The 263,731-nt window shown below is 57.2% G+C and overlaps 4 protein-coding genes across 9 annotated transcripts; all 4 read left to right on the top strand.

The window, feature by feature from the left end:
* The first annotated feature begins 7,827 nt into the window (after window positions 1-7,827).
* Window positions 7,828-48,537, top strand: QSOX2 (quiescin sulfhydryl oxidase 2). The gene is made up of 12 exons (XM_019034181.4): window positions 7,828-8,176; window positions 28,154-28,254; window positions 30,177-30,225; window positions 30,973-31,078; window positions 31,232-31,322; window positions 33,081-33,226; window positions 35,601-35,735; window positions 35,957-36,086; window positions 38,032-38,154; window positions 39,450-39,600; window positions 43,357-43,545; window positions 45,570-48,537. The coding sequence occupies exons 1-12, from the start codon at window positions 7,849-7,851 to the stop codon at window positions 46,115-46,117; spliced, it is 2,097 nt and encodes a 698-aa protein (XP_018889726.3). The 5' UTR covers window positions 7,828-7,848; the 3' UTR covers window positions 46,118-48,537.
* Window positions 48,538-49,741: 1,204 nt separating this feature from the next.
* LHX3 (LIM homeobox 3) lies at window positions 49,742-58,735 on the top strand. 3 transcript variants are annotated; one of them, XM_031014758.3, is made up of 6 exons: window positions 49,742-49,936; window positions 54,124-54,295; window positions 55,072-55,274; window positions 55,896-56,047; window positions 56,135-56,303; window positions 57,247-58,735. In XM_031014758.3, exons 1-6 carry the CDS (start codon window positions 49,858-49,860, stop codon window positions 57,663-57,665), a joined length of 1,194 nt encoding a protein of 397 aa, XP_030870618.1. In that variant the 5' UTR covers window positions 49,742-49,857; the 3' UTR covers window positions 57,666-58,735. The 3 variants fall into 3 exon arrangements, with proteins under 3 accessions (XP_030870618.1, XP_018888756.2, XP_063552285.1); XM_019033211.4 differs by lacking the exon at window positions 49,742-49,936 and adding an exon at window positions 51,676-51,919; XM_063696215.1 differs by lacking the exon at window positions 49,742-49,936 and adding an exon at window positions 52,850-52,856.
* Window positions 58,736-137,451: 78,716 nt separating this feature from the next.
* TMEM250 (transmembrane protein 250) lies at window positions 137,452-145,783 on the top strand. 2 transcript variants are annotated; one of them, XR_010130396.1, is made up of 5 exons: window positions 137,565-137,942; window positions 139,404-140,975; window positions 142,958-143,042; window positions 144,434-144,592; window positions 145,656-145,783. XR_010130396.1 is itself a non-coding variant. In XM_004048859.5 (2 exons), exon 2 carries the CDS (start codon window positions 139,531-139,533, stop codon window positions 139,948-139,950), a length of 420 nt encoding a protein of 139 aa, XP_004048907.1. In that variant the 5' UTR covers window positions 137,452-137,942; window positions 139,404-139,530; the 3' UTR covers window positions 139,951-141,842. The 2 variants fall into 2 exon arrangements, 1 of the variants encoding a protein (XP_004048907.1); XM_004048859.5 differs by lacking the exons at window positions 142,958-143,042; window positions 144,434-144,592; window positions 145,656-145,783 and having other exon boundaries at window positions 137,452-137,942; window positions 139,404-141,842.
* A 14,928-nt stretch (window positions 145,784-160,711) lies between these two features.
* On the top strand, window positions 160,712-251,544 carry NACC2 (NACC family member 2). Of its 3 annotated transcripts, XM_063696868.1 has the most exons (7): window positions 160,713-160,864; window positions 205,843-206,267; window positions 206,628-206,784; window positions 241,597-241,761; window positions 244,114-244,219; window positions 244,784-244,881; window positions 246,051-251,544. In XM_063696868.1, exons 2-7 carry the CDS (start codon window positions 205,902-205,904, stop codon window positions 246,557-246,559), a joined length of 1,401 nt encoding a protein of 466 aa, XP_063552938.1. In that variant the 5' UTR covers window positions 160,713-160,864; window positions 205,843-205,901; the 3' UTR covers window positions 246,560-251,544. The 3 variants fall into 3 exon arrangements, with proteins under 3 accessions (XP_030870524.2, XP_063552938.1, XP_055206089.1); XM_031014664.3 differs by having other exon boundaries at window positions 160,712-160,864; window positions 205,843-206,784; XM_055350114.2 differs by lacking the exon at window positions 160,713-160,864 and adding an exon at window positions 204,153-204,691 and having other exon boundaries at window positions 205,843-206,784.
* Window positions 251,545-263,731: the final 12,187 nt, after the last annotated feature.

The following is a 263,731-nucleotide window of genomic DNA, read 5'->3' as shown; positions in this document are numbered from 1 at the left end:
CCTGGAGGAAGCCTGTCCCCCACTTGCCAGTGACGTCTTGACTGAGATCCTGTCTCCCGTGGACGAGTTGCTGTCCTATGGCAGTGCCGACCTCCCGTCTTCCATCCACAGGGAGGCCCCCCTACCTCCACCTCCTCCCACTCCCCAAGCACAGAGTGATGGTGAAGACACCAACCCATGCTCGGATGCCTTCCCTTCCCCGCCCTTGGGGTCCCTCGAGGAGGACACTGCCATCACCACCCAGGATTTGTCCTCCTTGTCTGAGGAGAGTCTGCCGGAGGGACTGTTTCCTGGGCCCCAGGGGTCGGCGGGAACCCAGGAGTCGAGGCTCTGCCCAGGGGTGGCTGGTCCAGGTGGAAGCGTTGACGACCAGTTGGGTAGATGCAGTTCTGCAGCAGGGGATGAGGCCGGAGGCAGCCAGTGGCCTGAACCTGTCAGCTGGCCAGGGCACCCGTCGTGTGAGGGGTCAGGCAGTGCCCCTGGAGGGCTCCCAGGGTCATCAGTGCAGCCCCCAGCTCCATCCAGAGTGGCCTCTGTGGCCAGGGAAGATCTGTCAGGGCTGTTGGCAGCTGGTGACGTGGATGTGATGATCGGCAGTCCATCAGAGGACCGGGCTCCTGTTTTGGGCACAGGGTTCTGGACTGATGTGGCCTTTGAGGAGGTCTTGGGCAGTCGGGGAGAGCCCTGGGAAGGAGTGCAGAGCTCTGGGCGTGCAGAGAGCCGGGGGGGGAGGTGGGCGCGGGGCAGCTCTTAGTGGGTCTGGATGAGCTCCTGGACACTGCTTCATCTGCGGTGGGGTCCCTGGGCAGCCGAGCCTGCTTGGCCAAGACCCCCACCAGGGGCTGAGATCCCAAAGAAATGCTGGATAACAGCAGGAAGGCAGCCACGCCCCCACAGGCAGCCACACCTCCATGTCCCTGGCCGGCAGCCCCGGCAGCCTCTCTCCCAGGCCAAGTGCCCTTGGCCGCCGGTGGAAAGTCTGGGTCCCTTGAGCATGCTGGTGAGGACGTCGAGGGAGGCCTGAGCCACCAGGTAGAGGACCCACCCAGGCCCGAGGGCTCACTGGGCAGAAAGCCGCTCCTGGAGACAGACTCAGGCCGCTGTACCCATCTCCCAGGTGTGGAGAGAGACCAGGCAGTGGACTTGGTCTCCACGCGGCTCACCAGGAGGGTCCTGCGTGACTCCTTAGCAGCTCTCTCCACACGGGCCCCCAGGTGCAGCCCCTAGGGAGTGTTTTCTGGAACTACAGAGATGCACAGGCGTCCACAATGTCATTGTGAGCTGTGTGTGGCATACACATGCACACGTGGGAGTAAGAACCTAGAGGCCTGGACTTTCCCAGGGTGGACCAGCCAGGCGGCCAGCTGTGCGGGACGGTCGCCTGGACCTTCCTAGGGTGGACCGGCCGGGTGGCCGGCTGTGCGGGACAGTCTCCTGGACCTTTCCCCAGTGGACCGGGTGGGCGGCCGGCTGTGCGGGACAGTCACCTGGACCTTCCCAGGGTGGACCGGGTGGGCGGCCGGCTGTGCGGGACGGTCGCCTGGACCTTCCCCCGGTGGACAGGGTGGGCGGCCGGCTCTGCGGGACGGTCGCCTGGACCTTCCCGGGGTGGGCCGGGTGGGCGGCCGGCTGTGCGGGACGGTCGCCTGGACCTTCCCGGGGTGGGCCGGGTGGGCGGCCGGCTGTGCGGGACGGTCGCCTGGACCTTCCCAGGGTGGGCCGGGTGGGCGGCCGGCTCTGCGGGACGGTCGCCTGGACCTTCCCAGGGTGGACTGGGTGGGCGGCCGGCTCTTCCCAGGGTGGACCGGGTGGGCGGCCGGCTCCGCGGGACGGTCACCTGAAGCCAGGCCCGGACTGCACACCTGCTTCTTCGCATCAAAGCCACGAAGAGGTGTCCAAGAAAAGGCGTTGCAGCCCAGAGGCAAGAACAATCGGAGTCGCCAAGAGCAGGAACGAGGACGGGGCGGAGCAGCGCCTATGCCAGGAAGGGGGTCATGGGGATCAGTGAAGGCCAAGAGAGGAAGAGAGAACATCTGGGGGAAAGAAGAGCTGGGGTGGGCCTGGCTGGTGCTGACTCACACCCCTGAGCCCTGCTTAGAAGTCAGGGGCATCTGCCTGCTTTGACTTTGGAGGCTCCCCCTGACACCCAAACTGCCGGCACATGACGTGCAGCTGGGTGGACTGGGCATGGGTGTCTCACACCTGAGCTGCACAGACCAGAGGAAGCCGCGGCTCAAGGGCCCAAGGTCATTTCCGCGCAGCCCGCACAGCCGGGGGCTTGTCCTCTGGGGGTCACTGGCCCAAGGTCTCTTCTGGAGCATGCTCAGGACTTGCTGTGCCTGGAAGGCCAGGGCAGCCGATTTCTCCTGGTGCCGTGGACTTTTCTTTGCTTCCAGAGGATTCACTGGGACCCCTGTAATTTCTCTGGGACCCTTTTGAATTTGAGGGTCTCTTCTTGAATGGGGAGTTGATGAGCAGCGTGTTGGCCTTAGGGACATCTGTGTCCCAGCACTGATCCCTCCAGGATGTGGCTTCTCCTGTCCAGGGCCTCAGGCCTCCTCCACTTTAAGAGAGGAGCATACTCCAGACTTGATGCATGCAGTCTGGTGGGAGGCATCACAAAGCTGGCCTGGCAAAGCCCTAAGATGCCAGGTCACAGGACACACGGAGCTGCCAGGGCCCTCTACCCCATAGCTCTGGTGAGAGACCCCAGGCCCCTTAGAACCTCTTTGGGCCCCCTGCCGTGAGGCAAGAGCCCCTCTCCAGACACCCCTTGCCCGGCAGCAGCTGGACCCAGCCTGCCTTCTCCAGCCCCGGGGCGGCTTCTTAGCCCCAGGCGCCGTTAACAATGGCTGGCCTGTGTCAGGGTCCCCATTCATCATGTGCACAGGAAGCCCAGCTCGGGCCATGCATCTGATTTTGCGCCGGCTCCTGCGCAGCCCACCTGAGAATGCAGAGGTTTGGATCCAGTGGGGAATGTGTTCCTGCTCCGTGCTCTCAATTTCAGAACAAACTTTGAGCTGAGCTACAGCTTTCTCATTGATCCCCTTCTAGTCTTCTGAACAAATTAGTCTGTGATTTTTTATTTTTTTCCATTTATTGCTGACCCTTTTGGATTTATGAGGCCATGTGAGAGGAATTATGTATCTCACACACACGCATCTGGCATGACGATAAATCTCCCCCACTGAAGCCCCGCAGATTTGCAGCGAATCTGTTGGCTCCCAGGCTCGCTGCCACGTGGTTGGTGCTGACATGCGGCATGATGCGGTGGCGGCTGCAGTCACAGCTGGAACCAGAGTGGCTTTCCCTGGGAGCCCAGCAGGTGCCTCGCGTCGCTGGCAGGTGGCAGGGTGCCCTTGAAGGGGGCTGGTCGTGAGGAACGAAGGAAAACCCGGGCCAGGGCTTCCAAGGACAGCGGCCCTGGAGGGGGCCAGAGCCGTCAGGTTACTCCGACCACCGGAGAAAAAGCCGCTCCACCAGAGGTGTAAACGCATTTAATCTCCCAACAGGACATACACAGAGCGGACGGCTTTGGCATTCAGATATATTGACCGGGCGAGATGGTAATCCAGGGTTCCTCCCCTTCAAGGTCTCCTGCTGTACTTGCCTGGGCTCTGATCTGTCGTCACCGCTTGGGCCAATAAATCTTGATACCAGCCTCCAGAGAAGTCATTATCTTTCATAGAAAATGATTATTTCTCAGTTAAACCCTACATTTAATTTTCCCGTGATCTGTCTCTTTCAGCTTCCCCGCTTAACGGTTCCCTCCTGCATAAAATGCCCATGAACGTGTCCGCAGTGCTCCGAGTCCCAAATCATCAGACAAACTTTACGAGTCCCTTTGATTCCCTGCCCTGCGTGGCCATCACGGCCACCCTCATAAAACACACATGAAGGCCGGGGGCCCTTTATGAAAGGTGGTGGCCGCACACACTCCTGAGAAGCACAGCCTCCAGGCACCCAGGGGGCTGGGAGAGCTCACTCACTGCCCAGGCGGAGCAGGGTCCCTGCGGGTCATTTTCTCTGTCCCCAGGGTCGAACTTGGCCTGTTCATGCCCAGCAAAGCCAGGCTCTCAAGCCGTCCTTTTCCCAGCTCCCCAGGCAGCTTTGGGGTCCTGGAAGAGTGTTGGCAGGTCCCACAGCCATCCCACGGTGCCCTGTCCCCGCATGGCAGCATCAGAGCTGGGAGCGGAGGATGGGATCACACACACCCCCTGGCCCTGGCCCTGCCCCGGGGCTCCCGGCCGCCTTTCTCCTGCCCGCCACTCACCATGTCCATCAGGCTGTAGCCGATACAGCACCAACCACACTGGTGCTGGGAGCCAGCTCGGGCTCTGAGGCTGCCTGGGCCCTGCTCCACCTCTCCCTAGGGGTCTGGCAGGGAGCCCCTGCCCCCAGACGTGCCTCCATGTCCACAGTCCCTGGAGGGTGGCCACCCACCTCCTCATGGTGTCCTGGTGAGGACATGGAGAATTGTTCCCTCAGGCACTGTCCCGGGCACGTCGCCAGTGCTCAGGGGCTGGCACAGGTGTGCAGAATTTTTCCTCAGAAGTTTTCCCAAAATGGGTGGTGGTCGTTAAGCAGCTGAGCCCTGCATGCCAAACTCCTGCTAAAGGGGGAGACGTGGACAGCAGGGCAAGTCCTGGAGCCGGGGCCATTGAAATCCATCGGGCCTCACCTCTGCTCTCCCCATGTGGAAAGGGAGGCGGCTCAGAGCTGGGTTCTGCCTTTGTCTCCAACGCAAGCATCGGAGTGGGCCCTCCTGGGTTCTGGGAGGCACATGGGCCTGAGGCCCTCCTCTCTGTCACATACATGCCATGTGCCCTTCACCTCACACAGTAGTCAGCCCTCTGAGCCTCAGTTTCTCCCTCTGTAAAACAGGAATATCAATACCTGTTCCACGATGGGCAGGCCTGTGCAAACCTGCCCCAAAGATGGAGGAGGCTGAGAGGCAGAAGAAAGAGGCTGACAAGTCCAGCTTCTCAGGAAGAAACATTTAGTAGGGACTTACAAATGGAAGCCACATCTGTGTCTCTGGAGGCACCGACGGACGGGATCCCGCCACCACCCCCAGGCCCAGGGCTTATCTGCCATAGGGGAGGCTGGTTTAGAAGGAATGTGCAGAAACCTGAAGCAGATAGCATCAAGGCTTTGTGCCCTAAGGGTGGGATTTACGGCAAGTACCTGCTCTACACAGGGAACAACAGATCAACTGGAAATCTTGGAGGCCTTCCCGGAATCAGGCTCATCAGGATCCAACACAGCAGATTAGGTCCAAGATGCTGCTGCCTCAGCCTGCACAGTGCCTTATCTCATCAGGTCTGAGATGTGATCTCCCCGCATTTTGATCTCTTTGAAGCCAGAGCTGTCTCTGTCAGGGCACCTGAAAATGGCCACTGGCCGCGTGCTTTCTCGCTCCGCGGCACGCACGCTAACCGCGCCTGCAGTCACCCGGCCTTTGCCACAGCGACGTGCGATGCCTCTCCTGCAGGTGCGGGGCTGGGGGCAGATTTCACGCAGGCTTTGGGCAGGATCTGGCTCAGCACAGACAGCTCTTACCGAGACTCCGAGATTCAGCCCTAACCCCTTCCCCTCCCCCGCCCTGCCTTAGATGGGAGAAACTCTGGTTGTTTTGGGGTGTGGCCTCTAAGTGCTGGGCTAAGCTTCGTCCCAGGGGTGGCTCCGTTTCACCGAGCAGGTTTGGGGTGAAGTGTTGCCCCGATGTTCCGAATGTGCCCCTCCACTTGGGCTCATGACGTCCTCTGTCTCAGCCAGATCAGGCTCCTTTCCTCCATTCCTTGTTCCCCTGCCACCTCGCTGCTGCTCCTTCTGGAGGCCTGGGGCTCAGCGTGTGGCCCTCCCCTCTGTCCCACAGCCTCCCCGGGGGACCTCAAGCAGCCTCAAGCTCTGAGCTCCAGACTCAACTCCCACTTCTAAACCCTGACCTGACACCTCCCTTAGAGGCTGAAAAGGCTGCTCAGATGTAACAGGTCCAAAGCAAACTCATGGCATCCTCCCCAGCATAGCTCTCCCATCTCGCCGCTGCAGGATTTAGTCTCAGCCGTGAGCAACCCCATTCCTCTGGTTGCTTTGGCCCAAATTCTGCGAATGTGACACCCTCTGCCTCCACCCAGGCTCGGCCGACCCCTCCACCAGCACTGCCTCTCACCCCTCCCCGGAGTCCCTCCAGCTTGTGGAAAGAGGTGGCAGCCCCTCCCAGGTCCCCTGCTTCCCCTCCTGCCCCTCCTACTCTGCAACTAGAAGGGCAGAGCTGCATCCTTGCACCGATCCTTCCGTGGCCACCCCCACATTCAGCTTCAAAGTCTGAGTCTGCGGCCCAGGTTGTGAGGCCCCCTGGGTCTCGCTCGGGCTCTCAGCTTTTCTTCCCTCCCACGCTTCCCCCAGCTTGCTCCGCTCCCACCAGGTCCGGCTCCTTGCTGTTCCTCCAGTGTGCTCAGCACCCTTCTGCCCCAGGGCCTTTGCATGTGTGCCTCCTCCCTCACCTCCTTCTCCATTCGGGTCACCTTCTCAAAGACCTCCCCACCCTCCTCTGTACGGCAGCCCTGCTGGCACCTGCCTCCATGTCTGGCTTCATTGCTTTTCATAGCACGCGTTGGCTGCTTTACGCATTGGTTTGTTTTGGGTCTGCCCAAATGCAGGCCAGGGACACTGGGGGCTCGGTTTTGTTCTTGCTTTGTCTCCAGGGCTTGGCACAGAGCAGAAGCCAGGAAACGTGGGTGATGGAAGGAAACGTGAATGGGGAGACGCAGGACGTGAGGAAAAGGGAGCAGACGCCTTGGCCAGGGGCCCTCTGGGGAGAATCCTCTCATCTGGGGTTAACCATTGTTAGCAGCAAAACCTTTTAAACAAAATCTTACACAGAACCCCACAATACAGTTATCTATTTATTTTGAGACGAGGTCTCGCTCTGTCATCCAGGCTGGAGTGCAGTGGCGGAGTCACGGCTCACTGCAGCCTCAAGCTCCCAGGCTCAAGCCATCCTCCACCTTAGCCTCTCAAGTAGCTGGGACTACAGGTGTGCACCACCATGCCCGGCTTTTTTCTTTTTTTTAAGAGATGGGCTCTCGCTATGTTGCCCAGGCTCGCCCACTCCCTTGTTTTGTTTTGGTCACACAGTTCAGAGAAAATCTTGACGTGTAAAAATTAGGAATAGGAACAAAAAAAAAATCAGGTATCCTGTTCAATGAAGCAAAAAAGTCATATGATTTCATTTCCAAACCGTGAAGCTGCATTCGACTGGAACACCCTAAAAGGTAGCACACAACACATCTGACTTTGAGTGGATGTTTTGCTGCATTTTCTAAGCGTTCCAATATCATATTAAAAAGTCGAGGCTGGCTTGCAGACCCTCTGAAGCCCCAGGTGGGGTTGCCAAGTAAAAGAACCCCGGAATAGTTTTTTACGTCTAAGAATGTCTTGTTAAATTTGTATTTCAGGCATGGCACAGACCTAGGCTGAAAAACCGACTCACTGTTTGTCTGAAATTCACGTTGAACCTGGCGTCGTGCACTTCCATTTGCTAAATGTGGCCACCTGGCCCTGTTCAGGGAAGGGGTTTGGGGAACGCGCGGCGGGGTGGGGCGGGGCCTGGGCGGAGCCTGCCACGCCTGGGCGGGGAGATGGCGCCATCAGACTCTTGGGGGCGGGGCTGCCACGCACGGGCGGGGGCGGGGCCATAGGGCGGGGGCGGAGAGATAGGGCGGGGTCAGACATGAGGGGGCGGGGCGGAACAGAACTGGGCGCGCGGGGGCGGGGCCGGGCGCGCCGGCGCACGTGACGGTGGTTGCCAGGGTGAAAGTTCAGCGCGCCGGCGGCACTTCCAACATGGCGGCGGCCGGGGCGGCGGTGGCGCGCAGCCCGGGAATCGGAGCGGGACCTGCGCTGAGAGCCCGGCGCTCGCCCCCGCCGCGGGCCGCACGGCTGCCGCGGCTGCTAGTGCTGCTAGCGGCGGCGGCGGTGGGGCCGGGCGCGGGCGGTGCGGCGCGGCTGTACCGCGCGGGCGAGGACGCCGTGTGGGTGCTGGACAGCGGCAGCGTGCGCGGGGCCACCGCCAACAGCTCGGCCGCGTGGCTCGTGCAGTTCTACTCGTCGTGGTGTGGCCACTGCATCGGCTACGCGCCCACCTGGCGGGCCCTGGCTGGGGATGTGCGAGGTGAGGCGCGCCCCCGCGCGGGGACCCACGACCCCCGGGACCGCGGCCTTCCGGGACCCCTTGCGACCGCCCCAGAAGGCGAGTCCCGGGGCCCCTCCCCCGTATTTCTTTCCTTACCGCAGAGCCAGTCCCTGCCCCACAGAGGCACCCGACTCGGACCAACCCTGGCCTTTCCAGGGGCAGGAGACTAAGCCAGCTGCTCCCCATGTCTCTCCCAGTTAATCCCCGTTAGATCTTGACGAGTTGGGCTGTCTCAAGTCAAAATGAAACCATTCTCCCGCAGCCCTCACTGCACACTTGGGGATAGGGAAGCCCTCCCGTATCCCAGCTCTCAAAATACCTATGTTTTGAGCCCCAAGAACTTCATTGACCTTCCAGGCCTCCTACCCTAGCTGTTTCCTAGCGTCCACACACCCCATCCCCAGTGCCCAGAATTCCTGTTCTCTGAGGATCCCTCATTCCTATTCCACACTCGTAGCCACCCCATTCCCTTTGAACCTTCATCATTAACTTTCTGGTTCGGATCGCTGGCCATATAGTGGGTGCTCAAAGTGAACCCACAACTTAGAAATCCAAATACTCTGGAGACTTCTCTATAATACCCCAAAACAACCTATAAAGCAATTTTTTTTAACTCTACAAAGCATTTCATTGGTGGGCTTCTTGATCACAGATGCACGCACAGCCTTTGAGAAATCTTTCACCAAACTGCTGGTAGTGTTCCGCACTTTATTGTTTAGTGCTTTCATCTGGTCGCACGTTGTTAACCAGTCACGAAGTTACTCGCCTGCTCTACAGGTCAGAGTTGGCGTGGGAGGGGGCATTCACAACACCCTTCCCTTAAAATGGTATTTAAATCACTGAAGCAGGAGGTCCTCCCGACCCAGTGAGGTTTGGCAGGACTTCCTGTGTTGTGCTAACCTCAAATTACATGTTTCAGTGGGCAAGATCTGTAACAAATTGCTACTCTTTCTTCCTGCACCTTTGTTTTTATGCCTTACACCCAATCCTGCTGTATTTTTCTCATCGCAAACAGATTTGTAAAGAAACTTTTTTTCAAGTCTAAGTAGGGCTTTTGTATGTTACTGTAAATGGTTATCTTTAAAATGCATTCTCCTCTTAGAGAGCTGGGGCCTTTTGATTCTAATGGATTCCTCCTCTTTGATCTCATGTTTTCTTATGTCCCTGTTGACCTGACTCAGAACTGAGGTCAGAGACTGGAAGAGATGGACAGAAAAACTGTTCAGTGGGGTTTTTAGACACTGCTTTTAGGAAAACAAACAAGTAATTCAATCATGTAAGGAACCCTTCAGTTCTTGTGTGTTATTCAGTGGCAGAAACAGATATGTTCATTAAAATGCAGGTGGCCCTGGCAGGACTTGGTCACTTTTTTTGTGGGTTTTGGTTTTGATTTTTTTTTTTCAGTTGAGTCGCTGAAGTCTAAAGATCGTACCAGATTCAAATATTGCAAATTCTGTAACTGAAGCAGCACATAGCCTTGAGAACTGTCCCCGGAGCTCAGAAGGAAGGCCACTCCTGAGAGCCACACAGTAACGTCCATACCCAGTGGTGTGATGAACTCAACTCAGTAAGCCTCCTTTAGTGGGTCTGACTGTCTTCTCAGTCACGACAGTAAGAACAGGCTTGTGCCTGAGACTGAGACTGGAGGAGGATATGGCTGAAAGTGAAAGACAGTGGTGACCTGACCAGGCAGCAGGGAGAGGGCTTCAGGGAGCCCAGGCAGAGGGTCCTGTTGGCTAAAAAGCCAAACTATAAAATACTGAAAGAGGTTTGTTCTGAGCCAATAAGTGTAGTGGCCATGGCCCGGGGAACAGTGTCAAGAGGTCCTAAGAAAGTGTGCTCTAGGCAGTCACGTTAATTTGATTTTATACATTTTAGGGAGACAGAAGTTAGAGGCAGAGAGACATAAATCAGTACATGTAAGGTATAGGAAGGGGTAGGTTTACAGATCATAGGTGGATTCTGATTGGCAATTGATTGAAAGAATTAAGCTTTGTCTAAAGACTTGAAGTCAGCAAAGAGAAATGCTTGAGTTAAGCTAAAGGGGCTGTGGAGGCCAAGGTTAAGTAGATGAAGCCTCACAGGCAGCAGCCTTGAGGAGAATAGAGGGTAAATGTCTCTTTTCAGACCTGAATGCTGTCAGACTCGTTAAATGTCTCCTAGATCCAGGAAAGACCTAGAAAGGGAGGGAGATTCTCTACAGATGCAAATTTCCCTCACAAAAGACAGCTTTGCAGGACCATTTCAAATATGTCAGGGAAATAAATGTATTTGGGGGTGAAATATTTTGATTTCCTGCAGGGTGTGCTATTTGTCATGCGGTGCTGTACCCGAGTCAGGCTGGAGTTTGGTGTCGTTGCTGCTGAGGCTGTGCCGTCTGTCTGTGATCTCTGTTGCATCACGCTGGTCAGCTCTGCCTAAACTCCAAAGGGAGGTGGTGTAACCAGGCGTGTCTGACCTCCCTTGCCGTCAGGGCCTGGAATTTCTTTCCTCAGGTTGCCCTGGGGTCTCCTTGGCCAAGAGGGGGTTCAGTTCAGTCAGTTAGGGGACTCAGGATTTTATTTTTGGTTTACAGTCCTGAGAGCCAAGCTGTGCCCATGAGGCTTGTGGGAGGTGGAGTCCGGGGAGAAAGGGATGAAAGGCCCTTGGCCCTGAGGAGTCCCCGGAGCTGTTCTAAGGCTGGGACTCTCAAAGTAGGGCCACTTAGGGACTTGTTAGAAATGCCTGCTTCTCCACAGCCCCAGCCCAGACCTGCCAGCTCAGAACTGTCTGCTTGGCGCCTGGCTCCCTGTCTGTCATCCCTGCGTGGAGCTGTCCCACAGGGATAGGGCGCCCATTGCCCGTGGCAGTGCAGGGGTCTGGCTGCATGCAGGCATTCCCGTTGTCAACATTCTCATGTTTTCTTATGTCCCTGTTGACCTGACTCAGATCAGTCATCTGTGGCCCTGATCAATCACCTGTGACTTAGGTCATCCTGCTGATCCCCTGGGGGCACACAGGCCATGGCTTGAGCCCCCACTTCTACCTAGAGTGTCCAGCCACCTTCTCCCACTGGTCCCCCTGGCCAGCACCTGCCACGCCCTGCGTTCTCCATGCCTGTGGCTGCTGGAGAGGATGGTTTGGTGCGGGCTCTGCTTCCCAGGAGCCTCCAGCTGGAAGGAGCAGGACAGGCCAGGGCACCTTTGTTTTCCTCAGAAATTTGGATTGGACTTTAGCTCTTGACTGGTTTTTTCAAGGTTGGGAAAATAAATGTTTTTTCTTATAAGAAGGTGGCTTAAGAAACAAAAGGTGTACTGTTTGGTGTGACCAAGTGTCATTCTAGTGTTTGTGGAGATTTGGCTTAAGCCTGTCACTTCTAAGTACTTTGCAGAACAAAACCTTGTTGGGTTCCTGAAGATCTGCCTGGCAGTGATGGTTGCTGGGTTTGTGATGGAAGATGAGGCACCAGGGCCTGGGGCTACACTTTGGCCCATCTGACCGGTGAGATCTCCAAAATGCCTCTGCAGTCTTGAGTGGACAAGAGGGTGCACCCTAAAGGCAGGGCCTGTGTCCCTGTGCGTCCTCTGTGGCCCTGGTGCCTGTTCCCTCCCATCTCCTTCACTTGGTCAGCCTGAGAAAACAGGGCAGGCTGCCACCCACAACAGGCTGAGTCCTCCCAGACCTGTCCTCAGGAGGGCGGGAACACTTATGTTGTAGGTGATAGCACGTGAGGTTGCGTGGAACAGGCCGAGTCCTCCCACACCTGTCCTCAGGAGTGTGGGGGCGCTCATGTTGCAGGTGATAGCACGTGAGGTTGCGTGGGATAGTCACGGTCACGCAGCTGAGTGACAGGCCGGGATGGGTGTCCAGGTGTGGGTGACCTGGAGCCATGGCAGTTCATTCCTGTGTCTTTGTAGAGGACAGGTGGGGGTTGGGAGCTGGACACATCCGACATCTCCTGAAGGAAGGGTAGGGCATTCTGTGATTGCTGCCAGCTCCTCTGTCCCACTTGGTCTGGTTTCTTGTCTACTCGACTAGGCTGCAGGCTTCTTGGAGATGAATTAGAACTTGGTGTTCCCCACAGGCTCATTGTCTGTTTACTGGAAAAAAAAAACAATAAGGGCCAGAGGGAGGGGGACATGCAGGTGTCAGCGGGCATTTGGCGGAGCTGACAGCCCGTGAGAGCCGCCAGGTGCTCACTGGACTCGGGAGGATGGAGAGGGTGGAAGGAGGAAGAGTTGGGCAGTGGAGGCCTCCTGTCTCCTTACGGGCCCAGAAATGGCTTAATGCAGCCCCGCTGTGGCGACCACATGAGTATTTTACAGAAAGGATGGTGCATCGGAGCAGCCGGGCTCCACGTTGGCCTCCCCAATGGCTGTGGTTGATGCGTCTGAGACTACACCGAGAGACCCAGGCCACTTACTTGTTGTTGAAGTAAGATGGGATGGTTTGCTAAGAGGGCCTTACAGCCACGTCCAGGGAGCCGTCTCCGCTGTGTCATGCTGGTCGTCGTGCCATGGGGTGACCCAGGTGACCCAGGTCATAAGCACTGCTTGGGCTTCCCTGACAGAGGACGGGCTGAAGGACTGTCATTCCCTCCCAAGAGATAAACAGCATTGGAATTGCTGTCACCTTGGAGCACCCTTCAAGGCTGAAGAACGTGTAGTTTTGGTTTACCAGAATTGAGTTAAATGCTGGGGATCAAGAGTCCATGGGACCCAGCCCTGCCCTCAGTCCCCAGATGAGGCGACTGTAGCGTGTGCCCAGGTTTTCTCAGACCAGCCCTTGGCAACTTCTAGGAGATTTGTGTTAGGCTCTCCTGGTTGCTAGGTGGGTTTCATTTCTACCCAGGCCTGTTATTCCAAACTTGTGCCTTGAACTTGGAGCTTAGCTAAGAATACCTTTGCTCAGCCAAGAGGGGCCTCCACCCAGAGAGGGTCTTCTCCAGGGACTGGTGTGCGGAGTTCGAGACCCCAGCATGGCCCTGACTCAGGAAGGAGAGGCTGCAGTGGACCTCTGTCCCTTAAACACAGCTCTCTAGTTGCCTTTCAACTTGGGAGATTGTTTTATCTTTACTGTAATCATTTTCTAGAACGAATTGATACTTGAATATACATTAGACTTCTGTAGACTTTTTCATTAGAATGTGACAAGCAGCAAACCTTGTTAGATTCAGTATTAGAGTTATTTGACAAGCACATTTGAAATAAATGTTAATCTACTATATATAGAAGCTTAATTATTTCCCAAGTATTTTTAAGACTGGAGTCCTAAAATAGCCAGGCTCTTGAGCAGAAGTGAGAATAGGCCTGCGGTCTCATTTCTGCCTCCCTTTGGAACCCCCTGGCTGTGCTGGGTTGGGCACCCCCGCCCCTGCCCACACCCTGTGCCTCTCAGCTGGCTCTAACCCCAGAGGCCCAATGAAAGCAGGCCATTTGCATTCTGCTTTAGAGGTTCAGAGCTAGACAGGTGGGCAGAGCAGGAGAAGGGGAGGGTACCCGTTGAATGAGGCCAGTGCCCTGAAGCTAAGCCTTTTACGTGTTTTGTATTTGATTTGATAATATGGACTACCATATCTTTTGTGTTGCCATGAATACCGTCCATCTGCCGAGTCCTTGCCGGGACTCCTGGCGCCTGTTCAGCTGCTGAGGGAGGCCTGTGTAACTGAAATTCTCCCTCATCTGCTCGGCCTTCCCTGAGCACAAGGCCTGGCATTCTTTCAAGGACAAAGGCGACGTGGGGTGCCCGCATGCCCCTTCACCAGGACCGACCCTGAGTGGGGTGGTGTTGTCGGGAGCGTAGCTCTACCGAGGCAGGTCGAGGTGCTGCCCCTGCGGACTGGTGGATGGAGCTGGACTTCCCTCGCCCTGCAGTGTGTGCAGGGGCTCTGCGTGAATTCACGCTCCGGGATGAATTTGCGCTGGAAATTCATCTGTTGGAGGAACAGCAGGGAACAAAGCAGGGAGGTCCCCGCCTGAGGAAGCCTGTGCTTTAGAGGGAGTAGCAGACAGTCAACAGGAAGACAAATAAAACAAGGAAGTGGCCGGGGCAGTGGCTCCTGCCTGTAATCCCGGTACTTTGGAAGGTGGGAGGATCACTTGAGCCCAGGAGTTCAAGACCAGCCTGGGCAACATAGCAAGATCCCGACTCCTGTGGCCCCAGCCACTTGGGAGGCTGAGATGGGAAGATCACTCGAGCCCAGGAGGTTGAGGCTGCAGTGAGCCGTGATCACGCTCCTGTACTCCAGCCTGGGTGACGGAGTGAGACCTGTCTCAAATTAAAATAAATAAGTTACCTATAGGTTGTAACTCCTAGAAAAATGAACAGACTGATTAGAAAGAAACTGGAGTGGCCCTGGGTGGTAGAGCAAGGCGTCAGAGGGCAGTGACTTGGGAGAGGAGCCACGAGGTGAAGGCCCTGCCAGGGGCATGGCTAGCACAGAGGACCCGAGACAGCCAAGACTGCAGTGTCCAGGGGACCTTTTGTTTTAGAGATCGGTCTCTTCGTGTGGTCCGGGTTGGCTTTGAACTCCTGGGCTCAGGGGACCCTCCTGCCTCAGCGTCCTGAGTAGCTGGGACGATGGGCAGGTACCACCATGCCCGGCTAAAAGGACTTTGATAGGGCCTTGGTCGCTCAAGGGGGCGACCACGAGGTCCCTGAGGGCCCTGCAGCAGGCAGATGCAGGCTCAGTAAACAGTGCTTGTCTTCTTCCTGAGCAACAGAATGCCAAAGAACAATTTTAAGCAGGGAAACCTGGTTTCTAGGTAAAACTCTCTGGCTGCTCTCTGGAGAACTGAAGGCCAGAAACCAGCGGGGAGCACAGTGGGATGTGTGAGAGAGGCCAGGCCGCGCGTGGCAGTTGGGGCCTGAGGGGCAGAGGGAGGGTTGGCACAGCCAGGTGGGAGGAGGCTGCCCGCCGGGCTTGCTCAGGGCCTGGATTGCGAGGCGGGAAGGAGGCCCGGGGAGCGTTGTCTTTGGAAGGCCAGCTCAGGGTTCCCTGAAGTGTGAGGGATCCTCAGGGAACAAAGGGGAAGTCTGTGCCTTCCTGGTAGAATTGTGGTTTCAGGTCATATAGACAGTGTTTGGGCAAAGGTTACCGAAGGCCACGTCTTGTCTTCTTGGAGCATGAGAGGGTGCAGGGAGGTGGGCACGCACCCGAGATGCGGAGCAGCGCGTTTCGCTCCTGCCTGGGGCACGGCTCTCGTTCCTGGCCCCTGGCTGGTCGGTTTCCCCGTCTGACTAGTTTTCTGCATCCTGTTGCTAAGGAAATATTAGGTAAAACCTGGAAATAGGACAAAAAGCTGAGTCTTGTGTCCTCTCAGCATCATGTTGGGGTGTTGCACAGGCTCGCCCAAGGGCTGTGACCTGGGGCACGGACATCGGTGTGTTTACCCTGCTTTCACTGCTGATTAAGGGCCCAGGCTCTGTGGTTACTCGTGAGCTCGCCGACCTCGTCTGTCTGGTAGACAAGGAAAGCCCAAAGGTTGTGGTTTTCTTGCCCCATAGGACAGTTTCTTTGCGCACTGTCCCTGGGTGCAGGTGGCACTATTCTCTCTGCTCCCCACCTGGCCTCACCCTTTCCTTCAGCAGTCCCAGTGGAAGAACGTTGTTGACGCACGTTCACTCTGCGTTTGTGTGAGAATCGTGTGTTTAGCTTTTGGAAAATTCTACTTGGACACTGGCACAGGACGGGCTCCAGGTGACACCAGCACAGGACGGGCTCCAGGTGACACCAGCACAGGACGGGCTCCAGGTGTCGCCGGCACAGGATGGGCTCCAGGTGTGGCACAGGATGGGCTCCAGGTGACGCCGGCCCAGAGCAGGCTCCAGGTGTGGCACAGGACGGGCACCAGGTGATGCAGGCCCAGGACGGGCTCCAGGTGACGCCGGCCCAGGATGGGCTCCAGGTGTGGCACAGGACGGGCTCCAGGTGACGTCGGCACAGGATGGGCTCCAGGTGACGCTGGCCCAGGACAGGCTCCAGGTGTGGCACAGGACGGGCTCCAGGTGACGCCGGCCCAGGATGGGCTCCAGGTGTGGCACAGGACGGGCTCCAGGTGACGCTGGCCCAGGACGGGCTCCAGGTGTGGCACAGCACGGGCTCCAGGTGTCGCCGGCCCAGGATGGGCTCCAGGTGACACCGGCACAGGACGGGCTCCAGGTGACGCTGGCCCAGGACAGGCTCCAGGTGTGGCACAGGACGGGCTCCATGTGACGCTGGCCCAGGACAGGCTCCAGGTGTGGCACAGGACGGGCTCCAGGTGACGCCGGCACAGGATGGGCTCCAGGTGTGGCACAAGACAGGCTCCAGTTGTGGCACAGGACGGGCACCAGGTGTGGCACAGGACAGGCTCCAGGTGACGCCGGCCCAGGACGGGCTCCAGGTGATGCCGGCCCAGGACAGGTTCCAGGTGTGGCACAGGATGGGCACCAGGTGATGCAGGCCCAGGATGGGCTCCAGGTGTGGCACAGGACGGGCTCCAGGTGTGGCACAGAACGGGCTCCAGGTGATGCCGGCCCAGGAAGGGCTCCAGGTGTGACACAAGACAGGCTCCAGGTGTGGCCCAGGACGGGCACCAGGTCTGGCACAGGATGGGCTCCAGGTGATACTGGCCCGGGAAGGGCTCCAGGTGTGGCACAGGATGGGCTCCAGGTGACGCCGGCCCAGAGCAGGCTCCAGGTGTGGCACAGGACGGGCACCAGGTGATGCAGGCCCAGGACGGGCTCCAGGTGACGCCGGCCCAGGATGGGCTCCAGGTGTGGCACAGGACGGGCTCCAGGTGACGTCGGCACAGGATGGGCTCCAGGTGACGCTGGCCCAGGACAGGCTCCAGGTGTGGCACAGGACGGGCTCCAGGTGACGCCGGCCCAGGATGGGCTCCAGGTGTGGCACAGGACGGGCTCCAGGTGACGCTGGCACAGCACGGGCTCCAGGTGTCGCCGGCCCAGGATGGGCTCCAGGTGACACCGGCACAGGACGGGCTCCAGGTGACGCTGGCCCAGGACAGGCTCCAGGTGTGGCACAGGACGGGCTCCAGGTGACGCTGGCCCAGGACAGGCTCCAGGTGTGGCACAGGACGGGCTCCAGGTGACGCCGGCACAGGATGGGCTCCAGGTGTGGCACAAGACAGGCTCCAGTTGTGGCACAGGACGGGCACCAGGTGTGGCACAGGACAGGCTCCAGGTGACGCCGGCCCAGGACGGGCTCCAGGTGATGCCGGCCCAGGACAGGTTCCAGGTGTGGCACAGGATGGGCACCAGGTGATGCAGGCCCAGGATGGGCTCCAGGTGTGGCACAGGACGGGCTCCAGGTGTGGCACAGAACGGGCTCCAGGTGATGCCGGCCCAGGAAGGGCTCCAGGTGTGACACAAGACAGGCTCCAGGTGTGGCCCAGGACGGGCACCAGGTCTGGCACAGGATGGGCTCCAGGTGATACTGGCCCGGGAAGGGCTCCAGGTGTGGCACAGGATGGGCTCCAGGTGACGCCGGCCCAGGACAGGCTCCAGGTGTGGCCCAGGACGGGCTCCAGGTGTGGCCCAGGACGGGCTCCAGGTGTGGCACAGCACGGGCTCCAGGTGTCGCCGGCCCAGGATGGGCTCCAGGTGACACCGGCACAGGACGGGCTCCAGGTGACGCTGGCCCAGGACAGGCTCCAGGTGTGGCACAGGACGGGCTCCAGGTGACGCCGGCACAGGATGGGCTCCAGGTGTGGCACAAGACAGGCTCCAGTTGTGGCACAGGACGGGCACCAGGTGTGGCACAGGACAGGCTCCAGGTGACGCCGGCCCAGGACGGGCTCCAGGTGATGCCGGCCCAGGACAGGTTCCAGGTGTGGCACAGGATGGGCACCAGGTGATGCAGGCCCAGGATGGGCTCCAGGTGTGGCACAGAACGGGCTCCAGGTGATGCCGGCCCAGGAAGGGCTCCAGGTGTGACACAAGACAGGCTCCAGGTGTGGCCCAGGACGGGCACCAGGTCTGGCACAGGATGGGCTCCAGGTGATACTGGCCCAGGAAGGGCTCCAGGTGTGGCACAGGACGGGCTCCAGGTGACGCCGGCCCAGGACAGGCTCCAGGTGTGGCCCAGGACGGGCTCCAGGTGTGGCCCAGGACGGGCTCCAGGTGTGGCCCAGGACGGGCTCCAGGTGTGGCACAGGACGGGCTCCAGGTGACGCCGGCCCAGGAAGGGCTCCAGGTGTGGCATAAGACAGGCTCCAGGTGTGGGACAGGATGGGCTCCAGGTGATGCAGGCCCAGGATGGGCACCAGGTGACGCCGGCCCAGGACGGGCTCCAGGTGACACAGACCCAGGACGGGCTCCAGGTGTCGCCGGCAAAGGATGGGCTTCAGATGTGCACTCCTGACGCTGGGAATTCACCCGGTGTTTTATTTATCAGAGGTGTCAAGGTGGAGTGCACCCGTGTAAGTCTCGGGGTGCACGCTGGGTTTTGGAGCACCCGTTTGGCCAGGGGGCCTGTGGTTTGGGTGATGCTGCAGCACTGGCTCTTCCTGCTGTCATGAGGAAAGCCTCAGATTGGCCAAAACTCGAGGGAAAGCAAGGTGGGTTTTTTCTGTCTCCTTTATTTAAGCTGGCAGCTGCGGCCTGTTTCAGAGGGCGGCCTGTTTCAGATACCTGTGAATATCCGTCTAGTCCGGCTGAAGGAGAAACATCACCATTGCCACCTAGCATCTGCCCCATCTCCGCACACCGCGCGTCTCCCCAGGGGCCGGCACACAGCCCTCTGTCCTTGGGCAGCAGCCAGTCCTGTCTCCGGGTGCCCCATGGAGGAGAGCTGTCTACCTGGCTTTCTGTGCGGAGCAGGTAGTGGGGAGGAGGTGGAGGGTCAGGAGCGTTGTAATGACGCCTGGGACAGCTGAGTGGAGGTGGTGGGTGGCAGGTGGCTTGCAGAGTCTAGACTGGGAGAGGTCCGGGTTGACTTGGTGGGGTGCAGCCCCCATCCCGGCCCTGACCCTGACTGCCAGTGACTTCGGACCCAGAGGGAGACTGGCTGCTCCCTCAGCTAAGGTGGCTGCGAAGTTCCATACATCATCCTTATGATGGAAACTGCTCTCCACAGCCCAGTTCCTCCCGAAGCTGAGGCCAGAGAGTGTCGCTGGTGAAAATGTTCATAGAGGAAGTGCCTGCAGGTGCTGAGACGGAGAGCCATGCCTTTCTGTGTGCCCAGAGTCTGTGGTCTTGGATGTGGAGAAGAGACGGCTCAGCCTTGGCCACCACTGGGCCATGCTGCCTCTGTAGCCACCAGAGCTCCACGGGTCGCCTGGGTATGACCCAGCGCGAGGGAGAGGGGAGCAGGTGGTCTTCAGGGCTCTGGCTGATGCCAGCGCTCTATGCTTGCTGGCCACCCAGCTCGCTGGCCACTGTCTTCCTTCACTCAGACGTCGTGGTGTTTATGAGTTCTCCACGCACATCAGTGGCTGCCCGTGGCTGTTGAGACAAAGAACAAAGTCTGCACCAAGATCTGCAGCCTCTTGTGAACCGGCCCGAGCCCAGCTCAGGGCTTCCCCTCGTCTTCTGTATGACGGTGTCCCTGACTCCAGGTGTTCCCGCGGCTGCCTCCCCTTCTGCTCTGCCAGCCTGAGTTGTCTTCTCTCCTTCTCTCCTTCCTTGGTCGTCACTCCCCATAAGGGCCCAGCAGTGTCCCTGGTCCTGTATCCCCAGCACATGCTTGTCAGTCCCTGCAGGTGTGGCCGTCGTGGGGACGTGGCCTTTGAGTGGGCATGTTGGTCCTGGCCCTGCTCCGGGGGGTGTGCTGTGCCAGCACTCGTGCCTTTGACCCGGCCGATCCTCACACTGCTCTTGTGAGATGGATCTTCCTTGGCATCTCCATTTTACAGATGGAGCAACTGAGGCAAGAAGAGATTGTTACTTGCCCCAATTCTCAAAACCCAGTAAGCAGCAGAGCTGGATGTGAAGCTGCCTGGCTGGGTCTCCACCTGCAAGGAGGGTCTGCTGAGCATGGGCCATGGGCGGGGGAGCCAGTTGAACAGTGGTCAGGGTAGACTCAGATGAAGTGGCATTCGGATGGAGACCTGGAAGGCAAATAGGAATGAGCCCGGTAAAGGGAGCGGGGGTCACACAGTCCAGATGTGTGGGGACATGACAGAGCAAGACTCGCCTGTGGTCGCTGGGGTGTGGCGCGATGAGGCTGGGGCGGGCGCAGTGGAGCTGGGGGGCCTCGTGGAGACCAGCCTTGCTCCCAAGCCGGGGGTGGCCATCGGGGCTTCCTCCAGGGCCCTGCTTCCGTCTCCACCTGCTGATGCGAGGTCCACAGGAAAGGTCTTAGTGACAGCAGCCTCACGCCCAGGAAGGTTCCTGGGTGCCAGCGTGCTAGCCCTGAAGGGGCTGTGTGAACTCTGTCACTTTTTTCTCCATTAAGTGTCTCTGTCAGGCCAAAAAGAATTTGCCACCGTTGCTGTAGGATGGTGCGTTGTCAACACTGAGCTGGAAAAGGTGTGGGACATCTGCCGGACATCTGGGCGGCCCTCCAGGGGCTCAGTTAGAAGGGCAGCACTCCCGTTACGTGTGCAGTTGACCCTCAGACAACTTGGGGGCTGAGGGTGCCAGCTCCTGTACAGTCAAAAATGTGTATATAACCTGCGACTCCCCAAAAACTGAGCTCATAGCCCACCATTGACTGGAAGCCTTACCAGTAACAAACAGTCGATTGACACAAACTCTGTGTGTTACACGTGTTCCGTACTGTGTTCTTACAGTAAAGGAAGCTAGAGAAGATCGTCGCACAAAAGAGAAGTAGGCCTTCTGCTCAGGAAGTGTCCCAGGTGGAGCCTCGTGAAGGCCTTTGTCCTGGCCAGGCTGCCCCAGGTGGAGCCTCGTGAAGGCCTTTGTCCTGGCCAGGCTGCCCCAGGTGGCAGCGGGAGAGGAGGTGGAGGCAGTAGAGGGGAGGCAGGCGTGTTCCGTGTCACTTCATGGAGGTACGTCGTGCCTTCTGTCTGGCTTTCTTGCTTTTTATTTCTCTAAACTGTTTCTGTGTGGTTCCAGTCTTCCTTCCACTGTTTGCTTTAGTTTTAGTGCCTGTTTTAGAAAAGGGTCCGTGTCATAGAAGAAAGCAAAAGCCGTCTCGAGTGTTGAGAGTCCTGCCAGGTGATGGTGCATTTGTGTTTGGCACTGGTTAGGAGGCGCTTGGCTCCACAGTGTCGTCTTCTGTTCTCTTGAGTTGCTGCACGATTCGTCTCATGGAACCCTTCTCCCCCACCCTTTTGACCACATCCACGACCTCTCATGGTTTCCTTGATTGGCTCTGTCATAAATCCTGTGAGGTCAGACGCAGCCTGTGGACACGGTTTTCTCCAGCGGGAGTTTGTGTGGGCTCAACAGCCTTCACGGCTCTTCCTGTAACAACGATGGCGTCTTCAGTGGTGCAGTTCTTCCAGCTGTCATCATGTTCCCTCTGTGAGGTTCTCTGCCACCGTGTTGGCCGTCCTGAGAGGACTGTGTAATGAGCCCTAAAGGGCCTTAGGACCCCAGATCTAGAATAAGGCTCATTGTGTTTGGGGAGCAGGTAGACTGATGAAGCCTTCGGTGTTGAACTCATGAGTTCTTCGTGGCCAGGGGCATTCAGCAAGATGAAATCACTGTAAAAGGCAGTCCCTTACTGGAAGGTACTTCCTGGCTTCAGGGACAAAGCATCTGGAAAAGTGTTTCTCGTTGCCCAGGCCTTCTCGTGCAACCAGAAGACTGGCAGCTGCTGTTTGTCTTTCTTGTTCGAGGCTCAGGGTTAGCGGCTTTATAGCTAAGGGCAGTCCTGCCGATATACCCGGCAGCATGTGCACAAACAGCAGAGTCAGCCTCTCCCAACCGGTGCTCGCTCCTCTTCCTTCCTAATTCATGTCCTCTGTGGCATTTTTTCCCTAATAGGGCACTTTCGCCTGCATAAAAATACCTGTTCAGGCAGATGTCCTTTCTCCTCCATGATTTTCTTTTTTTTTTTTTTTTTGAGACAGGGTCTCACTCTACCCGGGCTGGAGTGCAGTGGTGCAATCTCGGCTCACCGCAGCCTTGACCTCCTGAGCTCAAGTAGTTCTCCCATCTCAACCTGCTAAGTAGCTGGGACCACCGTGCCTGGCTAATTTTAAAATTCTTTGCAGAGACAGGGACTCCCTATGTTGCCCAGGCTGGTCTTAAACTCCTGGGCTCAAGTGATCCACCGGCCTCAGCCTCCCAAAGTGCTTGGATTATAGCCATGAGCCTCCAGGCCCCGACTTACGCTGTATCCTGACAGTGGTTTACCTTTCTCTGTACTGTGAATGGTGCTGTGTGTGGTCTGTAAGTTTTGCGTGTGTGACTTTTGATGCATTGTAACTTTTTATAATAGATTTGTATATATTTTGTGGTAGTAAATGATAAAACAGCATCTACATATGGTTTCTGCATTCATGACATGCCTTTTCTTAATTTTTTGGATATTTCTAGGCCGTGTGGCTCATCTGCAAGTTTTTTCAAATTGTCACATATCTCCCAAAAATTCCCCATACATTTGTTGAAAACGTGCGTATTTAAGTGGACACGCGCAGTTTAAAGACATATTGGTCAAGGTGACCCCTTCCCATGTGTCACGAAGAGGAGGGGACAGGAGGTGAGGGAGGCTGCCCGCCCTGTGCGGAAAGCGCTCACTGCACAGCCTCAACGGTTCCTGCAAACTGCCACGCGAAGTGCAAGGAAGACGGCAGGTCCTCAGATAACGACATTTCTGTCAACGTCATTTCCTTATAACGTGGATGAGAGAAAAAAAACTGGTTTTGTTATGTGTCCTTCCGCTTCAAGCCACCGTTTCCAGGAGCCTGTCAGTGACATGAAGTGAGGACTTCCTTAGTTTCCTCTGCCTCCCTGTTTATGTGTCTGAGGGTCAGTGGGTGGGACAGTTCCAGAGCAGAGGTTTCTCTTCGCTGGGAGAGCCTGGCAGACGGGACCCGCGGAGCAGGCGGAGGGGGTGGAGGGGGTGGAGGGGGCGGAGTGCCGGCCCTGAGGCTCGCTCTCCCTCTCTCGGCCTCTGAGGACTTGGAGCTCGGTGTCCTCATCTGCCAAGTAGGGGCGGTGACTTTCACACCACAGCCTTTGATGGAAGCTCAAAAGGAATAAGGTGGGTCTGGGTGCTTCCAAAGCATTAAGGGCTGAAGAAACTGCACGGAGGCCATGGTAGCGGGCTGGGTAAGGAGCGATCAGTGTGGGGCTGTGAGGGGCACTGCCCTTCCGCCGCGTCGTTTCGCGCAAGCCCCTGAGCACTGGCCAGGGGCCTCCTGTGTGTGGGGATGGGCCGCCAGGTTGATTGGACACGGATCCCTGCCTTCCAAGGGCAGAGCCCTCTGGTCTAGTGGAGAGACGGTGTGAAATATGTTGGGAAGATGAAGATCGTTTGCTTTTGCAAAGCCTTGGTTTTCTACATGTTGAAGGAGGCAGCGTGTCCTGCGGGAGCCTTTGTGAGGGAGTTGGTGGAATGATTCCTCCACAGGTATTTGCCTCAGGGCGTAGCTGATGCATATTTGGGCTGCAGCATGCCACCTGCGTGACGGGGAGTCTTCATTCGCCACGGTAGGATGGGGGCGTATTCTGGTCACACGCTAGTCGGAGTCGGGCACGCTTGTTAGGACGTTTGCCCTCCACGCTCGAGGTGTGTGCTATGCGGACCTGATGGACTTTGGAGCCTTCCTCGGCCTCCGCGAGCATCAGTTTCCCCGTCTGTAGGATCCTGCGTTTGTCACCAGGCCACTCCCATGGTAGGTAACTTGGTCAGAAAGCTTTGTCAACTGTAAAGGGCTGTGTAAATTTACTTCCCATGGAAACAAGGCCGGCCGGAGGCTTTTCCTGCCAGTGAAACTAGGCCTGGGCAGGGGGTCAGGGAAGTCCTCGCTGAGGTGTTACCTGTGTTCAAATCATGAAATAGATGGCAAAGCAACCAGGAACAGATCAGTGGAAAGAGTTCCACCAGGGAGGAGACAGGGCAGAGGCCCAGGGGTGGTGGGACGGAGGTCAGGCCTGTGCATGGCTGGAGGGGAGAGGAGGGGACAAGTGAGCGGAGCAGTGCTGGGTCTGGCGGATCCTCCGGAGGCTGGGACTCTCCCAGGCGCCTTCCAGCTCGGTTCAGAATGTTAGAATTATGTACTTAAGTCTTGATTTGAATGTTTACTTGCTTATCATGGAAGAGTAACAGGTAGAAACAACCAGCAGACATTTGGTCTTGGGAATCTGAAGCCTCATTGGAGACAGCCTGTGAAGAGCCAGTGACAGGGTGGATTTGTGGCCCGACGTGATGAGGATGCCATCACAGAGGCTGACTACTGAGGCTCATGTGTTTTTGGGCAGCGCCCTGCAGTGGATGAGCTTGTTGGGAGTGGGGCACAGGAATCAGAGCAGTTGTGAGGCCTGGGTCGGATCATGCCTCTGTTCCTCCTGGGCTCAGCCCTTTGGCACCTGGGATTCTGCATTCCAGGTGTAACAGAGTTGTTTACTGCAGGGCTGACAGCCATTCCCACCGGCCACATTTGAACTCTTCACATTCTCTCTAGCGCTGCCTGAGATTCAGGAGAGTTATTTAATTTTAGGGTTTTTTGAGATAGAGTCTCGCTCTGGCGCCAGGCTGGAGTGCAGTGGCGCTATCTTGGCTCACTGCAGCCTCCTCCTCCCGGGTTCATGCCATTCTCTTGCCTCAGCTTCCCAAGTAGCTGGGACTACAGGCACGCACCACCACGCCCGGCTAATTTTTGTATTTTTAGTAGAGACGGGGTTTTACCATTGTTGGCCGGGATGGTCTCTATCTCTTGACCTCGTGATCTGCCTGCCTTGACCTCGCAAAGTGTTAGGATTACAGGCGTGAGCCACCACACCCGGCCAGGAGGGTTATTTAAAAAGAGCAGCACCACCTGGCCTGGGCCCAGACTGTCCAAGCGGCCTTCACCTGAGGTGCCGGGAGAGTTCCACGGCCTCTGTGCAGGGCGCTGTGTTGCCACCTTGTACCAAGATCCGCGGGAAGATAGAAACTAGGAAAAATGCAGGAGAGGTGGCCAGAGGAGGGCAGGGTGTGATGTGGCCAGCAAGTGCCTGGGGCAGCGGGGATGTGTGCTGTGTGTTTGTTTGTGTAGGTAACATGCCCTAAGACAAATCTGAGAAACCACAAATGGGACCAGATCCCACCGTGAAAACCAAATCCTGGCAAACATCTTGGAACGTTTTCTTCTTCCCATCTTTTGTTTTTGCTGTTTCTAGGCCGGCTTGATGATGTCACACTGCCGTGATTCTGTTGTGTGTGCAGTCTGGGCTCTCAGAGCAACTTTTTGTTTTCTTACATGTTCTTTCTGGGCACAAAGGTGCTTTTTTTAAAAAAAGTGTGGAATAAAAATGTGTTATAGAAATTCGCAATAAACAGAATGAAACCATGTGGAATTGTGAGCCAGATAAAAGGCCACAGAAATGAGACACTTCGCCAGGATGCACGGGCTAAGGAGTCGGGGCTGTGGAGGGGTCCGCCCGTGAGCTGCCCACGGCGGGGCTGCTGGGAGCACCTCCTGTTTCCGCGTCCCCTGCCGTCTGCTGCGCTGACTGGGTGAGAGCATGAACCCTTCTTCCTCAGTTCCATGTGGTCTGAGGCTTGGGGAAGGAGTGGCCGGGGATGCAGAGAGCTCGTGTCGCTTCTCCCTCATCCACTGAAAGTGGCCTCAAAACATGAATTGGTTTCACTTAGCCAGCGTAAGCGGGAACGGTATTTGGTCATTGTTTCTGAAAGAGGTTTCTTTCTTTTTTGTTTTTAAATTACAGAGAGAAAAGGCCAGTATCTTAAACAGAGCTGTGGTATATTACGTAGAAAAATAGCAGTCTGAACCGCTAACACACACAAGCCTTCATATTTGTACAGAGTCTGGTGATATGTTCCGTCTCTTCCAGGCATGCTTTTAACAGAACCTCTGGAGTTTGAGATCATAGCTCGCTCTCAGAAAAGACTCTTACTCTTTTTACATGATTTGTAGTGGAATCATTGATTTAGACAAGTGGTCAGAATCAGAATACAAGGCAACAAAGAGCCTCATCAGTATCTCAGTGACAGGCAGACATAACGTTCCCTCCCGTTCAGAAATCACTGGGCTTCTGGTCACAAGGCTGTGCCAGGGCAGCACCCCACGTGGCTGGCTCCATTCTTCCAGGCAGGTCCGTTTGCTGGGCGCCTGGGTCTCGCCGCTGCACCTGCCTCTCCCACGGTGCGGCGTGCCCTGCCACACTGCCGACTCTGCTGAGGCCTCCAGGCTCCAGGATAGCCAGCACCTATCCCTTGACCCAGTGGTGCCCCTTTAGGCTGTCCCCTCAAAGTCTCAGGGCCTGGAAGGACCCCTACAGAGTGAGGAGCCAGGAAATATTTGTGAATTGTTGGCAGTGCAATTTTTACATCCCAGAGGAAGAACACAAATCTTTTAAAAAGAAAACCTCACTGGTCAGCTTCGGAAACCATGACTTTGATACTGGTGACTGAAGCACGAGCCAGGCACTCCCCTTCCTCATGTGAGTCGTTCCGCTGGGTTGCAGTGAGGGCAGGTCTCTCTTTACAGAATTGTCCCAGCTCATCATGAGCAAACGGTGAGAGATGACACGTCACCATTTCACTGCAGCCCTGGTGCATTAATGCATTTAGGTCGTGATCACTAAGGAGAGAGGCGTCGCTTGCCTCTGGGTGGAAGCATGTTCCACTACCTACAAAGTAATCTCACCAAACAAATCAGACAAGAATCTAGATCTGAGTGCCCTGTTACAGAAATGCCAGGAGTCCGGGATGTTGTCAGTCAAACCCAGAGAAGGAAAGTGCCAGGACCCACCAGCAGTAACCAACAAGCCTCGCTGGGATCTTGATTCAAACAAACTTTAAACGAACAAATAGGGACTTTTTTTTTTTTCTTAAGGTGGAGCCTCCCCCTGTCGCCGGCTCACTGCAGCCTGTGCCTTCCGGGCTTAAGTGGTCCTCCCACCTCAGCCTCTCTAGTAGCTGGGACCGCAGGTGTGCGCCACCAACGCCCAGCTAATTTTTTGTATTTTTTTTTAGAGACAGAGTTTTACCATGGTCTCAAACTCCTGAGCTTAAACGATCTGCCCGCCTCGGCCTCCCAAAGTGCTGGGATTCCAGGCATGAGCCACCATGCCCAGTGGAGAGCCTTCATCTTTCAGAGGCAAAGCCTGGTGGGTTTTGTGTGGAAATGACGTGCTGAGATTTGTTGTGGGACAGTTCTGAAAGTGGGTGGAGACTTTGGCAAAACAGGATTCACCTTGAGCTGATAATTATTGATCCAAGAGGTAGAATGTGTGGGATTTGTTACATTTTTATCTCTATTTTATTTGCATGTTAGAAATTTTCCATAGCAAAAACTTTAGAGATAGGAACAAAAAAATTTATGGTTCCTTTTAGCCTCCCCAAAATGGCATAGGTGTTCCAGGGTTTGCGGGCAGTGTCTGGGATGGTGTTGGAAACCACTTCACATGTGTCTGTGCACGCATCCTTGCCTTGAAAGACCCTGCTCAGATGCTGCCAGTACTCGCTGGAGTGAGAACACGGGAATGTTTTTGCCAAACAGCCTGGACCGTATCTGATTAATCTGCACGTACTTGCTTGCTGTCCTGACTAAGTGCCGGCCGCTGACAGCCGCTTCTGTTACCAGCGCTTTCATCCATCAGGGTGTCATTTAATTAGGGGCCCACAGCCTTGTCCCTGCTCCGTGATGTGCAGGTTCAGCACAAATCCGCTTGTACTGTGACCATCTGTGGTAGGAGAGGCATCGTGCTGTTGGTGGAGTTCTCTCTCCTAGCTCCACATAGACGCTCTGTGTAGTGAGGGCCTAACTAATGACCTAGAGGGGGCAGGTGGGCTGGTCTCGCAGGTGGCTGCAGCCTGGAGTGGGGACTGCTGGGTCCTGGGCTTCCCGGGAGTCCAGTGCTCACCACACTGAAGGTCATGCTCCTGCTTTTCAGACTGGGCCAGTGCCATCCGCGTCGCAGCTCTGGACTGCATGGAAGAGAAGAACCAGGCCGTGTGCCATGACTACGACATCCACTTCTACCCCACCTTCCGGGTGAGTATCACGCGGCTGCTTGTCCGTTGAAATTCACCTTCTACCCCACCTTCCGGGTGAGTACCACGCGGCTGCTTGTCCGTTGAAATTCACCTTCTACCCCACCTTCCGGGTGAGTACCACGCGGCTGCTTGTCTGTTGAAATTCGCCACATCATAGTGCCTGTGTTTTCGGCTTCTCTGGCTCTCTCCTTGGAACTTCGTAGGAATTGTAGGAGCTGATGTTTGGTGGAGGCAGCTCTTGTTCCACCCTGTTATGCTGTGGAAGTGTCTGTGGGACTGTCCACGCTCACACAGACCCGGTCACATGGAGGGGATGTGTGAAAAGACCCCCTGCAGCCTGCACGGCCAGGGGTCACAAGGAGACCGGGAGTGCGAGGGCTGGCACCCCAGCCTGAAGCCACGCGTGTGGTCCGTGTACCATGGGGCTCTCACACATGCACACTCATGCACACACACACACGCACACACAGGCACAGGGCCTCTGCCTTCCCCAGCCAAAGTCAGCCCTGCAGACAAGGCTGTGCCCATTGCTCCCACTAGGGGGCGGAGGTGCCTGTGACCGTGTTGCAGGCCCGTGCATAGCATGTGTGTACCCGCGGGTGCCACTGCCTCCTGCGTGCCTTGACATGGACATCTCCAGAAACATGGGCGCCTTGGGCCCACTTCCTGGGAAGCTTTGTCAATTTGAGTAAAACTCCGTCCTTGTCAGCCCTGGTGCCTTGCTCTGTGGTGTGGTGTCATGTCATGGTGGCTTCGCTTGTATTTTGGGGGCTGTTGTTTTCACTGTGCTGGCAGCACCTGTGGTCCTGCCCCAACAGGTGCCACGCTGGGCGGCACCGGTGTCAGCCCTGCCCCAGGGCCTCTCGGGGCCTGTGTCGCACGCTTGCTTGCCTGCCTCTGCGTGTGATTACGTCAGCATGGCTTCCTGTTGTATTTTGATTTCGCTTCAGACACAGGTCACACTGTGCTGTATGTAAACTTTCGGGCCCTCTTTCTGTTACTTAATGGGACATTGCCCAGATCCACTACGATGCTCATTGGATGGGATTGTCCAGTGACATCACTCTGAGAACCAGAACCCCCCGTTGCCAGGCGTGTGGGCTCTTCCGGGCTTTGGTGGCTTTGAACGGCGCTGCTGTGCGCATTCCCGGGCACGGGGAGAGCTGAGGCTGGGAGAGAAGCCACTGGGCCGCGAACCGGGTCTGTGCACAACAGACCTGCAGGGCCAGTAGCGTCAGGCAGTTTCGTGCTCGCCCAGGGAGCAGTGCAGCAGGAAGCACTGGCGGCTTCGTTTGCATTTCCCTGGCGGCTGCAGTGCCAGCACCTCTGGCTTTGTGGGCCGTGGGTGTCATGGGTGAAGTGTCTTCCTGTCATCTGCACATTTCCCTCTTAGCTGGCCGGTGCTTTTCTTACCGACCTCATCTCCGCCATCCTGTAACCTTGTCTCGTCGCTGTCTTTAACGTACCCTTTGATGAAGAAAGTTTTTAATGTTAACATAAGAACCTTATCATCCACTCAGAGATACTGCGTGGTGTCTCCTCCTCCTGCAGATCCTCTGTGTTGTTACAGCTAACGTTACAGCTAACCATTAAGACATACGCTCACTACCAAGTCCCAGAGAGCGGTGTCTTTTATGATTCCAGCCCAGTTAAACTGTCTTGCTTCTAGCCCTGTTGGGTCAGAAAATGTAAATGATGGGAATGCTGATTGGAGCTAACCTTAGCCCCCTCGTAAATCTGACAGGAAACATTAATATGCACAAAGACACGGAGAAGCGTGTGGTTTGTCATCAATTTATGAAAACTTTCCGAAGGAAATTGAGTAAAGCTCCCTCTAGGGTGACGGGCGTTTTGTTGCTTAAACACATGCAGATGCCCATGCAAGGCTGCCTCTTACTTGTTCTGTGTTTTTCCTCTTAGTATTTTAAAGCATTTACAAAGGAGTTTACAACTGGAGAAAGTTTTAAAGGTAAGGACATAAGCATTGTATTTTAGCCCCTGAGATTCCCTCATAAACCTGCTAAAGACACACGGTCCCAGAGCCTGGGGAGCTCCCAGCCTGGGTCAGCACCTTTCCCTCTGCTGACCTTCCTGCCTGCTTTCCCTTAAGAGTCCAGATATTAATAGTTTCAAAGAGAAATTTTCATTTTGTGCTTTGCCTTGCTTGGCAAGTATTGTAGTAAAAACTTTTTCAGAGTAAATTTTTTATTGTAAAAATATTTGGAGATGTGCACAGATCACATGTACCCACCCGATGAATTTTTACAAACGATCCCACCCAGGCGAGCATCGCCCAGAGTGTGATCAGACCCCACAGGCCACACCCTGGGGGGCTCTGCCTGTGAGGGACCCGGTGGAGCTGCCTGGCCTGCTCCTCGCCGCGCCCTGGGGGAGCTCTGCCTGTGAGTGACCCGGTGGAGCCGCCTGGCCTGCTCCTCGCAGTGCCGTGTCTTGCCATCTGCCTCTGTTGCCTGTCCCTGTGGCCCACCCATGCTTGTCTCATTGCTGTGTGGTCTCCAGTCGTGTGAATCCAGCGCTGTCTGTACCACGCCTGTGGGTGGCATTGGGCATACCCATTGGGATTGCACATGTTGCTGCCACCTGCACCCTGCTGTCTTTGGGCCCCAGGCTGGGACGGGGCTGCTGTCCCTGGGTGTATGCCTGCCCCGCGAGGACAGCCGCACACACAGCTCTGACCCTGGTGTGCTTCCGGCAGGACCTGACCGAGAGCTGCGAACAGTCAGACAGACGATGATTGACTTCCTGCAGAACCACACGGAGGGAAGCCGGCCCCCTGCCTGCCCGCCCCTAGACCCCATTCAGTGAGTAGTTCCATGAAGAAGGCGGCCGTTAGACTCATGTTGAACCGTGCAAGAAACGTAATAGGTTTCTATTAAGTGATGTGGCCACTGGGGTGTGGTGGCCAACTCGCTGCTGTTGACGGCACTAAAAGCCTCTTTTTTTCCTCTTGAAAGGCCCAGTGATGTTCTTTCCCTTCTTGACAACCGTGGCAGCCATTACGTGGCCATTGTCTTTGAAAGCAACAGCTCCTACCTTGGACGGGAGGTACGGCCTCTGTGTGGGCTCCAGGTGTCACACGTGGTGTGATTGGGGTTGGCGGTGGATCTGTGATGAGATTTGCGGGTGCCGGTCACTGTGTCGGCGTCTCATGTCCTGTCCGTGGCTTTAGGTCTTGTTCATTATCAGAAGCTTAGTTAATGTTACTCAGCAAAGTCACTGGTGTCTGGAGAAGACTGTTAGGATGAATGAGCTTGGCGGTGGGAGGGGTTCAGAAGGTGGCCTAACCCTAGGTTTGAAACTAAGAGGGGGCTTTGCAGAAGATCTCATTTTTATGACACGCCCAGCTCACCTTGAGGTCATTCTGTATTTTGTACGCATTATTACTAAGATTTTTTTCGTTGCCGTATTCTGAACTCTCAACATTTTTGCCAAATCCAAGATTCTGTAAAACATCGTTGCTATCGTCATACTTTGATTTCACACGTACAGTTCTGAAGCCTTGCTTCTGGCCAAGTCTAAATAAGGTCCAGGGACCAGGTGCAGGGGCAGCTCACAGAGAGTCATTATTGCTGACAGTCTTCCCGGAGACGAGAGAAAGGCCTCACCGCACATGCGTTCGCCCACTGGGGGGGGGCCTTGTGGTGAACGTAGGAAACAGCTTTGCCCCTGCGAGGGCTTTTGGAGACGCACTTGGGAAGGCAGCTGCAGACACCTGCACTGTGACCGTCTCGCTTTGTGCCCTGGCTGCCCTCCTGGCACCCCAGCACCGCCCCCTCCAGGTTTGATGGTGACGCCAGGCTGCCGCCAGATGGTTGGCCAGGATTCTCTGTGGAGGGCTGAGGAACCGCTAGCAGTGTGTGGCTCTCCCAGACCCCTCACCCCTGTCCCAAGGCCCCTCGTGCCCTTGCTGTCTCAGGCGGGGCCTCCACACACGCAGACCAGAGGCAGGTGTTCCCCCGAGAAGAGGTGGGTGTGGGCCCGTCTTGGTGCCAGGCACGCTCCCCTACCTGCCTGGCATGCTGGTGCGTTCGGGGCAGCCAGGCTCCACTCGTGCAGGAGGAGTGCTCTTCAGCACAGAGTCACGGCATGGCCCAGACCAGAGACCAGTGTGGCCCCAGAGTAGCGATCAGCTCTTCGCGGACACACCCAGCTCAGGAGAGGCACGGCCACTCGGGGCGCCCAGTTCACACCTTTAGCCAGGGCCCTTGGTTTGAGGAGCAGCTGTTTTTGTTGCTCTGTTAAGAGAAGGAAAGACGTACGCCCGATGTGGTGGTGGCACACGCGGGGTTTCTTCCAAAATCCTGAGATGCCACTCCTGTGGTCTCTCTGCCACGGAGACCCTGTTGCTGCCCCTTCAGCCTGAGCGAACCAGACAGGAGCAGGGTGGCTGGGGAGGAGCGGCAGCACGAGGCCTGCTGCCCCGGCCATGAAGCTTCCACACGCGGGACAGGAGTGCGAGGCCGTGGGGTGTGGCTCCTGTGTGCAGGGACTCACTTGACCAGTATCAGTGTTGTGGGGGGCGCGCTGGTTTTAGAAAGTCAAGTGCAAATTCACGGATAAGTGTTTTCTTTGATGGGTTTGTAAAATTGCCGAATAAGACCGTGGTTTCTGCTCATGGCGTGTGTGCCGTCAGTTGCCTCAAAGTGCAATGAGAGTGAAGATTTGAGTGAGGGTCTTGCCTGCAGGGGGACAGACTTCATGCCCTTTTGTGAAAGGTTCCCTGCAAGGCCATGTATCTGCACGTCGTGTTTTCTGAGAAACTGCCAGCCCCTGTGGAAGTGTCATTGTGTTCTCATCCCCCAGGTGATCTTAGACCTGATCCCGTATGAAAGCATCGTGGTGACCCGAGCGCTGGACGGAGACAAAGCATTTCTGGAGAAACTTGGTGTTTCTTCAGTCCCTTCGTGTTACCTGATCTACCCAAATGGGTCGCATGGATTGATTAACGTGTGAGTGCCCGGGTGGGGTCTGGGAACCCCGTGCCGTGCGGAGTTACCGGACAGAGGCTCCGAGTAGACAGTGCAAGTCTGGTGTGAGATCCGGGGAGCCCTGGCCCCTCCGCCCCGCTTCCCTGGGCAGATTTGGGCCCTGGCTCTCAGCCCTTGGGTATTGCTGATCTGTGCTGTGTTTTCGTGGATTTCTGTTTTCTCACTGCTGTGTCCCCGCACCTAGGAGGAGCCTGGCGTGGTGACTTACCAAGAGCTGCAGAGGAAACCGTGGCTAAACCAGCACATGCATGAGGGCTGCTGGGCTGGGGCTTTGGGAGTAGCAGATGCTCCTCAAACCCTGCTCTGGGTGGACTCTTGGGATGCAGTTTGGTCTGTGTCTGGGGCTGGCAGACGAGCCCACGTGCCCACCTCTGCAGAATGAGAAATAGGGGTGGGCACCAGGCCCTGCCCCTCATGTTCTGCTCTTTCTCTAAGAACTGCAGAACCTTGGCAAGCCCTTCGCCTCCGCGTGGAGTGCCCGTGTGCCCCTCGGATAAGCCCAATGAAAAAGTAAACAACTTGAATCAGGTTAGAAAAAGAACAGTGAGAAAAATGAGGCTGGGCACAGGTGAATCATTTGAGTCTAGGAGTTCCAGACCAGCCTGGGCAACATAGTAAGACCCCATCTATACTAAAAAAAAGCCTAGCCAGGTCTGGTGGTGTGCCACTGTAGTCCCAGCTACTCAGGAGGCTGAGGTGGGAGGATCACTTGAGCCTCAAAGGTCAAGGCTGCAGTGAGCTGAGATCCTGTCACCGCACTCCAGCCTGGGCGACAGAGTCAGACTCCATCTCAAAAAAAAGAAAGAAAATGAAAAATGGTTGAGAAAGTTAAGTAACGTCCTGAGGCTGGAGAGGCCCCGGCCTCCTCCTCACCTTGGGGAGAAGGACAGTGTGAAGCCAGCCTGCCCTACACTGGGTGGCCCCTTCCCCTGGCCTGAAGTCGCAGCACCTGCAGCCTTCCAGCATGTGCTGGTTTAGCCACGGTTGACTCTGCGGCTCTTGGTGACTCACCACGCCGTGCTCCGAGGTGCAGGGACACAGCAGTGAGAAGATAGGACGTGTTTCCTGTCTCTTGGGGCTTCCAGTTCAGCCTCCTCAAAGATCGACTGGGGCATAGAGGGCGCCTTACAGAAGCCCAGAACGCCGCAGTTTCTGAAGTATTTTTCTTTCCTTTCGAAAAAGAGGCCAGGCTCACACCTGTAATCCCAGCACTTCCGGAGGCTGAGATGAGAGGATTACTTGAGCCCAGGAGTCTGAGACCAGCCCAGGTTGATAGTGAGACTCCAGCCTATGAAAAATAAAACATTAGCCAGGTGTGGTGGAGTGTGTCTGTGGCCACATCTACTCAGGGGGCTGAGGTGGGAGGATCATTTGAACCCAGGAGGTTGAGGCTGCAGTGAGCTGAGATTGCACCACGGCACTCCAGCCTGGGCAACAGAGCAAGATCCTGTCTCAAAAATAGATAAATGAGTGAAAATAAAAAAGATAAAGCTGGAATTCAGGGTAACCACAGAGGCCATTGAGCTTGTTGGGAGATGCTCTGAGTGCTTGGGGGCCCGGCTCTGCCAACGAGGTGGCCCTTTCCAGGCCTGGGGCACAGCACTGCACTTGGCAGAGTGGCCTGAACCACTGCCAGATGTTTGTTTAGTGTTAAAAGTATCATCTAGACAACTTCTTAGTGTCAATGTTAATATTTTTATAGATATTTTAATATTTTTGCAAATATCACTGCTACATTCTGTCTTTGGAAACAAGCTCCACGTCACACTGAAGTGCTCAATAATGGCACTGAGGGTGTCCTCAGAAGGCAGCTCCACCCTGTCCACACAGCGTGGGCACACAGGGGGCTCAGCTCCACCCTGTCCACACAGGGTGGGCACGCAGGGAGCTCAGGGGCCTGACATCAGGGAGGGGCTGCCGTCCACCCCAGGCCCCGACTTCCAGATGCCTCACTCAGGGCTGGCAGATTGTGGGCGCGTCGGTGAAGGCTCTTAGGCATGTTGGAAATCGCAGTCAGAATAAAGCTCATCTTGGCAGATGCCCAACCCAGCTTTACAAAACGCCTTAAGGTCCCCCCAAACATAAATGAGTCATAGTACTTATTACAACTGGAACTGGTTGTAAATCTGTGGATTTGGTGTGTCTCCTCTTATCCCCCAGGTGGAAGCTCAGCCGGAGCCCAGGCGGGGTGTCAGCTGTTCCCACTGACTCCCATGCCCCAGTAAATGCCCGAAGGATGAAAGGGGTGGCCCAGAGCTGTCCTGAATGCCACGGCTCCTACTTTAGGATTTTATAAAGGAGGCTCTTCTCACCTTTGCCCTCCCCTCTCTCACAGCGTGAAGCCTCTGCGGGCCTTCTTTGCGTCTTATTTGAAGTCATTGCCAGATGTGAGGAAAAAATCGCTTCCCTTGCCTGAAAAGCCAAACAAAGAAGAAAATTCAGAAATCGTGGTTTGGAGAGAATTTGACAAGCAAGTGTTCCTCTTGAACTGAAGCCCCCGGAGACAGTGCGTGTAGACTGAAGGCTGCGTGCTTGCAGGGCGGGTTTACTCAGAAACCCACCCCAGCCGCTGAGGGCTGCTCAGGAGCCCTCCCAGGGGCCCTGGGAGTCCGTGGGGAGGAGCCAGGACAGGGAGGCTTGCTGTGGAGGGAAAGGTTGGGCATTCCCTGACACTGCCATATCCCGTCCTAGGTCGAAGCTGTACACGGCGGACCTGGAGTCAGGGCTACACTACCTCCTGCGGGTGGAGCTGGCAGCCCACAAGTCCCTGGCCGGAGCAGAGCTGAAGACGCTCAAGGACTTTGTGACTGTCTTGGCCAAGGTTTGGGACGGTGCTGGTCTGGGCTGCATGTGGGAATTTGGCTCTGCACAGAGTGGGCCCTGGGGGGCGTCGGACACTGCGGGGGCTCCGCCAGCTCCGCTGAGGTGCTCTCCACCTTGCTTTGTCGCCCAGGCCCGCGCCCCAACTCATTCCACCCATTTCCCGAGTGCCTCCTGCGTCCAATGCTGTTCCCAGCACTGGGGCTGGGGCGGTGGGTGTAGAGAGGGGCGGGGGCATGAGCCGAGCACCTGCTGGAAAAGCCCAGCTCTGGCTGCCTGGAGAGTAGATGGAGGAGGGAGCGGAGGCCCACACCTCAGCTGGCTCTCAGAGGAGCGCTGCACGGGGGCTGCGGGAGAGGGAGAGGCAAGGGCTGTGCAGATCCAGGTGGGGTGTGCATCTGCCCCGCCAGCCAGGTTCAGGGAGGGGTCCTGAGGGCTTCATGCTCAGCACCATCACCAGCACAGATGTGGTGTCTGAGACCACTGAGGGGGTCACCAGGAGCAGGCAGAGATGCAACCCAACAGAGCTCAGGCCTGGCTGTGCCCAGGGTCAGGCTGAAGAGGACCAGCCAGGGAGGTGGCCAGGTGTAACTCCATGAGCTCGGTTGCTTGTTACTGTCTAAATGACAAGAAGGCTTAGGCTTAAAATATTTCTCTTGCCAAAAATAAGATGCATGATAGAATAATTTATAGTCAGCACTTTGGATAGAGTTTACTTACAAAGTGATTTGTGAAAAGTACGGGAAACCTTGAAGGACTGGAGGTGCCTCCGATGAATGCATGAACATTGCCCAGGCAGGTTTTTCCCCCACGGTGCCATCCAGAGTTCAGAAATCTCTATCTGGCCTCATTTCCTTTAAGAAAGTGTCCTGCTAATCTGTCCATCATATTAGTGGAGGACAGTGTGGCTCTTAGTGGTGGTGGCCGCCGGCCAGCTAATTCGCTGGAGTCGCACAGCTGTCGCTAGGCAGACCTGCTCTCCTCTCCCTGCTTCTCCGTCTTCCCCTTAGTCTAGTTAGGCTTGGAGCTTTTACACTTGTACTCTGGGTAACTCCTGAGGCCAGGGTATTAATAAGTTATTCTTAATATTTTTCTGAAGTTTACTTGGATGTCCAAAATAAATTTGATTCTGGTAAATTAATCATGGTACTTTTTAACCTACACGGGAGAAAATATATTGGACTGAGCTGAAGATGCCGGCGTTTCTGGTCTGGCATCGCCACCTGTGAGCTTCAGCTCGGGTTTGAGGAGCTCTTTTGGTGGCTGGCGTTTCTGGTCTGGCATTGCCACCCGTGAGATTTCAGCTTGGGTTTTCGGAGCTCCTTCGGTAGCCTATGTTTTGCACAGTTTGTGGTGCAGCAGCTGATCAGAGTTTCTCCTAAAAAGACAGAGCCCTGGGATCTTCTCAGCCAGACGCCTCCCCAAGCTGTGTTGATGTCGGCCAGCCTCACGGCCCACACAAGCCCATAGGCAGTTAGCCCCGGCTGCCGGCGCATGTGCACTGCCGCGCGCCCTTCACACAGTCAGTGACGGCAGAGGGGAAGCCCAGCGGGCGGGCAGGCGGGGTCAGCACAGCTCCTCGTGAGGAAGGCAGAATAAATCAGCAAGCCCCCGCCAGCTCCATGATGAGTCACACACCGTGACCTTGCCTGTCACCTGGCGGGAGCGAGGCCGTGGGCGCAGGTGGGTGAGCTGCAGGCACAGGCTGGAGAAAGGCATGGCCGTGGGCACAGGCTGTCCTGGGGAGAGGCGCAGGCTAGATGCCCACCCCATGGCCCCTTGGGTTTCCTGCCTCCCATCAGAGAAACCCGAGTTCTGAGAGGCCCCGTCCTAGGTTCAGCCCCTCTGCGGATGGAGTGCTTGTCTTTGGAGGTGCTGTGCCCCACGCGGTGGGGGCGGGCCCGGGTTTGGGTCTGTAGCTCTCAGGTGGCTCCTTCCTCATGCAGCTGTTCCCTGGACGGCCGCCAGTCAAGAAGCTGTTGGAGATGCTGCAGGAGTGGCTGGCCAGCCTTCCCCTGGACAGGATCCCCTACAACGCCGTGCTCGACCTGGTCAACAACAAGATGCGGGTGAGCCCCAGAACCCTCGCCAGCCACGCTGCACCCTCCTTCCCTCGCCTTCCTTCCCTTGCCCTTAGCTGGTGCATCTCCCTGCTCGGGGCCCGGGCTCCGCTGTGAGGAAGGGGAGCAGCGACTTACTGTCTCCACGACAGCATCATGGCCATGGCCTCCTGTCTGCCTTGGCAGCGTCATGCTGGGGCTTCGGTTCAAGGACAGCTCACCAAAAGTGCACTGTGACCACCTGTCCTTTGGACAAAATGGAGTTTTCTCAAGCAACGTAGTACTTGGGCTTTTTAAATTTTTAGTAAGCCAATCTGACAAAAACTGATGTATTCAGTAAGTGTGGCAGCCTTTCCAGAGCTTTCCCCAAGACCAGGTGCCAGCAGGTGCCAGTCTTCGCTCAGGGGACCAGCACCCCAAGAGGTCCTGGCACTCCGTCCTGCCATTCCCTCCTTAGTCCAGATCAGCAGCTTCTCTGTGGCCCCCAGAGTGTTTACTCGCAGGCAGTAAACCCAGCGTGCTGCTTGTCCGACGCCCGCGTGGTCAGTGGCACACAGCAGATCTTCTGGGAATCCTATAAGGTGCACTTGTCATGCCGTGATTTTGCCAGCTTTGTCATTTGCTGGCTGCAGCTGAGAAGCAGACGGTGCCGGGCTTCTTGCCTGAGTCTGTCTTCCACCTTGACTCTACTCCGAGCTCGAGGTCATGGGAGCACTCTCACGTGACTGTGACATGTGACATCTCCCTCGAGAGCACGTCCTGGGCTCAGGAGTCCTTAGGGAGGAAAAGGTTGATGAGACACGAAACCAAACCGAGCAGAATCTGCCCGGGGCTCTCAGCCCTCCCGGGCCAGCAGTCACCCACTCCGATGGCCACCCTGTTGCTTCTTCAAAGTGAACACACCTTGTTTGTTCTGGCTGAGAATTATTTGACAGTTGAGCTTTTTTATGTTGTTAGTTGCCTTTTCTCTTAATACTGTCCTTACAACTAATTCTAATTTAAAAGAAAAGGTGGATACATTTTATGCTTAATATTACTGGTTTATCACGATACAGAAGAACTCTCTCTTCAGAGATTGGCTTGAGAGCTCCTTTAGTAAAGGAGACCGTTTCCTCTCTTTTGTTTTATTGAATTTAAATTTGCATATGGTAGGAGGCACAGATCTTATGTGTACAGTTGATACAGCTTCAGTAAACCACACCCCCATTATCCACCCCCCCAGTCAAGAAGGCAGCTGTCGACTGTTTTTAATTTCAACAATTATCTTTTATTCTTTGGGGTTTGTTTGTTTGTTTGTTTTTCAGATTTCTGGAATATTCCTTACTAATCACATAAAGTGGGTTGGATGTCAAGGAAGCCGATCTGAGTTGAGGGGTTACCCGTGTTCTCTCTGGAAACTGTTCCACACTTTGACTGTTGAAGCCTCGACCCACCCAGATGCACTGGTTGGCACAGGTAAGCTGCCCCCATACAGGCCAGAGGGGCCGATGGTCTGCCTAAGAAGTTAACCCAGCCGGTGTGTGCAAAGGCGTGTACTGCTGTATGTGAAGCAGCGTGTCGCCAGGGCACTGAGGCAGGGGAATGGCACTTCAGATCCCTCTCACACGGTCAGCTCACCCAGGGCTGTGGCTGCGGGGGCACGAGTTCCCCTTGTCAGAACTCGCAAGGATGTGCATGGCTAACGTGCAGGAAATAAACCATAAAGAAGAAAGAGAGTGCTGGCTGGGAGTTTCCCTGCAGTGTAAACTCCCTGTTTTTTGCTTTAAAAAGACAGAATAAGTGAAATCTGTTTGGAGAGGTGTTCTCATTATCAGCTGTTGTATAACAAATCACCCCAAAATTTAGCAGCCAGAACCACGGGATCCACGCACGGTTATGAGCTCACGGTTTCTAAGGGTTGGGCATGGCCTTATCTGGGTCCTCTTCTTCAGGATTGGTCAGGCTGCAGTCGGAGTGTCAGCTGGGCCTGGGACGTCACACAAGGCCCACCTGGGGAGAGTGGCTTCCCAGCACCCTCATGGGGCAGAGAGCAGGGCCTGCCTCCTTGCATGTGGCTTGCCTAAGGCCCTGAGCTCCATGCTGGCTGTTGACTGCAGGCCACGCTCAGGGCCTCTCCATGGGGCGGCTCACATCATGGCAGCGAGCCTCATCAGCAAGCCAGTGAGAGGGTGCCCATCCGAGGATGATATTCCATCACCTCTGTCAGATTCTGCTTACTAGTCAGTCACCAGGCCCACCCAGGCCACTCACAAGGGGAGGACATTACAGGAGGGGTGAGTATAGGTGGCGTGATCTGTGGGGACCGTCGCAGAGGCTGCCCACCACAGGGGGTTAAAACCTATAAAACTTTGAAGTTGGATTTAATAATTTTCAATTACTAGGAAATAGATAAAAAGAAATTTTCTGTCCTTCACAGAACACTAAAGAATGTATTGGATTTTTTATCCCCCCTGAATTTTGTTGTGTGTGTGCTTCCCAGTTGAAGCAGTAATTCAGGTTCATTAATGTTTACTTCAAAGCCGAAGTGGAGTCTTGACTCACACAGTTCAATGCTGTTTCCAGTAAGATTCTCAAATTCCTTTACAGTTATTTTTTGCCACATAACAAACTAACCTAAAATGCTGGGGCTTAAAGCAGCCACCACTGTGTTTGCTTATCATGCTGTGGATCAGCAGTTTGGGCTGGGCTCAGCTGGGCGGTTCTTCTGTGAGTTGCTGCTTGGGCTCACTCGTGTGTGTCTGCCTTCATCTGGTGGCAGCTGGTCAGTCCAGGGGACCTTGGAATGCCTCGTACTCCTGAACGTGGCTTCCCCACCAAGTAGCACCAGGTTCAGGCAGGACCCCCTGAGAGTCCACCTCAGTGTGGAGTCACATAGTATCACTTCCGCCACATCCTGTTGACCCAGCCTAAATTCGTGGTGAGAGAAATAGATTCCACCTGTTAATGGGAGAGTGTCCCGGGATGGGGGCACTATAGTGGCCTTCTGAAAATCTGTTTTGGCCCTCCTCAAGGTGATATTGGATTACTGCTTCTCGGGGGTCTGGTTGGGGGAGAGGGTGGGTTTTAACCTCAAATCCTTTTCATAATCATACAGAAAAAAAGAGTAGTATGTTTTTGGGGAGAAACCTTGGGAGCTGTCCAAACAGAAATTGAAATCACAGCATCCACACTGCCTGATCTAATGCCCAGGTAGACCATGCAAACCTGATTCCGACCGAATTTCCAGCCAGACCATGTAAATCTGATTCTGACCGAATGCCCAGCCAGACCATGTAAATCTGATTCTGAGCTGTGCACAAGGCTCACACCTGTAATCCCAGCACTGGAGGTTGCAGTGAGCCAAGATCATGCCACTGCACTCCAGCCTGGGCAACAGCAAGACTGTCTCAAAAAAAAAAAAAAAAAAAACACAACAAAACTGCTTCTGAAGCGTGAGCCTGAGTTAGGAAACCTCACATTTACACATGGAAAGTTCTGGTGAGGAGATGAGCTGACATGCAGTCCCCCTTTCCGTCTGCTCTGATCACACAGGCACACGCAGGCATGAGGAACGGCTCCTTGAAGGCAGTGTGGGTACAGTGTTGGCCGAGGGGAGAAGTTGAGTGACTGGGGTAATTGATTTTAAACTCTTCTAGGACCAGCCCTAGTGTAGTGGAATTGTAAGAGCAGTGTGATGGCAAAGCACACTGCTAGCAGGACCCTCAGCGCTCCTTCCGCCCATCAGCATATTGGAAGCAGCCTCCAGGAGTAGCCTCCTGCCAAGAGAATTGGGTCAGAGGCGACCACGGGATTAAGTCTTGGGAGGTTTTTCTTCTCTTTACTGTATGTTTAAGCCCCATCTAGTAAAATGCCTGCGAAGGCCTCTAATCCTCCCACAGGTAGAGGTTTATGGTTCTTGTCCACTTTAAAGATTAGGGTGGCCCCGCGCCTGCGGTGATGTGGGGAAGAGGAGGGGGATTACGTGGAGATGCAAGGCAGATGTCTGTGGAGCCCTCCCGGCAGGAGAGCAGGGCAGACGGGCCAGGTCACAGGGCCGGGTCACAGGGCCAGCGCCTGCGGTCCCATCTGAGGCACCGCCCAGCTGCCCGTGGACACGCTCAAGGCTGAGGAGGAGGTGCTCTGCTCTGCTCTGCTCTCACCTTTCTGGGTGAAATAAACAAGAAGTGTCGGGATTTGGGACCGACCAGGACGCTGAGGTCAGGGCCTGCACGCAGCTGTGTTTTGCAGGGAGCCACGACAAGCATCAGGCCTGCACTCACGCGGGAAGCTCCCCCAGGGCCTGCTGTCGATGAAGACGGATTCATTCGCGAAAGCATGTCTTTTTTTAATGCTGACATGTAATCTGTTTTAATCTCATGGGTCTCCTGTCTGTGCGTTCAAGCTACTGTGTCAGTCGTCTGAGCGGGGACTGCCGAGCCCCGCCCCGTGCTGCCCCCTTGGTTTTCTTAGGGGTTCCCCTTGGTTGCGGTGCTGGCTGCTTCCTGCCACCTGTGGGCAGGCTTTGCTTTTTTGAGATGTGTGTTGTTCATTCACAGTATCTGCGGAAGCGCCCCGGCCTGTCCATGTCTGTTTATACGTTCGGTGGCACAAACTCTGGCTGTCGGTGCACCCGTCCCTGTGCCTGCCCACCCGCTCCACATGCTCACGCCCGTGGCTGGCGGCAGCTTAGAGTCACTTCCTAAGGCCGTGTCCCCACTTGGGCTGGTGTCCTGCAGGGCTTTCAAACACGACAGCTGCAGGTTTAGAATGAGCAGAGTCATTGCCCTGGCACCAGCCCCTGAGAGTTGCTTGTAAGGCAAGAGAGACTGCACCCAGCTGGCAAATCCCGGGGAAGAACGGCACTCCGGGCGTTCTGGCACAGACGGCCGGAAGACTGGTGGGAGGTGGGAGGCGCCCCTGGAAGGGCTCCTTTGGGCCCTGGCGGCCGAGTCCGTGGCTCATCCTCCTGGCACCAGGGCATCTGGGGAGCATGTCCGCCCTCTGGGCTGTCCACAGTCATTGTGTCTCCAGAGCCTGCAGCACCCGTGGGCGTGTTGGATATCTTGGCAGGTGCTGGCTTCTGGTCTGTGCCCACAGCCTGAGGCCCCTGGGGAGACATGAGGTGGCTTCCTGACGTGTCAGGAGCGGTTTCCCCCCAGGATCTCTGGACAAGCCTGGGGTCAGGTGATGCCCACGCACCTGCCGTTGTCAGCAGTGTTTCTTCCCCTGCAGGCTTTGAAGACGACCCCCAGGCTGTGCTGCAGACGATGAGGAGGTACATTCACACCTTCTTTGGGTGTAAGGAATGTGGTGAGCACTTTGAGGAAATGGCTAAAGAATCCATGGACTCGGTGAAAACCCCAGACCAAGCCATCCTCTGGCTGTGGAAGAAGCATAATATGGTGAACGGCCGCCTGGCAGGTGAGAAGCCCCTGGGCATGGGGGGCTCAGCACGGGCGGAGGGAGGCCCTGGTCCTGGGACAGCAAGGACGGCACGGCTGCGGTGGGGCTTGTCCCTGAGCTTTGCGGCCTCCTGCCACCCACTGTGCTGACGGGATCAGGACTTGGGTGGCTGAGAGCTGCCAGAGCTACAGCCTTTCCCAGGCTGCTTCTGTCCCCGGCTTTCTAGATGCTTCTCTCACTCCGGGGGCTCTTCGACCCTCGTGGAAATGGGTGTGGCTCTTTCTTCCCCCATCGGTACCCACTGGTAGCCCGTTAGACTCTGAAGATGTTTTTGACTCTGGAAAGCTTGGAACGTAATTAATTTTTGATGAGGAATTTTAGTAGTATGAAAATCTGTTGTCCAAATGTAAACCAAACCTCTCAAAGTGCTTTGTTTTGTTAAAAAAAATAATTAAATAGGGCACGTGTATTTTCTCAGAGTTAAGTACTTTAAACTGTTCCTAAATCAGTGGCAGATTAAAATTAGGCTTAAAAATAATTCCACTGAGAAATCTTAATAGAGATGAATAGAAAATGCCACTAAACTATTGGTTTTTATTTAATCCACTGTATTAGAAAAACATATTACAGCTGAAGCACTAAAGAAATTGGTTTTTCTTTGCCCTGAGCCTGACTGCCGGGGCCGGGGTCATGTGACGAAGGCGCCGCGTGTCTGCGGGGTTTGTTCCCTCGGTCAGCGCAGCTTCTCCGTCTCTCCGCCCTGGCAGCCTCTGCATCGCCGCCGCCCACAGAGCTCCCTGTGCTGTCCCTGAGCCCTCGGCTCTGAGGCAGTGGGACCAGGACCCTCGCCAGGCCTGCCTGGACCTGGAGCCCCTGCTGCTACCTACCTGTGGCCCCAGCCCGCATGTGCCCCCACTACCCCAGTCATGAGACTGCAACAGAAAGGGGCCTTACAGCCCAGTGTGATTGTCACTCCTGAGATTCCCACTCCAGTCCCACCTCCAGCCTGTGCATTGAGACCCAAGCTCCTGGGAGGCCCCTCGGAGGTGTGCCGGGGGTCTTCTGCCCAGGGCTGGCGCCTTGTTTGACAGTCCGACGTGAGGCTCTGGCAGCTTCTGACCAAGGCGCCACTGGTCTGTGCTTGTCCCCTCTGGCTTCGTGTGCAGCACCTGCTGCCGGCTGGCAGGATAAGCGCGCAGTCAGTGACTGGCCCGAGTAGGGCATCTCTTGATTTCTGGCACGTCTCAAGTCCCCCAGACAAACGTGGTTGTGCTTACATTCACTTCTGGAAGCTCTGTGAGGGTGGCCAGGTGTCAGCAAGTCGGGTCACAGGGGCTCCGAGAGCTGGGAGGCGCCGTGTGCCGCGGCTTCTGCATGACGGATGCCTGTTGGGCCTGGGAGTGAGCACATGTCACTTCAGAAACGAGTTTTGGAGATCTTGAAGGGATTTGTAGTCCGGAAAGGGCCAATGTACCTGAAGTGCAGTGGAAATTCATTGCTGCCCCTCTGCCCTTTCCTGAAGGTGCACCTAAGGCCCACTGTCCATAGAGCCCAGGTGGCCGGGGCAGCATGGGCAGTAGAGCCCAGGTGGCCAGGGCTCTGTGGGTAGTGGGCCTCAGGTGCACCCTCAGGAAAGGGCAGAGGGGCAGCAGTTGGGAGGAGGGGCACACAAGCAGCACTGTGCGGAGAAAGGCCTCCAGGTGAGAGCTGCATGCTCCATTTTGGAAGTGGAGGGCTGGGTGGTTTGGGACAGGTGTGGTCTGGGAAGTGGCGGAGGCCGAGCGTGTAGCGTCTCCTCACTTGCAGACATGGGAACCGGCAGAGGGGAACACGTGCGCAGGGGCCTGCAGAAGCAGGATGTTATCTGGGCCGCACTGCAAGGGACGGGTGGTGGGAAGGGCAGGGAGGGAGGCCTGGCAGGACCCTGGGCCAGGGCAGTGGAGGCCTGTGGTGGGTGGGAATGGGAGTCCGGTTGCCGCACGCTGCACGTGGCTTCACAAAGCCTCCTTCCCTCTGGCTCTCCCGCTTCCTTTTCTTCCTAGGCCATCTGAGTGAGGATCCCCGGTTTCCAAAGCTTCAGTGGCCCACTCCGGACCTCTGCCCAGCCTGCCATGAGGAAATTAAGGGCCTGGCCAGCTGGGATGAAGGCCACGTGCTCACATTCTTGAAGCAGCACTACAGCCGCGACAACCTCTTAGACACGTATTCTGCAGACCAGGGGGATTCCAGTGAAGGAGGAACCCTGGCCAGGGGTGAGGAAGGGGAGAAAAGGCTCACTCCCCCAGAGGTGTCCCATGGAGACCGAGACACCCAGAGCGTCCGTCCACCCGGTGCACTGGGCCCCAGGCCTGCCCTTCCAGAGAGCTTGCATCACAGCTTGGACGGGAAACTCCAGAGTCTGGATGGGCCCGGGGCCCACAAGGAGGTGGGCGGGGCCGCACCCTTCCTCGGGGTTGACTTCTCCAGCCTGGACATGAGTCTCTGTGTCGTGCTGTACGTGGCTTCATCCCTGTTCCTCATGGTGATGTACTTCTTCTTCCGGGTGAGGTCCAGGCGGCGGAAGGTCAAGCACCACCACCCGGCCGTGTGAGTGCCCGGGTGCTGCCAGCCACGGCGGAAGCTCCCTTGGAGGCAGCCCTGCCCCGTGCCACCTGCAGCTTTAATATTTATGATCAGGGATTTTATAAACATGCGGGCCTGGTTTCACATCGGATGGCACCTTTTGGCTTCAAAGTCCTGGTTTTACAAATGCTCTTCTAACAAGGGAAGAACACGGGGTAATTTTGTGGGGATATTTGCATTCCTGGCATACTCAAGTCTGTTCATGCTCCTTTTGCAGGTCTTACAGCAAAAAGACTTCTGTATTTTTACTCTTCTAGATGTGAAGAGGGTGCAGAGTCCAGGCCAGATAGTCTTCCCCACACACTTTCATCTCGTTTCGACTCCGCCCCATCCTGCAGGGCCTTGTTTTTGTATTTGGAGAACCTCGCCCATGCCCCCCGCGGCTCCTGGCTCCCTCCGTGGCCCTCCTTGCACCCTCCACTCCCCTCGCTCCCCCTCCCCCCGCTCCCCCTACACCCCTGCTCCCCCCACGCCCCCTGCTCCAGGCTGCCAAGTGTTTAGCCGGGCAGGGACAGAGCAGAGCCGGGTGGGGACAGAGCAGAGCCGGAAGCGCAGTTGGCCTCTGCAGCCCCTCCAAGCAAGTGCTCCAGGGACTACCCTGTGTTTGTAGCTGCTTCCCTAGGGCAGGTTCCCGAGGGCTCTCCTTGTTCCTCCGGGTGTTCCACACCAGACGTGGGGATTTCAACAGGGGAGGAGCCAAGGAATTCTGTGGCTGTGCTGCGTTTCAGAAAATAACCCCCAGAGGCCTTGGGCTGTGGACTTGGGGGTTGGAAGGATGGGGGCTCATTTAACCCTCAGAGGCAGCGCCTTTGTCTGTCTATCTGGTGACAAGAGAGAGACAAGTAAATGGGGGCCATTGGGCCGGCAGGTCCCTGGAGGGCAGCCCTGGGCTCAGCGGGCAGTGCTTAGAGCAGAGACCCCTCTGTTGGGGGATGGGGAGGAGAGCAGTCTGCCCTTGGGAGCGTAGGCCCCAGGGAGACTTCTAAAGCCCCCTCTGTCGTCTGCTCTTCACCCAGCACCACAGAGGCACCTGCCACACACACAAGCATCTCACTCTGGGCCCACGGAGGGGCCTGCGCCAGGCTTCCTTTGCCTGAAGCTGTTTTGGGAAGGGTCTCCACACAGGCACTGATCTCCCAAGCTTTGGTCATGATGTCTTTTACCATTTAATAATTTTAAACATTGTTTTTAAACCCAAAACATTTAGTGGTCAGTTGCCTCTGAAGATGTAAACAAACAAATACACTATTTCTGGGAACATTTATATTGAGATTCTTTGTGGCTATTGGTGTGTCTCACAGGCAAAATTTGATTTGGCTAAAATAGGCTCAGATGTATTTGTGTGCCCGTGTGTGTGTGTGTGTATGAGAGAGAGAGAGAGACTTTGACAGTTGTAGATATTTTTTCCGCTTTGCCTACTTTATGTTGTATACTCGTGTGTTTACTAACGAGTTGATGACATGGATGTATTCATGTATTGATGTGATTGTTGCTGCTTGAGAAAAAACGGCAACAGCTGATTCTTTCAACAACTCACAGAATGGCTGGGCTGAGAACGCTGCCCGGGGCCCTGCAGCTGGCGGGAGAGGTGTCTGGTGGGAGCGGTGTCTGGTGCCTCGGCCTCCTGCTTCATGTCTCACTCGAGAGTTGCTTCTGGTTTCACACTTTTTAACCCCTCTGTGCTTTAGCAGCCGTGACCTTGCCCTCATCGCTTCATCCAGTGCAGGCCTGGGTTATTGAAGACACCAAAGTGTTTCTCTTCCAGTTTGAAAACCAGGCAGGTTTACACGTGGGTTTCAGTGTATTTGCCTTTGAACCCTTCAAACTAAACTTTAGCCTTTTGGCTGGTGTTGACTGTCTTTAGCTGGGGTGACCTGGAGTGACCTGGGACGGTGTTGTGGTTTACCGTCTCCAGCTTCAGCCTTTCCAGAAACCCTTGTGGAGGGCAGTGTTGGCTGCAGGTTTCATCATATTGCAGTTTGAGGTCACCACTATGTGGGGAACAAGCTTGCGTCCTGCTGAGGGGCAGGATTTTCAGCAGAGCGTCGGTGGTGGGGCTGGGCCATCGTGGAGGTGGCCCCAGGAGTCATATGGCCATACTCAGACACACCTCGTGTGGCCTGCTCAGAGCTGGATGCCACCTTTAGGCAATGTTTAGAGTCTATTTTCTAAAGTTTTAAGTATTTTAAGAGGTATTGAGACTAATGAATATAATAGTTCAGTAATTTAAATGCTTATTTATTTTCAGTGGAAGGATTTTTATTAAAAAGAAGCTAATTGACATGGAAATGTCAGTGAAATTTCTTACCTGCAAGGAAAGTGAACATTTTGTATTTAAGTAAACTATAATGTGCACATTTTAATAAAGAAATCTGACATTTGAAAAAATGGTGATTCTTTTGAAATGTGAACCAGCTCTACCAGTGGGAGTTGTGGTAGAGGCGGTGGGTGCAGAATGGACCCCTCTTTTGTTCACGTACTGGACATCTGAAATCCTAGAGTTTCTCCTATCGAATCATTGGCTTTTGGGACACAGCCCAAGGGTCGGATGGAAAGTGGAAGATGGAAAGCAGCAATAGATCATCTCCCTGGAGCTGATCTGGACGAGACCCACAGGATGAGACCCTTGATTTTACACAGGTTAAAGGGCAGCTGAGATGCATGTCAACTACACACTTCAAAGTGCACGCGCGGCAGCCCAGCCTGAAGGCACCTCAGAGGACCCCCAGCTTGCTTGAGCGGCCATCCCTCTGCTTCCTGGGTGTAAGTGTCCTGCTAAGGCTGTTTGTGGTGTTCTGTGGGGTGCCCTTGACCCCGTGTTGTCTTCTGCCCCTCCCCTACTTTTGTTGTGCCAGTGGGGGCAGGGCAGTGGTCTCCAACAGTCTTGCCTGTGGCTTTGGAGTCCGGTTGGCACCTCCCTGGCCAGGCTGTGCAGAGGCTGGCAGTAACTCAGTCACTCGTCAGGCACCGAGCAGACACCAGCCTGGGTGTGTGCTGGGCGATTCCTTCAGGCCCTGCCTATGTCCAAGGTCTTGAGTCCTCAGCAGTGCTTTTGTTATGGGGGACTGCAGGTGCCTCTCCTCCTGGCAGCCTGGAGGGGTGCGGGCTGAGCTCCTCCCAGAAGTTGGGGTTTGAGTTCAAGGAGATCAAGAGTGGAAAGTTCCCTGACCAGCAAAACACCTGCAGGAGAGTGCCCCAGTGAGCCCTGGGCTGGAGGTGATCACGCATAGGGCTGCCCCGGGGCACCGCCTGGGCACTGCCTTCCAGAGGCTGCACGCCAGAAGGGTAGGGTCAGTGTCGTCCTGCCCTGCGGCTGGACGACCCGCTTGCTGCGAAACTCAGCGAATTCCAGCGCCTCAGCGGGGCCTGGAGCTTAGGGAGGAGCGGGTACGGCCACCCTGGGTCTCAGAGGGGTGAGGGCGGGGGCTGCCCTGAGTGCGGCCCAACCCAGCCAGGGAGGGAGGCGCGCCCGACACGGGGCAGAGGCGGGAGTGGGGACCGGGGCGGCGAGAGGGGCCCCGGGAGGTGGGCGGGCGCGCGGGCGGGGCGGGCAGCGGGCGCCTCCTTCAGCACCGCGGACAGCGCCCGGCCCAGTGGCTCCCGGGCTCCCTGCCCCGCACGACGCGGCGGGACTTGGGAGCCCCGAACCCTCCAGAGGACGCTGACCTAGGAGGAGCGCGTCTCGCGCCACTCGGCCTGGTGGCTGCGATGCTGCTGGAAACGGGGCTCGAGCGCGACCGAGAGAGGCCCGGGGCCGCCGCCGTCTGCACCTTGGGCGGGACTCGGGGTAAGCCCCAGCAGGACACTGAGGACAGAAACGGCAAGGGCGGCAGAGGCGCGAGGAAGGGGGTGCGTGCAGGGCCAGCGGCCAGGCAAAGAAAGTCCCGCCGTTCTGCAGGCGGGACACAGAGATGGAAACTGCAGAGAGTGAGTTTCCAGATCCCAGGGTGGTGGGGAGGGCCTGACGCTGGCCTGCAAGAGTGTGGGACAGCGGTTGGAGTGGCGGCCCCTAGAAAAAGGGGCATCGCAGGCACAGCTGGGGGGCGATGGGGCCGACCAAGGGGTGCTAGGTTCCCCCGGTGACCAGTGCCCGTCAGCTCTTGCACACAGCCCGGCCCAGGTCTCTGGACCCCACAGCAGGGGACCCAAGCCTGTGTCTCCCGCCTGAACCACCCTCCCCAAGGGCCATTCCATCACCACGGACGCTGGGAAATAATGGAGGCATTGTTGGAGGGCTGGCCAGATGCCAGCAGGGTGGGCCGCCTCCTTAACCTGCCGCCGCCCCTTCCCCAGTCCAGCCACACACGACCCCTGATCGCTTCGGCAGCAGCTGACACTCAGCCACCTGCACCCAGCACAGCCCGCACACACGACTTTGCACCCGCGTGTCCTTGCCCTGGCCCTTCTTGGGTAACAAGTGCTGTGCAAAGTGAAGGGGCAGAAAGCTGGCTGCATGGGCCACTGCTCAAAACGGACACATCGGACCTGCTGGGAGCTGGGAGGGAGGGACTTTGGTTTCTTGTGCCCATCCTTCTGGGCCTGGGCCCTTAAAGCTCACAGTCCAGAAGCCATAGGCAGAGTGGACAGAGTATTGCTGTGAGACCCACAGGGAGAGGGACCTGCAGGATGGCATCAGCCCCTGGTCCCCCAACCCTTCCTGTGTGTTTCTGCGCACTGCCAGGGCACCCCTGCCTTTGCCATGTCCTGTGCTGCCGAGGGCCACCCACTGCTGTGTTCTTCCCTGGGTGGCTGCCCAGGGCTAGTGCTGGCCCAGGGCCCTCTGGGCAGGGGTGGGTGCGTCCCTCTGCCTGCAAGGACAGGTGGGTTCTGGAGAGCTCACCTGTGTGGACTGGGGCAAGAGGCTGAAATATCAGGTAAGGGACCGTGTTCCGATGGAGCCGGAGTGCTGGGGGCTGGAAATGGAAGGTGTGCCCTGGGGCTTCCCCAGCTCAGCCCCTCACGACCCGAGGTCTTGGCTGCGTGTCCAGGACACAGAGCCTGTTCTCTCTCAAGGATTGCCCTTCCTCCCTGAGCCGTCCGGGGCCGCAGTTCCAGGGGTGGAGCCCAGAAGCCCGTTAGCATCTGGGATCGGTCCGGCACCTTGCGGTTCCGGTACGCAGCCCTCGGCGCCACACTCACCCCTTCTGCGTTTCGGGTTGAGCTCCCGCCGACCATCTGCTGCTCCCGAGGCCAAACCTCAGCGGCGGGAGGACCCGGCTGCCTTCTCGACCCCTCTCCCGGGAACCTTAGCCCTCCTGGCGTGTGCTCCAGCTCAGGCCTCTGCCTCCGGCCCGCTCCGGCGCAGGAAGCTGCGGGGCCGGGACGAACGCTGGCGGGAAGCCCTGACCTGGGCCCTCCCTTACCGGTGCCCGCCCTCGGGCCGGGCACGCGGGGCGGCCTCTGGGCACCGCAGGTCCCGGCGCAAAGGCGCTCAGAGTCCGCAGTGGCCCGGGCTGGTCTCCGCGACCCCCGGCCCCGCCCCGCACCGCGGCCCCGCCCCCCGGCCGCTCCGCCCTCCGCTCGGCCAGAGGCTCCGGGCCCCAGGGCGGCCCACGGGAGCAGCGCCCAGCAGCACCAGGAGTCGCTTGGACGCCGGTTCGGGGCTATCGCGGGGTGGCGTCGCTGGGCCCGGGAAAGTTCGGGACCGGAGAGTGGCGACGCCGGGCGGCGGGACCCATGGAGGCGCGCGGGGAGCTGGGCCCGGCCCGGGAGTCGGCGGGAGGCGACCTGCTGCTAGCACTGCTGGCGCGGAGGGCGGACCTGCGCCGAGGTGGGTGCCCTGGCCAAGCGGCTGCACCGGGGAGACCAGGAGATCCTCAGGCCTTTCCGGGCCTGGCCGCGGAGGCTGGCAGGAGCTAGAGGATCTGGGCGGGAGTGGGTGCGAGGACCCCGGAACGTCCGCGCCTGGGCGCCTCAGCCTGTATTTGTTGCGGGGCCCCTGGCCTGGGTTGTCAGGGAGTGAGTGAGGTTGTGGCACTGCGCTGCTCCGGCCAGGGAGCTCTCGGGGGTCCAGGGTGGGCTTAGGAGACCTCTGCAGCCCTGAGCCAGCTCCCTGGGCTGGAGGAGGCGCAGGGAGCAGTGGCGGGGCAGTGACCACGGGACAGGAGGGTCCCCAAGAAGGCCGCCCCAGCCGGACTCTTTCCACGTTGCAGCGGAACAGAGTCAGATGCAGGGGCCAAGGTCGAGCTGAACTCCGACCGTCGGTCTCCCCGAAGTCAGGTTTCAGCGTCTGCGCCCACAGACACCTGCTCGGTTTATCCCCGCTCAGGGCCCGTCTGTAGGAAAAAGCCTCTCTTCTCCAGGCCCCCCAGTTTCCTGGTGGCACCACTCTAGCTCCCAGCACTTTGGTTCTTAGAGAACCTGGGCAGTTCTCCTCGACTCCCGGGCCAGCTGGAGCCGCAGGATGGGGAAGGAGGCCCCGGAGCCAGTGCAGAGTGAGAGGGACCGGCCGGCGGGAAGGGGGTTACATCCAGGCTGTGGGGGCTCGCGGTTCCCTACTTATTTGTTTATTTATTTATTTATTTTTCGACGGTTCCTGGGAGGGGTTGGCCGCGGGGGCTGGGAGGCGGAGAGAGGGAGGGAGGAAGGAGGACTGCGCGCCCGCGCTCCGGAGAGCTGGCCGGAGCGGGCGGGCTGGCGTTCAGGCTCCGCCGACCCCGCCATCCCTGACACAGGAGACCCCGCCGGGGCTGGAGTCGCCATGCAGCGTAAGGCTGGGGTCGCGGGCGCGGCGCGGGGTGGGCTGGGCCGGCTTTTGCCCGACGCGGGCTCCGGCGGCGAGCTGCGGCCGAGGCGCTGTCCGGTCCGCGGTGCTGAATCCGCGCTGTGTCGGCCTGTCGGGCCGCCCCGCTCCAAGCCGGGTCCTCGCCTGTGATCGCTCCCCACGATAGGGACCCCGGGCGCGCAGCGGGTCCTCGACGCTCCGCACCCGGAGCTGCGGTTTTGCCGGATGCGGGGCGCATTCATCGCCGGTTTCCCGCCACTGCGTGGGGAGGCGGAGCCCAGTTTTTTCCGCCGGAGGTCGAGGGAGCCCCTTCCTGGTGTCTCTCACCCACTGGGAGATGGGCTGGAGCCGGCGGGGTCCACAGCCAGGGAGGCGGGTGCAATATGTCAGTAGATCCCGGTCCCTTCAGCGGGCACTCCTCTCTTCCAGAGACTTTTTCTAAGTGAAGAGGGAGTCCTCAGCCCTTGACACCTGGAAAACCCACTCACAGACTCGAGGCTCCCACAGGGCACCCTTGGACCTCCCCAGCGTGGTTCCTCCAGGGGGCCTGCAGTACCGAAGTGGGGTGTGGGGGGCAGAAGCAGCGGGAAGCCAGACGTTTGAGTAACTCTGACGGTGTTGGGGGCACCCATGCCTGACACAAAGGCAGTGGATCGGCTTGTCCAGTCCACTCATAAGTACTTTTGCGGCTGCCCAATGATGGGGAAGGCATTGATATTTACCCCGGAGGCCTGCAGACAGGGCCACCAGGCAGGGCAGCCACATTTGCGAGGAGTCCCTAGAAAGAGTGGCCATGACGCTTAACATGAAGGAGACCCCGATGGGGTGCCCCAGCTCCGCGTGATGGTGAAGACCCGTTTCCCTATGTTTCCTGCCCAGCTTCAGAGAGCAGACCCCCCTGGGGTGGGGTTTTCATTTGAGCTCCACATGCACCCTTCTTGGCACTGGCACATTTTGTAATTGAGTATTCAGCCTCGTGAAATGGCCTGGGCTGCTTTCTTGCTCACACACATTTTTAGACTGATGTCAGTTTCCCCTTAGCTCCTGACATAGGATGCGGTGCCTGCACACTCCCGGAACTTACGGGGCCACTTAGGCTGGCTGGGGAAGAGGGTGTGTAGGGAAAGGAGGACCCCTCAGCAGCCCTGAGTCCTGCGGGCTGGAGGGGAGGCTGGCTCGCGTTGGGGTGGGAAGGTGGCTTCACTGCTTCCTGGTCTACGAGGTGACCCAGAACTTCCTCGTGCCCACAGAGATCCCGCTGTGCGCCGGCTGTGACCAGCACATCCTGGACCGCTTCATCCTCAAGGCTCTGGACCGCCACTGGCACAGCAAGTGTCTCAAGTGCAGTGACTGCCACACGCCACTGGCCGAGCGCTGCTTCAGCCGAGGGGAGAGCGTTTACTGCAAGGACGACTTTTTCAAGTGAGCCCCGAAACCTCACCTCAGTGTGGGAGCGGAGGGCACACCCGCCCCAGGGAAAGGCGGCCTGGAGTTCTGCCACCCCAGGGCCTCGGTGTGGGAGCAGAGGGCACGCCTGCCCCAGGGACTCCTCCCCTCACAATCACCGAGGCCAGGCCCTCGAAGCCCGCGTCTCTCGCAATCCCAGCCCCCTCCTGTCACCCAGGCAGGGCACCCCGCGGCCTGGCCTAATTAAGGGTGGGGCCTCTCCATGGATGCTCCCTGGGTGGCTGGGCCTGGCTGGGACATCAGCAAGTATTATTTGGAAAAAAAAAAAAAAAGCAATTTATTACCTAAATCACAGAAGCAGTCATTAGAGAAGATACACCCCTATTTGTAGGATTCTACTGGACTTAGTTCCTCCGAAATTGGTGATGTTTTAGTTCCTAATGCTGGCACCCAGGGGCTCTGGCCCAGTGGCCTTCATGGCTCCAGCTGTGGGGTGTGAGGGACTGGCCCCAGATGGGTCCTCTCCCTCCGGATTCACCTTCCCAGATCCAGCATGGGTCCTGCAGGCAGTGGCGGCCGGGCTCCCCGAGGTCTTTCTGAGGTTGAGGTTCCCTTCTCAGTGGGAGTGGGCAGCTCTGCCCCGGCGGCCAGGCTGGCGACCACCCTGCAGGGCAGGACAGAGCCTTCCTCCGGGGCCGCCTTCCCAGGCAGCCGCTTGCCGCTCTCCAACCCGCTCGGGGCGAAATGAGCCTCGCGCTTCCGCGCTGAGCCCGGCCCTGTGCGTCCCGCAGGCGCTTCGGGACCAAGTGCGCCGCGTGCCAGCTGGGCATCCCGCCCACGCAGGTGGTGCGCCGCGCCCAGGACTTCGTGTACCACCTGCACTGCTTTGCCTGCGTCGTGTGCAAGCGGCAGCTGGCCACGGGCGACGAGTTCTACCTCATGGAGGACAGCCGGCTCGTATGCAAGGCGGACTACGAAACCGCCAAGCAGCGAGGTCAGCCGAGGGGACGACGCTCCCACCTTTCCCGGTCTGAAAAAATGGGGCTGAGGCCACGCCCAGGGGGGCGTCCGGGGAAATTCTCTCCCCAAGCGCTCACTAAGGGGGCCTGGGCTAGGGCGGTGTAGGCAGCAGGAAGCCGACGCCGGGAACGGCGGAGTCACGGACAGACCCGCGCCCCGAACCGCTTCGTTCGGTCCGAAGTGTGCGGCTTTTCACCCCTGGTCGGAATTATCGCCCTAAATTCTTGGCCGCGAAGACTGGGCCATACCCACACCCTTAGAATAAAGGGGAGCCCGCGGGGAAATCAGGGTGCTTGGAGAAGGGAGCCAAGGCTGAAGGCGGGGGCGCCGTGGAGGGTGGTGTGAATTTAGGGAAGACGCCGCCCCCACCCCCGCAGCAGAACCCGCCTTCCGCCGGCGCCCCCTCCACCCCGGCCCAGGTGCTGCCCGTTTTTGCCAATCGCTCCCAGCGCCCGCGCGTTCCGAGAAGCCCGTGGGGCGGGCTGGGGGTGGGCACCTGAGGCCCCGACGTCCCCGCGCCGGCCGGGGTGGGAGGGCTGGGGGTCCGGCTGGGGCCGGAGGGGCTGCCGCGCCTCACCGCTCGCCCGCCGCGCAGAGGCCGAGGCCACGGCCAAGCGGCCGCGCACGACCATCACCGCCAAGCAGCTGGAGACGCTGAAGAGCGCTTACAACACCTCGCCCAAGCCGGCGCGCCACGTGCGCGAGCAGCTCTCGTCCGAGACGGGCCTGGACATGCGCGTGGTGCAGGTCAGCGCTCGCCCCTGCTTCCCTCCCGCCCGCGGCCTTGGGGGCCCCCGCAGCGCCGGGCGGCCGCTCACCCCGCCCCGCCCCCAGGTTTGGTTCCAGAACCGCCGGGCCAAGGAGAAGAGGCTGAAGAAGGACGCCGGCCGGCAGCGCTGGGGGCAGTATTTCCGCAACATGAAGCGCTCCCGCGGCGGCTCCAAGTCGGACAAGGACAGCGTTCAGGAGGGGCAGGACAGCGACGCTGAGGTCTCCTTCCCCGGTAGGCGGAGGGATCGCGGAGCTCGGGGAGGGACGAGCGCGCGTCGCAGGGGTCGCAGGGGTCGCAGGGGTCCCAGGGGTCCCAGGGGTCCCAGGGGTCGCAGGGAACCTGCGGATCTGAACTTCCCATGGAGTTAGTGGATTCCTTAAGTTCTACTTTCAAAAGCATTTCACTTACAGAACCTGCTCCCCCAGCACCCTCCCCGCCCTGGGTGGCCACTCCCGACCACTGCTTTTCCCCTGGTGGGGACACAATCCCTGTGGCCCGACCTGTCCCCAAGCTGGGCGCCTACGGGCTTTCTCGTGGGGGGGTGGGCGTGTCCAGGCCGTCTCTCTGGCTCCTAGCCCTTGCAGTGATTTTTAGGAGAATGGGCAGTGCATTTCGGGAAAGACTGAGTCAAAGTTCCAGCTGCTTGGAGTTGGGGGAGGGGGCTACCTGGGGTCAGGGAGAGAAGGTTCCATACCCTTCTGTGGGGCCTGGATTATTTATTTCATTCTCCGGGCACCGGGGATGCTGCGTCCCCATCCGTTGATGCCCATCCTCAGAATGTGGACAAGACACTCTCTTTTGGGCTGCCTCGTGACCTGGGCTACTCACTCAGCCACTCTGGAACTAAATATCCTTGTCTGCAAAATGTGGGTGGTGGTATCTGTGCCCCCTTCCTAGGCTGCTGTGGGGCTGGTCCTGAAAGCCTGGGCCCTGGCTGGGCTGTTCCTGACTCTGATCCCACCAGGCCTGAGACACCTGGGCTGACTCAGGGGTGAGGGCAGTGGAGGGGCAGGGGCAGCCATGCTCCAACAGTAGAAGGGGCCTGTGCTGACCTGTCATGTGGTGTGGGGCAGCCACTCCTTCTCCGGCCCGGGGTGCCTCCGCCTGCAGGATGGGACTCTGAGGGGCCGCAGGTGGAGGGCAGGCCCTGACTGAGCCTCTGCTTCTATTGCAGATGAGCCTTCCTTGGCGGAAATGGGCCCAGCCAATGGCCTCTACAGGAGCTTGGGGGAACCCACCCAGGCCTTGGGCCGGCCCTCGGGAGCCCTGGGCAACTTCTCCCTGGAGCATGGAGGCCTGGCAGGCCCAGAGCAGTACCAAGAGCTGCGTCCCGGCAGCCCCTACGGTGTCCCCCCATCCCCCGCCGCCCCACAGAGCCTCCCTGGCCCCCAGCCCCTCCTCTCCAGCCTGGTGTACCCAGACACCAGCTTGGGCCTTGTGCCCTCGGGAGTCCCCGGTGGGCCCCCACCCATGAGGGTGCTGGCAGGGAACGGACCCAGTTCTGACCTATCCACGGGGAGCAGCGGGGGTTACCCTGACTTCCCTGCCAGCCCCGCCTCCTGGCTGGATGAGGTGGACCACGCTCAGTTCTGACCCAGGCCCGGCTCCACCCTGCACCAGACACGAGGGAGCTGCCCCTGGGTGGGCGGCTCGGGGCTGCTGGGGTTTCCGAGGAAGTGGGGCCAGGGCGTCAAGGGAGGGCTGGTGCCTTCGGAGCCTCCCACTGCCGACTGCACAGCTCCCTCCCTGGGGGCTGAGGGACACACCTGGCCCCTCCTCTGACACAGGGCTGGCCCGCCAGGTGGCCTCCCAGCAAGCCAGCCTTTTTTGTAAGCAAATTTCTCCCCTTTATTGACCAATTAACCGAGCACTTGCTGCTATTTCTAGACATGAAATGTCACCTTGCTGAGGCCCAGCCCAGCCCAGCATAGCCCGAGGGCTGGAAAAACGCTTTCATCTCTAAAACTGAGAAATCATCATAATTGTGCTTTCACTTCCCAGGCTCCGTGTGTCTTGGAGCCGTCACCCCGAGGCTCCCTCTTTAGGTCGGAGATTGGCCTTGCCTGTCGAGGCAAGAGGCCGCAGAGGCAGGGACACACCTGTGTCCTCCGGGAGAGGCCCCCTCCTCTCCCCAGACCACGGGGGGCCTCCCTGCCTCCAGCCCCACCTTCCCCGGGAGCAGCTTTCCCCAATCCCCAGGTCTCTAGATCATTCTGTTCTCGAGTATCCTGTGGAGGAGGCAAAAATGCCTGGCGCCCCTTCTCTCCAAGCTCAATTCTCTAAGCCCCTCAGGGTCTCCTCCTCACCACACTCCAGGCCCTTGGTGTCCAGGCTGCACCCACAGATGTCTGTTGCCAAACAGCCTGCCCTCCCTGCCGGAGCCGGCTCTGCCAGCCCCAGATTGGGAAGTCTCCCCGCTGGAGAAGGGTGGGGCTCCTCTGAGCCTGCCCTGCCTCCTCCATCAGATCCTTTGGGAAGAAGTTTCTGGGAGACGCCCGCAGCTGTGCGTGCCCCAGACACAAAGGCTGGCCTGTGTGTAAGTCAAAGTCACTCCCGCAAACCTGAATCTCGAGCTACCTATTGGTTCTGTGAATGTTCTGTGTCTTTTATTTATTCTCGGGTGATCAGCTCTTTCCAAGACTTCAATAAATTTGTCAGTTACAGTCAATGGAAGGCCCGTGTTTTTTTGAGGCTGCGGGGGTTGGGGAGTGTTGCGTGTGGGGAACAGTCTGTGAATGTTGAGAGGCAGCCCTGGAGGGGCCCTGAGTCCCCCTAGTTCGTTGCTTGGGCTGGCACCTAGTATGAATTTGGGCTCTCTTTATCGCTGGATCTTGGCCATGCTCATGAGCACTGGAAGGAGGTGGGGGGAACAGCCCGTCCATTCCTGATGGAGGGGAGGGGTTGCGGTCTCCACACCCTGTCCCTGGGAGAGGCAGGGATTGGGATGTCCAGAGAGCATGATGGGGGTGGGAGGTGGGCCGTGTGTGCCATTCATAGCTTGCAGCTGGCACCAACCCCAGGACATAGGCTGGTAGGGTGACCAGGCTCATGGTCATGGAAGTCTCTCCAGCTTGGATTCCAATCCTGGCTCTTCTAACTTGCTGTGTGACCCTGGGCTGGGGGCTGGAACCCTCTGAGCCCTGCTTCCCCGTCCTCACCCCCCACCCCCCCAACCCCGCCGTAAAGAGAAGACAGTGATGACAGTCCCCTCAGAGGGCAGAAAGAAGTTGTATGCGCCCCACCCCCACCCCCAGGTAAGTGCTCCTATAGGGGCAGTGGTAGAAGCAGGCAGGGTTGGCCCTTCCACCTCGGCCTTCCCTCCTGCAGGATGGGAGGGCTGGGCCTCCTCCCTGAGGGTCTCTTCCTCTGAGGGGGTCTCCCTGGAGCAGAGTGGGGGCTGGAGGGAGGAGCCCCCTTGGAGCCTGGGCTCCCTATTTCTCAGTGGAGGTGGAGGGAAGGTGGAGGAGTCCCCAATGCCTTTCATGGGGGCCTTTGCACTGGCCTCAGTTCTCCCAGTAAGGGTGGGGAGGCCCCTCCAGAATGTGGCCAAGGGAAGCTGCTCTGAGCTGCAGACCCCCGAGTCTCTCCAGGACCAGCCATCTTTTGGGGGGAACTGGTTGGGACCAGTTGTGTGTGTTTTTTTTTAAATGGAGTTTTGCTCTTGTTGCCCAGGCTGGAGTGCAATGGCGTGATCTCTGCTCACCACAACCTCCGCCTCCTGGGTTCAAGCGATTCTCTTGCCTCAGCCTCCCAAGTAGCTGGGATTACAGGTGCGCAGCACCATTCCCAGTTTTGTATTTTTAGTAGAGACAAGGTTTCACCATGTTGGCCAGGCTAGCCTCGAACTCCTGACCTCAGGTGATCCACCCGCCTTGGCCTCCAAAAGTGCTGGGATTACAGGTGTGAGCCACCGCACCTGGCCAAGGGAACAGTTGTCTTTTAAGGGAAGTCCTTTTCATCGCTTTGGGATGTGTGTCAGGCACATCCTCTTCTGAGTCCCACAGCGGCCTCTCCTCTCAATCTCACAGAAGAGAAAGCTAAGGCCCAGGAAAGGGGAGGGAAGGGAGGAGAGGGGAGGGAAGAGGGAGAAGGGGAGGGGAGAAGAGTGGGGAGGGAGGAGAGAGGAGGGAAGAAGGGGAAGGGGAGGGAAGAGGGGGAAGAGGGGAGGGCAGCTTGGGAGAAAAGAGCGGGAGACTGTCCTCAGCCATGCAGGCTTGGGCAACCCTGGGGTCTGGGAATGATGGGGCTGGGGCAAAGGAGCTCTGAGGAACATCACAGGGAGAAGGTCTGATGTCCAGTCTGCCCTGACCCTGACCTCTGCTGACCTCTAGGCGCCCACAGACCCCAGGTCTGCAGGGCTAAACCAGGCAGGGGCTCTGGCAGGCTCCTGGACCTGTTCATTCCATAAACATTTCTAGAATTGGCTGTGCTCCGCCCAGCGGCCTCTGCCTGTGGGGAGACTGAGGCCCAGAGGAGGAAAGGGCCTGTCCTGGCCTGGGTGACCCCCACCCCCCCAACCCCCGCTGTGGGGAAGGAGGGGTGCTGACCAGGCGGTCAACGGGGTTTCTGTCGGGTCCTCCCAAGCCCCACCCGCCCCAGCACCACCCGCCCTCCCTCCCTCCCTGTGGCGCATGGCTTTCGGCCCCCAGGCTCTGGCAGCCACGCTGTGTCTAAGGAGGCACCGAGCACCCCTGGGAAGCGCAGAGACGCGCGGATCACCAGGGCGGTCCCGGGAGGGGAGAAGGGCCCCGACGGCCACTGGGAACGGAGGCAACACTGGAGCCGAGCATGAAAGCAGATGGGGTTGGACGCGAGGATGGCGCGTGGGGACGGCGACCAGTGCGGGCAAAGGCGCGCCGGCGGGAAAGTGCGAAGTTCGGGGCCGGCCTGCGGAGTCGGTGTCCCCGAGGCAGAGACTCCAGCCAGCGGCCCCGCGGCCAGGGACGGGCGCTGGAGGGACGACCCCGAACTCTCCGGGGGCAACGGGCAGCCCGCGGGGAAAGCGGCTCCGGGCCCAGGTCGAAGGCGGAATTTAGGGAGGGGGCGCGGCCGCCGGGGTGCAGCGCGGGCTGGCGGGGGGCAGCCCCGAGGAGGGGGCGCAAATCCCCCAGCCGCGCCCCCACCCCGCCCCGGCCTCCGGCCCCTCCCCCAGGCCGCCCGGGACCTTTTAGGCGCTGACAGGTTAATGAAGTGCCGACTGTTCCCGCGGGGACCCCGCCCGCAGCAGCCCCCGCCCGGGCCCGCTCCAGCTGGCGGCGCGTCGATAATCCCGGAGCCCGTGGCCGCCCCCGCTTCGAGTGGGGGCGGGGCCGCTCCCGACACCGCCCTGGCAGCCGCGGGGAGGGCAGCGGGGCCTGCGGAGGCGGCCTCGGCGAAGGGAGACCCGCGGTGCCCTGGAGAGCGTGTCTGCGTGACCTCGCCGGCCTCGGGTTCCCGATCGGAGAGCAGCGCGCGCCGCTCTGGCCGTACCCGGTTCCGCCCCGCGCGGGCCTGGGGGGAGCCCTGTGACCTCCCCGCGCCCCAGGGACAGAAACGCGGGCTCCGACCTCCTCCGGCTCCTGCTCCGTACCCGCGAGGGCGAACCCAGAATCAGACTTAGGGCCGCGGCCCCCACCCGGACCCCCGCCAGGCCAGGGGACGCCCAGCCAGAGCTGCAGACCTCGGGCGGAGAGAGACCTTGGGCCGCGGGGCTGTCTGCGGGCTCTGGGCTGTAGCGAGGTGAGGGGAAGGAGAAGGCGGACCCCTCATCCTCCCTGGGTCCGAGCCCCCTTCCTTCCAGGGTGGAGACGCCTTCTCGCGGACGGTGGAAGCTTTAGCCGCGCGCCTGCGGGTTGTCAGCCCCGAATTCGGGGTTCCTGGCGCCCAGTCTCCCCGCGGAGCGGGAGGTGCGGGGGCAGGTCGAAGGCTGATGTCCCCCCCGCGGCTGGGGTCTCCCGGTCTCGGACCCTGGTGGGGCGGCGGGTGAGGCAGGGCCGGGGCCGCAGTGGGAGAGGGGTCGTCCGGGCGCGGGGAGACCCGGAGATGGGACCTGCCCGGCTCTGCTGGCGTCGCTGGCAGAGGGAACCCGGAGGGCGAGGGCTCTGCGCAGCCCGGGGTGCAGGGAGCCGGGGCCGGGGTCATACTCCCCGGCATGCGTTTTGTCTTTTTTTTTTTTTCCCGCTCGTTGGGGTCCCGACCCGAGAGGCAGCGGGGTCGCTGACCAGAGAGGACCGACCCTCGCCCAGGACCCCATCCCCCTTGCAGCGGGGGCGGGGGTGGAGGTGGCACAGGGCTCTGGGTGGCGTCCCCTTGGCGGGACGGGGGAGGGGCTTGCTAACTTTGAATCTGGCAACTGTATTACATCATCCAACTTAAATATCTGAATAATAAAGTAATTTCAACCAACACATTAAAAGGGATTATTTTCTCTTAAATATGAAATTCATACGAAGAGCTGCTTAGCCCGAAGGACCTTCCCGAATCAGGGGATGCCTTAGAAGTCACAGAGGCACCCCTCCCTCTCCCTAAGAGCAGGGACACCCCCTGCCCTCCCCTCCTCTCCCTCCTCACCATCTGCCGGCAGGTCCAGCTCCCCTCCCCAAGGGTGGACAGGAGCAGGTGGGGGCCCAAATCCCCGGGCTTGCCTGGTCGAGTAGCAGCCCTGATAAATCAGAGGTTTTTCAGGGGAATCAGCCTGCAGCGCTAAATCCCAGGGGCTGTAATGATCAATTCTTTAAGCCCATAATTGTTTAAATTACTCTGAGCAACATAAAACATTAATTTTAAGAAATTTAATAGAAAAAAGCTCTTTAAATCCACAACGAGATAAATGACACCCAGTATGGCGACCTTTTTCCATACCTTGGTGACATTGAATAATCTGAAAGTTATTTACATTTTCATCCTTCGTGGAAAATGTTGACAAGCTTTTGGCCGTGGGCGAGGTGCATGGTAGCTCCGGAGCGCCCCCTCCCCCCTAATTAATGGGGGAGCAGTGACTTCATAAGCAGAATTTTCATCAGTCTGCCTGTGCGACCTCGGGTGACGGCTCCCACCCTCCTGGAGCTGATGCAACTGCCGGTCATTTTTTACCATAAAAATATTCCGTCCTGGCCAGCGGAGCCCCCTCTTGGCATTCAAAAGTAGGTATGAGACGAAGACGCAGCTGTCACATTCAGGGTGTAGGATGGAGCCCAAGGCCAAACCTAGGAGAAGACTCCGGATTCTGCAGCCCCCGGGCAGAGTCTGCCCTGCACGTGCGTGACAGGCTGCAGCGCTGTGGGGGGCGGCCGTCCCTGGGAGCCACAGGCCCCAGATGCCACACAGCCCTCCAAACCCAATTCCACACACTTCCCCCTACACCATCCTGGGGTGCCATCTCAGGAGGGCTGGGGTCCGCCAGGTCACATCGTCAGGGCTGGGTGGGTCCAGGAGCCGGGGAGCCACGGTGGGACGCCCTGGGCAGAAAAGGCCCCAGAGCACTGGCTCGGGAGAACTGGCCCCTCATCCTTCTTATCCATGCTACTCACTGGCCACACCGTGTGACCGTGGACAAGCCGCTCAGCCTCTCTGAGTCTGTGAAGAGCAAGTACAATCTCCTTCCCAGGGTTACCATGGGGCTTGCGGAGGCAAAGCCTGGGATGGGTGGGTGAAGGGCACACCCACTCCGACCTGCACACCCACATCTGCTCATCCACACGCTCATTGCTCTCCAAGAGGTCACACACCCACTGCACGGTACACACGCAAACATCCCCCGCGCTCTCCCAGAGCGTGGGTGCGGGAGGTGGTGGTTGGATTGGAGCTAGACCGTGGCGATGGTTGCCCAGGGCACACTTTAAAGTGGTTCATTTTACGTGATGTGAACTTTACCTCAATTAAAATTAAAATTACTCCCTCCCAGGCCGCCCTGGAGGATGAGCCTGCCTCCCAGTGGGAGAGGCAGACGGGAAGTCTTGTGGTTAGCCTGGTGCGGGCGACGTCCCACCTGGCTCCAAAAGCTGCCATCTCTGGGAGCCGCTCCCCGCCTCACCCCTCTGAAGAGTCTTGGCCCAGGGCAGCAGGACTGAGCCTCGCTAGCCTGTCCTGCACAGGTCAACCACACGGGTTTGGCCTGTGCATAGGGCTGGGCCGTGGGCAGCAGCGTGTCTGTGCCCAGCACCTGATCACGGCCGGCCTGTGTCGGACAGGATGTCCTTACCCACCTCCCGCAGCCCCAGGGCTTCCCTGGAAGGCTTGCGTCTCCACAGGTTTGCCTTGACTTGGGAGAGCCCAGACAGGTGGGCAGGGAACTGGGGTCCTTGGGGCCCAGCAGGGATGTGCTTCTCCAGTGCCCCCAAACCCACTGACTGCCTGTGCCTGGTGGTCATTTATAGAGTGGCTCTGTCCTGTCCTCAGCCAAAAGCTCTGCAAGAGCTTGGTCCTCAGGCTGGCCCACCCTGACCACCGGCTTTGTCAGACCTTCAGAGAGGTCAGAGGTTGAGACCTGTGATGCTCTAGGGGTGACACCGTGACTCATGCCACCCTCCCCATTTTCTTCCTCTGCTTGGGGAACAATGCCGGCTGCAGATATGGTGGGTGGCTGAGCGTTAGGGATGGCCACTCTTGAAGGCTCAGCTAGGTCTCCCGGAGGACGGGGTGGTGGGACCAGCCAGCCGCCACCTGCTCTGAGGGCTGACCCTGGGATGAGGCGGGGGAGGGGGAGGGGGAGGATGGCAGAAAGGGCGGTGGGTCATCCGGGAGCCCCACCTCAGGCGGTTCCTTACAGCACTTACTCCCCCGGGTCTGACCCTGGGAGACGGCCATCCTGCCCCCCCCCCCCCCCCCCCCCGTCTGGCACCCTGGAAGGGTGTGGCCGGAGGGCCCTTGAAGTCACCTCTTCAGGGCAAAGGCCCCGGAGCCAGGCCCCTCCTGGGGGCTGCCTAGGGATCTAGGGCCCTGAGACTCTTAGGCCTGACGAAAGCTCCTTTTTGGCTGTGGCAGCCAGAGGCCCCTCTGTGGTTTGTGCCCAAGACGCCCAACGCGTCCTGCAGGGCAGAGAGCAGCTGACACCAGGGAGCTCCGGGCCTCTGCTAGGGTGGGGCTCGCTCCTCTCCCTGGCAAACGCTTTGTTCAGAGCTCAGTAATCCTCGGAATGACAAGGTTTAAAATTTAATTAGCAGGCTCCTCTTATGCAAACTCTCCTCATTAAACTAAGTGTCCCATTAGTTAAAGTGAAACTTGATGGCGGTGGGATTGGGATTGTGGTGGAGATGGATAAGGCAGCTGGGAGTTTTATGGGCGGGCGGGCGCCTTTCCTGCCGCCCAGGCTGGTGTCAGAACACGGACAGGCGGGGTCCCGCCAGTCTTTCAGGTGACATGGCCTCAGAACCGAGGGAGGGCTGGGCTGGCTGAGGCAAGGCTCTCGGGGGGCTGAGACATTCAGGCCTGGGACCTCTGCAGCCAGGGTGTGTGGAGAGGCCACCGCCTGCAGAGATGATGTCGCCAGTGAGCACACCGAGCCCTGACCCCACTGGGCATTTGAAAGGCAGCGTGGCTGGCAGGGGCTGCCTCCTTCCCCACCGGGGCTCGGGACAGAGAGACCCGGGTGGCCACTGGGTTCCTCCAGCCCCATCTCCCAGGGGCCAGGCTGGCCTCGCTCAGCGTGTATAAACTCACGCGCATGGCTGATTTTTTGTTACAAAAGTAACATATGCTCATTGTGGAGAATTTGGAAAACAGAACCCCGACACGGCCCCACAGGTCCTCTATCCAGACCCCATTTGCTGCTGTTCCTTCCAGGCTTTTCCTACACGATACACATGCATATTTTGCGCCGGGTGGGTTTATCTTTTTAATTAAAAAATAGTTTTTTATTTTATTTTATTTTGAGACAGAGTCTGGCTCTGCCCCCCTTGCTGGAGTGCAGTGGCGTGATCTCGGCTCACTGCAACTTCTGCTGCCTGGGTTCAAGCGATTCTCCTGCCTTACTAAGGCCTCCTGAGTAGCTGAGATTTACAGGCGCCTGCCACCGCGCCTGGCTAATTTTTTGTAGTTTTTAGTAGAGACGGGGTTTCACCATCTTGGCCAGGCCGGTCTTGAACTCCTGACCTCATGATCCACCCCCCCCCCACCCCCACCCCCCAGCCTCCCAAAGTGCTGGGATTACAGGTGTGAGCCACCGAACCCGGCCCCAAATTTTATTTTTATTTACTTATTTTGAGACAAGGTTTCACTCAGTTGCCCAGGCTGGGGTGCAGTGGTGCCATCATAGCTCACTGCAGCCTCCAACTCCTGGAATCAAGTGAAACTCCTGCCTCAGCCTCCTGAGTCACTGGGACTTCAGCAACCACAGCTGGAACCACATCTGGCTTTTTTTTTTTTTTTTTTCTCGGCGGGGGTAGAGACGGGGTCTTCCTTTGGTGCCCGGGCTGGTGTCTAACTCCTGGCTTCAGGCAATCCTCCTGCTTTACCTCTCAAAGTGTTGGGATTACAGGCAGGAAATACCACGCCCCGCCCCCGGCCCCAGGGTTGGGTTTCTAGGAGATGTATTGCTTTGTTTTGAGACAGGGTCCTTTGTCACCCAGGCTTAAGTGCAAAACACTGCAGCCTCCACTTCCCAGCCTCAAGCCACCCTCCCAGTTCAGCCCCTCCTTCCCTCCAGTAGCTGCAACCACAGGCACACGACACCACACCCAGCTCATGTTTTAAACGTTTTGGAGAGACAGGGACTCGTGATGTTGCCCAGGCCAATTTCGAACTTCTGGCCTCAAGTGATCCTCCTGCCTCAGCCTCCAAAAGTGCTGGGATTCCAGGCGTGAGCCACTGCGCCCGGCCGAGATGTACGGCCTTGAAACCTACTTCTTGGCTTGATTGTCACACGATGACCATTTCCTGGGCCATTGGTGACCCTCCAGAGTTGGGGTGGCAGAGCCTTCTGAGGTCGGGCTGGCCCTTTAGGCCTCTCTCATTGTTTCTCCTGGGCAGTCATGGTCCACGTCCAAGCTGGACGGAGTAGGGGCAGCTCGTCAGGCCAACAGGGCCATGTTGGCAGCACCTGGGCTCACGAGTCCCCCACCAGCACACACACAAACCCAGACACACACAGCCTAGAGTCTGGAAGGTGGCCCAGGACTCACCCCAGGGAATCAGCATCTCCCCTCCCCAGGGGCACCTCCCTGACCAAAGGAGCAACCCCTCAGGGAGGACTCTTCACATTGCAGCCTTCTTCTTCATTTCTAGAATGTTCCCGTGCCCAGGCCACTCCCCCTTCCCATCTGTAATCCTCCCTGTCGCTGAGGCGGCCTCTGAGCATGTGGGGACCCTGTTCATGGTCACCAGTGTGGCTCTCCCCAGCCCCCGCTCTCCCTCCCTCCCTGTCCTGGTTGGGTGACGTTGAGTCTCACGCTGCAGCGAAGGGGCCATCGTTCTCAGCGCATCCTGCGTGCTTTGCCAGAATCTTTAAAATTTTGTGTTTTGGAGCTGACCCTGCCTGTGTGTTTAGAACCACTTGAGGGGCTAGAAACAAATTGCGTGGCGGCGGGGACCCTCTCCCAAGAGCCCCAGGTTTGAGACCTGGTACCCGGGGTTCCTACAGCTCCCAGGTGCCAAGAACCCCAGGTTTGAGGCCCGGTACCCAGGGTTCCTACAACTCCCAGGTGGCAATGAGGGTGGGCTGGATGCTGGACAGCGCGACGGGCATGGACTTCTCAGGTGCAACAATGACACGGTTGACAGAGGAAGGAGCCTTCTTGTCACTGAAATGAACGGTTAGTTGGAATGCAGTGTTCTGAATTTTAGCCCAAGCTGTTTTGATTTTATCATTACCGAAGGCCACAGGCCTGGGGATGTTCACCTGCCTTCTGATTTTCACATATTGAAATTATAATAAAGACGGCTGAGGTCAGCTTGGAGGACCTGAGAAAAGTTTCCCTCTGAAACACTGTCCCCACACCCGTTTCCGGGACAGTCGAGTGGGCCTGGAGCCCTCATGGTTTATGGATGCACCACAGGGCAGCTGACTGGCTTCCATCAGCACCAGAACTCTCTGAAGCCCCATTCTCTCACCTGCAGTGTGGGGTCGGGAATACATTTATCTCGTGGGCCTGTCCTTAGGGTTAAGGGAGCAAATGCTGTTCCCAGCCTGGGGATTGACCTTGGACGAGGCAGCAGGGTCCCTTCCAGTGTCAGAGGTCAGGAAGGAGCTGAGCTGCAGTGGCAGCGGTGGCCGAGGGAGGCTCCCTGAGAGGCCGTGCTCCCACGAGGTCTGAGGCATCCCCACCTGGGAAGGGCATCCCGGCGAGAGCAGACGTGGGAAGAGCTCAGGTCCAAAGAGGCTGAGCCAGAGCTGGGTGGGGGCCCTTGGGTTGCCCAGAGGGCTGCCTGCCCCCCTCGGGGGGCTCGGTCCAGGGCAGCAATATGATTAGGGACCAGCTGATGTCCCTGGCAGAGGCGGTGGTGGTCGGGGCCTGGGGTTAGGCATGGAGGTAGAGATGTGGGTGGATGTGGTCATGAGCTTGTGACGGCTTTGGGGGGCACTGAGAGAAAGTGAGGGGTCTCTCTCGGGGAGGGAACAACTGAAGGAAGCCCCTTTTACCCATCGTGGGACGGGGGACTGGGAGGGGCCGAGGGGAGTGGTGCATTCGGGGTCACACAGTAAGTTTTGGCAGCTTTGAATGTGACCTCTCCAAGCACAGCAGCAGTGTGAAGAGGTGCCCTGGGGGGGGGGGGGTGTGGGCTAGGGTGGAGGGGTGGGGAGGAGGGGTGGGCAAGAGGCGAGTCCCAGAGAAGGAGGAGAACCACGTGGTGTGTCCCAGCCACCCAGAGAGGAAGCTTGGAAAGGCTGAGGCCTAAAACCGTTTCCCGCAGTAACGGCTGGAACAGCGGCAGCTGCTGTCCATTGTTGCTACCAATCCTATTCACAGCGCCAGCGCCACTGCCCGCCACCACGCGGTGCCAGCGCCCACTTGCCCTCCTGCTGTGCAGAGCTCACCTCCGGGCTCTGGGGCCCTCGCTCTGTCCCCTCCACCCCAGGAGCCACCCTGGGTGGCACCTCCACCATTGGCCCCGTTCCCTCCTCCTACCCTGAGGCAGGCGTGTGGCTGCCCTGTGGCACCCTCGGGCAGCGGGCCAGGGAGGGCACCCAGTGGGCCTGGGGAGCTGGCTCCAGAGGTGGGGCTCAGTCACCTGAGGGGCAGGTGCCGCCTGGGTGGCCCAGGGACGTGGCCAGCCACTGCGAAGAAGGAAGGCCCTGGTGGCCGCCTGGACCATCCAACCCCACGCCCATCCCTGCCGTCTGCGCCCCCATGCCTGCATCTGGCCATCCATCTGTCCCTTTGTGTGCAGGCCCCAGGCAGGCAGGCACTACATGAGGGTCTAGAAGGGTCGGACCCCCGAGGCCTGCCCAGACCCGCCCCCTGTCACTGTTCCTTAACAAACCCTTTGAGGGATTTTTAAACGGAACCGTCTCCTTTGACTCCCCCAGTCGTGGGGCAGCAACAAGAGGTGTTAATGGGCCCGGGGTCGACGGGGACAGCTGTGGGGGACTGGGGAGCTGAGACAGCCGGCGAGACCCTGCCGCCCCTTCCTCCTGTTCCCGGGAATACCTCAGCTGCCCCCAGAACGCTGGGGCACTCGGCTTGTCCTCCACTGAGCTCCCACCGAGCTGACATCTAGCGTCAGGAGTGGTGAGTGCCGTGCAGGGGTGAGGAGGGGCCGGGAGCTGACCAGAGTGGGGGGTCAGGCTTTCCAGATGGGGGAGATGTTGACAGAGGTCAGGGCTCAGGCAGCAGCAGCTCGAGTGGGGAGGTGGCGTTAGGAGACGGCCCGGCCTCGCACAGGCTGTGACTTCTTACAGGCTGTGACTTCTTACAGGCTGTGACTCGGCGTCTGGCCTGGGGGTTGGGGCCACATGGTCCCCTCTAAAACAACTTCTCATTGTTTCATTTGGAGTAGGCATAATTGAACTCAACAACACGGAGAACTGGTTCTAGGAATGTCGATGCATCTGGGGTAAAGGAACCTGCCTATTTGCTCTCTTCTGTTTTTGTCTTGGTTAAAGTAACTTGGCCCGTTAGTCAGAAGTTAGCTGCGATTCCAAAAGGAAATGGTTAATTCATCGACTTAAGCTGTTAGGTCAATCCATGATCAACTTTGTAAACTAGATCGAAAATATAAGAGGGCTGAAGAGTCTTCATGTTTGCAAGTTTAATGTGTTTTTAAGATGTGAAAGAATGGTCCATGTTCATGAGATGTTTGCTTTATGTCCAACAACTGAAGCGATTAAAAGGGAAGCCAATTTTTTTTTTTTTTTTTTTTTTTTTTGAGACGGAGTCTTGCTCTGTCGCCAGGCTGGAGTGCAATGGCGCAATCTCGGCTCACTGCAACCTCCGCCTCCCGGGTTCAAGCAATTCCCCTGCCTCAGCCTCCCAAGTAGCTGGGACTACAGGTACCTGCAACCATGCCCGGCTAATTTTTGTATTTTTGGCAGAGACGGGGTTTCACCATGTTGGCCAGGATGGTCTCGATCTCCTGAACTTGTGATCCGCCCACTTCGGCCTCCCAAAGTGCGGGGATGACCGGCGTGAGCCACTGCGCCCAGCCGGGAAACCAAATTTTAAGTTTAAATGTTGAAGAAAATTTAATTGAGTAGTGAAAGTTCCTTCACATTGTTCTTAAAATTTACTAAGATTCCTAATGGAATCATATTTGTAAACTGAACATAAAAGCTTAACGAACAACTACAGTTTTAAATTAGTTGAATATTTCAAAAACCAAAATAACTATGCTGAATAATCTTTTCTATGCAAAAACAAAAACAAAAACATTCAAGAGCATGGAATACTGATAGTTAACAAATTAAATTTTTCTTTCTTTTTTTTTTTTTTTATTTTTGAGATAAAGCTTCGCTCTTGTCGCCCAGGCTGGAGTGCAGTGGTGTGATCTCGGCTCAGTGCAACCTCCGCCTCCCGGGTTCAAGCGATTCTCCTGCCTCAGCCTCCAGAGTAGATGGGACTACAGACGCGCACCACCAAGCCCAGCTAATTTTTGTATTTTTAGTAGAGATGTTTCATCATGTTGGCCAGGCTGGTCTCGAACTCCTGACCTCAGGTGATCCACCTGCCTTAGCCTCCCAAAGTGGTGGGATTACAGACGTGACCCACCCCGCGCCCGGCCAACAAATTAAATTTTTCTTACGCAACTTCACACTTGGGCTATTGGGTGCTCTGAGCGTTCTGTGGGTGTGAGATGACAGGCCCCCCATTCCTGCCCCCCACTTCCTGTTAGGGGTTGAACTGTGTCCCTCAAAAACATATGCCCACGTCCTAACCCCCGTCCCAGTGAATATGGCCTTATCTGGAAATATGGTCTTTGTTGATGAGAGCAAGTTGAGATGAGGCCACGCTGGAGTAAGGGGCCCTGATCCAAGGCGGATCCTTCTCAGACTGTCCTTGCCCCGGATCCAGGCATTTCCTCTTCTTAGAGGGGGATTTGGACCAAAGGCACATGGGAGGCGTTACCAGAAGGCCAAGTGATGGCAGAGGCAGGTGTGGCGGAAGCCAACGGGCAAACACCAGCAGCCACCAGGAGCGGGGAGAGAGGCGTGGGACGGGACGATGATGCTCCCCCAGCCCTTGGAGGCAGCCACCCCAGCAGGCCACCTTGATTTCAGACTGTGGCCCCCCGACACCGGCAGGATGCCTTTCCGTTGTGTAAACTGCCAAGCTGGCGGCACTTTATGATAGCAGCCCCAGGACACTAATGTGTCTCCAAGGGGTTTACTTTCGGCTCCCCCTGCCCGGGCCGGTCCCTGGCCAGTGCTGACTTGTGCCTTGAGGTCTGGCCAGGCCCGTGGACGTGGTGCACTAGGGTCCCTACTTGGGGCTGGGCACACAGGAGAGCAGGGCCCCGTGTGGCCCTGAGCAAGTCAGCCTGGGCGCAGGCTCCAGCCCAGGGCACCTACTGGGGCCTCACCTCTCCAGGGCCTGGGGCTGCTGTCCAGCCTTGGCAGCAATGACCAGCCTTGGCAGCTCTGTCCAGCCTTGGCAGCAATGACCCCTGTCCTACCACCAGCTGGGGCCCTTCCTTCTCACCCTTCAGCCCGGGCAGGCATCTGCAGCCCGCGCCCACCACGCCTCGGTGCCCTGACTCTCCTAGCAGCTTTTTATTGGCTGCGGGTTGTTGGAGGGGGCAGGCGGGGGTGCCCGGCCAGTGCCTTGGCCGCTCCCTAAGGGCCCCCAAGACCCTGCCCTGGCCTCCCAAATCCGCCAATATTAGAAAGGATTTGTGTCCCCGATAAATAATGCAAAGTTAAATTACATCCGCTGAGGCTTAAAATTTCATATTCCTATTTCTCATCTCCATAAAGAAATTCCACTCGCGGGCCTCACCGGTTGGCCTCTGCCAGCTGCCGTGGATACTCCTAATGAAATTGCTCCTCTGGGCGGGGCGGCCCGAGGTGCCGTGCAGGGTGGCCGCCCACAGGGGAAAAGGTAAAAGGCCAGAGTTCAAATTATTTATCTCCCTAATAACTTAATAGATTGCATGCATGATGTCAGAGGGTGGCAGGCAGGCAGGCCTCCAGCCAGTCGGGGTGGGTGATCTATGAGGAGGCGGGAAGAGGGACCCCACCCCAAGGGTACAGCTAGGGCGTGCCTGCAGAGCTGGGGACCCGTATGTACACGTCCAGGAGAGGTGGGCCCTGTGAGCTGTGCCCCTACAGTGTCCTTCATAAAACCCCGCATCCTGGGGGTTGTGGCTCCTCCTGCCCCAGCTGAGGCAGGGCCGGCTTCTGCAGACTTCCTAATGCTTTCCTGGGACCGGGATCCAATAGGTGCTCAGAAAATGTAGGATGAACCATGTCACCAGCCCAAGGCTGTGCAGGGCGCAGGGAGAAGGGAGCCCCTGGGCCTGCCTCAAGGGTCCTGAGGTCCAACAGAATGAGCTGGAGTCCAAGGCAGAATCAGGAGAGGCCCCGAGGGTGAGGGTGGGTCTAGTGCAGGAGAGGGAGGAGGTGGCCTCTGCAGGGGAGTAGCCCCAGGAAGGAGGACAAGCCGGGAGGCCAAGGCCCAGAGAGGAGCAAGCCTGCCTGCCTTCCTTCTTTCCTTCCTTCCTTCCTTCCTTTCTTACTTCCCTCCCTCCCTCCTTCCTTCTCTCCCTTCCTTCCCTCCTTCCCTTCCTTCCTTTCTTCCCTCCTTCCCTTCCTTCCTTCCCTCCTTTGCTCCTTTCCTTCCTTCCTTCCCTTCCTTCCCTCCTCCCCTCCCTCCTCCCCTCCCTCCTCCCCTCCCTCCCCTTTCTCCCTCCCTCCCTCCTTCCTTCTCTCCCTCCTTCCTTTCTTCCTTCCTTCCTTCCTTCCTTTCTTACTTCCCTCCCTCCCTCCTTCCTTCTCTCCCTTCCTTCCCTCCTTCCCTTCCTTCCTTCCCTCCTTCCCTTCCTTCCTTCCTTCCCTTCCTTCCCTCCTCCCCTCCCTCCTCCCCTCCCTCCTCCCCTCCCTCCTCCCCTCCCTCCTCCCCTCCCTCCTCCCCTTCCTCCTCTCCTCCCTCCCCTTCCTCCCTCCCCTTCCTCCCTCCTCCCCTCCTTCCTTCCTTCTCTCCCTCCTTCCTTTCTTCCTTCCTTCCTTCCTCCCTCCATCCCTCCTCCCCTCCCTCCTCCCCTCCCTCCTCCCCTCCCTCCCCTTCCTCCCTCCTCCCCTCCTTCCTTCCTTCTCTCCCTCCTTCCTTTCTTCCTTCCTTCCTTCCTCCCTCCATCCCTCCTCTCCTCCCTCCCTCCTTCCTTCCTTCCTTCCTTTCCTTCCTCCCCAAGCAAATAAATACTTTTGTTAACATGGTAAAGTTTGTTTTTGTTTTTGTTTTTGTTTTTGTTTTCTTTTTTTTTGAGTTGGAGTCTCGCTCTGTTGCCCAGGCTGGAGTGCAGTGGCGCAATCTCGGCTCACTGCAAGCTCCACCTCACAGGTTCACACCATCCTCCTGCCTCAGCCTCCCGAATAGCTGGGACTACAGGTGCCCATCACCACGCCCAGCTAATTTTTTGTATTTTTAGTAGAGATGGGGTTTCACCGTGTTAGCTGGGATGGTCTTGATCTCCTGACCTCGTGATTCGCCCTCCTTGGCCTCCCACAGTGCCGGGAATACAGGCGTGAGCCACCGCGCCCGGCCAAAAACATGGTAGGGTTTTGACCTCAAATATTTACCTGGTCTGTTACTCATATGAACTTGTAGCTGGACATGTGAACCTTGAAGATGCTGCTTCCCGTGCAGTCCAGGCTCCAGCACAGACAGTCTCTACTCTCATCCCCCGGCCCCCTTTGCACAAATTTCTTCGTTTTATGCCGAGTTCCCCGAAATGCATCAGGATATCACATCAACTTGTACAGAGTATCAAGATCTCATTCTCTATGAGAGGACAGGACAGGCCTCCGAGGCCCCGGAAACCAAGCAAAGAACGTGGGTAAAATTTAAATCATTTTTAATGATTAAAACAAGTGATTTAGTGATGAAAATCATCTAATTGAATGATTAAAACCCCTCCTGGTATGCCCTTCCAGCCTGCAGAACGTTCTGGCGAATGGAGGTGAGAAGGTCCCTCTGATGCGGCAGCTCCTGCATCCCAGGCCCCTCTCCACCTAGGACCAGGGTCTCTCGGCTGTTTCCAGCCTCCCCAGGCCTTGGTGGCTATCCCTCTGGGCTCCCGTACCTCTGAGCCCGTCACGGTGGGCCAGGAGGGCCTGCACAGGGCTGGAGGCAGCGCCTCAACCTGCCCTACCACTCGGCCCTGCACCCCTGGCTCCCCCACGCCAGATCCAGCCCCTCAGGTGACCCCTCCCCTTGGGGCCCCCAGGGAAGCCTCCAACTCTGATCAGACCCTCCAGGCCTCCTGCCTCCCTCTGGAGGGCCCAGGTACCCCCTCACCTCGTATTTATGGCCACTTAATCTGTGTGAGCAGCCGGGCCCCAATATATCTCCAAGTATTGATCAGCTCTGGGCTGATAGAAGTTCAAGCTCACAAGGTCTCGCTCTTTGACCCCCAAATAGGGTATGAATCTCAATCGAATAGACAAGATATTCACACGGCTCCCACCCCGGGCTGGAGACCACAGGAAAATCAATGAAGAGTGTTGGTGACTCACGATTTATAGAACGCCTGCCATTTTAATATTAGAATAAATGTTCTATTGCCCAGGGAGGGGGTGCAGAGGGTCGCATGGCAAATATTTCTTACAGAGTCTTTTCTGCTGGAAAATAATGTGCACGGGATTTTATGAAGTCAAATTTATAGACCTCATTTAGGCTTATAATTTAAAACTCCTGATGAGAAAGACATTAAGTAGAGTGCTTGGGGGGCGGGGGGGCACGGGCTGGACAAGTGGGTGGTCCCAGAGCTGCAACCTCTGGTGAGGGGAGAGAGCGGGCTGCGGCCAGGGGCTGGGCTGCAGGTTCTGCCAGGGCCTGGGCAGCTGGGCACTGGGGAGGCCCCGGGCATGGGGAGGCCTGGTCTGCCCAGGGGCCCACGGGTGACTCTGAGCAGGGGCTGCCGGGTTATCCCAACCCTGGGGTCTCAGGGCTCTGGAACCCCGGAGCACCAGGCCTGATGCGGGAGGGCCCCAAGAAGGCGAGGCTGCCCACAGGTATCCATGAACACACCAGGCAAGTACGCTGTGTGTGCACACACGCGCTCACGCAGGGGGCTGCCCACCCAGTGCGGGGACACACGCACACGGCCACGTTGTGCTCAGTTACACGCGTGCACACATACATGAACACTGCACACAGGTGTGCACGCTCACACACGTCTGTGCACACACACACACGTCTGTGCACACACACACACGTCTGTGCACACACACATCTGCTCCTTGCTAGACCTTGCTTGACCTCCTCTCTCCTCCGAGGCCACTTCTCCGATTTCCCTGCTGAAGAAAGTTCTCAGCCTGAACTTCCCGCTCCTGGAGAGACCCAGAGTCACATGTGTCCCAGGTTGGAAAGGTTTGCCCTCAGCGTTGCTGGATAAACTTGCAAGAAAGCACCATTGGGGTACGGAGGTTAGGGGGACACTGCCTTATTTTTTAAATTTATTTATTTATTTATTTTACATGCAAAAATACACATTGCAAGGGGGTGCTGTTTTGTAGAATTTAGCTCAGGCCAAAGAAAGGGCTTCACCGTTTTGTCTGATTCCGGCAAGGAGCAAACATCCCACCTGGGAAGCAGGACAAAGGGCAGGCGGCCCCTCCTGAGACAGCCTGACTTTCAGTGGACGTGTCCCTACTGCAGGGTGGGCGGAAGAACAAGGAGCCATGTACGGGGCCCCGGGGGGTGTCTGGGGTACATTGGACCCATCGCAGCCGGCAAGGGTGACCCTTGGGTCTGTGGTCTGTTGGAGGCTGGCTGGGCCCTCTGTGGGCTCACTACCTCCCCTGTGGCCTTGAGTCAATCCCTTCCCTCCCGGCCTGTTTCCCCAGCTGCAGCTGAAGAGGTTCGGGAGTCTGTCTTTCCTTGCCAGGCTGTCCAAGGTCCCGAGATTCCAGGCCCCAGTTTCGGACTCTGGAACCTCCCAGGGGGGCCTGTGGCCGAGCCCTGAGCCCTCGCAGTCCCTGCTGGAAAACACCCCTGCTCCTGCTCAGTCCTCCCTGGAAGTGGCAGTTTGAGGGAAGCCCTGAGGCTCGGGAACTGACACTGCCTGAGGGGTGGATTGAGGTTGAATGGCACAGGCTTAGCTTATCTTCTAAGGATGTCATTGTCCCAGATAGGAGAGCCAGGAACGGGGAGGGGGCCCCAGGAGGGTCCCTCCAGCTCTGGGGCTCTTCACTGAGGACTGGGGGCATTTTTTCAGGGATGGAGCTGTGGCAGCTACAGAGGGGGACAAGCCTGGGATGGGGGTGAGCAGCCCTGCCCCTTCGGCCAGCTCGGCTCTGTCTCCTCCTGGCCTTGGTGCCAGGTCCAGCAGGGGCCGCTTTTGATCACAGGCCTGCCCATGCTCTCTGCAACGCTGGGAAAGGGGATCCCTTACCCCCCACAAAGATCTCAATGCCCCAGGCAGCATGGGGGGCTCCCGCGGACTTGAGGGGCATCTGGGGCTTCCTTGCCCCCAGCTCTGCCCACAGGGTCGGGGCTGACTTTCAATGCGTGACTGAGCCCCGGTGGGTTGGGGTTTGTGTATGAGTGGTAGTGTTACCAGCTGGGGACCTGAGGAGGTAGAGTGAGGAGCCGGGGGTGGGGGTGTGCAGGCTCTGGGGACTCAGCACAAGGGGCCTCTGCCAGTCTGAGACTTGGCATCCTTGCCCGTGAGCCGGGAGTAGGAAGAGCCTCTGACGCCTGGTCACCAGGATTTCGGGGACGAGACATCGTGAAGAGCCCAGCTCGGGGCCTGGAGGCTCCATGAGCGCAGGGGCGGGCTCTGTTGATTGTGAAGCCCACGAAGGCCACGCTGATCCCAGTTCCCCCAGTGCTCCCCCCGCTCTCCACGGCCACGCTGATCCCAGTTCCCCCAGTGCCGCCCCCGCCCGCGACGGCCACGCTGATCCCAGTTCCCCCAGTGCTCCCCCCGCTCTCCATGGCCACGCTGATCCCAGTTCCCCCAGTGCCGCCCCCGCCCGAGACGGCCACGCTGATCCCAGTTCCCCCAGTGCTCCCCTGCCTACAGTGCTGGCGCTCTTCCTCCCCGTCTTCCAGGTCTTCCAAAGGCTGATCTTCGGGGCGCTTCCTGGGCCCCAGCACCTCCTTGGCACCCGCGGAGTACCACTCTCCCCACCGCCACCCCAACCAGCACTGCAACCCTGAGCACGGGAGCCCTGGCCCAGGAGGCCGCTGCTGAGTTCTCCGTAAGGAGATGACGGTCATGCTGCCTCCTCCATAAACTCAGCCGCGGGACCCAAGGCGCCCGGTGTGGGACGGGGCATATTTTACATTTTCAACTTTATTAAAGGAGCCAGGCGGGCCTGGGAAGGCTGCCTTCCCTCTGTGGTCAATTCTGCCCCTGGAGACGATAAATCTCCAGGCCTGTGATTTGTGGCTCTGCGCTCCCAATAAATTAAATCTTTCCTGATGAAAAGGTTGGAGCGCCCGGCTCTGCTTTAGGTCACTGTGTTTGTTCAAAGTAAGCTGAGCAGGAGTCGCCCAGCCAAGCCCCGCTGCCCGCCCCACCGGCCGCCCTCCCTGGAGCACAGGGAGAACACGCAGCTTCCTCGGCAGAGCTGGGCCCTCCGCAGTGACCCGCTCCCGGACCCTCCACCACCAAGGGCATGGCAGCTCTTGGTTGAACAGTCCCAGAAATCTCTGCAGCAATAAGGAACGAAGCCATCCTTGCCCTCCTCAGATGGCAGAGATGGGGACACTCAGGGCCTGGGCTGGCAAGGCCCCTGGCAGCACTATCCAGGCCCCGCCTGTGGGGCTGCCTGAGGACTGTGCTGGACGTGAACTTCTGGGTGACATTTGCCCCACGTGAGGCCATCTGGGGGTGTGGGCAGAGGTACTGGTTCGGAGCACCGGGCTGAGGATGGCTCCACCCGCTAAGACCTCCCCTGACCACTCTCAGAGCCCCAGTTCCTAATCAGTGAAAGGAAGACAAGACCACCTGAGAGAGCTGGCCCGGGGCCTGGAGTAAGGGGGGAGGGCGCCTGCGGCCCATGTGCTCCAAAGCTAGGACTCAGAACAGAAGCAGCAGGGCTGGGGGTCCTGCACCCTGTGTGGACTCAGAACAGAAGCAGCAGGGCTGGGGGTCCTGCACCCTGTGTGGACTCAGAACAGAAGCAGCAGGGCTGGGGGTCCTGCACCCTGTGTGGACTCAGAACAGAAGCAGCAGGGCTGGGGGTCCTGCACCCTGTGTGGACTCAGAACAGAAGCAGCAGGGCTGGGGGTCCTGCACCCTGTGTGGACTCAGAACAGAAGAAGCAGGGCTGGGGGTCCTGCACCCTGTGCGGACGGAACAGAGCCAGCAAAGCCGCAGCCCCCTGCCAGCCCCGCTCCTGGTTAAAGTTGGAGGTCACTGGCTAGGCACAGTGGCTCATACCTGTAATCCCAGCACTTTGGGAGGCTGAGGCAGATCAATCACTTGAGGTCAGGAGTTCAAGACCAGCCTGGCCAACATGGTGAAACCCCATCTCTACTAAAAACACAAAAATTAGCCGGGCGTGGTGGCAGGCACCTGTAATCCCAGCTACTTGGGAGGCTGAGGCGGGAGAATCGCTTGAACCTGGGAGGCAGAGGCTGCAGTGAGCCGAGATGGCTCAAAAAAAAAAAAAAAAAAAAAGGTTGGAGGTTGGTGACCAGGACAGCCTGGCCCTGGGCAGAAGGTGTCCTGGTGCTCTCTCAGACCAAGAGGAGCGAGAGAAACCCACATCCCAGGTCCAAGGTTGTGGCCTTTCCACAGACGGCACTCTCCATGGCTGGCACCCCACAGAATCACTCAGGACGTTAAGTCCCACCTCCAGGCCCCTCTCATTTAATTTACTGCAAATCTATGTCAGAAACCAAGAAGAATGAGGTCTGCATTTTGGAACAAAAGACTTACAGCCCTGGCTAACACTTGATCCCAGGGAAAGTGCCCAAGAAATTGCTCTGCTCCGAACAAAATCTTGCAGAGCCTGGGAAAAGCGGGGGCCTGGGCCCTGTAGCCAAAGTCAACCCGGCTGAGCCTGTGGCTCTGGTTTCAGGGCGGTGGGGTTGGGCTGGGGTCCAGGGAGCCCACATTCCTGCCCAGGGAAGGGGCTTAGGCGCTGGCATCAGAGACAAAAGCCCTAACCCTGAGCTTCCTCAGACAGGGTTGCAAAGCCATTAGGCTGATGAATGAAATCGTTTCCAAAGCTCTCAGCCCTTTTTGGCTGATTGCATTCGGGAGAGCCCCTCCTCGAAGGCCCCTTGGAAGTCCCATCTATTTATTCAATTTAAGTTTTGGTTGGGAGGGGTGAGAAGCCACCTCCAGGTCACCCCAGGCTAAGGAGGACCAGCCTGGGAACGGGAAGGCTGATGGACGTTTAATTGCTGTCTGGTGTGAGCTCGAGAGTTTAGCATCAGTTCTCATTCGCTCAGAACAAAGGCCTTAGCCCTCCTCTGTCATGTTGAGCTCAGGGAGGAAAGGGAGTCAGAAAGTGGAAGTGGTCCCGGAGAGGATCAGGAATGCGTTGGGTTCCAACTCCTGAGTTCACCCCCAGAGAGCTGCCCCAGCTGAGGGAGGGTCTGTCCAGGTCCCTGGAGTCCAGGCCCCTGCATGGCTGCCTCGAGGTGGTCAGGAAGGCTGGACTGCAGCACCGCGCAGGCCAGCTGGGGGGCACCCTGGCCAGGGCTTTCTGAGCTGTTCTGAGCCATAGGGATAGGCCTGACTGAAAGGAGCCACGGAGAACATGGGGAGCAGGTGCAGAGAGAGGACCCAGCAGGCTCCACCCTGGCCCCTGGCCCCTGTTCACAGCTGTTACCTTGCTCATCCTGGGTAGCGTCAGCCAGGCCTGCCCAGCCCACGGGGGCTCCAGGTTGGCAGCAGGTTAGCAGCTGGGGACAGCCAATGTCCCTGCTGTGCACAAAACTCTCCCCTAGGGCAGAGGCTCTCCTCCCAGTTCTCCACCCCTCCTGCCCCAGCCCCTCTAGCCCAGCCCAGAAATCCCAGACACCCCAGAGACTCCAGACACCCCAGAGACTCCAGACACCCCAGACACCCCAGATACTCCAGACACCCCAGACACCCCAGACACTCCAGATAGTCCAGACACTCCAGATACCCCAGACACCCTAGATATTCCAGACACCCCAGACACCCCAGACACCCCAGATACTCCAGACACCCCAGACACCCTAGATACTCCAGACACCCCAGACACCCCAGAGACTCCAGATACTCCAGACACCCCAGACACTCGCTCCTTTCTGAGTCTGCAGCCTCAGGGCCTTTGTGCCTGCTATCTCCCAGCTGAACCCTCTTCTCCTCCTGCTCCCTGAGACCCTGCCCCAGGCCTCCCTGATGTGGGGTCAGTGCCTGTGACCTGCCTGGACCCCTTCTGTGTGGCCCGCCTTGGGTGGAGTCACTCGAGCGTGCCAGGCCTGGGCTGTGGGGCCGGGTCCCATGGGGTCACAGTGGAAGATGCTGTGGCAGGGAAAGGGCTGAGGAGCAGAGCAGAGCTGCTGCAGATGGGAAGGCAGCGCTGGCTCGGGGGCAACAAGGAGCAGGGATGCGCAGCCTCGGCCACACACCCGGGTCTGTGTCAGGGTCTCCTGGGGCTGCTGTAACAGAGGTCTACAAACTAGGGGCTTAAAACAACGGGACATGGATCCTCTCCCCGTTCCGGAGGCCATAGTCGGAAACCAGGTGTCACAGGGCCCCCTTCGAGGCTCCCTCCGAGGCTCCAGGGGAGATCCTTCCTGCCTCTTCCAGCTTCTGATGCCCCCGGCATTCCTTGGCTTGTGGCTGCATTGCTCCGTCTGTGCCTCTGTCTTCACATGGCCCCTCCCTTCTATGTCCCTCTGCCTTTCGAAGGGCACCTGCCATTAGATTTAGGTTTTACTCTAATCCAAGAGGATCTCGTCTCAAAATGTTTACCTTAATCACCTCTTCAAAGACCTTTCCCAGATGTGGTCAACTCCCAGGATGCAGAGGGGCTAGGACTTGAACACACCTTTTCTGGGGACACATCCAGCCCACTGCATCCTGGGTCTGCTGCTCCTGGGCTGACAGTGAGCTGGGGTGAAGCCCACTCCCCAGAGCCTCCAGGGTCTCACGTGTCCTCCCTCGGTGGAAAGTGGGCTGCAGCACTGTTGCCACTGTCACATGGGCCTCAGCTCTACTCTATGGGCCTCCTGCATGGGCCTCCAGGGAAGGCTCTAAGATTGTGGAATTCAGAGCAATTGCTGTCTCCAAGGAAGCCTGTAAAACTCTGGAATTCAGAGCAATTCCTCCTGACAGCCAGGTGGGCCAAGAACCTGGAGGACTCCAGGGGCGAACTGACAGCTGCATTTCCTGCTCTCCAAAAGGAAGCATTTTGTCCTCAGAGGGATGTCTCTAAGTGTCCACCAGGTGCACCTGTGCCCGGCTGCAGAGTAGCACCTGCTCCAGGTGAGTTTCGGGCTCTTTGAGCTGTCCAGGCCTCAGGAAACCACAGATGGGAGGAATGGATGATCTCGGTCTTCAGTAATGAACCCAGCAGGGTTCACGGCCGCCTCTCCTGTTATCCGAGGGGGCTGGAGGCAGTGCCTGTGTCTTCCCCAGCCCATGGCCTGACAGGCCACACTGGCCACTCACCTGCACCTCCTGGGGTGCGTCAGGCGCTGGGTGTGAGCAGAGGAATGAAAAACCTGCTCAGCCACAGCACGTCGACCTCACCAGGGCTGCGGCACGCCAGAAAGAAGGATTTCCACCTTCTTTCTGACCCACACACTCTTTGCAAGTTCAGAGGCTACCTGGTCACTATGGAGCAAGGCCAGGCCGACACCTCAATGGCCTCCCTCCCCACAGTGCCGGCCCTCAATGGCCTCCCTCCCCACAGTGCCAGCGTATATGCGAGGGTCCCATCCCCGACTCGCACACCCTCAGGCTTATACATGGGGCTCCCTCATCAGACACTGTTACCAACGACCACAGAGCCCCAAGAGAAGCAGGGACCCCAGATATCTTAGCGGATTCTTATAACGATCTGTTCCCTGGGACACCAGCCCCATTTATAGATGAGTAAACTGAGCCTCTTGGGGTAATGGCACTTGCTAGAACTGCTCACACAGCAGCAGGGGAGTCAGGACCAAGGCCACGCCAAGGGCCTTGATGTCAAAGGCTGTGCTTCCCCCTCTCACCCCGTCTCTCACACCCAGCACAGTGGGAGCCCCTGGGGTGTCCAACATCTCCTCCGAGACCACTGCCAGCCTCCTCAGAACAGCCTCTGAAGCTCAGACTGGGAGGCAGATTCCAGAGGTCCCCTGGGCACCCCTCACAACGGGAAGGGACCCACCCTCTGCCCAGCTGTGGCTCTGTCCCAGGGCAGGGGTGGGGCCCATGGGCCCTGTTGCAGCCATGGTGAGGCTCTGCCAAGAACCTTGGGTGCCAATCCATGGGCTGGGAGCTTTCTCGTTGACCAGGGAGGCAGGCCAGTCCAAGGGGCTCCTGGGTGGTGTCAAATTGCATGGAATGGAAATTAGACCTCAAGCAGCCTCTGCCTCTGAGATGGGAGATTCTTTGTTTGCTCTTAGTGGGTAAATTCCAGCCCCTTGGCCTCTCCCCTGCGATTCTGCTGACTTAATTTGGGCTTTTGTCTGGGTCGGCCCCCGGAGGGGATTACCCGAGGGTCCTATTACAGTTCCCAAGTCTGGCCCTGCTAATGAGTTCAGGGGCAGGTGGCAAGGTGAGCTCCAGGGTGTTTCCATGTCACCCTGGGAACAGCATCTGCAGGGCTTGGCCCAGGTGCTGAGAGCGCTTCCTGGGTGCCGGCTGAGCAGACACAGGGCTGGGTTGGCCGTGGCCAGGAGAGCCAGGTGACCACACAGGCAGTGCCCCTGGGTTACAGGGCTGACAGACCAGCAGACAGGCGGGCAAACAAGCCACATGCCAGGAAGAGACTTTGACCTGGTTATGAGGGCTCTAAAGAAAAGGAGGTGGGAAGAGACGAGAGAGGGCCTGTCTGGGGCAGAGACGTGGGCCAGGGAGGGCCTCCCCTGGGTGGGGGACATTTAAACGGAAGCTTTCATGCCGCACTGGAGCCACCCCTGTGTGGGTCACTGAAGAGGCCTTGCAGCCACAGAACACAGCAAGTGCTAAGGCCCTGAGGCTGGCAGGAGCCGTTGTGCCCAGGAGTGGGAAGGAGGCTGCCACATGGAGGAGACAGAGGCGCCCAGAACACAGGGGGATGGGTGGGAGCTGGCGGGAGAGGACAGGGTCTGAGGCTTGGTGGGGACCTAAGTAGAAGGGTCTGGGCAGGGAGTGACCTCATCTGATTGGCTGTGTCACCCAGGCCCATGGGGAAGATGGATGGGGCAGAAAGGGGCATCCACAGGATCTGCAGGGGTCCCAGGGCCATGTCAGCATGGGGCCACCAGGTGGGAGGGGAGCTGCCCTGGGGCCAATGTGGGGTCCTCTGTGGCTGACCAGAGGGTGGGCGGGCAGCCTGTGCAATGAGATGGGGCTGTAGGGTATGCCTGAGCCCAGGTGCCAGCCAGGGGGCAGCATAGGCCCCCAGCGGTGGGGGGACCGGGCTGTGCCAGGTGGGCTCCACTTCACAGAAGAGGAAACGGAGGGTCAGGGAGGGTCAGAGGCAGTGCCCTGGTGACACAGCAGGGGGGCCCAGCCAGGATCAAACCCCTGCCCGGGATGCCAACCTGCCCTAGTGACCACCAGTGCCGGGGCCCACCTCTCTGGGGGTTCCCGATCTGGGTTGGCACCCCTGCCCCTGCTGGGTCTACAGAGGGGAGCTCAGCCCGGGCACAGCCGGGTCCCCCATCGCTGGGCGGCCTCTACTGCCCCCTGGCTGCCACTCTGGCCCGAGCAGCATCAACTCGACCAACTATAACCTCGAGACTGTCTGGCCCCAACCTGGGATTTTGCAAACAGGTTCACCAAATTGTCAATTAAGTGAAAATCAATCTCCAGCCGTTCATCACAGGCTGCTGGGGCCGCGCACAGGCCGCCATCGATCGGGGCCCCTGGGGAGCGATTGAGGCCAAGTGCAGCCCACATCTGCTGCATCAGGGCAGACGCCACGATCCATCATCCCAAACGGCCGAGGCGCCCACCCGGGGGCCCGGGCTTGCCCAGGAGGGAGGGCGGGTGGAAGGGGCACAGTGCCCTTGGAAACTTTCAATGCTCTGGCCACAGTGCCGGATCCCTGAAAGCCCCTTCCCCCTCCTTCAGGCCCCATGGCCCTGTCCTCCCCCTCTCACCCAGCCCTTCTCCCAGTGACAGGGGTGGGGCACTCTGAGGTCTCTCTATGAAGGGCCATTGCTCTGACGCTGTGGCAGGGGCTGGAGGAAGCAAGGTGGAGGAGTCTGGCCCTCTCCCCGTCCTCAGCCTCCCCTCTCTGTTTGACCTTTTGGGAGAGCCCCCTCTGCCTGGCTGTGCACACTGGGCACCCTGACCTCTCTTCTCTTTCACTATTGTTTGTCCCCTCCTCTCCCAACCTGGCACAAGGCTGTGAGCCTGCAAGGCACCTTAAATGCACTGGGCCGAGCTTCAGGGCCTCCCCTCCTGTGAGGTCAAAATCCGGTGAGGCCCCATCTAGGGTGTCAGTGCCCAGACAGCAGGGCTGGGATGCTCCCCCAAGGACAGAGCACTCCTCCTTAACTTCCGCAAGAGCCCCTGCACATGCGGGGAAAATGGCCCAGAAACGCCGAGATTTCCAGAATTTCTTTGCAGTGGAGCCTGCAGCTTGTCACTTTGATGCCCTCCTGCAGACAGCCCCCCAGGCCCCTCATGCAGGGGCTGCACCAGCTCAGACTTCTGGACCCTCCCTGCAGGCTTTCAGGGGCTGAACATAGGGCTGGGACGTGCCATCAGTCCCGTGTGGGCTGTAGCCCAGTAAGCTGATGGAGCCTTGGGGAGAAGGGCCCCTTCTGAGCACCAGGTCTAGGGCTGACTGGCCACCTGGGTGTCCTCGTTGGACAGAAGAGGACGTGGAGGGGAGAGCTTCCAGCCCCTCTTCCTGGGCTTCATTGAGGTGGAGACCAGCAAGGGCTAGTCACTGCCAGCGTCCCCTCCTCTCCTCACCCCCTCCTTGGCCACAGGAGTCCAGCTGGACATGAGGGCTGTTCCACGAGAGCCAGAAAGCAGCGGGGTCACATGGGACAAGGGCCTTAAAAGTGTTGAGACCTGCCGACCTTCCAGTTGCACTTCTGGGGTCAATTCATGCCAGCCATCTGGCGTACATGGCTCAGACACTGCAGAAGGAGGCAGAGATGACAACCTGCCCGAGCATCATGGTGCTAAGGCAATTGTCATCAGTCTGAGGATGAGAAAAGCCTTTTGCATGAAGGCATCCTGGGAGCATCATTCATTCATTCATCAAGAAATAGTTATTAAACCATTAAGGGACTGTTGCTTCCAATCATGATGAAATAACAGGGGCTGCATTTGCTCTCGTGCTAAGATGTACAGAATACACGGTTTTCTGACACTGAAAGCCAGGCGGCATAGTACAGTGATCCCTGAGAGATGGGAGGCAAGGGAGGCAGCCCTACAGTGGCTCCAGCTCACTGCCAGGCCTCAAGGTAGGAAGGGGAAACCCAAAGAGAGTCCCCATTCCTGCAAGTTGACAAAACAAAGTTGAAAAGTTGGGGAGACCAGGACAAAGAGCTGGAGGGGAGAGAGCTGGGTGAAAGGAGAGAGTTGTACAGAGAGAGGGAGCGCTCCAGAGACCGGCAGGGGGGTCCCCTCCGCTCAGCAGCTGAGGACTGACCAGCCCATGCGTGTGAGGACACCACCCAAGGCTGGGAAAGGACCACAGGGGAGTCGCAGACGGAGCAGTCCTTGTAAATATATGGGGCTGGGAGTAGTTCATGCCGCCATCAGCCACAGTGAAAAGACCCCATAACACGTGGGGTATCGGGTGGAGTACCCTGCAGGGTATTGTTTTAGGACGGGGGCAAAATTAGCCCTGAACAGAAGGCGCTCTAGTCTAACATGATAACAACACTCAAGGTCGAGCCTCCGAAGGATCAAACCCTTTCCAGTAATTTAACAATGGGTGAAACAAAGCCCAAGAATATTTACAGGAATATGGCCGGGTGCGGTGGCTCATGCCTGTAATCCCGGCACTTTGGGAGGCCGAGGCAAGTGGATCACGAGGTCAGGAGATCGAGACCATCCTGGCTAACACCGTGAAACCCCATCTCTACTAAAAATACAAAAAATTAGCCGGGCGTGGTGGTGGGCGCCTGTAATCCCAGCTACTCAGGAGGCTGAGGCAGGAGAATGGCGTGAACCCGGGAAGCGGAGCTTGCAGTGAGCCGAGATCGCACCACTGCACTCCAGCCTGGGCGACAGAGTGAGACTCTATCTCAAAAAAAAAAAAAAAAAATTTATAGGAATACAAAAGTATCCAGCACACAACAAGATACAATTCACTGCTGGGCGCGGTGGCTCACATCTGTAATCCCAGCACTTCGGGAGGCCAAGGTGGGTGGATCACAAGGTCAGAAGATCGAGACCATCCTGGCTAACACAGTGAAACCCCGTCTCTACTAGAAATACAAAACATTAGCTGGGCGTGGTGGTGGGCACCTGTAATCCCAGCTACTTGGGAGGCTGAGGCAGGAGAATGGCTCAAACCCGGGAGGCGGAGGTTGCAGTGAGCCGAAACTGTGCCATTGCACTCCAGCCTGGGTGACAGAGCGAGACTCAGTCTCAAAAAAAAAAAAAAAAAGATACAATTCGCAACGTCTGGCATCCAAACAAAAATGATCAGGCCTGGAAACCAGCAGGAGAAAAAGAACCCATCCTGAGATCAATCAATACAATTACTCAGAATGGCACAGATGAGCGGGTTCATCAAGGACATTAAGCTGTTCATATAGCCACATTCCGTAGGTTCAAGAAGGTAGAGGGAAGATGGAGCATGTTAAAGACAGACATGGAAGACTTCAATCCAATTCTTTTTTCATTTTTTTTTTTGTTTGTTTTTTGAGACAGAGTCTTGCTCTGTCGCCCAGGCTGAAGTGCGGGGGTGCAATCTTGGCTCACTGCAACCTCTGCCTCCTGGGTTCAAGCGATTCTCCTGTCTCAGCCTCCCGAGTAGCTGGGACTACAGGCGCCTGCCACCACACCCAGCTAATTTTTGTATTTTTGGTAGAGACAGGGTTTCACCATGTCGGCCAGGATGGTCTTGATCTCTTGACCTCGTGACCCGCCCGCCTCGGCCTCCCAAATGGCTGGGATTACAGGTGTGAGCCACCGTACCTGGCCCTGACTTCAGTCAAATTCTTAAACATACACTGGGTACAATTAACAACAGAGTAGACATGAAGGAAGAAAAGGTGAGTGACTTTGAGGACATAGCAAGAGAGAAAAAGACCATAAAAATGCAGCACAGCCTCAAGTGGCCAAATAAACCTGTAGTTGGAGTCCTTGAAGGAGAGAAGAGAGAAGGAGGAGCCCAAAAATATGAAGAAATAGTGGCCAAAAACTTCTCCAATGCGGCCAGGTGCAGTGGCTCATGCCTGTAATTCCGGCACTTTGGGAGGCCTTGTCAGGAGGATCGCTGGGGCCAGGAGTTCAAGACCATCCTGGGCAAGACCCTGTCTCCACAAAAAAATGTTTAAAAAATTGGCCAGGCATGGTGGCACATGCCTATAGTCCTAGCTATTTGGAATGCTGAGGCAGGAGGATTGCTTGAACTCAGGAGTTTGAGGCTGCAGTAAGCTATGATTGCATCACTGCACTCCCGTCTGGGTGACAGAGCAAGACCTTGTCTCTAAAAATAAACAAACAAACATTATATTTTTAAAAAACTAAATAAAGGGCCGGGTGCGACGGCTCAGGCTCAGTGCTGTAATCCCAGTACTTTGGGAGATTGAGGCGGGCAGATCACGAGGTCAAGAGATCAAGACCATCCTGGTCAACATGGTGAAACCCCACCTCTATTAAAAATACAAAAATTAGCTGGGCCTGGTGGTGCATGCCTGTAGTCCCAGCTACTCGGGAGGCTGAGGCAGGAGAATCACTTGAACCCAGGAGACAGAGGTTGCAGTGAGCCAAGATCATGCCACTGCACTCCAGCCTGGTGACAGAGTGCGACTCCATCTCAAAACAAACAAACAAACAAACAACTAAATAAAAAGGCAGCCAGAAGAAAAAGACTCATTATCCACAGAGAAACAAAGGATAGCTGACTTCACCTCAAAAACAATGCAAGCTCAGTGATGGTTGGGCAACATCTTTCAAGCACTGAAAAAAAATAACCGTCAACACAGAATTCTACAACAGGCAAAATATCTTCCAGGTCTTGTTCAGGTATTTTTGTTTTGTTTTGTCAGACAGAGTCTCACTCGCTTCCCATCTCTCAGGGATCACTGTGCTGTGCCACCTGTCTTCCATTGTCAGACAGAGTCTCACTTTGTCACCCAGGCTGGAGTGCAGTGGCGTAATCTCTGCCCACTGCAACCTCCACCTCCCAGGTTCAAATGATTCTCGTGCCTCAGCCTCATAAGTAGCTGGGATTACAGGCATGCGCCACCAGGCCCGGCTAATTTTTGTATTTTTAGTAGAGTTGGGGTTTCACCGTGTTGGCCAGGCTGGTCTTGAACTCCTGGCCTCAAGTGATCCACCCGCCTCAGCCTCCCAAAAGTGGTTCAGCCCTTTTTCTGTCTTCCGTGTCATATAGAATATGGTTGTAAGAACTACTGAATGTTCTTGACTATTAATTCTCTCATCAGTATTAATCTTGAGTCATCAAGGTGAAATACAGACTTTTCAAACATATGTAACCTGAAAGAATTCATCACCAGCAATCCCAAACTGCAAAAAATGTTAAAAAAAAAAAATCTTGGCCGGGCACAGTGGCTCATGCCTATCATCTCAGCACTTCGGGAGGCCAAGGTATGAGGACTGCTTGAGCCCAGGAATTTGAGACTAGCCTGGGCAATATAGTGAAAACTTGTCTCACAAAATTTTTTAAAAAACTAGCCCGATATGGTGCACACACCTCTGGTCCTAGCTACTCAGGAGGCTGAGGGGGGAGGACTGCTTGAGCCTAGGAGGTCAAGGCTGCAGTGAGCCATGATCGCACCACTGTACTCCAGCTCGAGCATCAGAGCGAGACCCTGTCTTAAAAAAAAAAAGAGAGAGAGAGAGAGAATCCCTTCAGGAAAAAAGAAAAGCGTACCACATGGAAAGATGGATCTACGAAGCAACAAAGAGCGCTGGAAATGGTAACTACCTGAGTAAATGTAAATAATTGTTACAGGGGGAGTAATGGTGATGTGCTGTGGGTTCATAGCACATGTAGTATGACAATAGTAGCACAAAGACCAAGAAGGGAGGCACGGAAGCACTTCAAGGAGTTCTTTTTTTTTTTTTTTTTTTGAGATGGAGTCTTGCTCTGTCGCCCAGGCTGGAGTGCAGTGGCCCGATCTCGGCTCACTGCATCTCCACCTCCCAGGTTCACGGCATTCTCCTGCCTCAGCCTCCCGAGTAGCTGGGACTACAGGCGCCCACCACCACGCCCGGCTAATTTTTTGTATTTTTTAGTAGAGACAGGGTTTCACTGTGTTAGCCAGGATGGTCTCGATCTCCTGACCTGCTGATCCACCCACCTCAGCCTCCCAAAGTGCTGGGATTACAGGCCTGAGCCACCGCGCCCAGCCCATTTTTTTTTTTTTTTTGACAGAGTCTCGCTCTGTTGCCCAGGCTGGAGTGCAATGGCATCATCTCGGCTCACTGCAACTTCCGCCTCCCGGGTTCCAGTGATTCTCCCGCCTCAGCCTCCAGAGCAGCTGGAATTACAGGCAAATGCCACTATGCCTGGCTAATTTTTGTATTTTTAGTAGAGACAGGGTTTCACCATGTTAGCCAGGCTGGTCTCAAACTCCTGACCTCAGATGATCCACCCGCCTCGGCCTCCCAAAGTGCTGGGATTACAGGCATGAGCCACTGCACCCGGCTGGAGTTTCTTATACTGTATGTGAAGTGCTACAATATCACTTGAAGATAGATTGTGATAAATTTAAGATGTGTAAACCTGAAAGCACCCACTAAAAACACAAAACAAAGGGTTATAACTAAAGCCAAGGAACAAGATAAAATGAGGCCAAGTACGGTGGCTTATGCCTATAATCCCAGTACTTTGGGAGGCTGAGGCAGGTGGATCTCCTGAGGTCAGGAGTTCAAGACCAGCCTGACCAACATGGTGAAACCCTGTCTCTACTAAAAATACAAAAATTAGCCGGGCATGGTGGTGGGCACCTGTAATCTCAGCTACTCAGGAGGCTGAGGCCAGAGAATCGCTTGAACCTGGGAGGTGAAGGTTGCAGTGAGCCAAGATTGCACCATTGCACTCCAGCCTGGGGACAGAGCAAGACTCCATCTCAAACAAACAAACAAACAAACAAAAAAATGAAAAAAAAGACACAAGATAAAATGAAATCATAAAAATACTTAATGAAGCCAGGGCAACAAGATGAAACCCTGTCTCTACAAAAAAAATAAAGATCAGCTGGGTGTGATGGTGTACACCTGTAGCCCTACCTACTTGGCTGGGCTGAGATGGGAGGATCACTTGAGCTCGGAAAGTTGAGGCTGTAGTGAATGATGATTGTGTCCCTGCACTCCAGCCTGGGCAACAGAGCAAGACCCTGTTTCAAAAAGAAAACCAAAAAATAAAAAAATAAAATAAAATAAAACCACCTGACTAATTCAAAGGAAGGCAGAAAACAAGGGAAAAAGGAACAGAGAACAAATGGGAGGAATCAAAACAAATAGCAGGTGATATCAATAATCACATTAAGTGTAAATGATCTAAACACCCAATTAAAAGGCAGTGATTGTTATTCAGTCATAAAAAATGGAATTTTGACACATACTACAACATGAATAAACCTTGAGGACATTTGTTGAGTGAAATAAACCTGTCACAAAAAGACAAATACTGTGTGATTCCACGTACATGAGGTATCTAGAGGAATCAAAATCATAGAGACAGAAAGTAGAACAGTGGTTATTAGGAACTGGGAAAGGAGAGAATGGGGCTTTCGTGTGATGATCACAGGGTTTAGTTTGGGGGATAAAAAGTGTTGAAAACAGTGATAGTAGTTGCACAAAAATGTGAATGTATTAAATGCCACTGAATTACACACTTAAAAAGGTTAAAATGGCAAATGTTATGTTATATATGTTTTGCCTCAATTTTTCAAAATTAATGTAATATATCAAAACCCACTGAATTACACAATTTAAATGGGTGAATTATACAGTATGAGAATTATAACTCAATCAAGCTGTTTTTTAAAGTCAATGATTGTTAGAATCTTTTTTTTTTTTTTGAGATGGAGTCTCACTCTGTCACCCAGGCCGGAGTGCAGTGGCGTGATCTTGGCTCACTGCAACTTCTGTCTCCCAGGTTCAAGTGATTCTCCTGCCTCAGCCTCCTGAGTAGCTGGGACTACAGGTGCGAGCCACCACACCGGGCTAATTTTTTTTTTTTTTTGAGATGGAGTCTCACTCTGTCGCCCAGGCTGGAATGCAGTGGCCCGATCTCGGCTCACTGCAAGCTCCACCTCCCGGTTTCACGCCATTCTCCTGCCTCAGCCTCCCGAGTAGCTGGGACTACAGACACCCACCACCACGCCCGGCTAATTTTTTGTATTTTTAGCAGAGACAGGGTTTCACCGTGTTAGCCAGGATGGTCTCGATCTCCTGACCTCGTGATCCACTTGCCTCGGCCTCCCAAAGTGCTGGGATTACAGGCGGTGAGCCACCGCGCCCAGCCAATTTTTGTTTTTTTTAGTAGAGATGGGGTTTCACCATATTGGCCAGGCTGTTCTCAAACTCCTGACCTCAGCCTCCCAAAGTGCTGGGATTACAGGCGTGAGCCACTGGACCTGGCCAGAATCTATTTTAAAAATCATCCAGTAGGCACTGTGTACCAGGCACTGTTCTAGACACTGAAGATTGAGCAGGGAACAAAAGCCAGCTTGGCCCTTCTAGAGCCCACCTGCTGGAGGTGGGACAGGCAATAAGCAGGGAATGGAAGGGAGGGAGGGAGGTGGCTCCCTGAGGGGCTGGGTGGGCCTCGCTAAATGGGACCCTATGACTAGGATGGACCCCATGACTAGGAGGGACCCCATGGGCACCAGGGAGAGACAGGGTAGCCAAGGGGGCCTCCAGGCAGAGGCTGCTGGGCTGGCACCTGCATGGACATGTCATTTATAAAGAAATAGCATCCCAGCCTGGCATGGTGGCTCACGCTGGTAATCCTGGCACTTTGAGAGGCTGAGGTGGGTCAGTCGCTTGAGCCCAGGATTTCAGGACCAGCCTGGACCACATGGCAATACCTCGAGTCTATGAAAAATACAGAAATAGCCGGTGTGGTGGCTCCTGCCTGTAGTCCCAGCTAATCAGGAGGCTGAGGTGGGAGGATCGCTTGAGCCCAGGAGGTGGAGGTTGCAGTGAGCCGTGATCACACCTCTGCACTCTAGCCTGAGCGACAGAGCCAGACCCTGTTTCCAAAGAAAGGGAAGGGAAAGGGAGGGAAGGGGCGGGGAGGGGAGGGAAGGGACAGCATCCCCAAAAGGTCTGGAGAAAAGCGAAACCACTCAGGGTTTTATGCTACAGCCCATCCCCTGAGTTTCTGTAGCTGTGACAAATATATTTTTGAAAAAGAGGAGTATTGAATAACTTGGGAAAATGTCTGTTGCATTTGGGTAAAAAAACGGGAGTTTTTTTACACTGCCAGTGTCAATGTGTGCCAAAGCACAGCACGTGCACACACACCACATATGCACACATGCCATGTACACACACACAGGTGCACACATCACATACACTCATGTACAGACACATACCATGCACACCACACACATATGCACACACCCACACACACATGCACACACACATGCACACACCCACACACATATGCACACACACATGCACACACATATGCGCACACACATATGCGCACACACATGCACACACACACATGCACACATACATATGCACACACACACATACATCTGTCATCTCCCCTGCAGATGAGGGGTTGAGGCCCGGGCAATGTGACGACCACTTGTCCAGGACTGGTAGAAGTGTGTGGTGCCCTCTGGGGCAGTCCCCTCCCACCAGGCTGCCTCCTAATGGTTTCTCCCATGGTTGACTCGGCCCCAGAGGTCTGGTGACATCTCCCTCTCACCATGCTGAGTTCCTCGGATGACTGCAGCTGTGGCTGAGCAGTGAGGCCCCTGCCCAGGACCCTGGCCTGGCCCAGACTGTGTCCCCATGTCAGGGCATGTAAACAGCAAGGGCTTGGCCCATGCCCTCAATGCGCCGAGCCCGCTGTCTCAGGAACAAATTAGAATCTTACTCGAATCCTCATAAATCTTCCATTCCTGACAAATCCAAAGGAAGATGGGGGAGAGAGGCAGGGAGAGGGGCAGGGGGAGGGGAAGGAGCCAGGGTCCCTCGCTAATTTCTCCAAACTGCTGTTTATTGAAATGAGACACCAGGGATAAGCAAGAGCTGGATCAATAAAGGCCTGTCTAATACAATCAGCCGGGGCCGCCAGCTTCCCGCCCCTCCTTCCAAGGAACACCAGAGGCAAGGGGCCTGAGGAGCGCAGCCCAGGCCTCCCCGCTCCTGGGAACCTCCCCTCCCACACTGCCCTGTAGAAGCCGTTCACCTGCAGACACAGCCCACATCATGTTCCTGCAGCTGCTTCTCCAAGGCTGCCCCTCAGCTGGCCCGGCCTTCCCTGCAGGTGTCTGCTCCCTAGGGAGAGCCATAGGGGCCGGCTCATGGAGAGCAGGGCCCCACCCAGGCCCTCCAACTCCTGCCATCTCCAAGCCTCACCCCTGCAGTGACCAGGCAGCCCCAGTGCAGCCACCACGCCACCCTCCCAACATGCCCCACACACTCCAGCTTCCTGGGCCCTGCCTCCTTGGACCAAGGCCTGGCACCTTGCTGTGCTGGGGGCCCTCAAGCAGTGGCTTTTCCTGAGTCATCCCGCCCACCTGCCTCCAGTCCGGTCCCAGGAATAACTGGCCACTCCTCTTCCTGGGTAACTGTGATTCCCAGACTGGGGCCTGGGCTCTGAGTGGCCCCCTCCCCAGCACATGAGCTCTTGGGGGCAGGACGGCCAACTCGGTGCTGAGTTCTTGGAAGGGGTTTTCATTTTAATTAGGTAACCAGAGGCTGATGGGGTCTTCCAGGGCTGGGCTCTCCATCGGCTGCCTGCGGTGGAATCACCGACACAGGCTTCACGCAGCCCAGGCCTCGTGCACATTCTGACCCCGCTGTTTCCAGGCCGTGGCCCCACACTGGCGAAGGCCTCGGGGCAGCCAGTTCAGGCTCCTGTTTTGCGGAGAGGGGCAGCAGGAATGGGGCAAACAGCCCCCCCGGCAGGTGCCCACGTCTCTGTGAAGTGGATTTGACATTCTCGGGTGCCCCAGGCCCTGACTGCCTGGTCATATCCAGGCCTCTGACACCTGCAGCAGGTTCCGCTGAGGGACCCTGGCAACCCTGAACCCATCTCTGCGGATCTGGAGAGCCAACAGCAAGCTCTCAGGGTTCAGTCACCCCTCAGACCAGGTTCGAAGACTTGAGATCACCTAGGCTCCAGCTTCCTAGGGTGACAGACCCCCGCTGCCCCAGCCTGACCCCCACTTTCCCAATGAGGGTCCTGCTTTCTGAGCATCCCCCTTTCGCCTTCAAAGTTGACATTTGAAAATAGCTGATTGATGACCTCAGTAAGCCCCGAATGAGTGTTTTCGAGAAAGCTTTCCCCATTTCCAGCCGTCAGCTGTGGAATATTACAGGTGGGAGGAGAACTGGAAAACACCACAGTGCGGCCATAGGTGATGTACGGCAGCAAACATCGCTGCGGAATTCATCAATTGTTTGAAATATAGGCCTGCCTGTGCATGCGGCCAGCTCCACCACGGCTCTGCAGACGGGCCCGGTCCATCGTCTGCAAGGCAAGGGAAATAGATCTCCTCACGGTGGCCATGTCCCTGCCAGCCCAGGTGCAAATGTCCCTGAAATACACCAAGGGAGGTACATTTCATTACAGAGCTGATCGGCCTTGAATCACAGAGCCCTTGGCCATTGACGGTCTTCCGGGAGAGGCCAGTGGGTGTCTAATCCCTCCTAGGTAAATGGGAGGGAAGCCATTCCATACCTTCTCTCATGCACACGTTTTGGTGATGGCTGGATTAGGACCGGCTGCTGCGGTGCATGGGGTGAGGGTGGGGGATCACCGGTGCTATGCAACAGGCAGCTCTGGGAAAGGGATCAGGAAGTTTCATGTCAATCAATCAATCAATCAATCAATTAACAAATGCAATGCCAAGCTTGACTGGAGCTTAAGGATCAGGACATCACTTGTGCTGACCTTGATGGGTGAACTTTGGGAGGTTTATCATCTCTTTCCAGAAGGCTCCAAGACAAATGTATGCGTTCAGCTTTGTCAGGGTACTTGGTTAGGGAGTGAACGCACAAACGCCCAAGGATGTTCAACGGCCCCACAGGTAAGGGACGGGACAGCCCTACTTCCCGGCTGCACAAGCAAAAAGAAATGGGTTGAGTCCCTGGCTGTGCTTCTCCCACAGGGCTGCATGCACCTGCTCTGACAGATGGAGGCTTTTCATGGAGCTATCTGGCCCAGAGCAAGGTGTGCCTGTGTCACCCTGCAGGGACACAGCAGCGGAGCAGCCAGCAGTGAGGCACGAGGCCTGGCCCTCACCCATCACAGGGTGGCCACCCAGCATCTCTGGCCCTTTCTTCCTCCAGGAAACACCTTCCCCATGGCAGGTCACCCATGCTTTCCTCCCTGGGGCCACAGGACAATGCTGCTGGAGACACGCAGTGACCCTCAAGGAACAGACCCGGGAGGGAAAGGCCCCTGGGCCACGAGGAGATGCTGAGCAGCCACCTCCAGGCCCCTCTTCCTGGAAGCCTGGGCCCAGCACCCCTCACCTGGGGCTCCTGCTACAGGCAGCCCCATCCCTGGAAAACCTGGCAGCTGCCACAGGAACAAAGCAACCTCAGGGGACAGCACTCTGGACCCTTGCTCCCAAGGTCTTTTGTCCACGAGTGGCCCTGTGGCCCTGCCAGTGTCCCCGGGGCTGCCACAGGGCCCTGAAGCCTGCAGCCCACAGGGGAACTGCAGAGAATCCCGGCAGGTGGGACCCCGTGGAGCCACCCGGAGCCGCTGGGGACGTTGCTCCCAGGGAGACTTTTGGTGGCTCGCGGGTTGAAGGGGCAGCTTTGTACCCGCAGAAAGCTCCAGGCACTGGGAGGCACGACCTTTCACAAGTGGGACGGCTGCCTCCTGCCCTTGCCCTGGAAACCCCAACTTAGTAGGCCTGGGGAGGAGCAGAGTGTCTGGGTGTCGTGAAAGCCCCCGGCAGGGCTGGCCTCAGAGGAAGGAGCTCTGATCTGGCCTTGGCCCTCGGGGCTCATAGCTCTGTCTCCACCCTCTCCACAGTGGCTGGAGTCCTGGGCTTGTGTCCACACCTTCCACCAAAGCCAAGCCCACCCTGGGTTCAGCTCCACTTCTGACTGTTTGGAGAGACCCTCCCCTCTGGCCCCAGCTTCCCCCTCTGTAGGGTGAGGGGTTGGGATGCCCCTCTCTGGTTCTGTTGTACTGACATGAATCTCTGATTGAAACATTGCTCGGCATATCTGGTGGGGAGGAATTGATACGGTTTCCTGCAAGCCCAGCTGAGAGATGATGCGATGTTTTTCTTGGATGCTTGGTTTTTAAAAAGTCCCTGATAAGGGACAAGCTAATTGGGAATTCTTGAAGAGAGGAGGGCTGGGGGCATGGGAGGCGGCCACGCTGGGAGCCGACCCCCGTCAGCCATCAGTTGAGAAAAGACCTTCTCTAAGTAGACCAGCCGATACTAAGTGGGGGAGCCCCCAGCAGGTGCCCTGACAAAGAGGTGGCCCCCACCACGAGCAGGCCCAGGGCTCCTAAATGGGGACGGGTGGGGGGAGAACAGGGGCTAAGAGGAAATCAAAAGCAAATTATTTTCGGGATTATAGCTCTTGAGCCCCAGCGAGATATTACCCATTTTTCATAGCAGACAAAACCATTTTCCAAGGGATCAATTTTGCCTGTGGAAGTCGCCTTCCTCCAGCCCATAATCCATCATATTTCCCCATTTGCAATTTCTTGGTGTCTGAGTGTTTTAAGTTTCCTATGAATTATTTTATAAAGCTTTCTTTCTTCCTACTGAAATGAGGTGTTCCGGCCCTGCTGGGAGGGCCCAACACCATTGAGTGGGGGACTGAGGGGCCAGCAGTGTCCCGGCGGGGACGTGGCTGGACAGCTCGGGGTGGACTTGGTCAGAGCCAGCCCTGGTGGCCCCCAGACCACCCCCAGCTCAGAGTCGGCCTCCTGGGACACAGGGAGGCGTCCAGTGGGGACGGCGGCAGAGGGTCCCAGCCCCGCCAGCCGGAAGGGACGCAGGTGGGCTTGGCCCTGGTGAGTTCAGGGGATGCCACCAGCCACTCGGGGCCCCGGGGGGAGGTGGGCTCCGGGGAAAGTTTTTGAGGAGATTTATTCTGATGCGCTGCTGAGGGGGACTCATCCTTCAAGAGGCAGCGTCTGTAAAAATTCCCCGGCCTGTTGATTGGTCTGTCACGGTGATTTGTGGCTCTTCCCCCGAGGTAATGGGAGCCACTGGGCTGGTGAAAGGCAGCCGGACAGATTGCTGAACAGAGCGGGCGGGAGGCCGCACAGCCGGCGAGATTTATTGACCTCAACCCACGGAGGCCCCTCCAAGGCTTTCAATCCCGCCTTTCAGCCGTCACCCCGGCGATGGCCGCCCGGCGGGCTCCTGGAGCCCCACAGCACAGGGCACCAGACCAGGGTGCCGAACCCCGGGGGGCCGCGCCATCTGTCCCCCCAGGAGGAGGAGAGGGCTCCATCCTGTGCTGCCCCGATTCACTGTTTGCTGGGGCTGCTGCTTTTTCGAACAGCAGCTTTATTGAACTGTAATTCACATACTGTACAAGTCACTCACCTGCAGTGTACCGTTCAGAATATGCGAAAACAGTGGGGTGTTTTGTGTATTCGCAGAGCTGTGCAGCCGTCAGCACAGTCCATCTTAGAACATTTTCATCACCTCAAAAAGAAAGGCTGCCAGGTGTGGCGGCTCACACCTGTAATCCCAGCAGTGTGGGAGGCCGAGGCGGGCGGATCACCTGAGGTCGGGAGTTCGAGACCAGCCTGACCAACATGGAGAAACCCCGTCTCTACTAAAAATACAAAATTAGTCAGGTGTGGTGGCAGGTGCCTGTAATCCCAGCTACTCAGGAGGCTGAGGCAGGAGAATCGCTTGAACATGGGAAGCAGAGGTTGCAGTGAGCCGAGATTACACCACTGCACTCCAGCCTGGGTGACAGAGCAAGACTCCATCTCAAAAAAAAAAGAAAGCCTATGTCCTCAGTCACCTCCCCAGCCCCCCACGCCAGCCCTGGCAACCTCGAATCTGCTATCCGTCCCTACAGATGTCTCTGTTCTAGGCTCTGCCTGTGAATGGAATCCCATAACGTGGTCTTTGTGCCTGGCTTCTTGCCCTCGGCCTGACGCTCCCAGGCTCGCCGTGTTTTCCCGTGTGTCAGCGCTGCATCCTTTTTACGCCTAAATTATACCCCATGGCGCAGTTAGACCGCGTGTTAATCCACCCGTCTGCCGGCGGACACCTGGGCTGTTTCCACCTTTTGGCTGCTGTGAATGATGCTGCTGTGACCGTGAGCTAGGCGTGTCTCTGTGGGGCCTGCCTTCATTCTCTCGGGGCTGTGTGGTCACCCCGTGTTTAACGGAGCAGTTTGAGGAGCAGAAGCTGGGCGCGTCTCTGTGGGGCCTGCCTTCAATCTCTCAGGTAGTCCCTGGAAGGGAGTTTCTGGGCTGTGTGGTCACCCGTGTTTAACAGAGCAGTTGAGGAAACTGATGGATTGTTGACTGCTGGCCACTTCCATTTCATTTTCCACTTTTCCCTGGTTATCAGAGTCAGACGCGCTCATCATCCCAAATCTGCAAAATATAGAAAAGTTGAAGAAACACAGCGACCCCTTCCCCATCCATCCATGGATCCTGGCAGCTGCTCTCCCATATTTTCTGCCACACTCGTTCTTTGCACACCAAGGACATCCTATAGATTCTGTTTTTGAACCAGCCTTTTCTCACCACGGGATCTCCCTGCGTTACTGGAAACTCTTCCTACACGTCGTTTTTGACAGCTGCGTAATATTCCATGCCGTGGAAGCCCCACCACTTGCTTAACGGATCTTCCCAGGAGCTCCAGGGGGCAGAGAATGATACCAGTGCTGGGGGTTGAACAGCCCTCCCTGGAGGCTGTCGTCCACGTACATGTCCAGCCATCAGTTTCACCCCTCCTAGGAGCCAGGGCCTGGCCATGGCCTTGGCCAGCTTGAGGTCCCAGTGGCGGAGACTAGGGCTGACCCACAGGGCCCACAATGCATCTGGACTCTCTCCATGGGCAGGCAACCTCTTCCACAGAGTCCTGTCTTCCCTCTGGGCCCTTCTGACCCTGGGGGGATTTTCTACAAGGGTCCAAAGGACACCACTGGCCTCCGGACCCCCTCACGGACGGCTGCCAATATGTTGGGGGAGGGGCAGGACAGGAGAGAGGGGAGGGGAGAGACTGGGGGATGGGAGAGACTGGGAGACCGGAAAGACTGGAGGGACAGGAGAGACTGGGGGATGGGAGAGACTGGGAGACCGGAAAGACTGGAGGGACAGGAGAGACTGGGGGATGGGAGAGACTGGGAGACCGGAAAGACTGGAGGGACAGGAGAGACTGGGGGATGGGAGAGACTGGGAGACCGGAAAGACTGGAGGGACAGGAGAGACTGGGGGATGGGAGAGACTGGGGGGATGGGAGAGACTGGGGGACGGAAGAGACTGGGGGGATGGAAGAGACTGGGGGGATGGGAGAGACTAGAAGGACAGGAGAGACTGGGGGGATGGGAGAGACTGGGGAATGGGAGAGACTGGGGGACGGGAGAGACTGGGGGATGGAAGAGACTGGGGAACGGAAGAGACTGGGGGGATGGGAGAGACTGGGGGGATGGGAGAGACTGGGGGTAGGGGAGAGACTGGGGAATGGGAGAGACTGGGAGGATGGGAGAGACTGGGGAATGGGAGAGACTGGGGGACGGGAGAGACTGGGGAACGGAAGAGACTGGGGGGATGGGAGAGACTGGGGGGATGGGAGAGACTGGGGGGATGGAAGAAACTGGGGGGATGGAAGAGACTGGGAGACCGGAGAGACTGGGGGGACAGAAGAGACTGGGGGATGGGAGAGACTGGGGGGACAGGAAAGACTGGGAAACCGGAGAGACTGAGGGGATGGGAGAGACTGGGGGGATGGGGGAGACTGGGGGGACGGGAGAGACTGGAGGGATGGGAGAGACTGGGGGGATGGGAGAGACTGGGGGGATGGGAGAGAATGGGGGGATGGGAGAGAATGGGGGGATGGGAGAGACTGGGGGGATGGGAGAGACTGGGGGGATGGGAGAGACTGGGAGACCGGAGAGACTGGGGGGACAGAAGAGACTGGGGAATGGGAGAGACTGGGGGGACAGGAAAGACTGGGAAACCGGAGAGACTGAGGGGATGGGAGAGACTGGGGGAATGGGAGAGACTGGGGGGATGGGAGAGACTGGGGGGATGGGAGAGACTGGGGGGATGGGAGAGACTGGGGGATGGGAGAGACTGGGGGGATGGGAGAGAATGGGGGGATGGGAGAGACTGGGGGGATGGGAGAGACTGGGGGGATGGGAGAGACTGGGGGGATGGGAGAGACTGGGGGGATGGGAGAGACTGGCCACGAGGCTCCCTTCTTGATCCCATGGACACTAATCCAGTGTCTGAAACTGGTTCTGGAGCAGACGTGACTGTACCGAGAAGGACATGCTCCTCTCCTAACACACGTGGTGCATGGAGACCTCATTCCTCACCAGACCTAGCCACCGGTGCAGGCCCTTCCTGTGTGCTGGGCTCTGCTCTAAGCCTCCGACATGGGACTGCTTGCTTCACCGCCACACCTCGGGTAGGGGCTGCTGTTCCATCCATTTCACCGATGAGCAGACTGCAGGAGGAGAGGTGAGGTCCTGAAGCCTGCAGGTGGCAGAGCCTGCCCCGCCCTGGCAGCCCCTTTTATGGCAGTGTCTCTGCCACCTGCCGGATGGCCCTTCCAGAAGGGGGCGGCCAGGGCAGCCTTCGGCTCTTGCCTAAAGCCGTGTGCAAGACATGCAGGGCAGCCGCTGGCACTGAGGGCGGGCCAGGAGCCCAGACTTCTTCTCATGCCAGGGGCCTCACCGCTGGCTGGGGCAGGCTCCTGGCGGAGGTGCGGTGTGGACACGCACACCCCAGCCCAGCCTCGTGTGCCATGGGCAGGGTAGCCACTCACCAGCTCTGGGATGTGGGACATACTGGTTGCAGGCCCCAAGCCTCAGTTTCCCCTTGTGAAAAATGAAGTCTTGGGCCTGTGGTCAGCTCAGGGGGATCTCTGAGCTGTGTGCCCCTTTTCTCCTGATCCCTCCAGCCTCAGACGTGGGTGACAGCGTGAGGGGCGGGCACCACCCAGGCAGCGACAGTGGAGCCCTGGTTCTGGGAAGGGTCTGGGGTTCTGAGCTGCTAAGTCCTGAAGTGAGGGCTCTGTGGGGGACGGAGTCAGGAGGCCTCGTGCCCAGGCCCAGAGGGTCGCAGAGCCGGGGCACTCTGCTGTGCCCAGCCCTTCAAAGGAGGTGGTTTCTTCTTCCCCTCAGTGAGAATTCACTGGACGGTCAGGGTGAGCATCTACGAAGCTGATGCCAAGTGACGAGGTTCACCCGTGACCTGGCCTGGCAGTTCCCCCTCCTCAGCCCACGTTCTGCTGTGGTCGAGTGACAAATCCACTCCTCTGGCCTCTCTGGAGCCTCATTCTCCTTCCTAGCTCCTCCAGCCTCCCTGAGCTCCCTGCTGCTCAGCCAGCCCTTCCTGACCACAGCCACACATTGAGCCCTGTTCCTCTCAAACTCTGACGCCGACCCTGGCCATCGATCTTGACCCCTGCCTCAGACTAGGCCCCGATCCCTGTCACAGACCAGGCCCTGATTTCCATCACAGACCAGGCCCTGATCCCTGTCTCAGACCAGGCCTTGATCCCCATCAGAGACCAGGCCCTGATCCCCTTCACAGACCAGGCCCTGATCCCCATCACAGGCCAGACCCTGATCCAGACCAGGCCCCGATCCCCGTCACAGAGCAGGCCCTGATCCCCGTCACAGACCAAGCCTTGATCCCCATCAGAGACCAGGCCCTGATTCCTGTCTCAGACCAGGCCTTGATCCCCATCAGAGACCAGGCCCTGATTCCTGTCTCAGACCAGGTCCTGATCCCGTCACAGGCCGGATCCTGATCCCCGTCACAGGCCGGACCCCGATCCCCGTGACAGACCAGGCCCTGATCCCCATGACAGACCAGGCCCCGATCCCCGTCACAGACCAGACCCCGATCCCCAACACAGACCAGGCCCCGATCCCCAACACAGACCAGGCCCCGATCCCCGTCACAGACCAGGCCCCGATCCCCAACACAGACCAGGCCCCGATCCCCGTCACAGACCAGGCCCCGATCCCCGTGACAGACCAGGCCCTGATCCCCGTCACAGACCAGGCCCCGATCCCCAACACAGACCAGGCCCCGATCCCCGTGACAGACCAGGCCCCGATCCCCGTGACAGACCAGGCCCCGATCCCCATCACAGACCAGACCCCAATCCCCGTCACAGACCAGACCCCGATCCCCGTCACAGACCAGACCCCGATCCCCGTGACAGACCAGGCCCCGATCCCCATCACAGACCAGACCCCGATCCCCGTCACAGACCAGGCCCCGATCCCCGTCACAGACCAGGCCCCGATCCCCATCACAGACCAGGCCCCGATCCCCTTCACAGACCAGGTCCTGATCCCCGTCACAGACCAGGTCCTGATCCCCATCACAGGCCAGACCCTGATCCAGACCAGGCCCCGATCCCCGTCACAGACCAGACCCTGATCCCCGTCACAGACCAGGCCCCGATCCCCGTCACAGACCAGGCCCCGATCCCCGTCACAGGCCGGACCCTGATCCCCGTCACAGACCAGGCCCCGATCCCCGTCACAGGCCGGACCCTGATCCCCGTCACAGACCAGGCCCCGATCCCCGTCACAGGCCGGACCCCGATCCCCTTCACAGACCAGGCCCCGATCCCCGTCACAGACCAGACCCTGATCCCCGTCACAGACCAGGCCCTGATCCCCGTCACAGACCAGGCCCTGATCCCCATCTCAGAAGAGCCCTGAGCCCACACTCAAGTCCCAGCTAGAGCCCGATCCCGGAGGAGGAAGGCATTGTTCAGGCTCCCATCCTCAGCAGAGGGCCGGCAGGATCACCCTCACTGTTGGGAGATGGCAGGCCTCTCTGCAGGGGACAAAGGGTGACCATATTCTGAGGCATCTCAGCCACCACTGCACACCCCATGAAGGTGAGGCTTCGGCCACAGGGCAGCTGACCAGACCCACTCACCCAAAGCTGCTGAGCGTGAGGCCGCAGTGTCCGTTGTGGCTTCACCATGCAGATTGCAGGCCAGGTGGCCACTGGCTGTGGGGGCCTTTCCCAATATCCCAGGGACCAGGGTTCCTCCCCAGTAGCTGTGCGGGGCTGTGTGGGGCTGTGTCCGGGACTCTCGGGGAATGGGACTCTCCAGCTGCCACCTTCACAGGACTAAATTCCCCTTTCTCTAGACCTCCAGCCTTCAAATTTCAATCATAACTTCAGCTAAAAGCAGCGGCGGGACAGACGCTGAAGGGAAGTGACACGGAGCTAACGCACAGCGCTTCCAGAGACGCTTTCCCCGCTTTCTCGCAGCTCCTCCGCACGGCGTCCTGTGGGCGGCCACCGCACCGCAATCTATTCTGAGTTTGCAAGTGGAAATTAAATTCCTTGTAGCCGAAATGAGCCTCCACTTCAATCAGCCTGAAGCCTGTCCTCCCATCCCCCACCGCCCTCCCGCTGCAGCATCTTTGAAATATGCAAATGGGACACCTTGCTAAATGGTCAGCAGGATTGATCCTGCTGTTTTCATCAAGGAAATAAAATTAAAACGGAATCAGGTGGTTACTGGGCTGTCCTGAGCGCTCCCCAAGGGCCTGCGCCCTTCGGCTGTTTGGGTATTCTCTGGACAGACGCTCTCCAGGCCCCGACCCCACTCCTCAGGGGACCACTCTGACCTTGAGAACTTCCGGAGGACACAGGCAGGGGCTGTTGCTGGCAGGGGGTTTGGGTCTGATCCCACAAGCGCATAGTGGCGGGGTCAGAGCTGTGCCCGTGATCCCCACACCCCATTTGTTCCTGCCCTGTCCCCTCTCTTGGCTGTCATTTCTTCAGCAATAAAGTCAGGGCTCCCCAGATCTGAATCCCCCAGCGTGGCCTGTGGCCCACCTGAGCTGGAGAGTGTGATCACAGCTCAGGCCCCAGCCCCTGGCAGTCCCCAGAGTCAGGATGGGGGCTGCTGGGGACCTGCCTTCTTCCTTTTCTGGGGATTTGATGCACAATACCTGAAAGCCCCAGATTTCTAGCACATTTGTTCATTCACTCATTCATTCACTCACTCACTCATTCATTCACTCACTCATTCACTCACTCATTCACTCACTCATTCACTCACTCACTCATTCATTCACTCATTCACTCACTCATTCACTCGCTCACTCATTCACTCACTCACTCACTCATTCACTCACTCATTCACTCACTCATTCACTCACTCACTCACTCACTCATTCATTCCACAGATGTTGGTGCACTGGATCCTGAAGACACAGGTAAGATGGACTCGGCCTCCCAGGGTGTTCATAGCCCTGCCAGTCAGCCTGGCTTTCCCTGGGAGAGGGAGGGGGCTTCCAGACCCAAGAGAATGGCTCTGCCACAATGGGACCTCAGGCTTGGGAGCAGGGGGCTAGATGGACTTGTGGCCTGAGCCTCCTCCCAGGGCCCCAGCCCCGGGGCTGCAGAGAGAGGGCAGACATCTGATTGTCCCGGAGAGCCTGGTGGCAGTGGCCTCCCAGAAAGCAGGGGCTTGCTTCCAGGGTGAGGGTGGCCGGAGATGAGTCCAAGGACCTCCAAGGTCAGGGTCGGCCTGTCCAGATCTGTCTGGGCGCCATACTCCACTCAGGCCACCCTGGAGGAGGGACAGGTCAGGCCCAGACCCACCCCAGGGACTCACGGCCAGCAGGGTCACGGGCCTGGCCCACGGGACGAGTGGTCTTTGTCAAGAGCAGAGCTTGGCATCAGCAACAGCTTCTGGCTCTTCCTGAGCCAAGTCCGGTGCCAGATTGGGTCCCGGAATTCTACTGACGAGCCGCCCCGAAGCTCTTGATGGCCTGCAGCCTTGTTCCTATCATTGTCCATGTTCTACAGGGCAGTGTGTGGTGTGCCCAGGTCCCCCTCCACAGGGCAGAATCAGGCCTCGTGGGCGACCATGGTGGCTTCTCCCAGTGCGTCCTGGGTTCCGCCGCTTCCGTGCCAGGGTGTGCAGCAGGAAGGCCCCTCCTCCATCTTTGATTTAAAGCTGTAACGTTAATTATGATGCGTGATTCTCACTGTAATTAAACTGATTCATTTCCAACAATCAAGGCTACATTGAATAATATATTTAATTAGCCAGATCTCCTGTGCACGTTGGCAGGACAGAACTGGCAAGTTCTCGGTGTAATACACTTAATTCTGAAATAAATCATTGTTTGGATGGACGCACACTGGGCCTGCTCCCCCAAGGGACCCAAGGCACTGAGGGGTGGGCTCTGGGTCAGAATGACCAGCTCTTCCATCCAGTTCTTCAGGTGTGGGAGGAGGGCCGGGGGCTGGGGGCCTGGGAGAGGCTAAGGGCCTGGGAGAGGCTGAGGGGTGGAACCAGCTCAGCCTGGGGCTGCCTGTGGGGACGGCTCAAGGCCCAAGGTTGTGTCCTGCAGCCTGGGAAGTGCACAGGCCTCGGGGCTGCCATTTTCACGGAGTGAGGACCAGAAAGCCCACCTGTCAAGCAAAGACGGGGACCCAGAATTGCCCCCGCATCTCTGCCCTCCACCCTAACGGTGGGCTCTGTCCTAGACCAGGATGCCCACCACTGCCCTGCTGGAGGCCAGCGAGGCTGTGTTGTCTTCCTAACACCCACCTTTCCCACCCCGCCGTCCAACGCCAGCCTGGCCTCAGCTGCCCTGGGGGGTGCCTGAACCTTTGGGCCCAGCAGAGCGGCTTTCGTGACTTTGGTGCTCCAGCGAAAGTAGATGTTGCCAGCTCACCAGCTGCTCAGGGAAGCCTGGGGCAGACAGCACCAACTCTACGGAATGCCAGGGGTAGAGCCCCCTTGGCCCATACAGGCCCCTGGTCTCTGCTCATCTGGGCCCCAGGTCCCCTCATTACAGCCCAGCCCCTGCTGCCCAGCAAGTGCTGGCTCTCCTGTCCCAGTAGACAGGCCCTGGTGCCTGCCCTCTTTCCCCCACCCCTTCCCTGGCTGGGCCAGGCCCCTGCCCTCTTGGCACCGCCTTCCCGTCCATCTGAGCTCCGCACGCCCAGGGACCCCGCCCAGAACACGACAAACTAGGCTGCACCCTCCGTCTGGAATTCAAAGAGGAACAAACATATTTAAGGGGGACGTTGCTGGAAGCTGTATTATGTGGGCCCTTTGTCCCTTGCAGTGGAATCCCTGGGACTGGGGGGCCCCCCGCCCCGTGTGTGTGTCTTCATCCCCCGGGAGAGCAGCGGGGGAGGGGAAGGGTGCCCCGCCTGCCCAGGCTCCAGTTACTGTGTGCGCCGCCATCTGCCACCGTGTGGCCTGGCCTCCTGCATAATTCAGGGGCCAACGAGAGGCCCCAGAGAATGAGTTTTGGCTGAATGGCCCGATCAGATGTCATGACACCGGACACTTGCTGAACAGGACACGTGTCCTTTTGCCCCGTCTGTGTTGTGGTGACAGGCCAGGCAGGGAGCAGTGTGGGTGGTCTCTGTGCTCGGGCATGGGGGTCAGGTTGGCTGCTGGTGCCCCAGAGGCAGCCACGTGCTTCGTGGCTCAGGGCTGGGCCGTGGGGTTTGGTCCCAGCTCCATCCCTCCACCTGCTGTGTGGCCTTGATCGGGTTGCTGCCTCCTCAGGCCTCAGTTTCCTCATCTGTGAAATGGACCCGGGGCAGGACCTGCCCTCCATGGTTGGAGGGGGCATGAGGATGACTGTCAAGTGGCCCGTGGAGGCCCAGCAGGGTGGGGCAGCTCTGGGCTGGCATTTTGGAGCCCTGGGCACGGACCCCAGCCCTGGCTCTGGCCCTGAGGATCCTGCTTCCCCCTCCATGCTGCACCTTCGGCTCCACGAAGCCAGAGAGGCAATTCCACCCTCATGTTCAACTCTGAAATGAGACCTTGGACCTCGGTATGCACCGCCGGGGACCCACGTGGGCCACACAGCATCTCCGAGTGGACACACCGCTGCAGCTGCCGTGTCTGTGTCCCAAGGCCCCTGGGCTTTCCCTCCTGGCCCCGCCATGGATGCGTGGCAGCTCAACACTCGCTCCCCATGGAGGGAATGGGGTGGAGGTCAGCCCTCACTGCCCAGCTACCAGCCAGTCCCAGAGGACAGTTAGGGGATGGACGCCAGGCACAGAGGAGCCAGCCTGGAAGACCACAAGCCCTTAACTGTGTTGCCCCAAGACATGCGGCCCCAGGGAGCGCAGCCCGTGAGCAGGCACAGCCCCCTGTGCCATCCCCTCCGCCAGGCACCCTGGGGGGCTGTTGTGAGGATCAAGAGATCAGAGCCCCTGCAGGTCCAGGCAGGGAGGGGCTGCAGTGGAGGAGCTTCCAGCTGAGGGACCCTCTTTCCCGGGCAGCTGTTCCAGGGGTGCTGACCCAGCTCACTGAGAGGCCTGGGGCTCAGCTCCTCCCTGCCCTCCTCGCAGCCAAGTTGGCACCTGCAGACCAGGTAACCTGAGCCACTCCTGTGCGCCGGTGCTGCTGCTTTTTTTAAGAAAAGAGGGAGCGCTCCCCTTCAATAATTGATGAAAGATATTAACAATTGAATCCTGGAGAACATCTGGCAGGTAGGGAGCTTCTCACCCGGTCGGCAGCAATCAGATTAAACCGGCTTTGAGAGGCAGGGGCACCGGCTGGGTGGAAGCGGGGCCCGTCCTGGCCAGGCTCTGGGAGAGGAGCTCTGCCCACTCACGACTCCCTGGCCGGTGCCTCCTCCACACGGGGGTGGCCTGGGCCTGGGAACTTCATCAGCAAGAGGGGCTTTGCGGGTCCTGGAGCCACTGCTGTGAGCCCGGGCTCCTTTCTCCCATGGCGTGCGTGGACTCATACACACGGCCATGCACACACACATTGCACATATCACACACGTACGTATGCATTTGTGCACCCACATATCACATGTGCATGCTTGAACACTGTACCACATGCGTGCACATTTGCTTGCACAGGCACGTGCACGCACCACACAGCACACACGGGTTTGCACACAGCAGGTCGTGCATATACATGCTTACATGCGTGTGCACGTGCACATGTGCGCACATACCACTCGCCCATGCACACATACACTTGTGCACGTTTGCACATCACACATGCACATTCACACTGTGCACACACCACACACGTCCACACTTCCTTACCTGCCACCTCTGCCCTGACTCTGGGGGCCCATTGGAGGCTCCAGGGACCTCAGGGGCCTCTTTGGGCTCTGCTCAGAAAGTTCCTTTTGTGGCTCTGCCCTTGGAGGTGGAAAGAAGGACGGCGAAGCCGGAATGCCGGGGGTCCCGCCCAGGTCTTGCATCCTCGTTGTAGAAGCAGCAGCTCTTTCCTTCTAAGGCCTGAGTGAGGAGGGGGTCGGAGGTGCGGGCCTGGTGACCAGGGGTGGCTGCTGGGGCTGGAGTGGCAGCCGGACGGGTCCTCCGATGGCTTTTCTTTCTTAGAACCACCTGAGTGTGGAGACAGGCATCGTCTATGAGGCGCTCCCTCAGGCCTCCTCGGGGTGGCTGCTCTCAGAACTGAATGAGCTAAGCCTTTTCCCTCATTTTATATTGTTTAAGCCTCACAACCTGTCCTTATTCCATTTTACAGCTGAGAACACTGAGGCCAGGGGTAGGGAAGAACTTGCCCAGTGCTGCCCAGCTCCAAATCAGGTGGCCAGATGTCCACAGCCAAGTTCCCCAAGCCCTCCTGCCACCCACACCCTGACCCCAGGGCTCTGCTCCCCGACATAGTGATAACAGGGTTCCACCAGCCCCCAGGGTGCCGGGAAGCCAGGGCAGCTGGCAAGGTGCAGGTCTCCTGCCCTTCCCCGGCCCACTGGGGGCCCACCTGGATGGTGCTACTCCCTCAAGTAGATTCACTCCAGCTCTGCCTGGAGGCCCCAAGGGCAGGCAGCCCAAGCAAGAGGCTTCCTAGCAGGTGAGGGAGGCCAAGGTCTCACCTATGGGCTGAGTTGGGGGGAGAGCATCTCAGGCTCTGGAACCTTCCAGGGATTGGGGATTGGGTCCAGGAGTGATGTCTGCAGAGAGGAAATGGAAGAGGATCCCAAAGCCAGGCAGCCCCCACTGCATGGAGGACGAGGAAGGGGGAGGGGAGGAGGGGAGAGAGGAGTTGGTGGGTTTGCCCCTCCAGCCCCGGGAGCCTTGGGTGGGTGACGAATAAACAATTTCTGCCCGGAGCAGACGCTGTCTGGGAGCCTGGAACGGCACCCCTTCTTTCCCTGCCACTCTCCAAGTCCCAGCCATGGGCCACTCACACATGTAGGTCACTCTTCAGCGGGTCCCATGGGACCCGTCTAGGTGCCAGCCTCCCAGCTCCTGTGATGGTGCCCCTTCCAGGTATGCCCCCCAAATGCCCTGCCCCCAACCAGAGTCAATGATTTCCTCCTTACAGAAACACAGCTGCAGAATCCCTCAATCATGCTTAAGCTACTGGGCTTTGGAGGACGAGGACTCTTGGGCACATTGGCCTGCTGGAGGGTCTCTGCCGCCCTTGGCCTTGGCAGAGCTACCTGGGCCTTCTGAGCAGGTGGGCCGCCAGGCCCTGAGCATTCCTGAGAACGCTGACCCCTGGGGAAATGGCGGGCAGAGAGGATCTGAGAGGCATGCGTCTGTGTCGCAACCAGGACTGGAGCCTGCATCTTTCCCACAGGTGCCTTCTGGGGCCTCAGTATTCCAATCTGTCCAGTGGGCCTGGAGTTCCCCAAACGCCTTCTTACAAAATGCATTTGTAATGCTCAATCCACACAGCATCCCCAGGACGTGGGGCAGCACTGGACTGGAGGCCCTGGGATTTTACCTCCTCCAGTCCTTGCCATTGTCCTGGCCTCCACAATAGAGCTCAGGCCCGTTGTGCGGATGAGAAAATCAAGACCTGGGAGCAGAAGCCTCTTGCCTGACCTACTGTGTTTGTAAGTGGCGGGCTGGGCTGCAGAGCTGGACCCACAGGGCCCGGAGTGGGTGGCAGGTGACATGTGCTTGTGCTTCGGGGGAACCCAGACAGAGCCGTTCCCAAGAGCTAAGTGTGGGGGGCCAAGGCCTTTGTCACCACCTCCCACAGCCGAAAGTCTAATGGTGAAACACTAATTTGCAAATAGCGTCCAGCCCTCCGGCTGCTGGCCCAGACTAGGAGATGGAGCCGTGACCCAGCAGAGGGAAGGCTTGCTTTCCCCATTCCTTGGACGTGTCACCCTCTGCAGAGCACACAGCCAGGGAGCCCATGTGGGTGGGTAGGACGTGGAGACTCTGCCCTGGACCCTGGCAGTGCCCTTCTCAACAGCCTCTCCACCCACCTGCCAGCCTCTCTCCAGACCTGCGGGAGATACCACCTCAGGGCCTGACCACGTGTGCACTGCAGAGCCGGCCAGGGGGCTGTTCCTGGCTCCTCCAGGGGCCTAAGTGTCCCAGCAGTCAAATTCTGCCAGCCCAGAGGCATGAACCCCAGTGCACCTAGGGGGAAACTGAGGCACAAGAAGATTAAATCATATGCTCTATGATCCTGCCCAAGTCAGGATGGGGTGACCAGGGTGTCCCTGGAGCTGCCTAAATGCTAGCAGGGAGAGGGGTGAGGTCGGGGGCTGGGCTGCAGAAATGGGTGGGCCTCCGGGGAGCAGGGATTCCAGCTGCTGGGGGCCAGTGCAATCCAGAGATTGGGCTGAGGGAGCAGGCAAAAAGCCCAGTGCCCGCTCCCCGGCATGCACAGGCTTCCCAGGCCAAGGCCAACCCAGACCCCCTGGAGGTAGCTGGGCTGGCCCCAGTGGGCACAGAGGTCCTGCTGTCCCTGTAACTGGTCCCAGCTGGTTTTAAAACCTTCCCAAGTGTGAGCAGTGGGGATGGGAACCCTCATCCTGGCTGCTTGGATGAATGCCATCAGGGTGAGGAGCTTGGGTTGGGCCTCTGGGGAGGGGCAATAAAGGGCCCCCTCCAGGGAGGCTGCAGGCCTGGCCTGGGGACCTCAGTGCAGGGGGTGGGGGTTCTTGCTGGTTCCTCACCCTCCCGGAAGCACAGGGGCAGATCCGGGAGGTCAAGGGAGGGCGAGGCCTCCACTCCCCACCCCGGCCCCCGGCCAGCTCTGCTCCTCCTCTCCCCCATTCCTGGGGGTCCTGTTGACTCGGAGGACTTGGATGGGGAGAACTGAGAGCCTTGAGTGTCCCTTGAGCACCCCCTGGTTTCACAACCACAAGCCTGGAACCCTAGGAGGGCGGGAGACTTGTTCCAGGTCTCACGGGAAGAGGCAGAGCCAGGACTCCCTGTCCAGGACCTTGCCTCAGTTTCTCCTTCCACTGGATAAACTGGGGCCCCTGCCACCCCAGGACCTCTGGGAGACCTTGGGGATCACAAAGGCAGCCACCCTGGGCAGCCCGCAGGAGGGCACGCGAGGAGCGTCCTCCAGGCAGTGGGGCACGGACTGACCTGTGGCCCAGCCCACCAGCCAGGAATGGGGACGGTCCTGGCTGGCTTGGGCTGGGGGCCTCAGCACCTGCGTGCTCCAAGAGGTCCTCCACATCTGCATCCATGCCCAGGGTCAGGACCCCTCCTTGCCTCAGAGCCCGGCCAACCTCAGAGGCCACCTGGGACACATGGGAACAGATGAATAATAAGTTTTAAATTTTTCCAGTTTTACAACCTGGAGACAGGCTTTTAAACAGCCTCACCAGCCAGAGGGTGGGGGTCTCGCTTTATGAGGGACGCGGCCGCCCTGAGCAGGTGGGGTATGCTTGCCCCCACCCCCACCCAGGGATCCTTCCCGAGCCCCCGGGGAGCCTCTGGCCATGAGCGATGATGCGGAGAACCCAGGGGACTGTCCCTTCGGCTCGTAGAATAGTGATTCTGGCCCATGAGCATTGATCTCTCTGAGTTTTTAAAGGAAATTTTATTTGTTTGGGGTTTCTAGTCATTAAGTTAAAACCAGTAAAATAGAGCAAAATCAATACCTGTAGGACCCAGCACAACCAGTCTGCATTACGATGCTAAATAGGCTGAGTAAATGGTGAGCCAGGGTTAGGCTGGGGGAAGGGCCTGGCAAGTGCGGGAGCCTGGGGAGTGTGGGGAGGTTGGGGAGGGAGGGAGCCCCAGGAGGTGGAGAGGGAGCCCTGGGAGGGAGAGTGGGGTCCTGCGGGCTTCTCCTGAGCTGGGGGGAGCTGCGAGGACTGCAGGGGCCAGTGCTGGTGGAGGCATCGGCTTTGGGGCAGAAATGGTGATCTCGAAGTCCAGAGGGTCTCAAGCCTCCCTGCTGCCCCTCACACCCTCTGCCCTTTGAACCCCAGAAGCACCTCTGCCCTTTGAACCCCAGAAGCACGCAGGGACCCTAAGCTCCCTGGATGTGCCAGCTCTGCAGAGGGTGCCAACTGCTCTAGGCCTTGCCTCCTTCTCAGTGATGCCTGACGTAGTAGTGGCAGGAGGAGGCCCTGCCCTGGGTAGGTGCTGCCAGCCTCCCACTGTGAGCCTGCCCTGGGCCCCGTCCCCGGGAGTCTCCCAGAGGTGGCGTTGCTGTCTGGTCTGCAGGGAGGGCGGGCCCTGGGCTGTAGGCTTCTTGAGGCGGGCACTGGTCACAGCTGGGACTAGGTGAGAGCAGAATTAAGCTTTGGAGAATGGCTGGGACTGCAGTTGCTGCCTTGGAAAGCTCCAGAATGCTCTAGAAAGCTCGCTATGCTGCCAGGAGGCCAGAGCTGGGCAGGAGCTGAGGGTGAGCAGCCTCCGGGTTGGGGTGGGCAGAGACAAGGGAGCTCTGCCGGGGTGGGATGGGCTTAGCAGGGAAGGAAGCTGGCTCACTGGCTCGGTGCTGGGTGCCATGAGTTTCCAGAAGCTTCTTGTCTTGGGGGAGCCACATGTGTGCCTCAGCCAATAGGGCCTGGCTGGAAAATCCACAGCTTCTGGTCTCTAGCGCTCAGCCCCTCACAGGATAGGGAATGACGGGGCAGGCGGCCTGCACTTAGCCTCTATATTTTATTTATTTTGAATTTTTATTCATTTTCATTGCTTTTTGAGACGGAGTCCCCCTCTGTTGCCCAGGCTGGAGTGCGCGATCTCGGCTCACTGCAACCTCCGCCACCCAGGTTCAATCAATTCTCCTGCCTCAGCCTCCCGAGTAGCTGGGACTACAAGCATGCACCAACACGCCCAGTTAGTTTTTGTATTTTTAGTAAAGACAGGGTTTCGCCATGTTGGCTAGACTGGTCTCAAACTCGTGACCTCAGGTGATCAGCCCACCTCGGCCTCCCAAAGTGCTGGGATTACAGGTGTGAGCCACTGCACCCAGCTGGCCTCTATATGTTAAATAATAGCTTTATTGAGATAGAACTCACATCGCATCCAATTTATCCAGTTAGAGCGTATGATTCAACGGCTTTCTGTATACTCACGGATGTGTGCAACTATCAACACAGTCAATTTTGGAACATTTTCTTCACTTCAGAAAGAAACCCCAGGAAATTCTGGCACGAGCTACGATGGGGACGTGCCTGGAGGATGTTGTGCTCAGGGAAAGGAGCCAGCCACGAAAAGGCAAGGCCTGCCTGATTCCTCCTCCGAGAGGCCCTGGAGACAGACAGCAGAGGCGTGTACGCCAGGGGCGGGGGGAGGGGGTGGGAACAGAGCTTCAGTTTGGAAAGAGGGAAAGCTGTGTCGATGGAGGAAGATGTTGTTTGCACAGCAACGTGAATGCACTTAACACCACTGAGGCGTGCGGTTCAGAATCGTGAGGATGGAGTGATGGTTAATTTCACGTGTCAACTTGACTTGGCTGCTGGGTTCCCAGATATTTGTTCGAACATTTGGCTGGGTGCAGTGGCTCATGCCTGTAATCCCAACGCTTTGGGAGGCCGTGGCCAGAGGATCGCTTGAGCCCAGGAGTTTGAGACTAGCCTGGGCAACACAGTGAGACCCGGTCTCTACAAAAATAAATAAATTAGGCTGGCCACAATGGCTCACCCTGTAATTCCAGCACTTTGGGAGGTGGGGGCAGGCGGATGACTTGAGGCCAGGAGTTCGAGACCAGCCTGGCCAACATGGTTAAACCCCGCCTCTACTAAAAAATACAAAAATTAGCCGGGCCTGGTGGCACACACCTGTAATCCCAGCTACTTGGGAGGCTGAGGCACGAGAATCACTTGAAGCTGGGAGGCAGAGGGTACAGTCAGCTGAGTTCGTGCCACTGCATTCCCGTCTGGGTGACAGAGTGAGACTCTGTCTCAAAAAATAAAAAAATAAATAAATAAATAAATAAATAAATAAATAAATAAGCTGGGCATGGTGGTGTGCACCTGTAGTCTCAGCTACTTGAGGCTGAGGTGGGAGGGACACATAAGCCCAGGAGTTTGAGGCTGCAGTGAGCCGAGATCACGCCACTCATTCCTTCTTTTTTTAGGGCCACATCACAGTTCCCTCAATAGAGCTACTGTTTATCCACTCACCCATCCATGGGCCTTGGGGCTGTTTCCACATTTTGGCTTTTGTGAGTAACGCTGCTGTGGACATTCCTGCGCAAGTTCTTGCAGGTGCCTGCTTTCATTTCTTTTGGGTTTGAACCCAGGAATTGGATTGCTTGGTCACATGGTAACTGTGCTTCAGAGTCTGAAGAACCACCAGAGTGTTTTTGCAAAGCTCAACCATTATTCTATTCTATTCTATTCTATTTTAATTTTTAGTCAAGTCTTGCTCTGTCACCCAGGCTGCAGTGCAGTGGCTCGATCTCAGCTCACTGCAGCCTCCGCCTCCCGGGTTCAAGCAATTCTCCTGACTCAGCCTTCTGAGTAGCTGCAACTACAGGCATGCACCACTATGCCCAGCTCATTTTTGTATTTTTAGTAGAGACGGGCTTTCACCATGTTGGCCAGGCTGGTCTTGAACTCCTGACGTCAGGTGATCCACCTGCCTCGGCCTCCCAAAGTGCTGGGATTACAGGCGTGAGCCACCGCACTCAGCCCTTACCTCTATTCTATTGATTGATTGATTGATTTTTTTTTTTTTTTTTTGGTAAGAGATAGAGTCTCACTCTGCCATCCAGGCTAGAGTACAGCGGTGTGATCACAGCTCACCGCAGGCTTGAACTACTGGGCTCAAACGATTCTCCCACCTCAGCCTCCTGAGTAGCTAGGACTACAGGCACGCATCACCACACCTGGCTAATTTTTTTTACATTATTTTTTGTAGAGATGGAGTCTCGCTATGTTGCCCAGGCTGGTCTCCAACTCCAGGCTTCAATCAGTCCCCCCTCATCTTCCCAAAGTGCTGGGATCACAAGCAGGAGCCCCTGTGCCCCGCCACCAGCCTCTATTTTTAAAAGCTGTTTGTGGCTGGGTGCAGTGGCTCACGCCTGTAATCCCAGCACTTTGGGAGGCCAAGGTGGGCGGATCATCTGAGGTCAGGAGTTCGAGACCAGCCTGACCAACATGGAGAAACCCTGTGTCTACAAAAATGCAAAAATTAGCCAGGCATGATGGCGTGTGCCTGTAATCCCAGCTACTCAGGGGGCTGAGGCAGGAGAATTGCTTGGACCCAGGAGGTGGAGGTTGCAGTGAGCCAAGATCGCGCCATTGCACTCCAGCCTGGGCAACAAGAGCGGAACTCTGTCTCAAAAAAAATAATAAATAATAAATAAATATTAAAAAATCCCTGCTTTTATGATCTATCCCAATTAGGAAAGAGAAATTTCCTTCTACAGAAGGTATTCTCCCACCCTGGGAGCAGCCAAGAGTCAAAGGTCACCACTGCATACTGGACAGGAGGGCTTGCGTCCTTCTAAGGCTTTCAGTAACGAAGGGCTGTCACTGGAGCTGCTGTTCCAGATGCTTGGGGGGCTTTAATCTCGAGGTGACTTGGAGGCTCACATGTCCTGCAGAGGGCGCTGGCGTTCCTGGGAGACAGGTGAGTGAAGGGTTTCCTGTGTGCAAACACCCCACTGCCTTTCTTGTGTCCCGCTCCTTCCCGGGGGCCATCAAGCTCCAGTGCAGCCACCGCGTGGTGCTCTGTACTCTAGGGACCTGGCTGGGGACATGTGAGGCACCACTGGGTGAGACCACCTGCCATCAGGACTACAGCTCCCTCAGGAGCGAGGCAGGGCTGAAACTGTCCAGGAAGGACCAAACTTTCCAAAAATAACCCACAAAATGGATTCCCTGCACCCCACATCCTCCTCCCCATCCAGAGGCCCCCCTGGATCACCTAAGGAAACCCCTCTCCACCGCCAGCCCGGGGACCAGCAGAGACCCGAGCCACTGTGAGATTTCCAGAAACCCCACCCGGTAGCAAGGGCGGCCTTTCCCCATGGCGAAAAACCCTTGGCCTAGGGAAGGGAGGTTTTGGGGAGGGGAGAGGAGGGAAGGGGAAGGGAGGGGGAGGGAGGGGGAGGGTGGGGAGAGGAGGGGAAGCGAGGGGAGAGGAGGGTGGGTCAGCAGAGGATTCTGCCCGTGCTGCTGTGAGACAAACCTCACCCAGTGGAGGAGGGATTTTCCTTTTTGGCTGTCTGTCTCTACCTGCCAAAATTCACAAGCTCACACAAAAGAGGTGTTTGGCACTTGAATTCCACAGAAAATTAAATCAATTACCAAGTCTAATAAAGAACTCCAGGTTTTTAATTAAACTAAGCTTAATTAAATGGCGAGCGTGCCGTTCTATCGATGCCCTGATCGGGCCCTGGGGGCTGGGAACGTCTGAGTGGCCCACGCTGGCGTGGCCGCTGGCAGGGGATGGGGGGATCGATGGGCCGCTGCGGAGCTGTGGCAGGGTGACAGGCAGCCGGGGTCCCAGCCTGCCCCAAAGAACCAGACTCTGCAGAGAATCGGGGACTTGCAGCTGGACAGACCCTGGTGACCTCCCAGTCCTTTGACAGAAGGGGGTGGGGCCCCTGAGCCAATGACACGCTGGGGGGGTACCTGCGAGCGCCGCAGCCAGGCCCACGCCACCTCCTCTGCTTGCAGGTGGCGTGTTTCCAGGAGTCTCCTCTGCCCCAGGTCTCTGCCTGATGGCTGCTTGCAAAGCCCTAGCTGGGCACCCTGCACCCAGTTCCCTTACTGGGACCCTTCCCTCTTCCCTGCTCACCTGGCCCTGCCCATCCCGGTTCCTGGTGCATTCTTGGCCCTCAGACCAGGGCCATTAGTGGTCAGAGGAAGCAAAGGCCTGACCCAGCCAAAGGCTGTCATTGTTTCCCTAGAGCCATCTGTGCCAGAACCATGACCCTGGGCAGGGGAGACTCCGGGAGAAAATGTCTCTCCCAAGCAGCCACTGTGCCAGACACAGCGCCCTGCCCCCATTGGTCCTCAGACTGCCTGCTGCCAGCCCTGGGTGCTGACTGCTACAGAAGTGACACCTGGCCACACGGCCCCTGCCTGGTCTGCAGTGGGCAAGCACAGATAGATCTGGGGATGCTTTTCTGGGGGCGAAGAGATCAGGAATGCACAGGGGACTCTGCTTCAGAGCCTAGGGAGGGCCAGGCCCCGCAGTAAACAGCCCTGGGTTCAAGTCCTGCTCACCATGAGCTGGTGAGTTTGTGACTTCGTGTCTCTGGGCTCTGCAAAGTGGAGGTGGAAACAGCCCCACTTCCCAGCCCGCTGGGGGATTCAGCTTTATCCGGGGCACGTAAAGTGCTCATTGAGTCCCCACAATGGCCCACGAAACTAAGCGAAAGCCAAGGTGCCCAAAAGAGATCCCAGCAGGCCCCCTCTCCACCTCTGGGCCCTCTCTAACCGGACTCCTCCTGCCAGCCTGAAACCTCAAGAACATCGGGGACCGCGACGCCTGCTGCTTCCCATGGAGTCTCCTCTTCTGCTCATGCTGCTGAGTGCTGGTTCCGATGGAGTCTCCTCTTCTGCTCAGGCAGTGCCAGGGGCGGCTGAGTGGCCCCTGCCCCGGGCACCTCCACTCGGCAGCGCCACGAGGTCCCACTCCGCAGTTGGGGGCCATTCCAACCCACTGGCCCTGCAATTCCAGCCGAAGCACCCCAGGACACCGGCCTCCTTCCCTGGTGCGTCCATCCCTGCCAGGCTGTAGGAATTCCTTCAGGAGCTGCCAGTGCCCTGGGGGTCTTCAAGCTTCACCCTTTCCCTGAGACAGCCTCGTGTCCCCTCCTCAGCCCCACTCCATTCTCAGGCGCAGGAGTGCGCCCCTGCAGCCCGCCCAGGCCCCCGAGGCTGATGGATGTGTGTTGACGGTGGTGTGTTGGGAGCATCCCATCCCCGGCACCAAGAACCAAATGCATAATAAAAAGATAGAACCATCACTGCAATTGTCTGATCTATATTTATTTCATAACATGCAGAATTAATAAGATACCGGGTTTAAAGCTACCATGGTAACCGAATGCAGAATGGCTTGTCCCAGGAAATAGATGAATTCATAAATAACCCCGAAGTGCTGATATCAACAGTCGTGGGACCCTCCTGCAATGCTAATTCGACGCCCGTGCCCCCTGCGGCCTGTGTCCGGTGCATCCCGGGCATCTGGGGTGAGGGACACTTGTGGCTTCCACCACAAGCGTCACTCCAGGGACAACAGACTGGCTGCCCTTACCTGGAGCCTGGTATGTGATGGCCAAGTCCTCAAGACTGGGCAAATCGGAGCCCCTGCCAAGCTCTGATCCCTGTGGGGACCAGCTCTGCAGATAAATGGCCACTGGGAGGTTGTGGGGGTGGGCACAGCAGGCCACCCTATCGCCCTATAGTTCTGACAGCCAGGCGGGAGCCTCTGGTCCTGCCTTTGTAGGCACCAAGGCAATTCATGGGAGAAGGCATCTGTTCATTCATGCAATCAGGCATTCCTTTGACAAATGTCTCCTGGCCGCCAAGCTTGTGGGCACACAGCAGGCGGGCTGGGCAGGGGAGCAGCCTCCAGACACTCAAGCAGCTGACCCTGCCTCCCTGGCCCACAGCAGGAAATGCTGGGGCCACCTCGGGGCTGTCCCTCTGCACAGGGTGAGAGCCCTGCTGGACATTCCCTGAGCACTTGACTGAGAGCTGGTCACATGCTGCCTGTGCCACTGTGGGTCTCCATGACCTTCACGTTCCACAACGGAACAGCTCCCCACGGCCACGATTGTGCCAAGGGGCGTGCAGGGGCCACGGCAGCATGTGACAGTAGCCAGCAAGGGCCACGGCAGCTGCCCGACTGGCTGCCCACAGGATGGGGCTAAGCCACGCTTCCAGGTGAGTGGCCCTGGCCTCGATTCAGGCCTCAGCCCGTCCTGAGGGTGAGTGCCCCTGCCCCAGGAGCCTGTCTCCTGTCTGAGCAATGTGAACCCCTGCCCCTGCCTGGCCAGAATCCCAAGAAAGAATCCAATAGAATCAGTGAAACCCCGGGGCAGGGGTGAGGGAGGCATGAGGCAAGCACCGGGGACCCTTAGGGTAGGGAAACTATTGTACAGAGCGCTGTGAGGGCGGGTGCTGTCTTTATGCACCTGTCCAAAGCCACGCCATGCACACCTCCAAGAGGGACCCCTAATGTATGCTGTGGACTCTGAGGAATGATGATTTTGCTGTGAACCTAAAACTGCTCTAAACAATAAAGTCTAGGCTGGGCGCAGTGGCTCATGCCTGTAATCCCAGAACTTTGGGAGGCCAAAGTGGGTGGATCACTTGAGGTCAGGAGTTCGAGACCAGCCTGGCCAACATGGTGAAAACCCGTCTCTACTAAAAATACAAAAACTAGCCAGGCATGGTGGCTCACGCCTGTAGTCCCAGCTACTTGGGAGGCTGAGGCAGGAGAATGGCTTGAACCTGGGAGGAAGAGGTTGCAGTGAGCCGAGATCACGCCATTGCACTCCAGCCTGGGTGACAGAGCCAGACTCCAACTCAAAAAAAAAAAAAAAAAAGTCTATATTTAGTTTTTCTCTTCTTTTTTCTTTTTTTGAAACAAAGTCTCACTCTGTCACTGCCGGAGTGCCATGGTGCAGTGGCCTGATCACGGCTTGCTGCAGCCTCCACCTCCTGGGCTTCAGTGAGCCTCCTGCCTCAGCCTCCCAAGAAGCTAGGACTACAAGTGCACACCACCATGCCTGGCTAATTTTTTTAAAGAAAATCTTTTTGTAGAGACAGGGGTCTCACCATGTTGCCCAGGCTGGTCTCAAACTCCTGCCCTCAAGTAATCCTCATGCCTTGGCTTCCCAAAGGGCTGGCATTATGGATGTGAGCCACGCCTGGCCCATTATCACGCAAATGCTTTTACGGGACCAACTCCTTTCTGAACTGTCCCTCCCTGTCTCCTAGAGCTCACAGAACTATTTCCAGAAACCCCGGAGCATCGTCAGCCATTGGTGGCCTGCCAACCTGCCTCCTGTCTGAAGCTGTCTCTGTCTGGAAGAGCCATTCACCCAACAGGTGTCTGTCTTATGCTCGAGTTGCTGAGTGGGATGGCTGGGGACACAGGTGGGTAGTGGAGGAACTGCCTGCCAGGGGGAAGGTTGGGGAGATGACCAGGCCGTGTCCAAGCTGCAGCCCTAACGCTCCCGGGAAGAGGACGAGGTGAGCCAGTCCCGGGGCTGTGGGACTCCTGTCCACACCTACCCTCAGCAGCCCGGACCACCTAGAGGGAGACAATGACACCAGCCGGGACCAGCGGCCAGGGGGTCTTTGTGCAGTGTGGGGCACTCTTGAAAGGTCAAGCCCTTTCTCTTGCGACCACTGACTGATCTTACAAGCAGCACTAACGGCTGCCTCCCCGAGGGCTCGGTCTGTGCCCCGCAGCCTGTCAGCGCGGAGACAAATCACTTCCTCCCCACGGCCTCGCTGCCAGCCCCGAAGGAGACTGTGGAACATCCTGGTGGAACCAGGACCCCGCGCTGTCTCCACGGGAGGCGTCCGGTGCCAGCCTGGCTCACCTGAGCCCCGGTGCACACCCGGGCTTCGCACCAACCCATGCCTCGTGCGCTCTTGTCTCCCTTTCTGTCTCTGCCTCTCTTCCCCCATCTCTCTCTGTCCCTCTCTCTCTCCCGGTCTCCTTCTTTCTCTCTCTCCCGTCCCTCCCTCTCTGTCTCTATCTCTCTCTCCCTCTCTGTCTCTCTCTCTCCCCCCCCCCGTCCCTCCCTCTCTGTCTCTTTCTCTCTCTCCCGTCTCTCCCTCTCTCCCGTCTCTCCCTCTCTGTCTCTCCCGCTCTCTGTCTCTCTCTCTCCCCCGTCTCTCTCTATCTCTGTCTCTCCCCGCCCCACCGCTGGTGATTCCTGGGTGACCGTCTGGAGTGGGCGCCGAGCACGCACGCGCCGTGGCCTGGGTCCCCCACCCCCCGCCTGTGCTCCTGCAAGAAAAGCCCGCGCCCAGGCCGCGGGGCCGCTCTTCCCGTTTCAGGAGGAAGGGAAGGGGCACAGGAGTCCGGGCGCGGGGCTGGGGGCGGTGCTGCCGGGCGGTCTCCCCCACCCAGTACGCGGGGGTCCGGAAGCCGCGGGAAGGACAAGGCCGCCCCCTGGCGCTGGCGAGCGCTGCAGCTCCCCAGACCAGCTCGGAGCCAGCGCGGGGACTGCGCGGCTACGGGGCGGGGCGGGGCAGGCCGGGGTTAGTGGAGTATGCGGTGCGGGGGCGGGACAGGCTCGGGGTTGCGGGGCGGGGCGGCTGCAGGAGCTGGGCGGGAGTTGGGGGCGGGAGTTGGGGGCGGGGCAAGCTTAGGGGCAGGGGTGGGGGCAGGAGCGGGGGTGGGGGGGAGTAGGCTGGGGGTGGGGCGGGGGAGGGGCAGGCCGGGGTTGGAGGGGGTACCGGCGTAGGGGCGGGGCAGGCTCTGGGGCGCGGGGGACCCTCCGCACTGGGCCTTCGGGGCGGCACTGGCACAGCGTCCCGCCTGGGTCTGCCCACGACCCCCACACCCCTATGTCCTCCACCCCTGCACCCCAGGGACCCCACGAACAGGCGGTGCGAGCTCCCGGGCTCCGCGCTCTGCAGCGCCCCTGCGCGTGGGGCGGCCTCAGGAGGCCTGGGCTCCGCAGCAGCGCCGGCCTCGGGCTGAGGTCCCGGAGCCAGGGCTGCACTTCCTGCTCAGCAGACCGCAGGAGTAAACTGAGGCACAGAGAGAGCCAGGTTCGCCGGGGTGCAGGAGCCGCACAGGGAGGATGGAGATTCAGCCGGACCCGGAGTGGGGGTACCCAGCCGAGCCACGGACCCCAGCGAGGCCGGGCGCCTGGCGCGGGCCGGCGGCGCCCCCTGCTGGCCGCGCGGCGGCCGTTTGCCCCCAACTCCAGACGCCTTCGAGGGTCCCAGGCACCCCGCAGCGGGCGTTTCCCAGCTCCATCCCAGGACTGGGCGGCGGGGCGCGCACCCCTGGCTGCAGGGACGCGGGGGCGCAGTGGGAAGGGGAGCTCTCTCACCGTCTCAGTCTCCGGGGGTCGCGCAGAGAGGCCGAAGCGGCCCTGCAGGCATCCAACCGGCCTCACCCCTCAAACAGGGAGAAGGCTGGGACGAGGGGCCTGACTGGGACAGCCCACCCGGAAGGGGCAGCACTGGCCACCTGCCCACCCCCTACCTGAGGCCTGAGTGTCCGGAGTGCGCAGGAGGGCTTAGCCGTGCGCTCCCAAACACAGACCCTAGCCCTGCGCCTGGGTCCTCCCGGGGGCATGGGTAGGAGGCCACGGAAGGGAAGGGGTTATTTGGTCCCCAGTGTCACCCAGGGAGGCAGGAGACCCAGCCACCGATGAGAACTGACACTTTAGAGGACTGGGTTTTAGGACGGCAGGGTGTGCCCCCGCTGCCCCTCCCATGATGACAGGGCACCTGCCTGGGTTGTGTTCAGCTTGTGCCCATCAGAGACACGGTCCCCACTCCCCATACGCACACTGCACAGAGGAGAGCTGCGCTCTAGCAATGGCTTCCAGGACACGGGGCGCCGTGATCTGAGGGGTCAGTGCCTGGTGATGAGGTTGAGAGTGTCTGGAATCAGTGTTCACTGTGCTCACACGGGCCATGCTTTTATGGGACCATCTCCTGTCTGAACTTGTCCGTCCTGCCCTGCAGACCTAATGGAATGATCTTTCCAGAAACCCCAGAACATGGGAGGCCATCGCTGGCCTGCCCACCCCACTCTGTGCCTGGGAAGACGCCGAAGACAAACGCTCTTTCAGTATCTTTTCCTGCCCAGTTGCTGAGTCGGATGCTGGGTATGCAGGTGGCAGGGTGGGCCTGCTGGGGGGAAGATGATCAGGCCGTGTCCAAGCTGCAGCCCAAATGCCCCCAGAAGAGGACACCATGAGCCAGTCCCGGGGCTGTGGGACTCCCACCTAGAGGGAGACAATGGCGCCAGCAGGACCAGCGGCCCGGGGGGCTTCGTGCAGTGTGGGGTACCCCTGACATGCCCCGTCCTTGCTCTTGCAACCACCAACTTTGCCAGCAGCACTAACTGCTGCCTCCCTGAGGGCTCAGTCTACCCTGCAGCCTGTCTGGGCCGCCCGCATTCACCTCTGAGACCCAGCACTTCATACCCACAGTCTCGGTGCCACATCCCAGCACCACCCCCATGCTCCCCTCCCCCCGCACCCAAGTGTGGCGCTTCCCAAACCCCTGCCTAGAAGGCCACTAGCCCTGCCCGAGGTTTGCTCTCACACAGGCCCCTGGCCCACACCCCAGGCTGCAGGGAGAGCTCTCTCCCGGGCCCGCCCTCCGCCCTCCGCCCTCCGCCCTCCACCCTCCTGATCCCTGTTTGGCCTCCTCGTAGACCCCCACCTGCCCCATTCCCTACTAGAGCACTCCTAGAGGTAGGTCCAGCCTGGCCTTGGTGTCCAGGACTGCTGCCAGGACAGAGGACAGAGCAATCAGACGCAAGGACCTGCCCCAGGACAACCAAGACAGCACGGTTGCCAAGAACCTTTTGTCAGAGATGCCTGGAGAGCGTTTCTGTCATTCCAACCAGGTCAGCCCTGCCTGAAGAGAGCACGTGACGCAGCGGGTGACAGGTGTGCAAACAGACAGCCCCTCCTTCCCTGGGGCCGGTTGTGGGACAGGCACTGGGGTGAGTCCGGCCCACAATCAGGAAGGCTTCCTGGAAGAGGAGGACTTGAGCTGAATTTTGAAGGATATGAAAGGAAAAGTTCGCAAGGGGATGCGAGACTGCCAAGAAGGGGGGGCGGGGGGCCACGTGGGCAAAGGTTCAGGGGCATCGGGGGTGTGGTCCCTGGCCACGGACAGCCTGGTGTCCTCGGGACAGGGTGGCCTCAGCCATGACTGGGCCAAGCTAGAGTCTCCAGATGCTCAGAAAGGAGCTTGGACTCCTGCCTGTGGGTCAGGCTTGCCTTTGAGAAGGTTCCCTCTGAGTGGGAGGCAACTGCAGGAGGACCTGTGGAAACATCTGGAAGGATTGGGCCAGCGCTGTGGGGTGTGATGCGGGGAGGGGACAGATCACAGTTGGAAAGGCGTTGACACTGCAGGTACCTGAATAGCCAAGCAGGGACGCCACAGCCTCCCTGTCCATTCCCCCAGGGAGAGCCACGCAGCTGTGCAGGTGGGTGAGGGCGTCTGTGCTCTGCTGTGGAAGGAGCTCCAGGCCTCAGTTACCTGACCGCAGAGGCATGGCATGCTTCCAGCCTGAATGCAAGAGAGGCAGGATGAATAAGGACAGACCCTGTGATTCCGCTCAGGGCCCTCAGAGCCACAGAGACAGAAAGTCGAATGGAGGGTCCCAGGGCTGGGAGGGGACGGGGGTGAGTGTTTCATGGGGACAGAGCTTGAGTTTGGGAAGATGGCGAGTTTTGGAGACGGAGGGTGGTGGCTGCAGGACTGTGAACGTGCTCAGTGACACGGAATCGTGCACTTGAAAATGGTGAAGATGATACATTTTGTTGTGTCTTTTGCCACAATTACAAAAAAAGAAATAAAAAGGGAATGAAAAGATACATTCCTAATCACAGCCAGGATGTGGTTTGATCTCTAATCATGGAAATGTCATATCTACTGAAAAATTACATTTAAAAAATGGTAACAGGGCCGGGCGCAGTGGCTCATGCCTGTAATCCCAGCACTTTGGGAGGCCGAGGTGGGTGGATTGCCTGAGGTCAGGAGTTCGAGACCAGCCTGGCCAATGTGGTGAAACCCCATCTCTACTAAAAATACAAAAATTAGCTGGGTGTGGTGGCACATGCCTGTAATCTCAGCTACTCAGGAGGTTGACGCAGGAGAATCACTTGAACCTGGAAGGCAGAGGTTGTAGTGAGCTGAGATCATGTCACTGTATTCCAGCCTGGGCAACAAGAGCGAAACTCTGTCTGAAAAAACCAAAAACCAAAACAAACAAACAAAACAGGTAATGACAGCAAGATTGGCCGACAGGAGTGACAGTGAGGAGGAGAGTCTGGCACACCCCTTGTTCCCAGCCTGGTGGTGAGTGGTCTCGAGAGCCCCAGATGCCTGAGCGGGATGGGAGGGTGTTTCCGGTGAGAGCTCCACGGCCTTAGAAGCTCTGGGAACGGCCTGTCATTCCGCCGACAGCTCAGGGGTCTGTCAGTGGTGGCCCTGCTTGGTCCACTGTGAGTGCCCAGCCTGGACCCCGTCGCCCTCGCAGTCCGGGAGGCCCCAAAGGCAGGTGTGGGGATGCCCCTCCGGATGCATCCCCGTCCTGCGTCTGTCCCAGAGCTTGTCCTGTGTAGACCTGCTCTCCTGGCAGAGCGTTTATTTCCATTCTCTTCAAACAGAAGCTGCCCAGCGATGCTGGAATCGGGAGTTTGGATGAAAACGGCTCTCACTGTCACCTTCCAGCCCTCCTCACTTTACCCACCCTCTGCCTGGGCTCCCTGTCGCTTTTGATATCCTTTTTTTTTCTTTTTTCTTTCTTTTTATTGTGGTAAAATACACATAATTCACCATCTTACCATTTTTAAGCGCACAGTTCAGTGGCCCTGAGCACATTCACCTGACGCTGCAGCTGTCACCTCCCTCCATCCGCGGAAGTCTCCATCTTCCCCACTGAAGCTCTGTCCTCACGGAACACTCGCACCCCTGCCCCAGCCCCTGGCACCCACCTTTCCACCTCCAGTCTCTGGGCGTGAAGACTCACACGCGGGTTTATCCTTTGGCTGCCTGCACCTGGCTGCGGCATGCCAGTGTCTTCCTTCCAGGGACGTCACCCTCCCAGCTTCCAGCCAGGTCACAGCTCAGCAGCTCCCCAGGGGCTTCGGGCCTTCCCTTCCCAAGACAGACTCTCCTGAGCCCCTCAGCCCCCGACCTCCTCCCTGCGAGGGGCACTTTCAGCTGCCTGCGTTGGAAGTGGCCAATGCCAGGCCTGGTTCCCTTGGCAGAAAACAGCCTCACCGTCTCTCAGAAGACCCCAGGGAGGGCGGGTGAGGGTGGCGATGGCGGGACGCAGGCGGGGAGCCCTCAGCCCCGCCAGCTAGCGGGCAGCACGGAGCTTGCCAGGGCACGTCAGCAGCCTCAGAAAGGTCAGCCCCATCAGCAGGTCCAACCAGAGAGCGGCATTTGAAATGTGTGTGTGCACAGATTTATGTGCAGGGATGTTCATCACAGCATTATTTATAATAAAAAATTGGCACCAACTCACACATCCAATCACAGAAGAAAGGTGAAGTGAATGATGGTGCATCCGAGCTCTGGAATACACCATGGCCACTGAACATGAGATTTATGAGGGGTACTCGGACTTGAAAAAATGTTCATTCCATAAGGTCAAGCAGGGAAAAAGCAGAATGCAAGCCCATGTATGTCCCGTCACCCCTATTTTGAAATTCAATAAAATAAAGCATTTAGCCAGACGGAGAGCAGGGGCCGTCAAACGTCCCAGGCTGGGCTGGAGCCCCATCTGCGCAGGGCCCCACAGGCATGCGTGCTGAGGGCTTCACAGAGGTCCTCCACCAAGAGGTGGGGGAACGGGGGCCTTGGGGGAATGAGGTGGGGTCCCAAGGTGGGCTCAGGCACAGTCAAGGCCTTGGACTGCACCAAAGTGATTCAGCTCACGGTCAGCTCAGAAAAGGCATGCACCAGCCTCCTCCTCCTCCTCCTCCTCCTCCTCCTCCTCCGTGTCTCTTTCTTTGTCTCTCTCCATCTCTGTCTCTCTGTTTCTCCTTTCCTCTGTCTCTCCTTCCCTCTCTCTGTCTCTCTGTCTCTTTCTCTGTCTTTGTCTCTCTCTCTGTCTCTCTGTCTCTTTCTCTGTCTTTGTCTCTCTCTCCCTCTCTCTCTCTCTCTCTCTCCATTGTCTCTTCCTCATCCACTAGAATGACACAATAAGCAGGTTTGGCTCTGGTTGAATTAGTTTCACTAAATTTTACAAAAATAAACACCCACAAAACTTCGGTCCCATTTTTAAGCACAAACACCTGCATGGGTCTCAGGGTGTCGGTGCAGTTTGCCTGGGTTTGGGGTTCCTGCTGGATGAGGCGGCCTCCTGCAGTGGCCGAGTAAGCCTGGGGCAGAGCCGTGGACACCCGAGAGGTTCCGCGCCCACAGTGCAGGCGCCACCTCCAGCCCGCGGTGTCCGAGACAGGCCCCCTTCCCCCAGAAAAGGACATAATCCTGATTTAATCGGGAATCTTCGGTAGGTACAAGCGGGCTCTGAAAGGGTGATGTGGATGGAAACAGCCATTCTAAGCACATTTGCGTTCTCATTGTTCGGGAAAAGACAGAGGGACCCAGGCCGAGGTTGGTGGAGCCAAACAAAACCGGAGTGGAGCTTTTTCCAGACGGTGCTTCCCAGGTCTGGCTGATTCAGGTGTGGGAAGGATGCTGCCCCAGGCCATTCCCAGGTAGCAGTGAAGTCGAGCCCCGTGCCTGGTTGACAGAACCTACCTCCACGTCAGGGAGTGACTGAAACAGCTCCCCAGGTGGAAAGAGAGCTGGTTCTCCGTCCCCACACCTCGGAAGGCCTTCGGCCCCAGCATTGGTGTCCCGCCCTGGCCCCCCTTGGGCTCATGTTCACAGGAATTCATCATTTCCCAGCCTCTAGATTACTCTGGGGCTGATTAAATTAGCGAATGCAATCACAATCTGAAGCAAGTTAATTGAGAGAATTTATTTGGGCCTGACAGTTTTATGCATGTTTGATTAAGTATTATAAGGTTTGTTTTTGATTTTGCATAATTTAACTTTAAATCCTGCATGGGGGGGCCCGTCAACCATTAACGACCAAAATAAACCTCTTTTAAGATGCATCTTTTTATGATTTATTTCTGAATGCAATATCTTCCAGATTTTTTTGATGCTATTGCCAAAGTGACAAATATGTTTAAAGTAACATTTTGAGCCATCCCATTCACCCTGTAAATCTTCCAGAATGTATACAATTCATTAAAAGTTTTGAAAGAAGTACAAGTTAGCATTTATATTGCAACAAGTGACATATAAATGCGTATGTTTGTCTTCCAAGTGTGCCATAAAATATATCCCCCCTGTGAGCTCTTCGGAGCCATACAAATCGTCCATGCTCTGGGGTAATGATAAACTTGGTCACAAATCTTCACTGCTGTCAACGCAAAACTGTTCAATCAACAGGAATATGAGTTGTGTGTTTTGTGAAATTAGCACAGGAGAAAATACAGCCCAGGCCTGGGTCTAGGGACATTGTGGCCCTGGGAGGAGGGCCCAGGGTGAGTGCTAACCTTGAATGCAGGCTTCCTAAGCCCCCTTTGTAATCTGAATCTGGGTGTTATGAGGCCACTTGCATTAGGCAGCCAAGGGCCTGCTGCCCAGAGAAGACCAGGACCACCAAGAAGATGGGCAAGCAGCCCCGTCCTCCCCATGCTGAGAAGCAGGGGTCTCTGTCCATGAGCCTAGCCAATAGCCTGCATTCCATGAACATCACTGCTTTCCAACGGTGGTGTTTATTAAGCACTTATTCTGCCTCAGCCTCAGCTAAGGGCTTCGCATCATTAAATCTTCATTAATGGCCACCAAGGATAAGCCCAGCACATAGATGTGCATGCTCAGGAATCTGAAGTCGTTCACCCAACCGTAGAATCTCCTCTTGCAGCTTGGGATGGTGGGATGGGGACACTTCTGAAATCAAGCACATCTGTGATCCATGCCTCCCTGATGGCCCCTGACACCACTTACAAGGCCCCCAGACACAGATCTGTGCCCACTGTCTCCCTCACCCCTGCATGGCACCAACAGGCTACTGGGCACATGGTGCCAGGGCTGCCCCGGGTGAGTTACATGCCTGTGGATGCCAGTGGGCCATGCCAGGTTGAGGCCTGTGGCCCTCCAAAGTCCTTGGGCCTCCATTTTTGAAAACCCAGCACAAGCCAGGCACTTTAATCAGCCAGCCATCCAACCAACCAATCATCCAACCAACCAATCATCCAACCAATCATCCAACCAACCAATCATCCAACCAACCAACCATCCATCCAACCAACCAACCATCCATCCAATCAACCAACCATCCATCCAATCAACCATTCATCCAACCAACCAACCATCTAACCAAACAACCAACCATACAACAAACCAACCATACAACCAAACAACCATACAACAAACCAACCAACCAACCAACCAGCCAACCATCCAACCAACCAACCAACCATCCAACCAACCAACCATCCAACCAACCATCCAACCAACCAACCAACCATCCAACCAACCAACCATCCAACCAACCAAACATCTAACCAAACAACCAGCCATACAAAAAACCAACCATTCAACAAACCAACCAACCAACCAGCCAACCATCCAACCAACCAACCATCCAACCAACCAACCAACCAACCATCCAACCAACCAACCATCCAACCAACCATCCAACCAACCAACCAACCATCCAACCAACCAACCAACCATCCAACCATCCAAACATCTAACCAAACAACCAGCCATACAAAAAACCAACCATTCAACAAACCAACCAACCAACCAGCCAACCATCCAACCAACCAACCATCCAACCAACCAACCAACCATCCAACCAACCAACTAACCAACCATCTAACCAACTAACCAACCAACCAACCATCCATCTAACCAACCAACCATCCAACCATCCAAACAACCAACCAACCAACCATCCAACCAAACAACCATCCAACCAACCAACCAACCAACCAACCAATCATCCAACCAACCAACCAACCAACCAACCAACCATCCAAACAACCAACCAACCATCCATCCAACCAACCATCCAGCCAACCAAACATCTAACCAAACAACCAACCATCCAACAAACCAACCAACCAACCAGTCAACCATCTAACCAACCAACCATCCAACCAACCAACCAACCATCCAACCAACCATCCATCCATCCAACCAACCAGTCATATCCAACCAACCATCCAACCAACCAAGCAAGTACACCCTGAGCCCTACCGCCTGCCAGGTACCAGGAACTCACGGAAACAGAGGAGGGCGCCTCCTTTCAGAGCTTGAGCTCCAGAGAGGTTGGACAAGAAAGCACAAGCATGAAAGTAACAAAGACCCTGAGATGGCAAAGGCAGCGGGGCCTCTGCACCCAGCACTCAGCACTGAGACCGAGTGATGTAGCCGGGCTTGGAAAGATCTGGACAGTGCCAGCAGGCTGAGGGGACCCCAGGGAGGGGAGGACATGGGCTCTGAGGCTGCCCACTCTCTCCCTAACCTGAGTGTCTGCCTCCGTCAGGGAAGGGGATTCTCCCGCAGGGGCTCCGAGGGGCCCACTGCTCCCCATCCTTCCGAAGAGGACACCATGGGGAGCTTGTGTCCAGACCAACAGGGTACAGAAAGCCCTGGTCCAAGTGCTGCCCTCCAGCCCCCACCTGATGGCCCAAGTGACCTCGAGCAAGTTGCTGCACCCCCTGACCCCTGTAAACAGGGACAGCCACAACACACTTTCCCAGGTCACTGTGACCAAGGCCCCTGCCATGCTCAGTGGAGTGCCTGGTACACAGTTTCCCATCACTCCCCATCAGAGAACATCCAGAATGGGACGTCTTCAAACAATAAGTACCCCTTGGATTGCCTTGCCCTGCGGCCGTAACAAAGGACCACGGATTCCGTGGCCTTAACAGCATGCATTTATTTACCCTCTCACAGTCATGGAGACTGGAAGTCCAAGATCAAGGTGTGCCCAGGGTTGCGTCCTCCCAAGGCCTCTCTTCGGGACTTGCAGATGCCATCTTCTCCCTGTGTCCTTACGGTGTCATCCCTCTGTGCATGTCTGTGTCCTAATCTCCCCTTTGTATACGGACACCAGTCAGATTTGGGCCCACCCTAATAACTTCGTTTTCCCTCCATGGCCCTTCCTCCATCCCTCCCTTCCTTCCGGTGGGTGCTCCGGTCTCCTGGAGGCTTGTCCACGCTGGGGCCAGCTTCTCCCAGCAGGTGCTAAGAGCTAAGAGGCAGCATGCAGGAGGAGGAGGGGAAGCCATGGGGCTTCTTCTGCCTCAGCCCAGAAACTGTGCAGAGTCCCTCAGGCCTCTGTCTGGTTGCAGGACAGTCACAGAGGCCAGCACAGTTTCGCAGGAAAGAATTGGCTTGGTCTCCTGCTGGGTAAGTGGGGAGGTGGCTGCAGAAGGGTCTGGGTAGAGATGTCCATGCAGCTGAGAGGATGCTGGGCTCCTGTGTACTGCATCTCCTTCCCTGGCCTCCTGGGTGGCTCAGCTCTGTGGGGCCACAGGCCCCAACCCACCCCAGAGACATGGAGAGGGGGTTTGTCATTGAACTTGAAGTCGCACTGGCTCTGTCCAACGACCAGTTAAAATGACTCTGGAGGCTTCCATTCTCTCCCATCCCCTCCCCTTCCCTGGCCCAAGCCCTGCAAGGTGGCTGGTGTCAGAGATCAGGCCTCCCGCAAGGTGGCTGGTGTCAGAGATAGGACTCTCTAGGCCTCTACTGTCCTGGCAGCAAGAGCCACTCCCTGCCAGGACCCTGAAGTCAACCAGCTGGATAAAGTCCCCACAGTGACCCCATCCTCGGCCCCCAGCCCCAGCAAGTGGAGGGACAGAGGGACGGTACTGGAGGGGTTGGGGTGGGCTTCAACATGTCCCACAACCAGGGGTTGCATTCTTTCCACCCACTCAGCACACCTGCTCAGCACGCGCCCTGGGCTGGCCTCGGTGGGGAAAGTGCTCCTTCCAAGCAGGGGTTGGCTCGCTGCCCCTGCAAAGGTAGGACAACCCCAGGTGTTCTCAGCCGCACGGCCAGGGGTCCCGTCCAGCTTGGGGGCTCTGCTTCGGCAGCGAGCACCACATTCGGCCCCAACTTAAAGTCTCCCACAGACCTGGAGCCGCCGGGTCCCTCCTGCGCTTGGCGGCACCACAGGCACCAGCCCAGCAGATGGCGCCAAGCTACTGCCCACAGCGCAGCAGGAGGCCTGACGGGGACAGGGACGGGGACAGGGAGGCTGACGGGGACCCCGGCTGGACCTCACACATCAGGACAAACCCGTGACAAATCCCCAGCACACGGTGGTCCTGGGGTGACGGAGCTGTGGCCAGGCCAGGGGCCCAGGAGGGCGCAGAACCCAGGGAGTGGGCAGAGGACCAGAAGCAGCTGCGGCCAGGGAGGAAATCGGTGTCCTGGGAAGCTACTTGCGCTGTGCACGCATGGACTGGGTCACGAGGCCAAAACCCACGGTGGCCACAGCAGGAGAGCCCTGGGCCAGCGGAGACACAGGCCACCAACAGGCAGGGGTGGCTTTGCGTGAGGAGGAGGGGGAGGCAGGAGACAGGGGACAGGGGGTGTGACGGAAGGGGCAGCCCAAGATTGAAGGCGCCTCCCAGAGATGGGGCATTCGAGCTGGGTCCTGAAGGGCGAGTAGGAGCTCGGAAGATGGAGAAGGGACGGAGAGAGAGAAAAGGCAACTGTAAAGAGGCCCAGGCTCCTGCCCTGTACCCTGGTTTCACAGGGAGTTAGGGGAGGCTGGCAGTTCTGGAGGGTCAGCCAGGGAAGGGCGACCCCCACTGTCTTCTGTGAAGTGTGCCAAGGGGTGGCCTCAAGGACAGCGTCCAGCCACGAACACAACCAAGATCAGAACCCACACCCAGGGCACAGACGCTTCCACGTGTGTGGAGCTCACAGATTCTCCAAACTGAAATTCAAGGCAGACAGACGGGACTTGCCCTATAACCCAAGGTGCGTGAAGCGTTTCCCCGACCATGGCGCCTCTGTTGAAGTCAAGTAATAAACAACTCCACACATAAATACTCATTCTCCTGGAAAGGGCAACCAGGGCTCCCCCTTACTGTCCCCTCACCCCAAACCCCAAGTGATATCCCAACCTTGGAAGCAATGGGCAGCAGCAGCAGGGTCAGCCCGGGAAGCCACCCTCACAGCTAGAGTGGTCATCCCCATCCGTGGGCGAGCAGAGACTGGCAGGGCAGGTGGCTGACCAGAGAGTGTGGAACCATCAACACAGACAAGGTGACAAGGGGACAGCTGCACCCTTTGGGAATTCAGGACACAGAACCCTCCTGCAGGGAGAAGCATGTGACTGCGGGCCCAGCCTGAGGTAGTGGCGAGTGGGGGCCCCAGCTTTCCTGGAGATTCTAATACAGGAACATGTTTCAGGACACTCGGGCTGACATGCACTTCTTTTTATTTGTCCAAATCCGGCTTTTTGTTGTTGTTGTTGTTCATGCTGAAAAAATAAAATCAGAAAGTACATAAATGTTAAAAAAGAGTAAAATATATTCACCTCTTTAATCCCACCACACACAGATCACCTCTGCAAACATTTATCTGCTTCCAGGACTTCACCCAGAAACGGACACCTAGGAGTATGTCTGTGCTGATGAGGGGTCACACTAGACGTGACTTTGCGAACCACTTTTTTTTTTTTTTTTGAGACAGTCTCACTCCGTTGCCCAGGCTGGAGTGCAGTGGCGCAATCTCGGCTCACTGCAAGCTCTGCCTCCTGGGTTCATGCCATTCTCCTGCCTCAGCCTCCCCAGTAGCTGGGACTACAGGCGCCCGCCACCACATCCAGCTATTTTTTTTTTTTTGTAGTTTTTTAGTAGAGACAGGGTTTCACTGTGTTAGCCAGGATGGTCTTGATCTCCTGACCTCGAGATCTGCCCACCTTGGCCTCCCAAAGTGCTGGGATTACAGGCGTGAGCCACCATGACCGGCCTATGAACCACTTTTGACTCAGCCTGGGGGACTGTCTTCTGGGCACAGTTGGCAGTGGGTTCACCTGACCCTAAGTTTAGCAGCAGAAGCTTCAAGGCCTGTTCCTAATTTTGTATTTTCTTAAGGAAGGTCCCTTAAACCACAGAAGCCTCAGGCCCCACAAAACCTGCATCCGCCCCTGGCTGCAGGACACTCCAGGGTCTGGATGCAGCCAGGGCCAGCCACAGCCTCACTAGCTGACCGCACCTTTCAAAGTATGCTCATTGGCAGCTTTGTTCTGATGGCCACACCCCCCAAGAGACCTCCTTGGCCTTTGGCTTGGGTGATGCTGACCCACATGGAGGGGTCTCTGGCCCAGCAGTCCTGGGACATCCCCTGTATGAAGACCATATGTCTGACATGGCACTTGCCACCCTTTCTGGTCATTTGCCCCTCAGCCTGTCCCTGTCACAAGAACACAGGTGCCTCGAGGGTGGGGGCTCTGCTGTGCCTGTGTCCTTGGTACCCAGAGCAGGGTAGCAGCGTGGGGGCAAGTGCAGGCACGCATGCTGTGCTTCTCTGGGCGGGTGCACAGTGGGAAGCAGGGGGTGTCTAATCCAGAGCTGGAGCCAGGGGACTGCAGGGCAGGGAGGACACGGGAAACCCACAGCAAGGAGCGGGGCTGTGGCTCTGCTCCTCCCATGGCACAGCCACCAGATGGGCCAGGTGTGAGCCCTGATCCATGGACATGCGAACACCCTCACCAGCACACGAAAAGTCGAGTGACGGGTGACCACCTGGTTTACATGCCACCCTCTTTCTGGCCACGGGCGCCATCTCACGGTGCCGGCATCCCAGCATGAGCCACGTGGGAGGAGAGAATTATCTTTGGTTAGTTTGTCTCTAATAGTCCTTAAAACAGAAGACAAAAAATGAAGACAGGCATCAAGATGCTATTATCTCAATGTTTATATATTTAAAATGTTTGATTTATTTTTGTGGAGGCCATGTTGCCAGCCAGGTCGCCCAGGCTAGTCTTAAAACTCCTGGGCACAAGAGATCTGAGGACGGAATGACAGGTGTGAGCCACCACGCCCAGCCTTATCTCAATAGCTAAACGTGTGGATCTGCCTCACATCTGGAGAGGCAGAGAGGTGAGCCACCAACAGGGCTATTGAGGAAGGAAGGAGACCTGTTTATTGATTTTAAGTTTTTTGTAGAGACAGGGGCCTCACTATGCTGCCCAGGCTGGTCTCAAACTTCTGGGGCAAGTGATCCCCCTGCCTTGGCCTCCCAAAGCAGCGGAATGACAGGCGTGAACCAGCGCTTCTTGCCTGACACGTTTCTTTCGGAATATTTGCCGCCAGCCATCGGTAAAGAAAACAGGCTCTTGGCCTTCTTTGCTGTGCTACCTCCCGGTGGCCTTTGCTCGTCCAGATGTTCCTCGAACTCCTGCTCATGTCGGGTAAAGGCGGCTCTCTCTCCTGTGGCGGGGATGGGGCCACAGTGGAGAAGGTAGCTGTGCCAGCCCTCAGGGCGGCCCTGGTCCAAAGGACGTGGGCCCAGGAGCCAGCTCGCCGTCCCGGGAGGCCTGCAGCCAGTGACGGGCCTCGTGGGCAGGAGGGCCCAGCCCCCTTGTTCCAGTGCCTTGAATCTGAAGGGCCACCCACTTTACAGTCGCCCCAGGGGCTGCTGACCCTGCCTTCCCCTCCTACCCAGCAGCCACACCCAGGAGCGCTCCCCAACACATTCCTCGCTGGAAACCCCCAGGACAACCGCCAGCCTGTACGAACCGGGCGTGAGGACACTAACACAAGTCCCCTTCCTTCACTGGGGGGGTGCGGGGGGCGGCCCTGGGGCTGCTGCTGGGCCTGCTCGTGCTCCGGGGCTGTCCCTACTTCGGCTGCCGACGTCGCCGCCGGCCCACCGGGCCTCGCAGCTACCCACCCGCTCCGTGCCGCCCGGGTCCGCGTGGCGTCAGCCGCCCCCACCCTTCCCCGCCCTCCTGGAGCCTGGGGGGCGCCCCCATTCCCGCCGCCGCCCTGTCCTCCCAGCCCCAGGCCCGGGCCGCGCAGGAGGCCTTCGCACACGGCCCCGCGAGGACCAGACCTGCTCCCGGTCCCTGGGCCGCCCACCCCCGCCGGGAAGGCGGCTTCCTCCGGGGCCCGGCCCCACCCCAGCGACGGCAGCAGCGCGCCGGGTCGCAGACACCTCAGTCCGGGGCCAGGACCAGGGTCAAGCCCTCTGCTGGGGCCAAAGGACTACTCCACGGAGCGCGCCTGCGCACTGCCCCTCCACGGGATGCGGTAGCGCGTGCGCGGAGGCGCGGCCCAGGAACGGCAAGCGCAGGCGCAGAAGACCAGGCGCGGCACCGAGGGCGTTCGGGGGAGGGAACGCTACGGACTGCTAGCGGCGTGCGCACGCACGCACGCCCGCCCGCACGCCCGCCCTCGGGAAGCGACGCGTCCGGGAAGCCCAGCGCGGGCCCGGAGCAGGGGGAAGGGAAGCGCGGCTCGGTCGGCGCGGATGGAGGGGGCGTGAGGCCGCCCTACGGTGGCCGTCGAGGGACGGCGCTACGGCTCCCACGCTAGGCCAAACGCCTCCGGCGGCCGCGCCCGGGAGCCCCTTCACCTGCAGGGCGACCCCAGCCGGGGACGCGTGAACCACGCCCTCAGCCGCCCTGCCAGCGCCCCAGCACCATGTGGCCGCCCTGCGCACGGAGCCCCGAGGGACAGGGGCACCCGCAGGCCCGGTCCCTAGCACCGCCGGCCGGCCCCGAGGTCCGGGACGCCGGCGCCGCCGCAGAGAGGGCACCGGGTGAGCTGCGGGCGGGGACCCGGCCTCGGCGGGGGCCGTCTCCAGGGCAACGCGCGGCGCGGGACCCGGAAGTGGCTCCGGCAGGGGCTCTGCAGCCAGGGGGCCCGGCGCGGCGCAGGCCCGGTGCTCACGCGGAGTTGGCCGGGGCCCGTCTCGTCTCTGCGGCCCGGAGGAAACAGTCCTGGGTCCATGGGCCGGGCCGAGCGGGCGTCTGCAGAAAGATAGGGACCCGGATGGAGCCGCGGGCCGCGAGACCCTGCGGGGACACAGCTCCGCCTAGTCGCGTTTGAGTGGCACCGCCATGGCTGGGGTCCCGGCCGGGGCGAGCTCCAGGCCGAGGCCGGCCTTAAATAGGGCCGCTCTGGCCCCTGCACTCCGTGGAGGAGCCGGGCGGAGGGAGAGGGCGAGGCCGGGCCCCTGCGGGCACGGGAGGGTCAGGCGGCCCCGGCCCCTCCCGCCTCCGCCCCGGCCAGGTCCCCACGGCAGGGCCCCAGGCTGAATCTGAAGGCAGGCGAAGCTCTTGGCAACAGTCCCCTGTAATGTTACCAACTTTCCTGCTCAGATTTTATTTCCTGACCTTTGAGTTCATTCCGTCTACAGATTATTTAGGCAAGCTATAAACGGCGTTTACTAGGTGAAGCTAGAGAGCCAAATGCCGCGTCTGCTCTTTGCAGCCCAGTCTGTAAGGGCCGCTGCCAGGCCCCGGGCCGACCCCACTGTGCACGCCAGGCCCAGCCCCTTCCCTCCCACAGCTACCCACAAGGGCAGTGCTATTGGCACCCCCATTGGACAGAGCAGGAGCCGTCTTGGGGTCAGGTGACCTGCCCAAAGTCACTGCTAGGGAAGGACAGTGCCAGGGTTCAGGCCCAGCAAGGTGACCCCACGGCCCCCGAGCTGTCCATCTGGCACCCAGCACTCGTCAGGTTGCTGGAGTCACCTGCTCCCGCCGGGCTCGTTCTCGGTTCACCTGCGAGCCCTGCAGTCCCTTTTCCCGGCCCTGTGGTGGCTTCTTGCAGATGCCATTTAATGGCTTGCATCAGCCCTGGGTCAGGCAGCCGCAGAAGACCAGGGCAGTAACGGGCAAACTGCCTAAGAGCAGAGTGTGGTCCAGCTAGTGGGGAGCTGCGAGGATCCTGCAGGAAAGAGCCACTCTTGCCCCTTCCCATCCGTTTTGGCATTGACCACTTCCGGGGGCCTCCCGTGGCCACTGTCCCAAAGGCCCCCTTTCCCCAGTGCTGCCCTAGAACAAGCACTTTGGCTTCCCCAGGTGGTGGGCCCCTTGGAAGTATCCTTGGGAGGGTTTGTGAAAAAAGCCCAGGAGTGTCCGCAGATCCCGCCCTGGACTCCATTTTCCCGTAGTCCTGGTGCTGGAGTTTGTGTCCACTTTCGCCAGCTGATTGCCTGGGGAGGGATCCGCACGGTGTCCTCATACTGACGTGGGTTTTGCGGCTCTCCCCGCAGGCCGACGCCTCCCCCCAGGCTCAGCTGCGGGCTCCCAGGCCTAGGCGCCCATGACCCCTACGCCGACCGCCGCCTGGACACCGCCGCCGCCACTGCGACCTAGCGCCGCCGCCGCCGCCGGGGCCCAATGCCGGTCATGCCCATTCCGCGGCGGGTGCGCTCCTTCCACGGCCCGCACACCACCTGCCTGCATGCGGCCTGCGGGCCCGTGCGCGCCTCCCACCTGGCCCGCACCAAGTACAACAACTTCGACGTGTACATCAAGACGCGCTGGCTGTACGGCTTCATCCGCTTCCTACTCTACTTTAGCTGCAGCCTGTTCACTGCGGCGCTCTGGGGTGCGCTGGCCGCCCTCTTCTGCCTACAGTACCTGGGCGTTCGCGTCCTGCTGCGCTTCCAGCGCAAGCTGTCGGTGCTGCTGCTGCTGCTGGGCCGCCGGCGCGTGGACTTCCGCCTGGTGAACGAGCTGCTCATCTATGGCATCCACGTCACCATGCTGCTGGTCGGGGGCCTGGGCTGGTGCTTCATGGTCTTCGTGGACATGTGAGGGCCGTGGGTGCGAGCTTGATATATCGTCCCGGCCTGTGGCTGTGTTCTTTCCATGGGTGGGGTCGGCCAGCGCCTTCCCTTCGCCCATCCCCAGGCAGTCGCTGCTGCCCGGCGCCCACGGAGAGAAAACAAAGGGCTGAGACTTCTGTGATGGGGGTGCGGACACCGCCCCTAGGCTGGCTTCCTGGGCCCACCCTTCCCGTGTGCACTCTCAGGGGCAGCGCCCACCTGCCGGTGGCTCCTGCTCACACGTCTTCAGGTCGTACTGCGGGGTGGGCCTTCCGTTCCGCCTCTCTGTGGGCCTCTCTCCAGGACCACAGCTGCCAGGGACTTTAGACATCACCCTGGGAGGCCCCTGGACACAGAGGGCTGTGTGCCCAGGAGCAAATCCGGAGGGGGGCCCTCCTGGCTGCACAGCCCCTTCTGCGTGCCCTGGTCCCAGCCCCAGCCAACGGGACACGGAAGGCTCCCCTCGCTGACACACCACACTGCCACAAAGCTGCTTACTCTGCCCTGGGCCGCCTGAGGCCTAGCACTGCCCGCGGACCACCCTGTGTGTGTCATCGTGAGAGGCTGTGTGTCCTGAGTTCCCAGCCAGCCTTCAGGGTCCCCTTGGATTGTGTAGATGCAGTCTAGCGGGGGGCTGGAGAAGGGCTCAGGTGGGAGGGGCCTCAGCAGGCTCCCAGCTCAGGGGCTGGCCTGGGGGGAACCCTGGGAGCCAGGGGCTGACTCCAGCAACACTGGCCTGTCTGCCTGTTCTGGGAGGGCTGTGAGGATGTCTTGCAGATGCTCTGGATTTCTGCGGAGGCACCTCCATTCTTTTCTGGGTTTTTTTTGCGGGGGAGGGCTTTGGGCCTCTTTCTTTGAGGGAACACCGTCAAAGAAAGCCTGGGAGATCGAGGCTGCAGTGAGCCAGGATGGAAACTTGCGTGTCCCAAGTGTCCGGAGCAGGCGGCAGAGGCCTCAGTGCAGCAAACACAGCCCCAGAGCCTGTGTGGCACCAGCAGCATCTTAGAGCCCCAGGTATATGCTGAGATCTTATCTCACGCTGTCCTCCAGTGACTGGGGGGCCCAAATGATGGCACAGGGGCAGGTGGGCTGGAGGGGCGCAGATGCCTGTGTTCAGGGAGGGCGGCCATCATGGGCCGAGGTCTCACCCAGGACCCCTTGCTCTGCTCCTCAGCCTTCAGTCACGGCAGCACTATGGTGGACTGCCCACGGCCGTGTGACTTTGGGGGCGAGTGGGAGGGTGCCCTGAATAATGATTGCAAGGACAACAGGCAGAGGCTGCCCTAGAGCAGGACACAGGGTGTGGTACTGACAACCCTAGTGTCACCTCAAATCCATGTCCCCACACTCTGGGCATGGGTGGGACTTGTGACCCTGCCCTGTCAGGCGGACCAGTGGCCCAGGAGCCATGAGGACAGTTGTGTGCCACTGGAAGAGAAACTTTTTGAAAAACCCTAAATCAGGTAGAGAAAGCAAAAAATCTTTGGCCGTAAACCGTGCTCTCTAATTTATCGGCAGCTTCTGTGGATGACCTCTGATGAGCCCGGGCTGCGTCCAGGCCCCGGGCAGGCGGGCGGGAGCTTCCCTGCGTGGGCCTCATTTCTTGCTGCAGAGAATCTTTTGCACTAAGTCACGCTGTTTCCTCAAAGAAGCTTTGTTTTTTGTTAACGTATTACTCAGAGTCACCCAAGCCTCTTGGCTGAGGGTGAAGGTGGGACGGGAGGCGGGAGGGGGCTGGTGGTGCCGCTCGTGCGGTGTCAATGCTGCAGGGAGTTGAGGCACCTTGGTGCCCTCTGAGCACCTGGCTGCCTGCTGTCCCTAGTGCCTGTGAAATTCGTCATGCGATGACCCACCTGCATTAAACCTATTTTTTTAATGTGTTGATGGAGTGATTGCTTAAAGTTCAATTGTTTTATTCCGTTTTGAAGGACATAATAATCACCCAGAGCACCATAGAAATCATCTTGTGTAAGATGGGAAAGTTTTCCCAAACACTTGTTGCCATGCTGGGGAAGGAGCCCCTGAGGCCAGGGTTCCCCTTATGGGAAGCTGCCCTGGGGAGGTAGCCTAGCTGACAGGCAAGGATTTGTCAGCAGGGCAGTCACCGGGACACTGCTGTGCAGGCCGGTGGAGGTTGCATTCAGCTGACTGGCCCGTTCAGAGTTTTTTTTTTTTTGTCAGATGGAGTTTTGCTCATGTCACCTGGGCTGGAGTGCATTGACATGATCTCAGCTCACTGCAACCTCCACCTCCCGGGTTCAAGTGATTCTTGTGTCTCAGCCTCCCAAGTAGCTGGGATTACAGGCGCCCACCACCACGCCCAGATCATTTTTGTATTTTTAGTAGAGATGGAGTTTCACCATGTTGGCCGGGCTGGTCTCGAACTCCTGACCTCAGGTGATTCACCTGCCTCAGCCTCCCAAAGTGCTGGGATTCCAGGCGTGAGCCCCTCCACCCAGCCTAGTTCAGAGTCTTAAAGCTGGGGTGGTGTTTCCGACGCTGCTGAAAGGAAAGAGGCCTCAGGGCTGTGAGTAAGGACAGCCCGATCCACCTCGGGAAGATGCGCACACACAAAAAAAGGTTGGAAGAAAAATAAAACCAAAGTTCTTATTTATCCAAAAAAACCATTTGAGGCCAGGTGCAGTGGCTCACGCCCTTATCCCAGCACTTTGGGAAGCCAAGGCAGGAGGATCACTTGAGCCCGGGAGTTCAAGACCAGCCTGGGCAACATAGTGAGACCCCATCTCTACAGAAAATTTAAAAATGAGCTGGCCGTGGTGGTGTGCGCCTACGAGATCGAGGCTGCAGTGAGCCGTGATTGCACCACTGCACTCCAGCGTGGTGACAGCGTGAGACTCTGTCTCAAAAAAAAACAAAAAAGTTTGAAGCTCGAGAGACATACTATTCATACTATTGTAGAATCTTTGCTTTGTAAAGGCTTTCTTAGCTTCTGTGAAGGGAGGAAGTTCACATTTCTCATTTTTTCACTTGCAAAGGCTTCTAACAACGTGAAGATGACAACGATTTCCTCCCAGGCAGTCATTATGGCAAGAAAGTGTCACTTAAAGGGAAACCAGCCAGGTGCAGTGGCTCACACCTGTAATTCCAACATTTTGGGAGGCCAAGGCGGGAGGGTCGCTTGAACCCAGGAGTTCCAGATCAGCCTGGGCAGCGGGGAGACCCCATCTCTACAAAAAAATATTTTTAAATGAGTCAGGTGTAGTGGTGCTCACCTCTAGTTCCAGCTACTCCGGAGGCTGAGTGGGGAGGATTGTTTGAGCCCAGGCCGGGGAGGGGTTGAGGCTACAGTGAACCATGATTTTGTCACTGCTCTCCAGCCTCGGTGACAGAGCAAGACCCCTTCTCAAGAAAATAAAGGAAAACTCTGGATTCCATTACGTAACAACGTATCCATTGTAGAGTTTTGTGGAACTGTTTCACCAAACTGCTGGGGTTTTGTTTTTGATGGCAGAGTTTGTGAAATCCTTACAAAAATGTTTGCCCCTGAAAAGCTTAGGAGGGTGACACTTGTTTTACCAAACCCAGGGCTGAAGCTTGGTGTGGAGCACTGCTTCCCAGACCAGGCTTCTGATCTGAAGGTCTGGGGGCTCTGTGTGCCCCACAGGGGGTGCCAGGCCACAGCCGAGTCCTGAGGTGGGCACACGGCCTGGACACGCAGCCTCATCTGTGCACACAAAGCCGGGGCAGTTAGCAAACGGGCCGTCTGAGGCTCGGCCTGGGAGAGCGGCCTGGTCTTGTTGCTTTGCCAGGTGTGGGCGAAGGTGGCTATGCCCTTGACTGTGGTCACACCCGGCCACGCACCACACCAGAGAGGCTGCACAAGGGCTCCTGCCTTCCCTGGGGGCTTCCCTGGCCCTCCCCGCCCGGCTTCACTCTGGTTTTCAGTGAATTTGGCATGTTTTCCGCTGTTCCCTGCCTGGGCCATCTCCATCTGATAGAACTCCCCGCGACAGTGGCAACGCCTCATCCACACTGTCGTGTACAGGAGCCACCAGCCCATGGGACCACTGAGTACAGAGACAGACGCCACCGTGACCACTGAATGTCTCATCAGACCCAAGGAAGCAGTTCCCACAGAAGGAGCCACTCATAGCTGGGTTATAACAAGGGCTTTTTTTTTTCTTTCCGTTTTTCCATTTTTTATTTTTTTTCAGAGATGGGGTCTCGCTCTGTTGCCAGAGCTGCAGTGGCCACGATCACGGCTCACTGCAGCCTCGACCTCCTAGGCTCAGGCCATTCCCCGGGCAGAGGCGTGTCACAGGCTCCAAGAGCCAAGGAGCTTCCCCATGGCCACAGTGTGTGCCTTGCGGGAGCCCCGCTAACCCGGCTCCTCTGGGGGGGCTGAAGAGCCCTGTGGGGGATCTGAGGGGCGGTGGCGCTGCTTACGACCGCTCCCCAGCAGACCTGCCATCCTCGGGCTGTATTAACCAGGCGTTTCCCCTGTTTGACAGGTTCTGTTTTCAAAGTTGTTCTCCCCTTGAGGTCCCAGATGACCAGCTGAGCTGTGCAAGGGCCACGGCTCCAAGGAAGGCTAGAGCTACTTGGAGGTTGTCCCCAGGCCCTTTGTCCACAGTGACAGACACCCAGACCAGACCATGCTGCAGTGACTGGTAAGGGTGCCACCCAGAGAGGGATCTCCAGGGACCGCCGATGGTGCTGTATGTCTGGGGCTGTCTGTCTTGGGCCGCCTGGGCCCTCCCAGCAGCAGCTGTGTTTCTGCTGGGTGGGGAGACATGCCAGGACCACTGCTGGGGGACCAGCGCATTCCACGGACACGTCACATTTAGAGCAGCCTGATTTGCTGGTGGTAGGCTCCACATGTCTGAAAACACAGGAGTGACCTGCAGGCCTGGAGGCTTCCAGAAGCTTCCAGCAGTGGTGAGGAGTCGAGGACTAGGAAGGTGTTGAGACAGAACCTAAGCATGTGGCCGCTGCGGCTTCCTGCAGAGATCTCAGGCAGCGCGCAGCTGCTTCGGAGGGAGTTGGGAGCTGGTTAGGAGACAGGATCCATCCTTACGAGGCGGCTGGTCCATACAGCGGCTCCCCTCCCGCAGCAGGTGGCCTCGGTTGCCTGCGAAGGAGGGAAGTGGCCCCAGGGACTCAGGGTGGTGGCCGGACCTGAGTGACCTGGGAAGGACAGGTGTGGGCAGGGAGGGCCGCTGGCTGCTCCTGGGGACGGTGGGAAGTGGAGGTAGCTGCAGACCGGCCTGGAGGTCAGGAACGTGCTGGGAAGGTTCTGGAATCAGAGCTGCCCGGCGCTGGCTGGATGAGAGGCCCCCAGTGACAGCAGTGGGTTTGGGAGTCGTGGGTTTGGGATTCATGGGTTTGGGAGTGAGGAGCCTGGTACCAGAGGTCAGTGTTCAGCCTGGGGGATGGGGGAGGGTGGGCGGCCCTGGACCAATCCCTGAGCCTGGACCACAGAGAAGGTCTCCAGCCCAAGGCAGGGGCGAAGCTGAGGGGGAGCTGGGCGGGCCGGGGAGGGAGGAATCAGAGGGGCTCTGGGGAGGGCGGCCCCTGGGTGGAGACGGGTGGGAGGGAGGCCTGGAGGTGGGGAGCGGCTCCATCTCAGGCTGAACAGAGTGCTGAGTCAGGAAGTCACAGCCGGGCGCGGGGTGTGGAGGAAGCCACCAAAGCCAGCCCGGGGCTGTTGACTTAGTGGGGTCTGGTTTTCAGTCTGTGCCTGGCCCAGGGGGATTGTGCCGAGTGGCTCCCAGAGCCCCCCTTTCCCCGTCGTCCACCACACGGGGACACCAGCTTGGGCACCAGACCGGGGGTCTCTGTTGCTGAAAAGTGGAATCCAAGGTGAGGAGCCAGCAGAGGGCAGGCAGTGGCTGGAAGGGGGTGGTGCTGGGGATTTCAAGATCTAAGATGCTCGGTCAAGATGGGCCACGTGCTGTCCCATCCCCAGCACAGGGTGGACCAGGTGGCCTTGGAAGGCTGCCCCGTCAGAGCCCCCGTGTGCAGCCTCCACAGGCAAAACCACCCCAAACGCACACACACGGGCATGTCCTCCACCTCCCGCCCCTCCCCAGGGGGCAGGACAGGACAGCAGGGGCTGAGGGGGAAGGTGCCCGGCTCCAGACACAGCCCCCAGCAGGAAGGACAGCAGGGCCAGGCGCGGCCCCCACTCCAAACCAGAGCATGACTCCCCCGGTGCCGCTGCGTCGATGGTCATATTGATGCTCCGTGACCTTGGAAGGGCCTGTCCCCTCCAGCGTGCGATCGGAGGAGGGCGCAGGCCCTGGCAGTGCTGTGAGTGCTGATTCAGCGTTTTCTGGGGGAGACAAACGTGCTTCGATCTGCAGAGGCCAGTGCGTTTCTCTTCTTCCTTATGGGTCTCCTTTGGAAAGGGCCCCTCTCTGCCCAGGCCCTCCCTGCAGGCCTCCGCTCATGCCCTCGGAGGCGGGGGCTGCCCTGCACCCAGCCCCGGTGAGCCGCACTTCCCATGCAGCAGGCTGCAGAGGCCGCAGTCCAGAAACACCCCCCACCCCACCGCCTGGCGCGCCTCCTGACAGTTCCCAAAAGAGAGAGCACCCCACCGCACCAGCATCCTTGCCCAGGCGGGGCCGTCCGGGTGCAGCTGATTCAGCGGCTCCTGGCCCAGCGCCCCTCCCCCAGCCCAGCTGGGCAGCGTGCCCGGGCATGCCGGCAGCTGTGTCACACGGGCTCTGGCAGGGCTGCTGTGGCGCGAGGTGTGTGGCCCGCACTGCGCCTGGGGGCGGGGTTGCAGGCTGCTGCGGCGGGTGGGCTGCCAGTCGCCCCCTCCCTGCGGGGCCGCTCCCCTTCCGTGCAGTCCTTGTATGGCCTCCTGCAGAGGAGAGGCCCCGTGGGAGGCGGAAGGCAGAGCTGGGTCTTGGTGCTCCTGGGCTACTGTCAGCCCCCAGGAAATAATCACATCCCGAAGCCCCGTCAGCGGATCCACCGCCACATCCAGAGTCTCCCCATAGCCCGGGTCGGGGCCGCGTTCCTCCATCTCAGGCCAGCCCTGCTGGGGCCACCTGCCGTCCTGACCTGGGCGGAGACTGGAAGGGGCAGGTGGGGCGGGGCCCCAGAGTCCTACCCGACTAATGGGGACAGCCAGAGCCAAGGGGCTCTCAGGGCAGCAGGAGGGCCGTGCAGGGGTGAGCCACAGCCCCCAGGGCCCCTCCTGCCAGCTTCGCTGCGCCCATGAGCTTGGGTTTGCCTCTAGCTGAGGGCATGGGGCAGGCCTGGGGAGCCGGTAGGCGCTGACCCAGCGGTGACCCAGCCCCAGGGCCCAGGGGAGGAGGGTGCCAGCTCTATTTGGGAAGTGGGCTTTGTAAAGGGGCTTGGTTAATGTATGCGAGGACCTTGGTGTCCCCGCCCTGTGAGGGCTGTGGGCGTGGGGTAAATGCAGGGTGGGGAGGGGAGAGGGGTCAGGGCTGAGCAGGAGAAGCAGGGGCAGGATCGGTGAGGAAGAGGGGCAGTTGGTCGAGGTTGGGTCAGGTAAGGACACGGTGGTAGGCAAAGGCCAGGGGGCAGGTGGGGTGCCTGGGAGGTCCGTGGTCAGAGGACGGGTGCTGGTGAGGCCTGGAGATGGCAGTGCTGCCTCCACCCTCCTGAGCCTGGAGGCCTGACAATTGCATCTGAAAAATCCACAGCCACCATCGTGTCAGCAGCACGTTGACCATGGCTCACGACCTGGGGACGGGCATTCTTGCCGCTTCCTCAGAATATTAACGACGGTCCCAGCAGAATGCTGTATGAATATTCATATGGAATCAATCAAGCCTGGGCTGGCGGATGGCACAGGGAGAGGTGCCGTGACGGGCTGGGCCCAGGTCCCAGTGGGCACACCTTGGCAGGGTGTGGCCGTAAGTCTCCGCCAGCTCCAGCCAGGATCTGCGTCCCTCGGGATGGGACAGGCCTGGGCCTGTTGTATGGCCACAGGCAGAAGAGGCCGATGAGTGACATGACATCACCACTTAGTGACTGCCCTCGTCCTGGGAGCCCAGATGCTGGGGTGGGGCTCCTTCCTGAAAGACCCAGAGAAGTTCATCTCAGGTTTAACGGGGGCACTGCTGCCTCAGAAGCCAGGCAGTGGGTGGTGAGGTCCGTGTCCTCACTGGGGTCTGCAGCCGAGGAGGACTAGCCACCGAGGCCCAGGCCAGGCACAGGGATGCTGGGTGGCCATGGCCAGTCCTCCCGGGAGCCCCTAGCACCTTGGGCCTGCCCCCAGCTCTCATGCCAGGAAAGGTTTTTTCCCACTCCGGTGGCTGACGCCCTGGTGAAGGGATTCGCAGAACGGGAGCACGTGGATTTCCAGTTCTTCCCAGTGGGCGCAAGTAGGCCGGCACCCTCTCTCTCATCTTTGGGCAAAACTCGAGTGCTGCTAGACCCTTGGCCCTGCTCACTGCGCTGGGCCGCGCTGCACCCATTTCCTCCCAGCAAGGGTGGTCCCTGGACTTCTCTGACCTGAACTGCTTCCGAGTTTGCTTCTCAGAACCAAGAGGGGCTGGCTCTGCGCCCTGCCTACCTATCCAGGGGTGGGGGCTGCCCTTTGAAGCTATCAATCTGGGTTTTAAGTGTGGATTCATTATTGACAACACCATGACATTATGCTGACATGAATTATTTGTATGTTTTTCAAATTGTGCTGTGATAACCCTGGCTGTCTTCCTGCTCCCATAGTGGATAAAAGCGTCCGAAAGAATGCCGCCATCTCTCTTCTCCCCATAGCCTGGAGCTGGGCCAACCGGAACTCAGCCACCACCTGTGCTCAGTGCAGCCTGGTTTGACCCCCACCCTCCTCCACCTGGCTGGGGTGCGTGCCTGGCACATGTATGTGTGCACGTATGTGCGTGTGGGTGTGTGGCATTTGGGTGCCAGAGTGTTTTCTGCTGTCATGTCTCACGTCCTGGCTCTGCTGCCCTCCACATCCATGGCTCCTTCCCATGCCCCCTCAGATGGTCCCCCAAAGAACGGAGGGACTCCGGCCCCTTGAGGAACAGGGAAGCCCCTCCCTGGGTAGCCAGTGGCAGGTGAGTCCTGTGTTCCTGCTGAGAAAAAGTCTGCTTTCAAACGCGGATGGGCAAGCACTCCCTTTGCGGTCGCTGCGCTTGGGGTCGCCGGTTGCTGGGCTGATTGGCAGGAAGAGGTGCAGCTCCCCGGCCCCTCGTGGGGCTGTGCAGCCATCTGCCCCTCTCCAGGCCCAGCTCTTCCTGTGAGATAAGGGGGCGGGAACCCAGGGAGGCTGGGCCTACAGCCTGCAGTGGGGTGAGGCGCTGGACTAGCTGTTCTCAGGTCACCCCCAGGGAAAGCCCTAGGCCCGCATTCTGTCCCCAGGTGGGAAGTTCAGGGAGAAGGAACTAGGGCTGGGGCTGGACTCAGGGTGGGGGGTGGGGGGGCGGGGCTCACGATGTCACCTGTGGCGCGGCTGCCACAGTGGGCCAGGGAGCTCCAGATTCCCTGGGTCACCGTCTTACCAGGGCCTGGGTTGGGGCCTGGGTCGGGGCCATGGGATCGCAGAAGCAGCACTGGAGGCTGGTGCCCTGTTCCTTCCACCAAAACTGGGCAGACCCTGTCCTCAAGGGAAGGTGCTGGGGGCTAGCTGCAGGCCCTGCCTGAGGCAGATCTGATGACCTTGGGCCAGGAAGGCAAGGCCATTTGTGGCCCAAACCCTTTCCTGGGGCTTATTCTCAAGGATGTATCCTGGTGGGGGGTGTCTCCAGGGGTCAGTCTGTAGAAGGATGCTAGACCCTCTCTGGGAGCTCTGAGCCTAACACGAACAAACAAAAAAACAGGTTGCTGCCCCACGGGTTCCTGGGGCTGGGTGCAGAGCAAGCCTTCACATTCACTTTCTGAATGACTGTGCCAAGGGCCAGCTGAGGCCCCCACGAGTACGTCTTCCGGGCAGGATGTCCCTCGAGAGCTGTGCTTGCCTCTCACCAACTTACAACTAACCCCACTCCCAGGCTGGGCACGGTGGCTCACACCTGTAATCCCAGCACTTTGGGAGGCCGAGGTGGGCGGATCACTTGAGGTCCGGAGTTCGAGACCAGCCTGGCCAACATGGTGAAACCCCGAATCTACTAAAAATACAAAAATTAGCTGGGCGTGGTGGCAGGTGCCTGTAATCCCAGCTACTCGGGAGGGTGAGGCAGGAGAATCGCTTGAATCTGGGAGGTGGAGGTTGCAGTGAGCCGAGATCTCACCACTGCATTCCAGCCTGGGGGACAGAGCAAGACCCCATCTCAAAAACAAACAAACAAACAAAAAAGCCAACTACCCCCCGGCCCCCGCAACACACCCCGGAAAAGCAGCCCTGCTGTTTGGAATCTGACCCCTTAAAGTCCTTCTGTCTGTCCTACCTGGGAGCCTCTAGCTGCTGCCAAAGGCTTTCCCAAGCCCAGCTCTCACATGTATCCTGCAAAGGACAGTGGCTGTCCCCTGAGCCTGACTTTGCCAAGGGGCTCTGCAGTGCCTCCCGGGAGGAGGTGAGTCACTGCAGCCGCCCGACCCTCAGCCTTCTCTGGAGCAGGAGGCAGCAGCTGCTTTACAGCTGCATAAAACATTAGAGGGAAATTTAGGACAAAAGAGGAAGACGATTAGAGCATCCAATTTAAACCGAGGGAGGGCATACGGAACCCAAAACGGCACTGCCCTAATTCAGGAGCAGAGGGAGGCACGGGCTCTGCAACCGCTGACAAGAACCAAAATACTCACCCAGTTTTCTTCTGCAAAAGAGACCCAAAGTTGCCTGACAAGACGCCCACAGATGTCCCAGGCCCCGCGGGAGCCGACCTCCTCCCCAGGGGATGATGCAGCCCGTTCCGTGCCCATGCCAGCTGGCCCAGGGCACAGCAGATGCCCCAGGTCACCATCCTTCCAGGGACCTGGCTCAGAGCCATGGGATGTTCTGTTCTTTCCGCCAAGACTCTGTGGGCACCGCTATGGCAGGCCAGAGCAAGGCTGAGAAGTGGCCGGGAAGGAGCCACATCCAACTGAGCAGGCAGCTCCCTCCAGCTCCCTCCCTGCTCTCTGCTCTCCCTGGACCAACTGGCCCAGCCTAAGGCCGTGCAGGGCCTGGACAGCAGGGTCTGACCCCAGCCTTCCTGGGCCTGGGTCACAACACTCTTGCTTTCAGGTCAGCATCTGCAATGGTGCTTCCTCCTGGGGACAGGGGTGTGGCCCCCTTGGCTGGTCAACTCCGCTATGCCCCTTGGCTCTTGCTGTCCACTGGAGAAGATGGTCCCAGGGAAGCAGAGGCTGCCCAGAGACGAGGGCTTTCCGTGTGGGGCTTTCGGTATGGGGCCAGATGAGCAGGTCTCTATCTCCAGACCAGCCTTCAGCAACTCCCAGCTGTGAGATGAGGGCACCCAGTCCTCACTTTAACCACAGGACCACAGAGACGAGGGGAAAAGCAAAACAAGGGAGGCCAATGGTTTGGGGACCCTGGCTCTGCCCTCAGAAGCACACTGGGCCTGCCTGCCGGGTTGGTCTGTAAGCCAGTGAGCACTCCCCACCCACCCCACCATACACCCAGCATCTGAGCTGCCAGGGTCCCCTTTGACCCCCGCAGTGCAGGTGTGCTGGCACCATCGGCCAGATCCACTGTACTGGGCCCTGGCTTAGCCTCTAGTGGAGTGGGGTCTACCAAATGACAATAGGCCAGGGCCGGAGAAACTGAGGAAAGTGAGACCCTCTCAGTGGGGCAGAGCTGCAGGCCCACCCAGATGCTGCTTTCTTGGGGGAATTTAGGAATCTCTGAAGCAAATGCATGCTTCAGTTACAGAGTAGTGCTTGAGCAGATTAGCAGGACTTGAAATGGACAGGCATTCCTGCCCTGGTCCTGGTAAGGTGAATTAGCATAATAAAAGCAAACGTGCTCTGCCCAGAGTTTTTGGAAATGAGGTGGTTTATGTGATCTTCAGCTGCCTGTTCCATCCTTCAGCTTGTATGTAAGAAGCACCAGGAAACACCCTCCCCCATGGACACTAAAGCAGGGGCCGTTCTGTCACGGAGCAGCCACCTCCAGATGGCTGTGCACCTGCACACCTGCTGGCACGCCCTGCCCGGAGCCAGGTGAGCTCTCTGTACCTGGAGAAGCCCTGGGCTTGCATGGGCAGGCTGCAGGGGTGGAGGGGGTGGCGAGCTGCAGGGTGGGGTGGGACACCAGTGCTCACTCTCTCCTGAGATCACATTCCTGGGCATCCGGCACGAAGGTCACAGAAACGGGCAGTGTTTGGCTGCACTTGCTGGGGGCTCAGGGGCTGCTCTAGCAGCAGCAGGGCAGTGCGCCGAGCCCAGCGTCCGGGCAGGCGCTCAGCAGGGTGGCTTCCTGGCCCATCGTTGTTACTAGGGAATTGAAGCCCAAGTCCCTGGCAACGCCCCGCTTCCCCATCCCTCCACTGCACAGAGGCACTCCGGATTGCTCTGGGGTGCATTCCTGGGACCTTGGCCTCCCCTCCAGCCCTTCCGAGTTCCCTGAACCCCGGCAGACACACGGCCATGAGGCTGGCTGGCAGGAGGCCAGGGGTGCAGCGTGGACACCTCAGGGACTCCTCCCCGCCCCGGAGGCCCCTATGCATGGGGTGTGGGGGCGGCATTCATCCCACTGGGGTGCGCCAGGGTGGACAGGTGGAGTGTGGCCTGACTGTGGGCACCTGGAGGAAAGGGCTCTGCTGGCACCTGTGCTGCACCGTCTGCACCCCCGGCCCGGAGGGGCCCCACGTGCCACATCCCTCTTCTCATGGTGGGGACCTTCCCGCCACCTCCGCCGCCCTGGGATGCTCTTCTCCCTCACTCACCCTCACACCATGGCACCTTCAGATGACCAAAAGCCTCCCTTTCCTCCCAGGGCCAGATCCTGAGCCAGTTCCACAGGCACCAGCAGGTCCCAGGACCTGCGGAGCAGAGGATGGGCTGGGCTCAGGGGCTGCCCCCCAGATTCCATCGTGGACTCCAGCCTGCACACTGGTCGCCTGAGATTCGGATTCAGCAGGTCTGGCCCCGGGACCTTGTGATTCCAATGGCTCCACCTCTCTTAGAGGCAGCTGCTCTGCCCTCGGGGTCTCGAGGGACGGAGGGTAGGCAGAGCATCCAGGAGGCACGAAAGCCCAGGAGAGCAGCGAGGCTCCAGAGCCACTAGAAGAAGGTGGAGGAGGGGGAGGCAGCTGTGGCCAGACACGAGATTAAGACAGGACCAGGGTCTGGCGCGGTGGCTCACGCCTGTAATCCCAGCACTTTGGGAGGCCGAGGCAGGCGGATCACGAGGTCAGGAGATCAAGACCATCCTGGTTAACACGGTGAAACCCCGTCTCTACTAAAAATACAAAAAAATGGCCGGGCGCGGTGGCTCAGCCTGTAATCCCAGCACTTTGGGAGGCTGAGGTGGGCAGATCACAAGGTCAGGAGATAGAGATCATCCTCTGAATGGCGAAACCCTGTCTCTACTAAAAATAAAAAAATAAAAAAATTAGCCGGGCGTGGTGGTGGGCGCCTGTGGTCCCAGCTACTTGGGAGGCTAAGGCAGGAGAATGCCATGAACCCGGGAGGCGGAGCTTGCAGTGAGTCGAGATCGCGTCACTGCACTCCAGCCTGGGTGACAGAGGGAGACTCCGTCTCAAAAAAAAACAAAGCCTGGACCAGGAACTGGGGGCAGATTTGGAGCAATGGTTACTCCAAGTGACCTCCAGACCCTAGTGACCTTGTCCAGCCATAGAGACCATCCCTGCATCATTGACCCCAGCCCAGTCTGGCCCTCACTCCCTGGACACTTGAGAATCCAGCAGCAACTGCCTGTCCCTACTTGGGTGGCCACAGCGGGCCATTCGTCCCGATCTTCCCTATCCCAGGACACGGCGTGGCCTTCACGGGCCCACCTGCCCGGCCTCAGTCCGAACGCTCCCCACCTCCCCTTCCTTCCCTCCCAGCCCTCCTCATTCCTCTGGGTTCCACCTTCACAGCCCCTCCACCGCCACCCCCACCCTCACTGGACCCCAGGGAGGGAACCCAGCAGGTCTCATAGAGCCCTCTCCCCGGCAGCCAGACCTCAGAGGCGCCCCTCCAGCCGCTAGCTCCAACGAGGCCGAGTCCTGGCCCAGGCTCTTCCTTCGCCACCTCTGCCTCCTCCATGGCAGACCTGGATTTCTCTTTTAACCAGCCTGCCACCCCGCTACTAGAACAGGAGCCCCAGATGAGCAGGGACCAGTGACTTGTTCTCAAAGGGGCCAAATGCCTTCCTGGTCACTCCTGGGAGTCGGGTGCCGGCCCGCCCATGTAGCCCAGAGGGACGGAGGGCCTCACCTGCAGCCCTGCTGGCCACTTTCCCTCTGGGCCAGCTGGACCCCAAATCTGGCCCTTCAGGGAACCCACACAGGCCTCTGCTGTGTCTACCGGGTTCCTGGCTCCTCCAGCAAATGGTGCCTCCTCGTCCGGGGTGTGGGGGGATGTAAGTTCAGCCGCATCAAGGGCCCTGAGGAGGGAACCTGGTGCTGGGAGAGCCACCGGAGCTCAGAGACAGCTTCCCTGAAGTCCCGAGTTGGGCCCTGGGGATAAGCTGGAGCTCACCTGCTGCTGCAGGGAGATGGGGGTCCTGGCAGAGGAGCTGCGGGTGCAAAGGCCCTGTGTCTGTCAGCGGGTGCAAAGGTCCTGTGTCAGCAGCTCAGGGAGAGCCCAGTGTACTGCAAGAGACAGCGTGGGTGGGGGGACCAAGGCTGAGGAGTGGGCGAGATCAGCAGCTCAGGCTGGGAGGGACATCTCTGAGCACAGAGGGACAGTTTCACTACAGGGCAAACAGGGTCCTTCTGGCCTCCTGGAGCTAGTCCCGTCCCCTCCACACAGCCCAGTGCCTGGTATGGACACAGGCCTCAAAGGGTCAGCCCAGCAGGCAGAGGCGGGAGCTGCTGGGATCAGCACGCTGGGCTTCGTGGTGGTCACAGCAGGGACACCCAAAAGAGCCGCCAGGATGGCAAGTGTCCTTGGCATCTGAGGCCCATAGAAGTGCCCTCTGCCCAGCAGGATCGTAGACAGGATGGGGACCCCTCAAGGGGTGGAGGGCCCAGGGCAGTCCGGCCCAGGCTTTGAACCCATTCACTAGAATAACCGTCCTAAAGAAAGAAATGGCAAGTGGGGGAGTGACCAGGGGCCCGAGCCAGCTCTGCGGGAGATGTAGGGCCTTGCAGAGTCACAAACACCTGCCTGCATCTCCCATTGTCCTGCAGGTGGGCGGAGCCGCACCCAGTGCAGCCGGTGGTGGGGGCGGGGCCAGCTGGGCTTGGTCTTGCAAACTGCACATCTTCTAGGAACTGGCTCCAGAACCAAAGCGGAGGTGGTTTTCCCCGGAGCTGCCTCAGGACCCCGAGGGGGTGGTGTTCAAGGTGGACTCCCCGGGGGCCTGCCAAGGCCTGATGTTCTGAGTGGGGCTTTGGCTGGAGTGTGGCCTCGGTCCCTGGGTGGACAGGTAGGTGAGGCCCTGTCCAGTGTCCTGGGCCATTCTGCTGTGCACAGCTCTCGTCCCCTGGGCTCTGGGGCCCCCTGGCCCCTCACTGTCTTCCAGGACTCAGCAGGCACCACCCTGGGCTCCTGGGTTGACTTCCTACAGTAGGAGGAGGCTGCCCCCTGGAGCAGCCTGGGGGCTACAGGATTGGGAAAGTTTTAGTAAAAAAAAGGGGCAATGGGCTCAATTTGAACCCCACGCTGGAGGTACCAGCCAAAACCCCAACTGCAGAAACACAGGGCCTGGCTTCTACTCCAAGTATGGGGGCTGCACCCAGGGCCCAGGGTGAGGCTGGTGGGCCCAGCTTAGCCCCCAGTCGCAAGGGCCGGCTCAGCTGCTCCGCTCTCGGCCCCCTCAGGCTGGCACAGAGCGGGGCCCTGACAAGGGGCCCTGTGGGAGCAGCCGGGGCTTTCCTGGAGCCTCTCTCTAGGGTGGATGGGAGCGAAATCGACACACTGATATGTAACCATGGATTATGATGGAAGAAAGGAACGAGCACTCAGAAAACAAAAAGGGGGCCTCGCGGAGGGCATGGAGGCGGCGCTGCTGCTAAAATCCTAGGCACTGGGAAGCAGGGGAGACAGCTGCGGGGACGGAGGCTGCTTGGGAGCTGGGCGTGGCGGACGCACAGCCCCAGGGATGTGCTAAATGCCACGGAGTTGTTCAGTTGATAGTGGTTGCTGTCAGGTGAATCTCACCTCGATTTAAAAAAAAAGGCAAAAAAAAAAAAAAAAAAAGAAGGAGGAAAGAGCCCACCCCAAGTCAGTCTCTGCCTTTCTGGTCTGGAGTCCATGGCCCTGGGCCTGTCCCCGCCGCCCCGCACGCCCCCTCCCTACCGCCGCCAACCCACACCCCGCCCCCCACCGGCCGACTCGCGCACACCCCCGCGCCGCCCCGCACCCACCCCGCCGCCACCCCACACACAACCCCCCCGCCGACCCCACCCCCGCCGCCCCGCACACACACCACCGCTCTTCATCACCTCTGCCACATCTTCCCTGTGCTGCCTGCTGGACCACAAGCCCTCTGAGGCCAGGCGTTGGGGCAGCTTCACAGGACAGGGCCCCCTTGGGTGGAGGTGAGGGTGCAGGCCCTGGCAGGCTCGGCTTCCTGTCACCCCCCGACCCCTGAGGGTTCCCCCACTCCCTCGTTTCCTCCTCAGCCCATCCGTCGAGTAGGAGCAGCCTTCTCTGGCTGTCTCACTGGGCACACGTGTCTTCACGGGGCCTTTATCATCTGCTGCACGTAAGCTACAAGGCCAGGGGCCTGGCCACGTCTTCTCTGTTGGGACTGGGGTGTCTGCGGGGGACCACGGAGGCTCCCAGTGAACAGGAAAGTCCTCCCCCACCGGCAAGCCCTGCCCCAGGAAGGCAGAGGACCGGACTGAAATCAGATGGTTTCTCTTGCCCCCCGTGAACTGCTCTTCAGACAATGAAAGCGGCTTCCTCCCGAGACAGCGGCACCACTGGCCGTTTCACCAAAGGCTGTTCTGCACCTCTCTTCTGTGTTGACAGGCGAGACACAAGTGAGAGAGTGGGCAGAGAAGCCCTCTGGCTGTCCTCCTGCCACAAGGGTGCAGAGGCGCACTCTGGCTCTGGGGAGCTGTCCCAGAAGCACAGCCGAGAGAGCCTGTGCTGGGCTGGTGAGAGGCTCCAGGTCCTCCTGGGGTCTTCTCAGCCCAACAGCCCTGGCCAAGGGCTGACCCGAACAGCAGCACCAGGGAGGCACCTGAGGCCCCCCGCCTGCTACTTCCCTTTCTGCTGACCGAGCTCCCCGGACACTCTGAGGACCGGGAAGAGGCATCAGAACTCGGGCAGGTGTGGGAGAGGGGGCACAGCATCCCCCAGCAGCCCCAGGAAACAGGGTGGAGACGGATGGAGCCTAGGCTCCAATTCTGAGACTCCTCAGGGCACCTGCTGTGTGCCAGGCACCACACTGAGCCAGTGATGAGACAGTGGACAAAGCGGGAGACCGTGCCGATGGAAGCCAAGGGCGGACCAGTGTCAGGATGGGGTCCGGGTGCCCGATGCCGATGGCCATGTGGCTCTTTCATAAGGAAGGGTCAGGGAAGGCTTCCTGAGCCAGGGATACTGGGGTGGAGACTCAAAGAAAGTGACAGAGCAAGCCTTGGAGACACAGGGGCAGAAGGTTCAGGCAGTGGGAACAGCCGGTGCAAGGGCCCTGGGGCAGAAGGTGCAGCAGAAGCCAGCCTCGCTACAGCTGAGCAGGCACTGGCGTGGGCGAGGGTACCATGGGGGTGGGATGTGGGGTGGGGAAGGATGTGGGGCATGGGTAGGGTGGGGTATGAGGTGGGGGTGGGGAGCTGGGTCCTGGTCACCCAATCACCCGGGCTTGTGCTCTGAGCAAGAAGTACATTGGGGAGCTCTTGGGGGTTCTGAACGGGGTGGGGGGGGTAATCCAACAGGTTTAGAAGCAGCCTGTGCTGCTGCGTTGTGACAGGCTGGGGCAGGGCTGGAGGGGAGGCTAGAGACTGGGGTGGGGAAGGGGGCTGTGGCAATCACTGGAGAGCAGGGCAGTTGTGGACCAGGAGGGTGGCTCTGACATGACTTTAACACAGAGCTGTTAGGATGGGCACAGACTGGATCTGGTGTGAGATTGGGGTGGGATGTCACCACCGCACAATGGTAGCAGCACCTGGAGAGCCACCAAAGGCTTCTGCCATCCAGGGGAGGACATGCAGGTGTCCAGGCCAACAGGTTGGTCCTCTGTGTATGGCTCCTGAGCGCACCCAGGGGCTCTGCAGTGTCTGCAGATGTGGCTTGTGACCTCCCCTTACCCCCTGCCCAATGCTTTCTGGATGGAAGGGGAAAAATCAAGTTACAAGGCCGTGAGAACTCAGGCCTGGATCCCGGATGGGGCCTCCCTGAGCTGGAGACCCATAGCAGCGGTGCAGCTATGCTCAGTTGAGACTGTGGCCACCAGGCCCTTGTAGCAGCCAGGAATCAACAAGATCAAATGCAGGGAGGAGATGCGGAGGATGCACCTGGGGTGAGCCCCACTCAGCCCAGGCCCTGCTGGGGACCCCTGAGTGAGCCCCAGGCTAAGCTGTAAAACGGGAATAAGGCTGGGCGCGGTGGCTCACACCTGTGATCCCAGCACTTTGGGAGGCTGAGGCAGGTGGATCACCTGAGGTCAGGAGTTCAAGACCAGCCTGCCTAACATGGTGAAACCCCGTCTCTACTAAAAATACAAAAATTAGCTGGGCGTGGTGGCACGTGCCGATAATCCCAGCTACTCGGGAGGCTGAGGCAGGAGAATCGCTTGAACCCGGGAGGCAGAGGTTGCAGTGAGCTGAGATCGTGCCACTGCACCCCAGCCTGGGCAACAGTGTGAGACTCGGACTCAGAAAAAAAAAAAAAGGAATAAACAGAGCTCACCTCATGGTACTGTTGTGAACGTTAAATGCGGTAAGGTGTACATACTCAGTAGCACGGGCCTGGAATTCAGTAGGGATGCAGGGTTTGCTTTAAAAGGTGCAAATATATGTTGGTGTACATATGGATAGACACACAGAAATTGGGGAATTGATTTCTGCGTATCCGCTATCTTCTAAACACTTTTCAATGCTTTCCAAATATCCTTCACCAAGGAAGAATGTCTTTAATATTTAGAAAATAAAAGTGATTAAAACAATCAGTCCCATCCCTGGAGGGCCACGGGTCCTAGTGGGTAGCCCCATGAGGCCTGCCCCAGGGCTGGAAGCAGCTCCAGGCATCTGTCTCTGGGATTCACGATTCTCAGGGGCTTGGGGTAGCTATGCTGAGAGATCCTGCAGAGATTGTAGTCAGGCTTAGGAACCACCGGAACTCTGAGGCTGCTGAGCTCATGCCCTGGGTGTGGGAGGCACTCAGAACCCTCCTACCCCACCTCCTTCCCACAGTAGACTGCAGGGCGGGTTTGGAAGTGGCAGTAGTGGGGGGAGGGGGGTTGGGGTGTGGGACCTGGGACTGCATTTAGGTCTAGATGGGACTCTGTGGGGAGAGCCCAGAGTTCCTGCGGGGTTCCATACTCACCCTCATAGAAGGCAAGCCAGGGAGTGAAGAGAGAGAGAGTGTGTGTGTGTGTGTGTGTGTGTTCTGGACGCAGAGCTGAGTAGAACCTAAAGTTGGGGTCAAGGGCCAGTCTGTGGCCAAGATCAAGGGCCTAGCTTGAGGTTGGGGTGACAAGAACCTGGCCAAGCTTCTGATGATTCGTCCAGGGAATGACCTTGGCTGACTGTGCCAGGAGGGCTGTAGCCCCAGGTTTCTGATCCCCAGAGCCCCAAAGGCGTTCTCTGGGATGCTGGTGGCCATCTCCTTCTCAACCCTTCTCCCAGCGCCCTCGCTCGGGACCACTGAGGTGGTATCACTCCATTCTCCTGCAACGACCCTTGAGCGTGCTGTGGGAGTGAGGCTGGCTTAGCCTCTGAGGACCACTGCAGCCTGTCCTGACCTCAGGCCCCAGGTTAGGGGGCAGCTGAGGAGGGGTCTCTGGGTCTTTCCGGGTGTGTGGCCGGTTTTATTTCCGTGCCCTTGTTTTAAAACTGCACCTCTGTCCTCAGGAGCGTGGCCTTGGGCAGATGGAGAGCTGCGTGGCCGGTGCCGGAATGACTGTCAACGCCCCAGTGCGCCCGGATCACACCAGGCCTGAAGGCAGCACCAGGCCCAGTCCAGGCAGCTTGCAGTTCCCGGGCCGCAGGGACGGGCGCCGGAGCCCCGCAGATGTTCGCCCAAGGGCGCTCCCGTATCCGCGTCTTTCACGGCCCGCCTGAGCGTCCAGGGCGGCTGCGGATGCGCGCACTTCCCCCGCCCGGATCCCGGAGGCTGCACCGTGCGGACGCGGCTGCCGCGGGCAGGGCGCGCGCCGGAGGCGGGGTAGGGGGGCCCGGGGGCGGGGTAGGGGGGCCCGGTGGCTCTCCCGGGCTTAGCGAGTCCGGCCGAGGCCGGGGCCCGGGGAGGGCGGAGGGCGGCGCTCCAGGTCCTTTCCCGGCCCGGCCGCCGAGCCCCGTACTCTGCGCCGCGGCGTCCGGCTCCCGCCGGGTGTCCCGCGCAGGGTCGACCGCCGGCAGCTCCGGAAGGAGGACGCGCGAGGGGCGAGGAGCTGCCGCCTCCCCTCCCCCGCGTTCGGGGTTCCCCACGCCCCGCCGGCCCCCACTGGGGACCCTCCCGGCCCCCGGACCCCAGCCCCGACCCCGGGAGCCCACCTGGCTGCCAGTGCGCGCGCGCGCGCGCGGCCGGCGCGCTGTCCCTTTAACGGCCCGCGGGCGCCTCCCCCGCCGCCGCCCCGCCCCCGCCGCGGTGCGGCCGCCGGTGCTGGGCGAGGTCGGAGAAAGTCCATGGGAGCCGGAGCGCCGGGACGCCAAGCACTTCCTGCCGCGGGCGGCGCGCCGCAGCTGCCCAGGCCGGACCGGGCCGGGCGCCCGCAGGTACCGCCAACTTGGCGCGCGCGGCCGCCCCCGGGTTACGCCGCCGGGCGGGGTCGTCCCACGGGCCGGGCCCGCACTTCCCGCAAACTCCGCGGCCGCCCAACTTGGCGCGAGCCCCCTGCCGCAGTGCCGGCCGCGCGGGGCGGGTGCGGCCGAGTTCCGCGCCGGCCCGGGCGTGCGCGCGGGAACCGGCCTCGGGAGCCCGCGGAGGGGGGCCGGGCGGGGCCGGGGGGTCCCGGCGGAGGCGCCCGCGACCCCGGGCCGGGACGCCGCGCCGCGCGTTCGGGGAGACACTGGCTCCGGGCGTCCCGGGGCGCTCCCCGCCGCCCGCCGGCTTTCCCTGGATTTCTGGGGACCCGCGCGGCCTCCCCAGGGACCCGACTGGCCGATCCAGCCCTCCGGGTGGGGAAGCCCGGGCAGGACTGGCCCGGGGCCAGGGCGGAGGGACCCACCCCTCCTGGCGCATCTGCGCAGCTGCCTGGCCCAGCCGGGCCCGCGCCTCGCCCTCCCGGTCCAGGTGGGCCCGTTCGTGGGTCGTCACCGCCTCCCGCTCCTCCCCCACGCGGGCCCCAGCTTAGGGAGAAACTGGGGTCCGGCTGCAGTGGGAGGGGGCTCTGCCTCTTGCCAGCTTCTGTGCCTCTGCGGAGCTGAGGTCGGGGGGCCCCAGCCCCTTCTCTAAGAAACTCAGCGGAGCCCGGGGCCCGCCGCGCACCCCGCACGGCCAGGGCGGAACGAGGCCTTCCGACGGAGTTTCCTGCTTCTCTTGCTGGGATCGTGTGGGGTCGGAGGTCAGAGGTCACCTCCCAGCCCCTCTGTCAGGCTCTGGGGGAAGTTTGGTCTTGGACTCTCGTCGTGGAGCCGCTTAAACCTGTGGGTCTGAAGGCCGCGAGGCCCGGTCCCTGGAGTTGGCCTCCCAGGCCGTTCCACTCCCTCCCCCAACCCCCTCGCGGGGCCTCCGGATTGGAGGTGTTTCACCCACGTGCTGGTGGGCCCGTCTCCCTGGGCCGCTGGATGCCCTGAGCTGTGTTCTCTGCTGCGCGTTCCTTCCTGTGTGTGGCGGGGGTGCAGACCCGGGGGTGCCCAAGGCAGCCCGGACTCCCATCCCGTGGAGCTGCCTCCGGGAGCGCGTGCACCTTGGTGTTCCCGCCCGCCAGCGCGGCCGCACTCTCCTGCCAGAGTCCGTGGCCCTCCAGGGCGCCCCTTCTTCTCACCCACCCCTCTTTTCGTCTGGCAGGCTCCTGACCTCCTTCCCTCCTTTTCTCCAGTGGGACACTCAGCTCAGCATTCTGCAGGGTGTTTTATCCTGTAGCACCCACCAGCAGGGGCGCCTAGAGTTAGGTCAAGGTTCAGGCAGCCCCCGCCCCACCCGCCACCTCTCAGCCACCCACCCCTTCTTCTCCCGGCCACCGTTGGAGCACCCCTCTGGTCCTCTGTGGGGCCTTTCCCAGCCCCTCCCTTCAAGAGGCCTCTTGGCATTTTCCCCAGGGGTCACTGTTGGGTGGTAGCTGGGCCAGAGTCCAAGGGGAGGAAATAAAAGGAGCTGCCACCCAAGGTGGTGGCCCCCTGTCCTTTCGGCAAAGCCACTTGGAATGGGCACAGAAGGTGGAACAAGATATCACTTGTCACTTCTTAGTGGCCAGGGATCCTTTCGCAGTGGTCACACCCAGGGCTCGATGGTGCTGGCCCTGGCCTGGCGGGAAGGCGGCCGCTGCGGCGGGGGAGCCACCCGGGAGATCTCCTGCTGGGAGCAGTGGGAGCTGGGCTGCTACAGGCTGCGAGAACAGGCTCTGTTCTTTACCACCGGCTGCTGGAAGGGTGCGCAGGGCTGCTCTGCCCTGGGCAGGGGGCTAGTGGTGACTTTTAAAAAATTCTTCAATCCTCCCTTTGTTTTACAATTAAAGCATGAGGCTGCATTATTCATGAAACAACAGTGACGATCTTGGTGCTGAGCGGTTCTTCCAGGCCTGCGCTCCTCTTGGCCTCTGCCTCTGGAGTCCTGCTTTCCTGGTTTGTGGGCAGTGTGGTCTCCCAGGCCCGAGGGATGGAATGGGGAACCAAGGTGTTGTCCTTTCCGGGATGTTGAGTTCCCAGGGTTCCACCCTGTGCCCCTTCTTCTGAGGTCTGTGCCTCTGACCTGTGTCCCTGGAACGCACAGGGCACCGAGTGCCCAGTGGCCCCAGCCACCGTCAGTGGGGCAGAGCCCATGTTCCTTCCTCAGCCAGCCCTGTCCTAGCCACCTCCACACACTGTCCCCAGGCTGCCTCTCTGCATCTCACCGCCCCTTGGGGTCACTCCATCCCCTTTGCAGGGTCATGCAGTGGGTTCCGAGATCCAGTTGGACTGTGGCCGGTGGGATGAGGGTCCGAGTCCACAGGGGGGCAGCGGGTGGCACCCCTTACCCCAGGATACACCAGCATGTTTCTCTGGAGAACCAAGGCCTTCTACAGACCCCAGTGTAACGAACACATTTGGGAACTTGACTATGGGGCCCCCTGACTCTGCTGCTCCTCCGGCCCAGTCCACCTTCACCTTGGTAGCACATGTCCCTGCCTCAGTGGCCCAGGCTGACCAGCCTCCCATTGTGGTTCTGAGGACAAGGTAGGCCACCCTCCACTTCACGGTGACATTTCTGGCCTGGGCTGAGGAAACCTGGGGCTGGGCTTCCAGGCGTGGCTCCAAGGAGAAGCAAAGCCCCGTGGTGTGAGGCCGTGGAGCGCCCTCCAAGGCAGGAGAGAAGTAGCGCTAGCCCGTCTGGACGCTGGACCTGAGCCGCCGTCTGATGCATGTGGGCAGGTGCGGGAGTTTGTGAGGTCTGGCTGGGTCTGGTCTCACTGGGGGCTGATGAGGGGTCTTGGGAACCTGTGTAGAGCTGGCTCACTGGGGCCTCTCACCCCATCTCCGGTCAGGCTCCCCGGCGGTGAGTGTCTGCAGACCCAGCTCCCTGGGTCCTGGGCCTTCCCCGAAGTGCCCTCTCCCCAGCATTTCGTTCCTTTCCTGGCACTCTCTCTGGGCACGCCCTTGGTCCTCCCAGAGGTGGGCAGTCGGGCCTTGGGTGGGGGAGCTTGGCCAGCGTTTCTGTACTCTTGTCTCCCCACTGGGCCCCAGTTCAGAGCTGTGTGTGGCCCCCACACCGGCCTCCCTGAGGCGCCCCCTAATCCCCAGGTGGATCTCGTTTCCCTTTCAGCCTGTCCAGAGTCACAGAGGAGATGTTTGGGCCTTGGCTGTGGGGGCCGGGGAGCGAGGTTACCCAGGCCAGGGGCTGCTGCTCCACGCCTGCCCCCGCCTCTCTTGCAGGGCAGGGATCCTGGTGACCTCTGTTTTTTTGTTTTTTGTTTTTTGTTTTTGTTTTGTTTTTTTTTTAGCAAATCCTTGCTCTCACCAGCCCTGGCTCTTGGTGAGATGAGATCATTTGTAAAATATGCTTCCTGGCTGGCTGGGGCTCCTTACTGTGTCACCTGCAGCTGCCCATTTGCTGGGAGTCCTAGCTCCCTCAGCTGTGGCCTTCCTGCGTTTGCTGTTTACGGTTTGGGTTTTGGAAGCACACACCCTTGTATAGGGTCTCAGCAGAGCACAGTGGGCGGGCGTGAAGGCATCTGTCTGGAAGTATTGGTTGCTTGTCATTTGGGGACATGAACTCCGGGACCGGCACTCACCCCTGTCCACACAGGGGATCAGGCTGGGAGCTAGTCTGAGTAGGAGAGGGCATTTGGGACCCTGACCCAGGGCTCCTGGGGCCCCACCACATCCCCAGTGTTTGCTTGCTGGGCCTGGGTCCTCACTGGAGCGCTTGGCAGCCAGAACCCTGGGCTCAGGTCTCCTGGGAGAACGCCCAGCCCAGGCCGTGTGACCTTGAGTGAGGAACCCGTCCTCCCTGAGGCCATCCTGTTACAGAGTAGCATCCTCTGCCTCCTCCGAGGAGCTGGAGGCTGAATGTGGGCAGCCCGGCCTTTCCGCCTTCATGCCGTCTGGGGCTGGCCTGGGGGCTGTTGGGCCAGTGAAGCAGCTGAATCCCTTGTAAGGCTCATTACCCTTTAAGAGGAGGCCGCCATGGAGTCTCCCGGGAGAACGAGAGGCAGGCTTTTCTCCAGACGTTGTTTGCAGGGACCCACAGGGAGGAGAGGCTGGCTCCGGGTCTCTCTAAAGGAATCTCCCCTCCCCCAGTGCGGGGCCCTGGCATCCAGGAGGGCACAGGGCCATGGACGGCCGCGAGCTCCTGGGCCCGCCCAGCTCCTGCCCCTGTGCCTGGGAAGCAGGCAGGGCTGGGGGCGGGGAACAAAGGGGCCTGAAAGTGCCCATATATAGTCACTGAGGTGAACGGCAAGCCATGCTGCCGAGATGTCTCCCAAGCCCAGGGCAGCCCGGCCCCAGCTCAGCCACCGGGGCCCCAAGGGCAGCCCGGCCCTGGGCTGGGGGTGGCCTCCCTGGTAGTCTGTGAAGGGGTAGAGCATCAGCCTCCGCATAGTCATGCCTCAAGAAATGTTTGTTGATTGAAAATAAAAATCCCCCCAGCCCTCCATAGTCAGGCTTGAGGACATTTCAGGAGCTGATGTTGGAATCTGGAGGCTGGAATCCGGGCTGTGCTGTTGGCCAGAGCTGCCTGGGGTCCCTCACAGAGGGCGTTGGGAGCTGGGTGCCTGCTGAGAGGAGACTTGCTAGCAACCCAGCCCCCACCCCACAAAATGCTAGTGCCCCCCTCTTTACAGTGACACTTTAGATGCTCCCTCCCCACCCCTACTGTCCTGGGGCCTCCTCCCAGTGGGCTGGTGTTTTCTGGAGGAGTTACCTTCTCACTCCTGGGCACTGCCTGGAGTCGGGGCAGCTGTGGGCCTTCCTTGGTTCTTCTGGGGCGGTCTTGGAGGGAGTCAGCGTTGGCCCTGCCTTTGGATCGGAGCAGAAGGAAGTTGTCCCACATCTTCCTCCTCCCAGGGACCCCTGAGGCATCCCCTCTGGCCAGGGCCCCCACCCAGGCCCTGGGCATCTGCCTCGGGGGCTGTGCCTGTCTCCCTTCTGCCACCCAGTTGGTGTCTGTGCCAAGAAAGGGGAAGTACCATCTTTGCTGAATTCTTGACTTTTGTGCTGTTAAAAAATCAGCTTTGACAGAGTTTTGCTCATTTAATTTCATTTCCATTGCACAGCTAAGCGCCTTTGTTAAATTTTGTATATTGATACTTTTTGTTGTTGTCAGCAGTTTATTCTTTTTTTTTTTTTTTTGGATATAAAGCCATTAGGGTGAGAGAAGATTAAAAAGATACATTACAATTAAAATGTTAATGAAATCCGTATCACACAACTTTTGAAACCCTTTAGGCATTAATCTTGCCTGTGTCATGTCCATTAACTTTGGCTATTCTTATTCCACACTGACCCCTGCTGAGAGATTTGTGCTATAATTGGATTTTTTTGTAATAAAAAAGGAAAAAAAAAAGCTTTTAAGAAAATAGAGGTTGAGTGGTCGGCCGTGGCTCCTAAATGAAGAGGGAAAAGTAGAAGAACATGACTCTGTTGGGGCTGGGGTCCCCCGTTCTGAATGGGGACAAGGGTCACCCAGGGCCTCCCCCAACTGTGGATGTGCCAAGTGGTGTAGAGGTACGTGAGTTGGGGGAGCCTCAGAGGAGGGAGGGCACCCCGAGGCTGGGTTCACCTTCTTGGGGAGAGGCCCTCAGCGCTGGGGGAGGGGCTAACAGCCCCCCACCAGGTGGGGTTGTTGGGGGTGACATGGAGGCTCAGGCAGAGCAGAACCTGAAGGGCCTTGAGTTCTCTGAAGTCTGTACCCCCTACCCTTCGCCTGGAAGTCAGGCCTTCGCGGGTGCTAGGTTTCTAGCAAGGGGGGTGGCTATGGGGAGGGGGAGCCCCCTTGTCTCCCTCCTAGGGCTGTGGGGACCTCAGGAAGACGTGGCCCGTGGGTCCTCCTTTGAGGCCCTGGGCCCTGGCCAGAGCCTGGCTCAGATCTGGGTGGGGTCCCCAGCTGGGAGGGTCCCCTGGCAGGGGGAGGCTCTGGGTGGGGGCCCGGGGGTAGCCTGTGGCTGCCGCCCCGCTGGTTCTCCCGGGCTGCAGTGCTGCAAACGTAACCGCGTAACCGAAAGCTGGTCAGGTGGTTGGCAGCGGGGCTGCAACAGACAGATTTCGTGTCTGTGTGTTTTTGCAACACCTTTCTATAAAGGGAAACATAATTTAAAATATGATTACTTAGTGTTGTAACAGCCGCCTCAGCCGCTCCACGCGATGCCGAGATCATTATCAGAGGCTGATATTAACTTGCAAAGAATATTATGCAAATTGCCTGCTGTCTCCTCCGGGAAACCTTCCCCCAGGATGCTGGGGGCTGGGCTGGGTCCCCTCGGGGCTTGGGGTAGGTCCCTTTGTGGGACAGCCCAGCCCTCGTCCTTTCTGCCCATCCCGCCCTCCGCGCCCAGGCCTGAGCCCTCATCGGTGGCGAGGGGACCCTAGGAGGCATGAAGCAGTGGGTCAGGAAAGACCAAGTCCTTTGCCTCCCTGTGTCTCAGTGACCCCAGACCACGATGCCTCCTGGCCGGCTGGGTGGGGGCCTCAACGAGGCCATCGTGGTTGGGATGGCAGTGAGGCCCCTGCTGATGGTTAACCATGGCTGACTGCGGTGGTCACCGGACCTGGGTCCTCACAAGCCTCAAGTGCCCCCGAGAAAGAGTCCCTGGCCACGGACTGGGCCATGTCCATGCGCAGTGGCTCGTCCTGCTGACTGACCACTGTGGCTTTGCAGCTTCCAGGGGCTCAGGGGCAGCTACCGGGAAAGATGTGGACGGTGGCTTGGATCCAGCATTGCTGTGTGGACTCAAATTTGTGCCCTAGGGGAGAGAGGCAGGGAGTGGGGTCTGAGGGTCCCTCCCACCCTGCTGAGTACAGTGTGTCCCCTGCCCCCGTCATCCCTTCCAGCTGGGCCTGATGTGGGCAGTGGTACAGTTCCCAGATTGAAGATTCTTCCCAGAGGCTCCGTCCCACTGTAAGGGAGCCGGACAGAGCACGTTTAGAGCAAAATTCCGCTGACCCTGCGCAGCCAAGGGGCTGCTGATGCTCTCTCTGAACCAGTGTCCACCTGGAGACTGTACAAGCCCGACAGTCCCTGAATACTGCTGACCTCCGTGCATGAGATGACAGCCACTGGGGGTGCCCATCTTCCAGGTCACCTCTGGAACTTCCCAGCAGAGTCCCCAGGTCACCTCCCGGAACTTCCCAGCAGAGTCCCCGGGGTGGGAAACTGGGCCTGCCTGGGCCATGGGCGGCCTTGGGCAGCAGACAAGGGATGGGGAGGGCTTGCCCTCCCTCGAGCAGCTCAGACCAGGGAGGACAGGGCACTTGGGGCCTCGTTGGGGATCTTGCCGGTGCCGTCCTGGGCTGTCCTCAGCTGAGCAGCCACTTCCAGGGTTGGAGAGCAAGTGTTCTCTTGGGATTCGAGCCTCATTTCCCCCCGTGCTGCGGTGGAAGCTGGGCAAACACCATGGCCTCCCTGGGTCTCAGTTTTCCCGCTGTGAGCTCCGAATGGGGTACCGTACCCTGCTTTCTGGTCACCAGGAAGGTCTAGGGCCAGCCCAAGGCAGACCCAGAGAGGGCTCCCAGGCGGCCCCAGAAGCTACGGGGCCCTTCCCCAGCCGGGCCCTGCGAGGACTGGCTCTGTCGCCCTCCCTTCCAGTGGGGCTGGCCCAACCCCTGCGAATGCCGCTCTGGGGGTCCCCGTGGGAGTCTGCCAGCTCCAGGAGGGCAGGGTGTCTATTTGCAGCTGTGCAGGTGACAGGCCAGGAGGAAGGAAGGGGCTTTTCCAGCACCCTGGGGTGTATTGGAGGGGGGCAGGGTATCCATCTCCTGGGGCCACCACGACAGAGGCCACAGGTTTGGTGGCAGGAAGCCTCAGAGAGTGCTCCTGTCCCAGTTCTGCAGGCCCAGAGTTGACACTCTGTGCATCTTCAGGGCTGGTTCCTCCAGAGACTTTGAGGGAGACTTTGTCACACGCCGCCCTCCAGCTCCCAAGGCTGCCACTGTCCTGGGCCTTTCTTGGCATGTGGGATCATGGGCCCAGTCTCTGCCTCCGTCCTCACACGGCCACCTTCCTTCTGTGCATCTGTGTCCAAACTTCTCCCTTCTATAAGGGTGCGTGTTAGGGTCCACCCTAAATCCGGGGATATCTCGTCTTACTTTTCACTAATGATATCTGTAAAGACCCTGTTTCCAAATAAGGCCGCATTCAAAGGGTCAGGTAGATGCGAACCCCCGGTGTGGTGTGGGAGGGGCAGAAAGCCTTTAGTGCGTAGAGGGCACTGGGGGGCTGGCTCTGCACTTGCCCAGGACAGTGGGAGGAGCCAGGCACAGACAGCAGCCGCTGCTGGGATGGCACCTGGACGGGTGTGAAACTAGTGCAGCTGGCCAGCTCCAGGCCCAAGCTGAGCGGGGGTCGTGGGAGGGAAACGGGGCCACTGGTCGGGGAGGGTTTTCCTAGGAGTCGGCGTTGTCATCTGCGGTTATGTAAGTTTGGGAACAGGATTCGTGTTAATTATTGTAACCCAGTTTAGGCGGTGAGTCCATGTCATAGGAAGTGGCCTGGAAATGACAGCGTGTGGGTCACAGTGGAGCCCGGGGTGGGACCGTGGCTGGGTGCTGGCAGGCAGATGGCTGTCGGGAAGTTGGGGGCATGCGACGTCCCTGGGGCCCACACCAAGCCAGACCTCAGGGAAGCCCAGCCGCTCGCAGACCTGGGACCTCAAGAGCCAGGCCCGGTGCCATCCAGACCAGCAGCTGCCCCAGGGCTCAGCCCTAGGCCTCACCAGGCTCGTGATGATGCAGGAAAACGGAGGCACCCCCGCCCCCCAAATCCCTCCCAGCTCTGAGTGGGAGGCCTCGGGGGGCATGTGCCCTTGGTCCTGTCCCCAGCTGCACGGTGTGGGGGTTCTCTCACAGGAAGGCAGGCACTGCGCTTTGCTGCTCTGAAGGTCCATGGAGGGTCCTGGCCACATTCAGGGAGTGGCTTCTGAAGGTTTTTAGAATGTCCAACAAGGGTCCCCAGGGGTGACTTGGTTTTCTCCAGCCCGAGGTGAAGGGCCTGGAGGCGACTCCTGCCCGTCGGAGCTGCCCTGCGTGGCGCCCGGACTCCGGGCTCTGCCAACCCCTCCCATCGGAGCTGCCCTGCGCGGTGCCCAGTGTCTGGGCTCTGCCAGCCCCTCCCATCAGAGCCGTTCTGTGCAGTGCCCAGCCTCCGGGCTCTGCCAGCCCCTCCCATTGGAGCTGCCCTGCACGGCGCCCGGCCTCTGGGCTCTGCCAACCCCTTGTTTCCACAGTGAGTCCAGGATTGTGGAGGGACCTACCCCACCTGGCTACCCAGCATTGGCAGGTGGGGACTTTGCTTCAGATGTTTAAGAAAAAAGGTAAAAGATAAAGTAATTAAACTTACAGAAAAATGTCAAGTATTGTACAAAGAACATTTTCCCGAACGATTTGAGAGTAAACCTCCCCTGCATACCTGTGTGTCTTGTTCCAGTGTGGGCTGAGGGCTGCCCGCCACCCGCCTGTACCCACCCCCTGGCAGCCACCTCCCAGGCCCCTCGTGGCCTTACACCAGCAGATCCAGTGCAGACCCCTCAGTACAGTTACTTGTTGAGTCTCTTTAAATTTAATTAAAAACTTTTTTTTTTTTTTTGAGAGTCTTGCTCTGTCGCCCAGGCTGGAGTGCAGTGGTGGAATCGCAGCCTCAAACTTGGGCTCAGGTGATCTCCCCGCCTCAGCCTCTGGAGTAGCTGGGACTATAGGTGTGGATCCCCACACATGGCTGATTTAAAAAAAATTTTGTTCACCACCACATCTGGCTAATTAAAAAAATTTTTTTTGGGTCGGGCACAGTGGTTCACACCTGTAATCCCAGCTACACAGGAGGCTGAGGCACAAGAATCACTCGAACCCTGGAGGCAGAGGTTGCAGTGAGCTGAGATGGCACCACTGCACTCCAGCCTGGGCAACAAGAGCGAAACTCAGTCTCGCAAAAAAAAAAAAAAATTGTAGAAATGGAGCCTTCCTGTGTTGCCCAGGCTATAAATTCAAATTTTAAAAACTTTCTGATTAATTATACATAAAATTTACCGTTTTAGCTTCTTCAGTGGAATGAAGCGTGCACATTTTTGCGCTGCCCTCGGCACCATCTCTAGAACTGTTTCATCTTCCCAAACTGAACCCCTTTCCCCATTAGACACAAACTCCCCATCCTTGCCCCAGCCCCTGGCAGGCACCTTTCTACTTCCTGTCTCTGTGGGCCTGCTTCCGGGACTGCATGTGAGTGGAGTCCCACGGGGAGGTGTCCTCGTGTGACTGGCTCATTTGCTCCGCACCCTGTCCCCACGGCTCCTCTGGGTTGCAGGGAGTGGCGGAGCCCATCCCTTCTCCAGGCTGCGTGATGTATGTGTGTGTGTGCGCCCGCCGCCATTTCCTTTGACTGTCACCCATTGGTGGACCCTGGGGCCACTTGCCTTGGCTGTCTGGTGCTGCTGCTGTGGACGTGGCGTGCGTGTCTGTTTGAGTCTTGCTGTGTCTCTGGGCTCTTCCAGCCTGGTGTATTCTGTGGCCTTTCCATGGCCTTCGTGACCCTGACTCTGGGGTCTGGGCCAGTTTGACAGATTTGACAGATGGACCCTCGAGGTGGGCCTCCTGGTGATTCGCGTCTTGGGCAGGGACGTCAGAGATACCGCCTTCTTGGACGTTGCCTCACCAGCTGGAGACCGGACATTGCATAGGAAGTGTCTGTGTGATGGATGAGTCTCAGAAGCAACCCTCCAGCAACCCGCCTTTGGTGAAGGCCCCAGGTGTGCATGGGGGCAGGGCTGGACACAGGAGGGGCTGGGGCGTGCAGCAGGGGAGGGGTTGGCTACCCAGGACCAGGTCTGGGTGTGGAGGTCTTTGACCTGGGAGCGGGGAGTCTGCAGGTTGGTGAGTGGGTGTTGAAGGTCTCATCGGAACCCACTGCTCCTGGAAAGGCGGGTCCCCTCCTGGCTGGATCCATGTCCCTCAGTTGTCCCTGGAGCCACTGAGTGAGGGACACCCTCAGCGAGCACCACCTTCCCCACCTCCCCGCTCTTCCTCCGGCTGTGGGGCTGTAGAGGAACTAGGAGATGGGGTTGTGGCCAGGTCTTGGGTCTCCCCACCCAGTGATGCAGGAAAGTTGGGGTGAGGCGGAGAGGCTTTCTCAGCTTTGACTGCATCTGTCTCTGGGCCCCAGAGCTACCTGGGCCAGCCAGGTTCTTGGTGGACATCGTCTGTCTGAGAAGATCTGCCCTCAACCCAGCCAGGCCGGGGGTCCCCTCAGCAGCGGTCGAGGTGAATGTCGTGGTCGGCCGGAACGTGGCACCACTAACAGGTGGAGGGGTGGGGAGGCCTGAAACAGCAGGAATTTCTTCTTGCACAGCAGTGGAGGCCAGAAGCCCCAGGCCACAGTGTCTCGGGGCCCCCGCCTGCCTCCGCAGTGTGGTGCCGGCCGCCTGTGGTGCCCTGGGCTCATGCCCGTCTCGTGCCAGTCTCGGCCTGGCCTCTGCACGGCGCTCTTCACAGGTGTCTGCGTTTTCCCTTCTCAGAAGACACCTCCGGACCTGCCCTAAATCTGGGAAGCTCTCATGTGAACTTGATCTTACATCTGCAAAGACCCTAGTTCCAAATACAGTCAGATTCGAGTTTGGGGTGCATGTGGATTCTGGAGAGATGCTATTCCCAGTACAGGGGTGAAGGCCAAAGTGCCCACCTGCCCCACTCCCTCTTCTCTGTGGCTGCCTCTTCCCCAACCCAGCCTGGGAAGGAAGGGAGGGCGGTGCTGCCTCCCTGAGCAAGGAGATGACCTCCGCGTGCCTAGGCTCAGGTTGGGGTGAAACGTTGACTATGCCTGGACTCAGGAGAGCAGCTCCCCAGGGGCTCTGACCCCCACCAGCTCCCCTGAGCCCTGTGGCCACTGGCTCTTCTGTTGGGAGCGTGTGATGCCCACAGCCTCCGCTCCAGCAGGGTGGCCCCGTTTCTGGCATCGAGGAAGAGGGCCCTCAGGTTTCTGTTGCAGTGCCAGAAAGGTTCTGCCGTGTGAAGTGCTCGGTCGTCAGGAGATCAATCTGGTCGCTTTCATGTGAGTGTAGATGTCTAATGGGGCAGAAGTTATGGCAGCCGTAAAACACGGCGTCTTCCCCCTTGCCCTGAAATCTGGCAGGAGTGAGGCAGGCAGCACAAAATCCTAGGCGTAGAGAGGGCCATGCACGGTGGGAAACGAGCAGAAATACACTCAGCTGCTTATGGAAGATGGCGTCTGTCTTTAGTCAACACCCAGAGAATGGGGCGTCCGTGGGATCCGCTGGCCAAGAGCCAGCCCCACCTGCCGGCGAGAGGGGGCCGTGATCTGATGGTGCACACGCCGGATTGGGGGCTGCGCCCCTGTTGGGGTTGGGTGCTGGCAGGAGGGGTGCTTCTTGGGAGGCTGGTCCATGGAGGCAGCGCAGGCCTGGCGGGCGGAGGGTCTCCATCAGCTCAGCAGCACCTGCTAAGACGCCTCGGCTCTACCTGGTTTTGTTTGTCGGGCTCCGAGGGCCAGACCCAGTGCTTCATGGATGGTGACCCCGTTGAGATGAGGGCCACTGTCAGCTCCGCCCTGCGCACACCTGCCCAGACCTCTCACAGGTGAGGGCCACCATCAGCTCGGCCCTGTGCACACCTGCCCAGACCTCTCACAGGCATGGTGGGGAGGCAGGTGAACCTGAGCATCCCGGAGGCCCAGCCCCCAGCTCAGCACGTGGCATAGGTGGGGCAGAGCCCGGACTTGGCCTTGGGGTGGCCTCTGCTTCCCAAACCTGTGCGGGACCTGAGGCTCCCCGCCCCCTTCCGTCAGGCCGTGGCGTGGCCACACCGATGGTCCTGAGGGTGAAGACCCTGGGGAGACGGGCAGAGGGGGCATCCCTCAGCCCCACCTCTCCCTTCTGCTGGGAGTCCTGGGCAGTCACCTGCTTTAATGATGAGCTGACCCAGGGCCCCAGCAGGTCGTGTTCAGGTGGAGAGTCTTTGGAGAATGGCTGGTGCCCCCATTTTGTGAAAGCAGAAATGGGCCTAGGGAGGTTGGAGGCCCTGGCCAGGGCAGATCGGCCTTTGCTACAGCCTGGCTCTCGCGTCAGCTCCACCCTGATCTCTGAGTTCTGCAGGGGCCCTGGGGTTTTCGGGTGCTGCTGCAGGTGGGCTGGACTGCGAGAATCGGTGCAAAGACAGCAGGGGTCCGGTGGGCAGGGGTGGGGGCTGGCTGCCCTCCCCGCCTTGCCCTCGGCCTGGTGTTGCCTGGTTACCTGGGCCAGGTGCCATCCAGGTAGAGGGAGCTTGGTCAGGGGCCAGCTGCTGCCACCACTTGGTGGGGATGGTGCCCCGGGGCCCGAGCCAGGAGGGGCTGTGTGTGTTCCTGGCCTGGGGGCCGCAGCTGCCCTCCCTGGGCCCTTGGGTTTTCCCGGAGGCTTCGGCTCATCCTCACTTTAAGTGCGCTTTCGTAATAATTACACCAAAACCCAGCAGCTGAGAGGCCTTTGCAGAGATTCGGCAGCTGTGATTACAGCCACTGATTTCCAAGAAACGTCACGAGGGAATTCTGTTACAGCCCGAGGTGGAAGCGGACGCCCGGCACCGCCTTCCTGGGCACCCCGCGCTCAGAGAGCAGGTCCGAGTGCTGAGTTCCCAGCTGGGAGGACGCGCGGAGGATGGGAACCATGGCTGTGAGCGGGCGGGGCTGGGCCATGGGGAGCCCAGCGGGTGGCTGGCTTCACCTTGGTTGGGGGAGTGTGGTGTGCAGGTCGTTCCAGTTACTCTACAGTTCAAGCCCAGGCATGCTGACCCCTGCCCTGTCCTGCGGAGCCCCCAGTGCCCGTCGGGCCTGAGTCCACCTGGCTCCTTCCCCTGGGTTTCCAGCAGCCTGGGTGGCTGGAGAGTCCCCGAGTGGCCACTGAGGGTCCCTTTGGTCTGGGCTTCCTCCTCTGGGAATGGTTTCCTGTGTTACGACAATATGGGAAACGTGCGTTTCTTCTCCCCACAGCCGTTTGTGATCCGTGACCCTGGGCCCCTGGGGTTCTGGGATGAAAACTTCCTCCTCCGTCACCTCTGTTAATCGGAATGTGCTTGGGGTGGGAGACAGCGGGAGGGGCTGCCACCTTGGGCCTGTCCCAGGCCTGTGTCCCCCCGACCTGCTCGAGCGGCTAGGTCTTGGCACCCTAGCACGCAGGGGCGGCTCTGCTAGGGGCCTGATGCAGCTGGCTGGAGTTTGCGCTGGGCACAGGCCGGCCTGTGGTCGTCTGCCGACTGCTCTCCCTGCATCCTCTGCAGTGACTCCGCTGGGGTCTGGGTGTGTGTCACGGCCCCCCGTCTCCACGTGTCTGGAGAGGAGGAGACCCCCAGCTAACCCACACTCCACGACCTCCAAATCAGATAAGCAAGAGCTCCGTGGAGTGTCCTTCCTGGGCTGATTCTGTGCGGTCTGTGGGGTGGGGGACGGTGTGCTGGCAGTAGCGTTGGAGTATTTTTTTTTTTGGAGCGGGGTAGTGGGGAGACGGAGTTTCGCCGTTGTTACCCAGGCTGGAGTGCAGTGGCACGATCTCAGCACACAACCTCTGCCTCTCAGGTTGAAGCAATTCTCCTGTCTCAGCCTCCTGAGTAGCTGGGATTACAGGCGTGCGCCACCACGCCCAGCTAATTTTGTATTTTTAATAGAGACGTTTTTAATACCCCACTGCAGTGGGCTGCTGGGCGGATTTTCCTAGAACCTGGGTTGGGTTTTGGATGCCCTGAGAGGTGGCATCCCATGTAGGGGCAGCGAAGGGGCCTGGGCTCAGAGAAGAAGAGCACAGAGATGGGTGCGGGGGCCCTGCTGGGATGAGGCTGTACAGGCTGGGGGTGCAGTACCGCTCTGGCACCATCCCTGGTGTGGCGTGGCTACAGGGCCCTGCTAGGAGGCCCTTGTGGTCAAACCGTTGGCTTTTGTGGGGCACAGTGGCATGGGCTTTGGCTGGCAGCCACGCCCGGGGTAGGGACTGTGTCTCTGCCAGCTGGGCCATGACTACAGTGGGTGGCCAAGGGTGTGGGCTATCAGGTCAGCCCCAGGCCTGGCCCAGGCAGCCCCATGGCCAGCAGAGCCCATCTGTAGCTCTCCAGGAGGGCCGCCTCTCCCTGGGGAACAGCTCCAAAAGCTTTCCCTGGGGAACAGGTGGCAGGGCTAGCGGCTCCTTCCACAGCACGGCTGTGGCCTGGCCCCTGGGGCCTTGGGGTCCTGGAAAGTTGAGACTTCCCCGGCTGCTGCCTGTCCTGGTGGCCTGAAATCTTACAGGCTTCAAGATTTCATAACTTTCCTATTCCTAGTCGCAGAATGGGTAGTGGGAGGCCTGAGACCCATCTGGCTTCTGCAGCCACGCTCCAGGGCTCTGGTGACCCTGGAGTGCATTCGGGGAGCGCTGGCCACGGCAGGGCCCCAGGAAGGAGCTCTGGGGGGCCTCTGGCCTCTCTTCTGCCCTCGGTTGAGGGCCAAGTGGCCTTTCCACTCAGTGAGTCAGCCTGTTCCTTCGTGTCATTCTCAGCAGGCCATGGGGTGCCCATGCCTGCGGGTGAGGAGGGGCTTGCTGCCCCACCTGCTGGCGTCCAGCCTGTACAGCCTGGGGCCTGTCTGGAGATCCTGGTTCCTTGGCTGCACCTGCAGGGCCCCCGGAGTCCACGCATTGGCTTCTGCAGTTGGCATCCTGTGCTTGTAGGAGTGTCTCCTGCCTGGAAGCCAGAGGATGGCACCCCGTTCCATCAGGCCTGAAAGTGGCTGGGTGCCAGGCAGCCCTTCCTGGGTGTGGGACTCTGGGCAAGTGCCCTGCCTCTCCCTGGTCTCCCCCTCAGCTCAGAGAGTGCAGTTCCCACCCTGGGAGGATGTCTGCACCTTGCAGCCTCTTCAGCCCTTAGCCCTCTTGGCAAGAGCTTAAGCTTTCTCTTGTTAAGGACAGGATGCACAGACATACGTGAGTAGATTTCAGGTTACGTGCCCTAAACTAATACCGCGTGCACTTAAAAAAAAAAAAAAAGAAGAAGCTATGATTGAAGTCAAATTAACATATTTACCTTCAGTGCTCCCTCGAGAACCGTTAGGGAATCGGAGAGGGGCGGCAGCGGTGCGGCATCATGCCGGCGACGGTGCGGAGGGCATCTGCTCCCCGCGGGGATGGGTGTGTGCTCCTGAGTTTGCCTTGGCTTCCCCTGCTTACCCACAGGGTCACCTGGACAAGGGGCGAGAGGCCCTGCCCTGAGAGCCTCAGTTCCTGGAGGGGACCACGCTGGGGGTGCTTACTGGGGACCAGGACGCGGCGGTGGCTGTGGTGCCACACCCGTGATGACAGCCCTGCCTGAGGGGCTCGCTTTGCTCAGCTCTGATGTGGCTGAGACTCAGGCGCCTGACCTGTCCCCCAGCCATTCCCACGCCCCTTTCTGTCCCGATCTCGGGGCTGGGCTGGCCCCTCTTGCCTCGCACAGGTTTATGGCCTAGGAGTACATTCCCCTGGAGTCCCGTCTATGCATCCGGGTACGGTTCCAGGGCCAGTGAGCGGGCCACGTCCCACCTCCAAGCCTCAGTTTTCTCATCTGTACAGTAGGGTAATGGTATTTCTCCTGCGCTTACTTTAAGGATTAAATGGAAAAACCTGTATTAAGGATTGCCATTTAAAGATTAAATGGAAAAGCCTGGGCCTTTAGTTCCTGAAATGAGAGAGCCAGAATTATTTGGAGAACCTGCCCCAAGATGTGCCTGTCCCCCTCATGAATTCTGCATTCCGAGGGACTGAGCTTCATGGAATTCTGGCGTCTTCTGGCCTGCAGGCGAGTGAGGCTGGCCACAAGGTTGCGGGGGGTGGGGGTCCTCGGGACCCCTGCCAGGTGGTGGGTATGCACCCGGCCTTGGGGATGAGGGTTTGAGTGGGTGCCTGGTCCATCCCACTCTCTACCACTATGTCTGTAAACTCGTGCATGGATTGTTTAAAGATAGTACGGCAGACCTCGTGATTATAAAAGTATGATTGGGCCGGACGCGGTGGCTCACGCCTATAATCCCAGCACTTTGGGAGGCCGAGGCGGGTGGATCACAAGGTCAGGAGTTTGAGACCAGCCTGGCTAACATGGTGAAACCCCGTCTCTACTAAAAAAAAAAAATACAAAAAAAACCAAAACAAAACTATGATTGGACTGATATTATTTACGTGGTTTTCACTCCTAAAAGCACACCACATATAAAGCACAAGTCAGTATTCATCACTGATTCCTTATTCAGTTTTCAAACTACTTTCACTTACCTTTTATTACTTTATAACTAATTTTAAGCACAATTTTGTTGCCCCCTTGCCTGCTCCCCGGTGTGGGTGTGGCCAGAGTCCTTGGGGTCCCCTCGCATTTCCCGGGTGACCACACAGCTGCCCCCTGCTCAGGTGTCACCGCCTGGGGACCTTCTCCTCTGTGAAGGGCCTGTTCTGGGCTCTTGCCCCTCCCTCCTCTGTGCGTTTCCCTTTTCTTGATGGATTCGTAGAATTTGTAGAATTCTTTCCATACTCTGACCACACATCCTTTGCTGAAGATACACATGTTGCAAAGGTCTGTCCTTGCTCGGCTTGTTTTTTCTCTTAGTGTTGGTCTTTATTTTTCAATATTTTAATGAAGCACGATTTATCAACAATGTCCTTTGTGCCCTGTTAGGGTTTTTGTTGTTTGTTTGTTTTGCCAAAGGCCATGTTTCTTTTCTGCTTTTTTTGTTTTGTTTTGTTTTTTGAGACGGAGTCTTGCTCTGTCGCCCAGGCTGGAGTGCAATGGCGCAATCTTGGCTCACTGCAACCTTCGCCTCCGGGTTCAAGCGATTCTCCTGCCTCAGCCTCCCTAGTGGCTGGGACTACAGGCGCCCGCCACCACGCCCAGCTAATTTTTGTTTGTTTGTTTTTTTCTCTGTCACCCAGCCTGGAGTGTAGTGGCGCAATCTCGGCTCACTGCAACCTCCACCTCCGGGCTCAAGTGATTCTCCTACCTCAGCCTCCCAAGTGGCTGCGACTACAGGCACCCGCCACCACACCCGGCTATTTTATTTATTTATTTATTTATTTATTTTTTGAGACGGAGTCTCGCTCTGTCGCCCAGACGGGAGTGCAGTGGCGCGATCTCGGCTCACTGCAGGCTCCGCCTCCCGGGTTCACACCATTCTCCGCCTAGTCCCAAGTAGCTGGGACTACAGGCGCCGCCACCACGCCCGGCTAATTTTTTTGTATTTTTAGTAGAGAAGGGGTTTCACCGTGTTAGCCAGGATGGTCTCGATCTCCTGACCTCATGATCCGCCCGCCTCAGCCTCCCAAAGTGCTGAGATTACAGGTGTGAGCCACCACCAGGCCAATACATTTTTTAAAAATTGTAGTCAAATATACACAACATGAAATTTACCATTTTAACCATTTTTTAAGCGCACAGTTCAGTGGCAGTAAGAACATTCACATGGTTGTCAACCCTCAGCTCTGTTTGCAGAACTTTTTCATCATCCCTGACCGAAACTGCACCCATTGAACACCAACTCCCCTCCGCGGTCCCCCAGCCCCTGGAAACCTCTGTTCTGCTTCCTGTCTCTGAACTGTCCTGCTCTGTGCCCGCGTGTGAGTGGAACCCTGTGGCGTTGTCTGTGTGTGCCTGGTGGCTTTCACTCGGCATCATGTCTTTGAGGTTCACTGGGCTGGGGGGTGCATCAGAATTTCATTTCATTTTTGTCATGGTATGGACAGGAAACCTGGCTCAGAGAACATTTGAGGAACTGGGTGTTTAGAGTCACTGAGGAGAGGAGGCTGGACAGATTGTTCGGTTAGTTACAGCACTTCTTCAAGTTCCGCAGGGCCGGGAAACGCTGCCCCTTGGGGTTCTCTTTGCTACTGGATGGAAATCATTTGCTTCTCTTTTGGTTGCATATATGAGACTTAGGATGTCATGGGGTATGGGGTGTCATCACTACTGAGTTGCAAATGAGGCAGAGGTCGCGAAGGGTGCCTGTTTACTTTATTTCCAAGTTGTCGATGACTGTTCTTTGCAGGATCTCTTCGTGACCACAAATAACCTTCATGCAGGGCTTTGAGAAGCGGGTGTCTCGGAGTTTTGTCACAGATGCGGCAGAGGAACGGGCAGCAGCACCAGGGCCACAGGCACTGAGCACATGGAGGGCTGCGGGGCTGCTCCTGGGTGCTTTGTAGGAAAGCCTGGGTTCTGTTTTCAGCAGCCTCTCACTCCAGAGGAGATGACTTTGCTCTTATTGAATCTTGTGTCCCGAGCCTCAGAGCCCAAACCCAAGACCCCTGTCTCTGAGGTTTCACCGACAGGGCCTGTGGGTGTTGGGTGAGTCTCCTCCCCTGGGCGCAGTCTGCACGGGGGTGTCCTCCCCGCGTGTGGAAGGCCGGGCACAGGGAGCTCAGGACAGCATCAGCACAGGTTTCCTTAGGGGGCCCTGCAGGCTCTGCTCCCGCAGGACCTGCGACCCTGAACCCTGAATGTGGGCCTATGCCCGATAAAAGAAGATGCGTCCTCAGGCACGACAGCCTGGGCTTGGCCCCAGCTGCGCGATCTGTTGGAGAAACTGTACCGTGGTGTAGGAGACGGCAGGTTCACACGGAGCCGCTGCCGACCGCTACGAAAGGGAAACAGGCTCGGGGAGACATTCGCTTCCGAGTTCCAAGCCCGGGGAGAGTGGACACCCTGTAATGAGCGCTTCAGTCGCTTCGCAGCAGCCAGCCTCGGGGGAGCTAGGGAGGGCTTTTCCCCCAAGTATCCCAGCCAGGCGGCCGCAGCCAGCTCTCCCTCATCCCGGTCAGTGCCGGACTGGACCAGAATGTGTCCTGGAGTCCTGGCCACCTCCCTGGTGCCGTGTGACAGCTGTCTGAGGCCAAGTCTGTGTGGGGGGGGCGTTGCAGCCTGCTGCAGCCACACCTGGGGCTCCCCACTTCCTGGCCTGCCGCTTTGAGGCAGCAGAAGCCGCCATTGAGGACAAGGTGGAATCGGTTCATTTCACGCAGAACCAAGAGCGTCGGCCTGGAGGAGGTCACGTCCTCTACTGGGCCTCACGTCACTGTTTCGTGAGGATCCGATTGCTGTTCCCCCAGCCCCATATGCGACAGTGAGTGGGGGACAGAGCTCCCGGGCTCCCAGAAGGAGACCATGTGAGAACCCATTCCCGCCAGCATCCCCCGGCCCTGCCGACTCCGCCTCGCCTGGGAAGGCCGCGCTTCCTGCCGCTCTGTGTGAGGTGTAGACGCTGAGGCTGAGGGATACATCCCCGAGCCCCGCAGGTGAGCTGGGAACAGAATGTGACCACCGACATGGGCCCTCTGGGAGTCACAGGGGATGGTCGTTCGGAAGGTCCAGCTTCATCTGTCGGTGCAGTTTAGGGTCTGACTTGGGGAGGCACGGTCAGTATTGAGTCAATGTTGAACCAGAGATAGGTTCCTTGAGGAAGGCAGGCAGCCTTGCTGTGACAGAACGAGCAATGGTTTTGACCTGCCCGTCTGTGTTAATTGAAGGGATGATACATAATTTTAAATAACCTCAGAAATTATTAACATCTTTATAAGGAACCTTAATGTTTCTGGAATGAAGAACTTTGTTTTCTTTTTTTTCTTTTTTCTTTTTTCTTGAGATGGAGTCTCGCTCTGTGGCCCAGGCTGGAGTGCAGTGGCGCGATCTCGGCTCACTGCAAGCTCCGCCTCCCGGGTTCACTCCATTCTCCTGCCTCAGCCTCCCGAGTAGCTGGGAGTACAGGCGCCCGCCACCACGCCCAGCTAATTTTTTGTATTTTTAGTAGAGATGGGGTTTCACCATGTTAGCCAGGATGATCTTGATCTCCTGACCTCATGATCCACCCGCCTTGGCCTTCCAAAGTGCTGGGATTACAGGCGTGAGCCACCGTGCCTGGACTGTTTTCTTTTCTTTTTTTTTTTTTTTTGAGACAGGGTCTTGCTTAGTGGCCCCAGGCTAGAGTGTGGTGGTGGGATCATAGCTCACTGCAGCCTCGAATTCCTGGGCTCAAGGGATCCTCCTCCCTCAGCCTCCCGAGTAGCTGGAATGACAGGTGTGTCCCACCATGCCTGGCTAATTTTTTTTTTTTTTTTTTTTGAGACGGAGTCTTGCTCTGTCGCCCAGGCTGGAGTACAGTGGCACAACCTCGGCTCACTGCAAGCTCCGCCTCCCGGGTTCACTCCATTCTCCTGCCTCAGCCTCCCGAGTAGCTGGGACTACAGGCGCCCACCACCATGCCCGGCTAATTTTTTTGTATTTTATTAGTAGAGACGGGGTTTCACTGTGTTAGCCAGGATGGTCTTGATCTCCTGACCTCGTGATCTGCCCTCCTCGGCCTCCCAAAGTGCTGGGATTACAGGCGTGAGCCACCGCGCCTGGCCATGCCTGGCTAATTTTTTAACACATTATTTGTGGAGACTATAATCTTACCATCTCTCCTGGTCTCTGACTCCTGGACTCAAGTGATCCTTCTGCTTCAGCCTCCCAAAGTGCTGGGATTCCAGGCATGAGCCACTGTGCCCGGCCAAGATCTTAATTTTTAAAAAAAAATAGTCAAGGACATGACAGAGTCTGTGCAAAGCCCTGTTGGTTACTTCGGTGAGAGCCAGGGTCTGCTTTCAGGGCAGAGGGAAGGATCACCGCTTACTGCTGACCCTGTTTCTGGGCAGACCATATACTCCAAGACCAGGCAGCGTTTTAGCAGACAGAACACCAAATCCTGCTTGGATGCAAATGCAGTACTTGGCAGTAGAGGATGCATAAGCACCTTTAAAACAATTAGGAATAGACCCATCGAAACTGAGCAAATTGTGCCAAAATTGTAGCACACACGCGGCTGCTTTTCATACTCCTTATTTCCAGGTATTATGAACCGAGGGAAATCAAGTTGACTTTCTGCAAACATTCTTGGGTTGTCCATACATCCACTGGAGTCTTCTGTCTTTTCCTGTTCTCTTTGGCATTCGAGACCAATTGTGCATTTCACTTTGAGACAAGCGCCTCTTCTCCCCTGATGGGCAGAACTATACTCTGATACAGTTGGATCCACGCTCACACCCCCTGTCCACTGCAGCTCCTACTGGGGTCCTCATTTTTTATTTTTTATTAAAAAATTTTTTTTGAGACAGTCTTGCTCTGTCACCCAGGCTGGAGTGCAGCGGCAACACCACAGCTCACTGCAGCCTTCACCTCCTAGGCTCAAGCGATCCTCCCACCTCAGTCTCCCAAGTAGCTGGGACCACAGGTGCGCTCCACCATGCCCAGCTAGTTTATTTTTATTTTTTGTACAGACAAAGTCTCCCTATGTTGCCTAGGCTGGTTTTGGACTCTTGGGCTCAAGTGATCCTCCCACCCCAGCCTCCCATGTAGCTGAGACTACAAGCACGTGCCACCATACCCGGCCAATTAATTCTTTGTATAGCCTAGATATTAGTCCTTTGTTAAATGTGTTCCTGGCATGTTTTTTCTACCAGCCTGTGTCTTGTCTTTTCATCCCATTACCCGTGTCTTGTGCTGAGCAAAAGTTTTTAAATTTTGATAAAGTCCAGTTTATCAGTTTTTTTCTTTTATGGAAGAACTCTCTGCCTAGCCCCAGATTCTGCAGATATTTTATTCTCTTGTGTGTTTTTTTCTTTCCCTTCTAGTTTTATGTTTAAGTCTCCAATTCATTTTGGGGTTATTTATTTATTTATTTATTTGAGACGGAGTTTCACTCTTGTTGCCCAGGCTGGAGTGCAATGGCGTGATCTAGGCTCACCACAACCTCCACCTCCTGAGTTCAAGTGGTTCTCCTGCCTCAGCCTCCCAAGTAGCTGGGATTATAGGCATGTACCACATTCAGCTAATTTTTTGTATTTTTAGTAGAAACAGGGTTTCTCCATGTTGGTCAGGCTGGTCTTGAACTCCTGACCTCAGGTGATCCGCCCGCCTCGGCATCCCAAAGTGCTGGGATTACAGGCATAAGCCACCACACCCAGCCTTTTTTTTCTTTTCTTTTCTTTTTTGAGACAGAGTCTTGCCCTGTTGTGCAGGCTGGAGTGCAGTGGTATGATCTGGGCTCACTGCAATCTCTGCCTTCTGGGTTCAAGCAATTCTTGTGCTTCAGCCTCTCAAGTAGCTGGGATTATAGGTGTACACCAGCACGCCCGGCTAATTTTGTATTTTCAGTAGCGACAGGGTTTCACTGTGTTGGCCATTCTGATCTCAAACTCCTGGCCTCAAGTGATCTGCTCACCGTGGCCTCCCAATGTGCTGGGATTACAGACATGAGCCACCATGCCCTGCCTTTGGGTATTTTTTTTTTTTTTCCTTTTTGAGACAGAGTTTCACTCTTGTTGCCCAGGCTAGAGTGCAATGGCACGATCTCGGCTAACTGCAACCTCCGCCTCCCGGTTTCAAGTAATTCTCCTGCCTCAGTCTCCCGAGTGGCTGGGATTATAGGCGCACATCACCATGCCCAGCTAATTTTTATATTTCTAGTACAGATGGGGTTTCACCATGTTGGCCAGGCTGGTCTCAAACTCCTGACCTCAGGTGATCCACCCACCTGGGCCTCACGAAGTGCTGGGATTACGGACTCGAGCCACCGTGCCTCGCCTTTGGGTAATTTTGAATGGGGTGTGAGGCTTGGGTGGAGTTCAGCACATTTGTGTCTGGACGTTCAGTTGCCCCAGCTCCATTGGCTTCAAAGGCCGGCTCTTCTCCCCTGAATTGCTTTTGCCTCTTTTTTAAAAAAATCAGTTGGGCAAATTTTGTGTGGGTCTGTTTTGGGTTTTTTAAATTCTGTTCCATTGATCCATATGTCTGTCCCTCTGTCCATACCACACAGTCTTGATCACTATAGTTTATAATAAGCCTTGAAATCAGGTAGCCTGATTTCTCCCACTTAATTCTCTCTCAAAATTGTCTTAGCTATTTTCATTTCTTTGCCTTTTCATATATATTTAAGAATGAGCTCATCTATATTTACAAAAGGTCTTGCTGGTATTTTTTTTTTTTTTTGAGATGGAGTCTCACTATCATCCAGGCTGGAGTGCATTGGCATGGTTTCAGCTCAGTACAACCTCCACCTCCCAGGTTCAAGTGATTCTCCTGCTTCAGCCTCCTGAAAAGCTGGGATTACAGGCACCTGCCTCCACGCTCAGCTAATTTTCGTATCTTTAGTAGAGACGGGGTTTCACCATGTTGGCCAGGCTGGTCTCAAACTCCTGACCTCGTGATCTGCCCGCCTTGACCTCGCAAAGTGCTGGGATTATAGGCATGAGCCACCGCACCCAGCCTTTTTAAATTTTATTTTAGTTTTTTGAGACGGAGTCTTGCTCTGTCTCCCAGGCTGGATGGAGTGTAGTGGCATGATCTTGGCTCACTGCAACCTCTGACTCCCAGGTTCAAGCAATTCTCCTGCCTCAGCCTCCCGAGTTGCTGGGATTACAGGCATGAGCCACCATGTCTGGCGAATTTTTTTAGTTTTTTTTAGTAGAGGTGGGTTTCACTGTGTTGGCCAGACTGGTCTTGAACTCCTGACCTCAAGAGATCCGTCCGCCTCAGCCTCCCAAAGTGCTGGGATTACAGGTGTGAGCCACTGCACCCAGCAGTCAAATTGTTCTTATTGTTTCCACGTTATCCTTTTGCTATCTGCAGGGTCTGTAATTATGTCTCCTGTTTTATTTCTGATACTAAAATTAATTTGTATCTACTCTTTTTTCTTTGTCAGTCTTGCTAGATGTTTGTCAACTTTATTGATCTTTTCAAAAACCCAGCTGTTTCATTGATTTTTTTCCTCCTCTGTTGTTCTTGTTTTCAATTTTATTGATTTATGTTCTTATTTTTATCATTTCTTTTCTTCTGCTTGCTTCAAGTTTTTGGTTTTCGTTTTTTTTATCTGATTCCTTGAGATGAGAGCTTATATAATTGATTTGAGACTTTTCCTTTTTTCTAATACATCCATTAATGCTATAAATTTTCCTGTCAGCCCCACCTAAGTGGTGTCCCACAAACTTTGGTATGTTGTATTTTTCTTTTCATTGTATTTGATTTTGTTTTTGTTTTTTTTTTTTGAGACGAGTCTCGCTCTGTCGCCCAGGCTGGATTGCAGTGGCGCGATCTCGGCTCACTGCAACCTCCACTTCCCGGGTTCAAGTAGTTCTCTGCCTCAGCCTCCCCAGTGGCTGGGATTATAGGCGCCCACCACCACGCCTGGCTAATTTTTTTGCATCTTTAGTAGAGACGGGGTTTCACCATCTTGGCCAGGCTGGTCTTGAACTCCTGACCTTGTGATCCACCCGCCCCAGCCTCCCAAAATGCTAGGATTACAGGCGTGAGCCACCACGCCCGGACCGTGTTTGATTTTCTTGAGACTTCTTCTTTGACATATGGATTACTTAGATGTATGTTATTTCCATTTCTAGATTTCCCTGTTAACTTTGTTACGATTTCTAGTTTGATTCTGCTGTGGTTAGAGAACACACTGTGTAATTTTAAGTCTTGTAAAGTTCTTGAAGTTTTCTTTCTGGCCCAGAATATTGTCTGTCTTGGCATATGTTCCACAGGCACGTGAAAAGAACGTATGTTCTGCTGTTGTTGAGTGGAGAGTTCTGTAATGTCAATTAGATCCTGCTGATGTTATTTAACTCACTCTGTCTCTGCTGATTTTCTATCTAGTTCTATCCTTATTTAGAGAAGGCTGTTGAAGTCTCTACTAGAATTGTGGATTTGTCTTTAGTTCTATCGGTTTGTGCTTCATGTATTTTGTAGTTCCGTTGTCTGGTACATGGACATTTAGGATTGCTGTGTCTTAGTGGATTGATGCTTTAATTATTATGTCACGTCCTACTCTCTGATAATTTTATTTGCTCTGAAATATGCTTTATTTGAAGTAAATAAAACAACCCTTGCTTTCTTTTATGTTTGCATAATTTATCTTTTTCTATTCTTTTCATTTTAACCTACCTATATCATTATATTTGAAGTGAGGTTTTTTCTTTTTTTTTTGACAGGGTTTCACTCTTTCACCCAGGCTGGAATGCAGTGGCATGGTCTTGGCTCACTGCAACCTCCGCCTTCTGGTTTCAAGCAATTCTCCTGCCTCAGCCTCCCGAGTAGCTGAGATTACAGGTGCCTGCCACCACGCTCAGCTAATTTTTGTATTTTTAGTAGAGAAGGGGTTTCACCATGTTGGCCAGGCTGGTCTCGAACTCCTGACCTCAGGTGAGATCCACCTGTCTCAGCCTCCCAAAGTGCTGGGATGACAGGTGTGAGCCACTGCGCCCGGTCAATAGAATACATTTTAAAATATGACTCAGCTGTATGCTATCTAAAAGAAACTCACCTCAGGCTGGGCACGGCAGTTCACGCCTATGATCCCAGCACTTTGGGAGGCCGAGGCGGGCAGATCACAAGGTCAGGAGTTTGAGACCAGCCTGGCCAACATGTTGAAACCCCGTCTCTACTAAAAATACAAAAAATGAGTTGGGTGTGGTGGCACACGCCTTTAATCCTGGCTACTTGGGAGGCTGAGGCAGGAGAATCGCTTGAACCTGGGAGACAGAGGTCTCAGTGAGCCGAGATTGTGCCATTAAACTCCAGCCTGGGCAACAAGAGTAAAACTCCATCTTAATAAAAAAAAAAAAGTATTCTTTCAATCTCTGTCTTTTAATGGGTGTATTTAGATCATTTACATTTAATGGAATTATTGATGTGCTGAGGCCTTGTCTTCTATTTTAGTTTTTGATTCTGTTCTGTCTTTCGTTTCTTTTTCCTGCCTTCCTGTGAGCCACTCGATTTTTAAAATTTCATTTTGGTTTATCTGTGTTTTTATTTTTGAAATAACATCTTTATTGAGACAGTTTACATGCCATACAACTCACTCATACACTGTATAATTTAGTGGTTTTTAGTACATAGTCACGCTGCATGACAGCAGTTCAGGGGACAGCGTATACAGTGGTGCTCTCATGAGAGTATAACAGAGCTGAAAAATTCTATTGCCTAGTGACAATGTAGCCATCATAATGTCATTGCACAATTACTTTTTTTTTTTTTTTTTGAGACGGAGTTTCACTCTTGTTGCCCAGGCCGGAGTGCAATGGTGTGATCTCGGCTCACTGCAACCTCTGCCTCCTGGGTTCAAGCGATCCTCCTGCCTCAGCCTCTTGAGTAGCTGGGATTACAGGCGCACACCACTATGCCCAACTAATTTTTGTATTTTTTGGTAGAGACAGGGTTTTGCCATGTTGACCAGGCTGGTCTTGAACTCCTGACCTCAGGTGATCTGCCCTCCTTGGCCTCCCAAAGTGCTGGGGTTACAGGCATGAGCTACTGCGCCCAGCCACACAATTACTTTTTTAAAAAAGATAAATGTAGTGTAGCCTAAATGTACGGTGTTTATACAGTCTTTAGTAGCGTAATGTCCCAGGCCTTCACATTCTCTCACTACTCACTCACCCAGAGCAATGCCCAGTCCTGCAAGTTCCATTCATGATAAGTGCCCTATACAATTGTACCATTTTAAATCTTTTATCCTATATTTTTAGTGAAACTTTACTATGTTTCGATACACAAATGCTTCCCATTGTGTTACAGTTGCCTATGCTATTCAGTACAGTAACATGCTCTGTAGGTTTATAGCCCAGGAGCACTAGGCTATGCCATATAGCCTAACCGTGCAGTAGGCTGTACCACCTGGCTTTGGTTTTGTTTCTGTGTTTTTGAGATGGCGTCTCGCCCTGTTGCCAGACTGGAGGCAGTGGCGCGATCTCGGCTCACCGCAACCTCCGCCTCCCGGGTTCAGGTGATTCTCCTGCCTCAGCCTTCCACGTAGCTGGGACTACAGGTGCCCGCCACCACGCTCGGCTAATTTTTGTATTTTTAGTAGAGACAGGGTTTCACCGTGTTGGCCAGATGGTCTCGATCTCTTGACCTCGTGATCTGCCCGCCTTGGCTTTCCAAAGTGCTGGATTACAGGCGTGAGCCACCGCGCCCGGCCCATCGAGCATCGTTTAAGTGCATTCTGTGGTGTTCAGACAACAACAAAATCACCTAATGATGCTTTTCTCAGGATATATCCCCGTCGTTAATCAACACCTCTGTATTCAGAGTTATGCAACCATTACTATCGTGAATTTTAGAACATCTTCATCACTCCAAAAACCACACCCTTTAGTAGTCATTCTCATTTCCCCATCCCTCCCCCACCCCCACTGCTCCCGGCTCTAGGCAACAACAAATTTTTTTTTTTTTTTTTTGAGACAGAGTTTCCCTCTTGTTGCTTAGGCTAGCTCTTGGCTGTGTGCGATCTTGGTGCGATCTTGGCTCGCCGCAACGTCCGCCTCCCGGGTTCAAGCGATTCTCCTGCCTCGGCCTCCCGAGTAGCCGGGATTACAGGCATGAACCACCACGCCTGGATAATGTTGTATTTTTAGTAGAGACGGGGTTTCAACATGTTGCTTGCCGAGGCTGGTCTCGAACTCCCGACCTCAGGTGATCCGCCCGCCTTGACCTCCCAAAGTGCCGGGATTCCAGGCTTGAGCCACTGTGTCCAGCTAAATCTTTTTTTTTTTTTTTTTTAAATCTTTTTAAATGATCTGTTCTGGACATTTTATATAAATGGAATCTCATAATATGTGCCCTCATGTGACCAGCATTTTTTTTCACACTTAGTGTAATGTTTCGCCTAGCGTAGGGCTCATCCGTGCTCTCCCAGTGCTTCATTCCTATCATTGCTGAATGACATTGTATGGATATTCCACATTTTACTTATCCATTCAGCCCGTGATAGACATTTGTGTATTTCCACTTCTTGGCTATTGCAAATGATACTGCTAGGAACACTCCAAACAAGTTTGCGTGTGGATGCACGCTTTCCTTTCTCTTGGCTGCATACCTAGGGTTGGAATTGCTGGGTCATGTAGGAATTCTATTTCACCTTTTGAGGAAATTCCAGACTGTTTTCCATAAGTGGCCTTAACATTTTGCATTCCCGATCGCTACATCTTTTTACATTTCCACCAACCTTTGTTTTCCGTCTTTTTGATTATAGCCATCCTAGTGGGTATGAAGTGGTATCTCTTTGTGGTTTTGATTTGGATTTCCCTGACGGCTAATGATGCTGAGTATTTTTGCGTGTGTATATTGGACATTTGTGTATAGTATTTGGAGAAATACCTTTTCAGATGCCTTGCCTATTTTTAAATTGGGTTATTTGTCTTTTTATGGTTGAGTTGTCAGAATTCTTTACACATTCTAGATATAAGTCTCTTGTATGGTTGGCAGATATTCCCTTCTATTCTTTGGTTTCTTTTTCTTTCTTTTTTTTTTTTTTGAGATGGGGTTTCACTCTATTGCCCAGGCTAGAGTGCAGTGGCACGTTTGTGGCTCATTGCAACCTCTGCCTCCTGGGCTCAAGTGATTCTCCTGTTTCAGCCTCCCAAGTAGCTGGAGTTACAGGCACCCACCACCACACCCGGCTAGTTTTGTATTTTTAGTAGAGATGGGTTTTCACCATGTTGGCCAGGCTGGTCTCAAACTCCTGACCTCAGGTTATCCACCTGCCTTGGCCTCCCAAAGTGTTAGGATTACAAGCGTGAGCTACCATGCCTGGCCTCTTTTTACTTTCTTTATGGTATTCTTTGAAGCACAAGATTTTTAAATTTTGAGGAAGTCTAATATATCTGGGTTTTCTTTCCTTTCCTTTTTTTTTTTGGAGACAGGGTCTCTGTCACCCAGGCTGGAGGACAGTGGTGTGATCACGGCTCCAGCCCCTTCCTGCAGCCTCAACCTCCTAGGTTAAAGTGATTCTCACACCTCAGCGTCCTGAGTAGCTGGGACTACAGGCATATGCCACCACTCCTGGCTAATTTTTTATTATTTGTTTATTTACTTATTTATGTATCTGAAACCGCGTCTTGCTTTGTCACCCAGGCTGGAGCGCAGTGGCGCAATCTTGGCTCACCACAACCTCTGCCTCTCAGGTTCAAGCAATTATCCTGCCTCAACCACCTGAGTAGCTGGGACTACTGGTGTGCGCCACCACATCTGGCTGACTTTTGTATTTTTAGTAGAGACGGGATCTTACCATTGTTGGCCAGGCTGGTCTTGAACTTCTGACCTCAAGTGATCTGCCCACCTTGGCCTCCCAAAGTGCTGGGATTATAGGCGTGAGCCACCACGCCCAGCCCAATTGTTTATTTTTTGTGGATACGAGGTCCCACTATGTTGCCGAGGCTGGTCTTGAACTCCTGGGCTCAAGCGATACTCCTGCCTCAGCCTCCCAAAGTGTTGGATTACAGGCGTGAGCCACCACACCTGGTCTGGTTTGTGCTTTCCTTTTGTTGCTTTGCTGTTTGGTGTCATATCTAAGAATTCATTGTTTAACCCAAGACCACACAGATTTATCCCGTCTTTTCTTGTAAGAATTTTATAGTTTTAGCTCTTACATTTAGGTCTTTGAAAAATTTTAAGTTAATTTTTGTATATGGTGTGAGGGAAGGGTCCTGCCTCATTCTTTTGCATGTGGCTATCCAGTCGTCCCAGCACCACATTTTGAAAAGACTGTTCTTTCCCCATTGAATGGTCTTGGCACCCTTGTTAAATTAATTGGCTGCAGACACATGAATACATTTGTAGACTCATCTGTTCCATTGATCTAAGTCTGTCCTTAGATCAGCACCATACTATATTGATTACAGTAGCTTTATAGCAGAAATTGGGAAGTATGACTGCTCTAACTTCGCTCCTCTTTTTTAATATTGTTTTGGCTCTCCTGGGTCCCTTGCGTTTCCATATGAATTTTTAGCATCAGCTCGTCAATGTTGGCAAAGAAATTAACCGGAATTTTGATAGAGATTGCATTGAATCTGTAGATCAATTCGGGACGTATTCCTTAATTAACATTATTAAGGAAGACTTTAATAATGTTAGGTCTTCCCATCCCATGAATATGGATGTTTTACTTATTTAGATCTTTCATTTCTTTCAACAAAATTTTGAAGCTTTCAAAGTATGAGTTTTACACTACTTTTGTTAAATGTATTCCTATGTATTTTATGCTTTTTGATGCTGTTGTAAATGGAATTGTTTACTTGATTTTATTTTTAGGTTGTTCATTGCAAGTGTAGAGAAATACTTGTGATTTTTGTATACTGAGTTTATATTTTGCAATCTTGCTGTGCTTGTTCATTCTTCCAGTAGTTTTTAAGGATTAGGATTTACTTTTGTCTTTTTTTTGAGACAGGGCCTCACTCTGTCACCCAGGCTGGAGTGCAGTAGTGCAGTCATAGTTCACTGCAGCCTCGATCGCCTGGGCTCAAGTGATTCTCCCCACTCAGCCTCCTGAGTAGCTGGGACCACAGGTACACAACACAACGCCCAGCTCATGTTTGAATTTTTTGTAGAGATGAGGTCTTGCCGTGCTGTCCAGGCTTGTCTCAAACTCCTGTACTCAAGTGATCTTCCAGCCTTGACCTCCCAAAGTGCTGGGATTATAGGCCTGAGTTACCACGCCTGGCCTACAGTTTCATTATATTCCGGGGGCTCTAACAGTGTTAGATTTGTAAAGTTGCACAGTATCTTCTAGCCGATGAGGGCACAGCTGTTTAAGTGAGTTTTTTTTTTTTTTTTTTTTTTTTGAGATGGAGTCTCGCTCTGTTTCCCAGGCTGGGGTGCAGGTGGTGCGATCTCAGCACACTGCAACCTCCACCTCTTGGGTTCAAGTGATTCTCCTACCTCAGCCTCCTGAGTAGCTGGGATAATAGGCGCCCACCACCACACCAGGCTAATTTTTCTATTTTTAGTAGAGACGGGATTTCACTTTGTTGGCCAGGCTGGTCTAGAACTCCTGGCCTCAGGTGATCCACCCGCCTTGGCCTCCCAAGTGCTGGGATTACAGGCGTGAGCCACCGTGCTCGGCCTCTTTAAGAGATTTCGTAATCTTGTTTGTGCATACCCTTCCCAGGTAGGAAAAACCCTATACTTTATGGGAGGGAAAGGCTCATCCTGGTCCTGGTGATGGACATGCAGAGAACTTGCAGGCTCGGCCACAGGTGAAATGTAAATCTGGAAAATGGCCCCTCTTCTTATCTCAGAGGGAAGTGTTTGCTTCTGCAATGTACATGACCTCTTTCCTGGATTGAAGAACAAAGATGACCAATAGGGACAGGACTCGAGCCCCTCATTGGCCCTGCAGGCATCTCCACAGGATCAGCCCACAGAGTCAGACCCCAGCCTCCAGGGCCCCCTCGCTGGGACGTTGCTCCCAGGTGCTCTGCACAGCATGGCCGAGACCAGCCCAGGGGTCCCGGGAGCTGCTCATCCCTGGTCCCCGCCACGTAATGGGAATGCGGCTCAAACCACACGTTTGACAGGATAGAGATAGATCGACAGACTTGGCCCACAACCAGACACAGAAACAGTCCCGGGGTAAAAGGGTTCAACAACAACAACAAGAACAAAAATCAGAAGAAAACAGTGATGGCAAACTCTGGGTTCTTCTCTTGGGGAGACACAAGAAGACAGGCATGGGGTTGAGCACGGACCATGTACCTCATGTTTCTGGGATGTCCTGTGAACGTACAATTTTATTTATTTACTTATTTAGAGATAGGGTCTTGCCCTGTTGCCCAGACTGGAGTGCAGTGGCACGACCATGGCACGCTGCGGCCTCGGCCTCCCAGGCTTAGGTGATCCTCCCACCTCAGCCTCCCAAGCAGCTGGGACTACAGTCACACACCACCACACTTGGCTAATTCTTTGCATTTTTTTGTAGAGATGGGGTTTCGCCATGTTGCCCAGGCTAGTCTTGAACTGCTGGGCTCAAGCAGTCCACCCCCGCTGGCCTCCCAAAATGTTGGGATTACAGGCATGAGCCACTGTGCCCAGCCTGTATAATTTTTAGAGTGATAAATGAGGCTGGTGTGAACGTACAGAGAACATGTATTATGTATTTAACTCATCGATGAAGGAGCAGGTAGGATGGTCACTGGCTGGGAGAGGGCCAGAGGAGCCTCTGGGCCTAGGCACTGAAGACGAAGTGCTACCAGATCTTGCTAGACAAGGTCTAAAACTGGTTAATGCCCCACGGGCCAAAACCTCACTGTCTTTGGGACTGTCTTTTCTATAGAGAGAAATCTTTGCATGTTTCCTGGACAAAAGCTGACACGTACACCTGTAACTTTCCAGGGTCCGGGTAGATGGCAGTTCAAAGGTGCATCCTCCTAGGTAAGCGAGTGACTGCTGGGTGGTCCCTTGGCGTTGGGGGGAAGTATTTGCAGTCATCATGTTGCTTAGTTGCTAATTTCTTGCTAACTTTTCTTTCTTTCTTTTCTCTCTCTTTCCTTTCCTTTCCTTTCCTGTCCTGTCCTTTCCTTTCCTGTCCTGTCCTGTCCTGTTCTGTCTCGCTCTATTGCCCAGGCTGGAGTACAGGTACAGTGGTGCAATCTCGGCTCATTGCAACCTCCACCTCCCCGGTTCAAGCGATTCTCCTGCCTCAGCCTCCTGAGTAGCTGGGATTACAGGTGCACACCACCATGCTCAGTTAATTTTTGTATTTTTAGTAGGGATGGGATTTCGCCATGCTGGCCAGGCTAGTCTCGAATTCCTGACCTCAGGTGATCCGCCCGCCTTGGCCTCCCAAAGTGCTGGGATTACAGGTGTGAGCCACTGCGCCCGGCCACCAACTTTTTGTAATGGCCTGCTCTGTACCTGGGCCATTGTACCTGGGCCTCTGTACTCTGTATCTGTATCTGCTTCATGTGCTTGTCCCCGCCCACCCACCTGGCTTCTCGCTGGTTCCTGAGCCTGCTAGACCTCCGATCTGCCTCTTTCTGACCAGGAGGATGTTGCCACCTGGCCGTGTGAGGGCTGAGGCTGGGGGCTGGGGTAGACCTGCTGGGTCCAGGTGTGAGCTGCACAGGGTCTTAGCACCCGAACGTGTACACGCATCCTCTTGGGTACAGTCAGCACGGCCCATCCATCCACCTTCCCCCACCCCAGCTGCCTTCTCTCTGCCTCCAGCCCCTTCCTGCGGCCAAATGCCATGGACCCCTCAATGGTCAGGGTTCCTGGGTGAGGGGGCGGCCTGGGAGCTGGGCCTGGTGACCTCCAGCATCTGGGCCTGGAGGGAGGGGACATCTCTATCTGAGGGCTGTGCCTCTATGTGGTGAGTGCCCGGGAAACGGAGCTGCCGCCATGGGCAGAGCCTGCTGTGGGTCCCAGTGGCTGGAGGCCGGGGCAGCCTGGGTTTGGTGACCACTCCAGCTGGGGTGTCAGGAGTCCTGGCCTGTCCCTCCCGACCAGGCAGTGGGAGACACCGGTAGCCGGCACAATCTGAGCTCACGGTGGGGGCTGTGCAGACCCTGATGGGGCTTAGGGGCATTCAAGGGGAGGAGGCAGAAGAGGAGCCCCTTACCTGGCATTGTTCCTCCTCCCCTAGCCACTGAGGGAGCGTCCGTCCGTTCCAGTATGTGACAGAACCAGGGGGCCCTTGTCCCCACCCTGTGATGGTGCAGAACAAACCATGGCCTCAGGCCAGGGAATCCTGGGGTGACACCCTCCCCTCCCCCTTTCACCTTCCCCCGGACCCCTGTACCCAGTCTCTCAGGGACTGGCTGTGTTGGGGGGCTTCCTGGATGCAGAGGAGAAGGCTCTAGTCGGCTGGCAGATCCCTGGATAGCCATGTCTGGCGGGAGGGATGAGCAGGGGAGGGCTGAAGCCTGGAGACCGGCAGGCTGGTGGGGACGTGCCCAGGGCTCTGAGGGTCCCCCTGATGGCTCCGTGCTCACCGGCTATGTTTCTCACGCTCTTCACCTGGGAGCGTCCTGCCGCCCCAGCTGGCACCTTTGAGACCCGACGGAGCTAAGCATGTGGTGCTGGGGTGCGGCCTTGGCCAGGGAGGATCAAGCAGGGCTTGGCCTTCTCGGGCCAGGGACTGAACCAGATGAGTCAAGGCAGAGTGGCACCCCCAACCGGCCCCAGTGTGGAGCTGACCCTCAGGGTGGGGAGAGGGATGGGGCCTGGGCCTGGCCCTGTCTTCTGGAAAGAAGCGCCTGCTGCCACAGTTTCACAGTTGCCATTCCCGAGCTGTAGAAGTTGGGTGTTTGTATTTAGGGTCTTTATTTTTCATATCGGTAATTACCTTTTATGGCCCCGACTTAAAGGCAGCCCAGCCGGCTCCAGGGCCTCCCCGTGATCCCAGAGCCAAGTGCAGGCCTCCCCACCTTCCGCCTTTTTTCCCTCTTTTACACAAGATTCTTCGGTGTTGCAAAAGAGCTTTGGGAGGTTTGGGTTTTGTGGTTAAGATTCTCACACTGGAGCACGAGGACAATTATGTGCAGCTTTTATTTGGCCCCTAGGATTCTTACTACATTATCCGTATTTCCTTCAATTTGTGGGATTTCTAGTAAATGGGCTTAAAAATAGGTCTGGGCATGCCGCCAGGGCAGATGCGGGCAGCCGGCATCTCTGCATCCCTGTCTCATGGCAGAGTGGGGTCACCCTGTGTCCCTCGGCCCTATGCCTCCTGCAGGTCCCCCGAGGCGGCTCCCTGTGCGCCCTGAGGAGGGGACAGGGTGCCGCCCCTCTCTTCTGGTCAGGACATCGGGGTGGGTCTTGGCTGCAATTGAGTTAGGGTGGAGGGGTTGGGGTCCTTTTGACGGCGAGGTAGGGACTCTGATGGAGGCCAGGCCGGGTGGAGGGCTGGGGAAGCCGGGTGACATGCTCATGGGCCACACGGATACACACACAGGCCCAACAGTCCCCATGTAGTCAGCAGCCCTGCCCAAGGCAGGCTGTCCCGTCCTTGTCATGGTAGAGAGGACCAAGGCCAGCCGTATGCAGGGTGTCCCTGTGGCCGGCTGGAAGTCCCGGCCCTGCGGCCTGCTCAGGTTCCTTGTTGGGCCTGCTGACCTGGACGCGTTGCTGGAGGAGGGACTTGCCTTTTGTTTAACGTCTAGCCGACTTCGGCACCCCCCCCAGCTCCCTGAGTGGACCACACACCCAAGGACGCGGCCCGGGTGGGGTTTCCCAGCCAGGGTTCAGGTCACTCCCCTTGGGCTGCCGCTGTCCACTTTCTCAGGAGCGCCAGGTCTGGGCTCTGGGGCCTCTCGCGCAGCCCCCGTGCCGGCTTCTCTCTGGAGGTGCTGAGCTGGCATGTCCTAGGGCCCTGCTCCGGATGGGCTGGTGCGTGCATCTGGACACCAAGCATGGCTGTGCCCCTTGCTTAGCTCTGCGGGTCCCTGTGCGTGTGGCTCTGGCCTGGGCACCTTTGGCCTTAGCCCTGAGGGTGTCCCTAGTCCCGGGGAATGGCCCTACTCCTGGGCTCACTGGGTGGCAGTTTTGCCCCCAGATGTCCCAGCTAAGCTTCATCTCCAGGGACCCTGTGATTGTTTCTGTGCTGCTTGCAGGGATTGGGGCCGTCTCAGGCGCTGATGTGGGTTCCAGATCACGCTTCTCCCCTGCCCCTGACCCAGCGCCTTCCCTCTACAGCCCCCACACTGCCTCTCCCTGCAGACAGGAGGGCGGGGCCCAGGGGCCAGAGTCACGCCTCCCACACCTGGGCCTCTGCTACCCATCCAGGGGCAGCGCTATCCACTGGGGTGGGGTGGCGGTCAGGAGACCATCCTGCCCCGGCCCCTGCGTCCCCTCCATGGCTTGGGCTCTGCCAAGGACTTTTGTCCAATCCCATGCCCCAGCGTGAGGCATTGCCCGAAGTGTGCAGGTGGGGGCTATTCCGAATCTCCGGTGCTGTGTGAGTTGAATCTTTTCCTTTTTTCAACTTTTATGTTAGATTCAGAGATACGTGTACAGGTTTGTCACCTGGGTGCATGGTGCGATGCTGAGGTGGGTTGCGATTGAGCTTGTCACTCAGGTGGTGAGCATGGTACCCGGTGGGTTAGTTTTCAGCCTTTGCCCTCTTCCCTCCCTCATCCTGTTGTCCCTAGAGTCTGTCATTCCCATGTTTATGTCCGTGTGTACCCAACGTCCCATCTTTCTGAAGAGCCGAGAAAGCCCAGGTCCCAGACAGGAATGTCCAGAGGGTAAAATATGGATGGCCAGGGCCCTGGGGAGCCTCCGGAGCCCCCTCCTGAGCAGGTGCCTGCTGCTTCCGCCAGACACCCCTGAGGATGGGATCCCGGGTCCCCGGCTGGGAAGGGCCTGGGCCAGGCACTGGGAGCCGTGGGGACCGGGCAGGATGGGGTGGGGCAGGGATGGAGGTGGCCATGAGGTGCTGCGGGTGTCTGCCCTGTAGTTTGCCCTTTGGGGCAAAGGCAGGGCGAGGTTGGTGACCCCAAGGACATAGCCTGGGTTCCCTGCTGCCCAACTCCAGGCGGAGGTGGCGCCAGCAGCCCCCTTGCCAGGGCCCAGAGGCGTGTGGCTCCAGGCGTCATTGGGCCCCCCCCCCCACCCCCAGCGGCTGATGTAGTGTTTCTGTGTCGCTCTGATTTACATGAGAGTTTTAAGCATAATTAGAAATGCAGGGGAGCTTTGTGTCTTACCTCGCCTCGACTATTTATGGCATGATATGCAGATGAGGAGAGCTATGAATATTAACCATGAGAGTGTGCTGCGAAGTCGCCGTCTCTAATGGACTGGGTGACCAGCGGCGGGGCCCAGCACGCTCCAGACCGCCTCCCATTGCACACCTCTGACCGTCGGTGCCTGGGATCCGACCGCTTCCACAACCCCCGGCCCCAGTGGTGATGATCAGGCCACAGCTACTCCAGGCCATCAAGAGAGGGGGTGAGCGAGCGACGGGGGTGCTTCCCCTCCCGGCCGCTCCGCCTGGACAGCCCCAATCTCGGCTTCCACCCCGCCGAGCCGGTGCAGGGGAGACCCTACTGCAGCCCTGGGGGAGGAGGGGGCCCTGCGCTGGAGCTGGCACTGGCTTTTTAAGTTATTAAACTATGCCCGAGGGAGACGCTCTTCAAGCTTACGTTATTTAAATTACAAATACGGGTGAGGGAGATTGTCGGCTTTTTTCGAAACACAGCTTAATTCTTTGGAAACCTTCTAGAATGTTTTGTGGTGTGAGGGAGCATCCCGCAGTGTGTGGACCCAGTGGGTCTGCTGGCTGGGGTGGGGCCATGGGGCGGATCTGGGGCTCAACAGGAGCCACCCCAGCCCCAGCTGTCCCTCCCCACCCTTCGAGTCATTCTCTTCCTCTGAGCCATCCCTGTTGCCGGTCTGTGCTGTGTTTGTCCCCCAAGTCCTTACCCATAAGAAAGTCAGAATATTCTGCAAGTGAAGGTTAGAGATGAGCGTGTTGGTGGCCAGGGGCCGTGCCTCAGGTGAGCCGTGGCTGCTTGGGTCATTCCCCATAAGCGCAGGGCTCGGCTCAGTCACACAGGCCCCTGGACCAGACCCCCGGCAGAGCCAACGCCATGGGCACCCCACAAGGCCCTATCGGACGCAGAGCCTGCTGCTGCCGTGGATGGAGCGTCCTCCCAGCCCTCCCTCGAGGTACTGGCTGCTGGAGGCCCACCCTGGGGGTGGGGGCCGGGGGCTGTGCTGTCCAGAGGCCCCCTGCCGTGTCCCTGGCTTCATCCCCTCTATCTGTGGGCCTGCCCACGGGTGGCCGAGAGGAAGGGCTGATACACGGAATTGTGGATTTGCAGGTCCTGGAGTACTGCCCTTCTCCATCTGGGAAGAAAGCTTCCAGGCAGATGTTCCTTAGCGCAGTTACCGCCGGCTCTCACGGCTGATGCTGGCCCTGGCTTGTGGTCTGGGGTAGAAGCCGCCTGGGGACCTGGCTGAACGGAGAGAGCCCGGCCTGGGCCCAGCCCTGCATGGCTCTCCTCCGCCTCCGAGGCTGGGGCGACAGTGACAGTCTGAGGGGGCCCGTCATCCCAGAGACCCCCCGTACCTCTGTGACCCTGAAGCTGGGGGCCTTTGTGCCCCTTTCCTGGGTGGAACTCTCCTCTCTGCCACAGAGTCCTTAGGGCCCTGGCAGGTCAGGGTCGTAGCTACCCGGGGTCTGTTGGGCGGGGCCAGGCATCCCCTCTGGCTCTTGTGACTTGATGACCAGAGACCACCCAGGAAGGATGATGGCTAGGGGCCTGGCCCTGCTGCCTCCAGACTGTGAGGTCTCAGTTTCCTCATCTGTATGTCCAGTAGCGGGGAGGTGAGCACACGGCACACGCCATCCTGGCTTTTGTGGGGGCCTCGGGGTTGGGGGGAGTTCCTGGCCGCCGAGGGTCCTGGCCCAGAGCTCCTGCATCTCTGCATGGAGCTGGTGGTTCCATTAGCAGCCGGGCCTCCGGGCAGCCCAGCTCTGCTTTCTGGCATTTTAAAAGTTTAATGCAAACCTGAGGGCTAAGCTGGTGCCACGCCCAGCTCCCTGAAGCCCTGGCACATCCGGAGCTGGGCAGCGTCTACCCCCCAGGGTTAACCTCCGGGCCCCCTGCCGCCCCCTTGTCCTCCCTAGGGCCTCTCTTCTGAAGGTATAGGGTCAAAGCAAATCCTCCTGGAGCCTGCACCGTATGGGAAAAGGAAGGCGTTGTGCGGAGGCGGGCAAGGTCCACGGGGAAGCAGCCCCCAGACCGTATTCCTAACACCCCTTGTGCTCCTGCTGACTCCAGAGCACCTGGCACAGCAGGCCCGCCCCATCCCCACACCTTCTCACGCTCCAGGAGCGCCTTCGATTGACCTTTTAGGAGATGTCCTCACTTAACTAACTGCCAGGCAGTCTCCATCAGGGGCCGGGGCTGGGGGTAGAGGGACTCTCCCCTCCGCAGAGCGTTTCCCGTGCCCCGCCTCTCTCCTTCCTCTACCACGTGTTTAATGGCTGTGCATTTGCTGAGGTCCAGAACCTCTTATTAGATTGGTGAAATTAAATCCTGCAAGATAATTTAATTTAATTTAACTTTTCTCGCCTCCCCTCCCCTTGCTGGTGGTGATCCTGCAGAAATTCAGTGCCGCATTCCTCTGGTTTGCTGTGCTGGGCTTAGAAAGTGCTTTACAATCTAGGGGTGGAGGGGGCAGGGTTTCTGGGGACTCTGGGCGAGGCCCTCAGACCATGGAGCTGCCGGGCTGGGCCCCAGGAAAAGGGCTCCTCCTGTTGGGCTGCCTGACTGGTCCCTGTCCCAGTCCTCTGGCCTGGGGGATGCTTTCAGGGGTCTTGTACCTGCCAGAGCCTCTGCTCCTGGGTACTTGATGCCAGGACCCAGGTGCCCTGGCCTGGCACCAACCTTGTAACCTGTGTCCTTGTGTGAATCCTGCCGGGACGACACTCAGGCAGGGGGGTCGCTCTGGAGACGCTGCCCCAACCCCCGTGTGCACGTCCGGCTGCAGTTCCAGTGAGCCCCTGTCCTCCCCGTGGGCTCCTCTCACCCACCAGCAGGTTGCTGGGTATGGGGCTCATCATGGTCGGCAACCCCTAACCCCAGGGCAGGGCAGGCCTGGATCTCAGCCTTCCTCAAGTGAGGCTCTGCAGAGAAGAGACCCCCCACTCCGACACCGCGGCCACCTGTATTTTCTTATTCCTGAGGGTGGCTTGTGGGCTCAGAGGAACCCAGCCTCCTCTGTGTGTCTGTGTGGGGTGGGGCACCGAAGGCTGGCACAGCTGCAGGGAGTGGACTCGGGCCTTGGGTCACCTGCAGAGATTCTCCAAAGTGGGTTCCGTTCTGAAGGGCGTTTTGAGAGCAAGGGTCGTTGGTGCCACAACCCTGAGGATGGCTGGGGTAAACAAAGTTGGCGACCTCTGATTTTTTGCCTGGCTCTGCAGAACTTTCTATAAGTGAATGAGTGTGTTGAATCTCACCGAGAAGGGGAAACAATAGGAGGTGTTGCTTGGGAAGCAAAGTGGTGGGGAAACTGAGTCACCGGAGAATGTGCAGGGGAGGGTGGGGATGCCCTGATGTCTGAGAACCAGGCTTGGCCCCTGCCCTCCTCAGCAGACAGCCCTGCTCACGTCCCTGGGCCCACCTGGGCCCTCGGCCCCCTCCTCTCTGGGTGTAGCAGGAGGGTCAGCCCCTGCGTGTCTGCTTTCCTGGCCCTGGGGGCATGAGCCAAGCCTTTATTTTATTCTTTTCTCCTAAAGTTCAGCTTTGTTCTTGAGCCTTCCAAGAAAGCAACCTAAAACCAGCTCCTGTCCGGCTCTCAGCAGGCTGGGGCGTGGGGCTGCAGCCTCACCGGTGCAGGTGGCCTGAGGACAAGCCAGCAAAAGCTCCAGTTGTCCTCGATCCCCAGGGACCACACGGCCCCATCACCTTCAAAGGGAATAATGGTCCCTTCTCTGGGAGAGCTGGTCTGTCCCCCAGCCCTGGGGCTCCAGCTTCTGAGGTGTGGACGCAGGCCGAACTGGGCTGGGCACTAAGACGCCCACCTGGATGCCCAGCTGAGAGCTGCTCTCCTGCCCAGGTCACAGCAGGTTGCAGGCATCACCGGCTTTCTGTGTGTGAGGCTTCAGCCGCCGGCTTCACAAACATTGTTCCATTCACCCCCAGGAACCATCTGAGGGTAAATTATAACCCCAGTTCACAGCTCAGCATCTGAGGCTGCGGTGTCCTTACAGGAAGTGGCTGGTGCCCATGGGACCTAGGATTTCAGCCTTGCCAACAGGCCAGGACCCTCTTGCTGCTGGAAGGGACAGGCTGAGAGCCTACATTGTCCCTTGCTGTCTGTGTCAGCCCTGGCTGCTGCCCTGCCCAGCCCAGGCACTTGGGACCCCCCAGGAACCGGTGCGCCGTGCTGGCCTCTGCCTGTTCCCTCTTTTGGTACAAAAGCCCCTGTATGACTCAGACATCCCTACCCCCCTGTCCTTGGGGCGAAGTTGCCCACAACAGAAGCCACGGGCTCTCTGGGAGGCTCCTGGTGGTGGGTGCGGTGGGTCTGTGAAGGGAGCTGTTCAGGGGCCTCTGCCCTCTGTGCTGTGTCGCACAGGCCCCTCTCTTGTCCCCCCTGCCCGGGCTGTGTCCAGCATTCAGCCCTTGCCGAGCTTATGAGGGCACTTGGCAGACTTCCTGGATGAGGCAGAAACTAAGTGGGGACCTGAGGGTGGAGGGTGTGGCGGGGAGGGTGACAGCTGGGTCCTGTGTCTCCTGGCCCAGTGGAGCCCAGCTCATCAGCATGGCCGAGTGGGGACGTTTCTGTAAACGCCCCCATCCCAGTCTCCCTGAGTTGTCACCAGCCCCTTGTAGGAGGCAGAAAACACTAGGCACGAAGCCACCTCCACGGGCCTTTGCCGGCAGCTTCCCCGCACCTGGATCTCTTCCCGTCCCCATTCAGTGGCTTTTTGTCTGGTCTGGAGAAGCTGAGCCCATGGTGTGTGACTAGGGAGGAGCCAGATGGCCCTCTCTCTGGTCTCCGGATGCCTCAGAGGGGCGCCGGGAGTGAGGGGCAGGGCGGTGTCGCCTTGCCTCCCACCAGGCCTGTTCGGGCCTCCTCCGCATCCTGCTGCCAGGGTTACCCCGAGGGTGGTGGAGGCAGCTGGCCAAGCAGGAGGGGGCTCACCTCAAGGCCTCGAGCCTGGACCCTGCCCCTTCTGGGTGGAATGTGCTCTTCCTGGGGGTCACAGCCGGTGGCAGGGAAACTGAGGCTGGGCAGTCCAGAGGTCAGCCTCAGGGCCCCACACAGAGAGGGTGGTATGAGCCCAGGATGAAGCACACATTCTCTGGAGGGGTCCCAGGGCCACCACAAGTCCTGCACAGCAGCCCCTTCCCAGGAAAAGGCTCAATAACGGCCAGATGCTGCAGACCCCCTTGGGCAGGAGGTGCAGCCTGTGTGGCCGCAGCCAGGAGTGTGCGGGAGGAGCGGGGCGGCCGCCTTGCCCTCTGCTGGGACCTCTCAGGCAGGGCTGCCCCTTCCGGCTCCTGGTTGCCCGGCCACAAAGTCGCTCTTTTCTTAAAGTGCCAGGAGGGCGCTGGGAGTGGGATGGGGAGGGGTGCTGGGGCTGGACTCCAGGGCCTGCCGCCTGGGCAGAGGACACAGCTCTAAGGCCCCCAGGACCTGGGGTGCCGCCTCGCCCACCCACTGCTTGCCGTTTCTGTGCCTCTCTTCACCCCCTGCTGTACCTCCCCTCCCCTTCCCTGGCTCCCCTAGCTGTCCTGACCCCCTCACCCCCTCCCCCCGGCACCTCTGCCCATTCCCCACCCTCGCTGGAGGAGTTCAGCTCTGCCAGCTCTGCAGACTGTTTGGAATAGTTTAAATGCTTTGACACTGGGGCTGTCCTGGAAGGCCGGGAGGCAGTTTACTGGGTAATTCATATGCAAAACTGCACCATAAATTTCCAGGCTGTCTCAGTTGCCGTGGCACCGGGAAGCATTTCTCCACTACTGTACAGTATTTCTGCCATCTTTGTTTGCATTGCAGTGAGTCATCAAAAGTCTGTCTCGTACCAGCACCCGGGGCCGCGCATTCCTCTGGCACCAACACTCCACTGTTTTTAAAGCCGGGGCTGGGAGCTGGCATTTACTTCGGCTCCCAAATCAAAGGCGGCTATTCATTCCCGAGCCGCCGGAACGTTCGTCTGCATCCGGCCCCTTCATTGAGATGCGGTGCGCTGCCCGGGAGGGCCGGCCTGGGTGCAGCTGAGCTGCGGCCGCGAGTCCAGCGCCCAGGCGCTCTGCCCTCCTCCTCCTCCTCCTCCTCCTCCTCCTCCTCCTCCACCATCTCCTCCTCCTCCTCCACCTCCTCCTCCTCCTCCTCCTCGCCGGCTCCCTGCGCCCTCCCCGCCCCAGGGCTCCCGCTCCGTTTGCTGCATTCGCGGAGCAGCTGGGCAGGCGGGCTGCGTGCGGGGAGCCTGTCCTGCCAGGCGGAGCGGGCAGTGCCGGCCGGCGGCCGCAGCGGCGGAAGGTAGGTCTTCCCGACCGGCCGGCAACTTCTCCGCAGCGGGGGCACTGCGGGCCGCCCCCGGCGCGCGTCCACCTGCCCAGCTCCCGGCGCGGTGGCTCCGCCCTCCTCCCGCCACCCGGCGCCTCTGCGGCCGCCCGCACTTTCCTCCCGTGGGACACAGCGGCCTTTGTGCGGCCCTGCGGAGTTGGGCTGGCGCCTTCTGGGCCGCCCCCGCCCCCTCCGGAGTCCGCACCAGATAAACAGCGACGCCCTCCCCAGCTCCCAGCCCCGGGGTCCGGGCAGCCCAGCGAGGGCTGGGACCCCTGTAGTCACCTGGGTTGGGGCCGGGCCGTCGGGATTGGCCCGCGTGGGGAGCGAGGCGAGCGGGGTGGGGGGCGTCCGCGAGTGGGGCTGCGACAGGCTTCCCAACTCCTGCCCTGGCGGCGGCTTGGGAACCTGGGTCTGGTCCGAGCCGGGAGAACACGGGAGAACGGAGCGGGCGCGCCCAGGGTGGTCTCTCTGCGCGAGGGAGGAGTGGACGCGGCTTCAGCGGACTTCCCGGCACCCCCAGCCATTCCCTACCTGCCCGGGAGGCTCAGGGGGACTAGGGGACGCTGGCCCGCCTTCCCCGCAGGGGCCCTCTGCGAGGCTGCTCGGAGGGAAGAGAGGGAAAGCAAACCGCAAACTGCACAGCTCCAGAGACCCCCCTCCCTCCCTCCTTCCCCACCGCTCCAGCGCGGCCCCTCCCGGGAGCTCCTGTGCGGGCTGGAACTTTTTTGAGGGGAGGAGAGTGGCTGCAGGCTTGCCCAGAGGCTCCCCCGGCGCCCCCCACCTCCTGTCCCGGGGCAGGTTCAGGCCTGCGCTCCTCCTCGCCTGCTGAGACCGAGTCGCTAAGAGCAGCCCCCTGGGAGTGGTGTGGGCGCACTCCTGCCGGGCAGCCCCCCGGGGGATCTGCAGCAGTGCTGGCCGGGCCCTCTTGCCCCTCTGCCAGGGGGTCTGGGAGGCCCCGTGTCCCTTCTCTGGAGTGTCCCAGCCAGGAGGGGTGGGGGAGGGTGCGTGCGGAAGCCTCGCTCTTTGTAAGCCCCTGGCGGGGGAGGAGGGGGTGGGAATGGCCCCTTGAGCGGGGAGCCTTTGACCTGGAGGGACTGACCACGTGCCTCCTGCCCCCACAGATGAGCCCCGCTAGGGCCGCCCCGCGCTGAGAGCCCAGCCCCGCCGCTGCCCGCCCGCCATGTCTCAGATGCTGCACATCGAGATCCCCAACTTCGGGAACACAGTGCTGGGCTGCCTGAACGAGCAGCGCCTGCTGGGCCTCTACTGCGATGTGTCCATCGTGGTCAAGGGCCAGGCCTTCAAGGCCCACCGGGCGGTGCTGGCCGCCAGCAGCCTCTACTTCCGCGACCTGTTCAGCGGCAACAGCAAGAGCGCCTTCGAGCTGCCCGGCTCCGTGCCGCCCGCCTGCTTCCAGCAGATCCTGTCCTTCTGCTACACGGGCAGGCTCACCATGACGGCCAGCGAGCAGCTCGTGGTCATGTACACGGCCGGCTTCCTGCAGATCCAGCACATCGTGGAGCGCGGCACCGACCTCATGTTCAAGGTGAGCTCGCCCCACTGCGACTCGCAGACCGCTGTGATCGAGGACGCCGGCTCCGAGCCCCAGAGCCCCTGCAACCAGCTGCAGCCGGCCACCGCCGCCGCCCCCTACGTCGTGTCCCCCTCGGTGCCCATCCCGCTGCTGACCCGAGTAAAGCATGAAGCCATGGAGCTGCCGCCGGCCGGCCCAGGCCTGGCCCCCAAGCGCCCGCTGGAGACGGGGCCCCGGGACGGCGTGGCGGTGGCCGCGGGGGCTGCGGTGGCGGCGGGCACAGCCCCTCTCAAACTGCCCCGTGTCTCCTACTACGGGGTGCCCAGCCTGGCCACCCTCATCCCCGGCATCCAGCAGATGCCCTACCCCCAGGGGGAGCGGACCAGTCCGGGCGCCAGCAGCCTGCCCACCACCGACAGCCCTACCTCGTACCACAACGAGGAGGACGAGGAGGACGACGAGGCCTACGACACCATGGTGGAGGAGCAGTACGGCCAGATGTACATCAAGGCCTCCGGCAGCTATGCAGGTAACGCGGCGGGGTGGAGCCCCACACCACCTGGCTGGGAAGCGGGGCCACAGGGGAGCCCCCCACCAAGCCTGGAGGAGGTGGCAGAGCTCTGTTCACCATGGGGTTCAGACTTGGTCCTGGATGAGACAAGAACTCCTGGGAGACTCTGCCAGCCCGTGGGAAGGGTCTTGTCTCCACTGGATAGATGAGGAAACGCAGGCGTCCCGTGGCCCAGGGACCTGCCCGAGGGTTCACGTTCCCCATGAACGTGAGGTTCACGTTCCACCGTGAAGGGCCTGGTGCCACGCGGTGTACGGGAGGACCCGCCTACTTCCCCTTTAACCTCAGTCTGTGCCTCACCCGGCGAGGTCCAGAGAGTCCCCTGAACCCAGCCCCTTTGCCACCACCTCTCCAGGCCCCGCGCCAGGGATGGGCCAGGAAACGCCCGGTGTGCTGAGCCAAGTGAGCAGTCGTCCCCCCCTCCTCTCCGTTCCTTTCTTTCAAGGAGGGCTGCTCCCCGTCCTGGGCCCCACAAACCCAGGTTGCCCTAATTGGAGATTCCTGGTTACAGCCTCTGGAGACTGTTCAGGCTTTGCTGGGCAGAGTCCCACTGTTGGTGCCCAGGATCGGGTGTCCCCGCAACCTGACTGTGTGTCTGGGCTGGCCACCTGGCTGGTCTGCATGCGGGGCCTGTGTGCAGCGGCCTGGGCCTGGGTGCGGGCGCATAATGCCAGCCACGGGCAGGTGGTGGACCCCGAGGGGCAGTGTGGGGACTCTCTCCACCCCACCACGCATGTCCTTGTGCCCTGATGGGACGCCCGCCTGCTCTTCCCCTCCTGCAGTGCTGGTTGGGGGCAGAGGGGGCCAGGACCACCCACCAGCTTGGACCCCTAGGCCAGCTGGGTCCCTGTGCAGCATCTGCCACCACAGCCGGGACAGCAGGGTAACCACTGCTTTGGCCAACCTGGCTGCCTCTCCGCCTGCAGGAGAAGCCACTGCCTTGCCAGCAGGTGCTCTGGGCTCCGTGGTGTCTTCCTGAGAACTCTGCACTTGGTTTAAATGTATATTGCTGTGTTTGCATGAATCCCACAGAATGCCAGCTCACAGGCCACCTCGATCTGGGCTTCACAGCTTTTGTTTTCTTTTAGTGGTAGGGGGTAGGGCTTGATTTTTCCTGAGACTGGGAGCTTTGCTAGCTACCGAATTGGCCCTTCCTGAGGGCAGAGCACACCGGGCTCCGGCTCACCACAGAGGCCGTACAGGATGCCAGTGCTTGTGGACCCGGCTGGCTGAGGCCTCCGGGGAATCCGCCCCATGTGCGCTTTCCCTCTGCCCCTGCTGACAGCCACCCCAGGAAAGGCAGGGGACCAGCCAGAGGCTGCTGGGGAAGGCTCCCAAGGCCCACCCAGGGCCCCTGTTGGGAAGGAGCTCTGTCCATGGGCTCCAGTCCCAGGGCAGAACCCCAGACAGGCTGGGCACCCCTACAGTCCCTGAGGACATCCCCCATTGATGGCAGCCAGACAGTGCCCTGCCGACAATGGCAGCCAGACAGGGCCCTGCCGACGGGTTGCCGACGGGTCAGGGAGCTGCACCATGGAGATGGAAACAGACCCATCGTATCCAAACATCTTCCCAGGGTCCTCCCTGCACAGCCCCCTGCTGCTCCAATGTGACCTTGGGCCTTGATGTGTTTGGGGTGATGGGAGCCAGGGCTGGGTGTCGGGTTTGCTGGGAGCACCGTGAAGCCTCGTGACTTGTCCCATGCATCTGCCCCTGGGTGCTGGGTCAGCCTTAAGCCCTCACATCACCTGGACTTCGTGAGCTAGAAGCCCTCACGCCCACCTGCCTTGATGGGTTTTTGGGGAGCCGGCAGGACTGCAGCCAGGAAGCGGCTCTGTGGAGTCCCGGATGTGTGTTGGGTGGGGACGGGAGGCAGCTGCTCTGGTGAGTCCTTCCCTCCAACTCCCCCGTACTCAGACCACACAAGGTACAGTCCCGTTGGGGCTGAGGGGCGGGGACACCCTCAAGGCCATGTTCCTGCAGGGCTTTGTCCAGGCCGCAGGTGCTGCGCGGCAGTCTCTGCCTTTGCACAGGTGTCGCTGACGCCAGCGAGGTGGAAAGTGGGCGGCTGGGAGGCCAGGCCTGCTCCCGCCCACCTACCATACAGTTTGGCTCTGGATGCCACAGTCTGGGTTTCTTGTCATGGTTTTTCTGTTCGGCAAGCCCATAAGTGGGGCAGAGAAAGGGGGTGTGTGATTTCTTGGTTAAAATCTAGGTTACTGGCTGTGACGTTGCTGGTGTCACTGGGTGTGCTGGGTTGGCGGTGCCATGGGGGGAGCAGGTAGAGGGAGGGGCCGTCGCCTGACCTGGAGCTGCCCCTGGGTGCTAGCTCCCCGTGCCCTCCGTGTCCCGGGGCTCGTCCGGGGAACGTCCTCACACCCACGCAGGAGGCTGGCTGCTGCCCTCGCCAGGCCGTGCAGGAGTGGAGCCAGGCAGCTGTCTCTCTGGGCTGGTAGGACTAGCGTGTTCTAAGGTCCCTGCAGGCTGAGCTCCTCTTCCTCTCTGGCCTCAGTCTCCCCACCTGTTGAGTGAGAGGCGGGCCTGAGCGATTGCCGAGGGTCCCGGAGCTGCACCTTGGCGTGTGGTAACGCGTGTGCCTGTTCCACCCTCTCTCGCATTGAGAACCGTGGACAGCTTGTGCTGTAGGGCTGTTCTCCTCTTTTTGAAAGAAATCAAAATATTACAGATAAAGTTAATTGCCTTTTGTCCCCGGCACAGCCCCCGCCCCGTGGTCTGTGTGGCCTCATGGCCAGGGTCTCCACGCAGTGTCTGTCTCGTGCCTCTCCTCCCTCCCTCCAGGTCCTGCGTCACCACCCGTCAGAAGGAGCCGCCACGTTTGATTTCTCCAGTGCCTTATCAAAGGACATTTAGGTTGTTTTCAGTTTGTTGCAGTCAGGAGCAAAGCTGCTGAGAAGGAGCCATGCATGGGTGTGTGAGGTTGATGGGGCCGAGTTCAAGCCCCGCCACCCCCAGCGAGGCAGGCCCCGTCTCGGTCCCCATCAGGTGGACGCTGGCTCGGGACGCTCAGTGCTTCCCACCCACCAGCCCTCATCTCTGCAGCAGTCACTTCAGGGCTCCCTCCTGGGCCTTAAGCCATCACCCCTGCGGCAGGCGGGGACCTTCCTCCTGGCCCTGTGGCCGGCAGCCACGGGAGACCCCGGAGCAAGATGAGCTGGGGGTGGGGTGCACCCAGGGGTGAAAGAAAAACATCATATCCACCAGAAGGGAAACGCCCAGTGCAGTTCCCCTCCGGCTGATGGGGAAACCTCCCAGAGGGTGAGGCACAGGCATCCCTGCCTGGCGTTGTCAGGGGCCTTGCGTCTGAGCTAGAGATTGTGAAATGCCTGCCTCCGCCTCCCCTGCACCCCCGTCCCTTCCCGCCCCACCACGGGGATGAGTCAGGGGCCAGCCCCTCCAGAGAGCAGGAGGTGGGCCGGGCAGAGGGAGCCTGCGCCTCGGGACTCGGTGGTGCTGTGGCCTGAGTGGCAGCCCCTTTCCTCTTCGGGCCCTCTTCCTCGCGTACCCGCCTTCATTCCCCCAGGGTGCGGCTGCGTTCCCGCTGGGGCTCAGGGCTCGGGGGCATCTGAATGTCCAGCAGGGACACCGGGAGCCGGGGCTTCCCCGGCAAGGCAGCCGGCCGGGTGGGCAGTGCCAGCTGGGGCTGGGCTTGGGGTGGGGGCTCCCCAGCTACGCTCAGGGGTCTGTTCCCGTGGTCTCCTTGGCACATCTGGATCCACAGGTCCCTGCAACAGCCGAGACGGGCATGGCAGCTGCTTTCACCCCAGGGCAGATGACAGCACGGGGCCCTGACGGTTATTTCATTGTAGTGGGGGTGGCAGTTGTCACCCAAGCTGAGGACGGGCACCTGTGGCATGGCAGACCACTGAGGTTGAGGGACAGGGAAATGGAGCTCGCAGAGGAAAGGGGTAGTGCCATGCTGGGGCTTCTCTCCTGTCCTCTGAAGGGGAGGGGGCTGCCCGGACCTGCGCCCACACCCCCCTCCTGTGCCTGACGGGGCTTGCCTGGCCGTCCCTTTCATGCCCTCAGCAGTGGCTTCGGGCGGGCAGATGTTTAATTGCAGCTGGCAGATGTCACTCTGTGTGGCTGGCAGAGACAAAGCCACGCCTGGGTATTGACACCAGCTGCACACTTCCACGGTAACCCTTTCCCAGCAGGGGACAGCTCTGGCCACAGGGCCCGTGGGCCCGTGACGATAACCCTTTCCCAGCAGGGGACAGCTCTGGCCACAGGGCCTGTGGGCCCGTGACGGTAACCCTTTCCTGGCAGGGGACAGCTCTGGCCACAGGGCCTGTGGGCCCGTGAGTGGTTGGCCCTGTGCATGTCCGCTTCCCCTTCCCTTCTGGCTCCCTCCACCCCCACCTCTCTGGGGTCCACCCGGTGTCCCCTGTGTGCCTCTGCAGGGCATGGGGGTCAGGCACCCATCCCTAAGCTGGGTACCCACTTCCGTGGGGCGGTCTGAACTCAGGCAAAACAGGCAAAGTTGGAACTGCTCAGGGTCCAGGAGACCCTCCCATCCAGCCTCAGACCAGCTGCCCACATCCTGGACCCTGGACAGATGCCACTGGGTGTGGGTCGCGGCACACAGCAGCACATCTGTCCTGGCTCTGCCCATCAGGAGAGGCCTGCTGCGGGCCCCGCCCTTTTCAGGGTGACCTGCAAGGTCAGCACTGGCCCCGTCCATCCCCCGGCTGAACACCCAGGCTTGGGTGGGGTGCTCCCGGCCCTGGGCCACAGAACCCAGGTGGCCAGGGCTGCTGGCTAGGGTGGTCTCCATTGCAGCCACTCACGCCCCACCATTACCCATCTGGAAGGTACACCTGCCCGGTCGGGGAGCAGGGCTGTATGTCCGAGGCCGCTCCCACCAGCAGCTCAAAACTCAGGACTGTTGTTTGGGGTTCCCAGAGAGAAGCAAGAAGAGGGGCTGAACTTGGGGTTACTGAGTATGCAAATCGCACCATCGTCCCCACTCTGCTGCCTTGTGGCCTGGGACGGGGGCCTCCGCACTGTTAGAGCCCCCCCACCACCACCACCCAGGGAGCAGAGGGTGCCTTCATCACTGGCCTGGATAGGGTGGGGCCCAAGAGGAGGCCCCAAGCAGAGATGGCCAGACCGGGGAGTGCCATTGGCTGCAGGGGTGGGGGGTGAAGGGTTCCTTCTGCTTTGAAGGGCCAATACCCCTGCAACTCAGGCCTTCCGAGGAGCCGAGACCACAGTCGTGTGCCGCTATGCCCAGCTAATTTTGTAATTACTTATAGAGACAGGGTCTCGCTATATTGTCCAGGTGGCCTCGAATTCCTGGGCTCAAGAAATCCTCCCGCCTCAGCCTCCCAAAATGCTGCGATTACAGGTGGGAGCACCGCACTGGACCATCTGTCTGCTTTCATCAGCATCCTGTAGATGTGGTTCATCTGTGGTGTGGCCCGTCTAGGCCATTGTTCTCTCCTCCCCGCCTTTTTTGCTTGCTAAAGTATTTGTATTGGCCAGGCGTGGTGGCTCACCCCTGTAATCCCAGCACTTTGGGAGGCTGAGGTGGGCAGATCTCTTAAGGTCAGGAATTTGAGAGCTGCCTGGCCAACATGGCGAAACCCCACCTCTACTGAAAATACAAAAATTAGCCGGGTGTGGTGATGCACGCTTGTAGTCCCAGCTACTCTGGAGGCTGAGGCAGGAGGATCACTTGAACAAGGAGGCAGAGGCTGCAGTGAGCTGAGATTGCGCCACTGCACTCCAGCCTGGTGACAGAGCGAGACCCTGTCCCCAACCAAAAAACAAAAACCAAAAGTATTTGTATCCTTTACAAAGTGTGCCATCAGTGAGTTCACTGTGCAATCAAGTGCAATGTTGCAATCAACATACAGAACAGTTCCCTCCTGTAGAATGTTACCCTGGGGTTCTTTGCACAGAGTCGTCTACCCCATCCTGGCCCCACGGGACCACCACCCTGCTGCCTCCTACTGCCCTTTTGCTTCTCATAGGATCCCCGTGCGTGAGACCGTGCAGCCGTAGATCCTGTATATTTCCGTGTGTCATGGTTTCTGTTCGTCATGTGGTTGAACGCATGAGGCCAAGGGGCTGCATGAGGCCGCACTCCCACCAGCAGCCCGTGAGAGCAGCAGGCGCCCCACGGCCTTACGGCAGCCGGGGTTCTCTGTCAGCCTTGACATTTCAGCCCTTCCTATTGGGTGGAATATCAGTGACATCCCATTGTAGTTTCTATTTGCATTTCCCTGATGGTCAATAACGCTGAGCACGTTTCACAGGTTGAATAAGCCATACTTTATAACTTTTATTGTGACGTATTTCTTCAGATCTTTTGTCCATTTTTTAAAAATTGCATTTTAAGAGTTTCCTATATACTTTGCAAGTAAGTTCACATATGGGTATTGCGGGCATTCTCTCCTAGTCTGACCTGCCTTTTCATTATTGTAATGGTGGCTCTCAAAGACCAGAAGTTTTAAATTTTGATGAAGATCAATTTATTAAAGTTGTATTTTATGGCTAGTGCTTTTTGTAGCCTGTTCAAGAAATCCTTGTCTACCTAAAATTATGTGTTCTGTGTGTGTGTGTCTGCGTGTGAATTCCTGCCTGTCCAGGATGGGGCAACACTGTGTCTGTGTGTCTGCGTCTATGTGTGTGTCTCTGTGTGTCTGTGTGTGTCTGTTTGTCTCTGTGTGTCTGTGTGTGTCTGTTTGTCTCTGTGTCTCTGTGTGTGTCTGTATGTGTCTGTGTGTCTGTTTGTCTCTGTGTCTCTGTGTGTGTCTGTATGTGTCTGTGTGTGAATTCCTGCCTATCCAGGGTGGGGCAACACTGTGTCTATGTGTGTGTGTCTGTGTGTCTCTGTGTGTGTGTGTGTCTGTGTGTGTGTGGGTGTCTATCTCTGTGTCTGTGTGTCATGTGTGTGTGTCTCTGTGTCTGTGTGTGTATGTCTGTGTGTCTGTGTGTGTGTTTCTGTGTGTGTGTCTGTGAGTCTGTGTGTGTGTCTGTGTGTTTTCTTGCAAAAGTCTTAACAGTTTTGCTCTGATGTTCTAGTGGATGGTTCATGTTGGGCTCGTTTTTGCAGAAGAGGTCAGGTGGGAAGTTTCATTTCCTTCCCCTGTGGACGTCCAGTCATTGCAGCACCAGGTCTCCACTGAATTCCCTTCACACCTTTGACAAGAATCAGTCGAATACGTACCTGCAGGCCTATTTCTGGATTCTGTTCGGTTCCATTGATCTGTGTGTCTGTGCTTATGCCAGATATCCCCTGTCAGGATTACTGTAGCTTAAAGTCTTGAAGTCAGGTTGTGTAGGTCTTCACCTTCATTTTCTTATTGAAAATTGTTTTGGGCCGGACAAGGTGGCTCACACCTGTAATCCCAGCACTTTGGGAGGCCGAGGTGGGTGGATCACCTGAGGTCAGGAGCTCGAGACCAGCCTTGCCAACATGGTGAAACCCCATCTCTACTAAAAATACAAAAATTAGCCAGTGTGGTGGCATGCGCCTGTAGTCCTAGCTGCTGAGGAGGCTGAGGCGAGAGAATCCTTTGAACGCAGGAGGCGGAGGTTACAGTGAGCCAAGATCATGCATTCCAGCCTGGGCCACAGAGTGAGACTCTGTCTCAAAAAAAAGAAATTGTTTTGAAGGATTATCGTAGTCCTTTGCTATTTGCTGATCTCTAACTAAAAGATTACTAAAATGTTGATCGATGTTGCACTGATTCTGTAAATCAGTTTGAGAAGAACTGACCTCTTAACAATATTGAGGCTTCTAATCCATGAAGAAAGTACATCTCTCAATTTCTTGCCACTGTAATTTCCCCCAGCTTTTAATATATGGATGTCATTCATAGATGTAATAGCTTTATTGAGACGTAATTCACATGCCATACTGTTCATCTGTTTAAAGTAATAATCCAGTGGTTTTTTTGTATATTCAGAGCTGTGTGGCCATCACTACAATCAATTTTGGAATATTTGTCATCCCCCAAAGAAACCCCTTGCCATTTGGCAGACATTTCTATTTCCCCGTATTCCCTTCGGCCCTAGACAAGCACTAGTCTACTCTCTGTGTAGATTCCTATTCTGGGCACTTCGGTTCAATGGAATCGTATGATATACTGTGACTGGCTTTTTTTCTTTTGGCATCAGGAATCACCCATGTTGAAGAATAGGTCAATGCTTCATTTTTTTCTTTCTTTCTTTCTTTTTTTTTTCTCAGATCATGTCTCACTCTGTTACCCAGGCTGGAGTGCAGTGGTGCGATCTCGGCTCACTGCAGCCTCCGCCTCCTGGGTTCAGGCAGTTTCTGCCTCAGCCTCCTGAGTAACTGGGATTACAGGAACCCGCCACCATGGCAGCTGATTTTTTGTATTTTTAGTAGAGACGAGGTTTCACCACATTGGCCAGCCTGGTCTCAAACTCCTGACCTCAAGTGATCTGCCTGTCTTGGCCTTCCAAAGTGCTGGGATTACAGGCATGAGCCACTGTGCCCAGCCAAGAATGCTTGCTTGCTTCCTTCCTTTCCTTTCCTTTGCTTCCTTCCTTTCCTTCCTTTCTTTCCTTCCTTCCTTCCTTTCCTTTCCTTCCTTTCCTTCCTTCCTTCCTTTCTTTCCTTCCTTTCCTTCCTTTTCTTTCTTTCTTTCTTTCCAGGGTCTCACTCTCACTCTGTTGCCTGGGCTGGAGTGCAATGGCACAATCTCTACTCATTGCAGCCTCTGCCTCCCAGACTCAAGAAGTCCTCTAGCCTCAGCCCTTAGAGTAGCTGGAACTACAGGCGTGCACCACCACACCCGGCTAATTTTTTTTGCGTTTTTGTAGAGACAGGGTTTCACCGTGTTGCCCAAGCTGGTCTTGAACTCCTGGGCTCAAGCCATCTACCTGCCTTGGCTTCCCAAAGTGTTGGGATTATAGGCGTGAGCCACTGCGCCTGGCCATTTTTCTTGTGAAGTCAAATTCCATTGTGTGGATAATGCCACATTTTATTTATCAGTTCAGTAGTGGATGGACTTTTGGAATGTTTCCGCTTGTTGGCTATTTTGAATAATGCGGCTGTGAGCATTTAGGTACAAGTCTTTACAGACATGTGTTTTGCATGTTTGCCTACATACCTAGGAGTAGAATTGCTGATGTTACATATTTTTTGCATGTATTTCTCCGTTCTCCTATTTTATTTTAATTTGATGTGTTTGTGAATTATATTGTTTATAATTTCATTTTCCAATTGTTTATTTTCAGTACATAGGAATAAAGTTGATTTTTTTTTTTTTTGAGATGGAGTCTTGCTCTGTCGCCCAGGCTGGAGTGCAGTGGCGTGATCTTGGCTCACTGCAACCTCTGCCTCCTGGGTTCACGCCATTCTCCTGCCTCAGCCTCCCGAGTAGCTGGGAATACAGGTGCCCACCACCACGCCCGGCTAATTTTTTGTATTTTTAGTAGAGATGGAGTTTCACTGTGTTAGCTAGGATGGTCTCAATCCCCTGACCTTGTAATCCACCCACCTCAGCCTCCCAAAGTGCTGGGATTACAGGAGTGAGCCCCTGCGCCCAGCCGGAATAAAGTTGGTTTTTTTGTATGTTGACCTTGTATTCTACAACCTTGCTACCTTTAGTGATTAGTTCTAATAGCTTTCCGTAAATTCCTTGGCATTTCCTACATAGGCCATCATCCTGTTTGTGAATAAAGACAGTTTTACTGCAGTTTGCACACCTTGTGTTTCTGGATCTCCACTCCAGATTGAGTGGAAGTGGTGAAAGCAAACATCTCTTTGCCATGCTGTCTCTCGGGGGGAACATTCAGCCTTTCTTTGTTACGTGTGATGTCACCTGTAGGTTTTGCATGGCTGCATTTGACCAGTTTGTAGAAGTTTCTATCTATGCAAGTGATTTTGTGGGTGTTCTTAGTTTTGTTCATATGGTGTATTGCATCAGTTAGTGTTCCAGTATTGAACCACCCTTGCATTCCTGGGATAAACCTCACTTGGTCATTTTGTATTACAGTGTTTACATATATTGCTAGATTCAACTTGCTGATATTTTCTCAAGGAATTTTGCATTTATGTTCATGAAGGTTATTGATCTGTAATTTTCCTCTAATGTCTTTGTCTGGTTTTGGTATCTGCTTTATGCTGGCTTTATGTTCCCTTCTCCTTTGTTTTTTCGAAGAGTTGATATAAGCTTGATGTTGTTGAAGTGTTTGATAAACTTGTCTTACCAGCGAAGCCACTTGGGCCTGGGGTTTGTTGCTGTTGTTAATTGTGGGAAGGCTTTTAATTACCAATTTACTGTAATTAGCAGCATTCTTACCAATTACAATTGACTTTAATTACCAATATTACTTTAGACATAGAACTATTAGGATTTTCTCTTTCATCTTGTTCTAGTCATGGTAATGGTCTTTCATGTCATTTATCCATCTCTGAAGTCACTTTGATATCACCATAGCATTTCAGCTTTCTTATATTTAGTATTTGTGTGGTTTTGGCTCTTTTTGTCCTATTGCTTTTAACTTACCTGTGTCTTAAAGTATATTTTTTAGAGACGGCATATGGTTGGGATTTGCATTTTTATGCAGTCTAACAATCTGCCTTTTATTTGGAATCTTTAGACCATTTACATTTGCTGTTACTTTCAGCGGCTTTAGGTGTACGTCTACCATCTTGCTATTTGTTCATTTACCTTTTCTCCTTCCCTGCATGTTTCTCTGTTGAATATGATCGTTTTTAGCTCCACGATTGCTTACTAGCTATTCCTGCTTCTGCCTCAGTTGTTTAGCAATTGCTCTAGACCGCACGGTAGCATCTCTCACTTCCCTCAGCCCACCTCCTCAATTGTGCGATGCCCCTCGTGCATAACTTAAGACTCTTAAAACGGTATATTCTCATGTTCCTCCTCCAGTCCTTTGTGCTAATGTTGTCCTGCACTTAACATCAGGCTTATAGCATATGAAGAAGTAATTTTTACCATAAAGTAATCTTTTTCTATTTTTAATAACTTTTAAATTTTACATATTATAACATTTACTCTTTGATGTACAATTTGGAAGTTTAAAAAAATTTATGTTATTATTACTTTTTGAGACATAATCTCACTCTGTCATCCAGGCTGGAATGCAGTGGCACGATCTCAACTCACTATACCCTCTGCCTCCCGGGCTCAAGCCATCTTCCCATCTCAGCCTCTTGAGTAGCTGAGACTACAAGCACATGCCACCACACCCAGCTAATTTTTGTGAATTTTTTTTTTTGTAGAGACAGGATTTCAGCACATTGCCCAGGCTGGTCTGGAACGCCTGGGCTCAAGCAATCCACCTGCCTTGGCCTCCCAAGGTGCTGGGATTATAGGCATGAGCCACCGCGCCCAGCCTGGCGTTTAAAAAAAATACGTATAGTCATGTAGTCACCTCCCCAGTCAAGATATAGAACAAGCTCATCACTCTAAACTCATCCTGCCCCTTTGTGGTCATTTCTCCCCCCTTCCCCTGACTCCCGGCCACCGCTAATCTGTTTCCTGGCTTATAGATGGTGTTGTATACAGTATGTGGCCTCTTGGATCTGAATACATTTTGAGATTCATTCATGTTGTATTAGCACTGATTCTTTTTTGTTGCTGAGTAAGTAGTATTCCATTGTATGGCCACACCACAATTTGTGTACGCGTTCACCGGTTAAAGGACATTAGGTTTTTAATAATTATGAACTAAGCTGCCATAAACATGTGTGTACTGGATTTTGTATGCACTTAAGTTTTCATTTTTTTTAAACCATATAACCTTCAATCCTACTTTTAGGTTAATTGACCCAATAGAAATGAAAACTTGGCCAAGCACAGTAGTTCATGCCTGTAATCCTAGCACTTTGGGAAGCCGAGGTGGGAGGATCACCTGAGGTCAGGAGATCGAGACCAGCCTGGCCAACATGGTGAAACCCCATCTCTACTAAAAATACAAAAAATTAGCCAGGTGTGGTGGCGGGTGCCTGTAATCCCAGCTACTTGGGAGGCTGAGACAGGAGAATCGCTTGAACCTAGGAGGCAGAGGTTGCAATGAGCTGAGATTGCACCACTGTACTCCAGCCTGAGTGACAGAGCCAGACTCTGTCTCAAAAAAAAAAAAAAAAATGAAAATTTAAGTGCATACAAAATCACATATGCACATGTTCATGGCAGCTTAGTTCGTAATTACTAATGAGTAATTAGTAATGAGTACGCAAACTGTGGTATGGCCATACAGTGGAATACAAAAATTAACCAGGTGTGGTGTGTGTCTGTAGTTCCAGCTACTCGGGAGGCTGAGGCAGGAGAATCGCTTGAACCCGGGAGGCAGAGGTTGCAATGAGCCGAGATCACACCACTGCATTCCAGCCTGGGCAAGAGTGAGATTCCATCTCAAAAAAAGAAAAAACTTTATATAAAAATATCTGCCTAAGTGAGGTAAACCTTGCATACAATAAAAGGCATCAGCTTTCCTTGTGTAATTTATTGTCACCTCCATCTTTCAAGGAAGCTTTTGCTGCATATAGAATTCTAGGTTGACGGTTCTTTTTTGCTTTCAGTACTTTAAGGGTGTCATATTCTTTGTCTTCTGGATTGCCCAGGAAATCACAGTCATCCTTATCTATGTTCTTCTGTGTTTATTGTGTCTTCTTCTCAGGCTGCTTTTATGTCACGTTTGCAGTAATTTGACTATTAGATGCCTTTGTGTTGCTTTGTATTTATTCTGCTTAGGATTTGTTGAGCTTTCTGAACACGTGCATTTTTACTTTTTTAAAAAATCAAATTTGGGATTTAAAAAATTATTGTTTCTTCAAATATTCTTCTGCCCCTTACCCTCTAGAAGTTAAACCAAATGTATGTTTTTGTCACTGAGGTTCTGATTATTATTTAGACTTTTTCTTCTATAGGCTTTCAGCCGAGTAATCTCTGCTGTGGTTTCTTCATGCTCAAGGGCTTTCTTTTCTAAAGTTCTGTTTTGTTCTTTTTTATACTTTCCATTTCTCCCCTCATTCCTGTTTTGTTTTATAATGCTCTGATCATGTTTATAATAGCCAATTGTCAGCTAATATACGTGTGTATATATATGTATATGTATATGTGTGTATTTGTATAGATGTATGTGTGTATATATATGTATTTATGTGTGTGTGTATGTATATATAAAATAACCTGTATCAGCTAATGCTAGCATTTTGTCATTTCTTGGTCTGTTTCTGTTTACTGATTTTTCTTCTCCTTAAGGTGACCTTTCTGTGGTTTTTCACTTGTTTGTTTTTTTTAATAGATGCTGGACGTTGTAGTTGTTACATTGTTGAGCATCTCCAAGTTGCCGTCCTTGATTCTCTCACAGTGGTATTATGTAGAATTTCAATAATGAGTCATGACGTTGGGCACATTCTCATAGGCTTATCAGCCACTTGGACATCTTCCTTTGTGAAGTGCCTATTTAAATATTTTGCCCCACTTCTTCGCAGAGTGAGTTATCTGTCCTTTTCTTGCCACTTTGCACGTTCTACACTGTGAATTGGCATCCTTTGTCAGACACGTAAGTAGCTTCTCCCACTGTGCAGCTTTCCGTTTTGTTAATATAATTTTTTATAGTGAAGTTTGTCAAACTTTTTGTACAATAGCAGTTTTTATATCCTATTTAAAGAAATTTGTTCCCCCCTCAGGATCATGATGATGTTCTATGTTTGTAAAAAAACAAAAAACACACATTGTTTTGAAATCATTTTCAACTTGCAGAAAAGTTGTAAGATAAGTACGGAGAACTTCTGTATCCCCTTCACAATTGGTAGGAATTTACCACATCTGCTCTATCATTCTTTTTACACGTAGAGGTTTTTCACTAAACCATTTGAAAGTAAGTTGCAGATATTATGCCCTTTACATCAAAAGGCTGAACTATTTTTTTTTTTTAACAAACAAGGACATTCTCTTATATAATCACAGTACGCTGTGCAAAATTCAAGAAGTGTTATCTCAATCCATCATCCTCATGTAACTACAGACTGTACCTTTTTCCAGTTGTCTCAATATTGTTCTTTAGAGCAGTGGTTTTTTCCCTGATGTGGTATTTAATCCAGAATCACACATTGCATTTTGTGGTTCTTCTCTTTCATCTCTTTATTCTAGAATAGTGTCTCAGCCTCTATCTTTTTTGACACTGATCCTTTGAAAAGCGCAGTTCATTATTTTGTAGAATATCCCTCTCTTTAGGTTTGTCAGGTTTCGCCTCAGGACTGGGGTCAGGTTGTGCATTTCGGCTGCAATTCACAGCAGCGGAACCTTCTCGGTGCGTCACAGGAGTCACGTGACACCACTTTGGCTCAATATTGGTGATGTTCCTTAGATGGTTTGGTGGGTGGTCTCTGCCAGGTGGTCACTGTTCTCCCCTTTGTGAGAAGAGGCTGTGTAAATATCCTGCGTGTCCTCAGCCTTCCATCCATTAATTCTAGTATTTATTGATGATTCCTGCCTGAATCAGGTACTGCTCTCTGATGGGTGCAAATAGGATTGGTTTTTGTTTTGTTTTTGAGATGGAGTCTCGCTCTGTCACCCAGGCTGGAGTGCAGTGGCGTGATATCAGCTCACTGCAACCTCTGCCTCCTGGGTTCAAGTGATTCTCCTGCCTCAGCCTCCCAAGTACCTGGGATTACAGACACCCACCACCATGCCCGGCTAATTTTTGTATTTTTTGTAGAGATGGGGTTTCAGCATGTTGGCCAGGCTGATCCTAAACTCCTGACCTCAGGTGATCTGCCCGCCAGTGCCTTCCGAAATGCTGGGGTTACAGGCATGAGCCACTGTGCCTGGCCCCCAATTATGATTATTTCTAACTCCACAACTCCCATATTTACTAGTTAGCAGTCTTATAGGAAAGAGCTTCCCCTATATCCCCCACTCACTGGTTTTATTCCTTCATTTATTGTTACTATTTATTTACTATCAGTGTAGACTTTTTTTTTTTTTTTTTTTTTTTTTTTTTTTTTTTTTTTGAGACGGAGTCTCGCTCTGTCGCCCAGGCTGGAGTGCGGTGGTGCAATCTCAGCTCACTGCAAGCTCCGCCTCCCGGGTTCACGCCATTCTCCTGCCTCAGCCTCCCGAGTAGCTGGGACTACAGGCGCCCGCCGCCACGCCCGGCTAATTTTTTGTATTTTTAGTAGAGATGGGGTTTCACCGTGGTCTCGATCTCCTGACCTCGTGATCCGCCCACCTCGGCCTCCCAAAGTGCTGGGATTACAGGCGTGAGCCACCGCGCCCGGCCTTTTTTTTTTTTTTTTTTTTTAAACATTTTCTTGCTGTCTTGTTCAGCAAAACATTCCAGGTGCATCCTAGACTTTCTGGTTCCTAGCCCTAGAATCAGTTATTTCTCCTGTAGTGGGGAATTTAGAAACCAGGATCTTGGTGCTAGATTTGTTCATTGCCACTAAGTATTTTTGTTTTTATAGCCTTTTAGCAGTCAGAGCTAGGAATTTACATATTTAAGAATTGTGGGTTCATACTGATACTCTCCAAAGCAATCAACACTCTAGGGTTCTTCCTGACCTTCCTCCCTTCCGTTTTTCTTTTTCTCTTCCTATTTTTCTTTCCTAATAGTCAAGATTCGGACTCTTACGATTTATTATTAAAGACTTTCAGATCTGTAGTACGTCTGGCATGGATTTTTGTGTGTGCTGCGATCCAGGGCTCAAAATTCACTTGTTCCCGTTTTACTTTCCAGTGGACCTACGTTCTCCCCGAGAAGGTCTTTTCTGCCGCTGGCCTGCGGGGCCCTTTGCTGTGTATCAGGAGTCTGTAAATTATATGTGTTCATAATTGAACTCTGTTCTACACCCTTGATCTCTCTGTTTTTCCCTATGGCAGTACATGTTTTTAAAAATTTTTTCTGAATCTTTCTAAATATTTTCTCTAACTCTTTCAGGTTTGAGTTCCTTATGATTTGCCTTGCGTTGGCTATTTTTTGCATTTTCATATGCTTTTCAGAAGTAGATTGCCAAATATCTCACACACACACACACACACACACGCACACACACGCACACACACACCTGCTGGAATTTGATTGGGATTGCATTGATTCTGTTGATTGATGTGGGGTGACCTGACATTTTTACCATATTGGGTCTTCCAATCCATGGGCGTGGTGCATCCTTCTGTTTATATATTAAGAATTGTGGGTTCATACTGATACTCTCCAAAGCAATAATTTTTTCTTAGGAATATTTTGTAGTTCTCTGCACATCTTTTTTTAAAAAGATTTATTCCTAGAAGTTCTTTTTTTTTTTTTTTTTTTTTTTTTTGACACAGAGTCTTGCTCTGTCCCCCGGGCTGGAGTGCAGTGGCGGATCTCGGCTCACTCCAACCTCCAACTCCCGAATTCAAGCGATTCTCCTGCCTCAGCCTCCCGAGTAGCTGGGATTACAGGCGCCCGCCACCACGCCCGGCTAATTTTTGTATTTTTAGTAGAGGTTTAGTAGGGGTTTCACCATGTTCGCTGGGCTGGTCTTGAACTCCTGACCTCAGATGATCCGCCCACATCAGCCTCCCAAAGTGCTGGGATTACAGGCGTGAGCCACCGTGCCCGGCCAGAAGTTCATTTTTTAATTTGAATTACATAGTACTTAACTTTCTTTTTTTCATGTCTGTTACTAATATATAGAAACAAATTGAATTATCTTTGAAGTCTGCTTACCTTGCTAACTCACTGATTTACTCTGAGTGTCTACCTGCAGATTATTTTGAATTTTATTTTATTTTATTTTATTTTATTTTATTTTATTTTTGAGACAGGGTCTCACTCTGTCGCCCCGGCTGGAGTGCAATGGCATGATCTTGGCTCACTGCAGTCTCCACCTCCTGGGCTCAAGTGATTCTCCTACCTCAGCCTCCCAAGTAGCTGGAATTACAGGTGTGTGCCACCATGCCCAACTTATTTCTTTTGAGATGGAGTCTTGCTCTGTTGCCCAGGCTGGAGTTCAGCGGTGTGATCTCAGCTCACTGCAACCTCTGCCTCCAGAGTTCTAGTGATTCTCCTGCCTCAGCCTCCCGAGTAGCTGGGATTACAGGCGCCTGCCACCATGTCTGGGTAATTTTTTTGCATTTTTAATAGAGACGGGGTTTCACCATGTTGGCCAGGCTAGTCTTGTGATCCACCCACCTCAGCCTCCCAAAGTGGTGGATTACAGGCATGAGACACCATGCCCAGACTAATTTTTGTATTTTTAGTAGAGATGGGGTTTCACCATGTTGGACGGGCTGGTCTCGAACTCCTGATCTCAAGTGATCCGCCCGCCTTGGCCTCCCAAACTGCTGGGATTACCTACGCGAGCCACCAGGCCTGGCCTGTTCTGGATACAGACATGTCGTCTGCTCATAACCACAATTTCTTTATTTCTTCTTTCTTGCCTCATTGAACTGGCCAGAACTTCTTACATATCCCTGTCTCATTTCTAAACTCAGGAAAAGCTTCCACTGTTCCTCTTTAAGTAGGATGTTTGCTCTAGGCCTTACTGTGATACATTTTATCAGATTAAGGAAATTTATTTCATTTCCTAGGTTAAGAGGGTTTTTTTTCCTCGTAAGTGTTGCATTGTAACAAAAGCTTTCTCTAAGCATTGTAACAGTCCTGTGGTTTTCCTCTGCTGCCCTGCTAATGTGCTTAGTTGCATTGACTGCTTTTCCACATATTGAAATAACTTTCTATTCCTGGAATAAATTCAACTGAGTTGTGCTGTGGCAGCCTTCTGTTAACACATTCCTCTGGATGCAGCTCGCTGATATTCCTTCCCCTCCTTTTGGACGGCTCTCCAGAGCCATGGACCCTTCTCTGTTAAAGTCCTGGACAGAGCCTGAGACGGAAAAGGCCGGTGGGATCCCAGGAGTCTGGCGGGAGGGAAATCATCCCTTCTGTGGTCAAACCTGGGCAGTGATCACCAGGGGTGCTGCAGAGGACGCCCCTTGCCCCCCATTCATTTACCCTGGGCGCCCAGGGTGTTGCAGAGGACGCCCCTTGCCCCCCGTTTATTTATGCAGAGCACCAGGCCCTAACATCGGGAAAGCTGTTAACAGCTGCCCATACACATCAGCTGTGGGTGTTGGTGCAGATGCCAAAACCTCACAGTTAGAGGAGGTGGGAATGCAGAGCCAGGGCCTGGAGGCAGCAGTAAAAGCCATGTGGGTTAAATCGGTTCCATGAGTGGCCACTAGCTGTATGGGATGAGATCATACATTTCTTATTTGCTAATATTTTCTTTAGAACTTCTTTAGGATTTGTGTCACCATGTTCACAAGAGAGATTGCCCTCTAATTTTCCTTTAAGGAAAAGTTCTGTGTTTTCTTGTTCTTTTTTCTTTGTTTTAAAATGGGGCCGTGGGCCGGGCACAGTGGCTCACACCTGTAATCCTAGCACTTTGGGAGGCCGAGGCGGGTGGATCACTTGAGCTCAGGAGTTTGAGACCAGCCTGGCCAACACAGTGAAACCCCATCTCTACTAAAAATACAAAAATTAACGTGGTGTGGTGGCACACACCTGTAATCCCAGCTGCTCGGGAGGCTGAAGCACGAGAATTGCTCAAACCCGGGAGGCAGAGTTTGCAGTGAGCCGAGATTGTGCCACTGTACCCCAGCCTGGGTGATGGAGCGAGACTCTATCTCAGAATGAATGAATGAATGAATGAATGAATGAAGAAATGAGGCTGTGGAGTAAAGGAGAGGGAAGGGCACTAACATTGATACCGACGTTCTCATCTCTTTACCTTCCCAATGTTTTGATATCAAGATTATCTGGCCTCATTAAATGAATTGAGAATTATTTCCTTGTCTTTAATGACCTGGAACAGTTTGTATAATGCTGTGCTATTTCATTCTTAAACGTTTGAAAAAATGTCATAGGCAAAGTCATTTCGGTCTGGAGTTCTTTGTAGGGAGATATTTATTTAGCTTCGTTTTCTCGAGTAGCTGCAGGAATAGTTCACATAATCGATTTCCTCTTGTGTCAGGTTTGGTAAGTTGTGTATATCTGGAAGTTCATCGGCTCCATCTAAAGTTGAGATGTATTGGCCTGGCACGGTGGCTCACTCCTGTAATCCCAGCACTTTGCGAGGCTGAGGTGGACAGATCACTTGAACTTGGGAGTTTAAGACCAGCCTGGGCAACATGGCAAAACCCCATCTCTACCAAAAATACAAAAAGTTAGCCAGGCGTGGAGGTGTGTGCCTGAGGTCCCAGCTACTCGGGAGGCTGAGATGGAAGGATCGCTTGAACCTGGGAGGCGCAGGTTGTAGTGAGCTGAGATGACACCACTGCACTCAAACCTGGGTGACAGAGCGAGACTCCCATCTCAAAATAAGTGTTAAAGTTCAGATGTATTGACATGAAATTGTTCCAGTACCCTCTTTTTATTTTTTTTTGAGACGGAGTCTCGCTCTATCGCCCAGGCTGGAGTGCAGTGGCGCAATCTCGGCTCACTGCAAGCTCCGCCTCCTGGGTTCACGCCATTTTCCTGCCTCAGCCTCCCAAGTAGCTGGGACTACAGGTGCCCGCCACCAGGCCTGGCTAATTTTTTTGTATTTTTAGTAGAGACGGGGTTTCACTGTGTTCGCCAGGATGGTCTCGATCTCCTGGCCTCGTGATCCGCCCGCCTCGGCCTCGCAAAGTGCTGGGATTACAGGCGTGAGCCACCGCACCTGGCCTCCAGTACCCTCTTTAAGATCTTCTGAATGTCTGCAACAGGGATGAGCCTCCTCTGACTATGGCAGACCTGTCCCATGTCCTGTTTTTGTACAGCCTGCAAACTAAGGATGGGGTGTATATTTCTAAAGGACTCCTTTGAAAAAGCAAGGAAGGGCCGGGCGCGGTGGCTTACGCCTGTCATCCCAGCACTTTGGGAAGGTGAGGCAGGTGGCTCACTTGAGGTCAGGAGTTCAAGACCAGCCTGGCTATCATGGTGAAACTCCATCTCTACTAAAATTACGAAAATTAAGCGGGTGCAGTATGTGTCACAGGATCCTTGGGGTGTCGCTTCACCAGCCAGAAACCTCTGTGGCCGGTGGTGCCTTTACCCAAGTTTTGCTCGTGCCTGCTGGGCTCATTCCACCCGTTCGGCCCGGCAGGCTGTGCCAGGCTTGCACTACCGGCCCGGATCCCACACCTCTGAGGGCGAGCCAGGCACAGAGCAGCAAGGGGTGTGTGAGCGAGCAAGCTCCAGGCCCAGCCACTGTGCACAGCCAGGCACACTGGCTGCAGTGGGGTGGGCAGCTCCAGGCACTGGCACAGGTGCCGGCTCCCTGCAGGGCTGCAGCTGTACCAGGCATACCTCAAGCAGCTTCTGCTGACACCGGGAAACACGGTAGCACCTGGAAGTTTGGAGATGCCAGGAACTGCAGAGCCCCAAAGAGGGTGTCACAGCCCCGGCTCGTGGACCTCCTGGGTCTGGGATCCCCAAAGGGCTGCAGCTCTTCTCTCCTCATTGCCCACAACGTGGTGAGCAAGGGGCATGTTTCAGCCCTGTTTGCGTTACAGCTCTTTCATCTCTTTTAATCCTGCCATTTGGCAGGTCCCGAGTTCTTGTTCCGCATCCAGGAAAATGAGGTACGCAGAAAACTGGAGGGCAAGTAAAGTGAAGAAATGCTTTATTGAGGGACAGTGCAGCTCTCAAGGAGACCCTGGAGTGGGTAGCTCCTCTCTGCAGGCAGGTCTCCTCGACATCTGCTCAGCTCTCAGCTGAGAGGAGACCCACAGTGGGTAGCTCCCCTCCTCAGGTAGGCCATCCTGTTGTCTGCCCAAGTCTGGCTGAGTCTGGGGTTTTTATGGCCTTCAGAGGGCAGGATGTGCATGCTGATTTGTCCATGGGCAGCCATGAGTGGGCCCGGAAAAGGCAACATAAGTTCTCACTCCAGTCTGCGGAACTGACAGCCTGGGCCCTGGGCTTCAGGCCATCCCTGGCTTGAAGGTAGGGCTTACCAGGACCCACCCCTTTCCATCCAGGAGCCTGTCTGCCTCCTGCCACCGTTAACCTGCTTATGGTGGCCACACACACCCAGGCTGTTAGCCCCACCTCGGGCTCCCTCTTGTGCTCGATGGTGCCCAACATCCAGAGGGGGCCAAGGCAGCAGGGGCCTGGCGTGTCAGCACTGCCCTGAGCACACATACATACACCTGGCCAGGTCATGACAGTGCCCAGGTTCAGCCACAACTTTGCTCCAAAATCGGAGCAGGTCCTGGGAGCGAGGAGAGGGCCAGGCAGCAGGAGCAGGCACTTCTGAGCCTGTGCAGGCAGCGGGGCTTCCCAGGCCCCCAAGAGTGCAGAGATGCTCAGGTCTGCAGCCACAGCTGGGCAACTGCAGCTGCACCTGGGAGGGTGGAACTCCCACCCCTCCAACTTGGAAGCGGGCAAGATTTCTACCTGTTCCTGGCTCCTGCCAGCTCCATGGAGCGTGCAACCCTGGCCACGCCGCACTACAGCTGGCATCATGGCAGTGGCTGGTCCAGACGGGCCACCACTGCCATCACCTGTGGTCACAGTTACTCAGGAGGCTGAGGCAGAAAAATTGCTTGAACCCGGGAGGCAGAGTTGCAGTGAGCTGAGATCGCACCACTGCACTCCAGCATGGGTGACAGAGAGAGACCCTGTCTCAAAAAAAAAAGAAGCAAAGGCAAAGAAGGACAAGTGACAGAAAGTACATGTGGTCAGCCTACCTAAAGTATTTACTCTCTGGCCCTCCCAGCAGAAGTTTGCCAACCCTGTTCTGTAGAACCTGTTGTGTAATGGAGTGTTCCTTAATGGTGTCAATTTTTTTTTTTTTTTTTGGAGATGGAGTTTCTCTCTGTCACTCAGGCTGGAGTGGCTCCTGCCACTCAGCCTCTCAAGTAGCTGGGATTACAGGCACCCGCCATTATGCCCAGTTAATTTTTGTATTTTTAGTAGAGATGGGGGTTTCACCATGTTGGCCAGGCTGGTCTCGAACTCCTGACCTCAAGTGATCCACCCACCTTGGCCTCCCAAAGTGCTGGGATTACAGGTGTGAGCCACTGTGCCAGGCCGATGTTAATTTTTGTCTTTTCTCTTTTTCTCTTTGTTCAGACTTGCTAGAGAGTTTCCATTATATTTGTCTTTTCAAAGAACCAACTTCTGGATTTTTTCTCTTATGTATGTATTTATATATTTTTTTATTTCAGTTTATCTCTACTTTCTTTGTGTTTACTTTGCTATTATTTTCCTAGTTTTTGAGAGAGATCTGTAGATCATTGATTCCTCAGCCTTTTAAAGTAAAGCACTTAGGGCTCTATATTTCCTGATCAGCACTGCCTAATTCTAACACATTTTCATGTCAGATTTTCATTATCATTCAGATAAAGGTATTTTCTAGTCATTTGTGATTTTTTTTTCCCCTTTTGCCCTTATGTTATGTAGCAATGTACTGCTTAATTTACAAACCTTTTTGGATTTTCTGGTCATCTTTTTTGTTATGAATTCTGAATTAAATTTCCAGTGGACATAGAATGCACTCAGCCTAGTTTGTTACTCTGGAGTTTGTTGAGACCTTCCCTGAGCCCCTGTATATGTTCCATATACATTGAAAAGAAATAGCATAAACGGTGCTGATAAGGAAGGCAAATGTATATTCTTTCAGGTGTGTTTTTATCTTCTTGTGTTGGCCACGGACACGGTGTGTTAAAATCTCTAAGCACGATTGTAGTTTTGACCATTTCTCCTTTCAGTCCTGCTAGTTCTATTAAATGCATATTAATTTCAGGTGTTTTATCTTCCTGTTGAGTTGATGCTCTTATTATTATGAAATCTTCTTCAGTGCTACCAACAGGTCTTGCTTTAGTATCTGTTTGGTCTGATACTGGCAGAGCCACCTCAGCTCCCTTTTGTTTAATATTTACCTGGTACATCTCTTTCTATCATTTGTCCTCTTGTTTAAGGTTTTCTCTTGGGTTTTGTTTTATTCATTCTTCACAAACATTAATTTTTTTTGTTTGTTTTGAGACAGAATCTTGCTCCATCATCCAGGCTGGAGGGCAGTGGCGCTATCTCGGCTCACTGCAACCTCCGCCTCCCGGGTTCTAGCGATTCTTGTGCCTCAGCCTCCCGAGTAGTTGGGACTACAGGCATGTGCCACCACACCGGCTGTTTGTATTTTTAGTAGAGACTGGGTTTCACCATTTTGGCCAGGCTGGTCTTGAACTCCTGACCTCGGGTGATCCCCCTGCTTCAGCCTCCCAGAGTGCTGGGATTACAGGCATGAGCTACTGCACCTGGCCAACAAACGTTATTTTCTACTGGAGTGTTTTGACTTTCATTTCACGTGGTTACTGACTTTGCTGGGTTAATCTACCATCTTGTCCATTGGTCTCTGCTCTTTCCCTCTGACCTCCTCTTGCTTCTCCTTTCTTGTCCCTCCTTTCTGATTAATCGGGTATTCCATTTTTCCCTGTATATGCCTATTAAAAGTTTGTATACTGTTCTTGTAGGTTAGGGATTTCAGCATTCATCCTGAGTTAGAATGTTCTGTGTGTTAATTCTGTGTATGTTGTAAGCACCACTAGACGTGTCTTTGTCATTTTACATCGTTGTGTTTATATTTATCTGCACATTTTTTCCCATGCTTTTCACTGTCTCCTGTGTTACCTCACTCCCTCCTGTCTGAGATCACTTTCCTTTTCATGCGGCTCCGTGTCCTTGGTCGGTCTGGGGACCCCTCAGTCTGTCTCCTCAGAGCCTCAGCCTCCTGTCCTCCTCTCCTTCTGGGGCTCCAGTTACATGTATGTTAGGCTTTCCCCAAGTCCTGTGTGTTCCATGTGTCTTTTATTCTGTTTTCTGTATTTTCTATTCTTTTATCTTTTTTTTTTTTTTTTTTTTTTTTGAGATGGAGTTTCGCTCTTGTTGCCCAGGCTGGAGTGCAGTGGTGCCATCTTGGTTCACTGCAACCTCCACCCCCGCTGGGTTCAAGCAATTCTTCTGCCTCAGCCTCCAGAGTAGCTGGGATTACAGGTGCGCACCACCACACCTGGCTAATTTTTTGTATTTTTAGTAGAGACGGAGTTTTGCCATGTTAGCCAAGCTGGTCTTGAACTCCTAACCTCAAGTGATCTGCCCACCTCAGCCTCCCAAAGTGCTGGGGTTACAGGTGTGAGCCACTGCACCTGGCCTATTCTTTCTTATTCTGCATCAATCTGGATATTTTGTATTAAATTATTTTCCAGTTCACAAATCTCATCTGCACTATTTAATTTTCCCCTAAATAATTCTTTTGAGTTCATCTTGTTAGTTGTTGGATTTTTTTTGTTTGTTTTCGAGATGGTCTTGCTCTGTCACCCAGGCTGGAGTGCAGTGGCACAATCTCAGCTCACTGCAACCTCCACCTCCTGGGTTCAAGCGATTCTCCTGCCTCCACTTCCTGAGTAGCCGGGACTACAAGTGCATACCACCACACCCGGCTAATTTTTTTGTATTTTTAGTAGAGGCGAGGTCTTGCCATTTTGGCCAGGCTGTCTCGAACTCCTAACCTCAAGTGACTGGCCCACCTCAGCCTCCCAGAGTGCTGGGATTACAGGCATGAGCCACCGCGCCCGGCTGTGTTTTTTTTGTTTGTTTGTTTGTTTTTTTAATAGGACTTAATCCTTTTTGTTGATTCTAGTTTTCTGGTGAAATTTTCCATCTTGTTGCCTGTATTTCTTGTACACATTACGAATTGTTAATTTTAAATTCGGTGTCTGCTAATTGTCTGATCTGATGTCCTTCTGTAAATTGTTGGTTTTGTTTTTTTTTTTGTTTTGTTTTTTGTTTTGTTTTTTTATCATTTGGTCTATGGGTCCACATCTAACATCTCTTTGTGAAATAGTTTTCTATCATTTGGTTCTGTTTTCTGGGATTCCTGGCCCTTTCTTATGGACGGCCGGACATCGTGTGAAAACAGGTGAGGAGTCATAAGCAGCACTACTCAAAGGGTCTGGGGACTGTTGCGTGAAGGTCTGCAGTGAGGGGAAATCTGTGCCATCCAGCAGCGCCCGTGCCCACATTCTCCAAGGCTGGTGTGCTTCTGGTTTGCCCCACACCCTAGCCTGTAGCCCTTCCAGGGCCTCAGCTGAAAGCCTGGTGTTCCCCAGAACCCCTCCTCTTGGCTGGCCTTGAAATCAGTCCATTTTCATCTCTCCAATACACAAGATGCCAAATGCTGGATTTCCTTGTTTTTTTCGTTTCTTGGCAGTTGATTTTGCTCCATCTCTGCCTGCATGCATGGCTACTTAGTAGTCAGCAGATATCCAAGGGACAGTTCCGAAATTGCACCCTGAGGCCGGCTCTCAGGATCCTGGCCCCCGAGGCTCCCAGCTCCGTCAGCCACTGCCGCCTCTAGGCCGTGCCGCCTCGGTCTGCTCCACCCCAGGGCTGGCAGGTCCCAGTTGTCAGGATCTCAGCCCCTCAGGGTTGTAGTTGGTCTTTTGATAATTTTGGTAGTTGTTTTTGATGAGGGAGTTAGTCTAATATTGGCTGCTCCCTCATATTCACAGTGGGAATCTCTGGGGTGTTTTAAAAGTTAAATATATTTATTTTTGCATAGCTAATGTGTGTTCACTGTCTTAAAGACTAGGAAAAGGTCATAGAGTGAAAGCCATTCTCCCCTGCTGGTCCTCACATGCACACTCTGTCCTTACACACACACACTGTCCACACACACACATTCTGTCTTCACACGCACCCTCTGTCCTCACACACACACTGTCCTCACACACACACACTCTGTCCTCACGCACACACACACTCTGTCCTTACACACACTCTGTCCTCACACACACTCTGTCCTTACACACACACACTGTCCTTACACACACTCTGTCCTCACACACACTCTGTCCTCACACACACACACACTCTGTCCCCACACACACACACACACTCTGTCCCCACACACACACTGTCCTCACATGCACACTCTGGCCTCACACACACACACTCTGGCCTCACACACACACACTGTCCCCCCCCACACACACTGTCTCCCAGAGGAACTCAGCTGGCACACATCCCGGGAGCTTCCTCCATGTCTGACACATGTGCACGTGTGTGTGTGTGTGGGGGGGCTGTGCATTTGTGTGGTTGGGGGCATGCACGTGTGTATGGCAGTGGGTACACACTTGTGTGGGTGGCATCCCGTGCATTGCCCTTGGTTTGTCCTTAGTGTCCTGGTCGTCCTTCTCAGCACACACAGACCCTGCTAGTGTCTTCACAGTGACCCGTGCCATGTGCTGTGGTAGGTGGGATTGATTCAACCTGTGCCCATGGCTGGACAAGCTCTTGCAAAGGCAGGGCGGGCCACCTGCTGTCTCGAGGACGTCCTTGGGCAAGTCTGAGAAACGTGTGGATGGATGTAGAGCAGGAAAGGGATGCCATCAGATCAGCAATAAAAATCATCGCTGGGATCCCTGTCGGAGGCCTGGACCACTTGGGGACTTCTGGAGTCTCCAGGACCAGGCTTGGTGCTGGCAGGAGTGGGTGCTGGGATTTGCAGGAGATAAAATGACAGCACCTGTCAGGCCTGGAGGGAGCCTCAGCTCTAAGGAGGGCACTGGCCAGGAGTGTGGGTGGGGCAGGGCAGGGGCCAGGTTTGATGGGACTGTTGAGCTGGTCGAGAAGCCCAGAGGGTCCCACTCACTCGGGGATCCCACGTTCTCCGAGAGCTGAGCAGGCCCAAGGTGCCCTGGCAGGCTGCAGGGTCATGCCGGCCCCTCGCGTCGGGGGCAAGCTCCTGGGGGTGCCAGTGAGGATTCTACTTAGTGGCCCCCACATCTTCCCCCGCAGCTGCACCCATGAGCGTGGGCATGGGGACTAGAGAGACCAGTGAGCCCCTTTCCATCCGGGTTCCCAGGAGACCCAGAGAGGCCAGGATATGTGTACAGGTCCTTCCTCCCTCCTTCCTCCTCCTCCCCTCCTTCCTCCCTCCTCCCCCCCTCCCTCCCCCCTCCCCCCTCCCTCCCCCCTCCCCCCTCCCTCCCCCCTCCCCCTCCCTCCCCCTCCCTCCCCCCTCCCCCCTCCCCCTCCCTCCCCCTCCCTCCCCCCTCCCCCTCCCCCTCCCTCCCCCCTCCTCCTCCCTCCCCCCTCCTTCCTTCCTCCCCCCTCCTTCCTTCCTCCCCCCTCCTTCCTCCCCCCTCCTTTGTCCCCCATCCTGCCTCCTCCCTCCCTCCCTCCTCCCTGCCTCCTCCCTGCCTCCTCCCTCCCTCCCTCCTCCCTGCCTCCTCCCTCCCTCCTGCCTCCTCCCTGCCTCCTCCCTCCTCCCTCCCTCCTGCCTCCTCCCTCCCTCCTCCCTCCCTCCTGCCTCCTCCCTCCCTCCTCCCTCCCTCCTGCCTCCTCCCTCCCTCTTCCCTCCTTCCCTCCCTCTTCCCTCCCTCCTTCCTCCCTCTTCCCTCCCTCCTTCCTCCCTCTTCCCTCCCTCTTTCCTCCCTCCTCCCTCCCTCTTCCCTCCCTCTTCCCTCCCTCTTCCCTCCCTCTTCCCTCCCTCTTCCCTCCTTCCTCCCTCTTCCCTCCCTCTTCCCTCCCTCCTCCCTCTTCCCTCCCTCTTCCCTCCTTCCTCCCTCTTCCCTCCCTCTTCCCTCCCTCTTCCCTCCCTCCTCCCTCCCTCCTCCCTCCCTCCCTCCCTCTTCCCTCCCTCCTTCCCTCCCTCCTTCCTCCCTCTTCCCTCCCTCCTTCCTCCCTCTTTCCTCCCTCCTTCCTCCCTCTTTCCTCCCTCCTCCCTCCCTCTTCCCTCCCTCTTCCCTCCCTCTTCCCTCCTTCCTCCCTCTTCCCTCCCTCTTCCCTCCTTCCTCCCTCTTCCCTCCTTCCCTCCCTCCTCCCTCCCTCCTCCCTCCCTCCTCCCTCCCTCCTCCCTCCCTCCTCCCTCCCTCCTCCCTCCCTCTTCCCTCCTTCCCTCCCTCTTCCCTCCCTCCTTCCTCCCTCTTCCCTCCTTCCCTCCCTCCTTCCTCCCTCTTTCCTCCCTCCTTCCTCCCTCTTTCCTCCCTCCTTCCTCCCTCTTCCCTCCTTCCCTCCCTCCTCCCTCCCTCTTCCCTCCTTCCTCCCTCCCTCTTCCCTCCTTCCTCCCTCCCTCTTCCCTCCTTCCTCCCTCCCTCTTCCCTCCTTCCTCCCTCCCTCTTCCCTCCTTCCTCCCTCCTTCCCTCCCTCCTTCCTGACGTGAATGTCCCTCTCTGCCTTCATTTTTCTTCCTCCTGGCTTTCCCTGCTGGGCTTTTCTGCATTTCCCCATGTGTCAGCATCCATGAAACGGGCTGTGTCTTACAGGCATGGTGTGGCGTGGCATGGCGTGGTAATTGGTGATGGTTTTGCCTTCCCAGTTATGGCGTGGCGTGATTAAATTGGTGGCACCTTTGCCCTGTGGCACATGAGAGAATGGCATGCCTTATAATTGTGGCCTCTGTGCTCCCACCAAGTACAGCGTGGAAGTCATTTCTGGTCTTTCTGGGGGATGACAGAGGCACTGCCCCAGCCAGCAGTGGTAGTTGATGGGCCCTGTGTGTTAGGCGCATGCTGTGTGCCAGGCCCTGGGGACACTGACCAGCAGGGTGAGCCCCCCTCACTGCCAGAAGCACTGGACCCAGAACAGGCTCACTGGCTAGGAGGCAGCCAGCTGGGACCATGGACCCACCCCCAAAGCTGGGTGGAAGGGGCAACAGCAGGGAAGGCAGGTCTCCCCAAGCTGCAGTGACCACACTAAATGCCACGTCTGCACCAGTTGGCCCCACAGCCGGCCCTGGGCTCTGGCCATCAGGAGGCACCTGGGCGGGGAGCTGGGAAGCAAGTTGTGGTCCCAGCCTTGCTGGGCATCGGGCAGGAGGGTGTTGAGTCCACACCTGTGTGCTTTCGGGGGTGGGACACAGCCCCATGTGGAGAGTGTGGTCATCTCCCCGAGGCCCACTGCATGTGGGGCACCTGTTACCTCATCACCCGGGCCTGGTCACCCGTCTGTGGTGCCCCCACATTGCCCCTCACCATTTCCACCTGGGTCCCTGTGCACCTGCTCTGCGCCTGATGCCACCAAGTTCACAAGTGTCCCTCACAGGTTGCCAGAGCTGGTCTGTGCCAAGCCAGTAGCTGCAGAGATAGTGCAGGACATGTGCCAGGTCAGCCTCCAGATCCGTGAGCAGAGGCCACCTAGAGTCGTGCAGGCTGCCCCCATGGTGACAGGTGTGTAGCCCGACCTTTCCTCATTCACAGTGGGTCCCTCGCCAAACCCCTCCATGCTGCCCTTGAGGCTTGTCCACACCCCAGCCCCTGGTGGCCACAATGGAAATGATTCTCTGTCCCCCAAGTTTTGTTTCCTGGAGAATGTCATACAAATGGGATAACCAGTATGTAACCATTTTACGTCTTCTGTGTAACAGCATGATTTGAGATCCATCCAGGTTGTGTGCCAATCGTTTGTTCCTTTTCACAGCCAAGCGGTAACACGTCATGTGGATGGTTCACAGTGTCTTTGTCTGCGTGCCCATTGCAGGACATCTGGGCTGCGTCTAGCCTGGGGCATTCAAGAGTAGAGACGGGATAAGCGTTCCTGTGCAGGCTGTCTTTGGAGATAAACTCCCATTTTTCTTGCGCAAATACCTAGAAGTATAATTGCTGGGTCATAAGTCTATGTTGAACTTGATAAGAAGCCACCGAGCAGTTTTCCAGAGTGGCCGTGCCACTTTGCACTCTCCCCAGTGAGGTCAGGACGTCCCAGCTGCCCCGTGTCCTCGCCAGCACTTGGGGGTGTCGGTATTTTTACATTTTGCCACACTGGGAGGTGGGACCACGTCGTCAGGACGTCCCAGCTGCCCCGCATCCTCGCCGGCACTTGGCGTTGGTGTTTTTACGTTTCCCGCACTGGGAGGTGGGACCGCAACATGGCTTGATTTGCATTTCTCCCATGGCTAAGGATGCTTGAGTGTCTTTTCATGTGCTAATTTCCATCTGTAAGTCCCCTGGGGAAGAGTCTTCAAATCTTTTGCCCATTCTTGAAACTGGATTGTTGGTTTTTAACTGTTGAGTATTGAGATTTCTTTATATTTTTTAGATACAAGTCCTTTGTCAGATATGTGATTTGCAAGTATCTTCCTCCAGTCTGTGGCTAGCTTGTTTTCTTATCTTCATTCAGAGATCAGAAGTTTTTCATTCTGATGAATTCTAGCTCGTCAATCATTTCCATTGTGGATTGTGCTTTGGGGGTCTTGTCTAAGACTTTAGCTTAACCTAAGCTCATAAAGACCTTCTGCAGTTTTTGTGTAGGGTGCGAGGCTGAGACGGAGGGTGGTTTTGGTGCCACGTGTGGGTGCGGATGGCCAGTTGCTCAAGCCCCATTTGTGAAGGCTGCTGCCTCCTCCGTTGAACGGCTGGTGCACCTTTGTCAAAAGCCAATCGAGCATGGCCGTGTGGGTCTGTCTGTGGGTCTCCTATTCTGTGCCGTTGACCTGTCTGTCCACTTCCCTGAACCACGCAGGCTTCATGACTGTAGCTTTACAGGAAGTCTTAAAATCAGTTGATTCAGCACTGTTCTGTCCATTTGCATTTAAGTTGTATATTTCTGTATCATCAAGGACTAGGGGCTCATTTTCTTGTTGTGCATTTTAACAAATGGTATACACTTTTAGGGAGTAGGCCTCCCCGTCTCCCTCCTACCCCCGCCGAGGCTCTGCTGGGCTCCACCAGGCGGCCCTACCACTCGCCACTGCCGCCCACATCCGCACAGACTCCCTTGGTGGGGCTGCCTGCGTGGTCTCTGATGGTGTCACCTGGGCGAGTCCCCGATGACACAGTCTGCCTTGGGGACAGGAACAGGGCTCGCCATCTGGGACGTCCTGCCGTGGTGTTGGCCCATGGGCAGGGATCTCGGGGTGTTTTGCCTGGTGAGGATGTGGAGCACCTCAGAACCCAGTCAGTAACCCAGGGAGTTGAGAAAAGTCAGGGCGAGGCCAGTGAGATCCGGTTTCCCTCCAGACCTGCACGGCCCCCTCCTTCTGACGTTCATTCGTTCTTTCTGAGGGTTGTTATCGTGGTAAAGTGGACGTGAGAGGGGCCGTTGCAGTGACTTTTACGTGCGTGGTTCGGTGATGCTAAGCGGCATTCCCACTGTCGTGTGAGCATCACTGCCATCGGCTCCAGAACTTCACATCTTCCCCAGATGAACCTCTCATCCCCATGAAACGGTCCCTCCCCGTTCCCCCACCCAGCCCCGGCACCCACCCTCTGTTTCCCGCCTCTGTGGACCTGACGACTCTGGGGGCCGCCTGCGAGTGGAGCCCCGGGATGTGTCCTTCTGTGTCTGGCTGCTTCCTGAGTGTGGTGTCCTCCAGGCTCAGCCACCCTCTCGCAAGCTCCCCTGGTGTCGCCCGGCTGGGAGCAGAAGGGCCTGGAAGGTACGGCAGGGGCTCCTTCTGGGTCCCTGAAGGCCCTAACCCCGCGCCCCGGGCTGCGTTTGTCCTTGTGTTTGCTTCGCCCCGTGTGGTCCAGGGAGGCTGCCCACCTGCCTACCCTCAGTAGCTGGGCCCTGCTGCCCGGGAGGCTGTTGCTCCGGGCCCTCTCGTTGTGACCCTGGCGCACCTTCCCTGTGTGTGGGGGGGGGGGGGGGCAGTTGTTCACCTCCATGCAGTCAGCTCATTGCTGTTTATGAGCTGTTCCCAGATGTCACCATGCCGAGAGGTTTGGAGGGCACCGTCCTGGCACCTGAGTTTCTTCACAGGGCTGTCGAGGGTGAAGGTGGCAGTTCTGCTACAGCGGCCAGTCCTGGGGTGACAGGAGGCCGCGGGTCCCCCAGTATCTGAAACCCAGGCTCAGGAGGGACCTCAGTGTGACCGGCAGGGGCCTCTTCCTTGCTCACAAGCCCATCGAGGGGCCTCCTGCCACCCTGGGAACCCAGCTCTGGCCCTGACTCATGGGGCCTCTGAATGGCCCTTCCGGGGGCCACGAGGGACGAGCCGTCCTGTCTCTGCCGTGAACAAGTCTCTCTATAGGTTCTCCGTTAAAGCCCAGTTGTAACCTGGACCTTGAAGCTCAGCTCCTGCAGAGGGTGAGTTGGGGGCCGGGGAGGTGGAGGCTGCGTGAAGACGTGTGAGGCACCTTGCGGACGAGCTTCCACTCGGTGCGGGGTGTTTTTAGCCAGAAGCAGCACCCGGTGCACGGCAAGGCAGAAATAGAAGAGGCTTTTTTGGCCGTGCTGGTGCTGACAGTCTCTGGCTCTTGGGGAGCTGGGCAGGGGCTGGGGAGGGGCGGGTGTTCCAAGCACAAACAACTTCTGCTGTTTAGAAAAACATCTCGAGACGAGGTGGTTGTGGATGGGGAATTATTTCTGTTGGTGAACTCTTTATGTAAATGCCACGCACCGTGCCGCTTCTCCGCGTGTGTAATCACAGCAGGCTGCACCGGGGGTGGGGGTGTGTAATTATGTTTTAAAATACCACCCGGGTTGTTTTGCTGTGTTCCCTGAGCACTCGGGTAATTCTGGGCTTATCCTGCGTTGCTCTGCCCCGCCGGGAAATGCTGCCTGACCCCTGTAGCGGCCGGGCAGGGGCTGTGCACTCACCTTTGAAGCCCCCTTTCTGGCCTCTGTTCTGCTGCAGCCTCTGCTTGGGTGTCCCTGGGCCTGGGGAAGCTCCCCCTCCTGGGACTGACAGGTGCAGTGTGCACCGCGCTCATCCTGGGCCAGTGGGTCCCTGGGGAGGAAGTGTCAGGGTGACTCCAGGGTGGGTGGTTTCAGACCCCGCATGGTTCTCAGGAGTGGAACACCTGCTGCCTTCAGTGGGGCGCCCGCTGTGGATTCAGGATGTGGGGTCCTCAGAAACCAAGGTTTCAGCCCCCCAGGGCTGGGTGGCCTGCCCCTCCCTGACAGGCGCTGGGTGCAAAGGTGACTCTGGGACCCTCCCTGCCTCCTGCCCTCCTCAGGCTGCTCCCCAGCAGCCCCCTTGGCAGCCCTCACACGCCCCGAGGCTCAGCCACCCCTGTAGAGTTTTTCTGTGACTCTCCAAGGTGGGGGTCATGGAGGGACGGGGAACAGGGATAGCATGGCCAGGTGCATCTGCCTCTGAGCATCCTGGTGCGGCCGCAGGTGGGCTCTGCATGGAGCTGCCTGCCCCGAGCCTGCTGGACGTGCAGGTTCCACCCCACCCCTTCCTCTGCACAGCTGAGACCAGCAGGTCCTGCAAGCTGCCCCCCCGCCCCCCACCGGGGGACTTCCCATCACACTGAGGCTGCCAAGGGGACCATGCCGTGCCCTCGGCAAGCAAGGTCCAGCCCCGGATGGCCCAAGGGCCCCTCCCACCTGCAGGCTGCCCTCGTGCAATCGGGCAGGTGGAGGCTGGGCCTTGGGGCCTTCCCTGCAGGCCTTGCAGCTTGGTAGGGTGTGCAGGAGCCCAGGGCAGTGGGATTCCCTAGTGAAGGCAGCTGACTGGGCAGGTGGCCCTCTCAGGGCCTTGCCTTTTGTGCTGGGACACAGGAACGAGGGAGGCGGTGCTCCGCCCTCACCTGAGCAGGGTGGCTGTGCGGGCAGCCTACCAGGCTGGGGTGTAAGGAGTGCCGGACTGGTGTCCACGGTGGCATGTGAGCACCGGGGGCCCACTCAGGGGAGCTGATCTTCACCCTGGAACCCTGCTGAGCTTGTGAGGACCCCTGTGTGAGGGTGGGCCCTATGAGGCTTCCTGGGTCTCGGGGTGGCGGGGGTGGGGGGCAACAGGGAAGTGGGGGGCCCATGGGGAAGTGGGAGCCCCAGGCATTGCTGGGCAGGATTTGGGGCCAGGGCTGTGTTTCCTTGGCCCCGCGCACCTGGTGCATGCTGGGTGTCCAGCAGGTGGTCGTCAGATGAGGGGTCTCAGCCCTGGCCCTCCATGAACGCTCTAGAGGGGCTCTGTGACCCTGACAGCAGAGAGTCCTGCCCGGGGACCTCGGGGTGGCACCATGGGCTGTGTGGCCCAGGAGCCTCCGAGGGGCCCGTCTCTGACGCGTGGTGCCATCGGGGTCGCGCTGCACAGCTGCAGGTCCTGAGGATGCAGGGCCCCAGGCCGTCATCTGCCCCAGCAGTGGTTTGTCGGGAACAGTCCCAGACAGCAGGAGGGCTGCCCCTGGTGGCGGTGGCGGTGGCGTGTCAGCCAGCCTGGCTATTGGCAAGTGTTTATGGAGCTGCTGCTCGTCAGGCCAGCACAGTCCCAGGGCTGTGTTCTTGGATGCACTAAGTCCCCCGTGTCCTTGCCCCTGAGTCGGGTGGCCGTGCCCCACTGCCCCTTGCTGGGAGCTGCTGGGAGAAGAGTTGGGGACCACAGTACCTGTCACCCCTGTCCAGCTACCCGCCCCTCCTCCACCCAGCAGTTTTTGTGGCCCCAGAAGTGGCTGCCCTGCTGGCCCCTCCAAGCCGTCCTCCATCCTCCATCCTGTCTTGCGCCGTACTCTCCCTTGGGGACCCAAGCACTGAGCTGTCACTCCTGCCCGGCAAGCAGGCTCTGCATAGCACCCTCCCAGGAGTCAGCCCTCAGCAGCTCATTCCCTGGGCCTGAGCGGGCATCTCTCGCCTCACATCTGCTCACTTGTTCACAAGAGCTTCCCTGTGAGGGCAGGACGAGGTGGGCAAGAGGGCACCAAGTAGGGATGGGGCAGGCTGAAGCCAGTCTGACCCAAGCCAGCAGGAGAGCGGCACAGAGTGGCCTCACCTGGGCCCAGGTGGGCAGAGTGGGTCTAACAGGCCCCAGGGAGCATGGAGGGCAGGCGGGCAGGCACAGAGCAGCCCGGCCCCCTAGACGCCCATCTGACCAGGTTGGTTCTGGGCCCACAGTGCAAGAGAAGCCTGAGCCAGTGCCGCTGGAGAGCCGCTCCTGCGTTCTCATCCGCCGCGACCTCGTGGCCCTACCTGCCAGCCTCATCAGCCAGATCGGATACCGCTGCCATCCCAAGCTCTACTCGGAAGGGGACCCTGGGGAGAAGCTGGAGCTGGTGGCAGGTGAGGCTGCCTCCCACCCATCTATTCTATGCAAATGTCCTCATTTATTTATTTATTTATTTTTTGGAGCGTTCTGAACAATGTACTCATCACCAATCAGTCAAAAAAAAAAAAACATCTTAAATTTCCTCTAATTTCCTTTTAGAAGAATGTGTCATTAAGAGAAGTTACTCAATTGAATTAATTTAGCATTTTAATTGAATCCCCTGGGCTGGTCGCATTCCTGATTGGCAGGGGCTGCAATCACAATGTGTTTTAATTTAGGTCACAGATAAAACCATGTCACGTATGGTTGCCAGTCCCCCCGCCCCGCGAGGGTCCAGTTGCAGCCTTTGAGGGTAACGGCCAGGTTCCAAGTGGCAGCGGCAGTCAAGGCGGGATCCTTCTGGCAGAACAAACACGTCCGAGTCCAGAAGCCCGTGGGGGCCCGGCCTCGCTCAGGAATATTTACCTTTTGTGTTGGATTCCTTTGGCGTCATAGCTCCTTGTAGATTTTTACGACTCTTAAGGAGAAGATGGGGCAGGCTGCAGCCAGTCTGACCCACGCCATGGGCATCTTCTTTGGTGACTTTTGGGCCATTTTCTGGGGGTTTCTTCCCGGTTTTCCAGGAAGCCCCAAGCTTGGGCCCTCAGGTGCTTTCCTTGGCCACAGCCTGAGCAGTTCTGCGTAGCCCTGTCCTGTTCCTGTCTACCCCCAAAGGCCATACCTTGGGCAGCGTCTCGGGGTCTTCCCTCCCAGCAGGACGAGTGCCTCAGGTGTGAGCCACTGCCTGAGGGTTGCCTGGGCTGGCCTCGCCTTCCAGCTGCCAGGGACTTCGGTCCTCATGGGAGAGTGGCCTCCTGGGCTGCACGTGGCGGTGTTGGGCTGCCCTGGCCAGGAGGGGTAGGGGCCCACCTTGCTGTGGCCTGAGCTCCCACCCTGCCCCGGCACTGCTTCTGGATGGCGAGCGCAGTGCTGGGCTGCCAGGGCGGCTGGGTGGGCCCCTGGGGTTGGGCTCTGGGGCGCAGGTGCCCACGTGGGCCCTGGTGCTCCACATAGGTGTGGCCCTGGGAAGACGCGCTCGGTCATCCCAGCCTCCAGCAGCTGTGGCCTCTGTTTGGGGTGTGGGGCTGATGGGATTGGAGACGTGCTTCAGTTTATGAGCTCCTCAGGAGAGTTCCTCCAGCCCAGACCCTGGCAGGAAGGGCCTGTGGGAGTGGTGGGGCAGGAGACGGGCCATGGCAGGAAGAGGTCATGGGCACTCACGGGCTCCTGGAAGCAGGCACACCTGGACATCAGTGTCCTTCAGGACATGACATCTCATGGTCATTGAGACTGGCTGTCCCCAGAAAGCAGTCCCTCCCCGTTGTTCCCAGAGGGGTCAGTCCTGCTGCTTGTCCATGCCCTCGCTCACCCAGACCCTGGTGGGACGGCTGGGGTGTGGTCAAGTTTCCGAGGGTAAACAGCACAGCGTGGACCTCCCTGGCCACGCCTCTGCCCTAGCTGGTTTCCCTCTTCACACATACCCAGAGGAGGTCAGCACTGGGCCCTGCGAAGCTCCAGCCATACCCTCCAGCCAGGGGATTCCGTCTCCCTCATCATTGCCTGAGGCTCTCTGGTATCTGGGACGGAGCAGAAAGGCAAAGACATGAGTGTTTCCCAAACCCAGGGCCACAGCCAGCCCTTCAGAGTGTGTTCCCTAGGCTAGGTGCAGTGCCCCTCCTCCTGTAATCCCAGCACTTTGGGAGGCCGAAGTGGGAAGATTGCTTGAGGCCAGGTGTTCAAGACCAGTCTGGGCAACACAGGGAGACTTCATCAAAATTAACTGGGCATGGTGGTGGCGCCTGTGGTCCCGGCTACTCGGGGCTGAGGTGGGAGGATCACTGGAGCCCAGGAGGTCGAGGCTACAGTGAGCCATGATGGCACCACTGCTCTCCAGACTGGGCAACAGAGCAAGACCCCGTCTCTAAACAACAACAAAGTGTGTTCTCGGGGAGGGAGCTGAGGCCGGGGACCGCAGCATGGCCGGGAGAGCTTGGAGTCTGGGGCTCGTTGGGGAGGGTGGGGGGCGCTGTGGCTTTCCCCATCCCCTGCTTAGTTCCATGTGTGATTTGGGACCTGTTGGGGCTGGCCTTGGCCATAGCCTCTCCTGGTGACTAGCAGGTGGGACCTCAAATTGCTCCTCCCCAAAAAAAGTCCTAGAAGCTTCCAGCTCCCCCTCCCCCTCCCCCTCCCCCTCCCCCTCCCCCTCCCCCTCCCCCTCCCCCTCACCCTCCCCCTCACCCTCACCCTCCCCCTCACCCGTCTGTGCACCTCTTCGGACCCTATGGCCCGGGAAGGCCACGAGCCCTTTTTCTGTTTGGTGGCTGCAGGCTCTGGGGTCTACATCACACGCGGCCAGCTGATGAACTGCCACCTGTGCGCAGGGGTGAAGCATAAGGTCTTGCTGCGGAGGCTCCTGGCCACCTTCTTTGACAGGTAGGTCGGGGCAGGAGTGCTGGAGGGCACAATGGAGCTGCGGAGGGTTCTGGCTCCTTTAGCTATGAGCTATCTGATTGTCCAGGGTTGTGGCATTGAGAGCCCTCTCGCATTCCTGACTTCAGCCGTGGCCGGTCAGCCCCAGGACGGTGGAGAGGCTCCCAGGGAGGGAGGGGCTGTCTTTCGTGGCCTTTCTCAAACGGGCTTGTGGATGCAACCCCCACAACAGAAAAAGTGAAGAGCCACACTTATTCTGTTGCGCTGATGGGCTGACAGAACCCTTCCCGAGGACACAGCAGCTTCCTCAGATGTCCCCGGAGTCCCTGAGGACAAGGCTCGGGTCACCTTGCAGCCCCATCACCCAGTCATCTTCTCAGCCCAGACGCTTTTCCTTTGTCCTGTCCCTTAGAGGGTGGCTGGGCCGGCTCCTGCCACTGGGACACACGCAAACCAGCCAAGGGTGAGGCCAAGTGGCCTCCCAGCAGGGCATTCGTGCAGGCGGGTCGCCTCCAGGTACCCTCCCCATCGTCCTCACCCTGCCTGCCTTTCCGGTCCCTCCGCCAGGAACACGCTGGCCAACAGCTGTGGGACTGGCATCCGCTCGTCCACCAGCGACCCCAGCCGGAAGCCGCTGGACAGCCGGGTCCTGAACGCTGTGAAATGTAAGAGCCTGGGGGTCTCTCGGGTGGGTGGGGCCGGGGCTGGGTTCGGATCCCAGCCTGAGGAGGACTGGGTGGGCCGCGGGGGTGCTCCCGGCCACCTGCAGCTTCCGTCCCTGGGGGCCGAGCGTGGTCTGATTGAGGGGAAGATGAGGAGAAAAGAGCAGCTCTCAGAAGCCAGGTCTCGAGGTGTTAACGTTCTTGGTAGGTTTCCAAGTGTGATGAATTCAGCTGCGAAACTATTTTAATATGTGAAATAGATCTAATTTTCCTTTTTGAACAAAACCCCTTATTTACATTTTGCGGTTATTTTGAGCCTTTGCCATCTGTTCGGCCGGCTTCTGCCTCCCGCTCTTGGGCGTGTGGGGGCGGAGCCCGGTCCATCTCCGGGGCAGACCGCCGCCCCCGGCCCGCGCCCCAGATGTGGAAGATGCTGACTGCTGCCGGCTCACACCAGGTGGCCAAGAGCACAGCCTCCTGTGGCCCTCGGCCCAAGAAGCACTATCTTGTTTTCTTCCTAAAAAAAAAAAAAAAAAAAAAAAAACCTTGTGAGGCAAATTCTGTTTTAGAGCAAAAAGGGGCCTTTGCAGCCAGGAATTACAGTCCCAAAGTGTGGGGTGGCAGCCGAGACTCTGGGAAGATTCTGGGAGGGACCAAGGCGGACGTGGCCCCTGGGACCTGCCTCTGGGTTTGATGCCGTTGGGAGGAATGGCCCGGCCTTGGCCTGGGCTCCTGCCAGAGAAAGGAGGCGAGTGTTGCTGAAGTGATGGCTTCTGTCACTCGCCTCCTCCAGGCTGGGACTGGGACGGGGAGGGGTGTGTTATTCCCGAAAGGGGGACCCTCTGACCAGTTCCCGTTAGCCGTTGGGGCTACGGAAGCCCAGAGAGATTAAAAACAGGCCTGAGCCTCACAGCTGGCGGACGGCCAAGGCTGCTGGGCCTGACCAGGCCAGAGACTGTTCCAGAGGAATGGAGTGGGGAGGCCTCCCAGGCCGAGCAGTGAGAAACGTGACCTCTGGTCTTCTGGCTGAGGCCAGGAGAGCCCCAGGTGGTCACATGGGCCCCAGGAGCAGCCAGGGAGGCTCATCCAGGGCATCATGGTTCTGTGGCCTTGGGGAGGGGCGGGCCTCCCGGCAGGCAGGTGGCTGAGCTCACGCCGCCCCGTCCTCACAGTGTACTGTCAGAACTTCGCCCCCAGCTTCAAGGAGAGCGAGATGAACGTGATCGCCGCGGACATGTGCACCAACGCCCGCCGCGTTCGCAAGCGCTGGCTGCCCAAGATCAAGTCCATGCTGCCGGAGGGCGTGGAGATGTACCGCACGGTCATGGGCTCCTCCGCCGCCAGCGTGCCCCTCGACCCCGAGTTCCCGCCCGCCGCGGCACAGGTGTTCGAGCAACGCATCTACGCCGAGCGGCGGGGCGATGCCGCCACCATCGTGGCTCTGAGAACTGACGCCGTGAATGTTGACCTGAGTGCCGCCGCCAACCCCGCCTTCGACGCCGGCGAGGAGGTGGACGGGGCTGGCTCGGTCATCCAGGAGGTGGCCGCCCCCGAGCCGCTGCCCGCCGATGGCCAGAGCCCCCCACAGCCCTTTGAGCAGGGCGGGGGCGGCCCCAGCAGGCCCCAGACGCCGGCGGCCGCGGCCCGGAGGCCGGAGGGCACCTATGCAGGGACCTTGTAAGCGGAGCTGGGTGGCTGCGCGAGGGACCGAGTACTAGAGCTGCTTGCATGCGTTACTAATACAAACAAATGTGATCAAGCCACTTACCTACTGAACTGCTACTGTTGCCTGAGAAAAATGTGATTTTTATTCTGCTTGTATTTAAAATTGATGAAGGAAACAAATGCATTCATTATACTGTAAACAATGAGGCCACTGGCAGCCTCCTGCGAGGAAGTTCCCAGGGCTCCCTTTTGATATTCACAAGGTCAGCCTCCAAGTGTAGCTTCCCTCCCCCTTCTCGGGGAGGGTGGGAGGCCGCCAGGCCCCTGGTGCCCAGCCCTGCCCCTTCCTCCCTGCCCTTCCTGCTCCTTCTGCCCGGAAGACGAAGCAGGGGCCGGCGGTGGTCTGTGGCGAGGGGGCTGGGCTGTGCGTCACTGACCCTTCCTTCCTTCCCCGTGGAACCTCTCTGGGGCGACGGGGCAGGGCTCAGGCTCCAGGGCCTAACTCGTTTTTCCTTCTTTCGGAGACTCGGGGCCAGGCCCGCCGGGCCTTCCACCTGTGTGGGGTGTGTGCACGAGTGTGTGTGTGTGCGTGTGTGTGCAGGGGTGTGGTGAGGGGGCAGTGATGGCTGTGGCCCACCCCTCGGGGTGGAGAAAAGGGTACTTTACTCTGCCCCCACACCCTGTCCTTGTTCTGCCCGATCCGTCTCGGCTCTGCAGCCCCTCGGTCCCCTGACCCCCAGGGCACCGCTGACCCCGCCTGGCCTCCCACTGTCCCGCCCGGGCCCACTGTGGGACGTGCACAGCTGATGTAGCACACGCCGCCCTCTGCCGCCTCAGCCACTTTGGGATTATGCTTGTCTTGTTTTTTTTAGGTTTTGTTGTAATTTAGATCTATTTCATATATGGTTTGGAAACTTTCAGACTCAATAGAACAAAAACTTTGGGTGGGATGGGTGTCCCTGTCCCCAGCCCATCATGGCTTGGGGCGGGTCATCTGTGGCCGTCAGGGTGCGTCCCCCTGCCCCCCCGCCCAGGGCCAGGGACCACTCGTCTCCCACTGGGGGAAAAAGGGGGTCCCGGGTGGGCAACTAGTATGTGTGAAGCTGAGCTCAGGGCCGAACCTGGGGAGCGGGGAACTCCGCTCGGGCAGGAGGCAGCGGCCAGGGCTGGGCCAGGGCGAGAGTCGGTCCTCCCGGTGCTGGGCTCCCCGTCTGCCTTGAGGGGTGTGCATGGATGGAGGGTGCCTGAGGCTGCAGGCAGGGGATGACCGGGACAGGCCTGGGCTGGGGCAGTTGGAGGTGTGGGCACTGGTAGGGGACAGAGGGTTAGGGATCATGTTGGGGGGACAGGGACAGTGGAAGATGGGGCTGTTTGGTTTGAGGCTGGAGTGCTTCCTTTGAAATTTAATTACTGTTTTTTAAGTGGTAGGGCTCACAGACTGTGTGAAGTGCTGGTGTGGCCACCTACCCAGGTGTCCCTCCCTTTTGTTTTGGGGGCCTGTGTCCTTGTCCAGGGGCAGCCCTCCTTCCCAGGTGTGGCCAGAAGAACCCCCCATCCCAAGACTTGAAATGTCTGTTGCTCACCTCTGTCCCTCCAGAACTCGGCTTCCCCATCTTCACTTGCAAAACAAGTGCAGCCCTGCGCCCATCAGCACCCCTTCCCGTGTGCACACAGGCCAGTGAGCGGTGGCCGACCAGCGCACCCCACTCCCCCAACCTCCACAACCCATCAAGCGGAGGCCGCCCCCGCTAGGGGAGGACCATGTGCTGCACCCTGGCCTGGGGACCTACAGGGTGTGGGTTAGACGCATTTCCACTGGGCAGCTCCTTTCTGCCCCGCAGCCCACCCCTGTGGCGAGGCCCTAGGAGACCTCCCGTGGGGCCGCCTCTACAGATAGCACTCAGCCTCCTGGGCTGCCTCCAGCCAGGCCCAGCACGTGCCTGCCCTCCAGAAAAATACGTTGCTTTCCAGAAGGAGGTGGGGGACCATGGGCAGGCACTGTGGACGCTAACCTCGGCCCCTCCACCCGTTGCTGAGGGCCCAAGTCCAGGGGGACCAAGGCCTGCATTCCTAGGGCCGGAGGTGGCTCAGTGGTGCAGAGGCATCCAGACCTTCTGCTGAACTAAGAACCACCCAGCCTAGAGGGAGCCTTTCTCTGCCTCTTCCTCCCCTGTCTTGGGCACAGGTGGGGTTGGAGCCCCCATGGGGCCTGCTGGGAACCTGGACCAAGCCTTCCTCGGAGATGGGAGGAAGCCACGGGGTGGAGCAGGGGCGGGTAGGTGAGGTTGAGCTGCACTTGAGTTCCCTCTGGAGTTTCCTTCATCTGCCCCACACCCAAATTTGCACTTTAATTTGAGCATCCCTGGGGGCCTGGCTGCTGACAGAAGGGCTCTCTCTGCCCTCCACTCCAAAGTGGGTGCCCCCCCACCCTTGGCCAGGACAGGGAGGGAGCCGCTGGCTGCTGCCGGAGGTGGTGGCTGCACAGAGGACGCCTGACTGCTGCTCAGGCCCGCACAATGTCCCGTGCCCCTTCCTCACTCGTTTGTAATCGCCGTCTGTTTTGTTGTTCTGGGTAAGGAAGGCAAGAGCTATAGATAAAACTTAAATAATAATAATTTAATGTGAATGGGTTCTGAGCTCTCCCTGCGCCCCGGGCGGGCCAGGCCGAGCATTTTGCACTAATGTGTCCCACGGTGGGCGTGAGTCGGGAGTGTCTGTGGACGTGCGTGGCTGCTGAGCGGACCTGTTGTGTGCTCCCTCCACGTCCTGAATGTACCGTGGGGCGGGGGCGGCGGCCCAGGCTCAGAGGGGCCTTCCAGAGTGCCTTAGCATCCTTTGATCATTTTTCCCAAGGAAACCAATTAAGAAAGCCGGACCCTTCCCTCCTTTGTTTACAAGATGACTAATTCTAGAATCTGGGGTTGTCCTGTCCTGTGAGTGTGACCCTGACTCATCCAGAGCCTGTAGAGAGAGACGAGCCACTCAGTATTTATGAGATGTCTGCACCTTTATCCCTAAGCCTGACTATTAGCAATACGCATATCCTATATAGAATCTATTACAGAGCTACGTTATCTCCACACCTTTTGAGGAGGACAGAAGGGACTGGACCGTGTTGGAGCTGCCGCCTGGCAGGTGGTGGGCCTGGGATCTAGCCGCCTCTCCTGCCCTGCCTTCCTCTTCCCCGAGGGGATGGGCCCAGGAGGCAGCTGGGTTGCATGGAGAGGTCCAGGAGGGACCGGAGGTGTGACAGATACTGTGAGCCCGGCGGGCTGCGCCTGGCTGGGTGCCTCGGTACTTGAATTCTGTCTTGTTTTCCGCATTGTGTCTGTCCACCCGAGTTCTCTGTCGTCACTTAACTTTGCATTGGATTTGGTTGTTGTACTTTGCCCCGAATGTGGACAAAGCTGTGGGCAAGAGGTCAGCAGGACCCGCCTGGGGGTGCCGGCGTTGGTGACTGCGGGTCGGGGCTCCTAGAACATAGGAGCTGGCTGCCTGGCCTCCTTTCTCCTCCAGGAAGAGTCATTCTTTGGCATTTGTGTTTAGAGCCAGGAGGAAGGCGGAAGGTAGGGAGGGAGGGCTGGTCGGCCCTCCGGGCTGGTCCCCCTCTGAGGGGGCTCTAGTGCCTGACCCTGACCTGTCCTCATTCGACAGCTGAAACTGTAAGCGCTGGCCCAGTCCGCCCACCCCACCCAACCGTGTACTGCCTGGGCTCCCCTCAAAGGGAAATTTTTATGGAAACATCTTGGCAGCAAGTGGAAAAAGATCTATGGCCCATGAACCAACTGAAAACTCCAAGAAACCTCTGTCTGCCTCTGTCTGCCTCTGCCAGCAGTGAGTCCTAAGCGCAGAATCCAGAGCTCGTAGCTGTCCTCAGCTGTAACTACTGTTTCAGAATGTTGCTGCTGCATACATTTGTCACGTCAGCCAGCCAGCTCCGTGGGTGAGTGTGCGTGTGCGCGTGTCTGTGTGTATGTGCGTCTGTGTGTGCGTGTGTGTGTGCGTCTGTGTGCGCACGTCTGTGCATGTATGTCTGCATGTGTGCGTCTGTGTGTGCGCGTCTGTGTGCGCGTCTGTGTGTATGTGTGCACGCGCGTCTGTGTGTGTATGTGTGCACGCGCGTGTCTCTGCACGCGTGTCTGTGTGTGTGTGCACGCGCGTGTCTGTGTGTGTGTATGTGTGCACGCACGTGCGCATCACCACCGGAGCATTTAGGGTTTGGTACAAGATGTTTCTGAAATGGCAAAGGTTTTTTGTGTTTGTTTGTTTGTTTTGTTTCTTTGGAAAAAGAAAAGGAAAGGAAAATCATGCAGAATGGCAAGCATTCAGACTGGACGACCTCGTATTCCGATCAGTCGCTTCCATTGTTAGCATCGTACACGATTGTGATTTTTATGTCAAAAGAAGCCAAAACTTGCAATACTATTTTTAGCAGACAAAAAAAAGAACTAAGTATAAAATGTATAAATATTTTTGACTTGAACATTTGGATGGCACTGGGTGCAAGTAGAGCATCCATCCTTCGGATGGAACGTTTGGAAAAAAGAGACTTTTAAAAAGGAGACGGTTGTTTTAAAGAGTCTGTTTAGGGGTTAAAGTACTGTAACTCACGACTGTTAAAAAATAAATTTTCCTGTGCTGTAAAGGAAGGTTTCACAGTACCACTGAGTTAGATTTCAGCCACAGATGCTTAGCTTTTTTTTTTTTTTTTTTGTCTTTTTTTTAAGGAGGAAGCCTTTGTTTTGTTTTCCTGAGCCCTCACTCTCTTTTTGTGCTGTTACTCGGTAGAGTCAAGACTGTTACTTTTTAGCCATGGCTGACATTGTATCAATAACTAAAACTGAAACATCCAAAAGCGAACAGGGAAAACGAGGGCTTCAAGCGTGCTCAGAGCCGTTTCAGACAGTGGAAATCCATGACAAACAAAAGGATGTGATCATTAATTGTAAAGCGCTTTGTAAAATTCACATTTACAAAATAATAAAGTCAGTTCAAACCTAAGTTTCCTGGACTTGGCTTGGCCCTGTGGGGTTTGGGGGAGACACAGAGAAGCCAAGCTTGGGCTACTGAAGGCAGGGGTGGCCAATGGTCCCCCAGGGGCAGCCTCAGGACCCCGCCCCTGTTAGCGGCGTCCCCAGGCCAGCTGTCCACACAACAGGGCAGGGATCTGGCTGTGGGGTTCAAGGTCACCTGACCCATCTCTTGCTCTCCTCAGTGTTTTACAAGGGAAGGGGCAGGTGGGTAGGATATCTGCAGGTACTAGTGTGCCTGCTCGGGGGGGCCCTGTCCGGACCCGCAGGCAACCTGCCAGGGTTGGGGGGTCTCCTTTTCGGGACCTTGGTTTTATTGTCTGAGAAGTGGGGCAGCCCCTTCACCTGCCTCACCTGCCACCCAAAAGGTGCGTGGCTCCGTCTTTCCCTCCCCCTCCCCCACCCCCTCCCGGGCCACGTCTGCCCCCAGGTGAACAGAGAGACAAGTGTAGGTGGGCAGAGCTGGGCCCGCGGGGTTGGCCTTCTCTCCAGCTCCGGGGCTGGTGTCCTGGGGTTCAGGCTGCGTGGCCAGCCCCATTCCCTTTTGCTCCTCTGGCGTATCCACAAGGACAGGCTGAGTGCTTTGCAATCATGTGTCCCCCAGACCTGTCCTGCCGGGCCCTTGATGGGTGCCTCCTACGTCTGGAAGCACTTTCCTCTGGATACCTTCCTGGCAGGCTCCTCACTTCCTGCGGTCCTGTGAGGGTCTCGTCCGGGGGACCACCCCTGATCACCTTATGGGCACCCCTCCCTGGCCTCTCTTCCCCTTTCACAGGGTTCATGGCACCCGCCGTACTGGAGGGAGGTGGTGGATTTATTGGGCAGGGCTTCATGGCCATGTTCCCAGAAGAGGGTCCTCTGGAGCCAGCATAGGGCAGCCCCTGATGTCTTAAATGGATGGATGTGGTTTCCATATGGGCCCCCTGGATGGAAGGGCCTATGTGGCAAGGGGATGGCGCTTGAGGTCACCCTGAGCCATTGCCTCCTACAGGAGCCACATCACCACACTGTCCCCACTAGGAATGCCCAAGGGGTCTGTTCCCCAGTGGGGGCCAGGGAACACGGAGTGTTCCAGTCCCCATCCCACCACCAAGCCCAGCCCCAGGCCTCCAGGGTAAGTGTGTCCGACTCAACTTCCTGGAGAAGGAGCAGAGCTCCCAGCTCTCAGGGCCAGCACCTGCCTGGCTGGTGGGGAGCTTGGTGAGGACAGACAGCTTGGATGCACACCTGCAAGACCCCAAATGCCCCACCCAGGTGGGTCCCAGGCCCCCTCAGCAGCTAGGACTGCTGAGGTCTGGGTGGCCCAGTTAGGGGAGGGAGGATCGTGGAGAATGCCCCACCTTGGCCCAGGAATCCCGCCACTCTGGGAGGGGGCCTACCCAGCCCAGTCCTTCTCCGCCAAGTCGGCCCTGGTTTTCCAAGGAGGAGGGGGAGCCAGGCACCTGCTGCCCATCCCATCCCCTGTCCCCCATTCCCCATCCCCCATCCTTCCCACGGCTGCCTCGCCCTTGCAGCCCTGACAGAAACCGGCTGAGGCATCAGGAGCCTTGCATGGGCCTCCCACCCCCTTTGTCAGTTTGGACAGGAGGAGGGCGCTGTGTCAGCAGGACCCACGGCTTTGTCCCCGGCCCTTTGTGCTTCTGCACAAAAGGGTCAGGAGCCCTGGGTAGGGGAGGGGCCCGGGAGGGAGCTGAGCCCAGAGTCTGGGGAGGGAAGGGTGCCTGCGGGGAGCCGGAGGGGCTGGGTTGGGGCTCTGTGACCACCCTCGCTCAGCTGCTTTGGGTCACGCGTGCCTTCTGGCACCTGTGGGATGGACAGACCCCACTCTGATGAGGAGATGAAGGCTCCTCGGGCTGCCAGTGAGAGCACCCCTGCCTTCACCCACCTCCCGGCCTGATTCTGCCGTTACAGAGGGGCTGGGGGACGTCCAGCCCTTCCCTGTGCCTGTCCCACCAGGCGGCCCATGAGGGGTAGGCTGGCCAGGCATTCTGTTTGGTGGTGGACACAGGCCTCTTGGGGAGGAACCATGGTGGGGGTGGGGGGACTTTCACTGGTAAGAGGAAGGAGGGCGGGGGCAGCAGGTTAGGGGCAGAGGGCCCCTAGCCGCACAGCCGGAGCAGCTGACCCTGCCGTGGGGCAGTGTGGCCCTCAGGCCAGGACTCTGTCTGGTCTCAAAGACGGGAAGGTGTCTGGCAGTGGACATCTCAGGCTGGGAGAAGATCCCTGGGGCAGGAAGGGGGTGGGGCGGGTGGGGGGAGGATGGGGCCTCATCTGGCCGCCCAGAGGAACCCAGCTCCCATGACCTCTTGATCACTGGGGGGCCCCACATAGATCTGAGCACACAGGGGTGAGGGGCAGGAGGTAGATTGAGTGGTGGGGTGTCCACAGGATTCCACGGGCTGTAACAGAGTTGTGGGGTGGAGAGGCTTGGAGAGGACTAGATCCCCGCCCTCAGGGTGAGGGCCCGAGGCCACACCCTCCCCTTGGGGCTCCCTGGGGAACTGTGGCCACCCTGGAGGGCTGGAGCTGGGAGCAGGTAGAGGAGGCCTAGGGTGGGGTTTGGGGGAATTCCAGGTAGCCCCACTGGAAATGCAGCAGAAGTGAGCTGAGGGCTGGGCTTCCAGAGGGAGTGGGGAGCCGCTGTGGAGGGGCCGCCTGGCTGCCTGGGACCCCACCAGGCTAAGGGAGGTGACTCTGGGTGGGCCAAGGGTGCTGAGCAGGCCTGGAGGTGGGAAGGTTCCCGATGACTGGAAGTCCCCACCCAGCCTCTCCAAGGCCCCTCTCCCAGGCAGGGCTCAGCTGCCTGGGGCAGGCTTGGGGGCCCAGAGAGAGAGGAGTTTGGGTGGGGTGCACGGACCCCTCAGTGGGCAAACAGCCAGGCCGAGCCAGCAGAGGAACTGGGTCTCTGCCAAACACCATTCCCACCCGCGCTCGAGACCCAGGCTGGGCACAGCCGGCATCCTGAGGTGGGGGCAAGGGCCTCGAGATGGGGCCAGGGCTGGCTGAGGTGTGTGGCTGGCTCCCGACTCCAGCAGGTAAGATGAGGCCACCTGGGGAGGTCACTATGTGTCCCTCTGGCCCCCGTAGTCGGGCAGGTTCTGGAATGGGGCTCCCTGAGCACCAGCGCCGGGTGCCTGCCCTGGCACCAGGAGGCAGCTTTCCCTGGCACGGGAGCTTCAGGGTGTCCCCCCTCCTTCCAAGCCAAGCCCTTGAGGAGCCAGCTCCACGGTGCCACACCTCACTCCCCTCAGCCCCTCTTCCTGGAGTCCTCCTGAGGGCAAAACTAGGCTCCCTCTCAAGGAAGCAGCTGCGGCCCCGCTGTGGGCTGCACTCGGGAGAGAGGGAGGGGGGGTCACACGGGACAGTCAGGAGGCAGAGGGACAGAGGGACAGCCTCCGAGGCCCTGGGCACGTGTCTTCATCGCCCGCTCCTCCCTCCCCTCCAGCTGGGAGGCTCCAGCAGCCCAGGAATGTCCGCAGCTCTGGCTGGCCACTGGACCTGGTTCCCCAGCTGTCCCATGTCCCTCATCAGTCGTCCAGGACCCTTCCTGGAGACCAGGCACTTCCCAGTGACGAAGGGGCTCTGGGACAGACAAGACCCGGTTCAAGGTTGGGCTTGGGGCCTGTGAGCTGGTGAGAGGGGACGTGTCTTTCCAGGCGCATCAGCCCAGGGGTGGCCCTGGAACTGGGATCCCAGCCCAGGGTTGAGGTCTCCTTCCTACCACACCCACACACTGAGGTGCCACCTGTCCCTTCACCTCACCCCACCCCCACCACGAGGGGCTTCCTCGGCTCTCCTCCAAGGAGGGATGGATTGGGCTGTTTGGCCCTGTTCCTCAAGGAACAGGGTGACATGGAGGTGGCTCTTTGGGAAGGTTGACAGTAGCAGTGGCAAGAGCCTGCACAGTGGCCAGTTGAAGCTCAGGACACCTGTGAGGGAGTCAGCACCAGAGCTGGGGTGGGCACTGGGCTCAGCCTGGCCATCCCAAAGGCAAGGAATCCTCCCTGGGGTGCCGTCAGACCAGCCTGGCTGCAGCCAGGCAGGTGGAGTTCTGCTGGATCGGGGTCCCTGGGGAGAAGCACTCAGGTGGCCCCAAAGACCCTGCAGGACACCACGGTCACGGCACCGCCCCTCCCCACTGCCCAGAGGTGCAGCTGCCCAGAGCCCATGAACGGATGACAACCCACAGACAAGGTCCACCCACCAAGTGCAGCACAATGGGCCCTAAAACAGGGATGCACCCCAAGGACACGAGGCTCGGTGAGAGGAGCCAGGCTGACAACTTCCTCCTGCAAGCGTCCACTTCGTGAGGTGCCCAGTCACCAAAATCACAGAGACAGGACGTAGGATGGAGGGGCCAGGCTGTGGGTGCAGGATCCAGTGTTTCGTGGGGGCGGAGCTTCAGTTGGGGAAGATGAAGCCTTCTGCAGACAGAGGGTGATGGCTGCAGGACAAGGTGACTGTGCTCAGTGCCACTGAGTCGTGCACTGAAAAATGGCCAAAATGGTGGATTTAGAACATACGTATATAGCCGGGCGCGGTGGCTCACGCCTGTAATCCCAGCACTTTGGGAGGCCGAGGCGGGCGGATCACCTGAGGTCAGTAGTTCGAGACCATCCTGGCTAACACGGTGAAACTCCATCTCTACTAAAAATACAAAAATTAGCTGGGCGTGGTGGTGGGCACCTGCAATCCCAGCTACTCGGGAGGCTGAGGCAGGAGAATCACTTGAACCCGGGAGGCGGAGGTTGCAGTGAGCTGAGATCATGCCACTGCACTCCAGCCTGGGTGACAGAGCGAGACTCCGCCTCAAAAACAAAACAAAACAAAACAAAACAAAAAAATATACAGTACGTGTATATATTTAAAGACAGGGTGGGGAAGAGAAACTGATCCCCCGGGAAAGGCTGCTGAGAGGACCAGGCGGGGCAGGGCGTGTGGCTCGTGGCCTCAGGAGCCTCAGGCCCCGTGCGGGGAGGCCAGGAGCAGCTGCAGAGGGAGGCCTTTCTCGGCACGTTCTGTGTTTCCCAGCAGTGGTTTTGAGTTCACTCAGGGCCTGCAGGAGAGGAGAGGGTTAAGCAGAGGCGCCCTCAGCCGAGCCAACCTGACTGCAACCCTGAGGCAGCTCCCGCACCCAGGAGGGGCCAGTGTCCGTGAACGGGCCATACCGGTCAGCCTTAGGGCTGCTTTAGAAGCTGAAGCCAGGTTCTTACTGACAGCGGGCGAGGTGACCCAGCCAGGGCTGGGGGCTGGGGGTGAGTCTGAGAGAGATGGAGGCTCCTTGCTCTAAACAAGTAGCTCAGGGAGGACCCAAGCCCCTTTCTTTCTGGAGGCCTCTGCCATGAGTCTTTCCCTGGTAGCCTGGGTCGGACGAGCTTGGAGGAAGGGTTGACCCCAGGCCGCCCCCACCAGGGCAGGGAGCCCCCCACCCCCTGAAACCCATCACTTCCCCAGCAGGGGCCTGCGCCTGTCTCCCATGCCAGCCCTGCCTGGTTGATGTCCTCAGAATCCTGCCCCTTCCCCCAGGGGCCTCACTGTTGCCCACCCCACTGCTTTCCCTCCCCACCGCTGAAGCTTTGACCAAGCAGCCCCCCTTTTTTGTGGGAGCAGCCCCATGCAGCAAAAACCACCCCCAAACAACACTGGAACACCCCTCTGATGCCACCTTTTCATGAGATCGCCTTGTTCTGTGCCTCAGTTTCCCCACATGTTCAGCCAAGGGCATGAACTCCATCAGGCTCCTCACATTTACTGTGCCTCCAACCCCCCACCCCCCTGCCCCGGGCATCTTGTTAGTGCACAGATCTGGCTCTGGGGGTCTGGCGTGGGCCTGGACTCTGCATTCAACATCCTGGCCACACAGAGTGAGGCCATAAGGGCATTCCTCCTGCCGAGAGAGGACGGCCCACACTCTCTGGTGGAGAGACCTGGCTTTTTCCTCATACAGCACAGACTCGTGTGCAGAGACTACACGGACCCAGGTGCGGACAGCCTCACGCAACAATTGCACACTCACTGCATCCAGCTTTGTGGTCTGCAGGCCTCGTCCAGATCGGGGTGCTCCGCGCATCTTTGCTCAGCTTCCCTTTGCTGGGCTCATGGGAACGCCGGGGTGGAGGTGTCCTCACGGCCCGCCCGAGAGGCATCCGTGGTCCTCGCCGGAGATGTGCCTGTATGCCGCCCCCTTACCCACGCCGGGGCTTACTAATGGTTTCCCTTTGTACCAGATGGATGAGTGTTAAAAAAAATCTTCCTCTGACCTGGATGGTAGCAAATCTCAGTCAGCGATCACACTCCCACGTCCGCAGCCATCCTGTACCTGTCCCGGCCACATGCACGCTTCTCCTTGCTCACCACAGAGCCCTGTACCGGGGCCTGGAGGCCTTCCCAGCTCACTGGGCCTCTGTGGTTGTCACATTGCTGTGGGGTGGGCATTGGCCCAAGAGAAGTTCTGAGTTTCTCTTTTTATTTATTTATTTATTTATTTTTATTTATTTATTTTTTTTATTTTTATTTTTTTTGAGATGGAGTCTTGCTTTGTCGCCCAGGCTGGAGTGAAGTGGCGCGATCTCGGCTCACTGCAAGCTCCACCTTCCGGGTTCACGCCATTCTCCTGCCTCAGCCTCCCGAGTAGCTGGGACTACAGGCGCCCACTACCACGCCCGGCTAATTTTTTGTATTTTTAGTAGAGACGGGGTTTCACCGTGTTAGCCAGGATGGTCTCGATCTCCTGACCTCGTGATCCGCCCGCCTCGGCCTCCCAAAGTGCTCGGATTACAGGCGTAAGCCACCGCGCCCGGCCTATTTATTTATTTATTTATTTATTTTTGAGACGGAGTCTCACTCTGTCACCCAGGCTGGAGTGCAGTGGCTTGATCTTGGCTCACTGCAAGCTCTGCCTCCTGGGTTAAGGCCATTCTCCTGCCTCAGCCTCCCAAGTAGCTGGGACTACAGGTGCCCGCCACCATGCCCGGCTAATTTTTTGTATTTTTAGTAGAGACGGGGTTTCACCATGTTAGCCAGGATGGTCTCGATCTCCTGACTTCGTGATCTGCCTGCCTCGGCCTCCCAAAGTGCTGGGATTACAGGCGTGAGACACTGCACCCAGCCTTTTTTTTTTTGAGACAGAGTTCTGCTCTTTCACCCAGGCTGGAGTGCAGTGGCATGATTTCGGCTCATTGCAACCTCCGCCTCCCAGGTTCAAGTGATTCTCCCACCTCAGCCTCCCGAGTAGCTGGGATTACAGGCACACACCACCACGCCCGGCTAATTTTTTGTATTCTAGTTGAGACGGGGTTTCACTGTGTTGGCCAAGATGGTCTCGAACTCCTGACCTCGTGATCTGCCCACTCGGCCTCCCAAAGTGCTGGGATTACAGGCGTGAGCCACTGTGCCCGGCCTAAGGTTCGATGTTTTTATATCCACTCATCTTGTACCCTCCTCCGAGATGCCAGATATACTCACTTGCGTTTTTCTCTTTGATGCTGGCGCCTGAGATCTGGGTCTGCTGATAATGGGGTTCTGGAAGACTTGGCTGCTCAGATTGCTGAGCAGGGGAGGACAAAGCACCTTGGGGCCCTTCCTCTAGGGAACACCCCTCCCTGGGGCATGGCTGGGCCGCCCCTGCCTGACTGCTGACAGTGTGGGCCTCACTGCCTCCCAGCCTCTGCTTTGCTTACGGTATTTGCACTAAAACCATTTCCCGGCCGGTGGCTCACACCTGTAATCCCAGCACTTTGGGAGGCCGAGGCGGGCGAATCAGTTGAGGTCAGGAGTTTGAGACCAGCCATGGTGAAACCCCATCTCTACCAAAGATACAAAATTAGCCGGGCATGGTTAGGCAACCGGGAGGAGGAGGCTATAGTAAGCCAAGATCACACCACTGCACTCCAGCCTTTGGCCACAGAGTAAGACTCCATCAAAAAAAAATATAAAAATAAAAATAAAACCATTTTCCATCCACCCAGAGCTGCCCACAGTGGAGGGGTGGGAAGAGAGAGGGTCCCACTGCCTGGCGGAGGGGCTGCTCTAGGCCCATCTCAGTGTCACCAGAGGCCAAGTCACCAACAGCCGCTGCAGAGGCCTTGCGGGGCACCAGCAGTCTGCTCACCCCAGAACAGCCAGGCATGACCACAGAGTCGGAGCTTGGTGACTGGATTCTGCATCAGAAGGGACACGGGGCCCATGACACAGGTCCCAGGGCTGGGGCAGGTCCCTGGGCAGCACCTGTCTGTTCTGACTTCAGTTTCTGGAATCAGAGTCTTGAGGCTGTGAGAACTGGCAGCCACAGCCGAGGGCCAGCAAGGGCATCCCACGCTTTTTGTGAGCAAGGCCTGGGGAGCCCTGCTCCCGGCTGGCAACTCACCTGGCGTGTGAACGCACCTCCAGTGCCAACCTAGCCTAGGTGCTGGCCAGGGGGCAGGAAGCTGATGACAGTATCCCTCCTCCATCGTAACAGTGGCTGTGGCAGAAAGAAGCCCCCAGGCCCAAGCACAGAGGGGCTGGCAGGATTCTGGAGCCGGCCCGGAGGCGCCTGTGCCTCCCTGGAGCGGCAGGGCTGGCAGCCTTGGTTCCTGACAGCGCCAGGGGAACCCACAGAGGCTCCTCCTGCTCCTCCTGGTTCTCTGTGTGCCCACCCCACCGGGCTCCAGCTCCTTGCACCCAGGGAAGGAGGAATGGGGTCATCTCCCATCGGAGTCCCTGGCTTGGGAGCCACTGTGGTCAGTCAGGAAGCTTTGAGGGACTGCTGCGTTGGCTTTAAAACTCAGGCTCCCTCTGATGGGACAGAGAAGGAGACACCTGGAGACCCCCATCACTCCGCCCACAGATGTGGTCACCCAGGAAGGCCTGGAGAGTCCCAGGAGGTCCCCCACCTGCACAAGGCACCCCCCAAGTTGCTCCGGCTTCTGGGAGCACCACGTGAGGGTGCAGGTGGTGGGGCCGGGCCAGGAGCTGGGCGGCAGGGGGCCTGGGGCCTTGGGCAGGCCACCCCTCTCCTCACCCACCTGAAGTAGGCTGAGTATGAATGTCCCTGCCAGCCCTGATGGGCTTCGGGTCTGTCCCTCCACACAGGCGCCAGGAACCACAGGGCCCTGGGCGATCACAGCCTCAGGACCACCCCCGCCTTCTTGTGCTCCCAAGGCAGTGGTCTAAGCAGACCTAGAAATAGCCTAGACGGAGTCGACTCTGGGGTCAGCCCATGTGGAAACTCCAGGGGCCTTCAGTCCCAGGCTGGAGTGTGCAGGAGGAAGAGCCAGCCAGCTCCATGCTGGGCCACAGCCGAGAGGAGCAGCTGGGACTACAGGAACAGAAGGCAACGGCCGGGCCAGCCCCAGCAGAGTGGGGACAGGTGAGGCTCCGGTGGGACTCGATGGGAAATAAATCCCATCACGCTGACCCACTCCGAATACGCACCAAGCCCTCCCATCAGATGCAGATGAGCCCAGGGTGTGTGCCCCTCCTGAGTGGGAATGCATCAGTGAGTGGCCAGGCCTAAGCCCTCAGGCCATTTAGCTGTCACTGGGTGGCAGAGAGGACCGCGGTGCGCTCTGCATTGTGCAGTTTGATAGTGCGTTTGTACCAAGCTCTGCCTGCTAAAACAGCGTTCCTGGAATGGAGAGGACGGCGGGACTCATTGGAATGGAAATCAATTTGATTAGAGAGCAGTCAATGACTGCTAGGACCGCGGCTGTGATCCGGACGGAGAACCAGCTCCGTAAAAATATGTACAACTTCCTGGGGAAATGCTGCAGAGACGAGCCTGAGGGGGCGGGGAGGCTGCACGGCTGTGCCCAGGGAGGTGCTGGCCCGGGCCTCGGGCTGGGAGGTGTGGGGTTCCCTGGGGTGCTCCCCATTAGGCCTTGGGGTATAGCTCAGCTCCTCTCGGCCTCAGTGTTCACCTCTGTAAAATGGGATAATGCCGGTGCCCACCAGCAAGGTATGGGGGCTCAAAGTGGCCATTTTTACAAAGCACACGGCAGTGCCTGTGTGTAGGACACCCCGGGAAACGCCTGGTCAGGCGGGCTTTGCTCAGGACAGGCAGAAGCTCAGCTGCCCGACACACACGCTAGGCCCCCTGAAGGGTTTCGCTGGGGGATTCTGTGCCAAAAACTGAGAAAGAGCTGGATCCAAACACCACAATTACCCAAGATGGGCGGGTCGAGTGGAGAGGACCGTGAAGGGCAAGGGGCCTGGGCTTACGTCCTGGCCACCCGGAGCCTCAGTCTCCTTCTCTGTATGGGACAATGACCACCTCCCCGGTTGGCAAGGGAGGACTGACCACAGCAGGATCCCGTTCTGTTCCTCCTGCGCTGGAAGCCAGAAAATGGAGGGCCTGAGCCCACGGCCTGAGCCCCACACAGAGGCTGGTGCTGTTCTGTGCCGCTTCCTCCCTCATGGGCTCTGGTCAGGGACGCAGGCCTCTCTCCGGCCTGACCCTTGTCATGCAACAGAAGCAAATGGTGCCTGTGGAAACGGTGCCCGTGGAAATGGTGCCCGTGGTGTTGCTGTGAGGAGGGTGAGCCAGCAGCACAGAATGGGCCCCGGACCCACCAGGCCACTCGGCCTTCTGTTACGATCACAACAAGGAGCCCCTGGGCAAAGGCAGTGCCAGGCACGTGATGGCGGGGAGGGAGAAAGGATGGGGACTGGAGATTCGCCCCTTCCTCCCCTTCCGCTGAGTGCCCATGTGCAGTAGCAACCTGCACACGTGTGCACAGCGGCCTAGCAGTCGGGAGCCAGGAGAGCCTGAGACCAGGTCCCAGCTCCATGTCCTGGCCAGGGGACTTTCAGAGTCACTTAACTTGTCTAAGATTTTGTAAAATAGGGTAATGATTGCCATCTTACCGATGTGTCACGGAGACTGGAAACCAGGCGTCCATTCAGTATTTACTGAGAAGCTACTGTGAGCCCCGAGCTCCGTGGCTGGTGTGCTGCAGACGCTCCACACAGGACCTCCACTCTTCATGGTTTCCACGGGCCGAGCCAAGAACGAAGCGTCCACCTGGAGCATCAGGCCAGACCAGCTGCTGCAACGATGAGACAGGCGTGACCGCCCAGCATGGGCTTGCGACGGCTCAGCAGAGCCTCAGGGCCGGAAGTGCCCTCAGCCGTTCCATCGGAGTCCCTTTGGTTCTGTTCAGTTCCACAGCTCACCTGGCGTCAGCATGTACAGATGGTGGAACAGGCCTGGGGCTTCCTCCAAAGGCCAGGCTCGTGGGTCACCATGGCGACAGAGCCGTGGTGCGCACCCTCGGCGAAGCAGACCCCATCCTCTCCCTCTGGCTTCCTCGTGCTGCAGAGAGATGATGATTCCCATTTAGCAGACGGGAACATCGTGGCTTCCAGAGGCTCAGAATCTTATGGTCAGAGAGGAGGTCAAATGGCGCAGTCACACCCAGCAGAAACGGGTCTTAAAAAGTTAAACACAGGACGCGGTGGCTCACACCTGTAATCCCAGCACTTTGGGAGGCCGAGGTGGGCGGATCACAAGGTCAGGAGATAGAGACCATCCTGGCTAACAGGGTGAAACCCCGTCTCTACTAAAAATACAAAAAATTAGCCAGGCGTGGTGGCGGGCGCCTGTAGTCCCAGCTACTTGGGAGGCTGAGGCAGGAGAATGGCGTGAACCCGGGAGGCGGAGCTTGTGGTGAGCGGAGACGGTGCTGCTGAACTCCAGCGTGGGCAACAGAGTGAGACTCTGTCTCAAAAAAAAAAAAAAAAAAAAAAGTTAAACACAGAATCACCACGTGACCCGGCCGCTCCCTCCTGGCACAACGTGTGCACGAATGTTCACAGCCACAAGCGCGGATGACCCTTGGAAAGACTCTGCTAAGAGTGCAGCACACCAACATGGAACACGTATATATACGTAGCAAACCTGCACGTTGTGCCCATGTACCCTAGAACTTAAAGTATAATAATAATAAAAAAGAAAAGGAAAGAAAAAAAAGAAAAAGAAAAAAGACTCTGCTAAGTGAGGGAAGGCGCGTGTTACCCACCTCCATTGATATGAAAGGCCCCGAGCAGGCAACTCTGTGGAGACAGACGGTGGAGGGGGGTGGCCAGGACGTGGGGGTGGCGGCCAGGGAGGTGTGGGGGTGGCTGCTGAATGGGATCGGGGTTTCCTTTGTGGGAGAAGGTTCTGGAACTAGATAATG

Source organism: Gorilla gorilla, chromosome 13 (genome assembly GCF_029281585.2).
Source record: "Gorilla gorilla gorilla isolate KB3781 chromosome 13, NHGRI_mGorGor1-v2.1_pri, whole genome shotgun sequence".
Lineage (NCBI taxonomy): Eukaryota > Metazoa > Chordata > Mammalia > Primates > Hominidae > Gorilla > Gorilla gorilla.
This window is presented reverse-complemented; position numbering and strand designations above follow the sequence as displayed.

What these genes read in the sequence shown, in the direction of transcription:
- QSOX2 (XM_019034181.4), top strand. Translation starts at nt 7,849, where the DNA reads ATGGCGGCGGCCGGGGCGGCGGTGGCGCGCAGCCCGGGAATCGGAGCG. An exon ending in GCTCCTACCTTGGACGGGAG is followed by an intron (nt 31,323 to 33,080) that starts GTACGGCCTCTG and finishes CTCATCCCCCAG; the next exon opens with GTGATCTTAGACCTGATCCC. An exon ending in TGGTCAACAACAAGATGCGG is followed by an intron (nt 38,155 to 39,449) that starts GTGAGCCCCAGA and finishes TTTGTTTTTCAG; the next exon opens with ATTTCTGGAATATTCCTTAC.
- LHX3 (XM_019033211.4), top strand. Translation starts at nt 51,826, where the DNA reads ATGGAGGCGCGCGGGGAGCTGGGCCCGGCCCGGGAGTCGGCGGGAGGC. An exon ending in GAGGGCGGACCTGCGCCGAG is followed by an intron (nt 51,920 to 54,123) that starts GTGGGTGCCCTG and finishes TCGTGCCCACAG; the next exon opens with AGATCCCGCTGTGCGCCGGC. An exon ending in CGCTGAGGTCTCCTTCCCCG is followed by an intron (nt 56,304 to 57,246) that starts GTAGGCGGAGGG and finishes CTTCTATTGCAG; the next exon opens with ATGAGCCTTCCTTGGCGGAA.
- TMEM250 (XM_004048859.5), top strand. Translation starts at nt 139,531, where the DNA reads ATGCCGGTCATGCCCATTCCGCGGCGGGTGCGCTCCTTCCACGGCCCG.
- NACC2 (XM_031014664.3), top strand. Translation starts at nt 205,902, where the DNA reads ATGTCTCAGATGCTGCACATCGAGATCCCCAACTTCGGGAACACAGTG. An exon ending in GGCCTCCGGCAGCTATGCAG is followed by an intron (nt 206,785 to 241,596) that starts GTAACGCGGCGG and finishes CTGGGCCCACAG; the next exon opens with TGCAAGAGAAGCCTGAGCCA. An exon ending in GAAGCTGGAGCTGGTGGCAG is followed by an intron (nt 241,762 to 244,113) that starts GTGAGGCTGCCT and finishes TGGTGGCTGCAG; the next exon opens with GCTCTGGGGTCTACATCACA.